Below are 288,358 nucleotides of genomic sequence, written 5' to 3' on the forward strand. Positions count from 1 at the left end.
ATTAATAAAAATTAATGAAACAAAAGTCAGCTTGCCCAGACTTACTTACGGCCTATTTTGGAAGCTGATAACGTCCAACATCTTCGTGATCCCCAGAATAAAAGCAAACGACTCCCAGGTTTGACTAAACTAAAGCATCCAAACGGCCTTAACCAACGCTAGGAAAATACCGTTATCTTATAATTGTGATTACTATTATTTCACTAAATGATGGTTATTTTTATTTGTTGTTGATTGCAATTTTTGCGAGGGCGGTACGTGGTCCCCATATTAATATCAATATACGTTATAATAAATCGCGCGCAACACGAAGATAATTTTAAATAGCATAAATTGGCTTAAAAATAATATTATTTATGTTGATTTACGAAACAAATTTTGAGCCTACTTCAAGCCTTCAAAACTCCGGACATTTAGGCATGCAGGCATTCCTCCCGGACGCAGTATTTTTTATGAATGCATTTCTTACTCGAACACATTCCGTGAATTGGGAAAATTGTCAGTGTACCAGCGATAAGATACGATGGGAATACACAGCAGAATAATTATTATTATTATTATTATCAATTCAAGGCCTTACAGTGACGCTTATAGCCTTTTTTAGGCCTTGTGCATCACGACATGGATATTGTACAGTTCATTGTCATTGTCTTTTTTGTATCTTTCAGTATTGTTGACATTTGCATCGTTCTCCAAGCGCTTCGCAATCGTTCACTTTCATTTCACCCTCCCATTCATCCAACTTAGTGTCTCGGATGCCAACTTTTTGCAGCGTGGCTTACTGTGTTTCTGGGCTTTTTCAACACATTGTTTGTAAAGCGGGGTCAGCGGTGAGAAGCACAGATAAACCTCCAACAGAATAATTAGAGACATTACAAGAAACCGAATGAGACAGCGACCGCACTTTACTATACCACTCCACTCTCAAATCAGAGGTTGTGGGTTTGATTGGCGCTGACTGGCTCACAAGACCCCAGCCGCTGGTGAGAGAACCAGTCCGGGTCTCAAGCCAATGGAAATGGATTGGTTTTTCGCAGAAAATGTGTCCACCTATAACTTTGTGTGGAAAGCTGGGTATTTTATCGACGCCACAATCGCTAGAAGCCCCCTCTCTCTCTCTCACTCTCTCTCTTTTTCTCTCTTATTCATTCATGCAAGAATGTTGTGCTTATCGGATCAAACGAGGTTACTGATTTTTCGTAGATAAATTTCGGGGCTGATGTATTCACGAAATATCAACATTTAATTTTCATAAAAGTTGAGTTAAAGCCCGGAATTTTCGTCGAGCTTCGCGCACAGTGGATATGGAGTGAACAGTATGCTTTCACAAAAGTATCAATGAATATAATTTAAGTAGCGGGTTGCATGGTTCCGTTCACACCGCATTTGAAACTGATGTTTGGCAATCTAGCATTTACTTATCATATCGTAATCTAGCAGTCCTAGACGTGTCCTAATCTGGAAAAGTGAACTCTGACCTTTTTCTAGCTTTAGACCTGTTTTAACATAAAACCTTTGAAACTTTTCTGGACTAAAGACATGAAATACATTTACCGCTTTTAGAAGTAGTATATATAATTCTCTTTCAATTCCTAGCATCATACTTAGAGTTTTAATAAGTTTCACTTTTGGCTGGAGAGCATATACATGTTGAAGTATAGAAGAACTTACGAAATAAAGCCACACAATATGGCATTTTTACGATCCATCATATTTTTTATCAACGTTTACTAATTGTGTAAAGTGTCTATAAAGTATCCTATACAACTTCTCCGTATTGCTCTCCGACTAAACTATACGGGCCTTATAATATGGGGGACGGCGCCATACCATGATATTTTCTAAAACGGGCTGTTAGAGTAAACAGATAATTAGTATATCGCCTTTACATATCAATCCTAGCATTTTCATCCCATGATGTGGACGAATGCGTATGATGTCGAAAATTGGATACCTGCTGGTATGCTTAAATATGAATCAAGCTCTGCACCTTTCGCATAGCTCAACTTTGCAGGTTTTGACAATCCATGCGAACGAATTACAATCGTTTTCACAACTACTTACTTACTTGAGTAGATTTAAAGTCAGTCAATTCTACTTCTACTTCAAGTGGTTTTAGGTTGCTCTTCTCGTACCTGAGTATATTTTTTTCGTCGCTACTTCTACTTCTACTTGATTAGCTTTCTTGACTACTTTGACCATACCTCTGGATTACCACGATAATAATCGTATTATCGACGTTAAATGTATTACTATAATCCGAAGTCGATGGATAAAATCAGAAAACTTAGCAGTGCAAAGGCCATATATGCTATTTCATCTCATTTATCATTTCCGATTAAATAAATTCACGTTTTCTTCGTTTTGCCGCATCTGCAAACTTTTCGAGCGCAGAATTGCACGATCTCTACCGCAGTAATGATACTCATCCCAAGCCACAATCCCAACTGGCCACCTGAATTCAAAGTCAATATATCATTGCGATAGGCCTGATAGGCCAATAATCATACCAGGGATATCTAGATATCCCTGATTCATACATGCAGAAGAGGTGTCTCAATCCCAATCGTTTGGTACGATTTATCACGCACTAATACAAGTTAGTCTGGGTTTTTCGTCATAATAGTCTCTTCGGAGACTTGGAACACAGAATTTCCAGAAATATCACTAATACCGGTATAAAATGGGACACTCTTTCATTACGGAAGCTGGATTTGATATCATGTTTACTCACCTATATCACTGAGCAAAGACGATTCGTCGATTTTTTTCGACTGCGTTAGCTTACTATAACTCATCGCTTTGAAATATAAATCGAATTCCACAACGTTTTGAGACGCTTCAGTTTCTGGAATCTCCCAAATTTTCTAGAAGTATATATTCAAAGTTGATGTATACCTACATGGTTACACCGTACTTTATTTGGAGTTTTGCTATACTTACGGCTAACGCACCAGTTGTTGGCGGGTTGGGAAACGTCGCGTACGAGATTGTACTATGGAAGTCGGAGTGGGAGCATGGAACTGTGCAATTGCATATATCGGCAGAGTGCTAAATCAGAAATGGCCAGCTAAATAAACTGTTATATACCAGAACATTTGTGTAATAGAAATATATCTGCAAGTTTTGAACTTTAACTAGTGAATATTCATCGCAAACAACTGGTATTAAGGAATTTATATTGTATAGCTATCTAATTGCAATGCAAAATAATAAAAAAGAAACGATTAGATAGCTCCACCACAATGGGAATTACAGCGATGCTTCCAAGAGCAAAGCTGTTGTTGACATCTCTACATTAATTCATCAACTGTGCAACATACACAATTCATGCCCTAGGCCAGTGGTTCTCAACCTTTTTGGCTTCGCGGACCCCTTTTGACCGTCACGGACCCTCGCGGACCCCCTCAAGTTTTAGTTCAATTTTAGCCCTATTATGGTGTAACCTTAATTTGTCTGGTGCAAATATTATCTGTAGGCTTGTGATAAACAACAAAATAGTGATTTTTCTTGAAGATAACATCATACTATTTCTGTAGAAATTGGTGGAATTTTATTATTTTAAAGCTAATTTTTCTGCTGTACTTCTTGAAGTACGTGGTCGTGTCTTGAAAATCCGCGTATTCGTTTTGATATAAACGAGGAGTGCCGAAAACCATTTCCGTAAAGATAGATGGAGGCTAATGCAATATTTACGTATAACGCTTCCGACGATACTTTTGGTGTGATCGCAACATTTATGGCACCAAAATGAAGAAACAAATATTTTATGAACATATGACGTCCCGCATCCAGTGCAGGGACGGGCAACATACGGACCGCGGGCCGGATTCGGCCCGCGACGGCATTTTGATCGGCCCGCAGAGAGTTTCTACAGTCGAAGTGAAATCCTAATCTAAAAGTATAGACAAATTTTATGCTCCAGAGAATGGATCCAAGTTTTCCAACCAGAGACTGTCATGAAACGACTTGTTCTGTTCGGGTTAAATATATATTTATGAGCAAACAGTTTCGACCATGAACAATTGAACATTAACAAGAAGAGGCTGCGTACCAAGAAAACTAGGGATATGAATTTCAGAGTTGGGGCGTAATGCTTTGATAGCAACGCAACACTCCTTGTTCATCAAAAAATCAGCCTTGTCGATAGGGCATCCGCAATAAGAATGCTTCAAATGTGATAGCCGAGCTTTAAGAGCAGGTATATCATTGTCCGATTTATGACGAGTGTCAGCCGAGAATATTCGGGTTCATTTCAATATGAATATGCTATTCCATTTTATATCAAAGTTCTGTACCTCCAAGAAGCTTTTCCCTGCATTGGAACAAATTATGGAAATACTTCGGATTTTTTTTAATTTCAAACGACTGCTCACTAACTTGATGAGACTGACAACTTCAAATCGAGAAGGTTTCGTAGACATTACGAAGTCACCCTGATTGACGTTACTATCTCCGTATTTTTTTTTTCCACAAACCTCAACAAAACGTCTCTAAAGAGCAATATGTTTGTATCAGCAGGTTATTCGAAAATTGGCAATGAAAATGAGTTTCCACACTACCATCGTCCATGTCAGACGATTATTATTATGATATGAGTCACGGGGTTTTAGCAGTTGAGGTGCGAAACTCCCTCAAGCTTTCTCAAATGAAAAAATACAATAAAAATTTGGTTATCAACCATTTTAAAAATTTAGAGGTCTCGCGGACCCCCTGAAATTGCTTCGCGGACCCCCGGTTGAGAACCGCTGCCTTAGGCCCCAGTGTTGGGATGACTCGAGTCATGACTTGACTCGAGTCACCTTTTTCGTTTGACTTGACTTGACTCGAGTCACTTTGCTAAAGTGACTTGACTTGACTCGGCGTATCAGAAATGTGGATTGACTCGTGACTCGGAGCAAAATTCACGAGTCAATTTCAAGTCATAATATTTTCGGTGTCGATGAAAATCAATGAATCTAGCATATGTTCGCGAAACGCTGGTGTAACCCGCGAGAGCGACCAATCATTCAATTATGGTGCGTTTTACTGAGCCGTCATTGTTTACTCACAAATAAATTGACCACAAACGAAGTGTTCGAAGCTTACAGCGTTGTCGTAAACAAGTAATTTAATAGCAAAATGTCTATTTCTATTCTCTGTTCTTACCTTAACCAAACATCTTGTTTTATTGAAAATGAATTGGAAGATAGTTTATATACTCCTCACCCATTGGCGCCGACTCGAATTGTATCATATCAGTATGTATAAATTGGTAATGTATTGCATCTTATCAATTCGTCTCTCTATTCTCTATTCTCTATTTTGGCTGGTAACTATAAACTGAGGCTATGCAATTACTTACGTAGTTAAATAGTTCTACGTATATGTAAGCGATACAGCACCTTCTTGCGTGTATATTTATATTCGTTCATCGGATCAGAAATAATGACCACTTAATCTGTATTTCAGACAGCTAGCAAAATGCAATGACGTAATCATGCCTCATAATTCTAATAGGCAACTTGACTTGAATTGTGACTTGACTCGTGACTTGACTTGACTTGACTCGACTTGACTCGAGTCACCTTCAAAAATCGAGTGACTTGACTTGACTCGAGTCACCTTTGGAAATCGATTGACGTGACTTGACTCGAGTCAAAATGTGCAATGACTCGAAATGACTCGTGACTCGAAGGTAGTGACTTGATCCCAACACTGCTAGGCCTATCCGCACGTCATTTTGCCAAAATATAATGGGATACATTTGGGAAGGCTTGTTACAATGTGAGGGGAAAACAATGACTGTTCATAAGCAAGGTACTTTTGTATTACTTTTCCGGTGACTATACCTTTGACCCGCTCCAGCCGAAAATATTAGGGTTTATTTCAATATGAATGTGCTATTCAAAGATATTATAAAGAAACTTACATTTACAGGTCTGTCATGTTTGGTGTGGATTCACCCACAACCTACCCCATCTCCTCACATTAAAATAAGGAATAAACTTATACTTTTAATCGTCCAATACCACAAAACACATACTCAGTATATCATATTGTTAAATATAAGTAATTGCCTCACAGTTCGCTGCACATGAATTAGGTATTCATAAGCGCAGTCTTGCATTTCCGACATAGTACATTGTCGGCCATATTCCTCCGCCCAGTATTGCGTGAAAATGTAACATCCGCAACGGTCAATCACAGCATTGGTGTAGCATTCTGGAAATGAATGCATTTTCAATGTATAATGTACAATGTGTGATGTGTGAACCATTTCGTATATATTGAAATATGTTGAAAATACGCAGACCTTGGAGGCAATTGTTCAATGTGTAAACGGGAAAGAACTTTAAGTTTTCGTTGGATGGGTCACATATTCCCCACGGCTTGTACATCAAATTGAAGTCCTGACGGGTTACTTCGATAGACGCTTTTCTTCCGACTGGTATGGACATGCCCAAGCTTCCTACATCGGGTGTTTCGCCACGCTGATGGACCTGATAAAATGTGCTGCCTTGTCTTATCATTGTGATATCCGTCTGACAAGCCTTTGGGAAGCATTTTGCGACGCTCCATTAAATCTCATTCAGATGCGAATTTATATACCCACAATTAGCGAGGATGCCAATATATACAATCACAATAATGTAATAAGTGGATGCTGTCACTTAACAGCGGATGATATGATAAACTCACGCAAGATGTAATAATAATGTTGACTACATCTTTTCACCGGCTTTAATCAAACAGAATAGCTGTAGTTTGAAGCATGCTATACAAATTTGTTCGTAATAGAAGTATATCCGTAAAATATTCATGCCTGTATTCTCAATCCCGCATCCCGTAAACCAAAAACGGGCTCCTCCGTTATGCCGTCTAGCTGCACATTCAAGGTCACAGAAAGACCGTTTCCCGCTCCGGGTATGTTCTGAATTTTACTGACGTTATCAGCGTTGAAGGTATGACAGACGCCCATCCACGACAGGACTTCAGAAAAATCTTCGGATGAGCAATCCTCGTATTTGAACCTGCAAGTATGAATCTTGTTGATGCGGTCTGGTTGTACAAAGGAGTCGTTTCTGAATACGATTCTCGACAATATATTTAAAAAGTACTACTATTGCAACGTTCCTATTTAATTGAAGCAGAGTGTAGGTCTGTACGTGTAATAATAAATGTGTTGCTAGCTGGTTCTAATTGAGAATGCTATCATCATATGTTTACAGCGATTGCCGTAGTTTGAAACTTATTGTTAGATCGAGATTCATGCCCAGATCAGTCATCCACGAATAGCTAGGGATATTTTACACGGACTATAGGCCGAATTGTCTCTTTCTGAGAAGAGGTGGTACGCAGCTAAAGGAAATTCTGTCAGTATAAAATTAAATATTATATTCAAATTGAAATCAAACCGAGTGCCAAAATATTAACCCGTGTGTCAACCAAAAATATTCGGGTTGATTTTATAGGGATATATTATTCAGATATTGAAGCTCTCTAACCCCAGCAATCTCTTTAAATTTATCAGGCAATACCAACAAAGGATGTGAAACACTGCCTTACTATGATTGCAGCTTGACATAATAATTGTTAAATATTTTATTTCACGAGATTGATTTGATATACTCGATATGGTTTGATATTTCTTCGGGTTCAATGGTTTGATATACTTCCTACGGTTCAATGTCTGTAATCAGAAGGGCGATATTTTTGACATTGAAAAAAAAGTCAAAATTTTGTCAAAATTGTAGCGTTAGGTCGAAAAATTGTTTACAAGGTCAAAATTGTTTGCAACCTGCAGTTCGTTTGTATCGTAGATGATTGTACTGTCGGTGAACTTATAATTTGGAATCTTGTAGGCATTCCGTTGTAGATGGCCCATTGTCTGCTCATCGTGAATCATAAACAGTCAAATGAAACAAATATAGGTCTACATGGTGTTATGCTCCACATTTTTCGTCAATTCTTGGCCCGAGAATGCAGGAAAGCATCTTTCGTTGCACTACAACAAATTTTAATTATTTCCACCATAATGCGTGATGTAACTACTGGAATTCTTCATAGGTGCGGATTTCGTTAAAATAAAGTTTTTTTCATGTGAAAATCTGTCCGTTTTTAAGAAACAAAGTTTTTTCAGGCCAAAGTACTTCGTAAAGACATACAGTTCCAACCAGAATAGAAGATAACTAGTAAAATTATAACAATATGTGCTAAAACGCCTATAATTTACATACATGAGGGCAAAGTTTGCTAAAATTAAGTTTTATAACGTAATGAAATGTCAAAATTTTATTTTTTAGTCAAAATCTTCTTCTGGGGGTAAAATATCGCTCTACTAATAAGTAAAATGTCGTAACCGCTCCCCAGAACCGGTCGCGGAAATGATAAGCACGAAACTTTTTGCAATAGATAATAATTGAGTGGTATAATCATATAGAAATGAAACCCGAATATTTTCGGCTGACACTCGAACATTTTATATTAACAATCGTGACGTCATATTTTGTGATAGGATTGTTGATATACAATGTTCTTTCCAATTCTCTACTAGTTCCTGACGAATACCCCTGACGAGTGTCAGCCGAAAATATTCGGGTTTCATTTCAATATGAATATACTATTCAATTGTATACTGAAGTTCTGTACCTCCAGAAGAAGCTCTTCAAATAGATGATAATAAAAATAATGAGAAATGACATGCATGCTTACACGCAACGTGGCATCACTTTTCCGGTGAGGTAAAATCCGTGCTTCCTCAGCAATCTTCTGATATTCAATTCACTGTCCAGTAGATCGGCCACCTCACTCAAATTAGGTCTGTGATTTCTGATTCCGTTTCTCCCCACGTTTGTCGGAGTTATGAGCTGATTGAACACGTGAATCGCGTCGATCAATGGCGATGCTTGCGATTCCATATAAAATCTTAAAACAGGAAAAAGTCGATTGGATATGAAGCTACATCAAGTGTTTATATTAAAGTATCTATTCGAGTTTTTTTTCTGGTGCATTAAGGAAGAAGAAAGCGTGATGGTTTGCATTCATGATACAGTGGGTAAGGCTGAGCAAAATCGAGTACCTATTGCATTTCACTTTGTGACAATGCTGTGGTTTGATTATGACGTCACAGACATGTCATTTCACTCATGTGCGTAGCTTTGTACGACTTGTTTCGTATACTGCGATACGCCCAATCGAGGTTTACAGCCTTCCGCAGTAGATATCATTATCGAAACTAAAATTGCGATTAAGACATTAACTCTTAATGGCAAAGGTACTCGAATAACTCATATTTTACTATAGTCGTCTCGAAGCATTAGAATTGATACTCTATTCAGATTCGAGTAGGCCTACTCAAATTATTGTGTCCAGCCCTAACAGATGCATCCACGTTAGCCAACCATTGAAACATGCGTTGCTCGCAAATTTCATTTGATACTTTACAAGATTGCAACTAGTATGTGCGCCGTGCGGTTAGACATAGGAATTACCTATTGAATGTGCATATCGTTACTGCTGGAAATGGCATCTCTACCACAAACTCCTGAATTATTGATGTATTCGTTTCGTAATCAAAGTACGCGACAATGCGATCAACGACTTGATATGTCAACATGGCACCCATACCTGAAAGGAAAATACCTTGCAACCGTGCGCTAAAACAGTCTGCGCCAATAGCCTGCCTGTTTCGATTCCTAATCACAGGCGCGTATAGCAATACATAAGCATATTCTAACCCAGAGGTCTCAAACACGCGGCCCACGAGAACATTCTGTGCGGCCCGCGATGGCATTAGGGAATTTCAAGTATTCGGACATTAGATTCAAGTGCCATATATCTTTTTTAGATTTAAGAAATTAAAGTTCACTATAAAACTACTACAAAACCTTAAATCTCCACAGACTTCACTATCACATCACATTTAAAAGCTACCAGGCGGACGAAGATCAGGTCACATTTCTGGTTCATGATGATAAAACACGACCCGTTGATGATTCGTGCCTGAAAATTTTGATTTGGTTAGGTGGGACTTTTCGTAAAATTACTCGATTACGAATTGACTGAGTGAATAAATAAAAATGACCCTAGTTGAGTCGGGTCAAACGTTAAAATCAGAGAAGGGCTTGTGCCCCGGAACGGTGAATTGGTGTTCGTACAGGCGCAACAATCTATGAAACGGTCATAGGGAATAGCAATATATCGAAAGGTCGTAGCTTGCGCTGCGTAGGATATATATCTATCTAATCAGATCAGTATGGCAACAACTGGCATTCTGTGACCCCCGCGACGTGGTTATACATCCTGGGTGTTGTTTGTTCTCTTTATCCATGTTATTATCGGTGGCGAGTAAGGTAGTGGTACCCTACACAGCTGTAACACCAATGGATTGGCGATTGGATATTTCTACTCCAGTGATCCTTAACCAGAGTTCCGCAGACCCCTTCGAGATACGAAACACCACATCAGAGGGTACGAGATGTATTGTTGAATAAGTCCTCTATGCCGTGGAATATTTTCTTGGCTAATTTATTGATCTGGAAAGTATTTTTCGCGCTATGCGTGATTTTATAAGAATGGGCTTTCTGATTTAAATATAGGTACCATCAGAAATTATGTTGAAAACGGACAGAGATGTGAGAAATCTTCTTGAAAGGACAATGGGTACGATCGCTAAAAAGGTTAGGAAGCAATGCTATTACCATGGTGCAATAATGATTATATTTAGGTTGTTATTGATAAGTTCCAATAATATTCGAAGGTATATCTGACGCTGATTAAATTTGACTTTGGCAGTGACAGTAACAATAGCCTACTTATCACGACTATATCAAAAAAACGGAATAGGCTCCGCTGCTCAAATGCTCTGACATCAGGCCAATCTTCAGTAAATTTTAAAATATTCTACATAAAATTGTGACACGTCAAAGGTCCACTAGCTGCAATATTATAACCCGACAGCTTTTACGATGTCATGATGCGTCCTCCCGTATGATGTCTATATTAGCCTACTCATTTTTTAAATTATGCACGACACAAAAACAATTTTATTCAAATATTTCAAAATGTGATTTTTCCGTGCCAGCGTGAACAGTTCAATAGTAAATTACATTTCATGATGTTTGTGGAATGCCTGCCTGCAAGGTCCCGTCAAATAAGGCCTACTTGTAAATTATACGCCCGCAGCGTCATCAAGACTATAAGAAATGGGCACGGGAACACATTTGAGTTTGAGGCCTCTGTTCTAACCAACTAAAAGAATGATCCAGAAGGCTTTGATCGGTTTTGACTTGCTGTTGTAGTAAAACGAAACCCCGTGCATTGTAGTTGTTGAAGCAAAGTTTTCCAATGGATCTTCATGCTTGCCATCTCTGGCCATATCGATTTCCGCAACATTCTTCTTGGAGATATTGGAACGCATGTTCGGCGATCCTAACTCTGTCTCATAGTTGGATTGAAATGGTTTGCCTGACATACTATCCATCAACTGATAATCATCCAGATCTGTCGTTCTTTCTCTATGATCGTTCGAATCGGGATATACTTTCCCACTATAAACGGGCAGCATGAATGCGATCTCGTACTACTCGCCTACACTGAGTCCACATATATAGGTAAACCATTTATATCTATTCAAGTTAGCTGACCCAGAGAAAACTTGGTAGCTGTTTTTCGGAATCTCTTTGAACGGGTGATCTATTTTACCTCATAAAATCGAGAGAAAGCAAAGCTCTCTCACTAGTGCAGACTTCGCAGAGAATAGAGGCGGGCACATAATCTTGCTTCACCGAAAATAACCAAGTTATACCCTTACTAAACATATCGAATATCCTGATATATATCTATCAACTTACAGCACCTAACAAGCTAATCGGACTATGCTGGTCCGAATTTCGGGAGAGTTGATGGCAACGACATACTTGTACTTGACTGCACGCTCTGGATGAAATAGTATATCACCTCGGTGTAATTGCCATTAATCTGTATGGTGACACTGACAAACCTTTAGTGACGATGAGCCAGGTAGCTGGGAACTTTCTAATTCTAATAATCCAGTACATTACCTGATCGAATGTGGGCTGTAGCTCCTTTACCAGCCAGAAACAAGCAAATTAGTTTGACTTGACTGCATACGCCTATTTCACAGGCATAGAAGATGTGTCAGTCATGTGAAGTCGAAACCGGCTCGGGCTAGCATTATTACTGGCTATTATATGTTCCCCGACGTTATTGTGACAACTAATTATTACAGATTAAGGTGGTATTAATACTAGGCTTACCATATTTTGGAAATCTAAAAAGAGGACACTTTTTCAGAAATTTGAGACTTGCAAAACCGGAGAGGAATTCTCAAAATTCGGTGAAATTTTTCCCACTTTGTGATCGGTTGACTAAAAAAAAAAGGTCAACTTTCCCGCTCAGAGCCCAAAATACCGTTTCTTCCTCCACATTACCGGGTGGTTGACACTGAAAAAAAAGGTCATCTTTTCGCTCAGAGCTCAAAATACCGTTTGAGCGTCACTGCTGTGCTAAATTACGGCATATCCCTCGTATTTTGCTCTAAATATGACCTCAATTTTCAAAAAAGAGGACAAAATCTCAAAAAAGAGGACAAAAGGGCGTCCTCCAAGGACACTTTCAAAAAAGTCAAAAAAGAGGACAAATCCTCTCAAAAGAGGACGTATGGTAACCCTAATTAATACGAGCATGATCATTGCATATGACAATAACAATGAGACTATATCTATCGCGAACGGCGAACTCCGTATCTATCGCCAACCAAACCAGCCAGAGACGCTTATTTCTCTTTCTAATTAACGAAGCCCGCGGGAATATCATTCAATACATTTTATTGAGCAAAATGAAATGAAATCAGTTATCCCGGTACGTTAAAGCAAATATCAAGCATATATTACGTTAACCGAAGCAACTTTGAAAAACTGTGGAAATACATGTCCAATTTTCCATGCACTGTGCAATATACACGTCTGCATCATTTTTCGACTCTTTTTCTCCGACATTGCGACAACTTTCTTGCACAAAATTGTATCACCTCCACCACAGTAATGACGCTCATACCGAGCCACAATCCCAGCTGCCCGCCTACATTATGCAAAGAAAAAAACTTTCATCATATTATCTTGGGATGTAATAGATACTACTACTACCATATGTATGTTTTTGACGCCTATATACAAGTTCTAGTTAGCGTCGAAGCATGATTTACTGGACACGTACAACGCACCGAGCTCATGAAACGTCATGAATGACTTGAGTTCGAATTCTGGTGCATGTCATTTGAATCATTTTTGTTTTGTTATTTCCGATCGGTTCCAATCTATATTTCTTTCGTCAAACAATAATAACTATATTGAAATATTCGTTGGTGCAATTCAAATCCATATGCCCGTTTCTTGTACCATTCATTTTAACATTCACAGTTGAAATAGCGTTGAAATATTGATATATGCTGAGAGTGGATGAAACGCAACTTCCAGTCAGAATTTTCCGTCGGAAAGCGCCCGGCCGCACGTCACTAATGGAAATAAGCGGCTCGGCCATATCAGTTGAATTCCCCTGTTTTCTGTACAATAAAATTCCGAAAACTTCATGTTGCGTAGCCGAGCAAAGCATGAGCACATACCGATTACAGCCTATGAGCATTAATAAGTGCTTACGGTTTCCATGGTCGGCAGATGCGATTGATGGCTGGACATAATGGTAAGATCAAATATTTTAAAGTAATACAACTGCCCTTCTGTTTGCGAGGGTAAATTGGGACTATTTCGTTCTATTCTTTTTGTTATCTGACAAAGATGAAAGGCAATGACTTTTATTCTGGCGCCTGCAGATAGTCTTCAACGGTGACCAGGTCTTTATCCGGCAATTTATGACGTAACACTCACTGGGTATGGAAGTCTTGCTAAAGCGGTTTATTATGTGTCGCCTTATGTATAAATGCACACATTATTTGTTTTGAATAAATAATTAATAAGGTAATATCAACCGCGATGTACACTAAAGTAACCATCGGATCTAATTGAGTCATATGTGTAAGGATCAGAGGTCGACCGATATTGATTTTTGCCGGCCGATACCGATACCAATTATCGACACACTAACAAGGCCGATACCGATATCATAGGCCGATATTAATACGGAAGGAGCAGAGAACCATTTCGCCAAAAAATATTAGGCAAGGTTTCACTTGAACATGCCACGGAAAGCTGAACAACTGATCAGAAAACTGAAATTGAAAAAAAGTACTTCCTAATTGTGCACGTTCATTGAAATTTGGGATAACCCAAAAAGCAAAACGTGATACAGCATTGCAGATCAGTCCAGTAGAGGTAATACAGGAAACATAGTTTCTCTGCATGATCACACAGTGCAACTCGTCCTACAAGGGTAAATATATCACGTATCGCCCTCTGTGTCGTCGATTTCTTGAATTTCCAATATTTTAGAATTTTTTTTAGATGCAAAATAGCAGCCGCGATATCGGCCTTCACAAATTTAGATTATGAGCTGGCGCTATAAATGTATTGCGACGTAACAAATGACGATTTCCAAAACTTTTTGTCTCTAATCGTATTCATGCATTTCCCATTTACTCAACCGTGTATAGTCGCCATGAATATATCTTGGCATCAAGAAAGCGATATAAATGCAATGGTGAATAATCATGTTGACTATTCCATATGATCATTATCGATTGTTATTGCTTCATTTTGCTGTAGTCGTATTCGTAATCGCCTATATACATTAGGGATGTTCAAAAATGACTTTTTGTTTTCAAATTGTACTGGCTACTTGATAAAATTGTTAGGTTAGGGAATTAAAGGCTGCATACCAAATTTGGTTCAAATTCCAATTTACGGTGGCTAATTCTCGAACTGGCCACCGTAAATACTATTTTATTCAAATCAAAAATTTTCTATTGCAATAACTCCGCTTCCACCGTTTGGAATTGAGCCAAATTTGCTGAGCATCGTTTCTATAGGCAACCTAACAATTTCCAAGGGTGAGCATAAAATTTTGTATTTATTTATTTTTATTTTTATGTATAATAAATAAAAAACTTTCTTCTCTTGTAACAATGCGGCTGCTGGTTGGAATTGAAACAAATTTGGTGTGAAACCTGTAATTAGGTAACGTAACCATTTTATCAAGTCGCCAATACAATTTGAAAACAAAATTCATTTTTGAACGCCCCTAATATGCATTAACGCAGCTCGCAGCATGCCTGGCCAGTGGTCGGTATGCACTCAGCCAGCCTGAACCTAGTTGGTCAGTTATACAGTGACAGTATACGATTTTGAGTATCCATAAATAGTTTGACCAAAGACTTATATAAGTGTTTTTAACTATCAAAATCATATTATAAAGTGCCCGAAACACAGAAAACGCTTTCCCACCTATGTCACTGATCAAACTGGAGCCATCAATTTTCTTCGATTGCGTATACTTAGTGTAGCTCATTCTTGGGAAGTAGACGTCGAAAGCAATGTAGTTCTGCGAAGACTCTTCCGACGACAAGTTGTATGCCACCTATTAAATTGTCAGGAGGGCATGCTCAAAAGAATGCGATTGGGAAGACACACCTTTATTAAGTATTCTATGCACACATTGCACAGGTCGCACATCACTAGAGCCGATAGGTCATCACATCATTGAAAGCGATACACCTTGTATGTTGCATATTTCTAAAGACAACGCAGAGAGTCTAATATTAAGGTGTTTTCAATAGAAATACATCTCCGATTGAGATCGAGAAGAAATATAATATTACGTGTTCAATAATTGACGTCAACGGTTCGTCTAATGAATCTCACAATCTTGCATCATGTGCTGGTGAGTATAATGAGATTGATCCCGCATTCAAACAAAATATGTTCGACAATTTCATGTAACATATAACAACAGAGCTTCGCGTCCACTGTGCAGTGAAAATCCATAATTTTAGTAAGCGTGTACAATAAATTTTCCAAATGGCCAACTCGACATATACTATTAGGGCAAGCCTGGAAACAAATATCCTGAATTCGCATCACACCTGTAGATATTTCATGGTGGACGGGTTCGGATATGCAGAGTACGACACTGATGTGTGAAACTCTGCGAATTTGCATGGTACCGGGCATCGGCAAATAAGAGATGAATGCTAAATGTAATAAATTGAATATGTCATGTAAGCATATGTATAGAATAGAACAATATTTATATAATGCTGACAGTCAAAGTATAGCCGTAGACTATATATGTAGAACTTATTTACTTGATTATAAAATACTTTTCGTATACAAACTTTTCGCAATATCAGAGATACAAAGTACGGGTTAGCACAATACTGCATTTCGTGCAGGGTGCATTCGCGGCTGAATCCGGCCGCCCATGGCTGTGTGAACAGATAACAGCCACAGCGCTTGATGATGGCGTCAGTGTAACACTCTGAAAAATGACAATTACAGACACGATGTCGGATTCTATATCTGCTGTGGAAATCAGTGGTTCTTAACATTTTCGATCTTGCGGCACCCTTGGAAAGCGAAAGTTAGTTCGCCGTACGCATACAATTCCGAGTATACCATCAGTGTAAGATTTGGGAAGTTCGTGACTTCATGACTAATGACATGTCATTAACTTACGTCAATTCTGATGGTTGCCGAGGTACGAATACCGTGGCTTTCTATCAACTTTAATTTGAGACTACATCATGTTAAGAGCGCTGTGACCGTCTACTTTTTGTCTCATGTCGACAGCAATCCTTATTGCTTTACCTCATTTTCTCGAGGCACCGCTGATCAGTCTAATCGGCAACTCCAAGGTGACGCGACACTCCGGTGGAGTACGAACGAGTTAAATAGTCAGTAGTACACGAGAAAAATTATTCTTATTGATTCGCGAACCTTGTGCGCAATTGTACAGGGTGTAGTTTGAGAAGTACTTGAGTTTTTCTCGGGAAGGTTCACACTGACCCCATGGCTTATGCATTATGTGAAAATCGCTACGGCGCACTTCGATAGAGGCTTTCCTTCCAACAGGAATGGATATTCCGAAGCTGTTAACATCAGGAGCTTCTCCTCTATCGTGAATCTGAATATTTCGATTAATTGATTACATAAGTCGAGGTTACATTTATATAGAGTACAGTGAAGTCGAGGATCAAGAAATTCCTGGGCGCGTCATGCTTTCGCCTGGTTCAACTCCCCTGAACTCTTAGTCCATAGTCAAGAAGGCCGACTAAAGGCTGCTCCGTAAAGTTTTGCAACGGTGAGTATATTAACACACTCAGTCCGTTTCCCGAACCAGGTACATCCTGGTGAATTTCCGTAATAAATGTGTGGCACAGCCCCATGAAGGACATAGACTTTGAAAAATCATCTGCGGTACAGCGTTTGTAGTTGAACCTGGTGACAAAACGAAAAAGATCCATAACCACATTGATATGGTTGGGTCGTAGATTCTAAACGTGCTACGAATAGAGTTTCGACGAGATGGATCAAAAGACTGTGAAAGTGCTGTAGAGGGTGTACCGGTGTAGCAAGTGATTCCGCCGAGGACTGGACACGAAATTAAGCGCCCTCTACTTCATTTATACAAAGCAAAGTACCACAGGCCCTGACTGCGAGTGCATTTATAAAAATTGGTATCCAAAAATCGTAGCGATTTTATGAGCGATTAGATTTTCTAAAAGTGACAATATATATCAGCCCTATTTCAGATGTTTAATTTATACCAAGGATCCGCATTGAATCGCGATATATGCTAATTTATCTCATAGTTATACAAGACCGATCAATCCGATCTTAAACCAAGCATGTGTAGCCTAAACTGATCCGGATTCGTAAATAGCCCACGTTACCCACTGGAACATACCAAGTTACTCTTATTTTGGAGATGACAACCAGGGATGGCGTGAACGTGAGGTTCACGTTCGCGTTCTTTGTGTGAACCTCTGAAATTTAGAGGTTCACGTTCGCGTTCTGTGTGTGAACCTCAGAAATTTAGAGGTTCACGTTCACAAACGAAGCTTGGTAGGTTCTGCACTGTGAACCTTTTTCATGTGTTACAATTTTTCGCGTCATTATAACATATACTTGGTTTAAATTCTTTGCATATCAACTTCGGAGCACTATATGCAAGGTGCTGGCAGTATAAAAATAATCAACAATAAACGAGGATGCACCTTGACAATCTCAAAATTTTTACTTGCTTTGTTACACAGGTTTGCTTGAAATATTCAACTTTCCGTTTGTGAATATTTAGTGACTCTCTGCTGTGAGCTTGACCCGCAATCACACAACATCAGGAACGAAATACACTACATCCTATACATGTAGGTAGTCAGCGAATGATGCTTTTTCAACCAATCATTAAAATTGATATATATTCTAAAATATTCAACAGGCGTACGGGATCCATCTTAATTTGATCACAATATTGTATCACAAAAACCAAATATGTACGATTGGGGTGTTGGTAACGGGCAATAACGGTAGCAAGTATATAGAAACACGTTTTACACTCTCCTCGATATCAATGTAGTAATAGTCAGACGCCTAATACATTGTCCGGTCTGGCCTCGACCGTTAAGGCGTGAGCTTATATTTCTTTGCAAGTCCTCGTCGAAATTGTTGGCAGAGCGACAGACGATATTGATTTTATGGGATTATTATACCATTTGATTGCTTCAGTTGATACATTTGGTGACGTTTAATAAGTCAGCCTGTACTGAAAGCTCAACATCGTGGCATAATGTGGCCTGAGTCGTCGCTATAGGTATCGTTTACTCAATGTACTGTACATTAATACATCATTTCACTGAAATATAGGGTTGGAATTAGTAAAATGATGTCACATGACGTCACAAGGTTCACGTTCGCGTTCACACAGAACCTTTCAAAAAGATTCGTGTTCACACAAACCTGAACCTTTCAGGGGTTCGCGCAATCCCTAATGACAACCACTGTTATTCAACAACTCACCAACACTTACGCGCAGAAAGCCAAATGTTTTTTGAGGTCAAATCCTCGAGTCTGTAGCAGCCGTGTCATGTGCAATTCGGGATCCAAAACAGTCACAGACGACACGTTCAGGGTTATGTTATTTAGCACGTTATGTATGATCATTTTCGGAGATATAAGCTGGTTAATGACGTATGTCGCATTAAGGACATCGGGATCTTTGGTATCCATGTAAATTCTGAATACAGTCACAAAATGTGTCGTTAACCAGTTCGTCGCGTACGGTAGCCCACTGCGTCACCTGTTGAAACTGCATACGGTCACAGCAGGAAACGACATAGGTGTTTGGTAATCCTGAAATATCTCTGTTGTTGTATCGTGTTGCAAATAAGCACCGACTCGGGCAGCAATGTGATAGGTCAAAGCAACAATCATTCCTGTGAATGATCAAGACGTTAGTCAGTCAATGTATAGTCACTATATATCAGCAAGGATACACAACAGGTTATCGACTATATACCTGAACAGCCACCGAAATATCTCACTAGCTGCAATGATGTACGTGGTACATGCACATTGCACAGCGAGTAATATATTTATGGAAGCGGTTAACAAGACCCTATGAACTACATCTATCTGCATTATACTTCTCCGCCCTTGAAAACGAATAATACTCCACTTAGGTATCGAAGCTCTCAAGATTACCGGACCACAATCTGAAATATCGACCTTGCCTACTGACACACGCAGCATTCATTTTTGTCGCTTCCTTTCATGTTATCCTTTATTAAATCCAGTGTTCATGTCCCATATTTACATGCTGAAGGCCAAGGTGAGTATCTGATCAAAAGACTACTCCAAGTCAATTCGGCACCCCTATTTTTCATTATATCGTAATCTTCCGGTATATTGATTTGACATATACATTTTAATAAAATGATGAGGAAGAGGCGATTATGATAATGATGGTGAACTTGGATGATTCGCAATTTCTTTATGTCGGACTCATAACTGTTGAGTGTACAACTGTACAAGTGTACATGGAGAAACGTACCAATTATAAGACAAATCCAGAACCATCTCGAGTTGGTAGATCGACTTTTGTGACAATTCAGCACACCATGCATTGTTGTTGAATTCGCGAATTCGTCTACAACTGCGTCAAATTCATTTTCCGTTTCTCCTTCGCTGCTGCAACGTTCTTTCGTTAGCTCGAAAGTCATCTTGTAGGCTACTGTCACCTGCTACGTTTTGAATGCAATATTTGAAACCCTCCCATTTTTGTACGAGTTATTATCTTTTGTTCGTGACCAAATTTGATTGAGGAGATTTTGAAGATTACGTGTTGACCGCATAGTGCATTTCCTTGCCCTCCGCAGCTGGATGCCAGGACTATCGACGAAATTCCAAACACCATGATCAGTCATACTTGGTGACAAATTACTTGATTATCTGATTCTTCTGTGGTACACAATATGGATGGAATCGATCGAATAAGACAATAGATTGGCTCGTGATAATCTTGACTAATGATATGGTATAGAAATTCCATTTTATGGATTGGAAAATCAATTTCGATTTAATCTGGAATCAAAAAGCAGCCAACGAAATATTTTTCACATCGGCAGCTTACTTAATCTAGAAGCCATTATTTTTCACTGTTAAATATATTGTCAGACGACCACGATCCCTCTCCAAAGCACACGAACCGTTTGTATATCGCCATAATGCCACTATATAAGTTCTACTTGTTGGCCAAACAGAGTTTTACGGTTGTGTGAATTTCGATACTTTGCTAATGCCCTTGTCTGCATGGTTTTGCGCGGAATATGGTAACGTGTTTGTTTTTAATGGGGGCATGAAAAAATTTGAAACCATTTATCATCTCCAAGTTAACTATAACAAAGGAAATAAATTAAAATTTAATGAAATACTCTGAGTAGAGCAATAGGTCTCTTCTCGGACTTGAGTTTGCCTTGTTCCTTCCACCATCACACCAGAAATTAATACATTGTCACAGCAAAAAAATAAGCTCAAACATCACATCAACTGTATATGTAATAACTAAGTAATGTATTATCATGTTTATTGAATGTACATTAGGGCTGTTCAAAAATAACTTTTTTTTTCGGATTCCAGCCATTCACTGATTAAATTGTCAGGTTACCCTAAAAAACGCTGCACACCCAATTTGGTTCGATTCTAACAAGTATAGGACTCTGCAGATCCAATTAAAAATTTTAATTTATTATGGAAAATTTAAAAAAAAAATTTCCAAATTTTTCTGCCAACCCCATGAAATTGTTGAGCTGTCTTCAAAGACGTTGCAAAACAAATTTGAGTCAATTCCGACCAGTAGAAGCGGAGTTATGTGAGTTTTTCGTTGATAAATCGCGGATTATCCACCAATCAAGGATAATCCGAAAAATTTCAACGAAAAACTCCAATTACTCCGCTTCTACTGGTCGGAATTGACTCAAATTTGTTTTGCAACGTCTATGAAGACAGCTCAACAATTTCATGGGGTTGGCAGAAAAATTTGGAAATTTTTTTTTTTAATTTTCCATAATAAATTAAAAATTTTAATTGGGTCTGCGGAGGCCTTTACTGGTTGGAATCGAGTGAAATTTGGTGAGCAAGGTTTTCTACTGCAACCTGACGATTTAAGAGGTGACCGGCTTGAATCGGGAAAAAAAGTTATTTTTGAAAAGCCCTAATGTACATTGGACGTAAAATGCAGTGTTGGGATGACTCGAGTCATGACTTGACTCGAGTCAACTTTTTAGCATGACTTGACTTGACTTGACTCGAGTAACTTTGGAAAAATGACTTGACTTGACTTGACTTGACTCGGAGCTTCAAAAATGTGCATTGACTCGTGACTCGGAGTAAAATTCACGAGTCAATTTCAAGTCATCAAGTAAACGCTGTCGAATAAATCACCGTACCTTGTGTATGTTCAGTATTGTTTGAGATACGCCAGTGTCACTTGTGAGAGCAGCCAGTCATTCACTGATTCTCGTTACACTGATCCTCCATTGTTACATCACAAATAAATTGACCGCAAACTAAATGATCACAGCTTATACGTTGTCGAAGTAGTAGTAGTAGAAGATTAATCTAAATAGCAATGTATCTCTGTTTGTTAGACGACTCAATGCTTACGTTGCGCAGTGCTCACATTTACCAACCCTCCTGTATGATTTAAAGGGAACTATTATAGTTTATGCGTTTATATTCTCAAGGATATGTAGACGGGTAGTGTAGGGCCAGGCTATTGTACCTTATCAATTTGTTTCAACTTCTCGAAGCTTCGCATTAGGTTCTATATTTTGGCTGATGATAACTGACTGTATCATGTTGCTCTACAGTTACTCCCGTACTTTATTAGCAGTTCTACGTGTGCGTGAGGTATACAAGGTCTTTTTGCATGTATATTTAACTAGATATTCGTTATTTCAATCAAGATGAATGATCAATTAATCTGTCTTTCACACAGCTAGCAAAATGTATTGACTTTGAATCATCACTTGTCCTTCAAAAATTCAATTTGACTTGAATTGTGACTTGACTCGTGACTTGACTTGACTTGACTCGACTTGACTCGAGTCACCTCCTAAAAACGAGTGACTTGACTGACTCGAGTCACATTTGAAAATCGATTGACTTGACTTGACTCGAGTCAAGCTCTGCAATGACTCGAGATGACTCGTGACTCGAAAGTAGTAACTTGATCTCAACACTGGTAAAATGCAAGATTTTTATAAAGGAAAGCTGTCTGGACCGAAAAGGTGTCCATAGTTTATTTGCCTCTCTCGTGGATTGGCACAGTTTGTAACAAGTCTGAAAAACAAATTAAGTCCTCTGTGAGTCATTGTTTGTCACAGCAAGCCCCGTGTCATATAATCATATTAACTTATACGATATCTTTACTACCCGCAACGCTAAATGATGTGCTACCTACGATGATTAGAGTAACATATTTATTGTGTGTAGTAATTATATCATTTTTGTTCATTCCAACTACAGATCACTGTATAAATCAGTTTTTCAATTGAAATAATGTTTCTTACTTTTTCAAAACGGCTTAAAGATTGTGTATTTGCATTGACTTTTCAAAAAGAGTCTCCGTGTAAAAAAGGTTGAGAATCCCTGTACTATAAATAGATAAAAGACAGAATATCAAACAACAGTGGCGTCCGCTTAATCCGCCCGCTGCCTAATTGTACAACAGCATCTTTAAATTATACTGTAAGCTGATGGTGCTGGGCTCTGCGAACAGCGGGTCCATAGTTTAAACATTGGCTGCTGTGTCAAGTAAATACATTTTATTCAACTTTTTTCATTTACTGTACGCATTTCTACATAACTCCACAGTGTACGATTCTCTAGCCACTTTGCGCTTGCGGTTCTGTTATACAGTCTGTTACATCCGTATCTAGAATCTACTAGCGCGCTTTTGATACTGATTATATGCCGTAACAATCTTGAATCAAGAATTTTTATTCATTATTCAACGCCCATATTCATTATTCATTCGTTGCATGACATGACAGATCAGCTCTGAATTTGACGGCGAACGTCAGCAACATTACACAGATAATAATCCATAACTGTGTGTATATATTTGATAACTGACAACGAACAAAGTTGGGACATTGAATTAACCGCTGACACTGTTCCTTCTTGTCTCTCTACGCCTTTTCCGTCCACACTCCGTCAATTTTCGAGCACAGAAACGTATCAATTCTACAGCTGTGATGGCGCTCATGCCGAGCCATAGTCCGAGCTGTCCGCCTGCAACATAGTTGAAAGGAAGTGGAAATTGTCACATGATGACTGAGAATATAGTTTTGCGATTACGATTATAGGCAAACTTCACATAAGACATAAGACCCTACGTGCGTGTTGCATAGCTTACTTCCTTAGAGGATGATCGCCATATGTTCACTTGTAGTCTACTGGATATTTCGCCAACTAGCCCATAGAAGAATGATGGATTCAGTACATTTTTCCACGGGTGCAGCCAAAGTAAAACGAACGATGGAGATTTTGATAAAACGTCAAATTCCTAACAATTTTAGCCACTCTCGTAAATCTGCCCCAGTAAATCGTTATATTCCACATTTACTTGGAGTAGTCAGGATCAGAATAGGGATTTCCGTCTATTATCTAAAATCGAGTGCAGCAGTTATTAACATTAAATGTCAATTGGAACTTGAAGGGTCCGTTCACCTCTTCAACATCCATATAACAGCTGCACCAATAAATTATGCGTTGGTAATTCACAGCAGTATAAAGCTTGTGTATTGTGTACGCATCATGCACTGGTTCGCTTTGATTGGTTCACATTTAAGAAACGGTAGTTTGACAAAGCGATCGCTCCTAACGTGGTGCTTTACCTATGTCACTGATTAAACTTGACTCATCAATTTTCTTCGATTCCTTATATTTCGTGTAGCTCATGGTTTTGAAGTATACATTGAAACGCATGAAGTTTTCGATTGACTCTCTCTCGCTGTAGTTATATCGTTCCTGTGTGAATAAATTGAATCACAGATTACACTGTGTTATTCTACACATATTTTTCCACCATCACCGCACTATAAAGAATTGTTACGATATAAGCTACTGAAACGCAGCACCCCGAAAGAAATAACCAGGGTTGCAAAGAATCGCAATTTACCGTTGACTCGACCTGTCTCGACTAGTTGTATTCAAAATGGAAAATGAATCGACTCGACTTGAGAACTTTGTGCATTGACTAGACTTGTACTCAGGATTAAAGACATTATATATGACTTGATTCAGGACTGATACTTGACAAATAGGCCAAGAAACTGAATAACCACATTTAGGGCGCAGATAATAAAGTTGGATTAGCAATAAAGTTGATTATCGCGTTCATCAGGATTTATCAACCCAGGATTAAGGAGACCGGTCCATCGCAGCGCATAAAGTTGTTGTTAATCTCATGATTTAACAAACCGGAGAAAAATTATAGATAACTAGTTAAAGTTATCTATAAGAGCTGCGTACACTGCGTACCATTCCTACGCTCAAATATTCCCGATAACGACCGTGCCGATTGTCTCCAGGTATTACCTTCACTAAACAATCAACGAATTATGTACCCGCCATTGCAGATCGATATCAATATTCTATAATCCGTTTCTTTGCTGTACCGTACGAATTGGACACGACTTTCATTTCGCAATGATGATAATTCGACCTATCACAGTGGCAGTATCGCTGTCAGCAGGCTGCTGTTTCATTCAACTAATTGATAAATGATGCCTCTAACGCGTTTTCGTATTATGACGCAACAGATAACGTCACTTGATTGAAAACTCGGGACACCTCGACTCAGCCTCGACTAACCATCGCGCGTAACCTTTTCCAACTATATGCGTCGCGATTAGTAGTATTTAATCACACGATTACCATTCTTCCGGATCAGCAGACTTTATTATCTCCGCCCTGAGAGTAAGACAATACAGTAAAAATATTAATCCGAGGCCTTCGATACAGGGTTGTAATGACTCGAGTCATGACTCGACTCGAGTCCGACTCGAGTCACGATTATCTGATGACTCGACTTGACTCGAGTCATTTTTTCAAAATACGGAAATGACTCGACTCGACTTGTACTCGAGTCATTGCCCATGGCTCGATCCAAGTCATTGACTCGAGAGACAGACGGCCAAGACCGACATTTCATTGTAATTCCGAAGCCAACACACTATTGGGATTTCGTCTGTGGGTACTGGTACTTGAATATGCGACCAGAAACTGCTAAAAGTGAGGAAAATTGGTATATTATAAACGTGAAACATTCGATATCACCAAACAGAGTTATAAAAAGTGGGTGTACCAATACTTTAACTGGCGACTGAGCAGTCTATACAGTGACTTGGACTCGGACTCGAGTCATAATTCCATGACTCGGACTCGACCCTCTGCTCGCTGACTTGGACTCGGACTTGACTCGGTGGTGAATTAAAATGACTCGACTTGACTCGAGTCAAAACTATAAAAGTGAGATTGACTTGTGACTCGGAGCCTTGTGACTTGGTTACAACCCTGCTTCGATATCACCCAAGTGTTTTCAAAAAAGTGAGACGAACGCGACTCGATAATGTACACCACGACTCGGTCTCGAATCCCAACAATATGACTAGGACCCGACCCTTTGCTCCCTGCCTTGGACTCGGACTAGTCTCGGTGGTGGGTAGCAAATGACTCGACTTGACTTGAGTCAAAACTATAAAAGTGCGATTGACTTGTGACTTGGACCTTGTTACAACCATCAAAATTACCGCTGTCAGTTCCTGTGAAAAATTCATTGTCTGTTATAAATCGACGTAGCGAAACGATTTCACTATAATTTAGATTCCCTCCAAACATTTCGATATTTACTCCTCTGGTGATTGACGAATACATACAACATATACACCTTGACGTAATCAGCGGTCGGTGGGCTTGGAAAACCAGCATACGACAGTGATGTCTTGTATTGGGTGTGTTTGCACGGTACAGAACATCCACAAGTCCTAGCAGACGACTAGAAAATAAAATAAAAAATATATTATCTTCGCCTTCCTCTCCCTTGCATAGTGTGACACGGAGGTGGTCAAAGTAGTCAAGAAAGCTACTCAAGTAGAAGTCGAATTAGCGACTAAAATCTACTAAAGTACGAGTAGAAGTGGTCCTTTTAAAAGCATCCTAAAGCTAATTCAATTAGAAGTAGCTACGCTAAAATCGACTCAAGTAAGTATGTATAGTTGTGAAAAGCAGTAGATACGCTCGCATGGGCTGTCAAAAGTAGGAAACTGAACGCATCGGGCCATATTGACTGTGGTGAAACGTGTCATATTGGCGACAATACGGTAGAAAGGAAACCGTTATACCTCAATGATACTGAATATAACTTTTGCGGAAACATAATACATCTTTTGCATTCTCTACGAGTTGCCGACGATTACCCCTGACGCGTGTCAGCCGAAAATATTCGGCTTCATTTCAATGTGAATATATACCATTCAATTGTATATTGAAGTTCTGTAGCTCCAACAATCTCTTGAAAGTGTACTTTTCACTCAATCTCTCTCTCTCTCTCTCTCTCTCTCTCTCTCTCTCTCTCATTGGAAGAATAGTAGAAGTATTTCGTTGCTGACCACCTCTGTGTGACAACATCGTAATGAGACATTTGCGATCAATGGATCTTCAACACCCCCAGCGATATTCTATAATTTTTATCATCCTGCCTACTGTGGCATTGAATGGCAGTCCTAAAAATCACCGGCGACCTCCTGCATTTTACCGTTAGCAGTTGCACACATTGTGTTGTCTTACTTCACTTACCGCCCTTTGTATTCTAATATAGAACTCTCCAGCACAATCCTGAGTCTCTTCAAGGGTGCACTCGCGACCAGACCCCGCGGCCCATTGTTGTGAGTATAGGTAACAGCCGCAATGCTGAAGTATAGCATCTGTATAACACTCTGCACAAGTGAATTTCGTGAGGTAACGAGGATGAAATATTGCTAATATATTTGGTATACCATGAAAGCAATTGCGCAGAGTGTAGTGCTCGAAGTATTTCAACTTTTCTCGTGTCAGGTCACAACGTCCCCACGGCCGCTCCATCAGTTCGCAATCCATGCGATCCAGCTCGATCGATGCCTTCATACCGGCTGGAATGGATATACCGAAGTCTTCAACATCTGGCGTGTCCCCGCGTTCGTGGACCTAAATTACATGGTCATGTTTGTGACGTATTGTGAAAGATAGAAGTGATGACCCGGGTAACATCTTTCTAGAGCAGAGGTTTCCGGTCTTCCACAATGGGGGTTCCGCGAGTCAATCTGAGGGGCTTCCTGGATGCAAATACCCACGCACATATCTTGCATATGATTTGGGCTGGTACGACCGTCTTGACCATGACAGATTGGTGGAGAATATAGTTCCCATTTTGGCCCAAACAGTAGTCGAATTGTAATTGTTGGGGTCTCGTGCAGTGCCGCATATGCAGGGGAGGTTTGGGTCGAAATCTAAACCTCGTCCTTTTAAAATGCCAATTATATGTCCAATACGTGTGGCGTAAGCTCATCTGTAATATCACGCTGCTACATTTCGACCGAAAAATATAGACGATGATCTTTTTTCAAGGTGACGCCTCGCATTTCGGAATCCTTGCAGAAGTCTGATTTGCAATAAATATTCATCATGTTTTTGTTTTGTGTGGTAATGTTTATGGTAATGTAATGTAATGGTGAACTGAGTCGGAGTCGAAGTCGGTACGTTTAAAGACCCAGGAGTCGGAGTCGGTAGTTTAGAGACTCACACTGTAAAAAATAAAGGTGGGCTAAAATGGAGGTGGAAACCACAATTACCACTTTCATGAGAGGTGGGTACATGCCATACACCTCTGAAGAAGGTATAATACCATAATCCCTTTCTTTACGAAAGGTGGGTACATGCCATACACCACCGAAGAAGGTATATTATTCTTCCCACTTCCAACAATACATCTTCCACCTGCCTAAACCCTCCTATAGAATGAAGTACTAGCTTTTGTTGCCTCCTCACACCCAAACTCCATGGAGCTGTAACGGCGGACGCTCAAATTTATAAGCCGTGGAATGCATATTTTCAGTTTTCACCTTCTTATTAAAATCGTTTTCAATACCAAGCTATTATTGTTGTTGTGACAGTATATATCTTCATCATCATTTGTTTATTAGCAATGAGCTATGAATTCAGTACACCACAAAAATGAGATACAATGAAAAGACAGCCGTATAAAGTTTATTCCAAAGTTCTGATATTGTTATGCAGGGTATCGACATAATATTATACTAAATTATGCAACGCATCAGTTATTTGCGCGGCGATTCCGCGAAGTCAGCTGAGTTTCCACGGGAACCACATTCTCAAGGGAAACCCCGTTCAACCATCGAGTTTCATAAACACCGATGAGCTTATGGTTCGACTTACATCTTACTATCCTATTCAGTCAATTTCTAGTCTGTACTCGATAATGATAAATATAATATTTATTTGGTGTACTAATTAGTAAGTCGAACACAAAAAGCGAAGATATTACTATCTCTATGCTGAGTGATCAGCCATGTCGGTTACGCTTTAATTAATCAGCGGTCTAACCTCGAAGCAGACAGATCGAAGAGACCGCGTCGGCGGCGCATGTCTTCTCTTGTAGTTCATTGTGAAGCTAATTCTTATGAGTTGTGCCTATTCTTACTACACATGCAATAGTTATACGTTTTTTAATATGAACCGTTTCTTCCTGTTAAGGAATGCGGTATGAATGCATTCTGTTCTCGCTAGCATATACCCGTATATATAGTTGCTCAACTGTTCATGTCGTTGTCGGCTGTCTGACGACCGGCCGCCATATTGGAGAATGGACATTACATTACGCCACGTGCAGAAATGGAAGGTGAGACGATAATGGACTAATAAATGGATTTTGCATGCTTCAAACTTGCCTTTTCAAACTTACATGCCTAAGTCAGAGTCAGCTTCAAATGCTCAGTTCAGTTGAATTAATTGTTTGAAAATTTTAGAAGTACCGGTAACTGCAATTTATGGTCATTTTCTAATATGAAACCATGCTATATGGTATATCCAGTAGGGAATTGGTGTATACGCAGCACACTTAGGCGACTGACTGGCTGACTATGACTAGTAGCTGGGGCTGGGCCCAATGATTCGAGTAATCGAACCTGAATAGAGGATTAATTCTTATGATTCGAGTCGAGTAGGAAAATACAATATTTTCAATTTATACCCGAAAATTATAGTTTTGATACTTATTTTCACAGTTGAAGACTTGAAATCTTGATTGGCGTTATCGTAGCCTACGAAACCAATAGTACAAAAGCTACCAAGGTTACTGGACGTAGCATATTTCCAAAATCATGATCACCCGACAGCATTTTCACCAAGTGGAATGAAATCGGTGAAGTCGAAAAATACCAAAGCATCTTTCATGTGATGGATAAAAGGCATTAAATTCTTGGTGGTGGCATAAACGGTACATATTTCAACTTTGACATCTAACATTCTGTTATGACGTCATAATAAGTGATACTTGATTACTTAACTCGACTCGAAGCATATTACGTGATTCAGAATTGAATCACTCTGGTACTCGATTTTGCCCAGCCCAACTAAGCATGAAAAGTTCGACTGGCTCACAAAAGCAAAGTAAATCCTATAAATTCAAATCAGCTTATTTTTGCTGCTTCACCTGTTGAAAAAATGATTGAGGTTCGGTTTCACAAATTTAATCTCCCAATGAAATTTTTATTCTGTCTCACTGCATATTCCAAATTTCGGCTGCTTTGCAGAAAACTGTTTCGTCTTCTGTCCCTGAAGACGAGATGAGCAAGATTTCCCATCAACGCGGAATTGGTTGAAAATAGGATTGATAGGATGAAGCGCAGAAGCTGACATCGATGTCCCGAAGACAAAATGATGGATTGTGATTGGTATGTTTTTCACTTTCTGCTATTATATCTATTACCTGTGTTGTAATAAAGCTGTTGATTTTGACATAAGCAGTGATCTCTTCAAATAGTGGTATTGAGTATCTAAATTCCGCCTATTAATTGCCTCTCGTGATATAGGCCTATAGAGCGTTCTTCAATCATGTTGCAATTGCACGGCATCAATTTTCGCACTGTTTTTGATCTATACTAATACGTCATTACGAAGCGACACGTTGACGCACTCCACTTTGTTGTCTTGTAATGAGTTAATGTTGACCTGTATGTATTCAGTGATCAACTTGGACTTATAATATATTTTGTTTTACAGCATCTCAATATCTAGACCGGATTGTTTCCATACCTACAATTTTTCATAAAGGATATGGCAACTTCTTCCAGGTTGAACAGGTACGGATTTTTATCAAAAACATAAGTACCTGTTTGCTTGAAATTTGGGATGGGAAAAACTATTCCACTACTGCCACAAAATCGAGCTTCAACTGTGGTTGAGTGGTGGAGATTCGGAGACGATTTGAATACTGAAAATTACGTTTTATAATATCAATTATTGAATTATAGTATCAATACATTTCTCTCAATGTGGTGTATGAGTATTGAACCTTTTTTAGTGAGGTGCAAACCTAAAACCGGTGTTTACAAGCCCATGCTCCCTTTTTCAGCTCGGTCGCATAACCCGCAGTTCTAACTCTGAGTCCGTGAAGCACATCTTTATGGTGTTTGCAGAGCTCTAAATTTTTAACCTGAATGATAATATAATTTGTGATTTTCTGAGCTTGAGTAAAGCATCACTTCGGATATTTCTAGGTTAGTACAGTGTAGAAGTAGTAATTTCAAATCCATGTCAAAGCTACTTCAAGTGGAAGTAGGAAATGAAGGTCTGCAAAGTACTCGAGTAGTTTGAAAAAGTAAATATCAGCAGTTATCCGAGGTTGCTACTTCAAACTCGCCAAGATGTACCAAACTTGCGAAAATGGACTATTGACACGAGGTGGATGGCGGTTGCACTATTATTGAGCATGACTCGGACTAAAACTTGAGGGTGTCTGCACGGATGCCTTGATGGTTAAAAAAGGGGTCCGCGCCGACAAACAAAATTGACAGCCACTCTACTGAAGGTTACCGTTCACATTAGCTGATGACTCAAAATGGTCATCACTCCCACCTGGCCAAGTCCGCATATGCATTGGCCTATTTGCTATTTGATATCATATGTTGACTGAAAATACGATCCGCAGTGCCCTGCTGCCGGTATATTTCATAAGCTGATTACTGAAAGAACATCAATGTGTATGTTGTGTGTGTGTGTAGGGTATGTTTGACCTGATGTTTCTATCACATAATAATACATTTCTTTGAGACACCCACATCCGCGTGTCCTACAATTTACTTCGGTACAATGAAGAAAGAGTGGACCGTCTGGTTTGATGTTGAAATGGTGAAGAATATCGAGAGGCATTTGCAGTGATGCTAGAAATTCATTGGATCTTCGAAATGCAGTTTCTGACTGTCATTTCAGTTTTTCTGGCTCGTTTGCCAGGTGTAAAAGACATCAGTACTGCAGCTTATGCCAAACTGGATCACATTCGTGACTAATTTGCAAATAAAGTCATTGGAATGAAGGTGATTTAGTGCTTAAAGTGTGGTATATGCTGTACCTCGAGGATATCCGGGTAGGATGAAGTGGAATCCGGATAGGGCAAGGTGGAAAGTCGCCCACCTCATCATGAGGTGGGAAAATAACCACCATAGGTGAAATAAGGTGGATAATCTCCCTCCTCTTTTGAAGGTTTTTTTGGAACACCTTAAAAGGTGGGCCCAGTTTTTAGAGTGCAGGAGTCGAAGTCGGTATATTGAAAATGTGTGGAGCCGGAGTCGGTGGTAAAATTTACCGACTTCACACCCATGGTTATCCCTAACCTGAATCTGAACTCACGCTTAGAGCTAAAGCGGAAAGAATGTATGTATTCATAACTTAAGGTGGTAATCGAAAACTGAACAACATTTCCTTATTTGTGTGTTTAAAACTGCAACCATTTTTAGCTAATCATCTTTATCTACCGAAATTTTTTACAGTATGTGTATATATTCAGTCGATAGCTTAGTTTAATTCATATCGTGGCATACATCCGCAGATATAGTACTGTTTCCGCGTACCACCTTTAGGGTGTTATTACACACTCTCTTCGCTAGAGGTGTATCCGAATCGTAACTTGTTCGCTACCTGTATCCTCATTCCGTAATCAAGGATCCCATGTATTGGCTCCTCCGTGAATTGATTCGTATGCGCGAATATTGTCACTGACAAGCCATTTCCAGACCCGGCGATGTCTTGGGTCAAAGCTTCATCCCCGATGTTGAACGTGTGGCATAATCCAAGGCGAGATAAAACCGGCGTGAAGTCTGCGCCAGTGCAGTGCCTTCCATTGAAGCTGCCAAAAGTCAAGAGGTGAGATACCCGGGTTTGAGCTGGAGCCACGTTTTACGAATGACTTGGCGCCACTCAATCACCAACAAAAGTGATCCTTTCAGGGTCATTCCGACGAAGTTTGATTGCAAATTGCTTATAAAGTCTGAAAAGTCTCAAATATTATCTCTCCTATATAACAATATAGCAACATCGTTTACATTGAATTATACTACCACACCACTACTGAATGCCACGTGAACAGATTTATTGAAAGCATATGCGTAATATACACCCGCGCTCAAAGGACTCAAATGTAAAATATTTTATGAGTTGAAATTGACTCGAAAACGAAAAATTTCAGGTGCTTTGAAATTACACAAGTCACGTTGAAAACCTGGATTACATCTTGACTCGAAATTGTTTTTGAAATGACATGGCTTGACTATAGATTCAAACACCCAACTCGAGGTTAGTAAGTGCAATCACAAGATAACCTCAATTTGACTGTAGGGAATCACACTGTCAGGGGCAGTTGTTTACAAGGTTCGAGTCAATCATTTATCTCAATTGAAAATCGATGATATGGTTCAGAAGTGACATGTAGCCTACTACGCCGTCACGGAATCTAAGCGATATACGACCTTCTGGCATGAAGCCACAGCACCTGCAGATTTGCTATAAACCGATGCCTTGAAGTTCAAGACCATAACATGCGTCGCGGACAACTTTTTAAATATCGTAGAGGCCGCGTGAATTCAATATCGAGATAAAATAGGCCATACAGTTTAGCAACCATATTTTAAAACTTTACGTCAATACAGCGCTGTGCTCTCTAACATGGGCGACGAGGATAGTTATTACAAAATAAATAATATTTTACTAAAATACAAATACAACAACAAAATATCTTGATCATCGCTGTCATTCAATTTTAAACTATGTGCTGCGCACGATACTCAACAACACTTTTCAGCGACCAAAGAATCGATATTGTGGTTAGCTAGACACGTTATTTTCAGGAAAACGACCTCCTCGTAAATCCTGATCCTGTGGGAAAGCCCCAAGTCGTTTACGAAGTGTCTCGGTCAGGGGTGGCCAACCTTTCTGCCATTCACGGCCGCATTTCGAATACTCATGTAGCCTACCGTCGCATTCCAGGACATATAGTCGTAATGAACTAACTGGACGCCATATACCATGTAAAGTGTATATGTACATTTCTAGTGAACTCCGGAAATATTTATCTACCCTATAGGCTTACTATACGCACCGAAATCGCGTCATGTTATTGGAAAAATTTTCTGATTCACCAATAAATTTCGTCATTAATAGCCTATTCGTAGCATTACAAATTACAATAAAAAATTTATCCTTTCTCAGCCCATGTGATCAGATTCACCGGTAAAGTTGATGAAGGGGGCGTTTTCGAAAATTTAGGGCAAGTAATAAATGATGATGTATCTTCGGGTGGGTCAATTTTATTAGTCACTTTGTTGCATGCTGTTATTTATTGATCTCTCATCAGGATTGTAGGTAAAGGGATGAGCACACGATTCCGAGTTAGTTTCTATATCATTTTGTATATTATCGCATCGTTTTCCTCTGCTCTTTGCATCGGTACTGTGGGGCTCTGATTGAAAAGGGCGCTATAACATATTAAAATCGGAAAATGAAGTCCTATTGAAACCCGCGCAGCGGGAAAAAAAATTCAAGGTTAGTTAGATTCTCTCAAGAAATCAGAAGTCAATTCGTAAATTCAAATTGTATGTCGACGGCCGCCAACACATACTAATTGTATACAATAATATATATATATTGAAGTTATGTACCTCCAAGAAGCTCTTCTAATTGAATTACGTGTCCATGGTCGCACGAATTGCCTTTTACGGCCGCAAGTTGGCCGCCCCTGGTCTCGGTCTTGGCAGTGTCTGGGCCATTGCACGCTAAGGCAATATGCCCAATTGCCCATTCATATCCTCTAATTCTTCCTCTATGGAATGCAATTACCATCGCCGAAGCCGTATCAGCTCGTGAGGAATAATGATGTTGAGCACATCAGAATAGCTCGTTTTGAACAACAACAATATTTTGAAACTGAAATACACATCAGCATTTCAAAATGCTTTACTATTAAGCGTTCTCCCGAAATCTCAAATCGGGTCGCGGGCTGTAAAATATGACCTCGCGAGACGCGTGTTGGTGACCCATAGCTTAGAACTTATGTTCAGAAAGATGGTGATATTGAAAACATCGTAACTCACCTGCAATAAGGCATGGAATATTGATCGATCCTGAATCCCCGCGTCGTTAGCAATCGTGTCGTATTCGCATCTGGATCTAAGAGAGTGACTTTGGTGACGTTGAGCGTAATGTTCTGGTGTAAATTTTGCGCGATCGTCGCTGGTGATATCAGTTGATTAAAAGTATGTATCGACTCCAGGACTTGCGGATCATCAGTGTAACTGTAAATTCTGAAGCAAGTTCAGAAGAGTTATCGCCGTGACGGTAGTATAATTAAAAATCACCGACTCCCATTACCTGTTAAAACTGCACATTGTCACGGCAGGAAACGGCATCGACATTTCGTATTCCTCAGTTATGGATGTGACGGTGTCTCTGAGAAGATATTCCCCTACCCGCGCTCCGACGTGATATACCAATACGAACGCCATCCCTGCATATGAGAGAGCAATCATATATCAGAAACATATCATGTGACTCCGGTGCTGCCAGGGTTACGGCATGTTGAATTCGGCACTTGGTTAATCAGGCATTAGAAATGTGTAACTATCATTATAATGAAAGTACTGCATCAATATTATATTCAGCAATTAGAAGATCAACCTTTCACTGACTATGAGAGGTATTTGGTGACATAGGCTACGGTACTTGGTAATTCGGCATGTTGACTTTGGCAATTTGTATACATTTATTGAATAATTGAATAATTAATATATTCGGGTTAGATTAGTATTTAGGTTATGGTTGGTTCAAGCATTGGGGTTGGTATTTGGTAGGGTTGCCATACGTCCAGAATTTCCCGGACCTGTCCGGAATTTCACTGTTCAAACTAGCGTCCGGGAGGAATTTCTAAAATATGGCAAATGTCCGGAATTTTGAAGACTTGACGTATAGGCTCATAGTTTTTTTGTAAATCAGCATAACAACAATATTTTCTGGGAATGTTTATGCTGATGCATGATATTTTTCTTCGAGCTGCGCGCGATTTACTATCACATTTATTGATTTTAATATGGAGACTACCATCCCTCGCAAAACTGCAATAGGATATAAATAAAAACAACCTTCGCCTTTACTGGAGCAAGCCTTATTGTAATCGCAATTATATAGGAGAACGGTACATTCCTAGAGATCGTTAAGGCCGTTTAAATGCTTTATTCAAAGATAGTGGTTGCAAACGGGGGGGGGGGGGTCGTTTGCCTTTATTCTGGGGTTTGCGAATATGTTGAACGTAATCAGCTTCCAAAATAGCCCGTGAGTAAGTCCGGGCAAAGGTACTGACTTCTTTTAGTAACCATAAAAGGTTAGAAACCACAAGACGTGGGGTGTTTATAAAGCTCCGTGGGGCACACCGGCATAAGACTGATAAACAGTCTTATCGGTAGGACATGAGCATGACTTAACGATGTGCAATTACGCTCCCAGTATTTTCGAACTCATCATCGTCCACCAACTCTACCGCTAACTCTGATCAAGTGGGCGGAGAGTGGTATCTATAGTAATATATGGAGCATCCAATATTATTGACAGAATTCTTTCAAATAATTTAACGACCAGATGTATATAGACACCAGATTCATATAGAAAGCAACCCCCCCCCCCCCCCCCCCAGAAGTTGCATCGATCACCCTATAGTGTGGACTCAAAATCATTGTTTATTTGGGAGGGAAGTGGGCTGAAAACGTGTTCTTTCGGTCCCGGTTACACGACACACAACCACATACTCCTGAACCGGATCGTGACCACCTCTGGTCGATGAGCAAAGCTTTGCTATTATGACGTCATAACTCATTTTGAAATCCACTAGTGGGCGCTAAAGAGTGGCCGGAATTTTGGTTGCAGAAATATGGTATTTGGGCTGGGACCGTAGCCAGAGGGAGGCAAAGTGCACTCTTGTCGTCAAACGGTTTTATATGTCCCGTACCAACCCGTACTGCATTGCTGGAATAAATGCACCAGACGGTTTATCATTTTGCTTGCATACGGTATGGTTTGTTTATGTTGATATTAGGAAGCTATGATCACACGCAAATCATGCGTATCGTCCGTACCAGTAAAAACAGTTATTGTCACACTTACACATTTCATCACAGGTAATTCTACTATACTTTGTGGCGATTTGCTATACAGGGTTGTGATATGTTTTGTTAGGTAATATAGAGTAGGCCACGACTTCCCAACCTTCTTGTCTCTGCGGACCCACCCACGAGTGAAGACGATCCTATCAAAGCACTCATTTGAACCTGCATTCAAAATGAAATAGTTTCATCTGGAACGAATTTACGAGGCGATCGCTAGATCAAGGAGAACCCTCGGCTTGTTTTATGAAAAGCAATGAGAAGGCTCAATGGTGGATTACTTTACTAGTAGATTGAAGCAATACATTCCACTTCGCACTCGATTAGATAGGTTTATCACAATTTTAAAGATGCAGCATGAGAACAGATGGAGCGAAATATTTTACGTCGCCTTGAGTTTTAACTTGTGCCCACAAACAACTACTGCGAGCCTCAATTCGGAATACAGGCATTAACCGCACAGTTGTGAATATTCCTGCCCAAAATTCCCTGCATTAACCAGATTGACGAAAAACACTTATGCCACAAACCGATTAGGAGAAAAATCCACAACCATTTTGTCGTCCGTGATTTGCTACTGTAGCAAAATATCACCCCGTGCATTGTTGTCGATGTCGCAAACTCTTCCGTTGCATCAGGCTCATTTTCGCCATCGAAATCTGCATTTTCATCGGAGTCAGATGGCCGTTGCTGCGACTGATCTTTCACGTTGGAATAAAAATCACATTCCAATTTGGTTTCTGGTTCCTTCATGTTCTCACACACCATTGTCACCCTTTGTTATAGTCATTACAATTAATATTAATTGATATCAACTGTGTGGCGCAGCGACATATGTCAACATCTCAGTGTTCAATCTGTTCATTTACCCTATCGATAATAATTTCTAGACTGCTGACCAAGTATATATTCATGGATATGAAGATAGTATGCTATAATCTAGCAACTCTGCAACTGCAGGCGGCTGAAAGCTATACGCTTCGTTCTTTCCATGTCAATGCTAGCAAAGTATGAAATATACAATACATGTATAGTTGCCAGTGTTGGGATCGAGTCACTACCTTCGAGTCACGAGTCATTTCGAGTCATTGCACATTTTGACTCGAGTGAAGTCAAGTCAATCGATTTTCGAAGGTGACTCGAGTCAAGTCAAGTCACTCGAATTTTGGAGGTGACTCGAGTCAAGTCGAGTCAAGTCAAGTCAAGTCACGAGTCAAGTCACAATTAAAGTCAAGTTGCCTTTTGGAAGTATGAGGCATGCTTACGTCATTGCATTTTGCTAGCTGTCTGAAATACAGAGTGAGTGGTTATTGATTCTGGACCTATGAACGAATATAGAGTTAAATATAAACGCAAGAAGGCGCTTTATTACTCACATATACGTAGAAATGCATAACTACGTAGGTATAATTGCATAGCCTCTGATTATAGTTACCAGCCAATATAGAGAAACGAGTTGATAAGATGCAATACATTACCCATTTACAAATTAATATGATACAATTCCAGCCTGCGCCGATGGTTGAGGGCTGTATAAATTATATTTGAATTCAATTTCAATAAAACAGGAGGCTTGGTTAAGTTACGATAACAGAGAACAGAAATATACATTTTGCGATTAAATTACTTTACTATACTAGTTTACGACAACGTAAGCTGTAAGCTTCGATCATTTCGTTTGCGATCAATTTATTTGTGAGGGAACAATAGAGGCTCAGTAAAACGCACGATCATTGAATGATTGGTCGCTCTCATGGGTTACACCATCATTTCGCGTACAATCCGAACATATGCAAGATACAATGATTATTATCAACATAGATTGCTTGATGACTCGAAATTGACTCGTAAATTTTGCTCCGAGTCACGAGTCAATCCACATTTGTGATACGCCGAGTCAAGTCAAGTCAAGTCATTTTAGCAAAGTGACTCGAGTCAAGTCAAGTCATACGAAAAAGGTGACTCGAGTCTGACTCGAGTCAAGTCATGATTCGAGTCATCCCAACACTGATAGTTGCTATACAGATACACATATATGCCTGCATAAACTCATTTCTACGGCCTGTCTAATATCCATTTGTCAAGATTTAGAAAAGGTTGAACTGTGGGACTGTTGGAATGAGGTACCGACGACCATTAATCATATCACAATCGTATGCCTATAGTACGAAAGTCTCTGAGGAAACAAATTTCAACAAAGAACATGTAACTACTACTGACCAATTCGGATATGGTAAATCAAAATTAGGCCGCAATGGAATGATCCAGGATGGAGGAGGCCACGAGAGCATTCCCCTGGTTTACGCCGGTTTACCATTGATGATTACAATGATTGAGTGCAACTTAACTAAACAGAATTGGCCCATAGAAATGCGGCGATTATCGTTCGGTAGCTCGAAGCTCAATCTCGTCAGACCATGATACGTTCTCTATCGGAGCAACATATATCAAATGAGTATTCATTTCGGTGTTATTTAGCAAAATTGTATTTTATTTACACTGTATGTGATAGAAAAGGACGATAATATACATTGGCATATATGAGGTCGATAGAACTTGTCAATGCGGTACAGATCGTCGAAATGCAGCTGCAGATTATGATCTCTATGCGTATGGCTATGGTCTAGTTATATTGCGAATTGAACTCCAAGGATTTACGGATCACACGAAAATCGCGAATTTATTTGCGATCGCAAAATTGATGGGGTACCTGAGCCTTGATCAAATAAGCGACCGTACTCGATTTGTCACAACGACTTCAATTTTACATGGTCTAAAAAGGATACGCGCAAATTGCCATCATTTCAGAGATAATCAAAACCCCAAGAATCCGACAGCCTGACACCATCTGTCACCGTCGGCAGGGTCAATGTTGTAAGAGGTTCTGAACAGCGCAAGTCAAGCGGTAATTGATTGCAATCAGTGATTAAAAGCGAAATGATTTGAAGCACTGACTTAATCGCTAATAACTACAAATCTGTCGAGAAAATGTCATGCACTCATTAGATATCTAATTACCCACAAGTCCCGTATTGAACAGCAAATGAAAGCACAGGGTCTTTGATCGCGTAGTTGATTTTATTAGCGCACCGCAAGTTTGCAGTCTGCTCTATGAACCTATCGTGTGAATTACCGATCATCGCTGCATCGAAGATAGAATACTTATCGGCGCTAATGCCCGACAAAACAAAAGAATTACCGTAATCCAAGTTAGTGCTTGTAAGTTAAAGGCGATTAGCGCGAGAGGGAGAGCGAAATGGTCGTGATCCTGCTAATTGCAGGAGTTGCCTTTGCGCCAACTGGATCGACCATCACAAACTCTGCAAATGAGAAAGACAGTTGTTGCGTAACAGGGGATGAGATACGAAATGATTGTGACTCGTTCACGGCGAAGTTCAATACAGCCCGGATTACGAATAGCGACAGTTGTTCCTCGGAAATTTTCGAATTCCCTTCTTACCTTCTCACTTGCGGAGGGGAGAGTGAATTGATTCAGGACAGCATCGATCGGCTAATCTTCGATAATATTCCGCTGCTCAAGGATAGCGACAGCCCTTCTAAATGCTCGACAGATACAGTACAGAGGCGCCAGCTAGACGAATTTCTCGGTTCCTCAGACTCCACAGATAATAGTCGGGAACAGGATACGCGTCGTTCTGTCGAATACGGCGAATACGTGACTACAGCTCACATCTCACAAGAGGGCGTGGTTGATCAGAGGGTGATCTCGCATTCACTTTCTCGTGATTGGAAACCTAATCATCCAAAGGTGGACGTTCACATTTGCAGGGAAGGAGACTCACCGTTATGTCGAGAAAATGTATGTAAGCTAGCTTGCTATGCCTTCTCTGTCTTACTCTTTGCATGCCTACAAATGCTGCGTCAAACGACCGCAATTTGCTACACTATGGGTTTTACTGGAAATTGATTGGATTCCTGGATGTGTGACGATATGGATAATTTTACAGCAACTCATGGTGGATTATACTGCGCCGTATTTGTCACAAAATCTGGCACGGCGGTCGACATATTGCAATCCGAGACCAAGTTTTACAAACGGCAATTGGGGCGGGAGGATTCCAAATCCAATGAGCAAGGTAACTTTTTCGAATTTTTGTTCCGAATCTGAGTATGGATGATATTGAGCGTATTTATGTCGGGTCAATGTAAATGCATGTAAATGCCAACTATGGAATCCATTGTATTGTCATTTGCCCGCTCGTATCCGACCGAGTGTAGCTACCTGACCCGGAAAAGCATTGGTCAGTTGAAAATAGTATGTTTAATTTGCTCTTCAGATGTGTGTCACAAAAGCATGGCCTCAATAATAAAACGTATTGTCAAGCCATTCGTAATTATGCCCCTTCAAAGTAGACGACCTCGCATGACGGTTGGTGCTTAGCGAGGTCTGCCGCAATGTTACAGTGGCTTTTAGCATGCATGTTTAAAGGCTTGCGTCTAAATACTGGACAGTGTGATTCAGCAGTGCGATGTACCGCCTACTTAGTGTTCTGTGCGATTGTTTGCAGGCAGATTAAATGGATCTGCGGTCCAATAGTTTTATTTATATCCCCTCGCTTTGAATTAGTAATCCCTGCACGCAGGAATTTCGCCTGATTGCCGTTGAGGAGCAGATTTGCTTGGTAGGTTACACTAATAAGCAGATGGCTGTGTTGGTGAAGTCAAAAGTACATCGGTACGTGTGATCAGATCCTCGTAAAATCAAAACATATACTTCTAATAGCTGTTTTATTCGTGAATCGTTACATAACAAGGTAACCACGCCATATAACCTTGTAACTTATCTGCGTCTGCAGATTGCAAGATTTTAGTTATGCCGCGGTATGATTTCGGGGCTTTGTATTATGGTTGGTTATTATTTCTTTGTATGTTGCATCAATAAGAATATGAAATAATCTTTTATACGCGCTAATATCAATCAAAGTGCTGACTTCTGACGAAGAACATGATGTGATCGATTCGCTTCTCAGATAGAGCTCTGTAAAGAAACGGTAGTAATTTGTATTTTGTCAAGAGTCGTAGCGCATTAACGACATATCTTCATTCTTCACTTTTGAAAACTTTATCTGGGTCCAGACATTTGTGGCTACCGAACTTGCCTCCATCTCGCAACAATTTCAAGTCTCGTGTGGGCAGTACATAAGCCTTTAGCCCCACATGACCACAAAACACCGACTCGCGACTGAGTGATATTCAAACCAGTTGGCATTACACTACCGACTGTAAAGTGAAAAGAGTGTGTAGGCAGTGCATGGTTCTCAAACTTCTTTAGACACGCTCCCCTTAATGATGGTGAAAATTTTCGCTCGGACCCGCTGATCGCCATATCAAAAAAAAAACAGTAAAAAGAACAACGAAAATGTTTGCAATCCCAACACATAGTTTGGTAGTATTTAAGTTTATGACTGTCGAGATATCTGTCAAATATGAGATTAGGACCATACACAGAGCAATAATTATCAGCTGGAGGTAAATCGGGCGGAGGTGGAAAAAATTTTTAGATGAATAATTTGGCCAGAATAATCATGTGCAATGGCAGCAGGTGGCATAAATACATATTTTAGCGATTTTGGTGCCTAATGACTTTATTTCCTGACTTGGACTTTGCTCAAGCGCAGGGCCGGCCAACCCGTGGCCCGCGAGAAGGGTTTGAGTGGCCCGCGAGGTAATTTCCGAAATTTCTATTATCATCAAAAATGGATTGCACAGATTTTGAGCTTGCATGGCCAACCAAAAATTTGATTAGTCTGGCCGCAATACTTGAGATGTGATAACTAAAATATCAGTTCCAACGCATTGACAGATCCATCAGCCATTCACATATTGGTATATCTTCGTACACTACAATAGAGCAGAATAATTTGCGATAGATCTATCAAAGGTAAAAATTTTCTACAAGCTTAGCGCAATATGTTGTCACTCGATTTCTTGTTTTTAATATTGTTGCCCATTTGCGAAAATGGAAGAACACCTAATGTATCAGATTGAGTCAACTATATTCGCGATTACGAGACAAAGTGTCGTTCAACATATGCGACCTTGCGTTTGCGCTCGCAGTAAGACCGTCGACCATGAAACCTAGGCACGAAATGATTGACGTATGTTGGTCACAGCTTTCGATATCGATATGTCCATACGCCGAATAGCCCAGTCGTCGCAAACTTAGCCCAGCGATATACAGCAGGCCCGCAATATAGTCAAGTGACAATAATATTGACCTATGAACTTGAAAAATTTTTCGCGCTTCGCGCGGATAGTGGCCCGCGCAAGAGTTCGCCAATCGAATGTGGCCCTTCGGCCGAAAAGGTTGGCCAGCCCTGCTCAAGCGTATCTGATCATAAGCTAAATCATAAACCAATCCGGATCCAAGCCACTTCGATTTGAATTCTAATTTCTAAGATTCGATAAAGGGTATGTGACAAATGACATATGGCATGACCTTATAAGGAAATATTTGTTTTCTCCATAATGCTGTGTCTTACTACACGGTCTGTACAAATGCTTGACAGACAGACCATGAGAGCATCATCTGACACCTAAACGCATTCACCATATTACTCTTAATTCTGAGACATATTATGATCGGTGCGTGGTCCGGTATCAGTCACAATCTAGCATCGTTGTATGGTATGGTATGATACGATGTAACTATGGCATTTAAAGTTGTAGTATAATTCGGATTACACCCGTTGTTTCAACTTGGAAGTTTCAGCACATATTAAACTCATTCCAAGTTCAAAAAGCCACACATCAGTTTCTTTTACGCCCCCAAGGGGGCGCGCCCCCTAGTTTGAGAACCACTGATGTAGTGCATTCATGTCCAAAAGGTGGTACACGAAGACAGAACCGACCTCAGAATTCATAAACCTCGTTCTCGTGGTGTCGATCGAATATTTCACCTAGCTCGTTAGCGACTGAAACGCATTCCCTTCTTTGCGTGTTTTAATTTCATTATTGCGCGCTTTGAGCAATCGTAATTAACAATCTGCGTTTTTTTCTCTGTATGTATTCAATCGCTGGCTTAGTGCCTTTGGTTACTTTACGAAAGACACGGTTCTGAATGATTCATGCTGTGTAGCATTGTTAAAAATCCTATGCGCCTACGTTCCGCTGGACTCCATTTGTGCCTGTTTTTTTATTGTCAACTATTATTTAGTTTAAATATTGTGTTTGATTTATAACACGGTATAATTGTGAGGTAAGTTCTATTTTCGTGTAGCGCCCTTTGCAGTGTTTTGTCTTCCTTTTTCAAGAAATCGAAAATGGCCTCCTTTTTGGCAATTCGTCCTCCTTTATAGCTTTGGAAGTCGGGCGATTGTACACTGTACAGTGTACAGTAGGGGTATTCAAAAATGACTTTTTTTCTCAAATCGTACTGGCTACTTGATGAAATGGGATTATGAATAAAATAGTATTTACGGTGACCAATTCTTCTTTTATTCAAATCCAGGTTTTTCGACGGCAATAACTCCGCTTCCACTGGTTGGAATTGAACCAAATTTGGTGAACAGCGTTTCTATAGACATCCTAACACTTCCATGGGATGAAGAGAAAATATTTCAAATGTTTTGTTATTTATTTTTATCTAATAAATAGAAACTTTCTTCTCCTGTAGCAATGCGGCTGCTGGTTTGAATTGAACCAAAATTGGTGTGTAGGCTTGAATTAGGTAACCTAACAATTTCATCAAGTAGCCAGTACGATTTGAGAAAAAAAGTCATTTTTGAAGACCCCCACTGTACAGGGACAGCTGAAAGACGCCATAAATGACGCGGAACTGGATTTCGACGGCAGTGACGGCAACGTTGACTAAAAAAAGGTCAAACCCAACCGATTCTACGATAGAGCGAGCGTTTCGGGAGTCGAGTCGGAAAAATGACATTTTTTCAGTAAAAACAATACTTTTCGTAAAAATTCTCAAATTATCCGATTTCTCGTCCGCTATTATATCTTTTGTGGCTTCTAAAAAGTGTCGTCTTTTTCATCTCTCAAAATATGGTAACACTACCTTTTGGTTCTGAACATCATTTTGTTATTTTTGTGTACCGTGTATGGTCACGTCGGTTACGCGGACTCATCTTCCCTCTGGGCAGAGTACTCCGAACCTCGAAAACCAAGCCGTCTTCTGTCGAAACCTTTTCAACTTCCCTCAAGATCCGTCGCCCGCGGTGTGTGGCAAGAGGAAATCAACAGAACGTTGTCAAGCAGGGTCGATGAAGAAGAAAAAAGTTCCAGACAAGAAGTAGGAATTGAGCATCGGCGGGTGATGGCAAGAAATACATGTTTCGCGAAATATCTAGGTATCACCGACACGCCAAGCCTCCGTACTCCTACGTCGGCTTGATCGCCCTAGCGATTCAAAGCTCGCCTACTAAGATGTTAAAGCTGTCGGACATCCTCAACAAGATTAGCACCATGTTTCCGTTTTTTAAGGTATTCTAGCATTTTGTTTGCGGTCCAATACAGTCAACACTTATTTTACTAATTCTTGTTGAAGGGGGAATATCAAGGTTGGAGGGACTCTGTGCGCCATAACCTCTCACAGAACGCGTGTTTTACAAAGGTGAGCTCTATGGTTGCAAGCTGCACTACGAAAAACGATTGGATTACATTAATGGGCTCTGCGATATGGCTGAGCGCCGCAATTACGAAATATGTAACTCGCGAAATGCTTTTTCACATTTGACGTCAATAATAGATAGCGTACAATGTTCTTGTAGCCTTCCTGCTTTCAAGCGTATGCAAGAACATTCCCAGTGCTTTGGGCGTTACATTCGCGGCGTTTCGACTAAACTGGTGGTACGATTGTTGATATGTTCTTTTCAATTCTCTACCAGTTCCTGACGATTACCCCAGAAGTATTCGCGTCTCTCTCAGTGTGAAAATATTATTCAATTGAATAAACTAAGCATACCTGTTTAAGGTATTGCCAGACCCCGCACGACCGCATTCCAAAGGCAATTTCTGGTCCGTCGACATCTCTAAAATACCTCCCGATAAACTGAAAAGACAGAATACAGCAGTGTCGAGGAACGTGGCCCCTGGCTTCACTTATGCGAGGTAACTTGTGTAGTATATTGTATAGTTCTCATCATTGACCGGTAGTGCTGAGATTAACGCCCGCCTTTTTTTGCCAGGGACTTGAATGAGATCTTCGATCTCGAAACCGGGCAGTTACGGATATTTTCGCATCCTCGGAACGACACAGCTGATGCTTCACCTGATATGGGAGTTCTTGACGAGGCTCATCAATACCTTGCGCGGCAAAACTGTCAGTACAGCGCGTCGTCTCTGCCATCCGGCAGTCAAGCGCTGACTCCAGGCAGTGTCTCTCTACCAGAAGGTGGGATTGGTACACATTATACTATGCGAGTCCTGTGGATTTCACTATTTAGTAGGGATGGTGTGAACCTCTGAAAGGTTCAGGTTCGTGTGAACGTGAACCTTTTTGAAACGTTCTGTGTGAACACGAACGTGAACCTCATGACGTCACGTGACGTCATGTTGTTAATTTAAACCCCATATTTCAATTGGGTGATTGCCTATATTAATCTACTGTACACGATACCGAGCGACGACTCGGGGCCACATAATAGCTCGGTACTTAAGTACATATTAACGTTTGAAATGTCGCCAAATGTATCAACTGGGGCAATCAAATGATATATTATTCCAATAAAATCAGTATCTTGCGTCGCTTTGCCAACAATTGCGACCTGATCGGACAATGTAATCGGCGTCTGAGTATTGCCACATGCATATTGAGCAGAGTGTAAAATGGGTTTCTATACTTGCTACCGATTAACAAGTTATACAGCAGTATAGCCAACACCCCAGTCGCACGAATTTGGTTTTTATGATACAGTATACATATGTAGTCGAGATTGACCCCGAACGCCTGCTAGATTTTTACATCAGAAGACGATATCAATCTCATTTATTGGTTGGATAAGGATCATTTGCAGACAAAATACAGAGAATTTCGCTCTTGATGCCATGTGATTGCGGGTCAAGCTCACAGCACAGAGACACTAAATATGCACAAACGGAAGGCTGGATATTTCGGGCAAACTTTTGTAACAATACAAGTAAATTTTTGAGATTGCCAGGGGCATGCTCGTTTAGTGTTGTGCTGCCAGCCCCATGCATATAGTGGCCCGCAGTTGAAAGTCAATAAATTTGAACCAAAGATGTTATAATGAAGTGAAAATTGCAATATATGAAAAAGGTTCACAGTGCAGAACCTACCAAGGTTCTGTTGTGAACGCGAACCTCAAATTTTCCGAGGTTCACACACAGAACACGAACGTGAACCTCACGTTCACACCATCCCTACTATTTAGTACAGAGGTCTCAAACACGCGGCCCGCCAGAGCATTTTGTGCGGCCCGCGACGACATTTTAGATTTTTAATACTTTGAAAATATTTTAGTGTCACATATCTTTTCAGGTTATAAAGTCAAAATCCCCTCTTAAATTGCCCCGAAAGTCTGAAACTATTCATCAAACTTCACCATCACATCAATTGCAACTGCTACCATGCAGTGGAAGATTCACTATTTCGCCACATTTCCAATTCATGATGACAAAAGCTGACCCTTAGACGATTCCTTAGACTGAAATTTGTGAGTTGGACTTGGACGCGATGTTTCTTAGAATTACTCAGACTCGGGCTAACTCGATGGCAAAATGAAAATGACTCGAGTGGACTGGGAGTGACTCGGAATGCCGTGAATTTGTTAGAATCATGGACGCAACAAACTAATCGCGTATCCGGGGAATAGTAATAGAGCAGAAGGTCGCAGCTTGGTATTTCACTAACTAAGCAAGTAGTTATGACAACTATTGGCAATCTGTCAGTTACATCTTCGGTCGCTAAACCAGGTTATTAGGGCCACTTACAGGTACCGAGTACCGTTGTGGTACGCTCCAACGATGTAACAACAATGGGCCGTTCGGCGTTCCGACATTTCAATCACTAGGACACATTCATTAATATATTTATATTATATTTATATTTGTTTCTGCTCCTATATTTGAAGATATTTGGCCATGAGATTAATAGCCTACTTAAGCTGATTGGAATTACAATGGTCAACCTAAAAATGTTTTGATATCAGATCAGTCTCTATTATCAATCTGTTAAATTCAAAATATTCATAGTAGCTGCAAAATTATCACCCGATAGCTTTTATGATGGGATCATACATTTGTCCGCCCATATGGTGTCTATATGTTATAATTAATATATATCAAGTACAACAACAATTCTATTCAAATAGTTATAAATGTGATGATTCTTTTCTTGCCAGGGCTAAATTTATAGCAGAGGAAATCACATTTTGACGATGTATGTTTACTGATAGTCTGCTGGATCGGCTCACTTTCAATAGGACAATTCATTCCCGCCAAATAAGGCATACTTGGAAAGACATAGACCACCCCTATAAATGCTGCGGCCCGCGGCGGCGTCAAAACTGGAAAACTGGCCCGCGAGCACATTTGAGTTTGAGACCTCTGATTTAGTATATTATACGATTATCATAGGTATACTCGTTAAGTTATTCATGATGGGAATCAATAGTTTCGCCGAAACGTTTCGGCATGTCTATTATCGGAGACTATATTATCTGGTTCGAGCCCGACTGTAATATGGTGAATTGTCGAGTTTGGGTACCATACCGACGGTTTTAGACCCAATATACGCGACCTCATTCCACCCTACTTCACTGAGCTTTCATTATGTTACTCTGGCCATCAAACCCGACTCTCTTCGGTGTCCAGGGGAGGTGTATTCATTGACAAAAGAGATTTTATTCAACATAGAACTGAAATATACGGATCCGGTATTGAAGCGTCAAGATTCCAGATTCAATTACCGCCTGAGTATGCCTGTGGACAACTTTTTGCTATTGCAGTCGTAATATAGCTTAGTTGCATCGGCCGAGGATGTCCTGACCACGCTCACGGTTGTTGTGTTAGTTTTGAATTTTGATGGTGTTCCGTCATCACGTCATGTCATTTTATGACATGGAATCAACACCAGGCCAATATTCTTTTATGATCTTGAACTGCCGACTTTGATGAACTGCCCAATTTTGTTCTAGACTTTTGTGTAAAAGAAGGCGATTTGGAGCCTGGATAACCCTCCACCATTAGAGCTGACCTCGGTCGGAGTCGACCCCGCGACCCATTGGTGTTGCAGTCCATGGTAGTACTAGCCACCAGATAGGCTACGTTCCAAATCTGCAATAGGTTAAGTTTGAGCGCGACCTGGGTCGACACCAGAATTCCTACCAATGTGTTGCGGTTTTTGGCAGGCTCCTCCTCGGATGTGGCCAAAGTATCTATCGATGGCACTCCAGAATTACAAGTAACATCGTAGATTTCTACTCGAGTAGAAGTAGCGATTCTCGAGTAAGTAGAAAGTGAGTCGCCTCGACGAAGTTTTGCGTACAAAACTGAAATCTGTCAAGTAAAAGTAGGAGTAGTCTAAAGTTTACGCGGCGTCTTTCAAAAGCTCGGAAAAATAGTGGGCCGTGCTAAAATTAAGCAGTTCTGTGATCACGAAAATGAATACAAGAGTGGTGTATGTAGCTGAAACACTATACAACAACCTGATATCTACGTCCGCCATAATGACTGAAATTCATGTAGGCTACCTCATCATGGTGGCCTGAATTGATGGTCCTCCTCCGTGCTGTTGTTGAAATACCGGCACTGCCGAGTTGTATTATTCAATAACTCTATTATCACGACACATTGTAGAAACCTGCGCGTCGTGTGGTAACGACGGCTGCTACGGATGTAATCGCGGACGCATCACTTCAAGGGCCTCATCGGTACCGCAAGATGTCGCCATCACGCAATATCGCATCTCGGACCGATCGCGTACGCCAGCCGACGATCTTCACGACTGCGAATTGTAAGTCCGCTTTTCTAAACTTTGAAGCAGAGGTTCTCAACTTCACATGTAAAACGGGTCAACATATACTCAGAACATTATTACCATATGTTTGCACCATTTGGTTCATCAGTCTTAACAGACTTGTAAAAACTAGGCTGCTGGATTTTCAAAATACGCAACTAGAAGTAGAACAAACGCGCAACTAGCTAGATTCAATTCCTAACCAACTCGTTATTTTTTATTCTATCGGAATCAGATCGGTATTCCTCATGAACATCAGTACAATACGTGGTTTCGACCCCCAAACTAGCTACACCACTGCTGGTAGTGTGATGACTCTGAGCTAGCAATGGCCGCAAGAACATCACACAATAGAACATCAGTATCACGATTCGCGCGGTATACCGACGATATCTGTTTTCTAGTTGTTAGCAGCTAATATTTTAAATGCAGTTAACAGGGCGCCGACTAATTATAGATGGGTAGTTTGTACAATTCCTAGTCATCTAATGATGGCTACGTGACTTTCCAACTGTTTAACGCGATACATCCTTATCGCAGGGTACAACGATCGGTGGAATACGGTTTTCATGGCAACCGAACGAATGCCGACACCGCCGATCTCGAAACAAGGCGTTATTCCACCGAAAGTCCAGTGCCGACAGACAGCTCGACAGACATTGACAGTAAAATCTCTCCAGACAACTGCAAGGCGAGTCCGAATCACTCGTCTCGCCGTAAATGCGGCAAAGCCACCCGGCAAAGAAGAGTAGACCACGCCTACCGCCGGGACCGAAGAATCGCGGGTATCGACGGAGACGAGGCGCCGTGCTCGTGCGCGGGTAGCGACAGCAGCCGCTTGTCCCAGACATCCTCGAATTCGACAGACAGAGCACGCCACTCTGGCGTATCAGGATCAGAGCTATTGTCGAACCAAAGAGCGAACACTCTAAATCGTGTCGTGGACGATGAAGTTAACTTAAAGGAAGTACTCCACTACGGTGGATGTAAGTCAACCTCGGACCCAACCCGCCGTCGGTCGAAATCGAACTCGAATTCCCCGTCTCCGATTTCCGTTTCTCCTCTGCCCGCTTCCTATTCGGAAGCGGACTCGGCTCCACCGAACCAATGCCCGTTCGAGACGACCCGAACTCGCGACAAAACGCTCGATTCGAATCGAGACTCGACCCACAATAACACGAACTCGTTCGAACCAGTCGGACCGCCGAATATCACTCTCCCGGTCTCGAGACTATCAGGAAGCTGCGACAGTCGTTCCGCGTCGAGCGCTCGCCATCCGAATCGAACCGAATTTACGAGTTCGACTCCCGTGAGCGGAGTTACGAAACTTGCCTTCCCGGATCAGTTCGAGTTTATAAAAGAACAGGCGTCGATACTTAGTGGTCACCGGCCCGGTGTGACTTTAAATAATAACTACCAACACGCGACACGTTGCGAACACGCGTCGAATCTACGCATCGCGATTAACGGGATAAATTGTTACAATAACGCAAGGGCACTGACGTCAGAAATTCCGCCTTCGCTATACCGTCCTCGACATTATTGGGATAGCGAAATCGCGTTGCGTTCCGGTAACGTACTCCCCGCCCACTATCAATTTAATTTGCCCTACCCGGCCAATGCCCAAACGCGTTTTTACCACCCTAACCACAATATTTCGCCTGAATTTCGGCCCACGCGCGACCGCATGTTACCGTACGGTCACGCGCTCACGCAGCGAAGTCCACGTCCCTTCAATTACTACTCATCCGCACCATATGCACATCCGCACATGCACAGAGCGAACACGTACGGCACGTCCGTTCCGTCCGACTTGGACGCGCGCGATTTTGACGGCTAACGTGACAATAGCCGGTTATAATAGGCGCTGTAATTGAGATATGGTATCTCATGCTACCTCGCGCGTCTAACGCGGCCGCTGGATTTTTGTAAATACCTGCGGTTCGCTGTGATCACACAAATATTTTTGCACTGTTAGCACTGACCCTTAATCAACCGTTATTTCCTTCTTTGCGATGCGTACTTGAGCAGTACTTGAGGAAAAGCACCTCGGAAGCTAGTTTCGACACCGCACTTGTTATGCAGTGATACTTTTCTCGATATCGCGGTTTCGATGCTACGCCAGGATACGCTACTATTGAATATTATCGGGTTATTTTGTGTATAGTTTATGGAAAATTCACACGCATCCGCGTTTTGCCGCCGTCCGCACATTTCCCGGGCGTGTTTGTGTTCGCTAGCGATGATTGTTTCGGTTTGGCACTTTATCGCTAAACTGTCGTCAGGCGCCGGTGACTTTTCTCGCAGCTGCGGGTTTTGTTTGTTTCTGTTCGTATTTTGTTTTGATAATATTTTCCTAAAATATCTCCTGCGTTCGAAAAGTGTTAGTGTTGATAATCTGAAAACGGATGATGATCAGAATTCAGGGTGTGTTAGCGAACGAGGATTGGATGCAGGTGTTGTGACGTTTCGCATTTGCAGTGGCCGTGTCAAAACTACAAATTTCTGGCCAGTTCTGCGATTTGCAGTCTTTTGATGTGGTGATTCGCGGTGTATTGATGTGGCAAGGGTAAGGGCCGCCACTGTGTGTATGCATGCAAGGCAGTTCAGCACCCATGCTATACGCGTTCACAAAGGTTGGTAGAGCAGCGGCTACAGATGATATTATGCCGGAACAGCATCGGCAGGCCGTGTTATTTTTGGCATTTCAGGAGCCAGATGCCAAAAATAAAAATTTGAAAATGCCAAAAATAAGCAATTTTTGGCATATGCCAAAAATAACACGGTCTGCCAAATAGTGTATTTCGTTCATGGTGTTGTGTTAACAGGACCGCGTTACAAGCGAGAAGACCGTTTGTGAAAGGCAGGTTTCTTAATCGGGGTCCAGCCCACCCATTAGGGGTGAAAGCATGGTGTCCTAAATGGTGTGGGCACAGCGTGATTGAACGGCTGACTGCATTTGGTTTACGTCATACTTTCCATTTATCCAAAGGCAATTTTACGACCATTTTTGACCGCCTTGTCGAGCGCTAAATTTGATAAAACGGGTATCAATGAGAAGCTGCCGCAGTACCGATTATTAAAATATAAATTATATTCTGCTCATGGAGCTGGAACCCCCAAAATCAACCACGATTTTTGCATTGTGATCGAGTTGAACATTGTGACGCAACAAACTGTCTGGCTATTTCTGAGCTGCATAGTCTAGTTTTGCCAGACAGTCTTGTTGCGTCAATGTTCTTAAACAAGCTAACATTCCCAGGACTCTTCAATGCGAGTTGGTAATATTAAAGCCACCTGAAGTGACAAAAGTCCTCCGAAAATATATCGGTAGACTGAAGGAGAAATGATAGTCGGGCTACTAAATAGAATGTGTTGAGAGACAACACAGGAAACTCCTGGAAAAGGATCGGGAAGAAAATTATTTCAGCGATGAGATCGATGGCACTGGCGAAGTGATCTCTTTTCATGATGCATGGAAGACGGTTCGGCCCTCCAAAGATTTTGAAGCTCGGAAAACTTTTTGTGGATGACTGGCAACATTCTATCCCTCAACGGCTACTGTTGAAGCCGATATTTCCCAGATTCGCTTGGCGAGAAATGAATTTAGGAGAAACTTAGCTGGCCTGAGTTTGGAAGCACTGTTACAGTGCAAACGATTTAAGTCTATTCAACAGCTGTAACAATCAGCTGTTGAGCGTGTTTGTTAGGCTTTTTTTTGCTTATTGGCATCGATTCCGATGGATACTGCACATTTTGTGGTTTCGTTTGATATTATTATCCTATGAAATCGTTAGGTTTTTTCTTCTTCTTATTGTTTGTTGGCACTGATTATACGTGGATGCTGCACATTTTGTGGTGTCTTTTGACAAACTAGCCCAAATAAAGCGTTTTCGTGACTTATTCGAGGCTGAAACCATCTATTTAGAGGACGATGTCAAAACTGCCAAAAATAAAAATCGAAAAATGCCAAAAATAAGTTATTTTTGGCAGTTTTGGCATATGCCAAAAATAACACGGCCTGAGCATCGCTCACTGGTTGCTAATTCCGGGCTCCACCCATAGCACTGCGCTAGCAACACTGTATCGCAAATGAAATTTCACTATGGGACAGCTCTTGTCCTTCGAGATGTTTTCATCACTCTGAGAGCAACTTCAGGTATGGGCGGATCTGCTCTGTCGACTTACCTATACGCCATTGGACGATATTGCTTATTACGGATCGCAAAACAATAGATCTTCAGCAGCGACAGTAATTTCACAGTAGATCAATTTATTCATTTCTGCAGTGTCGTAACAACCACGCCTGTCCCGCTAACTTACGTGATCGGTAGGGCGATTTTTTTTTTGACTTGTCAAAATATGTCAAAATTTTCTCAACATTGTAGCGTTGGCTCAAAAAATTGTCTACAGAGTCAAAATTTTTTTGCAACGTGCATTTCGTTTCATTGTAAATGTTTGCACTGTCGGAGAACTTACGATTTGGCATTTTACAGCTTGACTTTACTGCTTACAGCTTCACTCATTGTGAATCGTAAACGGTCAAACGAAACAAATAGGTTGACATGGTGTTATGCTCAACGTACCACAATATCCTAACTGAAGCAAGACTGCGTAGGCATTGGTTCTGATATCAAGAAGTGCATTATGAAAAATTGTGATTTAGACCAGTGGTTCTCAACCGCCGGTCCGCGGACCGGTGCCGGTCCGCGACGACATTCCTGCCGGTCCGCCAGGTATATTATAATTTTATTCTTTAATTTCAAGATGCAATGTTGAACGCTGGTCCATTGATAAAATATATAAAACATCAAATTTTAAACTCATTCATAACTTCGTGAGGTAACATTAGGGCTGGAAACATGTTCGATTTGACTTAAAGTTCAAGACGTTTTATTTGACGACATGCGAGCGACAAATACAGAACAGATACGAGCTCACTCATCGCTAAACAGCGCAGTTTGATCATTGGTTTTCGATTCATTCATTTTGTGCAGGAACGTAACTGGGGGATCGCAAACCGCTTAATTAGAGAGGGGCCAAGCTTGAAAAGGACCCAAAATTATTTCGCCAATGAACATAAATCAGCGTATTTATTTGAAACTTTTTCCAGCATTTTTCAATTTCTTTTCGCGCTTTGCACGAATTAGTGTGCCTAAATGTCTTGCTTAATAGACGACCTGATTTATAGGCATTTCGGCGTCAGCCATTACCGCGTCACGACGCACCAACACATAATGAGGTTTAGGTTAACATGGGACTCCTAAAGGTGGACCAAAAATTCGGCCGCGAAAAACCGCTTCGGTTGTGAATGATCGAAAATTTTAGCCATTGGCGCGATCAGTTACGTAAACTCTCTGCTTACGCTGAGTAGAATACATGTGATCACAAGTACAGGTGAAATATCCACCCAACTGTAGGGTCTGGGGGCGAATCCCCCGGAAGTTTGGCTTATCGCCCTGTAGGGGTCCCAAGACCAACGTTTTTGGGGGTGGGCTGAAGAAGTGCTTTTCGGCCCGGATTTGTGGATGGCCGGTATAGCTGCTGTAATGTGTTTTCTTGCGGCACGCATTGTATTCGTAGTTGGCAGAGTAGCCTTGGTCTGGTGGCAGTGGGTATGAGCAAGGTAGCACGACAAGATGCTTGGTTCGACTCCGATACGCTTCTTCTCTCGATATTATCAAAGAGAAGAATATTATTGGAGTTGGCGTGGTCGCTTAATCCAACGGCCTTCGGCGCGAAAGACTGTAAACGAATCTCGGCGGTAGCACGTTTATCTTGCAAGGCAATTTTACCTCGACTCGGAAGACTCACTACCATAAAATCACATGGATGCCATCGTGAATATAATTAACTACGATCAAAACCCTCTAAATGTCACTCTATAGCACCGTATAATTGCAAAAAAACGGTTGCATTCTTTACATTTTGGCCTCATTTTGAAAGTTCACCGGTCCGCCAGACATTTTTTAAAATTTTACCGGTCCGCGAGGCGAAAAAGGTTGAGAACCATCGATTTAGACAACATTATCAGAATGAAGCAACACGGTGTGCCACCAGCAGCGTGTACACAACTTCAGTGTTGCCGTGCCAGCCAACAACTGCTGCTGTAGGACGATCTTTCTCCATTCTTGGCAAGCTACTTAGTAATGAAAGACAATTTCTACCAGAGAATGTAGGAAAGTATCTTTCGTCGTAATACAACAAATTTTAGTTATGTCTACCATAATGGGTGATGTAACTACTGGAATTCTTCATAGGTCCAGATTTCGTTAAAATAAAGTTTTTTCATTTAAAATTTGTCAGTTTTCAAGTCGAGAGTTTTTTCGGACCAAATTACTTACAAAGGTCAGACAATTCCAACCAAAAATGAAGATAAGTAGTACAATTATAACATTATGTGCAATTTTTTTGATTTTTTAGGTCAAAATCTGCCGTTTTTAGGTCAAAAAAATCGCCCTAGTGATTAGCATTATGATAGGGCAAAATAGAGTACCTGAATGATTCGATTCTGAATCGTATCGCTGGTTAAGTGGTTCTGATGTCGCGACGATATGAACGATGCGTAGAAAGCTCAAATATGTATCTTTTCTGCGACCAAAAGGAACCTAATACCAGTTCCATACCACATTATTATTTGTTATTTTTCGACCTTTTTATCTATTTTATTGCACTTTGTGACAATGTTGTCATTGCTGTGGGTTGATCGCGGCCTCACAGATATGTCTTTGCCACAAATGTGTGCAGCTTTGTCCTGCATCAGGGGCAGGTTACCTCTACGGTCGGCGGGCCGGATTACAGAATCGATACAGTAATCACGTATTTATCCACCTATACAAGGAATAAATCGTATTTAATGTAAACTTTAAGTTTAAAGCATAGAGACAAAAACAGCATTTAATGAGCTACTGACCTAATGTACTTCAATAGCCGTTGAAGTCAAACAGACATCTGTGGTGGATCAACGTTGTCAACAAGTTCTTTGAACTCTGGCTACATGTCGGACGTAGGAACCACCCTGACCAAAGAATGCACGGGGACATCAGTAATATTGGAACGCAGCCTTGTCTTGTTAATGTTCATTGTTCATGTTGGTCGAAAATGTTAGCTCGCAAATGTATGTAGACCCGAACAGAACAAGTATTTTCAAGAGCATCTTTCTCAGGTTGGCAAACCTAGATTCATTCTCTGACGCATAAAATCATTAGAAATAATGCCTAGTCCTGCTCATGAAATTACGGGTGCCCATTATTTCATAAGAACAGCGGCTTGAACCGAGATTTCTCCGGCAAAAGATATATTCTTCCTATCACTACTTCGAAGTCAAGTTTCTCAAATACGAGCGACAGACCCAACACTAAAAAGCGCGCACTCTATACTGATGATCAGACACCGTCTGGCATATTAAGTTTACGGTTATTTGTCTCTTTGAGTCACTGAAGTGAAGTAGCATGTAGCAAGTCGCAATATCAATTCTTCCGACATGAGCAATCCTTGACCAAATGAAAAGAGTAAAGCTGTTACTCAGAAAAGCGGCCACCACCGTGCCAGTACCCATTCAATTCTGCGAATACCAGAAAGAATCTACGAGTGCCGGCGAAAATTGTAAATACGGTACGTATTCGGCTCACTTTGTTTTCGCCGACTAATACCCGTTCAACGAGTATGAATATATTGTCATACAGTCCTTATTTATACTATACATGTTCTTATTTCGGAGGGTGATGTCTTCAGAAATGTATTGTCTTTATTGTCTGTCATATTTTCCAAAAATAGCCTGCATAACTTTCATCATTCCACTCCGATGCTATTTTTGTGGTCAATCTGTAATATTGCAACTCAACTTTGACATGATGTCATAGCACAGCATTTGATGCCACTCTCATCCAGAAATTATACCAACCCAGCGTACACGAATACCTCCACAAATGAAACTACATTGATGTTAGGCTAGACAACTAAATGATTTATAGTTTAACACACCACACACAGGCTTACAACATACGGCTCGCATGCGGGATGACTGAATCTGTGAACCTCACAATGGAGTTTTGACGTCATACCGCTGTGGGTTTCCCCCAGTCATCGTGCCAATCAAATGACATATATTACTCATCAATATCAGGCTGAGAAGTTGCCCGACCCTGGATTAACACAATTTAGGGATTATTACAAAGCTAAATCGACAAAAAATAATAAATTTTGAAAGGATTTTCGTGTGAATCATTTCAAGTAATTTAACTGCATCAAAATCAGGGGGAAGGGAGAGTGCCTCGTGCACTGCAATGTTACATTAACTTAGAAGCCATCTAGGTGAGGGAATCTAGACTATACTTACAGTCAAATTAGTATCCAAAACCACTAAAAATGCGTCTGATAATGATTATGAAAATTTAGGTTTTCAGCCGTCCTTGTTTTTGGAGGTGTGTCGATGGCAACCTCGAGTATAGGTTTCTCTATTCTCTCGGGATTCGCCGTTTCCATGCACCTCAGACTCCTGTGATTTAAAGTTCAAGGCTTAAGTATCGTAGGCCACGTTCGATCGTATTACAATATCATAGAAAAATCGAAATCCTACACTGTAGCAGTAAAGATTTATTGAGTTGAATTTACACGCGTATGGTGAAACACGGCCCGAATTGGCGTATATAAACACTTGGTGCGGGAGTAAGGTTTACAGATTTGATGCGGTCTGACGTCTTGTAGCAGCGAGAGAATCGCAAGGCTTGTTCGATGTTCATTTTTAAGTCGCATGTATCGGCGCGATGAGGATTGTATAAATATATCATGGTCTGCCAATACGTGTCTTACCGCTCCATTCAGAAGAAAGGCAAGCGTCACTGTGTAAATTCACGGCGTGAGAACGCGTATTTTGCCGTTACGGAAGCCTACGTTCCCCGTAACGCAAAGCAAAAGATCCGAAACGCGTTCCGTAGGTATGTTGTTGCGTTGCGAGTCGAGAAATTACAGGTGTGCGACACGGCATCACCGACATGCTAAGTGCAAGTAGATCGTGCGAGGAAGCGCGCGGGTCACCGAGAGGTCTTGATGGGGCCAGAGCAGTCTCGAGATGCGGTTACGATTGCGAGCTTGGCAACGTTAATTGTCCCTCAAGCGAATAAGTCGTTCAAGATCAGTTTGACGCATGTTTCGCGTCTCGGCCTATTTAGACAACCTTGCGAACAGGTGTAAATGTTTTCGAAGGGTGGAAATGAACTTTGCCTATTGTAGCGCATTTTCGGTGCCCGTCATTGCTTCTAGACACTTGATTCTCAACAGACCGTTGACGATTTCAACGACGGACGTCAAAATACCCCGGTTTCTCTTACGATAAACTGTAAACGTGAGACGAATCTCAAGAGAATATTTTAATGTCCTCCAAAATTGAAGAGGATGGATTTATAATTCGATAATCCGATCATGTTCTCTGCGCAAGTGCCCGGAGCAAAGAGTCAAGTGTGAATTCTCGAGGGTATCTTGGTTATGTAAGAGATTTTGGGTGAAATGAGGAATATGAATTTAACTGAGCAATAATATTTGGGAAATTGTGACATTGCATACGGCTCTGAAATTGGCAGACGCGTGCTATTTTTGCTTAGTGAAAGTATCGTGTGTGAATATTTACGGTAAAAGCGCGTCAGCACACGTTGAACCGCGGCGAGAAACCGAACCGTGTATTCGTCGACAATCCGGCGAATGCAGTCAGTTTGTCCTCAAACTTGATCGAAGTGTTTCGTATCAGTTACAGGTGTTGATGCCAACAGGCACGCTACTCGTGTAGTGTGAATTTCAAGTACACAGCGTTTTGAAAAGGGCGGTTTTCCATCAAACAAAGACGCGCTGCTGCGCTGGTGTCATTTGCCGCACTGGAATCCTAGGATTGTTAATCGTCTTTTGCACGACACATTATATCCTTGATTTGAGGTAATTAAAACGGTGCGAGTTACATAAAAACCAGTGAATGCACTACTCGGATGCAGACGAAACTGGGATGGAAAGGGGCGCCAGTACCGTGGAAACAAGGCGCATGCTGACATCGAAATTCTGGCGACGTATAGTCCTTTATTCAGAGATTGTATAGGCGAGAATCCTACTCCGTCGCCAATTAGCTAGTAAAGCAAGTGAGTTTGAGAAATTCGCGCTAGATTGTATGATGATAAGGACCTTTAACGGTTTACTGTTTTGAAATTTTGAATCACTGCACTTCAATGCTGGAGAAATATATTTTAGAAGGCGAAGCGTATATATATAATGTGGTGTATCGTTGCATCATTCTGGTTACATAGGACTATCGAATTCGTGCAATAGACGTGATAAAAATACGACATCCAGAAAACATTCTATAGCAGCTGGAAGATTTGTACGAATGTCGGGAATAATTATCTAATCCTATTAATGCGCTGACCCTTCAACCAAGGTTTTAACAGAGTTTATCGATTGATTCGAAATCAGACACTATATTCACGCTTTTGCTCCGTTTCGGCACCAATTTCATTATGAATGTTATTTTCCCACGTTCGGCAGAGGCAAGCGTGTTTGCCGTGTCCAGGTGTGGGGAGATTCAGTGACAAAAATTTTTGACGCGCATTGAATATAAGTTTGCAAGGCGAGGAAGCAACATACAACTTTGATGCGCCGAACGGCCGGTAAATATTTTAAAACATTCGAAGGAATTTCAAACGTTCCACCATTTCTTCCTAGAAAATGGCTCGTACCTAAGCACGTGCCTAAACTTGGACTATAAAATGAGCAATGGGCATACGGTGAAATTCGAAATTTGTAAAAATGGCACGGTGTAAAATAGTTCCGAAGTGCGCAGCGGGTGCGAATGAAATCGGTTTACGCGGGTCGTTGCATATTTAAAGACCGAGTAATTGCGGTTATATTTGTGGTTTGTCACGTATCACGTAATTTTATATCTAGAGTAAAATATATCATAAGCAAGCGACAGCGTCCACAATCACAGCAGGACTGAGTCTAGTATGTTCACTAGTTATTTGGTTGTGTTTTACAATTGAGATGCCGGGCTATTGTCACTATATTGTTACATATGTGTTTGTGTGATTTTCACATTCATGTATATACCATGGTGTGGATATTCGTATCGAGCAGACAAGTCTGTCATGCACATGCCGTGGACTATTCAGTATTCAGTTTCCTGCTACATATATCCATCTATGAATCCTCTATGCTTTAGCCTATCTTAATCTGGAGTACAATTGTAGAGACATTTGTAGTTCTCAGATTTAGCTTGGTCAAGAGTCTAGTAGCAGAGTAATAATATATTCGAAGCTGAATCGCGAAAATTTGCAAGTATCTGGGATATATCTATATGAATATCAACTAAAACATACATAAATACGTGAATTGCAAATTACCGGCGACACAACATTTACTTTTCACATGTCCTGCAATTCATTATGAAACCGTGAAATGAAATATCTTGTAGTAAAACTGAAATAGTTTAGAGTCGTATTTCAATCAGCTAATCCGTTCCGCTTTTTGTTTATCTTGCGATATCTCAGACAGCATATTGATATAGTGATACAAATGTACAACTGAGAAAACCATACTTTTGACACGCAAGCGCTCTCGACGGCCTGGTAAATGAAGATTTACAAGCAAACACCAATTTATGTTCTGCTAGCGAGTTTCGTATGGAGTTGGAGCTCATTACTCGTCAGTGCTACATGGTGGTGAGTGAATAGTTTATAATTAAGGAGTTGATATCAAAAGTATATTGGGATTTTCACCTGTTGCTCTTGCGAGAAACAAGCAAAAAATAAACAATTGATTTTGCGTCAATGATAACAGGTAATTCGTAGATACCCATTCCCACACTATATGACAGTGCATCACTGCATCATGGTGGCATATAGACTGTAATCACAATATCATTCAATGCAGTACCATGATGGGCCTGTATCCATTACAATTATATATTCCTTTGGATTTATAACAATGCTTTTTTAATACTTTTGGTTTTCCAAAAGTGATGATGTCGGTTTTGCATGCGATTTGTAATTTTTCTGTTAAATGTCCGATGTTCAAGTGCATGATGGTGGAAATAAGGGAAAACGATACGCTTTAAGTACATGTATTCAATGTATAATGCTTCAACAATAATTAGATATATCATATGTGGCTAATTTCATTGATCAAGCATTGCGCAAATCTCATTGAAATAAGTTGTCATGTCCCTATATCTCAGTTACATGCATCGTTTCGCTGCCGGGAGTGTCAAAACTACGGCCCGCAAGCCGAGATATTTTTTCCGTAAATATAAATAAAATGGCTCGCGAACTATGCTAGACACTAAAGTTTCGACACAAGTTGATTCTTAATAAGTCAAAAGGTGGTTCTACGCTAAACTAAATGATGTAAATGCAGATCTTCCTCAAAATCACCAGAAATTAGTACTAAATTATATTGATACTTTTTGACACTGCATTTATCGTATAAATATATTTTCTACCATATGGATTCGAGTGTTAATACGTCTGTTTTCATTATTACCTAACGAAAACACCAAATTGACACTTATACCAAGTTAAAATGCATTGCAATACAAAATGCTATCCTCTCGCGGCCTTGACCCTTCTACTAACACCCTAACGCATAATACAACGAAGAGTCAAATGAAGCTTTTGTGGTATCTTCGTCGAAAATCTCTCGACGGCATGGATGGAAATTTTCCATTCCATATCATATGTTATGCCCTGGCTATACCATACATATGTTATAGTAGTAATTACCTATGCAAGTGCGCATTGAGGATATTATTTAATTGAACGATTGATAGATAATGACGCATGGTGGTTTGGAGTATTTTTTCGGAGGGCATTCTTGGGAAAGTCCCAAATTACCGTGACAATGTATCGCCCGAAGAAAATACTCCATGTTGAAAATATATGTCATGAAATACTCTATATGTGAAATAATATTGGGCCCCCTTCACGTTTGCCCGATTAGGGGGTTTGGAGCGCGGCCACTGTCTGCCGTCAACCTACTGATTATTGATGCCGTTTAATTACGCGTCATCATTTATGTAAATAGCGAAATTTAGCACTCCGTGGTAAACTCAATTTAATAGACTCATTAAGCAATTTTACAACTGTCGCTTGCACCAATTGAGAATCTCAAAGCACCTATATTCTGTCCTTGATCGAATGCTGACGATATAATATAGTAAAACACTAAATTCCGGTGTCAAGAATGCTGTACATTCTATCTACCTATTTTGATAGTAATGCTTAAGTGATATTATTACTAGGATTAGTGAAGATATACTGAAAATAATACCTTAAAACGACATATTCTCCAAAACCACAAGTGATTTTGTATTCGTCGCCCGACAAGGACACAATACGATGAACGCGTCGCTCCAGGTGTCAGTTGACATAAACATGATAAATTTGATATCAGCAACGTGTGGTCGCAAGTCGTACCAGCATCGATCAAATATTACTGAGCAATTTTTGCTCAACGAAGCGAAAAATATGGGTCTTGGGATATCACGGACGCCAAATTGGCTCATTCCGCAGTGTGTTCTGGAAACGCAGTCACAATGACGTGACGTGAATGTATCAAAATGTAGTCTTTCCGAACGCTTTACGGAAATTCTTCCTCCATTAGTCCAATTTGACGGATTTCGCTGGTTCATGGCGCTTAAAATATCCCCGCCTATGATTGTGGATATGTTTACCTTCCACACCAATTACATAGATAATAGATACCTCAGACGGTGTGTAGCCTGCCGAGGGGTGAATCTCATACGAAAGGTAATTTTTCATAGTAAATTATTCCCGAGCAGTCTCATTAACAGATTAAATATGAGAGGTGAAAAGTTACCTGTTCGACACCAGATGTTCACACGGACTATAGCCGCACCCCGTTTTGCAAGATCACCTTAAATCCTATGTGACGCGTTTTCAGTCATTTTTTCATTATTTGCGGACGCCCCACAATACGTGATTTATAAACGTTTCAACTGATGAATCGGGTGTATCCTCACTTTCCCTAATGACGCACTGGATCGCACAGGAGCATGTACAAATGTCAAAAAGACAACTTTGTGTCAGACAGCGTATGTCGTCGTATGTGGCATAGTATATATATGTTAACACTAACCGATAGACGATCGTGACAAGAGCTTTTCTCAATGCCATAAAAAGATATAATGCCGGTCCCTTTTTAGAAAGCGTGACCTAGGATACATTGACACTACAGTAACACGACGAGATCATTCATTCAGCATTGTTACGCACGTTTGCAAAGTACACCGTATACGTTGTTAACGTTTTACGGCGTTATGAAGCCACGACAAAACCATCATAAAAATCGCCGATTATCACTGACTGCCACTATATATATAAATATGAATGTAACCTGTCACAGTGTCACATCATGCACGATAAATGAACTGTGCATTGCAGTTATCATACCACTGCCGTAAAGGGTTATAGCAACTCGGAACCAAAATATGTCGCAAGTTGGTAGCTATTGGCAATGCGTTTTATTTTATGTTTTCAGTGGGTTTATGTGTTTGCAAATAAATATAATTTAATGGAATCCAACGACTTTACGAGCTTTGACTTTAACTTATATATTGTCAAATATTACGTCACAATTCAATTACAGACGAACGTTTGCCTACTCATGGGGTTAATTTAGATCGCATAAGTCGCAGACATGCGTCGTAATCAGCATCATATACACCATAAATCGATATACGGCATGGATTCTGAATAGGTACGAATTGATATCCGTTTTATATGTTTATATATTGTCTGTGATTTGCGACATTCCCGCATCGGATACTCGAAACCGCAACTCGACATATTTTCTGCGGTTCAATTGCAGGGGTCAACTATATGCCTACAAAGTTTTTATATAACCTGAAAGCATCTTTTAAAGCTACGTGTCATTAACAACGGCATCATGAATCACGGCTATGCTTTGATATGGTGCATGTGTGAAGATTACAGATATAATCATTATGAATCATTCATACAGTATTCTATATGGACTTGCTGTAAGACAATAACTCTGAGCAGGAATATAAAAATCTTACATGTGTTGTCATGTACATCCCGTTTTATTCATAATAAGGACAACCACCTTAGTTCGGTGGTTACATCACGATGTGCTGGTTTTCAATTTGGGAGTTGTACTCCCTGGCTGACCGAAGGAACGATGGACACTGTACAGTTATATATCCCTCAAATTTATGTGTTTTAGTTTTAGCACATGCTGTATTATGGTGGGCTTGCGAATAATCCAGTTCGACATAAACTAACTCAATTTACTAAGACGCATGGGCAATTAGGTAATTCACAACTGGAGTCAGATGACTCTTATTTCCGCCTATCTGCTTTGAGTAAGCCTCCCTGACGCGTAGAGTTGTAATTCTTCGCAATAAGCAAATAAAAGAGGGATTTCTTCAGGTTCATAATCACTACGAAAATCCCGAGGGCCCAGCTTCAAAGACTATGAATGGAAAGTTATGATGGGAAATGCGACATTTCATCTTGCTCTGTCTTACCGTAAAACATATATGGGCTGCGGACGCGGTGACGCACTTTACAAATGAACGATGCCGTCCCGGGCATATTACACTGAAAAGTCATCCGCGCAGTATAAGGTTACGACTTCTTCCGCAGATATTTTTTGGCTCATTTCGTTCCTAAATGATCGCATTCTTTGTGAGACGATTTCGTTGGTCGGTAAAGGATTAATATTTGGTTTCCCTGGCGTTAAAACAGGGAATCACTGCGTTTCGTATTTGCGCTGCTGTAAATTATCGAAATGTTTTGTATGGTGTCCCGTCTTGTGAAATCTCAATAGAAAACAGAACCCGTGTTGAAATAAAAGGTCGTCTGCGTCTTACAGATCGTAAATCTCAGTTCATCCAAGTAAGTGAATACATCAGATCGCACGGAATCGTGAATTAATATTCAATACTGGAAATAAATCTAAAGGCGCAATTAATCTTCCCAACCATAGGAAATGACATGTGACGACATTGTGCATCAAACGTTCACCGAGAAACAGGAAGTCTCAAGTCATATGTTGTTGGCAGAACTGTAATAAAACGTTTAATGACGATTTTGATTTCACGTACTGGCCACAGAAGCTTATCCGATTACAATTGATAAAAATAACTCTCTCTCTCTCTCTCTCTCGCTCTCTCTCTGATGTTTCAGATTGCATAATGCATATTCAATGTGTCAGCATCTCAGTATCTGCTACTTTCAGTTTCACAACACACGGCGAAATGACCGTTTTAATTACCACTCACCAACATCTCAATAATTATTACATTACAGGCTACTCAACGTTCCTCCACACGATCCTACGGAGCATACGACCAGCACAAAGGGGACAAAACTCTACTGCAACTCACTGCGTTTCCTTTCGCAAAGGCAACGAGAACTGTGCATACAACACCCCGATATAATGAGAAAAATTAGCGAAGGGGTGCATTTAGGCGTACGGGAATGTGGATATCAATTCCGCAACAGCAGATGGAACTGTACAATGTACCCGGGACGACCAAAGCAACACGCATTTGAACCGGTAATGCGAAATAGTAAGTATATGGACCCTCAATCAATGTGGGATGAGGTGTCATACTATATATAAGTTGAGCAACTGGGCATATATGGGCACAAACCAGCATTTAATCAAGTATTATAGCACAAAATAACATCAATTACGAATATCGCTTTAACAAAACTTTAGGATTTAGGAATGAAATTCGCGTATGTGGCGTTTGGGAACTCAGTCATCAATCATTACTACGGCCACTCTCATATGGCATGTTAGCGTAGGAAATAGGTGAAATTAATAGGAAACGTATCAATGATCAAAACATTAGGGGGCGAATCACACTGACAATTTCTGCGAAATACGTTTCGTTACAAATACCGGAATTACAAAATCAACAATGTGTCGGCGGAATTCCATTAAATTGCCATGAAAATGGCTTTGTGTTTGGTTACAAAATTTGTCATGAAAACGATCAGGTTGCGGAGCGGCATCGCGTCGTTCGGCATGCCTCAGACGGAATGCGGACAAAATTTTATCCTGGCGATAATGATCGAACGGTTAACAGTAAATATTGATTGCAATTGAAGGTGTTGATGTGGTCTTTGTGAATGCGAATGCCGTGTCTTTGAAGTAACTCACTTCTTTATTCGCCGACAGTCAAGTTCGTTTACTAGCTAACACTCAAAGGTCACAAATACGAAATTTGTATTTCCGAAATTCGCGTGGTTTGAAAGATAGAGAAGTAACGGTGCAGCATGCCACTGCGTAAACCAATGCTGCACGTCCATGAATCTTTCATACGCTATCGTAAACTGGCGATGCACAATGACTTATGAAACGGCCTGCTACATATATATGTACTTGATGGTACATTAGTACACAGATAATTTAAAGTGACAATATATAAACATGAAAACTATATGAATTACTACATTGTGAATATAGCCAGGTGAATGTTCGCAATTTCATCAAAGTTAAAGTAACAGAATCATACAAAAGTATACTAACATAGTTCTCTGAAACAATAAATCTCAATAACCCCGTATCATTTCATCCATTGTACGGCCATGTTTGCTTGATACAGCGATGATCGCGCGTTCGCTAGCCAACTGATGGTAAGATCATAATTATCTCTGCATGAGAGGAAAGGTTTTGATTAGATTCCTAAACGCCGAGTTCAATGTTGACAGATGGGATTGATTACAAACGCAAACAGCGTCACCAACTTCACATGTACGATGCTCATTTAATCTTGACCTTGACAGAAAATGATAGTCGGATGTTTACGCAAGGCCGCAATAGTTAAACATCCGCTCTGCCAGGGTATCGAGATTACCTTTACCCGTAGCGTCTAATGATTTTTAGGGAATTCGCGGTTCGCTGAAATCTCGATGAAGCGACTTAGTTTAAGGGATACTCATTATGTCCCGAGAAAGATCTTTATTCAGCTGACGGAAAAAGGGCTTTCGACACCGTGCGGTCAAGTATCATGGTAAAATCCGACGCTTGGCTGCAAATCTTGACGATTCCCAAGCTCTCGGTACACGTGCTTACTGGAACGACACATAGATTTTCGCTTGTTGCATTGACCCGTCCCTAACCGGTTGAAGAGTATAGGAATCTCGTGTCGTGCCATTTACCGATCCGCTAGTAGTAATCTTAGACAGAAGAGAGAACGATCAAACGAAATTTAACGGAGCTCAAAACGACAAAAACTCGTAGATTATAACTCAATACTATGTATTCAAATAGTAGCAAGGATTTCATTGTGTTGCTCCAAGTAGAAATTGGCGGTTTTGACTTCTCAGTCGTCGATAATGCCGTTTAACTTTTCAAATTTCGTATATAGGCGCGGGAATGTGTGCCGTATATAGTACACGGTGTTCATCGCTTATTTGGGTCCGGCGTGAAAGCAATTTTCAAGATCTAAGTTTGTTCTGCAATCGAATCACAGCGCGATTGACAAACATGGAGGGGTGAATGGGAACGTCAGACATCTGGAATTTATCAATGCGGCCCGTTTGATGTATATTCTGCGGTGCGACACCGAAATCTGTTTAATGTTGAATGTAAGCTTGACCAACCCACTTAAATTTTGCTAACAATAGCTGGCCGATTAAACGATCTCATATCCTATTCTTATCCGTAGTATTTGCGTCAAGGCGTAAACTTGGCAGCTTCCACTATGCTGATCGAACGCGACTGCTAACGGGTGTTGGAAAATAAACTGAACGTATAATACCTACAAAGTCGCGATTGTAACATATTTATTACATCATGCACCATGAGTAACGCTTATAAATAGACAATAGGGATTCACCTGGTAAGAGCAGATTGCTAGTTATCGTAGTTTCGATGTTGTCTTATGCTGTAGAATCATAGACACCGTATATTCTCTCAGGATACTAGGTTCCACCTCTACCTTCCAAGATATATTAACTTAACTTCGATGTCATGTTACGTTTTGGCATAAGCATTTCCACAAAAGCACTACCACAGTTATATCCCCCATACATTGATTGAAGATATCAAATTTTACTATATGTTACATTACAGCACGTGGATTTTGTACCCCCAGCGGAAATTTTTACTCTTTTTACGATTCAGCGTGTGCTGACTTGGCGACTGGCATACCTAAAGTGTATGAGCGCGTCCCTCCCATGGAAGTGTCATGGTCATTATTTTTCGCAGAGGGCAAAGAAAGAGCCTATATCAACGCTATATTATCTGCGGCTGTTTCATTCACTGTCACGGAAGCATGTTCACGCGGCGAGTTGAAACTGGACTGCGGGTGCGCCCGAATGAAACGGAATTATGATCACGAAGCTCGAAGAGTGAGTACGGCGTTGTGAAGTTCGTGTTCGTGAAGAGGTGCTAAATCATGCCCCGCGTCGATTCGGGTCCGGAAGATATACATTATGCATTCCTTCAATTCTTTTCCTGTTCAGCCAAGAGCCCGTGACAGGCCAGAACTATGACATAGGGTTGTAATCAAGTCACAAGATCCTGAGTCACAAGTCAATTATATACTTTTATAGTTTTGACTCTCGAGACAATTCGAGTCATTTTCAATTCACCACCGCGTCAAATTCGAGTCCAAGTCAGGATTCAAGTTCGAGTCCGAGTCACAGTCTTGACACTCAAGTCCTATTCCAAGTCATTATGTTCACTGTTCCAGTCCTGTTCAGCTCACTTTTTACAACTCACTTTACACAGTTTCTGCCCCTATTTTACAAATACCAGTACTGATAGACGTGGTAACTTACTCTTCTTCGAAGTTGCAATGAAATGCCCGTCTTGGCCGACCGAGATCGAGTCACGCGTAATGACTCGAGTACAAGTCAAGTCGAGTTAATACACAAATTGCCTCAACTCAAGTCTGGAGTAGAGTCATTTTTCATATATGAGGAAATGTCCCGAGTCAGGTCGTGTCAGACTCGGATCTAGCCATGAGTCGAGTCATTGCACATTTGCTATGGCAAGCATCGGTTACCTTATGGCAGGGCTGCCCAACCTTTTCAGCCAAAGGGCCACATTCAATCGACGAAATATTTCGTGGGCCACAAGCCGCGCGAAGCGCGAAAATTTTGTCGAAGTTCATAGCTGAATAATATTGTCACTTGACTATATTGCGGGTCTGCAGTATATCGCTGGGCTCAGTTTGCCAGCACTGGACTATTCAGCGCCTGGACATATCAATTTCGAAAGCTTCGACCAACATGCGTCAATCGTTTTGTGCCTCGGTTTCATAGTCGACGGTCTTTCTGCGAACGCAAACGCTAGGTCGCATATGTTGAACGACACTGTCTCGTAATCGAGAATATAGTTTGACTCAATCTGATACATTAGGTATTCTTTCATTTTCACAAAGGGGTAACAATATTAGAAGCAAGAAATCGAGTGACAACATGTTGCGCGAAGCGTGTAGCAAATATTTACTTTTGATAAATTTATCGCAAATTATTCTGCTTTATTGTAGTGTACGAAGATCTACCGAAGTGTGACTGGCTCATGGAAATGCCAATGCGTCGTAACTGATATTTTAGTCATAAGATCTCAAGTGTTGCTTCCAGACTAATCAAATTTTTGGTTGGCCTTGCAAGTTCACAATCTGTGCAATTCATTTTTTATAACATTACGAATTTCGGAAATTACCTCGCGGGCCACTCAAAACCTTCTCGCGGGCCACATGTGGCCCGCGGGCCACGGGTTGGCCGGCCCTGCCTTATGGATACCACTAAACCAGAATAAGACCCAGCTTTAGCGGGAGCGAACCAATTTCTGCAATTTCTATCGGCAAAGCATTTTTGGATTAAGGGTGCGTTACGTTGTTTCAGACATGTGAAAATTCATTCTCTTCGCTGAGACGCTGATATTTCCAGAAATAAAAATAGTTTAGCAACAAGGAATATGGCTGCATTCGATATTCAGCGAATCTGCTGTTAACTATTCATTCTTACCCCGACCGAAGAACGGAAGTCCCTCGGCGTTATTCATTTGACCTTATTTTAACTGCGTAGTTTCATCACAAGTCGAACCCTAATAGGATTTGAGGTATTACTCCCTTTGGCGCATGAAACCTCCGCCGAAATTTCCCACGATCCGAATTCTACCCCTTAGTGCACGGGTAAAGGATGAGTAGCTGCAACATTTCTGCGGTTTGCGATCATTCGCGGCGCATCAAAATATATTTTCGGCAAGTCCTGGTAGCACAGGTGCGAATGAACGGGCGCGTGTCTCGCAACACTTGAATCGAAATTTGTTTCACGAGCATTACTGTGTTGAATATCCGCATCGGATCTTCGGCAGAGCACTCAATTTGAAATTTGAAGTTATGTCGTGGTTATCCGTCGATTTCAAATATTTGTCTCACCCTCATAACAGGATTACATTTCAGAAAGGTTTCGCTCAAGCAGTGATAATCGTGCAAATTCCTTTGTTCCGAAGTAAATTTCTTGGGAATTTCGTCAAGCAAAGTTAAGTCAAACGATTTAGGGAAAGATCGCGGCTCTCACTAGAATCCACATTTTCCATTTTGCGTCTGGAAACGCGCTCCGGTCGCGTATAAAGCGACATACTGTGCAATTCGTGCAGAGTTATAATATTATGGTCCTGGTCCCTGGGTGCGGGGTACGCTTTTGTCAAGAAATAAATTTGGCTCTTTTCTACTTAAGACTTGAGGCTATTATATTATTGTGAAGCAACACACAAAACTATAATTAATATGGTAGACTAGGGTTGTTCCCAAAATCATTAGCATGAACCGACACTAAACGCAGTTGTTTTACAGAGATCATTTGAATGGGGAGGCTGCTCCGATGACGTGACTTTCGGCGATGGCATATCCAGAGATTTTTTCGAGGAAAATATTCGCAACTCCCGAAAGGGATTGGAAGTATTGGATTTACATAATAAAGCTGCAGGACGCAGGGTAAGTCATTTCGACAATCAATAATGAATGTTACAAGCAGAAAGACGGACATAGTACTCTAAATATGGTATATGGCAGTGGTTCTCAACCTTTTTGGCTTCGCGGACCACTTTTTGGCCCTCACGGACCCTCGCGGACCCCCTAAAATTTTAGTTCAAATTTAGCTCAATTGTGGTGCAACCGTCATCTGTCTTGTGCAAATATGAACTGTAGGCTTGTGATAAACAGCAATAAAATGAATTTTATTGAATATAACATCATACTATTTACGTAGAAATTGGGTAGACTCTTATCATTTTAAGCTAATTTTGCAGCTTTATTTCTTAAATACGTGATTGTGTCTTGAAAATCCGCGTCTTCGATTTAATATGAATGAGTGCCGACAATCCATTCCCCCAAAGATAGATGGAGGCTAATCTAATATTAATGCGTAACGCTTCTGACGATACGTTTGGTGTGGTCGCAACATTTATGGCACCAAAATAAAGAAACATCTTTTTAATAAACATGTCACGTCTAGCCTAGCCATTTTTATCTAGCATCTCATCTTGAAGATGTTCTGGAATAGCGGTTAGGTATATTACAGGATAAAATGTATTTCGTGGCTAGGTTCCAATCCCTTCATTGGGACAAATTAGGGAAATACATCAGGAACTTTCATTTCAGACGACTGTACAGTGTACACTAATTTGATGAGACTTCAAATCGAAAAGGTTTCGCAAACATTACGACGACACCCTGATTGACCTTACTATCTCCTTACTTTTATTTTTTTCACAAACCCCAACATAACGTCTCTAAACAGCAATATTGTTGTAAAAGAGGGTTATTGGCAATTTGGCAATTAACATGAATTTGCACAGTAGGATACTTCATGTCGGACGATTATTCTGATGACGTGAGGCATGACGTTTTAGCAGTTGTGGAGCGAAACTGCCTCATGCGTCCCTAACTTAGAAAAAATACAAATTAGGTTATCAATCACTTAACTAGTTTAGAGGTCTCGCGGACCCCCTGAAATTGCTTCGCGGACCCCCGGTTGAGAACCATTGGTATATGGTCTCAAACTGCAGTTGGTACCGTGAAAAATATTGGCAGCACCTATTTTCCACATAAAACCACCGTATTCGAGCTGTAAACAAATGATTTTCATAAGTGGCCCTATTGCATTTCAGCAATCTCGGTGGTATTAGGCTACGTGTCATCGCTTCTTAACACTTTACGAACTGTTCATGAAAATATGACTGTGTAATTCGTCTTCTTGAAATCAAAGTAGCTTATGTCTATTTTCCACATTTTGACGAAATTAACTTTGTATAATGTTTTCATATTCTTTCGGTGAAATCTTGGTTATGATTTACTTTCAGACAATGTGATAAACATAAACATGACCAAGATATGGCCGAAAAAATGAAAATTTTACAAAAATCTAATTTTCTATAAATTTGAAAAATGGACATAAGCTACATTGATTCTACTCCGATGAATTACTACAGCGACATGTTTCGGAGTGACGCCGATTTCAAATTAATAATAGTCTGCGCTCGAGATTACGGGACCAAGATTTGTCATTGATTTCGCTTACCAACACACACCATTTCATTTTCATCGCTTGTCCATTTTATCATATTTTCTGTTACTTTTGAGTCAATGGCCATGGCCATGGCTTGTGTCTGATCGAAAGACCTCTGCAAGTCATCACGACCACTTCCTATCTCTTTATTTTATCGTAATTTTATGGTGTTTTGAACTGATGAAATTATTAGTAAACTAAACTGAAATGAACTGAAGCGAACGCTTCCTTATCGCTGCGTTGTTACTGATTCGACTGATATATGACGTTTCTAATAAATTAAGATTCCCACGCGCTTTCACTTCCATTTTCCTCGGCGGCATCCTCAAAATCGTGCGCGTTCGATCAAAACTGAGATTAGGCTTATTTTAGTCGGGCGTTTATGGTATTTTACACCGGTATGACAACAAAATCCGTCGGCGCTGATCGCGTGAACAATTGCCAAGAAAGAATATCGCGAAACGTATTGACATTTTTAGCATTTCGTCCCTACAAAACGTCATGAGTCAAACATAAATCGACTCACACGACAGCGAAGACGGGTTCATGTCACTTTTAATTCCGAAAGTAAATTATGACTGGGAAATTTCTCGCGAGGTGGCATAATACCCAAAATAAGATCCAGCAGCGCAGTCACCATTAGTACGTCTTACTTCATCTTTGATATGACGTCTCATCTCTCGCTTGGGCGTTGACTGGAAAATTGTTTCCAAAGTACAAAGCTACCGATCATTACTGAGTACGCTCGATCCCGGTTTCTCGCGTCGATGAAACAGTGAGAATAGCTCTATCGCGATTTTTAATCCCAATTATACGGTTACGTCACGCTGATATTGATTTATATTCGCTGCGTAGGCGGGAAACTAACGCATCCACAAATCCACAATGTCGATTCGCTTTCATGTCTAATTTGGGTTGCTTTTGGTTTTAGGAGATCGTTCGGAATACCGTAACAGCTTGTCGCTGCCACGGAATAACTGGCTCGTGTCAGCAAAACGTCTGCTGGCGGGCGAAGCCGCGAATACGCAACGTCAGCACTGAACTGTTCCAGCGGTTCAACTCAGCGCTCAAGGTGCGTGTGCGAAAGTCACGCGTGCAGCCGGTCAAGTCGAGACGATCTCTCGAACTGAGCGACTTGATCTATCTGAGAAATTCTCCAAAGTTTTGTAAAGCAAATTTATCGAGAGGCTCCTACGGAACGGCCGGGCGCCGGTGTAACGGCACTACCACCGGGCCTGGTAGTTGCAGCTATATGTGCTGTAACCGCGGATACAACACGGTGGAAGAAACGAAGGAGTCTAGTTGCAACTGCAAGTTCGAGTGGTGCTGCAACGTCAACTGCGATACGTGCCGTGAAATGCAAGTGGAAAACTACTGCAAGTGATGACGGTAGAGCACAGTGAATGACGTCAATGCAAAGATACGTATACTCGGTCGGGAGGCCGGAGATGGGGCGCATTGCGCGTCACGCCAAGCGTGAAGCCTGGAATATGCGAAGTCCCGCCGTTGGGCACGACAATCTTGCGAAGAACTCTATCTACAGAATCGATTCACCAGCATGCCTTTTCTATTCGCCAATATCCTTCAAATCAGTATACATGCAACAGTATTTGTTATCATATTTATTATAGCCTTTCAATTGACATTGGAGGCTACCGTTTTCTTCCGTTTTTCAACTTCTTCAAATTATTATTTGATTTTAATAAATCCAAAGATTCCGCGAAATTGCTAGTTTTACTCGGAATGTGTGAGGTAGAATATGAATATAGGTGATGTTGCTGTTTATTAAAGAAAAATTAGGTGCTTATCACCTGCTGTTCTTTTGCACCACGGCCAAAGATTGCTTACAAAGAATTGCATCGATTACTCCAAAACTCCATTATTGACCCTGATGCATATCTTTGTACGCAATGAGTATTGGTGTAATCGCACTTGCATTTCGCAAAACTGCAGTGCAGGGTTGAAACCAAGTCACAAGGCTCCGAGTCACAAGTCAATCTCACTTTTTATAGTTTTGACTCGTGTCGATTCGATTTGAGTCTTTTTCAGTTCACCATCGATCCAAGTCCGCGAGCGGAGGGTCGAGTCCGAGTCATGGTATATTACGACTCGTGTCCGAGTCCAAGTAATTGCGTTCACTGCTCACTTTCCAGTTAAAGTCTTGTTTAATCCACTTTTCAAAACTGTTTGGCGATATCGAACTGTTCGCATTTATAATATACAGATTTTTCTCAATTTTACAAGTTTCTGGTCTCATTTTAAAGTGCCGCTACAGATAGATGAAATACCAAGGATGGGGTTACTTTACTATTCTTCGAAGTTACAATGAAATGTCGGTCTTGGCCGCCGGAGTCTCGAGCCATATAACTTGTTCCGCGTCATTACACAGATTGACTCAAGTCGAGTCACTTCCATATTTTGAGATTCGATTCATCAGAAAATCACGACACATGTCGGACTCTAGTCGAGTCAAGACTCAAGTCATTACAACCCTTCCCTTGGGGTATACGAAGCACGAAAGTTGGGGGTACGAGATGCAGTTGGAAATTATACGCTACTTAATGACCTACATTGTTGTGCAAATCAACATAAAAGTAGAATATTATTGGCATGATTTCTTCAACTCAAAAATCTTCTTCGCGATTCGCGAGATTTGCATTCAAGAGAATTGTTGCTGTCAGTTTGGGTATGCCATACCCCCGAAAAAATAAATATGGCTAATAATAAAACGAAAACAAAAGTCATAGAAATGAGTCTAGCCTTTTCGCAATTGTGAGAGAATAGTGGCTTAAGGACATTCGGATGCTTTAGCGCAGTGGTGTAAGACCTGTTGGTGCGGGATTATCACGCTGTCGCATTTCGGCGCTGGCCGTAACTTCCGCCCTAGAACATGCCAATACCTATGACGTTTCGGTGCACCTGCGGCCAAGTAAACTGCATTGCCACAGATATCGGCGGCGATAAACATTTGGACCATAAGAACACAGGACGTTTGCGAAACCTTCGATATCAATATGTAAACTGTACAGTCGATGAAATGTCTCCCGTCCCTCAAAGCCACAGAAGTTATGTCGAAAACCCTAAGGTGAGCCACATCGGCGTTGGGGGGAGGCGGCTTGACGTGCTGTTTCGATATTGGACAGACCATACGAGAAACATTTCATTTCTGCTCAATGGGTACGAGCGTTCTATGGAACCGACCACGACCGGTCTTATAGCGGCAACTAACTGATGTTGTGGCAGGATAATATACCACTTTGCTACTCATCACATGTGTTGACGGCTGCGATTAAATATGGATTGCGTTCGTATCAAAGATTCACTTTGTTTTAAAGATGTAATGAATTAATCACTTCCGTAGTTGAACGGATCCACATTTACGTCACGCAGACGCAGACAGATGCTCGCGATCCATTCGATTTCACGCAACCATTTCATCTCACGCATCTGTCAACCGCAATTGGATTAGTGCGGGAAAGTGCACATTGACACCACCTACCGGTGTACATTTCAAGATACGTCCTTCGATCGAATTATAGTAGCATATTATTGATCAAGGTACGCATCCTACGGCAGGGTTGTCAGAAAAAATAATAGGTCATATAAACACAGTATACTATCACTGCCTAAGGCAATTAGATGGTTCTTTCATAAATCGCATCAACGGTTGAACCAATATTAGTTGGTTGAAGGAGTTGGAGTCGTTGGTTATGTCACCATCGTGTAGAGCAGTGGTTCTCAACCGCCGGTCCGCGACGACATTCCTGCCGGTCCGCCGAGTATATTACAATTTTATATCTTAAATTCAAGATGCAATGTAAAAGGCTTGTTCATTGATAAAATAAATGAAACATCAAATTTTAAACTAATTCAGTACTTCGCGAGGTAACATTAGGGCTGGAAACATGTTCGATTTGACTTATAGTTCAAGACGTGTCATTTGACGACATGCGATCGACGTAAGTACAGAACAGGTACGAGCTGACTCATCGCTAAACAGCGCAGTTTGCGCGATCATTCGTCATCGATTCATTCATTTTGTGTCGGACCGTAGCCGGGGCACCCAAAACCGCTCAATAAGAGAGGGGCTGAGCTTGAAAAGAGCCCGGAATTATTTTGCAAATGAACATCAGGGTTGTAACTGTAACCAAGTCACAACGTTCCAAGTCGCAAGTCAATCTCACTTTTATAGTCGAGTCATTTTCAATTCACCACCGAGTCAAGTCCGAGTCCAAGTCACTGAGTAGACTGTCGAGCCCGAGTCATAGTGTTTTGACTCGAGTCCTAGTCCAAGTCATTGTGTGGACTGTTCAGTTTCGAGTTAATGTCATGTTAAACCCAATTTTCACAACTCTACTCTGTGATATTGAATGTTTCTCATTCATAATATCCTAATTTTCCTAACTTTCAACAGTTTCTGGTATCATTCTCAAGTACCGGTACTGATAGATGAAATAATATCAGTGTGATAACTTTACTATTCTTAGAAATTACAATGAAATGCCTGTCTTGGTAGACCCAGTCTCGAGTCATATTACTTGGTCCGAGTGATGCGCAATGACTCGAGTCGATTCGAGTCATTTTTCATTTAAAAAATGACTCAAGTCATCCCAACTCTGATGAACATAAATCATAGCGTATTTCTTCGAAACTTTTTCCAACGTTCTTCAATTTCTTTTCGCGCTTTGCACGATTTAGTGTCACTAAATGTCTTGCTTATTAGGTTCCTTTATCCGAGAAATACGCATGATTTATAGAAATAGGCATTTGGGCGTCGGCCATTACCGCGTCATGACGTACCAACACATAATGATGAAGATTAGGCTAACATGGGACTACGAAAGGCGTGCCAAAAATTCGGCAGCGAGAAAACCGATTGAGTCATGAATTATGGAAAATTTTTACTATTGGCGCGATTAAGCTACTCAAACTCTTTGCATGCACTGAGTACAATGAATGTGCTCACAAGTAAAGGTGAAGACATAAGCCCAACGGTAGGGTCTGGGGGCGAAGCCCCAGAAGTTTGGCTTATCGCCATATGGAGCCCAAGTCCAACGCTTTTGGGGCTGGGCTGACGAAGTGCTTTTTCGGCAGGTATGACTTGTATAGTTGCTGTAAGGTGTTTTATTGCGTCACGCATTGCATTCGTAGTTGCCAGAGTAGACTATGCGTCCGGTGACAGATGGGCAAGGAGCAAAGCAGCACAACAAGGTGCTTGGCTCAACTCCGAAACGCGTCTTGTCTCGATATTCTCAAAGCGAAGACTATATTCGAGTTGGGCGACCCGGGTTCGATTTCCGCAATTGGATTATTCTGAGCTCCTCGTCCCCAGAGTCGTTGTTCTTACGCCGACAAAGAAAAAGGCACAGAAAAGAAAAGTCCCACCAACGAAAGAAAAAAGACTATAGCAAAAAGAACCGTCGAAGAAAGAATAAAACCGAAGAAGACTGTGATACCGGGCACTATATGGCGAGGTGGGTGCCACTTCAAGAGACTCCAACTGATTGTGGTCGTTCGGCATCCCTCTATCTGTTCATTACATCGCATTGCGTCTTTTGTATATCGCATTTTACATTATGTGTGTGTGTTGGGCAGATGAAAATATGATCTGTCCATTGATTGATTGATTGTTTGATCTGGCACTAAACCGAGGTGGATGTAATATCGAGAGTCCGCACCTGATCATTTCAACCTCCTATCTTTTCATTGCATCGTATTATGTCTTGTGTGTCGCAGTGTACATTGTATGTGTCTTGAGTGGATCAAAACATAAAAGCCTACTAATACGAGACGTTTTTAATTACTTATTATTATTAATATTAATATGGTTAAAAGTTGTAGTGGCGCTTATCTCCCTTAAGGGTCTGGTGCACCACGGTCTGAAGTTACCTACTGGTATAAGTACCCTTGCAATGTATTTCAACCTCGTCTATATACGAATCAAATCTTAAAGGATTCTACGACATGATAGCACGAATTCAGCCACAGGGGTTAATAGCTCGGGCTGGACTAATAGGTTATAAGTCGTGAATGGGATGTCATGATTACGGCATGACTCAATGAGAAAGGACCGTTGAAAATCGTATCTTGCACAATTCAGTAGAAAATGGTCGACAGTTTCAGTGATATTACAATGGAGACATAGCGGAGTATCTGAACAATGTGAACATCCTATTTTGAACGAATGGGCGTTAAGCCTACAATGGCCGGAGCGCAGACGGAACATGATCACCTCAAATTGCCACAGAGGAATACCGGGCACTATATGGCGAGGTGGGTGCCACTTCAAGAGACTCCAACTGATTGTGGTCGTTCGGCATCCCTCTATCTGTTCATTACATCGCATTGCGTCTTTTGTATATCGCATTTTACATTATGTGTGTGTCTTGGGCAGATGAAAATATGATCTGTCCCATTGATTGATTGATTGTTTGATCTGGCACTAAACCGAGGTGGATGTAATATCGAGAGTCCGCACCTGATCATTTCAACCTCCTATCTTTTCATTACATCGTATTATGTCTTGTGTGTCGCAGTGTACATTGTATGTGTCTTGAGTGGATCAAAACATAAAAGCCTACGAATACGATTGAATCAACGAGACGTTTTTAATTACAATTTCCATATTCTCCACAATAACCCTCCTCACGGGTACATCAATTAGGCTTAGCACATGACCGAAGGTTACTGGGAAGATAGACATTTTAAAAAATATTTTGACCTTTCATTATATACATTACCTTACAACAGGGGTCACCAACACGCGGCCCGCAAAGTCATATTTTGCGGCCCGCGACCTGATTTGAAATTTAGGAAGAACGCTCAGTAAAGCATTTTGAAATGCTGAAATTTATTTTAGTATAGACATATTGTTGTTGTTGTTGTTCAAAGTGAAAGCTATTCTCCTGTACCCAATGTCACTCTTCCTCACTAGCTGTTACGGCTTCGGCGATTGTAATATCATTCCACAGAGGAATAATTTGATGATATGAATGGGCATATTGCCTTGACTTGCAATGGCCCACCACTGCCCAGACCGGGACGCTTAGAAAACGACGTCGGGCTCCCCAAAAGACCAAGCTTTACGGGGAGATAGTTTTCCAGCAAGTACAGTGTCTAGCTAACCACAATATCGATTCTTTAGTCCAGCGGTGGCGAGTCTGCAGCAGTAGAACAAAAATGATGCGGCCGTCGACACTTATTTTGAATAGGATGTGTTGGCGGCCGTCAATAAGCAAATTGAATTTACGAATTGACTCCCTAATTATTATGAGGCTTGCATTATTCTTGAAATTTTCTTCGCTGTACGCACGGTTCAGCGCGAGTTGATTTTCGATATTTATATAGTAGTGTCCTTTGTAATCTGATCCCCACAGTACAGATGTGAACTGCAGAGGAAAATTATGCGCTCGATAAATAAATACCATTTTGTAATCGTGTTCTCCTAACCACGAAGAAAATTTGTTTCTGGTAGGCCTATGTTTGGGCGAATCCAATATCTTCCCACTATACTGAAAATGCTGAGATGTCGAGAAATAACAACATGCAACAAAAGGGACTAATAACAATTTGCCCACCCAAAGATGCAGCACAGCATTGATAACTTCCCTAAATTTTCGTGGATACCCCCTGCATCAACTCTACCGATGAATTTGATCACATGGACTGAGAAACGATAAATATTTCATGGTAATGTGTGGAAATTTACTAATATTAATGACAAAATTCACTCGAGAAAATGAAAAAATTTTCGCGCCTTGCGCGACTGGAATACGAATCCATGTGCTTATTCCTTACATGACTAATCACGATTTGTCCGTTGCCCATATTAGCGTTGTACTGGCGTAGAGTTATCAAGACATGGCTGTTAAACAACGTTGCCTATTTTAATCTCGATATATAAGTCATGCGGCCCGCGGCCTCGACGAATTTTAAAAAAGTGGCCCGCGTCCCGTTTTGAGTTGGTGACCCCTGCCTTACAACGTAGGGTTGCCATATTTTGAGATCCGGGTTTTAGGACACGCAATATTTTATTAGAACTACTGTTTTGCTGCCGAAGAAAAAGGGTCATTTTTCCAACTCGACTCCTGCAAGACCTGCTCTAACGTAATTTAGGTTGTGGTTTACCATTATTTCACTCATCCTTGCCGTTACTGCCGTCGAAATCAAGATTTCGCGACATTTATCGCGCTATTAATTTTGCCTACACAAGGGTACAATCACCTGGCTGTCAATGCTATGAAGGAGGACGAATTGTAAAAAAATGACGACATGTGTGCATCATCGGAGGACATTCTCGATTTCTTGAAAAAGGACGACAAATCCTTTAAAAGGAGGAAGTATGGTAGGTAACCCTATTACTACGACGTCAAGTGTATATTACTGCAAAATTCGCAGAAGTGCATTTGCAAAATTCTGCCGTGTACCGTGCCTGTAGGGTAGGCCAAGGTGAAATCTCGTGAATCACCAAGGTTGTTTTGGCTCCTTTCTTCAAATGATATTAAGGATAATACAAATTATGATGAAACGTGCACTGTGCAGTGTTCTGTGCATCTAATCACCATGTCAATTTACGATTCGTCTCATTTACATTCCAACTAATCGCCAGGTGGTACTGGAGATTCTTCACAGTTGGTATTCTTTGCTATCGATTATGGTCTCGTTGGGGCACATGACATATTCTCGACAACAATTAATAAATGATTGTATATACATTGCACATTTGCACAATAGTGTAAGCCCAAGCCCGCCATAATATTTTATCGCGTCATCGACGGTTCATACCATATGCAAGAGATTTACATCTTATCTTCTGAACTGGTAAGAGGAAAATATACTAATGAATGACTTATTGCGTTGTATTTTAGATGTTTCTAACAGCGTACCTTGTCAGTCAGAACTCGGCGTGTTCATCATTTACTCCGCATTTCATGCCCGGAATCTGTCTGAATACGGCACAATCTTCAATGCATCGGGTACAATAGGATATACAACCGATCGCGATCATATGTAATAGTGAACACGATTATTCACAATTGTCTTTACGTGTAGTGTCCAAGGTTTGGGCAGGTCGGTTGAACAAGATAAGGCTATTCAGTACGTGACACCAGCAATACGGAATGTTCCTTGACATGGAAATTATAAAATACGAGCGTTAACAATGCAATCAATATCTCCTCGTATGAGTTACTATTTAGCATCAGTCAACAATGGTTACTCCCGGAATGTAAACGTTACCACCGCGATCGGCAATGGATTTGCTATTGTTAGACGCTGATTCCGATTTTTCGGCGCTATTTGATCACTTTATTACATTGACATCGCGAAAAAATATCAGATTTATTACTCTCTGTTTAATTACCGTAATCCTAGAGAAAGTCACTAGGTCTCGATCTTCTGTGGTAGTCTATAGCTCAGTGTATCCAACGGGTTTGTGAGGAGAATATGACATAGATATTTCAATTCATTGAATCATGCCGCACACTTTGTTCCATATCTGGTTACTGGACGACGGTGTGATATGTACAACGCCGCACATAAAGACAATAACGGTCAGTCCCTAATTGCATTTTTAATTTGATAAGGCTATTGATTGTCCGCTGGACTGCTCAACCAACAGGCTTCAGATCAGTGGTTCCCAAACTTTGGTACACAAGACTCTATGCTATGGTGCGCGAGTAGCTTCAGTGAATTATGCAAGTTAATAAACCAAGATTTGTATTTCGATTGTCGAAGTTTCATATCTTAATATCATTCCCCTATTGGAAGCTAGGCGCCACCAGTTGCTATAAGACTCCTCCAGTGACATGGCTAAGATGTTACAGCTTTCTCCTAGGGGCATTTCTGAATGTGCTGAGCATCTGCTATCCCATACTGGCATACTTCTCCATCGAGCCCAACATTGCCGTCGTCACGCACCGCAATCCGATCATCACTGACATCGGTGTTTTATCGGAACACGAATATAGAGAAAGCTGGAAAGGTGGCATTTTACGGTTTCCGAGTTTCAAACCCCAGTTTTAGTCCGATAAGACGTATGTGGTACGTAAACGATGTACAAAAAATTAAAACGGTACGAGAGTATAAAATGTTTGCGAATCACTGCTCTGTAGGTCATGGATAGTAATATATTCCTCTGCAGGGGATTTGGAGAGAACGAAATTGATATGGCAATTGGCAAACACTGTACACAGTGTACTGTACACTGAGTATAGAGTTCCCAACAATGCATTTTTCACTGATCGAATAGCCAGTCTTGGAGCGCACAATCGGCGTCCAAATTCCTTGACCGAACAGGTGATTTTCAAAGAGGGATCCATTACTATCAACTTAGCGCCTGCTAAACTGAGAAACAGCTTTGTATAAGAATGTGAGTTGCTGCTCCATTACGATTTATAAATAAAGCAAATCTTTCCAATATAAGCATTGGCGGCGTCGGCGAAAATGGGTCACTGAGTAAATATGCATTTACACAGGAGTCATCAGCTTGCGGCCCGTATATGTAAGCGTCAAATTCGTTTTGCACGGCCCGAGAGACCGGTATCACGTTATATCAAAAACGTGTATCTATCAACGTCTGAGTTCAACTTCAATTTTCAATCCTATACCGAAATCACGTTTAGCAATTTACCACTTGAGCGTCCAGAAACACATCACGTAAAATTCCTTGCTGCATAAGGTTTCCGCACAATATTATTGACGTAATATCACCGATGATCATCGGGGGGGTGACGAGCATCAATCTTCATTCGTTATCGTAGATTCGTAGCTATTGCTGAGTAACAATGATTCATTATGATATAGGTCGTCGTGGCTTTCCAAATCTGCTTTCCGCTCACTTTTTGACACCGGTCGAAGGAAACAGGAACTGACGGCTATTTAGCATAACCACTAAACAATCTCAGTGGATCAAGTCAAGCCTCGGTTTTCATCTTCATAAAATGCTCGCGCTCACCACTCAATGTTGTTAATAGAATACTCTTAACTGTCTCTTCTCGGTCACTATGTTATCACAGCCTACGATGGACGAAAGTTGAAAAATGCAAGCGTATGACTTTGCAGTATAGGATTAATGGGTCACGATAGCGCATAATAATAGCGGGCATATAGGTCATTTAGGCAAGCATTAAAATTATTTCACTTTTGGACGTGAATGTTTGTGAACATTGCCTGAACTGTATTTCATGGTTGACGAATAAGAGAATTCTCTCTCTCTCATAGGCCTACAGCAGGAATAGCCCCCCTCCTCCTCCCCCCACGACCGACGACAACCGACAATCTGTTATGTGTGTGATGCTAGACAGTATGTTGAGTTGACAGTATTTCTGCAAAATTACGAAATCGTGTCATTGACACATTTTCCATGGTATGACTTACTCGTATATAATTCGAGAGCTGGTGAGATTTTACAATACATATGCTAATTGTACGAAATACAAGTGGGAAATAGCCACATGCAATGTCATCCTCAAGCTACTACGTGTCAGGTCAATACGTACATCAGTTACCGAACAGTACAGAATATCATGTCAGCGTAAGTGCGTCTCTAACAACTCATCAAGAGCTTGGAGCACACTTATAATCTTACAACGGCCGGTATGTTTGTATTTCTACCGTATAGATATTACACTTTCTAGTGACTATGTGCTTGGTAATAAGCAATCAAATAGCAAGCAGTAGCAGACTCCTTGCATCTATCATAGTGCAATACCCAAGGTTCAGATGTTGACTCTCATTATTTACCTTAACCCCCTGTGCGTTTGCAGGTCATGAGAAAAGCTTTCGATCAATACTTGTTTGACAAATAACGTTTACGTGGTCACGAAACACGGCACGATACCTGAAACATCGAAAACGCTTTACTAATAATTTACATTCGATTGGAGAAAAATAATGTTAAGGTATAGTGAAGAACTTTACTCCAAACCTAACGCGTCTGTGCTGATATATATGTAAACCATTTGCTGATATCGGATAGTACAACGCCATCATCGTGACAACACTGAATGAAACATAATGAATTATGATTTTTTTCAAACGTGTTATATCAGAGAATATTTGCAAGTTCTAGCGTTTATCGTACTTGAGTTTGCCTCGTCGAATGGTCTCGATGGATGAATGGAGCTACCTGCTCGTAGAGAATACCAAATAGAGTTAGAAGTCACAAGTGTACAGAAGACTGATGACGAATGATTACTGTTGCTGAACATACCCAAGTATAGGATTAATGCAGGGTAGCAATACCATCCTATGTGCCTCTGAGAATTTTGAGAGTTTTTGTTATTCCAACCTTACGATGGCGTAATGAGAATCACGTGTTGAATGTACTCGGTCAGCACGGACTGTCTGACGGTAACAGCCCACCACATGAGAACAGACGAGACGGTACACAAAATTTAGTAGAGAGAAAGCCATACTCGTGAAACTTGCTGCAGACTGTTAAACATCATTGCGATTATATATTAACGAATAATGAGGCAGTATACGCCCCATGGCGTTTATATTCAGAGCGCTGCGGATGAGGGTATCATTTGGTCGGCAATAAAATCAGATGAAAATATTGTAAGTGTCCTTCATTTACAGTGTGTCGGTGGTGTAATCTATGTTAAACATATTTGAGGAAAGTCACCAATACAGAAGTTCAACTCCAAAAAGCAACGCTGACACAAGAGCTTTATCAATGGAGCGCACAGCCGAAGGTTCCGCCGGTGAGTAATCGCGCATGTCATCCTGCAAAAAGCAGTCGTCTGAAATATTGCGTATACTCTGTATTAGAATGGTTATTGAAGCATATTCGTTAAAGCTATTAGCAGATGAAGTAATCTCAACGCTGATAAAACTGTTGGTCTGATAAAGTGATGTTGATAGAGTATAATCTGTGTTGACCAAATGCTATAAGCCCATCCGCAATGAAGGCAATGTCTATCCTAAATATTTCCCAGGTTTTGTCGTATTGATTGTAAACATAGAGTCACCGTTTCTACAACTTTTATGAGTCTGCTTACGCGATTTACACTTATGACGTAGAGATATCCGTGACCAGAAAGGGATACCAATCACACTCATATACGGTCGGCTCGTCAAGCTATCAAGCCGCATTTGGATACAAGGCAAAGCGCCACACTGATCATGGATTGCTGCGGTACAACCGCGGGTATGTCTTACTAAATCGAGGGATGACCATCGTTGAGTCGATCATAAATAACGGGAATTTATGAATCAACAGCTTGTATCTCTAATTCTTGGTCAGTGCATTGCATTGTAGATAGGGGTCGCAGATACATTATGTAAAGAAATTCACCGTTGCTTCAATCTAAGGTACTCCAAGGAGGGTACCATACATTCGGTTTCCGCAGCCGAAAATTTCGCCCAACTGCCCGGTATACTGAACAGCCGCACCGATGAGAAGGAAGAGCTTAGTTCACTCAACGATAGGTTTGCAACCTACATCGATAAGGTGAAGAGGCTGGAAGCTCAAAACAAATCTCTAACCACGAAGATCATTGAGGTAAACAAGGGCGAGGGTTCCGTTCTTCAATTGTCTGACTATATTCAGTACGGCACCACGTGGATTCCCATATAGTTCCCAAACTTTATTGTGTTATCCATCGGAACATGATAATATTAATAGAAAGAGTGAGAGGTGCTTATCCCATTCACGGCCTTGTACACTACAGTTCTGGGTTAATTTACAAGATATACAGTATATACGGATTCAAAGTAACGATAAGATCTTTCGATGGTATGAGCCAATCGACTTACTAAAGTAAGGAGCGGATATACAGACACAAAAGCAAACATCGCCATTATGTACCGGTCTGGTCATTCATTATGTTGAGAAGGAAAAGCCAACAGATATTCGTAAGTCATCAAAATTGCCCCAATGAAAGAAATTGCAGATTATGATCAGTCAATGGCGTTAGTCTGCCGGATTATGACGGCCATTCATGGAATATATTGGTTAAGTTAAAATATTAGGAAAGTAAGCTATATAGTATGCTCGCCGATCTGCCATTCTATATTCTCTGAAGGAAGTTTTTATTAATAACATGAACAGAGCTATATTTGACAACTAATATAATTTTTATGGCTCGCGTGGGAAATTCGCAGCGTAAGTAACTTTTCTACGACTCTTGATATACCAATTTCGCAAATGTAATCCACAAATCAACGCTAAATTAAAAACAGCACCATTTATCAACAGCTTGAATCGAGCAGGAGCATGGTAAGTCGCTCTGGTGACATGTACGACGACGAACTTGCAAGGCTCCGTCGCGAAATTGAGAAACTGACGCACGACAGAGCGGCGTGCGAGATCCAGTTGCACAACTGTGTTCAAGATTTGCAGGAATCGGAAAAAAGGTATACGAACATCAGTTTTATCACGCCTTTCCATACCTGCATGTATGCTGGACCCATGGCAGCCTATCATTGTCTATTGTTCCTTACAGAGAACAGCAGGAGGCGAATGCACGGCGTGAAGCAGAGCGCACCATAAAATCTCTGAGGAAGGATGTAGACGACGCCACTCTATCAAGAATGGATTTGGAGAGAAGGGTTGAAACATTGCAGGAGGAGTTGGAGTTGCTTAGGGCAACTTCGAATGAGGTATCCTTTTAAATTATTATTGCTGTATCGGACGGATACCAATACGGACTGATTCGGTGTCACATTATTTCACGGTCAACCGTGTCGCTGTCGACCAACAAGTGTCCTAAATTGAACCATTGTGACCAACTAGGAACGTCTATATATCGTTATACTGCTCTAGTTGGACAGGACAGCCGTAACACAACAACCTTATAATTCTAGATATCACGATGTAATAATTGTCTGAATCGAACTAATGAATTTAGTTAAGAATCTATCCACGCGGCAATCTGCAACAACTCACGAACGATTCTTACAGATATGGATGCTCGTATTCAGACATACTTCATAGCTAAATAAATAATCCGCAGACTTGGTGTTTGCTTTTCTCATGTTTTCAACTGATGTACTAATTAGTTTCGCTCTGTCTTATGTACAGGACATTGAGACTTTGAAATCACATGTAACGGTTACACGCGAAGATGTACTCGATTCTGCTCCCGAGCCGATTTGGGACCTCACCGACTCCCTAAAAGATATCCGCGCGGCGTACGAACAATTGTCTGCGAATAACACAACCGAAATTGAGAAAATCTACAAGAAAAATGTAAGTTGTCCAACAATGAACTACCGCAAAATCGAACGGGTCGTATTCAGATTGCAGATTTGCAAGCACAAGTTAAGAAAGCTAACCAAGCTCTGGCCACGTCCAAAACCGACTCGGTGGAAACGCGCAGACAGTTGCAGTCGCTGACCGCCGACATCGAAGGTCTGCGAAGCACGGTAAAACCTCCTCAGCGACCTCCAACGGCCGCACAATATTACAAGTTTATACCTACTATTGCAGAACGCGTCACTCGAAGCACAAATCTCCGATTTGGAGGGCCGTCTGGAAAAGGAAGGCATGGAAGCGAGAGACAAAATACAGGTGAAACGTTAATTATTTTATAGACGCAATCCATTTGAAAATATACCCGTTTCTGTTTAGGAACTGGAAGAGGAACTGCAAAAGTCACGCGATATGTTGGCTAACCACCTCGCAGATTACAACAGGCTCATGAGCTTGAAACTGTCGCTCGATCTCGAAATCGCCACCTACAGAAAATTGTTGGAGGGCGAAGAGGGAAGGTAAATTAGGACCTCATTACCAATTGTGGAAAAGCCTGATGATGTGACGTGTTTGGAATAATCTTTTTAGAATCAGCAGAAGCGCTAGCAACATGGAAACGAGCAGTGTGACAGTAGAAGGCAAATTTTCGGGTGAGAACAATTTCAAAATGAAGGTACTTGTTTTGAATTGCATCCGCATTGCTGGACAGCGGTTCATCTAAAAGTCTTACGCATTTATCATCGTCTACAGTGCATTACGTTAAAAGCGACGAGCTTGGAGACTGTCAGGGGAAATTGTGTTGTTTTGAATATATTGACATAACGCATCTAAAAGTTTAAGGTCGAATGGTGGTCCTATCCTCGGATTTTAGCTTTGTACAGCAGAATGCTGGTATTATTCACTACTTTGCTGGAAGTATTTTCACACTAGCATGTTGGTGGCTACACTCGCTGGGATACAACGTTGCCTTGCTTCCCGCTGCCTAACATATGAAACTGGGTAGAAACGTTTTTACAGGAAGAGGCCGAACATCCTCCACAGGGAGCGAAAAATACGGAACCACACAATCGTACCTCGAAGATGACGTTATAAATCTCATGATTGACGACAGTGACGTCGATGACCTTGCTCATTGTCACGAGCTGTTAAGTGATGCAGCGGACCACGAGAACTCATGTAGTGAAAACTTCGATGGCTATCATTCTTAGATGAGTGCGCTAGGCACATCGCGAAAGCCTCAGTGACACACACGTTATGGTTTCATTACATTGTCGATCGCAAATAAAACCACGTTTATGTGATTTGGAGTATTACCGCGGGTGGCCTTGCGCAGCTGCGAAGGACAATACAGGAAAATATGAATGATAATACGTTAAGCCGGGGCTTTTACTTTTTAGCACATTCAACTGTCGAGAAACCACAGATCCTGGTGAAGGAGGAAGTCAGGAGGACATCCGTCTCATCATCTTCTTCGTCGTCATCTGACTCAGATTAAAGAATGGACACACGGAAGGGATAGAAGCACATAATTCAGAGATTTCTCCGACTTAGAAATACACGCAGTATATGTAATCAAGCATACCACAGGAGATTCGCTTAGGCGCATGTTGGCAATAAAGATTCTTTTGAAAGTGTCTATGCCCATTGCGTCAAAAGTAAAAATGGGGTAACTTCGTTTTGGTGGTAAGCATCGGTGGTAGCTTCGTGTGAGGAATACACTGTTTATAAGAAGAGAAAAGTATTAACCGATCGGGCTCATGGAATGGATACTACAGAAAGATCATCTGATCGGCCCATTGATAGGCAGTGACTATAGTCAACTGATCTAGCGTGAATCAGCATATCCTCGCTCTATATATCGACGGGGGCAGCCACATATATATAAATATAGACGCGGCGGATGCCTTGGTGCCGACTTTTCGTTCAGACGGTATCGTTTATATAGCGTACACATCACATATGGTAAGTGTTGGGAACAAGTCACTGCCGTTGACTGTTCGAGTGACAAGTCATCTCGAGTCATTGCGTATTTTGACTAAGTAAAGTGACGTCAATCGGATTTTGGGAAGTCACTCGAGTCCAGTCAAGTCGAAATGAGAGCCACCATTCAAATTCATTGCATTTTGCTATCTGTTTGAAACGCAGATTGTGCCGCCATTTATTCTGTATCGAGAAACGAATACGTGCAAAAATACGTTGTATCGCTCACGCGTACAACTGCTGAACTTTGCGTTAACTGTATAGCCTCACTCTGAAGATAGCAGGCAAATAGAAACCGCAAAAAGTCGAAACGAATTGATATGATGCAATACACTCGTTCTCTACGCATCCATGAAAATAAATTTAGCCTGCTCCTATTGCTGACGAGCGATATAAACTATATAAATTCAAAATATACAAGAGAATTGGTTCGGGTGAGCACTGAGTTCGGCGAGCAGTCTGTAGAACAGGCATAGCCTAGATTGCTAAGTACTAGTTTACGACACCGTAATCTGTAAGCTTGGCCACTGAGTTGTGGTCAATTTATTTGTGATGTAACAATCCAGACTCATTCAGTAAAACCAAAACGTACAATCGATAAAATGATTGGTTGCCGGCGCTGACATCGGTCAAACCAGCGTATCGCGAACAATCCGAAGTCCGAACACATACAAGACACAGCGATGTAGTCGACACCGATTACTTGATGACTTAAAATTGCCTCGTTGATTTTGCTCACGTCCTCACGAGTCAATCCACGTTTCTGAAACGTCGATCGAGTGAAGTCAAGTAATTTTTGGAAAGTGACTCAAGTCAAGTCGAGTAATAAGTAAAAGTTGACTCAAGTCATTCTAGCAGTGCATATGGCTACTATTGCGAACCGTGGTATCCTTATCCACAAGAAAACCGTTATATAGTTCTTTAGTAACTGAAATGTCGATATGCATGGTAAGTAGCAGTTAAACGTCCACTATTACCCAAACAGTAAGACAAGCATTTTGAGTACTTGAACGATGGTATTGATGTGACGTTTATTGGTTGTGGTCAATTGATCTCCAAGAGGCGTTTCCCTAGCGCATGACAAGCGGTCCAGTACCATTAAATCAGATTCGGTTCGGTTTATTAGCAATTTTTATCAGTTCAATACACCACAAAATTGCGATACAATGAAAAGATAGGAAGGTGTCGAAACGACTTGGAGTAGTCTTTGAAATCAGATACCCACCTTGGCCGAGGCGATGTAAAAAGGAGGCAGGCACACTGAGTGAAAAGATGGGCAATGGCATGGATGTAGCCTACTGTGTACGTAGGGCATACAGTTGTACACTGAAGGCAAAATCTCAGTTTTTTTTTTCAACTTCGTTTCGTATTGCTGCACTCGGTGATGCCCATTGTCGGTAATATACATTTTTGGTATTGTACATTCTCTGCAACCTCCACTCCAGACCGTGTCTTCTCGGTTGCAGCATTCTCGGTATTGATCAGTTGACCACAGATGTCGAATTCGATTATGAGCAGCACCGTTAGAGCACCACCTAGCGGGTATCACTGATAATAAAATGTTGACGTTAGTTGCTTGTTGTGTCACAATATTTCCATCGAGCAACTTCATCACGAACGATTTATCACCCTCATTTACTTTTGTTTTTGGTACGACTCAAGCTATAATATTATTGGAGGGTAGTTGGTTGCAGAGTCAAGAATGGCGTAACGACGATTGGTTCCTGGACCATAGGAGTATATTGCAACGTATACAAATTTGTGCCATATGTTGACTAATTTTTGTCATAACGTAATACACGTAGTACGTCGTAAACCTACGAACCACATAAAACCGTAAATCAACGTAAAGTATGCAGTATTCTGGGAGAATTTATTCAACTTGACGGTTTTCTTCGCGCTGGAAGTCTCGACTTTAATGTACGTAAGGTAGTAGGAACACGCCAATAAAAATGTTAATTTACAGGTCCGACTTTATGCGCAATAACGGCATATTCTGACTATCGCTTGAGGCCTTTATTGGGATGCTGTAGTTTAAGGGTTTTCAATCTGCTGGTGAATGACTATTAGGTGCCCGCCATTAACGCGCCATGATACACCGAGACGTATAAAGTTTCGACCAGCATGCGTATCAGCGAAGTGCGCTGCCGAAAGATCGGTGGCAAGAACACCTTTGCCGAAAAAGACCGCCGCCTGTTGGCCGAAACCTTCGATTATATATATACTTCTACATGTGCGTTATTCCAATATCTTTTGACTGTAGTGACGATCTTGACCAGGCACGCAACTAAGTAATTAATACCAATAGGCCCGCCCTAAGACATTTAAGTAATAATTACGTTTCCTAAAGTTTCGAAGGCGGCATCAGCACCTCTAAATTAGCTCTACCAGTATATTTGGTCTCGTGGGTTCGGCGATTATCAAAAGTTTATAGCAATATATCCAATTATAATATTATTACGAATAGCAATATCTTATATACGTCACAATATTTCTTGTTCAGTTTATGTCGCAGTCGTTGTAACACAGGGGTCATCAACACGCGGCCCGCGACCTTATTTGAAATTTCGGAAGAACACTTAGTAAACATTTTGAAATGCTTAAATTGATTTCAGTATAAACATATTATTGTTATTGTTCAAAGTAAGCTATTCTCCTGTGCCCAGCATCACTATTCCTCACTATAGCTGATACGGCTTCGGCGACGGTAACATCATTCCATGGACGAATAATTTGCTGAGATGAATGGGCTGGGCACATTGCCTAGGCGTGCAATGGCCCACCACTGCCAAGACCGAGACGATTAGAGAATGACTTCAGGCTCCCCGAAAGACCGAGCCAAGGAGATAGTTTTTCAGCAAGCAACGTGTCTAGCTAACCCCGATATCGATTGTTTAGTAAAGAGGTGGCCAATCTGCGGCAGTTGAAGGAAAATTATGCGGCCGTCGACACTTAATTCGACTAGAATGTGTTGGCGGCCGTCAATATGCAAATTGAATTTACGAATTGGCTCCCTAACTAATGAGGGGTTTGAATTATTCTTGAAAATTTCTTCGCGATACGCGCGGTTCAATGCGACTTGAATTTAATATAGTGTTCTTTGTAATCTGAGCCCCACAACAGATGCGAACAGCAGACTTCCCTAAATTATCGAAGACATCCCTGTATCAACGCTACCGGTGAGTCTGATCACATGGGCTGAGAAAGGATAAATATTTGATAGTAATATGTGAAACTATACCGATATTAACGACGAAATTCACTCATGAATATGAAAAAAATCTCGCGCTTCGCGCTATTAGCACACGAATCCCTGTGGTTATTCATATAACATCACTGCTCACGATTTCCGTGGGTATGGTATACGCCGACATGAGGTAAATAAATTGGTACGGAGTTCACTGGCAATGGGCAATTGGACATGGACAGTGTAACATGGGTATTTGACCTCCAGGTTAGTTCATTACGACTGTATACTGGAATGCGGCCGTAGGCTACCAAAGTAATCGATATACGGCCCTAAATAGCAAAAGGGTTGGTCAGCCGTGCTTTAGTTCAGGGGCGGGAAACTTCTCCAGTCGAAGGGCCGGATGTGGGAAAATGAAGTACTTGGCGGGCGGATTCTTGAATCGATACATTAATCACATATTTATCCACCCATACAAGGAATAAATCGCATTTAATGTACATTTTAAGAGTAACGCATAGAGACCAAACGCAGTAGTCAATGAATTTATTAACGTAATATACTTCAATAGCTGTGGGCGATTAAAGTTGTCAACAAGTTCTTTGAATTGTCGCTGCCTCGTGGACGTACAAACCCTTAGTAAAGAATGCATGTGAACATATGCTACATCGGAACGTCGCTTTGTCTTACATATGTTCATGGTCGAAAAAGGTTTGCTAGCAAATTATTATGTAGGACCGGAAGCTGTCCGCGAGCCGCTCAAAATCCCGTCGTGGGCGGTATATGTTGCCCGCCCCAGCTTTATTTGCTGAAAGGTGTTGTCAGGTATCGTGCGCACCTCATAGTTCAAAATATAATGAAAGTGATTATCATGAGATTTTTTTGTATTTGTATTTCTTCAGTAAAATATTATTACTTTGTGGTAACTGTGCCTGTCGCCCGTCTAGGCTAAACGACTATGAGTACAGCTTATATCTTGATGTTAACTTTTCCAAAAACCATGAATGAATACTTTACTTTTACAAGATGTATGCCATATAAAATTTCGATTTATGATGAAGCTATGTAACAAAATTTTACAATGGAGAAATTCATTAATGAACATTTCACCAGTAATAAAAGATAATAAAGAGGTGCCGAGTAAAATCGAAATTATGCAATTGCTAGTTATGTTTTGGTTGGGATAAGGCCATGAGGTAGGAGTATAGTTACGGTGTTAATATTTCCAGCTAAGAAGAAAAACAAAATATTTTGATGTTTTTTCAAACGTTTGACTTTCTAGTCTCTTTAATCCAGGGGTTCCAAACAAGGAGTCGCGACCCCAATGGCGTCGTTTGCCTATTCTCAGGGGTTACGGAGACGAAAATTAAATACCAATGACAATTACAAGAGTGCTAAATAAGCGTATCCTATCGGCGGCTCATTTCTGAATATTTCAGTTTATTTTTCAAAATAGAAGAAAACACCACCTCCAAGGAATGCTAACCCGGTAAACAAGGCATTAGATCAGTTACCATATTTTTGTAACACAAATTCCGGACGCTCTTTAGCGCCCACTAGCGGATTTCAAAAGTAGGCATGAGCACACGGTCGATCAATATGACGTCACACCAGCAAAGCTTTGTCTATCAACTAGAGGCGGTCACGATCCGGTTCAGGAGTATGTGATTGTGTGTTGCAAGTTGTAACCAGGGCCGAAGCCACATTTTTTCAGCCCCCTCAGCTCCCGCCCAAATAAACATGGGGCCATCGCGGGGAAATCAATGCAACTTCTGGGGGCTTACTACATGCATCTGGTTTCGATATGCATCTCGTCGTTAAATGATTTGAATGAATTATGTCAATAATATTAGTTCTTCTATCTATTACTATATGATTTGATCCTCTCTCAGCCCACATAATCAGAGTTAGCGGTAGAGCTGGTAGAGGATGATGACTTCAAAATTGCAAGGAGCGTAGTTGTACATCGTCAAGTCATGTTCATGCCACACCGATAATATTATTTATCAGCCTAATGCCGGTGCGCACTGCACCACTGAGCTATATGAACACCGCACATCCGGTGGTTTCCAACCTTTTATGGTCGTGACTTCATTTCCAATTTGAAAATGTTCCGTGGCCCGGATCAAAATTTGATAAGCTAATTAATAATTAAAGGTCGGCACATTTTCCCAAACTTACGGCCTATTTTGGAAGCTGATTAAGTTCAACATCTTCGCGAACCCCAGGATAAACGCAAACTACTTCAAGGTTTAGAACCACTATCTTTGAACAAAGCATCCAAACGGCCTAAACCGATTCTACAAATATATCGTTATCTTGTTATTGCGATTACAATTAGACTTCTTTCTGTAAATGAATGTTTTTTATTCATTTTTATCGCAGTTTTTGCGAGGGTGGTATTCTCCATATTAAAAGTCATATATGGGATACAACATCGCGCGCAGCGAGAAGAAAAATCTCATGTATCAAAAATCTGCCCAAAACATAATATTGTTTATGTTGATTTAGGAAAAAATTATTAGCTTACTTCAAAATTCCGGACATTTAGACATATTTTAGAAATTCCTCCCGGACGCAGTTTTAACAGTGAAATTCCGGACATGTGCGGGAAATTCCGGACGTATGGCAACCCTACTGCTATAACTTATGGTTGGTGTCTGGTCATCACTATGAAGTGTCAGGAGCACAATAAAAACCAGCAAAACGGTTATTTTGCCTTCCGGGAGAACTAAAAGTTGCCGGTATTGCTGTGTGTTGGGAGTATGAATCATACACACACGCTCGGCGCGGCCGAATAACTTATAGATCGTTTTCTGTAAGTTTACTAAGCTTCTAACCCGCATGAAGTTGTATTATAGATATTTGAAGTTTATACGGGATACATTTTTAAATTACTGCCACTAATTAGCAATTAACACTTTGACTGCCAACAATCCTAAATATAGGATTTTACTCAATCCCATAAACTGCCAGCGATCCTATATTTAGGATATTTTTGAAATGAGTACAGTAAAGTCCGGAATTGGTTTTATCCCCGGATTACGGCGGTATCCGAGGCTACTGAATAGGCTTGTTGTCATAAACCCCCATTTTCGTTGCCGGGAGTATTTTTTTTAAATCACATTTGCATACAATAGGTCAACCTTTTTTTGGTTTGACCACTAGGTGGCTTTTCATAAAATGAGCAGCAAAAAAATTGAATTATTTTCATAATTCCTTGATGTTGAAAAAAAAATTTTTTTTCATAAGTTGCGCAAGGTTTGCACTTATCAGCACGCCCGATTCCATCCAAATATCCAACTAGTCGAAAATTCATTGTTCGCTGGCGTTTACTGGCAATTTCCATAATAGGCCTTGGCAGCTAAAGTGTTAATTGTTCTAGATCTGGTGATCATCTAGTCGAGTTGAATCATGTCATGTTTTGATATCAGCGCATAGAATATGTTGGTTTTATCGGCATGAGTATGTTGTATCGGTGTTGTTGGTATCAGCTCAGAACTAGGATATCGGCTATAGTAATTAGGGCTGAGCACAATGATTCGAGTCCAGTAGTGCAAGACGATTTTTCAAGTCCTGAAATTATGCGTTCATTGCCAGTAAGAGGTAATTTATCAACGGAAATGGGAAGCCGCGGCGCAGCGTCACGACACCAACGGCAGCGGTTCCCGTCCCGGTTCGGACCAAGTTCTATGTGTAGGAAGTTTATCTGGACTCAGATCATCGCTAACCTCACTGCGATTGTATTGTATGAAAAAGCCCAGAGTGAAGGTGAGCCGAGCCAATAGTGGGCAGCAAAGACTCAAGATACCGATGCACGAAAAACGAGAGTGGCCGATGGCGGGAGAGAGCGAAAACGGAAGTCGTCTGTAATATGACAAAAACACCACAAAAGACACTGTTGTAAATGAAATTACCGTGCTGGGCGCAAATGACCTTACAGGCGATAAGCGCCAATGTTGTGAGCAAAACAATAAACAATATCAACGGAAAGTATAGTTGTGATAGTATTTTCCACTGTGGAAGCCGCGAAACATCGATTAGCGGTATTGCAATTGCGGCATGCGAAACATGTAGCACTGAGCATTTCGCGTTAGGGGAAATGGCATTTCTGCAAAGTTGTGATAAATCCGCGGCATTGTCACATACAACAATAAAGTACGCGGGGCCGAAAAATACCGATGTGGAATTGACGTTATATTCTTTGTGGTCACATAAAAGGATATATTTTTGAACTCCCCACATTTTCTATGCTGCTATGACGTCATAACGAGTAATACTCGAATACTCCAAGTATCGAATGTTAACATGGAATGGCAACGACAGCGAGCGTTCCGTTTCGCTGAGGCCTTATTCAGTCGTATCTTGCGGCAGCGACTGTAGGATTTCTGGCAATCCAAAAGTTATCTTCCAGAGCGCTGAATTTACTGAATCTGGTCTTGATCGAAAACTACTGTCGCACCGACTCCGAAAACGTAAATTAAAATATGATCAGGCACTGAACCACCCAGAATTCACCCTCCAAGTCTGAATTATCGGCAATGTTCGAACAATCGAAGAGCCGCAAAGGGTAATTGTTTTGCGGTCGTCACATTGTTCTGAACAATGCAGATCTTAGATCTTGAGGGTGATATTTCATCTAAGTACGGAGCCTGACCATATTTTCATTTATATTTTCGGAATCAGTGCGACAGTAGCTTTCAATCAAGACCAGATCCAGTAAAGTCTGCGCTCTGGAAGATAACTTTTGGATTGCAAGGAATCCTACAGTCGCTGCCGTATAATAAGTCTGAAAAAAGCCTCAGCGAAGCGGAACGAAGCTGCAAAATCGGTCGTTGCCATTCCATGTTTACATTCGATACTCCAAGCCTAAAACTATATATTACTTACCTCCGCTCTAGATTACTAAAACTCGATTTAGAATCGATTCATTCCGATACTCAATTTTGCGCAGCCATGCTAGTAATAAATGATTACAGTAAAGATCCAGGCGAATGAAATTCACGCCGTAATGAATGGATGCTTCGTTAGAAGCCGACGATTGGGTCGCTGTACTCTGTACGGTACACTGGCCTCACAAAAAGAATGAGATATACCTATCACTATGGGTTGCATTTAAAACAAACGGGGTTTTGAAACACTTTGTTTGAAATATGTTTTTAAACAGTGTTTTGAACAGAGGCCTTTCTAAAAAAAATAAAGTTGTACAATTATGCCATAATTGTGCAAATACTCTCCCAAAAACATGTTTTATGAGCCTACGGACAATTACCAACCGATAGAGTCAGGGTTGCCATACCGTCCTTATTTCTAAGACTTGTCCTTATTTTGAAGGGCCTCGTCTTAGAAAACTCAACTGTCCTTATTTCTATGAAATGTACTCATTTTCGACTTGCGTCCTTATATTGTCTTATTTTCGACCACTACAGAATTTCGATCGTGTTCCTCTGGTATGTTGCATAATATTCTAAAATTATGCTTCTGCGTTGAGATCTTATGATATCATAAATGAAAGGAGCTCTCGTGACGTACAAACCACAAGATTTGTCTTCTTAGTGGTGAGATCGTTAGGGCAGTGAGTGGTAGTGTAGCAGTTTCGTCTGTACCAAGCTAACGCAGCGGACGTCAAGGATAATCCGAGAATTATCAACGAAAAACTCGCATAACTCCGCTTCTACTAGTCTGAATTGACTCAAATTTGTTTTGCATCGTTTTTGAAGACAGCTCAACAACAATTTCATGGGGTTGACAGAAAAATTTGAGAATTTTTATTTTTTTATTTTTAATATTAATTTAAAACTTTCAATTCAAGATTGCACGGCCGTTCCTGGTTGAAATTGAGTCAAATTTGGTGTGCATCGTTTTCTTGGACAACCTGACGATTTAGTCACTAGGCGAGTGATATTTGGAAAATAAATTTTTTTGAACAACCCTACTCGGCATTCCATACTGTCAATCACCAGCCATCATCCTTCACCAACGATTGCACATCGCAATTGTTCGAAGCAATATTCCCCGATTCCAACATCGCAAATAAGTTTTCTTCGGCCAGGACCCAGACTACAAGCATTGTTGCTGGAGTTCTTGATCTATACGCTCAAAAAATGATTTTGTCTGAACTTGGAGTACGACCTTTTTCCATCTTGGTTGACGCCTCTAATCACAACGAGGCGACGAAGATTGGTTTATCACCCAATACAGATGCCCAAGACCAACATTTTCTTTTTGGGTGGGGGGGGGGGCTGACGAAGTGCTGTTTCGGCCCCCAGACCCCCCTCTGGGTATTCACTCTTTATCGCTAATTATTATCTATATTTGGGGGCGTTAGCTGAATCAGTTATTCTCATTTCTCGCCTGCACGCGCGAAGCGCGAGAAATTTATATAATTCATGATTGAATCGGTCAATATGATGGGGATTTCATACATATTGCTATCAATCTTTTATCCTCTCTCTGCTTACGTAATCAGATTTACAGGTAGAGCTGAGTGAGGCGTGTTGGAAAAGGTAGGCCCCTCAATAGTAATTTTACATCTTCGTGCGTATACCCGTTGGCAGGAACGAAACAGCACTTCGTCAGGCCCCTCAAAAAAACTTGGGTCTTGGGTTCCCATAGGCCGCATAGGGTGATAAACCTACACCCAATCACGTTGTTCGCTTTTGCCACGTAATTAGTCGTACTGTTTATTGAGCCAGTGCGAAGCGCAAAAATCTTCAATCATTCAGGATAAAATCGGTCAATAAGATCGGGAATTGCATATATATTGCTATCAATTTTTGTCTTCTCTGCTCACCTAATCAGATTTACCGGTAGAGCACAGTGAGGTGTTATGAAAACTGTAGGGCCCGTTGGTATGACTCAGTAACATGATGTTATTTCGTGACCTCCTGTTGGCTGTATCAAAAAGATAGAAACGCCCAAACGTATAGGCTACTAAACTAAAAGACGCACACGATTTCAAATTGGTATTTCTTCACTGGGATATAATTTTTCCCTGTGGGATGGTAGTTGTTTTGTGAGGCTCAGCTTGCTAAGACAGGAACATTCGGCGCCAGTCATTTAGGCGCCTAATAAACCTATATGTATTTTGTATATATAACGAAGTTTTCGGTCAGCATAAGGGCAGTCCTTTTCGGCCAAGGTTTTCTTGCTGTCGATCGTTCTGACACACTTCTTTCGGTCGCATGTTACATGGCCTAAAACTCTGTAAGTCTTGGTGAATCGTGGCCCGGTAATGACCAACGCCGATATGCCCATTTCTATGTTGGGGGAACAGTACCCCAAAATCAAGAAACTTGGCAACTTGAAATCGCGCCTAGCTTGAAAATATTTTGAAAAAGATGCATACATTTTCAAAAAAAAGTCCATAATTTATGCTAATTCACGATATAATTTTGGGCTCCCTTCGAGCTCCCCCCCCCCAATTAGGGGGTTTGGGGTGCGGCAGTTACGGCCCTGAATGTGACATGCCGCGGCTCGTATAAACACAAAGTATGTACGAAAACGCTTTTTCATGCTAATCTAATTTCTCGACTGTCCTTATTTTTGGGTCCATGTCGATGGCAACCTTGGATATAGTCGAGGTATCAATCACGAATATGACGTCATGACTTGAAAAAAAACATGTCTCACACAAGGCCTTGTTCTAAACGTGTTTGTTTTTAATTCATTTTTGTTTTAAATGCAACCACCTATCACCATTTCATACAAATAAATGGTATGATTAAACTCGTTCAAAAATTAGCATACTTCTGCGAATAAGTTCATTTTGTAGTGTCCCCGTGTATATAGTTATATGTCAATATATCCATCTATATATCGTTATATACTAAATAAATTATTGATTTGATTCACATTTACAATACCAATTCCACGTCCCGTTCACGCCCGCGAGTATCCAAATCGTGATTGGCGGAGGTAAATACGTAATATCGAATCATATTATGGGAATGTTGTGGATATGACATTTGTGGAATGGTGACTTGGGGATGAACAACAAATGTCTGGGTCGATATCAATTTCAGTATAGTGATAGTATTCAATGTTTGTAGTGTTCAAATTCTATTTCTAAATGCCACTTACGCACGATATACATTTACACCAAATCAGTATGACGATTGTTTTATGACCTAAAATGAAAAATTATGACCGAAAAATTGAAAATTGTTACATTACAAACTAATTTTTGACATCATTCTGACCACAAGAAAGTAAATTAGGCATTGTTGCACAAAAATTTTCTGGTTGGAACTATAGGCTATGTCCTTAGCTTGGCAAACATGGAGAAAAAGCGTTCAACAGCAGCAGTTGTTGGCTAGCAGCATTGTTGTCTCAGGTATTCAATGATGCTTTAACTACAATAGTCATGTGGAGGCCTATATTCTTTATTATGATTCCGTTGCCGCTGACCAGCCCACTTCTCGACTTTTAAGACACCGCGCGCTTACGCGGATCAGATGGCGAGGAAAGCCTATAGGTCACTTTCTTCATTCAGGAAGGGATTGTAGAGTATACCTCGGGCGGACTCGAAACCGCACCCTATTGGTGTTGTAGCTGTTGTGTCTGCAGTTTTATGAAATTTTCTCTACTCTTTTTCAATTGCGTCGACGTGGCGTCAACGTATCATTCCTTTTCGATCCCGGGTCATGTAGGCATTCGCGACAACGAAGAAGCGGGCCAATTGACGAAGACTGTCTCCAGCGCCCTGCTGAATTAACCCGACTTGCCGGCGCTCTCCGAACAAGAAGCCATGTCATACGTTGCTCCTACATGAAATTGTGGGATCAAATATCCGAAAACGGATTTCGATATAAATCAGTGGTTCTCAAACTGGGGTCCGCGAGACGATTTTTACGACCGCGAAACACGATCCAAAAATTCAAATGATCCGGAAAAACAAATTTAAAAAAAATTCAGGCAACTTATATTTAAACCAAACTCGATGGTGACCCGACATTATATCGCTGTGTAGAGTATTTTGTTGCAGAATCATTCACAGCAACTACTTCGCGCACTTTATAGAGTCACTGTATGCATGTCTTGATTTTTTGTGCGTATACCCACTCCTGAACGACACATACGCATAATATTACAATAAGTCTACCTGTATTCGAAATGATGAGAACATTGCTTATAGGGCCCTTGACCTTCGGGTCAATCATAGGGTTTTCGGCGCTGATCAGTTCCTCGCCATGACACACCAAGATATGTAAAGATTTGGCCAACACGTGACTTCACGAGAAGAGCGTTGCCACAAAGATCACTGATAAAGCCGTGACCCAAAATTATCATCGCATGTAGGCCAAAACCTTCGATATTGATATATTCAGACACCGAAATAGCCAGCACCGAATAGTCCTAAGCCCCGTGCGGTAAAATGCGCCCCATGTTGAAATGCGAATCGAAAAAGAATTCTACCTTTAGTTGAGTCTGTTTGTTGTTGTTTATGGTATTCATGGTGTTTGTCGACTACAATGGTTATTTACACCAGCCCGGTATTCCTTATTTTCGAATCCGTAACCGCCAACTTTTAGCACGGTCCTAGTCCTATATAGCCTTTTATGAGACATCGCTTACGCGGATAGCATGGCGAGGCGGAGTTGAGTCTGGTAAGTGTACGCGATTCCAATATCTCTCGAGTAGCGACAATCATTACATGAGTTCACGAAAAATAGCATCCTTCAACTAAGTAATTTTCAAATTGATAACATTGATTCCTTAATTCTTTCACTCTCCAAACTTCGCGCTTCACGCGACAAGAAAATAACTGCATACTGATTGATGCTTACTAAGCCGATGGATACAAATTAAGAAGTATTGCTATTGCCGTTTGCTATTTCGACTCGTTCGCGAATCTCATAATACCTTTGTGAATTGGATGTATAAGGGGTATACCCGTATGGATTGACAAAAACAAGCCGTTCTTGATGGACACCGGTTTTATCCATAATGTAATTTTCAAACTTCTCCGTACGAAAGCTCTCAACGACATTCACATTCATTTGATGATGATGGTTAGTTGAAAATAGCTATATAGCAACTGAGTGTCTGATAATATTTTGACATTTACATCTCCGCCTGACAGCTGACCAGATAGATAGATATATTGGAGCGGTAAATGTCACATCGATCATTGTCTGGCATCAGCCCTAATTACATTCGCCGCGACTGTCGAGTGTCACAATATTTATGAGAAATCTACTTTTTTATCATAGAGATTTATTCTGGAATCGTGATCAGGTTGTTTACTGAGTAGCAGATTCCCGTTATGAAAATTGAATCGAACAAAAGGAAACGACGTCATTATCAACAGCGACGTCACAAATGCAATGCTGTCACTGTCACAATCTTCATATTTTATTAAATATTACATATTTCATAACTTTTAGTAGATCCGTTTACATAGACTTTCTTCGCTAATGGGCTTAAGAAGTCGTAAACATTATTTATGACCAGAATAATTTTTGTATGTTGTCAAGTGTCCCTCTTTTATTGGATTGCTTTGTCGGGTTATAGGATGAACCTCAGACGCTGCTCTCCAAGAACAATTTACCCGTGAATACTTTCCGAATTTCTTGGTACTTGGGTAACTGCTTCTGTGTATATTTCAGACAGATTAGGGTTACGATAAAACTTCAAGTCGCCTATTGCCTTCAAGGGGCGACATGCGGTTTGGCCTCAAAATATCCCAATGCGGGAGAATGCAGCTGACTTTCACACATAAAACCAAGCATACACAAAATTGTGTCAGTGAAATTTGCATCGTTGATATAGCAAAACGGTTCAGTTTCACATAAACCAAAGTACAATAAAGATTTGAATATAGACAGGATAGCGTTATCTAAATGTACGTTTACTGGAGTTAGCATCATTTCTAATTATGATATTTTTTATACCACGTGTACATCATATACTATTGGTGTTTCACCTGACGCCCGTATGCCACCTCCAAGGAAATCTGTGCGATCGTCAGCATGCGATTCCACTTTGTTTCAGTTGGTAACCAAGACGTCATACAGAAAAGGAAGCCACAGCCGAAGCTTTGCACTCGTCCGTGCGAAATCCAGTGTTTCATTATAGAAATTAAACATGGAACGGCAACGACTGATTTTGCAGCTTCGTTCCGCTTCGCAGAGGCTGGAGAGGAGAATTGTTTTGCGTAAGCGACTGTCGGATTTCTGGCAATCCAAAAGCTATCTTCCCGAGCGCAGAAATTATTGAAACTGGGCTTGAATGAAAGCTACTGTTGCACCAATTCCGAAAATATAAATTTAAATAATGATCAGGCACTGATCCACCTAGAATCTGTCCTCCGAGTCTGAAATATTGGCATTGTTCAGAACAATCGGGTAACCGCAACACAGTGACCATAACAATGACCCGTTGCTACTCTCCGATTGTTCGAACAATGCCGATATTTCGACTGTGAGGACGGATTCTAGGTGGATCAGTGCCTGATCATTATTTTAATTTATATTTTCGGAATCGGTGCAACAGTGGCTTTCGATCAAGACCATATTCAATAATTTCTGTGCTCGGGAAGATAGCTTTTTTATTGCCAGAAATCCTACAGTCTCTTACGCAAAACCACTCTCCACTCCAGCCTCGGCGAAGCGGAACGAAGCTGCAAAATCGGTCGTTGCCGTTCCATGTTTAATTTCTATAGTTTCATCGAGTCTATAACTAAAATTGCAGCAAACAATACGCGTAAGGATGTGCTTCCTGCGATTGATCAGAGTAACGTAATTTATACCAATATACGTGCCGATGCGACAGTCGGTATGTGGGTCGCACATCTCAACGCTTGCAACAAAGAATTCGTCAACACGTCCCACGTCAAATTAGGAATTCGCAGGGTGATGACACGTCTGCTTCATCATCACGGTCCCTATAGTTACCATGCGTGATTATGACCAAGTAACAGGATGTAATTCTGCCATCGGACAGCACCTATATTAAAACACCCAGAGTGTGCAAAACATTACAGCAATAATCAGTTTTCCATAGTTGCTTGAGGTCGTTCTCTTTTTCATTTAGAGGTCCTTGAATCAACCATTATAAAGCTGCAAAAGCCGATCCTCTGCCGCCAGAATGCCAGAAGGAACATCTCTACACACTGGGAATCTTCCATTAGTGTTGTTTCGTCATTCGGCTGTTTTACAGATGATTTTGTGCGTGCTGTACCGTAACCGTGCGCCGTTCGCGACTATGTGCACTAGTCCTTATTACGTCACAACGACAAAATTCTTTCTATATTTCGAACTTGGTTAACCTCATTTACCGGCGTTCACTGCTGAAGAAAGCCAGTCGAAAAGCTTCCAGTGGAATAAATATGGCAATATGACCGTACTGTTTGCTGCAATATTGAAGTTCTGTACTTCGAAAAGCCTACATAACTAAAATTGTGATTAGATATGTGTCTAGGCACTTATCGCCTTCAGTAGTTTCAACATTACGGCTGAAGCTTGTTTACAATGCTTATCCTGCTTTCGTAGCTTTTTATCAACAGCTCGGTGACAAAATGAAGTCTTTCGGAATACGAAGGTTACATGTTGTCAGAATACAGCATTTTTATTAGAGCAGGTCGGAAATAGTTAGCCTATATCTATATCTATATTTACAATACACGTTTCTTTGTGTGCTCGGAAACGGTGTTCATTCCAGATTTTTCCGAAAACATTTTATTGCGGGACTGTTATTTTACGCTGACACTGCATGGCTTTGAGAAGCTTGGAGTGATTTTAAGAGTTAAATGATAAAATCCTAATCCGCATTATATTTCTGTTAACGTCGTAACAATGGAATCATCAGTCAAATGTCGTGCTCATCATATGTTGCAGGATCAAACACGAACAAAACACAGATGAATGAGAACTTTTGTCAGATGGTTTGCTAGAAACAGGGGTTCCCGACCCTGGAGTCGCTTCCTTATTCTCTGGGGTCGCAGAAACGAAAATTAAATACAAATGACTATTACGAGAATGCCAATTAATCAGGTTTTAGTGTTTTTTAAAATATTAGCTCATAGGCGCTGAACTCAGGTATGCTAGGTATGCCGCGCATACCTAGGAATGTTTTTGGGTATGCGGCATACCCAGAATTCGGTTTGGTCTGTTACTGACTGACTGGTGAATTGATCGATTTAGAAATAAGCGTTTCGTAGTGCTGCTGAACACGTAAGTAAACCGGCAGCAATACGTTCAGGCGCTTAACAAAACTCCGTCCTTCAGTTACAATTCAGTTGTCCGTATTTTATCAGTGTTGCGCGCGGCCACGGCCAATTAGCCGGAAGCGCGTTTCCAATTTGCGAGAATCGTTTGTGCACAATGTAACGCAACGCGATTTCGACGCTGAGATGATTGCGAAATTAGGTCATTGATTACCGCGCGCAATCGTCGCAGGCCTGATTTATCGCGTCTCCGTCAGGTCTAGTTCCGCTGGCTTGATGAATCGCATCTGCAATAGGCCCGGTGCGCACTATACCATCACTGGCCTGCGCACGATAACATCGTTGGCCTACACAATTGCATCTGCGTGGTTCGAAGTATATCATTGCCGGCCTAACTATCGCGTCTCGGGCCTAGCATGCTTTGGCTCCTATCTATCGGTTGTGATTAAAGATTGATATCACGAAACTTACTGACATCGAATGTCCGCAAAAATGTGTGACTTGTGCGTACATGCGTACTTAATTTCCGCTAATACTTAAACATAACCAATAATAACCATCAGAAGATGCGAGTCAAGGCTTGAGTTTTGAGAAAGGTTTGAACCACCTGAAATCGATGCGGATTCCATTATAGAACACACTCCATAACAACTCGGCTATGCGCCAGAATATTTGATCAAACGCGAGTGGTCAGAAGACGCAACGCGAGGCAACAAGACCGAGAACTCGATACTAAAGATGTCAATTTCTATATGCGCGAAATGTTGCGATTGTCATCTCCTGCTGTGAAGGAACATGATATCTTATGCGCCGGCCGGAACTATCGCTTCTTCTGTGATGGTGATGTCAGACTGGCTCAGACATTGAACAATGAACATGGACGGAATTGATTGAAACACATACTGACCGTGAACAGACAGCGGCGTAATTGATTTTGACTAACGCTAATACTAAAACAGAACGATCAGAAAATGTCTTGCAGGCTCTTGATATTGAAACTTCTAACTCCTATGAAATCAAAGTCACTAATGAATAGAGTCCAGAACAGACTTTTTATTTGGGAAAATAAGTCCTGCAACCTTATTAGCCGTCGCCGAAGATGCGTATTCGTTTGTTCTCGAGGCGGAGTGATTGAAATCTCCCGATTGTCGGCGCGTGTGTTGGCGAATATGTTGGAGATTGCGAGCTCGCTAATTGACTACACAGTCGCACGCACGCGTTGGTAATCTTATGGTAGCGTGATGTGTCGAGTACACAAGGATGCTGATCCGATCGATGTATTATCGGCATTGGTGCATGTTCTTAACCATACTAAACTGATGCTACCTTGATAAATTTGAAATGGATTCAATCAATCAGCAAGCGGCCGGCTGGCTACGCGGCCTGCTTAATCATATCGTAATTTTGTCACCATATACAAGTGCCAGGTGATATTGAACGCTTGCGAGTCGGCTAATTTGCCAATTCTGGCGCACTATGACGTCATCCCTTTGTGACGTCATCGATCTCGCATACCTAGGGAAAATTAGAGTTCAGCGCCTATGATTAGCTCATTTTTCAAAACAGAAAATAGCGACATTTGACGAATGCGAGCCCGCTAAACAAGGTATTAGATCAGTCAAAGCGTCACCTACTATAACATAAGAAATAGGTCTGGCCACCACTACGAAGAATTGAAGATGAAAGGGTGGGGTGCATAGAAACAATAGGATGGGAATTTCTCCATCCAAGAAACTACTAAAGTGAGCGGATATTGTCATGTGTTAAAGAGTAGACGCGCACACACGCTCGGTGCGACCGAATAACTTACATCATTATCGGTACTTCGAGTGACGCAGTACTTTCACGTAGCACTACTTGACTTCATCGATTGAATATAGATAGAAATCTTTCCAAAAGACCTATATCCGTTGCTACAGTATATAGTCTTGATAGAGGTTGCATAGTTGATATTACTGCGCGCATAGAGTCGCCATCTTCCCTGTGGGTAGGTTTATGCACAGGTTCTAACCATTCTTAGTAATCAGCACGCCAAATTGAGAGGTGGGTCGCGGAACATCTTCAAAACAGAATTTGGGGTCGCAACCATAAAAAGTTTGGAAGCCCCTGGATTAAGACAATACATCGATAGAGTAATTACTAGGGCGATTTATTTTTACATAAAATTAGGTCAAAATTGTAGCGTTAGGTCAAAAATGTCAAGATTGTTTAAAAAGTCAAAATCTGTTTGCAACCTGCATTTCGTTTGTATCGTAGGTTTTGCACTGTCGGTGAACTTATCGTTTGACATTTACTGCTTGTAGCCTACTTTATAGGCAGGGTTGCCATCGACATGGATCCAAAAATAAGGACAGTCGAAAAATTGGATTAGCATGAAAAAGCGTTTTTGTACATTCTTTGTATTTATACGAGCCGTGACATATCACATTCCATAGTTTTCACCAGAAACAATCTGCTCCAGCGACTCCTTGTTATTAAAAGTGCTTCATGGATCTCACGACAGCTTAGGTCTAGGTTTACCTTTACTCAGGGCCGATACAGCACTTCATCAGCCCCACCCACCCTCAGGGTGATAAGCCAAACTTCTTCACCTCGTTAGAGGCGTAAACCAAGATGGAAAAGGCCGTACACCATGTTTAGAAAAAATCATTTTTGAGCGTATGGAGCAAAAACTCCAGTAACAATGCTTCTAGTCTTGGTCCTGGCCGAAGAAAACTTACTTGCAATGTTGGAATCGGGGAATATTGCTTTGGACAATTGCGATGTGCAATCGTCGGTGGGGAATGATTGCTGGTGCCCCCGGGGGGCGATTTAGATTTTGACGGGGGCGCAAATGCTCACGGGCGATATGGGGGGGGGGCGCTGGGCGGTATGGGGGCACTGAAGAAAATTGGTCTCGCAGTAGATGGTGTAGTAAGGAAATATGATTATACAGTAGAACAATAGTTCCATATATTCCAACCGGTACGAGCGAAGGTATTTGAGTTTTTTATCAATACTTCTGGGATTACTCCCCGTCCAGCAGGCTATTTTTGCATATACACATGTTTCAACTGCAACAACTTCGCTTCTACTGTTTGAAAGCTAGCAGAAATGGTTATGCGTCGTTCTTTTAGGCAACTTAACAATTTCATGGGGTTGACAATAAAATTTGAAATTTATTTTTTATAATTTATTCAAAAATTTAAATAAGCTCTGCGGCCGCTTCTACTTGTTGAAATTGAGCCAAATTTGTTGTGAAGCGTTTTTTAGGCAACCTAGCAATTTAATCAGTGAATCCCTGGAATCCTAAAAAAATTTACATTAAAGATGCTTTGAAGCTTTTTGGCCAAAATCTTTAACAGAATATACTTGAGAGCTACAATATTTGAGAGCTACAAATTTAATCGTTAGAATATTTCTTCATCATATCATAAATGATGATAATGCTTAGTGTTCTGACCAACATTCATGTTCATGTTATGACCTTGGTCCAGTACCAAATTTTAGTGTGGGAAAAGATCTCTACCACATTCTAAGTTGATTTAGTAGTCACACAAAGCAATTAAACAAAACCCAATACAACTAACTTCACCGTATTTCCAATCGCAGAGGTGAATTCGGGATGTGTACATCGAGCTCGAACCAAATAGTGTGAGCCCGTAGGCCTTACCCGATGGTTATTATAACAAGCATGATTTGATCCAGAATATAGCTCATACAATTATTATATCGTTAATTAGTCGAGCGGTCCTCTGGCGCAATTCAAGCGTGAAATATTTATAATATTGAAGTCCTTATCCTAAACCGGACTTCGACCACTTACCCGTTGTTTTTACTACAGTCCTTAAAATAGGGGGGCGCCAGACCCATGCAATTTTTGAAAGGGGGCGCTGGAGGGGAAAAGGTTAAGAACCACTGATTTAAACTAATCAGATTTAGCCTTATTTGTAGCTAAAACTATATGCGTAAGTACAATATAATTTATAGAAAAAACCTGGTACTGCTGTTTACTGCTAAATAACGTCCGCTGCGGTAGCTTGGTACAGACGAAACTGCTATAGCACCACTCACTGCCCTAGCTATCGCACCACTTAGAAGTCAAATCTTGTGGTGTGTACGTCACGAGAGTTCCTTTCATTTATGATGTCGTAAAATCTCGACGAAAAAGCATAATTTTAGAATATTATGCAACACAGATACCAGAGGAAAACGATCGAAGTTCTGTAGCGGTTGAAAATAAGACAAAATAAGGACGCAAATCGAAAATAAGGACATTTCTTAGAAATAAGGACAGTTGAGTTTTCTAAGGCGTGACCCTTCAAAATAAGGACAAATCTTAGAAATAAGGACGGCATGGCAACCCTGTTTATAGGCATACTGTTGTAGACGGCCCATTGTCTGCTCATTGTGTATGATAAACATTCAAATGAAACGAATAGGTTGACAAGGTGTTATGCTCGACGTACCGCAATATCCCAACTGAAGCAAGACTGCGCGGGCATTGCATGGTTCTTATATCAAGACGCGCAATATGAAAAATTGTGATGTAGACACCATTGTTAGAATGAAGCAACAAGGTGTGTCACCAGCAGTGTACCTACACACGCACAAATTCAGTGTTGTCAGCCAACAACTGCTACTGTCGAACATTCTTTCTCCATTCTTGGCAAGCTATACAGACACTTTTAGCCAGACCCGGGCAAAGAGCGGCCCGCGAAGCTATTCCGTGCGGCCCGCGTAATGTTGCTTAGAATTTAAAACATAAAATTTGCTTTTTGAATGACTAAAACCATAGGCCAGTGGTACTCAACCGGGGGTCCTCGAGACCGCGAAATTTTCAAAATGGTGGAAACATTTTTTTTTTATGATTTGGCAAAACACGAGGCAGTTTAACTTTATTACTTTTAAAACTTCGTGACTCACATAACCAGATTGGCCGTCTGAGATCAAATAACATATAGTGCAAACTCAATTTACTTGCCAATAGCCTACTAATACAAACATATTGCTGCTTAGAGATGTTTTGTGGGGGTTTGTGCAAAAAATAGTAAGTTGGAGTAGTAAGGTCCATCAGGGTGACTTTGAAGTATTTGCAACCATGCACATTCTTTTGTGACAGTGGTTCTCAAACTGGGATGAGGTGAAAACATCTGAAGGAGGGCACAAAGCCGCAGTACTTATTGCTCTGTGTATAACTTTTAATTTCATATTTGACAATTCTCTCTTCGACAGCCATAACAGTCCATGCCATCAAATTATCCGCTGGGCTTGTTAGCATTCTGATTGTTTTATCGCAAGCATGAGGTCGATATTTGCACAAGACAGATAACGGTTAGTCAATTCTAATCGAGATAAATTTGATCTGAAACTTGGGGGTCCGCGGAGACAAAAAGGTTAAGAACCACTGCCATAGGCTGTATCAAATGAACAGGAAATTTGTTTATTTTGAAGCCTGTACATGTACATTAATATGCCACGATTACGCAGCCTATGTAGATGTACCTGGCATGCGTAATCCAGATTCAAAATAAAGGCAATGCGGCAAAGTATGAGTAGCAATTGAAGTCACAAGAAATCACTCTTTCCATAGAGTTTAGTTCAAACCTTCCTTGTTGACATTGTCACATTACGCATTATACAGTATGTGTTTCAATTTGTGACGTGATATGTGTCCTAATTCCTAATTCGTAGAACGAGTCAATCAGTGCTCGCGATTACTATATGACTCATCATAGGCTATCTATCACCCATAAGGTATAACGGGCATGCCAAAATAGAAAGCCTAAAACTGAATTTCAAAGAAGGATAAGGTTTAGAATTTAGAGCACTGAATATTCGCATACCGGAGTCAGGGGTAAACCCAGCCTTTGAGTTTTTGCCGACCATGTCGCCGAGATTAAGGATTTTAATTAAAGTCGGTCTTATGGAAAAAGCACGAAACACTAGGTCAAGGGAGGGCGAAGCTCAGAAAAACTGCATGCTTCGCTCAACGTAAAGGCTATTTAACCAGCTCACTGCCCGGGAGGCAGCGACCATGGACATACGCTTTGTACTATTGCATATACATTTCAGTGCAGTGATTCGCGAGCTGGGAGACGTGAAAGCATCGGAAGGGTGGCGCGTGCCGAAGTTTATTGAATTTTTTTCGCGCTATGCACGATATACCCTCACTCCCTCAACTTGTAGTTGTTGCTCCGTGTATTCTCCGACTTTGATATTTCACAATTCTCTGATCAACAGCCATGATCTTGCATGCAATCAAACTATCCGTTGGGATTGCTAGCATTCTGGTTGCACTTTTTAATATTTTGTGATATCATCGGCGCGAAGTTGTTCACCATCATAAAGGGAGGTGTGCTTGGAAAAATTTGAGAACCACTGTTTAGAGTCTTAATGGAAGAATGTGGTTAGGGGTTTAAATTGAGCTAAAATGTATCATGTTTAACATTGTTTCTAATCATGACAGCTAATAGATCATTTTTTTAAATTACCGTCACTTTCTCATTACCTAATATTAAAACATTCACTGAGCAACATTTATTAACAATGTAATTTAGACATAAAATTAAAATACGCTGGAGAATATAGCTAAATTTTTTCACTCGGCCCGCCCACGTATTTATTTTTCTCATTTGGCCCGCGGAGCAAAATAATTGCCCACCCCTGCTTTTAGCAGTACTTGAAAATGCGACCAGAAACTGTAAAAATTGAGGGAAGTTGGTATATTATGAATACGAAGCATTTGATATCAGCAACCTGAGTTGAAAAAATTCAATTTCACAAGACTTCAACTCGAATCTAAACAGTTAACGCAATGACTGAGGGTGGAGCCCAATTTCTCTACTGAGTAGCGATTCTCTACTCAGCAACGATTTCGTAACTCAACTCACGCCAAAAAGGATACTCATACTCAAATGCGTCCAGATCGGCACTCAAATCTAAGTCAGCGCACCACCAGACTTAAGTGTCAATTTTCACGGTCGGGCAGCCAACTGCCGGCAACACCCGCCAAATACCGTAGTACCGGCACTGTCGTATATAGCTGGAATAGGTACACTAGTGAGGTTCTGCTGAGCGAATGAACGCAGTGGCGCTTGGACGGATATTGTGTTTATAATTGTATCTTCTGTACCCTTTCGACTTCTTGTCGTACGGCATCTCGGTATACCGGAACGGTAACTTCTGCAGTCTCAATGCGCTAGCATCCCCCCCCCCCCGCCGTGGCGGTTCTTACGGCGACAAAAAAGCCCAGAAAAAGACCTGACAAAGAGAAAGCACTCACAAGGAATGGAAATAACTAGAAAGGGACGTGGCTTCAAAAAGATCAACATCGAAAAGAACTGTGACATCGGGCACTCTAGGCCGAGGTGGATGTCAGTAGAAAAAAAGATCGCAACTGCGTGTCGTTCGATATCCTCCCATCTGTTCATTACATCGCATTGTGTCTTATCGCATTTTACATTGTGTGTGACTTGTTCAGATGAATAATATAACTTAACGATACTTATTATTACGCATGCTCTTCCCACAATTAAATGGATGAAACATCTTGAACAGACCCCAGTATGAACCTCAGCAGATAGAGTTCCAGCAGTGGTGGCCTTACGAACGGGGGGACCCTGGGCGAGACTTACCGGGGGGGCTATAAGTATCTAACCGTAACTTCTGGGGGGGGGGGCTCCGCCCACCAGACCCCCCTTTCCCGCGGTAACGTTTGACCAGGTGCTGGATTCGGCTATGTCTATTATTGCATGTGTCTAAGGATAGACTACATCAAGACTAAGTAATTCTACTGCATGCAGAGACGTGATCATCATCGGGATACGGGACTTTTCTAACAAATGCATAGATTTGATGATGATTGACACATCCGCACGGAATCATATTCTTGCTTGGTACACGGATTTCCATGTTTATTCGTTATTATCCTTATAATCTGAATAGGGGGGCCCCTTCGACCAGGGGGGCCCCGGGCGACCGCCCACCTCGCCTACCCCAAAAGCCACCACTGAGTTCCAGGTAATATCAGGGTTAGGATGGAGTCGCTATACCTTCAAGCCAGTTTAGACGATAGCAGCAATATGCTATTGGAAATAAGAAATAGATGCATTATTTGTTATTTCTGGTCTGCACTTACGTGTTCGCATCATGTGAAACTTATCTGTATATATTTCGAATGGGTTTGTAGCGTCTAGCAAATATACTTCTGTGGGGCATAGGAACGTTCCGGGTATCTTCAAGGATTTATATATTCATATTAGATGATCTTTAAAGAGTGTGGATCAGCTGAGGGTATTCATTGCATTTAGATAAATCAGTGAGAACTGCGTCTAGTTTGTAGGCCAGTGACGAAATAATGACGACAGCGTCGTGTTGTCATGACAAAATCGTTCACGCGTGTCCGGTCGAAGGCGAAAAAAATCTGGCAACGCTATCTCGGAAAACGACGTCTGGAAATCGATACTCAACTGAGTAGAGAGAATTGGCGCGCACTCAACGCTGAGTAACGATCGATACTTAGTTGAGTATCGATACGCATTTGAGTAGAACTTGGCTGAGGATAGGAATTGGGCTCCACCCTTAGACTCGGATTCGGCTATAAACTAGGGATGGTGTGAACGTGAGGTTCACGTTCGCGTTCTGTGTGTGAACCTCAGAAATTTATGGGTTCGCGTTCAGAAACAAACCTTGGTAGGATCTGGACTGTGAACCTTTTTCACAGATTACCATTTTTCACGTCATTATAACATCTTTCTTTGAAATTCTTTGCATTTCAACTTCACACCATTCTATGCATGGCGCTGGCAGCATAAAAATAAACATCACCCGCCAATCTCAAATATTTTATTTGCTTTGTTACAAAAGTTTGTTCTAAATATCCAGCTTTCCGTTTGTGAATATTTAGTGACTCTCTGCTATGAGTTTGACATGCAATCACACAACATCAAGAGCGAAATACACTACATGTAGTATGTACATGTAGTTGGCGAATGATGCTTATTCAACCAATCAATGAAATTGATGTTGTTGTCTAATGTAAAAATTTAGCAGTCGTATCGGGTCAATTTTGATTTCAGATGTTTATTGTATCATAAAAAATGCGTGCGATTGGGGTGTTGGCTACTGCTGTATAACTTTTTAATGGGGTAATATTGGTAGCAAGTATAGAAACCCGTCTTACACTCCCCTCAATATCAAGCAATAGCAATACTCAAACGCCGAATACATGGTACGGTCTGGCCTAGACCGTTGAGGCGTATATATTTCCTTGCAAGTCCTCGTCGAAATTGTTGGCAAAGCGACGAAAGATATTGGTTTTATGGGACCAAGATATCATTTGATTGCCCCAGTTGATACATTCGGCATCGTTTAAAACGTCAATATGTACTTCAGCATTGTGGCATTATGCGGCCAACAATATAAGCTATCACTTCACTGAAATGTAGGGCTGGAATCAGCAATATGACATCACGTGACGTCATGAGGTTCACGTTCGCGTTCACACATAACATTTCAAAAAGGTTCGCGTTCACACGAACCTGGACCTTTCAGAGGTTCACACCATTCCGACTATAAACACTATGACTCGGACTCGACTCTCTGCTCGCCGACTCGAACTTGACTCGGTGCGAATTGAAAATGACTCGACCTGATTCGAGTCAAAACTATAAAAGTGAGACTGACTTGCGACATATTTTCACTTTCAACAGATTGTTCTCGAATTCCTGGACACTTTCTACCCGAGAATGAAGGAAAGTATATTTCGTTGTACTCCAACAAATTTCAATTGTTTCTACCATAATACGTGTTGTAACTACTGGAATTCTTCATAGGGCCAGATTTCGTTACAATAAAGTTTTTTTCCCAAACGAATTTGTCAGTTTTTGAGTCAAAAAAGTTTTTTCAGGTCAGACTACTTTGCAAGCAAAGACAGTTCGAATCGGAAATGAAGATTTTTAGGTCAAAATCTTTCTTTTTTAGGTAAAAAAATCGCCCTAGTAATTACTATATTTCATGGTTATACGACGGTATATGGACTGTCGGACGTCTTAGTGCCGACCAATACAATTTATGTTTTGGAATGGCTCTAGACATAGATTAAAGCGACAATTGTAGACAAGGTCGTTGTACATTATTTATTGATGGTTGAAGGGACGATCTAGTAAAATCTAGCTTTCCTAAGAACCCCTCTAAGCGAATGCGTTTGCCGTATCAACAGTGAATATTCCATATCAGCAAATCCTGGTAACGCAGGTTCACTTTGCGGTAGTTGAAAATGATAAGGCAGTCACAGGAGCCGCTGCATCCGAAACCCCTCACGCGAAGAGGTCCACAATTAACCTGAAACTAAAAATATTATGACTTTTTAGTTTTCGTGTCGAACATTAAATGTTTGGGTTTACATAACGGTATATGCGACATCATAATATACAGAGGTATGGTTCAAACTATAGTTTTGCCATCGGTAACTATGGGAGAAGGTCGGGACACTCGGTGTTTGTACCCCTCCCCCAATTTCCAATGAGGAAAAGCACGGGCTTGATGAGTTGATTGCGGAATGATGTTGTTAGTGGTCACCTGACCCGTAATAAAGATGACTGCAGGATAAGAGTTGCTAATGACGAACTGCCCAGCCCAATCCGGCTTGAATGAGCGATATCAGTATTTTAACCCATTTTATAGCCTACACAACATCGGCATTTCTTCGACAGAAGGCTATCACAATCAGATAGGGCTAGTCATCACTTGTTGAAGGACTGCAACATATGTTTAATGAGCAGTTCTCCATCTCGTTGATTTCCACTTTTACATTTTCTTGTGTCTGCGATCACTGATTACGAGAGTAGCATAAAGCAATCAGATCTGCTGGAATTTTCTGCAAATTGGTTCATGCTGTCCGATTTCGGCAATTGCATATTCCAGGAAGCAAATAAAGGATTCTGGATGACCAACCATATATGGCGATTTCCGCTTTATTTTGCTCTTCGTTGTAACGGCTCGCCAATATTAATAGTGACATTGAATATATCTCTATTTATTTAGAAGCAGAACAGAAGGCGGCGAAATGTCGGTGCCGATCTGAAAAGTCTACGTGATGCCAAGTCACGAGGCTTATGACGACTAGGGCTGGGCACAATGATTCGAGTACTCGAATCTGAATCGAGTATTAATTTTAATGATTCGAGTCGAGTAGTAAAAGACAATATTTTCGAGTACTGAAATTATGCGCTCCTCGCCACCGAAAGTTAATTTATCATCGAGAATTATAGTTTCGATACTAATTTTCACTGTTGAAGCCTTGAAACCTTGATTGGCCGTATTGTAGCATACTAAACATATCGTACAAAGATACGAACGTTACTGGAAATAGCACATTTCCGAAGTCATGATCATCCCACAACATTGTCACCAAGTACAATGATATCGGTATGGTTGAAAAAATATCAAAGTATCTTTAATGTGATAGATAACAAGCATTATATCCTTCGCGGTCGCATAAAAGGTACATATTTGAACATTGCCATATTACATTCTGTTATGACGTCATAATGAGTGATACTCGATTACTCGATTCGACTCGAAGCATATTAGGTGATTCAGAATCGAATCACTCAGGTACTCGATTTTGCCCAGCCCTAATGACGACTCAAATATGGCTTGGCATATGAAAAACATCCGGAATTCAACATTCATTCACGGCTTTTTTGTATTTAGTTACCTCACTCTAGCCATGAAGGAGTCGCGTGACAAGTGGCTGGTGAGATATCCAATCCAATCCTAGGTGACGTGAAACATCACAGGTAGAATCAAGTATTTATATTATAGAAGCGTAAAGACCCGACGAAAGAAAGCACTCACAAGCAATGGAAAGAACAAGAAAGGGCCGCGGCTTCACAAAAAAATCAACATCGAAAAGAACCGTTACATCGGGCACTCTAGGCCGAGGTGGAGGTCAGTCGAAAAGGATCGCAACTGCGTGTCGTTCGATATCCTTCTATCTGTTCATTACATCGCATTGCACATTGCGTGTGACTTGTTCAGATGAAAAATATAACCCAGAGATAATTATATTATTATTATATATACTAAATTGCAAATCACTGATGCAACGAAATGACTTAAATTGAAGTCGACGAGTCAATCTCCAATCTCTATGTCTGCTTATACTGCAATGTTTTTCACATGTTACAGCACACCTGTTTAAAAAGTCAAATTTATTTACAAACTTCATTGTCATGGTGGTTATACAGTCAGTTAACTTTTAATTTATATCTTACACCTTGTAGCCTACTTAATACTGTTGTAAATGACCCATTGTCTACTTATTGTGAATCCATCAGCCATTAGGTCAATAAATTAGGTTGATACAAAGTAAGCCTACTGCTCAACACGACTTTCCGACGATCGGGCATGCGATTTATACCTCAAAGCAAGACTAACGTTACCCACAAGATTTGTCCTTAAGCTAATCCTAACTCTTAACTTTAATCGACATGCTCAAGTGTAGACGGCTCATGTACATGTACAAATGTACATGGACCACTCAACACACCATGGGTTGCGGGTTCGAGTCCGACCGAGGTCGACTCCAGAACTCCTGCCTAAGTGTTGGAGGTTTATCTACGCTCCTCCTCGCTAACTCATCCGTTTAAGCGGTGTCTTATAAAAGCCTGGAAGCGGGTTGTGCTACAAGTCGGCAGCTACGGAATCAAAATGAAGAAAATTGGCCAGGTGAAAATGACCATAGCAGTCGACAAAATACCATGAATATCTCAAAACAAACAAACACGTCAAAACGAAGTCCCTAATTCATTTTGCCCCAACTGTAGGTTATGTACACTCCCTACTTCAATCTATCTTTAATTTAGACAAATATATTGAAAAGACTGCGGGGTATTTGCGCGTATATCAACAAGAGTATATAAAAAAAATTGCGAATTTACGAACAACATTTTCAGTATGAAGCAATAGATATTGTCACCAGCAAGATATGCTGATCTTCAGTGCTGCCAGCCTACAGCTGCTGTTGAACGACGTTTCCTCATTTTTTTAAAGCTACTTCGTCAGGACAGAATGTCAGGACAGAATGTCAGAATGTCAGGACAGAAAAAAAGTAGAAAAGTACTTATCGTTGTACTGCAATAAATTTCAACGTTTTGCAACAATGCGTAATTTAATTACCTGAGTACCTTCACATACATCTAATATTGTCAAAATAATACTGGTCTCTCCGATAAACTAACCATGGTTCCAGAACGATAATAAGCAATGCGGGTGCGGAAGACGTTGTTACTTCCGTAATTTAGGCGAAATGATCTCGTTACATTTCGAAACCTTATGCCTACCCGTGACGCTTAATGTGGAATAGAAATGATAAGTTGACAGTCCCGAACAGGCTGTCGAAATAACTAGTGGAAAGGCATGTTTTCGTTGAAATAAATTGTAGGGCAGAAACTGCTTGATTGGTGTTCGATATTGATGTTTTCTAGATGCGATGCATTAGTACTTGATATGTCACTATGGCAGTATACCCATTGGATTTTAGTCAACTCTGCCGCTAGTTTGAAGTTTTACTAAAGTTCCAAGCGTTTTGAGACTGAATGCTTGATTCTTATGAGTTGACGCAAATCACGCGGCTCAAGTTCATGTGGCGCATGATTCGAAGGTGAGAAGGTCCCAAGAAGAAGCCACCGCAAGAGCACGCGCTATAGGAACATGTCCATGCCAATTCTTCCTGGTCGGGTGCGTGATACGTAACTTAAACTGATATGACGTATCTTTCGCAGGTGCATGACTATGCAAAATATCACGTGAATAGTAACCGTACCCCTACATTCTAAGGTACATTCTAGTTTCATTCCAAATTATTCGAACATTATTCCGTCACGCGATGAGGAGATGTGCGTATATGGTCTTTAAGAAGCTGCCGAATCATGTTTGCGAAAAGATATTGTGAAAACAAAGGGAATCGAATTCTTCAGCCGACCACCCACAATAGTATATGGTTAACGGGCGTCGAGTATAGGCCTACCGTAATCGATTTGCTGAAGAGAAACGCAATCTACAATAGCATGTAGGTCAATGACATCGCGGTATACGCAAGAATGACGACAGCGTCCCACCAGTAGCGTGCCATAAAATGTCCTCTAAAAACGGAACGCCCAAGCGTCCTTGGTCACGTATACAGCCGCGCAGCGAACGATCCGAGAGCAATGAATCACTCTACAAACAGTAAAATCTTGCCATAGTTCATCCCGTCATTGATCGGGACTTCGTTGATCGGTGATAACGGCCGTTTGGTAAATGAAATGTAGGAATCTAAACAATAAATAGAATATTGATGTCAAGACGCAACCTCGTATAGCCTTCGTCGATAAATAATGCATATAGAAGTGCACCAACTAAAGTCATAAACTACTATTAGCGTTCAGGAGGAAAGGAGTGATTTATACAAATACGAGGTGACCTGTGGAACTTATACGAAATATAAGACACGATGGTGCTAGCACAATAGTTTGAGTAAAATAAGGAAATGCAATACCGAGAAGGCACAAGTTTCGATTAGGTATTGGTGTCGCATTGACTAGGACACGATATTCAAAAGGTATTTCAAAACATATTTGGATCTTGGTCCTGCGCAAATATATTTTAGTTAGCGCAATGCACATTCAGGACACACAGCAGACGAAGAGGCAAATCACATAGAAATATGACATTTACATTCCGGAATTCGGGTGCATATAGTCGGATTTCGGTACATTTTTTCTTGGCCCTCACGCGTTTCTCCCCTTTGCCGCTAATATAAAAGTGGGCATCAAACGCAGTTGTGCCTCATTTCTCAAGACACAATCGGTACCGCCGGAAAACAGCACTCTTCAAAACATCAAGCATGGCGAAGCTTTCACTTGGATCAACTGTCAACATTGCAACAATAGGAATTCTCGTCTTCTACTTGAGCACAGCAGAATCCAGGATTTTACCGTACCGGTAACGTCCGAGATTCATTCAATTCTGTGCCCAGTGCCTTAACGCTCACGGTTCCATATACAGAAGCATCTCGCGAAACACCGAAGATTCACTTCAAAAATCTTTCGAACCAGCATATAAAAGCGATGAGGCATATCGGAATCGCAACGCAGCAAGAGGGAATCAAAATGGTAGGAATGCATCTTGCCGTTATGTATAAACCGGAAATGCTTTCAAATAACTTGGTTCCTTTGCAGCATTTCTATCAAACACAAATCAGGATCGGCTATATCGATTGAGGAGGTATTCCGAGGGTACCGCAACGAGTCTGGACTCAATCAACAGAGACAGCGTTGCAGCCGATCGTTTAAGACAATCACTTACTGGGTAAGTTTTCGCCAAAGGGAGCATTTTTCAGCTTCTTCCGAATCACCACAGCGAATCAGCTTTCCCCGCAATCATTTGGCAGAAGATGGTCTTCCACACGCAACCCTTCCTATTTACCCGGGCTTGAAACCGGCACTGGTTTTAGTGACCAACGAATGGATTCTTGAGGGAAGGCCATCGGGATGTAAGACCTCTGATTTGCTGAACCACAGATGTAACCATTAAAGGGGTAGGGCACTCTAAAAATGATGTGGTCTCAAATTGAAGAGCAAAACGAAAAAGAATTTGGCCGCAGCCGTTTTCTTCAGAACGCCACCATAATGGAACTGCAATTTATTAAAATTTCCACAGCAACTTCACGCTATAGCAGTCACGCAGAGATCAAACTTTATATATTTGTCAGCCGATGTTATGAAGCAAATATGTCGTACACGCGCTATTTCCCAAAGAAATAGAATGCACTAGGCCCGATTTTGACATAAATCTCCTGACTCAACATCTTCCGTTGAACGCGGTATCTAAACCACCTTGGCGTGTACGACATATTTCCTTCATAACATCGGCTGACAACTATATAAAGTTCGATCTCTGCGTGACTGCTGGAGCGTGAAGTTGCTGTGGAAATTTCAATAAATTCCAGCTCCATTACGGTGGCGTTCTGAAGAAAATGGCTGCATCCAAAAACGAAAATTTCGTTTCGCCCTTCAATTTGAGACCACATCATTTTTAGAGTGCAGTGCCCCTTAGCTTTAGTTTTAGGTAGTATTTAATAAATGACTACTACCTATATCAAAATGTTCAATGCATTCTAAATGGGGTTGGGGTGCTAGGTGATATGTTCGAGGTGTGAAATCCAACTAACATGAGATTTTCCTGAACCGAAACAAATGGCCATGATAAACCTACTATTCTACTCCCGCTAAATGTGATTCAAATGTACCGATGGGCGATGGTATCGCTACTAATACAGCATTTCAAATTGAATTACCTTTTTTACAGACCAGCCACAGGCGGCTTGATCGATAAGCAATGTCTCATGGAATATCTTCCTACAATTGTCTCCGACTACACGTTTAATTATGCAATTTCGATATGTACACTTTGAGTAATCACATTCCCGAATATCAGCATTCATACACTGCCGCCTATATACTGTGTCGTTTATAATTTATTTATCTGCATACTTCAAATATATTTGTCTACGTGATCAACAAGACTGATCAATGTTCAATGCTCATCGTAGATAAGGCCGTTTCCTTCGTGATCAAAATCACGAAATTTTATATCGCGGGCAATCCGGTATACAATGGTTTAGAAATGGGCACACGTATGGTTTGATATAGGCAATCACCAGAAAACGTTCCTATGATATCAGTTTGAGTATCTTGCCACGACGCCAGGCGACAGAGGGCAAAACACGGAATGCGATTAGAAAGTGTCGAAATATAGTGCCCGAGACATCACAAGATATATTGACGTACCTACAAACAAATTCCTCGCTGTTCAATGTCACAACTTTTACCAAAATATAAATACAAGAGAACAGTGAACATGAATACACATGGCACATATGTACGAATGATACATTTGAACCCGTATCCACCATGCAGGATGCAGCACTACTATGGCGCACAAAAGCATCCATGAATTTTACTTTGACTAGAGTCTATTGTTTGAGATTTGTCATCATAATAATACTGATTTGGATGCTATATTTTACCTAATATTTCAATACTGATAATTCTAACTGGCGTATATGTATCGCATATGCTATCATATACATATACATCTCCGAATGAAAGGCATTCTGTTGAGTTCGTGATGGTTCATCCATTCATCAGACGCTCGTTCCGAAAATGGTTAGGGAAAACTCGCAAGACTTGTAACTTAATAGCCCGCGTTTCTCAGCCGACGGGATCAACATGATAAAAAAATAGTCTACCCATTTCATTTCTCGATTTGAAGGAAGTTGTATTGTAATTTGATGTGAGAAGGTTTTTGTCAGTCACAAACTTACGCACAAGAACACAGCATTTTCAAGAAGCTTACCACATTAAAATTTGACTTGGATGAGTAACCTGCGCAAGTTCACAATGGACATACAAACGATGTTTCTTAGTATATATAAGGCTCACAAGCAACGATAAAATATGATGTATGCAGCGATTTCACCAAGATGACGTTGGCTTATTTGTCAGTAAGTGCGAATGTTGCGACATTTCACTCCGAATTCACTTTATACCGCCCGGCCTGGACCATAGGCCTACACTAGAAAAAGTGAAACATTGTCACCATACGTCAGCATCGCACACCACAGAACAAAAAGTTAAAACACGGACACAAAAGGTTGTTAAAATCGCATCGAAATAAAAATGACGGCTGAATTTTGTGAAGTGGCGGGGAAGAGATTTTTCACAGTCATTGTCGTAGTTTTCGCTACGAAACATATGCGATGAATACAACACTTCGTTATTACTTATATACCATGAAGAATTCAAAGGAAATAAAACCCCCATTGATCCTCACTGCCTTTTCGTTGGTAATTAATGTAAAAGCAATATCACGTGACACGTAGCCCCTCATAAAGAGTTGATGATGGAAATATACGTACGCCTATTGGAGGATTAGGAATCGTTCATATCACTGTGATCAATTGTCAATTCGATTACTATGACCGCATGTAGATTTATCAGCAAAGGAGTTTAAAATCAATATACTGAAAATTGAAGCAGATGTTTGCAATTGTCCACAGATTATAAGTATAAATCGTTAATGCAACACAACGATTTACTGTAGCAACCCTGCTCTTTCTGGGTGTAATGTCAAGCTAATTCGATTTGTAAACTACCGGGAGAAATCATGAACCACCAAAACTTTGAACGACGCCAGCATGGCTCCCTGCATGGACGTTGGACAAATATTACGCCATAGTGGCGAAAGGTTATTACACAATTTCGGTAAACACAACCCCGTATGGCAAGCCCCTTGAAGAAAACTGGCGTGTACTCGGCCGGACCTATAGTCGATCCTGTGTTCCTGGCATATGATGCAATCCTAATTTCGAATTACATTGGAAATGATGAGTCTATAGAGTGTCTGTATATTGAAAACAGTTTAACATCGTGTCACATCTTCGTCGGCTTTATCTGCACGTGTTAAAGAGGAGTTGGTTACGCTAATTCGACCCACGCGATGGAAACACCATGAAATTCACGCAAGGTCATTCTAATTATAGTATATGAAATAAAACATTCATTGTAAAATTTACGATCTCCACCAGCACCAGAGCTAGAACAACGGAATTCAGTTAAAAATATTTTCTCGAAGAGAAATATATATACAATTCGTTGCTAACAAATGACAACAAAACGGCTCTAAAAACACGCCCTCTGGAATCAACGCGTGGACGTGTTACTATATAGATTCTCGATGTAAGGTGAAATGGCGTTAAAGAGGCGGTAACATGTATAGATATTATTTGGCAGCAACATGTTGTTACTTGTGCTTTTCCATGTCACTGAAAGGGGCGAAAAGTTTTCAAATATACATATTGCTATGCAATTACGTATTTATTATTTACCGAAGAAATGATATTAGACGTGATTAGAATATTAGAGTATAAACTGTATATTCTTGATCCATTTTATTTATTTGGCATTCAAGCATTGAAGAAATTAGCATCACGTGGTATGTGAATTTGCATGACTTGTAGTATGAATAATGTTTGTTATTTGGATAGCATTTGAAACAAAAATGTCCACATGGCGTGCGAAACAATTCTAAGCGATCCATTCCTTCTAGTAAGCGATATAATTCTATTGCCTCTAGATTATACAGCACAGCTGATAACCGAAGAAAGTAGAACTAATATTTGATTTACGGTATTTTTCATAGAGATCGGTACATGGCTGTTACCTATACCCTTTATTTACGTGAAATTTACGTTGGCTTCATTTATTTGTACCTTCCATTCAAGTATTGCGGAATATGTGCAATCGATCTTGACATCATATGCGGGATCATATCAGGCATATGTTCCGGCCCCGTACACGCTATTGTATCCGGTGCTGAGTAGACGGTAAACGTCAATAAATCAATTATATATTTTTCAAGAAAGACGATTACAGAATAACCAAGTTTACTCGTTGATAGACTGCATTAGATTAATATTTACCGACGGCCACTATTAAAAGTAGTTATTTTCTGGCACGAAACAATAAAATATGTTTTCATATTCACAATGGGATTATTGTCTGTTGTCAGGGGTATACATGTGCAGAGGCCTAACTTTTATCACCATGTATTTAGTGATAAAGACCTTGCAAAGAAAAAAGAAACAAATTGAAAGTTTCAAGGCATGTCGTTGAGTCAATTGCTCACTGAAACCAGAAAGAAATTACAGCCTAGAATCGTAGATCAATCATTACCAGTTATACTAATTTACCAAGTTGACTAAATTGCATAATTGATGTACAGCAATAAAGGTTGAACAGAAAGAACAGGCGGTCTTAAACTGTTTTTTTTTAATATTTTATTTCAATGCCAATAAACTTTTGTCACAATATCGATAACAGCATAATACCACCAAAGGGTGCGTATCCATGGAACCTTATCCAACTCAGGTTGCGCTCGATCGAGTTTGGCTGAGTTCCTGTCCACCCGAATGAATGCTTGTTTTTTATGGGGATTTCAAGCAATTCGCACTCATTACTCAACATGCTTGGCAGTATACAATGACTCGGTGTCTGGTGTTGATTGTCGGCGAGCTTTATTACATTCTGGGGGTTCTCACGATTGCATCAACAGATTTTTTGAAATTCTACAGTTGATGAAATTTACGATAGAACGAAAAAACGACACCATACTATCTTTAATCACTACAGATGCTATCTTTGGCTCGTATATTCATGTGAAATTCACCTCATATTATTCACGTTACGATCGCTTACCAATGACATATATCATACCTGACTCCTCAGTTTAATAACAGATTTTCGGACTATCTGTCATCTGACAAAACAAATATTTTCATATAATCGCACATCTCAGATGATAAGCAACACATTTTTTTCCTAACAAGTAGGCTATACCTCAAGATTTGTCGGATCACTGATGATGGGTACCGGTACTGTAGCTTTAATAATTCCTTCAGATATGCCAGGGGCGGGCAACATAGGACCCGCGGGCCGGATCTGGAGGAATTATCACTGCTACAGTACCGGTACCCATCATCAGGCCGGCCCGAGAAGGGATTTTAAGCGGCCCGCGGAGAGTTTCAGGTCTTACATGATAATGCGGCCCGCGGCCGGAAAAAGGTGGCCATGAAACTATTCGTTTTGTTCGGGGCTACTTACATCTGCGAGCAAGCATTTTCGACAATGAAAATGAACAGGTAGAGCACCCCTAGAGCTGCGTTCAATTCAATTCAATTTATTGCCTAATTTTTTTTATCATTTCATAACACCACAAGACTGCGATGAAATGAAATATAGGAAGTTGTCGAAACGACTTGGAATAGTCTTCGAAATCAGACACCCCACCTGGCCTAGGCGATGTAAAAAAGGAGGCATGCACACTGAATGAAGAGTAAAAGAAGATAATATAAAAGGACAAGTGACAAAAAGGAGGCATGTAACGGAAGGTGAGATCGATATGCCAGGTCGTGGTCCGGTAACCTAGAGGGCTAACTAGTATTTAATATTTATTCAGTAGAAATAGTTTGTATTTCGACTTGAATGTAGACATGCTCGATGACTGTCGGATAGCCGGCGAGATACTGTTCCATAAATCAGGTTCGGAATATTTGATAGAGCGATGATCTTTTTGTCTACCATATGGTATTTGGAAGACGTGGACGCGCGTGTGTCGTAGCCTACTCTTGCACGTTTGATATCGAGGTAAAAGCGTTATTGAAGTTTTCGGGGCAGTGGCCGCAGTGGAACTGATACATATGTTTAGGACATCGAATCAATTGAGCAGTGATTTGTTGGACACACATCCCGGTCCCTTTGGGGCCCTGGCTATGATACAGAGGACCTGATCTTGTAGCTTTTACAGTGGCGTCAGAGCGCTAACACTGGCAGCCCCAATCTAACTGATGATCCCGTGTAGTATTTACTAAGGGTTTATGCGTCCGACATGCAACCAGAGTTCAAAGAACTTGTCGAAACTTTGATCGACCACAGCTATCATTGACTTCAACAGTTATTGAAATATATTACCCTAATCAATTCATTAAATACTGTATTTGGCCTCTATGCTTTCAACTTAAAATTCCCAGTATATATAGGTGGATAAATACACGATTGCTGTATTGATTTAGGAATCCGGCACGCGAAGTACTTCATTTTCCTATATCCAGCCCGCCGACCGGAGAAGTTGCCCGCCCCTGAGATATGCGAACGTATAATTTTATGAACGGCATTACGACTAGAGTCGAACGATTATCTGGCCGATTATTACCAGGCCGACGGTGGAAGAGCAATAGTTCCAAATACAAGGTTCTAGCCAAAGTAAAAAGGAAATAGCCTATCTAACCCGGTCACCCTCATCTGCCCCCGCGTAACGTGTTTTCAGTGAAATTGCTCAGATTCGCACTTTCAGGAGGACAAGTTTAACTGATGAGCATGCAGAGAAACTCTGCTTCCTCGCATTACAATCTACCTATACTGGACTGATCAACAATTTTCTATCTCGCTTTGCTGTTGTGCAGCTGTGCGAAATTCAGCAACAATTCTTTCTTATTTCAGTTTGTTTGTTGGCTTGATTGTTGTTCAGCTTTCAGTGGCATGTACAAGTGCCATCATGCCTAATATATAATATATTTTTGGGAAATGGTTCCCGCCCCCTCCATATTAACATCGGTATCCGCTTGCAAAAATCAATATCGGTCGACCTCTAGTTACGACAGCAACATCTCATACATTCATCAAGCACAAGATGTTAATTTCATACAGGCCTACCGTTAAACGCATTGCATCATGTTGTAAGAACACGCATTTGGTCAAGGGGTCCATATGTATGAACGAGGTTTAGGTTTTTGTCAGAATTGGAAATTACTATATTACTCAAAACAAAAATTTGGATTAGGCGCCCACGGAAATTCATCCCCCCCCCCCTCCCCCCCAAAAAAAGAAAGAGATATAATGATATCTCATCGCAAATATTTTAAAAGAACGAAATGTTGGTATGTACTAGATATTTTGGAATAACCAACTTGGTCAAATGAAGACGGCTTGTATCGTTGAGCGCTATGTAGCCTACAAGAAAATACTACAACCCATCAGTATATTACGAGATTAATAACCGTTACAATAAAAATTGTAGAGCATACCTCCCATAAACGCCAAGTCGCCATGACTGTGAAAAGTGCTTCGATTTTATAGTGCGTTCCGTTAATTAAAATGCAATATCCCTAATGATTTTATAGCAGTCGCTACCTATAAGTTATTGTGTCATCGACGCCTTATTAAACCCGACGCATCGTCATCTCCCCTCTTAAGATCAACAGGTGATAAGCACCTATTAATTTGGTTTAAATATACAACAACTTCAACGGGTTTTTAAGCCCCATACTTAATTTTGCAACACTTTTTGTGGGTAGACTATATATAGTTTATGAAGCGATTTGTATCACTTTTCTGTTTATTTGTGAGTGAATGGATCAGCAGACGGACCTGCGAATCCCATCTCGGCTTCATAATTTAAGGGTATCACACTGAAGAGTGGTACACGTCGCTTTCATACCTTGACCACAGAAAGATGATATGCATGAGACTGCGTACAACAATAACAAAAATCTGATGATGCGAAACAGTATAATTGAATGAAAATTAAATAATATTTATAAGTCAGAATGTAGGATAAAGTTACCAAAATCTTAGCTATGACGCGTGTGTGAGACACCTACTAAGGCTGGAACAAACAAAAGAATTCATGGAGCAATCGTGGCAATAAAACATAATATTACATCGCTTTATTTGCATCCATCGATCGAATATTTAAGTTCGCAAGAAAGTATAGATGTGATATATATAATTATCTGACGGCTTAGCGTTTTTGTTTCCTGTTATTACGGGGCCGAATTCGGTCGGGTTGAAGTTGCTTGGAAGTTATAACATAAAGCCTACTTTTGAATGTTATTGTTGTTGTTGTTGTTTATCACCTGTTAGTCTTTTGCACAACGTCAAAGATTGCGTACAAAGATATGCACCACGATAATAATGACGTAAGAAATGATATTGCAGGAAATAGATCTCGGCAAGATAAGAAAACACAATCAAGGTTCAAAAATCAAAAACGGCGATTACAGGATAACCCGAATTCAATGGTGTATAAGTAAGTATAACTGTATAGAGTGGTATTTTGGTAACTAAGGAGGGTCGTAGGACAACGTCTGAATGTTAATGCGTGGTCTAAAACCATGGGCCGTATAAATTAAACCGGAAACGCGTTTTATAAAATTAACAATAATAATTAATATGGCGTAGAATTAGTTTAAACCAGGGGCTTTTTGCGCAGGGCTGGCCATCGGCCACGACCATCGGTTACGGGCTCGTACCATCAGGTTCGAACCCGATGTGCACATCCCGAATTCACCCCTGCGATTGGCAATACGGGGAAGTTAATTGTATTGGTTTTTGATCTATTGCTTTGTGTGACTAGTGAATCAACTGAGAATGTGGTGGATCTCTTCTCGTTTGAATTTAGAGCTGCACCAATTTATTAACTTTAAAAGGATTGCATTCCATACGAAGCAAGCCATATTTATATAACGTTCATGTGAGGTTTTGGGTCAAAACACAAAAACAGCAGTATCCTGATGATACGATGAAGAAATATTCTGACGATTTAATAGCTCTGCAGTGTCTCTTTCTTCAATGTCGACACGCTGCGCTCTGCAGGATACAATACCTAGTTCGAACCATTTTGTGGAAAACAACCAGAGCTAGCGTGACCAGAGTGTTTTAACGGGAAATTGGCGATCTAGAAGTACGCGCAATTCATTTTACAGGAATTATAATAAAGCCTTGCATTCATGGAAAATTGTTGCACACATCGTTGGTGTATACTTCGCGCGGAGCGTGACGAAATATTTCGAGATCTGGCAGATCTTGTCAAATGTTAATTTGCAATGAGAGCGGAAAGGATATTTAAAACTATTTTGCGGCCCGCAACCTGATTTGAGATTTCGGGAGAACGCTTCATAAAGCATTTTGAAATACTAAAGTTGAATTCAGTTTAAAAGTATTATTTTTGTCGTTCAAAATGGACTATACTCCTGTGCTCAAAGTCACTATTCCTCATTTACTAATACGGCTTCGCGATGGCAATAGCATTCCATGGAGGGATAATTAGCTGATATGACAGGGTATGTTGCCTAGACAACGTAGACTTGCACTGGCCCATACACTGCCAAGACCCAGAAACGACTTGAAGCTTCGACACAAGATCAAGCTTTGCGAGGACATAGTTTTACAGCAAGTACCGTGTCTAGCTAACACCAATATCGATTATTTAGTCGCTGAAAAGCATTGTCAGGTATCGCACGCAGTTCATATAGTTCAAAATAAAATGAAAGTGATGATCATTAATGTTTCTTTTCTGGAAACTATGCCCGTCGCCCATGATGTTGTACGGACGTAATGTTATAAAAAAAACATGGTTGTCAAACTGTGTGGCCTATTTTATCTCAATATTGAATTCATGCGGCCCGCAGCCTCAACGATTTTTGACAAGTGGCCCGCGACCACTGTTTCATCTAAGCTGCACGCTTGCGCGGGCGCGCACTGCTTTTAAAGATGCCGCGTACAGAAAAACATGTGCCACGCACATGAAAGCCGAAGTGATGACCTTTTTTATTCGTTACGCACTGTTGTCGAAGGGGGCGCGCAGTAAGTTGGTGAGTGCGCGCAGACTCGTGAAAAATTAGAGGGAACATTGCCTGCGACCCGTTATGAGTTGGCTACCACAGATTTAATCATATTTCCCTACTACACCATCTACTGCGACGCTAACTTTCCTCATCGCTCCCCATACCGCCCCCTAACTCAACGTCCCTCATATCGTCCACTGACCGTTTCCGTCCCTGGGGCCGCTGGAGCCAAAATCAAGATCCACTGCTTTGAACCTTTGGCTCGGCCCGCCAACGTATTTTATGCATCTCATTTGGCCCGTCGGGTAAAATAATTGGTCACCCTTGTTATAGAGTCTCAGTGGTTCCCAACCGGACGGAATCCACACGTAGAGGAATTGTTGTCCTTTTTAGGGGGGAATCACCTGGAATCACCTAAATTTTAATCCTTTATCACGGAACTGTAATCTATGAAACTAGTTCATTCCAAATGTGTGTTCCTTTCAACTGATTGCTAGAAGAGTGTTTACATGTCCTTTGATATCTTCCCCTTTCGTACAAATTCCCCCTGATTTTTTTTTTAACTGACAGCCTCTCAGTCGAATTGCAGACTGATCGTGGAAAAAATGTCAAGTACATCGATTCGACTCAAAGACATCGCAAGCAAACTTGATAATTTATTTTTAGTCAACAGCTATCCAATTGGGAAAATAACATGCCAAATTTATTGCAATGTAGTCAGAACGGAAAGAGGCCACTGATTTTTTTTAAATATTTATTTACCAGACTAGGCTACATCTAGTGTTAAATAATATTTAACATCGAAGTGGTCAGCGGTACAATACCAAAATATAAATCGGTCCGCATTGGAAATAGTATTGGCATCTCTGTGCTAGAGCTTCAAAGCCGCGGTGATCACCTTATTTTGTAATCAATAGGGGTTTGGGCTGAAATGATAACTATTTATGGTCACCGAGCTCCTTTTTCTTAGGGGGAATTTTGGTTCAAATGTCGGTCGAAGGTGACCACGACACGAAAAAAGTTGGGAGCCACTAGTCTACACGTCGTGTAAGTACATCAAATTGAAAAGTAGTATATTGATATTGCTAGACCGAAAAATCGGATTTCTCGACAGGGCGGCCGAAAACCATGAAATTATTTCCCAACAACTAGAATTTCATTGAGTCACGGATGTGGCTGAATTCCGACGGTGGCTGTCAGCCGGATAACATCAATTCTGATTGGTGTATACACGATAAGAATCAAATGATCGTCAATTTGAAATTGAACGGGACTGGTTCGAGTCACTGGATATTACTTAAAAACTAATAGTGCCATTGCATTTTAAAAACTGAAATACCTATCTTTGCCTTATTTACATTATCAATATAATATTACGCAAACACCTTTACTTATCGTTTTTATTAAACAAACAAATCAAAGACGATCTCCTGCACACAAGATTGAAAACTTATCTTATACGTTACTGAAATAGATCTCTGTAAACGACCCTGATAATGATAACTTACTTACATGATTCATTGATTTGGTGGCATGATATATTGGCGAAAATAGAAGTGATCGGTTTATACTCATTTTCAAAGTTTATTCGATAGTCATGAAATGTAGGCATAATTTGTTTTTGTTGATCACAGTGTGATGAGATAAGAGAATTCCTTCAATAATGTAAGCTTTCGTTGTGAAGCGCTTGGTAATAAATTCAAGTGACAAATGAACCTTCAATCGCCATTCAGCAGAAATCAATTTCAACTCTTCAAAATCATATTATATAGATATTAATAAGAATATTTTTAGAGGGATTGCAGTTTCGGCAAAGCTACATGGTTGACATTCGACCTTTCTCATCATATCTCAAAAAATGAGTATTGTGTGGACGGACCATGCCTCTTATGCCATATAAGGATTGGTAGGATTCAATTATTTTGTCATCTAGTTCTCCCACCAAAGTCATATTTTTCAGCCGGTTCTATGACAAAAAGTCGTATTTTTCGGGGAAAAAACTGTTATTTTTATATATACGGCAGAAATTCGTTTGTCGAAGATAAATAGAAAGCAGCGGAGTAGCAAGATTAACAGTCAGAGCAGTCGTTCTCAAACTTTTTTAAACACGCCACCCTTTATGATAGTAAAAAATTCCGCGCCCCCCCTTATCGTCATGTCACAAAATGCAGCCACAATGCTGGCAATCTCAACGAATAATATGATGGCATGGAAGGTATTGACAGTTGATGAGATAATTCTCAAATTTGAAATTAGGACAATAGACAGAGTAATATGAAATGGAAGTAAATCACGCGGTCCACGAATTTTTTTTCAGTTGGACGCAGTTTGGCACCCCGCTTCGGATGTTCTCATGTCACCCAGTTTGAGAACCACTTAGTAGAGTGACAAACAAACACTGTATGTACATATATGTCAAGACGCAATGGAACTGTCTAAGTTACTTACAATAAACGCATTAGTATATTTGCCGGATTGGCCAATTTTTTTTCGAGCTATAGGTTGTATAATCCTTCAAACCAAGCTGTATAACGACCTATATTGTTGAGATTCGAATAGTTGCAAGAACATGATGAAACCCCAGTTACAACGAATGGTGCGAACCGGCTGCATCCCATCACCGCTAACAGTTACACCAGTGGTTCTTAAATGGTTTCCATGGAACACTAGGGGTTTCCAGAGCCAGTATCAGGAGTTCCCTGGAGATCAAGACACGCATTCAACTCACAATGCGAAATGCGATGATACGTCCGCCTTGACCATCATTGGTTGCAGATAATTAGGCCCGACCAGTAGTCGAATTGTGACTGTTGTGGTGGTACGTCCTCTGCAGTGTGCAGTACGTTTAAGAACCCCTGGTTTAGCCCATATTTCATAATACATATGTGTGCAATAGGGCTCTTCAAAAATGACTTTTTTCCTCAAATCGTACTGGCTACTTTTTAAAATTGTTAGGTTACCTAATTTAAGCCTACACACAAAATTTGGTTCAATTCCAGCCAGTAACCGCTTTGCTACAGGAGAAGAAAGTTTCTATTTATTAGATAAAAATAAATGATGAAAATTTTGAAAATTTTCTGTTCATCCCATGAAAGTGTTAGGCTGTCTATAGAAACGATCCTCACCAAATTTGGTTCAATTCCAACCAGTGGAAGCGGAGTTATTGCCGTTGAAAAATTTGGATTTGAATAAATTAGTATTTACGGTGAGCGCAACTATAATAAATAAACAAAGAATCGGTCACCGTAAATACTACTTTATTCAAATCCAAATTTTTCGACGGCAATAACTCCGCTTCCACTGGTTGGAATTGAACCAAATTTGGTGAGGATCGTTTCTATAGACAGCCTAACACTTTCATGGGATGAACAGAAAATTTTCAAAATTTTCATCATTTATTTTTATCTAATAAATAGAAACTTTCTTCTCCTGTAGCAAAGCGGTTACTGGCTGGAATTGAACCAAATTTTGTGTGTAGGCTTAAATTAGGTAACCTAATAATTTTATCAAGTAGCCAGTACGATTTGAGAAAAACAGTCATTTTTGAAGAGCCCTAGTGTGCAATGTGCATTGCTGTATGTCTTGTTGTTGTTTGTGGGTTTTCGTGGTGCTTTTTGACTACAACGACCAGACGGCGAGGACGAGCCAAGATAAACCTTTAACAATTGAAAAGGAATTCTGCTGTTGACCTCGGTCGGTGGGACTCGAACCCGCAACCAATTTGTGTTGCAGCTGTTGATCAGATACCATACCACTAAACGCCATCTCGCCACTTTGTACGTCTAGTTGCGTATACGTGTAGTCAGATTTTGTCCTCGCATTACCGAGGGAGGAAAATAGACGTTGATATAGGTAGAGCTCATGCTCATGAATGGTTAGAGCCGCTTTGGAAGGCAGTTGGCACCAGTGAGATTTTATAGCAAGCCCCGAGTGGAATAGTGATGATCAATTTTTTTTGGAATTCTGAAAACATACACCCATTTCTACCAATAGTTATGTTATATTATCAACGAAAATTATAGTTTAGACACTTTTTCCCCAACGCGGAAGCCTTGAAAGCTCGATTGGTCGTATCACAACATCCAAAATATGCAGTGCAAGTCTACGCACGTTAGAGGAAATAACTTTTCTGCGAAATTGTTTTCAACCTTAAACAGTGTCAAAAATGCAGTGACGTAGGTATGGTCGAAAAATACCTAGTTATTAGGGATGGTGTGAACCTCTGAAAGGTTCAGGTTCATGTGAACGCGAACCTTTTTGAAAGGTTCTGTGTGACCGCGAACGTGAACCTCATGACGTCATGTGACTTCGCATTGCTAATTCCAACCCTACATTTCAGTGAAGCGATAGCCTGTGTTAATGTACACGATACCTAGCGACGACTTGGGCCACATAAGTCCGCAATGCTGAAGTAAATATTGACGTTTCAAACGTCGCCAAATGTACCAATTGGGGCAATCAAATGATATAATAATCCCATTAAATCAATATCTTCAGTCGCTTTGCCAATAATTTCGACGACGACTTGCTTACGCCTTAATGGTCTAGGCCAGACAGGACAATGTATTCCACGTCTCGAGAATTGCTACGTTGATATTGAGCAGAGTGTAAAACGGGTTTCTACACTGCTACCGATATCACCCCTTTAACATATCATGTAGCACAGGGGTGGGCAAACTACGGCCCGCGGGCCGCATGCGGCCCGCGACACCGTTCTGTGCGGCCCGCGAGAGTCTAAAGAAACTTTTTTCAAATATTGATAAAATGCGTACTAAAAATCGAATTAATGTAGGGACTTGATTGACTTTTTCTGAGTATATTTCACCATGATAATTCTTAGACAGTGGTTCTCAAACTGGTGGGCGCGTCCCCCTTGAGGGCGTGAAAGCATCTGAAAGGGGGTGCGAAGCTGAGCTCGAATGAAAAATTTTTTCGCGCTTTGCGCGATTTACATCCAATTCAAAGTTATTGCTCCGTATTTAGTCTGAATTAAACATTTAAAAATCTCTCATACCCGGTCGTAACCTTCCATGCCATCAAACTACCCGTTAGGTTTGCTAGCATCCTGGTTGCGTTTTGTGATATGACGATAAGGGGGCGCGAAATATTTCACCATCATAGGGGTGGGGGGGGCGTGTCTTAAAAAGTTTGAGAACCACTGATCTAAGGTAAATACTTAATATCACAGCGGGATAGCTGCAACGAGATTGACATAATTTGGATCACGAGTGGGATTTCAGATTGTCCACTTCATTTTTAATTATTTCAGTGTTGTGCTCATAAAAACAATTCGGGCGTGTTTTAGGTAGATTCGTTGTCTGTATGGATAGAATTGGGGTATTTATATTTTTATCTATACATAGTAGAAGCGTGTTTGAAGCTAACATGGTTATTGCTTATGATGCTGTCAGCATTGTGTGTCCTGGAACTGAACCAAAAGTGGAATTAGTAAATCTATGCACAGATCGCTGTCACAGATTTAAATTTCAATCCGGTTCTAAGAATCGGGGAAACCGACTTTCATCTCTATAGTTTTGACAAATTGGTTATTGAGGTCGACCAGCCTATGAAATCTCGCCACTTTATGTTTCTGCCGCGTATACGATATCATCAAAGTAATGTTTGGCTTGTTTTAAATAAGCCCATATCAGCACCGTAACTGCCGCACCCCAAACCCCCCAATTGGGGGGGGGCCCGGGCTCGAAGGGGGCCCAAAATTATTTCGTGAATTAGCATAAAGCATAGAGTATTTTTTGAAAATTTATGCAATTTTATCAATTTTTTTTTCGCGCTTCGCGCGAATTCAAGTAGCCATTTCTCTTTATTATTGGGTATTGGGCCATTACCGCCCCACGACCCACCAAGAAATACAATCAAGTTTTAGGCCATATAACATGCGACTCCAAGAAGTGTGCCAGAACGATCGGCAGCGAGAAAACCTTGGCCGAAAAGGTTCGCACCTCGCGCTGGCTCACAATACAGTACAGATGATTTCGTGACAAACGCGAACAACGTGATGGAGGGGTCGTTTCATCACCCTATGAGAGCCCAAGAGCCACGTTTTGGGGGCCTGACGAGGTGCTGTTTCGTTCCTGCCAACGGGTATACGCCCGAAGATGTTTAATTATTATTGAGTAGTTCTACCTTTTCAAACACACCTCACTCAGCTCTACCGGCAAATCTGATTACGTGAGCAGAGAGAAGATAAAAATTGATAACAATATATCTGCAATTCCCGATCATACTGACCGATTCAGTCATGAGATCTAGAAATTTCCCGCGCCTCGCGCGCTTAGGCGACAAAAGCTGATTCACTATACAAACTCCCAAGGAATAAGATAAATAGCGGTGAACAGGGCATCGCCGGAGGGGGGTCTGGGGGGCGAAGCCCCCCAGAAGTTCGGTCTATAACCCTATGGGGGGCCCAAGACCAAAGTTTTTTGGGGGGGGCTGACGAAGTGCTGTTACGGCCCTGCCCATATATTATCTCCATGGCCTCACTATATAATCAAATATCAATATCGCGTTTTGGTTTATAATCTCAATTTTATATAGTGCGGCCCGCGAATGGATTCAGATGTTGAATGCGGCCCGCGAGCTCAAAAGTTTGCCCACCCCTGATGTAGCAGTAGCCAACACCCCAATCGCACGGATTTGGTTTTTATGATACAATAAACATGAAATCAAGATTGACCCCGTACGCCAGCTACATTGTTTTACATTAGACAACGATATCAATTTCATTGATTGGTTGAATAAGCATCATTCGCTAACTACCTATATTAGGGTTACCATACGTCCTCCTTTTTCAGGTTTTTTGAAAATGTCCTCCGAGGACGCCTAAATATCCTCCGTTATGAGATTTTGTCGTATTTTTTGAGAATTTTTGTTAAATATAACGCAAAATTCGACTGAGATACAGTAAACTAGCACTGAACTAAGGCTCCGGCGGCTATTGCGGGAGCTGAGCCGGAAAGTTGACCCTTTTTTAGTGAACCGCCCACGGAGTGGGGAAAATTAACAATTTTTCAAGCTTTTCTCCGGTATTTCAAGTTTGTGTCCTTCTATCCCGATTCCAAAATATGGTAACCCTACCTATATGTAGTGTACTTCACTCCTGATATTGTGTGATTGCTGGTCAAGCTCACAGCAGAGTCACTAAATATTCACAAACGAAAAGCCGGATATTTCGAGCAAACTTTTGTAACAAAGCCACTAAAATTTTTGAGATTGTCAAGGTGCATGCTCGTTTAGTGTTGATTTTTTTATGCTGCCAGCGCCATGAATAGAGTGGCTCGCAGTTGAAATGAAATAAATTTCAACCAAAGATGTTATAATGAAGCGAAAATTGTAATGTACGAAAAAGGTTCACAGTGCATAACCTACCAAGGTTCGTTTGTGAACGTGAACCTCTAAATTTCCGAGGTTCACACACAGAACGCGAACGTGAACCTCACATTCACACCATCCCTAGAAATTACCAGGGTTGCAAAGAATCGCAATCTACCATTGACTCGACTTGACTCGACTAGACTCGACTGGACTAGACCCTACTAATTATCTTTAGTGTGGTGCAGGATGGCATTATTTTCTTTGTGATCGCATAAAAGGTAGTATTTGAACTTTCCACGTCATCCATACCGTTATGACGTCTATGGGTAGATACGCAACTAGTCGACTCGAACCCGAATGTTCGAATCGGAGTACAATAACTCAATTACTCGATTTTCCTACAGACCCAGAAGTCCAAAACTAATTGGTTTTTACTATGATGTCATACTGCAAACCTCATTTCGACATCATCGTTGACAAAAATAGCAGCAAAGAAGTTCATGTGTATTGTAAATGTTTTTAAAGTTACAACTGCTCTAGTATATGCATGCAACACGGAAGTTATAAACAAATCAAGTATAATTCCCATTACTGAAATTTTCTTTATTTCCCTTAGTCATTGTACGTACACATGGGTTACGAGAAAATTTCATGACAGCTTAAGTAGCACGAGGACGAGCGCTAAAAGTTTAAGAAACGCTGGTCTATTTAATACCTATTAAATCATATAAAATGTGTTTTGGATAGTTTATTTAAATGTGCTTCGACTTTCTCTTCATTCGGTGCAGCCATCGCGCATCACGATGTCTCTGATGTAAAATAAAAGTCAGGCAAACTTTTGGATACCACTCTCTGTGCTAACCAGCTACTGACGAAACATATTTAATAATATTTAATAATAGTAATTACTAATCCTTACTGTCAGCATACGACTTCACTTGTACGTGATCAAAAATAACCCATATATTATAAGCACATGTCATGATCTTGGGCAGAATCAAGGTCAATTATACCTTCCATTACACCATGCCGATTAGAGTACAAGATCCCCTTGAGATCGGAATGTGATATGTTACACCAACAAACATTGATTTATATATATACACAATAGTTCGAAATCGCGATGCAGAATCTACGGTAATAGAGAATGGGATTTCACTTCAGTGATACCATTGCAATAATAAGGGCATGGTGCGTTATGGTTTCTGAAGTGTAAACATAGTAGAATTTATCAAAATATACCGATACCCCTTTTGTCATATCGATATTTAAGTGCCTGCACCAACGCAGCGTTTAAGGTCAGGAGTCAGAGGTCTTGACCTCTACAAATATGAAATTATCGAGAGTCTTCAGACATTTCCCCGAATTCGCGCTCCGGTCACGTAATCTTGGCAATACTATATTATACAACTCATCCAACATTATCATCACGGTATGATAAGTTATGTAATATTATTGGGGGCATCATAGTTGTGATAATAATGATGGATTGAGGTATAATCAAGATATTTCCCTTCGTACGTCATGGCCGCATCTGTCAGATGTGCGATTTTCTATACTGATCAGCAGTAAGATATCTTCGAGAAAACGTTCACCGCAATTCATTGAGAGATAACCAGGTCACATTGAGAGGAAATTCCTAACAATTATTTATCATCTGCTACATCTTACTCCACTAAACTATAGTCTTAATTATTGTAAGGGGTGGTCGGCAACGAACTATTTTAACTTTTTCGAATCACTCGAGTAGGTTTCAGTAGGATTTGATGACTTGCACTAGTACTTAGGCTACTCCAAGCAGACTTGGACAACTAGATAATTCTAGTTATCTAATTTCACTAAATTAGAGCAAAATGCCAGTAATCTAATTCTAATCTAATTTGTGAAATGCTTCCATGCTCTAATTCTAATTCTAATCTAATTTGTGAAATGTTCTTACGCTCTAATTCTAATTCTAATCTAATTTGTGAAATGTCCGTATTTTCTAATTCTAGTTCTAATCTAATTATTGTTTTCCTGAAAATGCCTCTTTGTCCGAGGCATACTGCACTATTGCAGTGAGTTAAAAAGAATATCCCGCTTGCTCAGGGAAATCCAGTGCCAAGCCGCCATCGCCTTACTTATACCGTGCAGTCATAGTAGATATTATGACGAATATAGCCTGCTAGAGTAGCTTGTCTGCGAACAACACTCTAGTTTCTAAAACTTTACGTTAGTACATCGCCATGCTGACTAACATGGGCGATGCCCACGGTTACCATAAAAGAAGTAATATTTTATTAAAGTATAGTAAAAATCGAGCCAAGCTTGGTGTACAGAAGTTAACCATTCTCATGTGTATGGGAATGCACTGTTGTTGATGTTTATTAAACAAAAATATGTGGCGCTTATCACCTCACGGCCTTTTGCACCACGCACTGTGATTTGATGTGAACTGCATTTTGCTGTATTCATTTACCATATACAATTTCATTCAATTTCCAAGTTTTTGCGAACCAAGTATAGCTCTAATTCTAATTCTAATCTAATCTGGAAAAAACTTAGTAGTTCGAATTCTAATTCTAATCTAATTTGAAAAAAGCTGTGTAGCTCTAATTCTAATCTAATTTGGAAAAACTGTGCAGCTCTAATTCTAATTCTAATCTTGCTTGAAAAAAACTGTGGAGCTCTAATTCTAATTCTAATCTAATTCAGAAAAGCTGAAAATTTTCTAGTTGTCCAAGTCTGACTCCAAGGGCTGTATTTAGACTAATGGTCATTCTCCGTTAGTCGCGAAGACGCATCTTGAAATTTCGTAACAGGAAAAATTATGCGAACCCTTGACCAAATCTACTTTTCAAAAGTACTTACTCGAGTACTTTGCATACCTTTAATTTTCTACTTCCTTTTAAGATAGTTCCGACGTGTCTTGCAAATCGCTACTTCTACATACAATCAGTGCTGTGGAGTCGGAGTCGGTGGAATCGGAGTCGTAGTTTGGCTAATTTTCGCTTTATGGTGTCGGAGTCGGAGTCGTGAAAACTATAGTTGCTGGAGTCGGAGTCGCAGTCGTGGAAAAAATACTGACTGGAGTCGAAGTCGGAGTTTGAGAAAATGACCCTGACTCCGACTTCTTTATTACGAAAATAATTGCTTTCAAAGGTACCTTTAAATTACTAATAATTACTAAAATAGGATTTTATTCAACCCATCAATCACTGTTATTAGTAACGATATAGAATTATAGATAAAATTGGACATTATTTTCATTTACAATTCGGTTGCGTAGAGGAAGAAAATCGCAATATGCATCTTCGCGATGCAGTCACAAAATTTTGGAATTATACCATGATTCTGTGACCGAGTAAATACATCGAGTGGTTTTGTAAAATTGATACAAATATAACCAAACGCTGCTTACTACTAGACAAACTTAAAAATATTTGTAGTGTAGCTTAGCTGCTTGGGTCAAACAAATCATTAAGAAAGACTACTTGTCCTAATCCTTGAATACTTGAGTGAGTGCATGTAGACTATAGACATGTGCCATTTGATAATACTTCCTAAATTTCGTTTCTGATCGAGGTTTATTAGTATAGTGAGTGTGTGTGTACTTGTAATTAGTATAGTTTGTAATGAAAAAATTAGTAAGTTACATCTCTGCATTAGTTGCTGACTCATACACAAGAGTTATACTTCGATTGTTTTATCTACATTTTAATTATACAGGATTGGTTATATGTCATGTTTAAATGATTAATTCATATTAGGATATTAGAAAGTCCATGTTATAAAAACTTTTTAAATATGAACAAATAAAGGATATTTAGAAAGGCATTCTTTCAATTTAATTGCATAGTGAATAATTCGAGCTGTGCCACAACGAAACAATTTTGCATGTCATCTTTAATCATATGTTTGCATAGGTTTAATGGTTATATGATAGTCATCTAAACATCACTGTGGCATATAATTTTCGAAGTAAACTGGAAATAACGTTGGAGTCGAAGTTCTGTTAAGAAAATAGCCGGAGTCGGAGTCGGCACGTTTAAAGACTCAGGAGTCGGAGTCGGAGTTACCCACTCCACAGACCTGCTTACAATCGAAGAGAAATTTACGGTGTTACTACTTGAGTAGTAACGCTGACTACTTTGACCATATTTGATTATTATACTTTGACTATGAGACAAGATCCGCAGTAAATACATGTTGTTTGTAGCCAAAGCCAATGCACGAATTTTTAGTTATGGTATGGAGGAGAATATGAACGCTTCCGCTGTGATATAATGAATTATAATGGGAGAAGATTTGCAATCAAATATGTTAACCGTTATTGCGAATATCCCTGCAAATCTTAAATTATTCAAGGAAAAATGGAAGGCACTTCACTTTCATTTGCACCATCGAAGTGGTGTGACGATGGTGATGCCTAAGAACTATTAGTGTAATCAGTCAGCACCCCCGCTTCCCGCTCCTTCCTATCACGCAGTGCTTAACAGGGATGTCGTAGATACTGTAGTTTTACAGGCAAATCTTTGGTCGGACCAAACTGGGGTTAGAACGCACACGCTCGGCGGTGTCTGTATCAAGCGGTATTAAATGTTGATTTTGTACGTTATTCGTAAATTGGCCTTGGCAAAGTCGCGGGGTTTACATTGGACGGTGCAATTTTTATACAATACTCCATTGAAAACCTTCATGAGGTAGCTGTACGCAAGGTTCTTAATAAATAGCATACGCAATACTAGGGGTCTTCATGATTTTTGACATGGAAGACTCGTGTGTTGAGAGTTGACTCATGCAGCGAGTTACCACTACGTGCACCGCTATAGGTTTCGAATTTGCAGACCAATCAATGCCGCTATGCAGAATATTTGGTGCGTCATGTGAAATTGGAAATTACACGCGAGGGTACCAGAGCCTTGATAACCCCTTAGATATAACTTCAGCAGCGACGCAACAGGTACTATGTAGCCTATGTTGGGGCAACCACCCCACTGCACGGACGTCCACTTATTTACATAGAACTCGCTAACCAATATCCATACTCTACAGCAGAGCTCTCAAACACGCGGCCCGCATGCGGCCCGCCAGAGCATTTCGTGCGGCCCGCGACGACATTTTAGATTTTGAATAATTTGACAATATATAAGTGTTACATATATCGTTTCAGGTTATAAAGTCAAAATTCCCCCTTAAATTGCTCCGAAATCCTGAAACTATTCATCAAACTTCACTATCACATCTATTGCAAACGCTACCATGCAGGGGAAGATTCACTATTTCTCCACATTTCCAATCCATGATGACAAAACCTGACGCTTAGACGATTCGTGACTGAAATTTGTGAGTTGGAATTGGACGCGACCTTTCTCAGAATTACTCGACTCGGGCTAACTCGATGGCAAAATGAAAATGACCCGAGTTGACTCGGAGTGACTCGGAATGCCGTGAATTTGTTAGAACCATGGACGCAACAAACTAATCGCGTATCAGGGGAATAGTAATAGATCAGAAGGTCGGAGCTTGGTATTTCGCTAACTAAGCAAGTAGCTATGGCAACCGTGGGCAATCTGTTAGTTACATATTTGGTCGCAAAACCATGTTATTAAGGTCACTTCAAGGTACCGAGTACCGTAGTGGTACGCTCCAACGACATAAAACACCCCTATAAGTGCTGCGGCCCGCAGCGTCGTCAAAACGGGAAAACTGGCCCGCGAGCACATTTGAGTTTGAGACCTCTGCTCTACAGGCTGAACTCGTCCATAGATTAGATTAGATCCATAGATAGTATTTATTCCATATTGCCATAATTTGTATTCAATTCAACTCGTGAATTGCATGTTGTGTACATTGTACAAAGGTGCCACGAGTCATGTTCCTACATCAAACCGAAGAACCTGCATGTCGATGAAACAACGTTATTTCACGAGTAATATCGAAAGAATATCCGTAGTTAACTGCTATACAAACGTGTATTACAAGGGTTATCCAATCTGCAATGAGGCGTGTGAATAATTGCACCCTACTTGCCGTGCTACAAGTCGGTAGATCAGGAATAACAGGAATACGAATCGCGGTTTCGTTTCAATGATCATGACCATGACAGTCGAAAAACACCACGAATATCGAAACAACAACAACAACAACCCCTGTATGATGATAATTTTACGATTTACTGTGGTACTCCAAATCTATAACGGTCATTTCGTTCTTAGGTCAAAGATAGTCGCTTTTACTAAGTGTTCCAACACGGTACTCTATTATCTTGAACAAAAAAGGCGAAGAATGAGCCTTTCTCCGCCGGACGTGAAAGCAAATTTGGGAGACGAATAGGTTTATAAATATTGGAGATTACCTTGATTACAGCTGAAGTTCTTAGGTATTTAAGATCAGATAAATCATGCATGAAGATGGCAGATGATATGCAATTCTTAACCGATCTGTTCTGTTAAGTATATTCCGATCATTGAATTTCAGCACCGCACCACAACGATTTGAGTGATTTATTGACATACAAAACCTTAACGACAGATGCTGCAAGATCATATCTATAGGTGCAAGGAATTTTCTTCCATGCTGCATTCAACACTTTGTCTCGCGTAATGATGGTCCGATCTAGTTCGTAAGGTAATACAATCATTGTATATTATTTAGCAGCATCGCCGTTAATATATACAATATGCACACGAACATTGAAATATATCGTAGATTTTTCTTATTTCTGACGTATATCTTTGTCTATTAACACTTGACAGGCTGTTCGGGTCCAATTTTGCCGATTGCAGACATGGGGGAGTTACTGAGGACGTCAATGTTATGACGACAACTTTTGTTCTTGCGCCACCATCGGATGCCTCGTCATATATGGAATCGATGATGGATTACTAGTACATCAAAAGTATTTCATATAGGCCGTGATGATACCTGACACTATCGGATATGGGAGTGGTATGACGCCACCTTATAATTACCATAATATTTCGCAATGATACTGGAATGACGTCCTTCAATTCACGCGTAGGATTCACGTCATTGGACGAGACGACTTCGAATGCGTATAGTAAAAAACTGAACCAAATGCATTCAAAAATATATTTAATATAACTGCTCTGTGAAGGACAGTGAAATGAAATCTTGCATATATTATTACACAATAATATGTTATAAAAAGTTATTATCACATCTAATATCGTAGATTCCATGGGCTTGTCGACGAATAGATTTCTGATTCGCTCCATGGAAGGAATCGACTTATATACCGTTTTAACAAGTTGAGCAGGAACCATCATGCATTATCAGATGGTAGGTGAAGTTGTCGGCTTTGTTACTCAAGTAGAAGTATCTCCGTATGTGCATACTTTATTACAAGTAGAAGTGGCGATTTCGAAGACATGCCAAAACTACCTCCAGTGGAAGTGAAAAATCAGGGTCTTAAATGTACTCAAGTACTATCGTCGTGGCGAGATAGCGCAGTGGTATAATCCGCGGCTGCAACACCAATGGGTGCGGGTTCGAGTCCGACCGAGGTCGACTTCCGAATTCCGATACCTAAGTGTTGGACGTTTACCTAGGCTCCTCCTCGCCACATCATCCGCGTCAGCGGTGTCTTACAAAAGCCTAGAGGTGGGCCGTGCTATAAGTCGGCAGTTGCGGAAAATAAAAAGAATATCGGCCTGGTGTAAATGACCATAGTAGTCGACAAACACCATGAATACCACAAACCAACCAACCAACTCAAGTACTATCAAAAAGTAGATTTTGTAGCGGGATAGCATACTTTTACTAGTTAATCTGATATGTGCCTATACTTTCGAGCTTGCAGGGTGCATCTTCGCGACTAATGGAATATGACTAATTTAATGACACTACAAATAGGAGCAATTTTCGAAATGTACAGTCGGCTACCATTATGCCAGAACAATTTCGATCAGTTATTAGGACAACTTCAGTCCTAAGAATGACGAAATATTTTCCCGAACTACAGAAAAAATCCAAACCGCAAAAAGTAAGTAGTTTTTCCGAAAAAAATGGCGGAATGAGTGCAAAAAGACACCCGGGTAATGAAAGTCGGCAAAACCTATAGTACTTTGGATAAATAGAAGTATTTCGTTACTGACCACCTGTGACTAAGTGTTCGAGACAATATGTTACTCTAAAAAATATGTATATTGTATAAACATAACGTCGCGAAGAAATACTCACATATGCGTAACGTAATACAGCACATCGGTCGCACACTATGATTGGCTGGCATCTAACAACGGGGACAATTAGATAAATACAACAGAAAAAAGGTGTGTCGTCTTTATCACGGATATCTAGATATCCCTGGTCCTTATAAAATAAGAGTAGTTCAGACTTGCGCTCAAAGATTCATTGTGCGAAGCGCAGACTAAACAACTTGGCAAGCAAACTCCTCAAAGAAGATCCATATCGTCATAAAGTACAAATAATATTTGAGATTCTACAAAGAAAGAAAATGAGAGGTGTTGCGGTGATAGGTCTTTTCGCTCTTGTTGCAGTAATCGTGCTTCAGATCGATGGTTCGCCAATATCAAGGTAAGGTGTCTTTTACATCTTTTGAGTTTGCGTTTGTGATCTGTTAGTACCTATATAGTAATGGCGTATCCTTATTGTAAATTCGCCTCTTACACGATTGCCACTATTAGGGTAATACAGTCATCGTTGTTCCATTCTGAAAATCTGCAGTCAACTAGTGTCACGTCTTGTCGGAACTCATGATATCGGATCAATTGTTATAGACGCGTCGCTGACACGAATCATCACACATCTCACTTCAATTTGAAACAAATATTGTCATTAAACGGGAGAGTGTATTAATGCACTTTATTTTGTTTTGAAAAGATAAGTATATCCGTACTGATGACAAGGTATTAAATAGAATTGATAAAAGACTGATCAAGGTCGGGGCGACGTGTACCTCATTACAGTACGACCCGACATGGCTTGGTATAAATATACTAAACTGGTACACAACGCCAATAGCATCATCTGTTATAAGGGCGTGAATGTTTACAAGCGGGCGTTCTTTGAATATAATAAAAGGGCTTGAGGGGTTAGAATCGAAACGGGCCGTAGTAAAGTACCGATGACCTGAAATCGAGAATAGAGCCATTGTAACAAGACCTCCTAGGTCGCGGTTGTCGTCTCTGAATGTAAACGTGTGTGGTGTTTTATTACAGAGGGCGTGGTAATGCGACAAGCAACCACCGACGTGTCAGTTACAGAAGGGCGAGGGCCAACCTTGTTCGGCTGCTGGAATTAAAACGGAAACCACACGTCACGAGGAATTTGCGCAGGGGTGCTCTGGAGAGAAGCAGACGCACTTCCACTCCCGGTATTATGAGTCATTTAGTGGGGGAAGTGAGAGGTCGGAAAGCTGCGAAACAGACATTAGCGAGGTGAGGATACAAGAATAAGCTGGGGATGGGATGGCGCGAACCTGAAAGGTTCTGGTTCGCTTAAACACGAACTGTGCGAAGTGTGACCTATGAAAAAGAGGTTAATTCTAATCAAATCTACATACAATTGCTATATGTTTGATTATTTAGCTTGACACAGATCTTAAATTTCTGCCCCCTTAATTTAGAACTCTCTTTAAAGTTTGGTGCGATATTAGTACCAGGAAAGCATTTATTTCCAATCCCCTGTCCGTATCAAATACTGTCGAATTAGTAGTCATTAATAAGACATCAGTGTATACTAGTTGCAATTCATGAGATGTCAATCATAACGACGTGACTTAAACGTTGGTAAAATTCTTTTGGATCCAAGATCTCTTTACGCCCTTAAGGGACCCACTTTTTCACCCAATATTGTAGGGATGCTCGGGAAATTCTCGGATACCAGGAACAATTTTGCAATACGTACCAAACATACGTTCCTTGTCACATCAGACATAGATAACTCTGTGACCACACGGGAATATAGGCCAATTATATAGCAGCGATGGAAGCGAATAATTTTATTATCAACAACTAAAACAGAGTGATATGTCATTCAAACTCCTCAAAAATCAGTATATTTTATGACATCACAAGGTTCCTCTTAGTTTTCTGTTGAATTTTCTTTCATGCTTCCATTGTGATGCAACCAATGATTAAAGTTGAAATGTAAGGAATCTTGATCACAGATGATAAGATTATTGGGAAAAATTAGTATTTCAGAACAATGCTCACAGTGTAGTTTGTAGTGTAGAACCTACTAAAGCTCAATTGCGAAAGTCTGAATCATCGGGGTTCGCATATCGCACCCTGATGTTGACACTACCGCAGTTATTATCAGTTTTGTCTTGCTTTAACAATAACAATAATGCGATTTGCCGTAGAAAGCCAACGGGTTATATCGCTACATAATCACCTCATAATATCATATGCATCCAAAAACTACAAAGTGTAAGCAATTAGATGTAGCTTTTTATAGATATCATCAAATAAAATCAACCCAAGTTGTCTGACAGTGTGATTGCCCCAATCTAAGTAGAACATCCGTCACATTAGAGGCTCCACTCAACTGATTATAAGATAGCCTACTCTCGTTATATTTCCTTAATCACAATAACATTATATATTTAGACTCCGACAGAGCCGCAAACAAGGGAATTTAGGGTCTCTTGCTGAGCACTGCACCCGAATGACTGACGGAGAAGCAATGATACGATGTTTGACTGAGATGGTGCAGTCGCGGAGTTCGAGCCCATGAAGATCGATTTGTGACGGGAACATAAATTGAGAGGCAAAGAAATAGTCAGAAGCTACAATTCTGGCTCTAAGACAACTCGCGCCGTTGTCTTACATGAGTCAGATACTGCGTATCATAAAAAGACGTTTCCTTTCTCGCGTGATACTGCGCGGTAGCTTGAAGTTTCATAATAATATCTAATTTATTTCATTTTATATTTATTTAATATTTATATTTGTGGCGTATTTCAATGCAATAATAATGTATAATAGTGCTTTACAATGATTGCGACCGAGTCTTTATGCTGCATTGAAGTTACTTTGCTAATAAATGACCGTTCTGATTGATTAAATTCAGATAAGAGCGATACGGAAACTGCTCGATAACGAATAGTTACCAATAGCAATGCTCGAATTGCAGGAGCACCATAATATTACAGATATATTGCAATCAAAGGGAGGACCACATAACGATTGGCACCCAATTTTTACTCTACATCCGCATGTGAAATATAGTATATAAATAGTACGTATGCTATATGCAGTAGCCTATATAAATATATAAAGTAACGAAACCGCCGTGGTTCGTAAGACGGGGTTCCATCATAACATCGTCTGAAAACTGTCCAATAATCATTATTATATGTCTTGATAGCTTCGAGATAATACACCAGTGAAGTCGATGCGACCCGGAAAGTTTGCGAAATGCCAAGAAGAAATGATCGTGAATGAAATGAAAATTCCAATAACACGCAGTAATATCAGATTAAACATTTGCCATCGTACGGCTATTTCTAAGCGATAAATAAATCCAATTTGAGTAGACCTTCGTATGTCTGAAAATACATTGTCGATGTACAGCGTACAGAGATATAAAGATATACCTAGCTGTGATGTTATAATATGAATGTATATGTGGGAATTATTAACAGGAGATTCAGAAGAGATACACATTTTCAGTTCTACAGATAACATCGCTCAAGTGGCATCAAAATACCGGCTTGTATATATTATTTTACATACATCACGACTGTTGATTTCGAAACTAAAGATCACTATTTTCGTATCAACCAGTGATACGTAGGCCTACCCAACTCCATACGGGTTTGTTTATACGAGTCTCCCAATTATACGTTTTCTCGAAGATGAGTTGTATCTCATGGTAAAGTTGTCTTAATACGACAGTTTTATATTGGAGAATGGGAGTGTGATCATTCCATGTGAACAAGCAGTAGGGTTGCCATATGTCCTGCTTTTGGGAATTCGTCCTCCTTCATAGCTTCGACAGCCAGGCTAATGGGCAGGCACAACTAAAAAACAGCATAAATGACCCGAAATCTACAATGCAGAAGTGGGACTGGAAGATGCCCTTTGTTTAGTCAACACCACATCAGTATTATTATAAAGTGTGTGATGCGTGAGTTTAGTCGCAAAATTTTCTTTTTTTATTATATTTATTGTTAGTCAACACATGATTTCCAGTAAAAATTCTAAATTCGGCAGTTTTCTACTCCGGTAATGTAACTTTTGTAATTTGTAAAAGGTGTCCTCTTTTCAGGATCCCAAAATATGGTAACCCTATCAAAAGGGAACAGCTGATGGGATATTTTCTTGGCAGATGCAACCTCTGCTCATACGTTAGCGACTTCTAGCGATCAAGTTGTGATGATGTGTTGATGCTGGTTTGCGTTGCAAAAATGACCGCACGATGGCGGTAATAAGTGACTGCTGAATCATTTCATGTGAACATCCAATGTAACTCCGTAGAGCCCGGAGTCTGTACGTCAGAGATGAGCATGGATTAGGATTAGGTTTTGAAAAAACAGGATTTGTGAAATTTTGTCGGATTTGGATTAGACATTTTTTTCAGAACGGATTAGGATTTGGATTGGATTGAACTATTTTCTGGGAGATTGAAATGTCGTGTGGCGAATGGCGACAAACTTTATTCAGATCAGTTATTAATGTACTTATGGTTACTAAGTTATCTTGAATCAAGTGAATCGTTGGTTGTGAAAGAAAATTTTCGAATCCCTCCATTGCATAATTAAATATTTTTTCTGAATTTCCAGTTGGAATCGGATTAGGATTGGACATGGACTTGAATATGAAAAAGTTATGGATTAGGATTTGGATTTGGAGGTTCGGATTTGGATTGGATTAGGACATAGAAATTTCAAATCCGCTCATCTCTGCTGTACGTACGTGCCAGGACATCATGGGGACTGTACACGATTGAATGTATAACACACATTATGGATGGATATAGTTAAAAGAGTGCGAAAGGGGTTATTAATGGTTTGAAAGTATGTCCTGACTTCTTGCTGTGCAATATGGAGAACGTAACGGGCAATGTTCCCTTCAAGCTGCGCAAATGCGCAGTGCTGCCACGGTCTCTGTGCACAGAAAATATAAGTTGCGCACAGGAAATCCGACGTGCTCACCTTTTTTTTAGTCATTACGCACTGTTTTCCATGGGTCTGCGCAGTGAGTTGGTGAGTGTGCGCAGACTTGGCAAAAATTAGAGGGAACATTGGTAACGGGTAGCCTATAATTCAAACGTAAGTGACGTCTATTGACTGTCATGCTACATGAGAGCTATACAGGCAGTGCCGACGTCACACTTGTGCAGAGGAAAATAATGTTTGAGCGAGTAGAAGTTGTTTACCAAATTCCGTCGATATTCCGGAATAAACGGAATCCGGTAAGAGTAAAGGATTAGTATTGAACAAGAAGTGAAATATTTGACACCTTGAAAATTTTATCTAAGGGTCGCTAGCGCTATTTACATTTTCTGGGTCAAATCAAGAAATTTGAAGGCAGTGACTATAGAGTCGTCTCCCAATACGGAGTCGAACACCATCTTCTCTTGCCCTCTGCAAGCTATGTAGACCAGTGCTTCCCAACCGTGAGGTCGCGAATAAATAACAAATGTTACGGCTTTTTATTCAATTTGCCAAAGATGTCAACCACCTATATCTTCTCACGATCAGACGGGAAACTACCCGTTCACCTCTATATGCAGTTGGATTTGCGCCCATAGATGCCGTAAGTAGGGATAGTGCGAACCTCTAAAAGGTTCAGGTTCGTCTGAACGGTGAACGAGAACGTTTTTGAAAGGCTCTGTGTGAACGCGAACGTGAACCTCATAACGTCACGTGACGCCATATTGCTGATTACAGCCCTACATTTCAGGGAAGTGAAAGCTTATATTATTGACCACATAATGCCACAATGCTGAAGTACATATTGACGTTTTAAACGACGCCAAATGTATCAACTGGGGCAATCATACCATATCATAATCCCATAAAATCAATATCTTTCGTCGCTTTGCCAACAATTTCGACGAGGACTTGCAAGAAAATATACGCCTCAACGGTCTAGGTCAGACCGTACAACGTATTCGGCGTCTGAGTATTGCTATTGCTTGATATTGCTTGATATTGAGCGGAGTGTAAAACGGATTTTGTACTTGTACCGATATTACCTCATTAAAAATTGATGCAGCAGTAGCCAACACCCCAATCGCACGGATTTTTTTAAAGATACTATAAACATATGAAATCAAGATTGACCCGATACGCCTACTAGATTTTTACATTAGACAACGACATCAATTTCATTGATTGGTTGAATAGCATCATTCGCCAACTACCTATACATCCTATTATTATTATTATTAATTGTGAAAATGAGACATTGTGGCGCTTATCACCTTATCGGTCTGGTGCGCCACGGCAAAAAATTTCGTATTACATGTCGCAAATCGTTTACCTAAAAAATATTGCTTAAATCAACACATTGCTGGCCAGGACACCTGTACATCCTACATATAGTGTATTTCGCTCTTGATGTTGTGTGATTGCGGGTCAAACTCATAGCAGAGAGTCACTAAATATTCACAAACGGAAAGCTGGATATTTCGAACAAACTTATGTAACAAAGCAAGTAAAATATTTGACATTGGCGGGTGCATGCCCGCTTGGTGATGTTTAGTTTTATGCTGCCAGCGCCATGCGTAGAATGGTGCGAAGTTGAAATGCAAAGAATTTCAACCAAAGATGTTATAATGACGTGAAAAATGGTAATATATGAAAAAGTTTCACAGTGCAGAACCTACTTAGGTTCGTTCGTGAACGTGAACCTCTAAATTTCTGAGGTTCACACACAGAACGCGAACGTTAACCTCACGTTCACACCATCCCTAGCCGTAAGCCACGATTCCGCGCTCACAATATTTCGTGAGCTGGATTTTTGTGACAGTCATTCTAATCGGAGCTCGAAATTGGACACAGCGTTTTGTGTATTCCTTAAAATTGGAAATCATTCATTCGTTCCTCCAAAGGATTTGCGAACGTTGATTGTAAAATGCAATCCAGCCTAGTTATTGTCAGCAAAAATTTGCGGCGATGAAGCTATACTGTGTTCGACGTAAAAGACTAATTACTGCTTGAAAACGTGCCTTCTCGTTTGTAATCATCTTATTACTAGGGCGATTTTTTTTACCTAAAAAACGGAAGATTTTGACCTAAAAAATCAGATTTTGCAATTTTTTTACTTTAAAAATTAAAACTTTGACCAAATTTCACCTAGCATATGCAAATTATGTGTATCCCACATAATGTTAGAATTGTACTACTTATCTTCATCTCTGGTTGGAACTGTCTGTCCTTGCGAAGTAGTTTGGCCTGAAAAAAACGTTTGTGCCTCAAAAACTGACAAATTGTTACATGAAAATACTTCATTTTAACAGAATCTGACCCTTATGAAGATTTCCAGTAGTTACATAACGCATTATGGTAGAAATAATTAAAAATTTTAGTAGTACAACAAAAGATGCTTTCCAACTATCTCGGGTAGAAAGTGTCTGTCCTTACTAAGTAGCTTGCCAAGAATGGAGAAAGAACGTTGAACAGCAACAGTTGTTGGCTGACAACACTGAAGTTGTGTGTACACTGCTAGTGACAAACCGTGTTGCTTCATTCTGTCAACGGTTTCTACATCACAATTTTTCATCATGCGCTTCTTGATTAAGAACCATACAATGCCCACGCAGTCTTGCTTCAGTTGGGCTATTGCGGTACGCTGAGCATAACACAATGTCAACCTATTTGTTTCATTTGAATGTTTATGATTCAGTATGAGCGGACAATGGGCCGTCTACGACGGTATACGCTTATTAAGTAGGCTACAAGCTGTAAAATGTCAAATGATAAGTTCACCGACAGTGCAAAATCTACGATACAAACGAAATGCAGGTTGCAAAAAAGTTTTAACTTTGTTAAAAATTTCGACATTTTTTGACGTAACGGTACAATTTTGACTTAATTTTGACTTTTTATGACATGTTAAAAAAATATCGCCGTGCTTATTACGTCCTACTTACACTTGTGGGCGTGTAATTTAACTTGTTAGTCATACGACACATTATAAGTCAAATCATATTCTCATTCGTTAGGTCATATCTCATGGTGGGTCGCACAATGAAACATTGCATCAATAGTGGGTCACGAACTGAAAAGGTTGGGAAGCACTGATGTAGACTGTAGCACCTTCAAGAATCCGTATACAGAGGCATCGAGCCGTATGGCGTAATGCAGAGATGACAAACATACTAACGAGTGGTTCAATGGTCGCAACAGCTCGTCCGTCCACTTCTACCAGGGGTGGGCAACCTGCGGCCGTAGAAGGAAATTTGTGCGGCCGTGACACGTAATTTAATTAGTATGTGTTGGCGGCCGTCAACGGGCAAATTGAAATTTTGATTAATTGAATTTTAAATAATCTTGAAATTTTCTTCGCGCTGCGCGCGATTTAATGCTATGCTTCATAGTAGTGCCCTTTGCAATCTGAGCCCCACAGTACAGACGCGAGCAGCAGATAAAAATGATGCACCCCATATAGAAATACCAACTTGGTATAGTGTGCTTCTCACGAAAGAAATTTGTTTCTGATACGTTTAGGCCAGTGATTCCCAACCGTCGCTCTCAGAGTCGCATGCGGCTCCAAGAAAGCCTTTCTTGCTGCTCTGATTGACCTCTATAGGCTACGCCACAAAAATATAATAGAGGACGGTTGTTGTTTGTTTCTATGCATAGCTATACGCAATTTCTATATATTAATGCTAAAATGGGGGACATTAGTTATGTCTAAAGCCGTCCAAGGCCGCTTCTGAAAATTGGGAAAGAGAATTCTTGCAGACTGGCGTCAAACGCATGGATGAATATCCGTCAGACAACGATGTATCTTGAGTTCTGCTGGTCATAGACCTTTTCATAACGTCTTTGTGAGGAGTAAATTTCGACACAATTTCACTAACATCAAAGTAAAGTCTCATAGACAAGTATAAATTGCAATAAATCCAACATTGCTCAGCGTATAATTCCCCGCAAACTTGTGCATATAGTGCAGGAATGTATGAAAGCTATCACATCACGACATTATAGTACTCGCCAATTTGCTTGTATCAATGCTATAATAACCGATAGAAGTCCATGTGCAATATGTGCATGCTTTTGAATTAGCTGGATGGTGAGAGCAGAGGTATAGGCTAGCTACCTTTAAATTTTCGTTATAAGTAGCTTATACTTGAGTGTTTTCATGTGGCTCCATTCGTACTCTGAAGTTTGAAATGTGGTCCCGACACCCAAAAAGTTTAAGAACCACTGATTCAGGCGATTCCAATATATTTCCGCTAAGCCTACCGACAATACTGATGGAAGGACAGGAAATAAAGGCATGCAACAAAGTGACCAATAACAACTGCCCGAAATTTCGGAAGACACTATACCTCTATCAACTCCACCATAGTGGATTTGATCACATGGGCTGATGCAGGATAAATATTTGATTGCAATATGTGAGTATACTAATAATGATGACGAAATTTAATTGTGAATCTGAAAACATTTTCGCGCTTCGCGCGACCATCATTTTCACGGTGATTGTTCAAAACATGGCCACTCGCGATTTCGGTATGTATAGTAAGCCAATATGAGAAATTAGATAAGTCTGGAGTTCAACTGAAATCGATATGGACGGAATAACATGGGTATTTGACGCCCAGTTAGTTGATTACGGCTTAATCACAGGAATGCGGCCGTGGGCTACATAAGTAATCGAAATGCGGCCGTGAATAGCAAAAAGGTTGCCCACCCCTGACTTCTACAGAGACAAATACCCAACACGGTGAAACTTATAAATGTGTTCGCAGCAACAACCAACTAACGGAGACCAGGCGGAGCATGGAGAGGAGGTCGCGTATTGCTGAGCGTCGGCGCCATCCAAGCAGACGACCCGGGTTCGATTCCCGCCGTCGGAGGTTATTCTGGGTTTCCCGCCCCCAGTGTCGTTGTTCTTACGACGACAATAAAGCCCTAGAAAAAGATCCGATAAAGAAAGAGAAAGAGCAAGAAAGAGCTTTTAAAAAGGACCGACAAAGAAAGAATATCATCGTAGAAGATTGCGACATCGGGCACTAGGTCGAAGTGGATGCCAGTTCAAGAGACCATAACTGTTTGGTCGTTCGGTATCCCCCTATCTGTTCATTACATCGCATTGTGTGTCTTATATATCGCATTGTACATTGTGTGTGTCATGGGCAGATGAGAATATAATCTAACGATTGATACATTGATATACTTTGAGATCATTCATGATGAAAATATATTCTTGAAATTCGGCTTCATTGATGAAGAATCTAGATTTCCTTCGACCCCTACCTCATTCCGGTGTGCCATTATGATCCTGGTTCTGAAAAGGACCAGCGTGAAGTCGTAGATTCGCATTCACATGGAATATTTATGTCAAGTTCGCGCTCTAACGAAGCCCAACAGTTCAGAGGTTCGCACCAGCCCATGAATATAATGTTTTTAATTTCATGCAGCGGGAATGACAAATACTTACATTAGTATTATCGCCGAATGGTTTCGACCTCGGCACTTCGATGACCTGATGATTTGGTGCCGCACCCGCTAACACTGTATAGATCGAGCTACAGATCACAGGTTTGGCAGCACATGCCCAACAAACACTCCGGTTTCCTTATGATCAGTTTTAGTATAAGATAGGAAACGTTTGACATTTAGGCATAAAGTTGAAATTCGCGGGCAGTGCAGAATTAAACTACTGCGTTCCATACCCATATTTTGGATTCGTTCTTAATGCCAAAGTGGTAGCTGAGTTTTCCTCGGGCCCATTTGGTTTCAAGTAAAGATACTATACGTTGTTGCGAAACGCTCCATTCAGAATTACATATTGCGACTGTGAAATTTTCACGTGTCGTAGCGCGTATCTTGAAGAAAATATGATTTCATTAAAATATGAAAGACACTCCCAGCTGTGACAAATCGAACAAACATGAAACAAATCCCAAGTCGTCAGTTAACCGGAGATACGTTTCATTGCACCCTTCTAAGTCGAATCATGGAAACTATTTTTGGAAACTGTGAGAAAATCACTAAATGCAATTGTCTTCGAAATTTTTCTTTGGGTGACTTGGTAACAATAGCGGATACCTCGGCCGGTAACATTTTCTATTAGGGTATGCGCGAGGCCATATAAGTATATCTCAACTCACTTGGCATACTTAACATCTCACAGTCGATGCGTTAAGCCAGACGCCAGTACTTCCGAAATCAATTGCACATGATTTACACCGACGAGAGCTGGGGGATGATTGCGCAAATATGCCATGTCCTCCGGAAATAGTTATCCCACACCCGGCAAAGGATTTTAAAGCATGCTGATACAAATATCCTACTGCCACATCCTACGACTTACTTTAGGTCACGGTAGCAGGGTCGTTTCATCCTGAACGATTTCCGTTTTCGTACGGTACATCACATGCAAGGCGCTGTGAGCATTTCAATTATAAAGAAGATGAAGCCGACAGATATTGAGTGTATGTGGAGCTCAACCGGCTTGAATAAAGGAGAAATAGCGCTGTGCCATGTGGATGCTATTCTTCATCCCGATAAGCACTCATATTTGCAGCAAGCGACTTGCGCATGGCAGTCTGCATGAGTAACTCACACAATCTTAGCACCAATGTCTTTACGTTAATTCTTATCGAGATTCCCGTAAGAACACAAGCTCTGCGATAGTGGGGCAGAGAAGCATTTTAAGGCGATAGCGAAGGATATCCGATGATAAATTACTCAGAGACAGCACAAAAAGAAACACCCAGCGACAAAATATGTATGTACATTGTACAATTACACCGGTTTAAAATATATCATTCTAAGCCGCAACCTGATTGCGCAATAGTGATTAGTCGCTGAATGATACTAAATGACAATCCCATCGGAATCCGAGTAGGTAAGACAAATGTGTTCATAACAGGCACTCTTGATGGCATGACAGGTGTCTGTATACTAATTGAGACGATCTATTGAACATTGTTAGTGACGTCATCCAGTCCTCAAGCACAAATAAAAATATCCTAATTGCTTTCAATTGGTCTCTTCAGTTTATGATAATTTTCCAACTGATCAATAATATAGCTACTCATCTGTTAGAAGTACAAACATCTAACGAACAATCGGAAGTGTACATTTCGTACTGAAATCCACGTCACGAGATCGAATTGAAAATTGCCAAATCGGTAAAAACGATGAGACAAATAGATATAACGGTATATTAACAAATCGAACGTCTACACGACCTATATAGTGTGACCTATAGTATAACTATAGAGGATGTAGGTAGTATGTAGTACATCCTCTATAGCAGGGGTTCTCAACTTCCCTTGTGTAACGGGCCGCATTTTAACAGCAAAAGACGCTGCGGGCCGCAGAACAATATATTGCCATGTATTTGTGGGCTACAATTTAATTTAGGCTACTGTAACCTATTTACCACTTGCATACGGGCATTTAGTACACTTTTATGTATTAGAAAGCATCAATGGACAACGTCCGTAAGTTTGCAGCTGCTGCTTATTGTGAGAATGTATCTTCTGGCGGCGAAAGTAAATCCCTTCATGGAGCGTGCAAATGCATTCATTGCCAAGTCGGTATATGCAACTTAAAACCCTTCCACCAGAGAACCGAACTCGCTGTTTCAATGCTGGAGCGAGCAATTATAAAATTACGGTAACTTTTGCGTTACAGAGGCCATTATCACACTGAGCTCCGAGTGATATGAGAGGAAGTCTGGCGTTCGGGGCCATTTTTGAGAAAACCAATCAACCAATCTCCTTTCCTTCGATGCCTGGGGCCCTGCATCCACAGTTACAGAAGTTAGCTTTGTCAAATTGATATTTTTCGCTGGCCCCACGTTTTCCCAGCCAGCATTTCCTCTGCATATATGCCCGCTCTGATAAAATTCAACCAGATAATTAGTTATGCAATGTTGGTGGATTTGTCCGAGGTTGGGTTAAAGCAGTCTCCGCGGCAACGTGTTTCAGAACATGCGACCGACTGACATTGATGTTAATCCTCATGACACGATTGAATCAGACGACTGTATCTTCGAAATTTGTCAGATGATAGTGTCCTTGCTGCTACGTTCCGAAAACAGCAAATATTTGCACAGTATGTTAAGGTCTTATTGAAATTGCACCTTCTGCAGCAGATTTCTTGGATTTAGCGATATTCCAAGTAATTTTGAACGATGTGCCTGTAACGTCGTCGGCAATCTAAACAACCGTTCGCAGTGAGTCAAACACTCTTAAAAAGTGCAGGCCTACTATACGTAACGGGATTGTCTTGAACCAGAGTCCTGTAGAAAACCGATTCAAAACAATAATAATCTGAAGTCGAGCATATATCAAGAAACGGGAGCACATTAAAGCAGTGTTGTTGTTGCTGTGTTATTCATGGTGTTTGTCGACTACTATGGTCATTTACACCAGGCCGATATTCTTCATACTTATTCCGTAACAGCCGACTTTTAGCACAGCCCACTTCTAGGCTTCTTGTAAGACACCGTTTGCGCGGATTAGGTGGCGAGGAGGAGCCTAGATAAACCCCCAACGCTTAGGTGTTGGAGCACTGGTTCTCAAACTTTTTCAGACACACCTCCTTTTTTGATAGAGAATAATTTCGTGCCGCCTTATCGTCATATAACAAAATGCAACCAGAATGCTACAAACGGCTAGTTTGCTGGCATGGAAGGTTATGACTGTTGATGAGAGAATGCTCAAATATGAAATTCGGACTATATACACAAAGAAACAACTATGAATTTACGATATATTGCGCGCAGTGCAATTTTTTTTTTCAGTTGACCGCAGCGTTGCGCCCCCTTCAGATGCTTTCACGCTCCCAAGGGGCGCGCCCCCCAGTTTGAGAACCACTGCATTCATGAATGAGTAATCAAACGAAACAGAGACGGTACGATAAAAGAGCTAAGTATCTAAACTACTTTGTTACAATACCGTGTCAGCAATAATTGCGTTTATAGTGAAAGATGTCGCGGGCCGCAAAATAAGCGTCTTCGGGCCGCATGCGACCCGCGGGTTGAGAACCCCTGCTCTATAGTATAACTGATCGAGGAAAAATCGTACAAGTGAAATTGCAATGTAAAAAATCTGGTAGATTAACTTGGAAATCTCTGTAAATTTTACAACGAATTACCAGTCGCAGCCAATAACTGTGCGTGGCTTGTAATTATACATTTTGATATGTAGTATTACCTTAGTTTAGCTGTGAAGTCAAGTTACCAGAATTTCGTCGCAAAATTACTGACAGTTACTCGTAACTGCAGTTTACCAGGCCATTGAAAAGATTGATTAGCTTAATAATCGCTGCAGCCAATATATACGTGGAACTGAATGTTACTGAGATATCATTCTTGTGGTGATTTGACCTGATTCAACCTCGTTCGTGAAGCTGGGGTGTGTCGCACGGAAATTGTTGGCCCTAATAGTACCAATTCCAGTATAGTACATAGTAGGGTTCAAGAAACAACTGACAATCGTAGCAAATGTGGTTACACCATAGCAATTATATTATATTATAAAGCTATATGGCTATACGGCCGTTCTCGCTGGTTACATTCGTTGTTACGGATAGGGCTGATAAGTTAGGAAATCAGTTTAGGTTGTTAATTATTGTTCGGGGAAATATAGACATGGCGGACAAGGCGACCTGTAACACCCGTTAGTCCGTTACTGGTTTTCTGAGATTCGTAGTAAACAACCAACGCGCAACTGTGACATCACAAGCATCGTCTCGTTAAGTAAGTACAGTAAGTAGTGAACAACACTTGGGATAAATATCAATTTATACGAAATTAGATGGAAAAGAAAGGGACTATATGTAATGGTGAATGTTTCGGTATGAAAAAGAAATGACCTAAGTCAAACATTATAACGTGGTCAGTAAATATTATTTGTGGCATGTCAGCGGATGAATACCACTACTTTCGAAATCGTTCGAGTGTCGTATCGTGATCGTCGTCTGGCCATTATTGAGTTGAGAAAGGGTGGAGCGAAGTTTGTTGTGCTTGAAGAAAGTGGACACGATCGTGGAAGATTCCTAGGAACGCTAAATGGGATACGCATCGTACAAGATACAGTAGGCTACTGCATAGTATTTGTTACCGTGAATATCTGCGACTGTGCAGTGTGCACACCACTTTGATTTCATGACTGAAATATTTCATTCGCCGCATTCTCTGTTCTATTTTGGGATATTAGTCGACTTATATAGTGACCTGTGACACCACATACTCCGCCGCGGAGGAGTTGAAACTGTTGGCTTGATTATGTCATTTTAGGGCCATAGCATAGAGATGTTTTCATCCACTGCTGGATTTGTTTGGCACACATGCCGCCTCAATGAGGAACCTTTTGCTTCAGTACATTAGATAAAGTTAGTACCTAATGAATCTCTGCTATATCATGTACAAGGCGGAGCCTTCATCACACAACGTACCAGTACCGGTACTTCAAAACATGTTGTATTTTTGTTAGCCCATTTGTCTCAAGTCTTTATAATGTCATGGCTAGGTTAGGAACTTTGCTTTATATAGCGACTTACTCATGAATTCTTTTTAGTGGAACTGCAAGATACTAGTTACACAAGGAATGAGGACGAAAAAAAGAAACAATTGGAAGTTTGGCCGGTGGTGGAATTAATTCACCTTTTCGTGAGACCACTCGTGTTACTGCATGTCTCATAAAGAAGAATTAGACCTCCAGTAGCAATACTTTCCCATCGATAACCACTTCATCGTGATATCATGAATGAATATACAGTTTGTTCCAATGTCGTTTTGGGAATGTGAAGAAATTTTTTTGATATTTTAGCATCGGGTTGCTTTGCGATAGGTATGGATGTACGTGAATTTACAAGCTGGTATGTAATCCTGATTTACAGGGACAGCATGTAGGTAGGTAGGCGGTAAAATGACAGTATCGGTCGCAAATGTACAGGAGAATATGTAGATTGGATATACCGGAGGTAACTGTAACATTACAATCTGGCGTGTAAAGTGAGATTACTGGACGAGTGTAAGTTAAATTTACATCGACTAACGGTAATGTCACATTACCACGAAATGTCTGGCACTGGCTACCGTGCTTCCAAACATTTCGCGGTAAATCGAGGTTTTTATTTTTTACAGTGATGGGGGAGAATTCAGACTCACACTTATCACTTCTCATGGCGGCAAGAAAACCATGTTCTATTGTTCATCGAGTAGTTCAGAGGTCGGCACCCTTTCGAATGCCGCGTGCCAAATATTAGAAAACACGAACAACTCCCGTATCGAAGATTTACTTATGTATTTCGAATTTATTCACATCTAAAACCATATCATGTAGCATATATATTCTCGAGAGGGTCTTGAATAATTTACGGCTATACCTACGATAGTCTTCAGTTATATATCTAAAGTGTTTATTGTCATTGTTTGCATCGCAGTCTCTTTTACCCCCCACACCCACACACACCCTACATCCGGTAAGTGGCTCACTTACACAGTTCGGAACCTAGTGTACAGGTCATGTGAAATTTGATGGAGGATGGTGGAGGAGTGGAGACTGAAAAATATCGAGTGTAACTTCGGCAATTTCCACAGAAATTTTAGGGTGTTGACCACACGTTTATATTTTGTCATGTTTATTGTTGTTGGGGTATGACAAAATGTCCGTTTTCTTCCTTACACGGCACTTTGGTAGGGAGAAAATCACGGCCACGAGAGAAGATATAAGAGGTTCGGCACTATATATAATGCTCCAAATTATTCGTCGGTCAATTAGATATACTTTGCCAACTAGTGTAAGCAACGGCCAGAAATCGAACTCCGATTTCTTGTAGTAACATAATCACAAAAGCAAAACATTAAAAGAGTTTCATCAGGAAACCAAGAAGAAAAGTTTACGAAAGGTATGACAGAAAAGTTTTACTTGTAATTAATATCTGGCATTTTGGGATGACTCAAGAATTTTTTCTTCTTTCAACAACTCTCTAGTCTAGTGTATATAAGGAGTAACTATTGTATCATAAATGCAGTTCGGGAATCGCAGTGCCTGTTTCCAACAGCACTAAAATGTATGGATTTCGTATTTACCGAATGACCCCAGTCACACTATAGTTGTAGCGGTACATGCTTTAGTACATTTATGCAATTATCGATAGCAAGTGCTCATTTTTTTACCAGATACATAAGAAATCATATTAAAAAGAATGAAAACCTACATCACACTAATCGCAACCATTATTCTTGTCTGCGCATTGGACTCGTGTCTATCGAATCCATCCAGAAGGTAAGTGAACCATCGAGTGATTTTATAAAAGTGCATATCAAATATTTTTATATTTTTTGAGCAGAATAGAAAGGAATGAAAATCGCATTCCAGCTGGTGCTGACTCGGAACGGGATCCAAGTCTCCGACGATCGCGCCGTCACGCAGATGGAATGTTCAGCCACGTTCGCGGGAACGCGCAAGAGACCAAATCAGTACATAGATTCCATCAAGTTATGAGCCCAAGGTATAGAATCATCGAATATATTCTTCTCCCTTCTGGGAGCAGATTTAAATTGGTACATGCTATCCTAATCTGCAACCGCTATTTTCTATATACAGGAAGCGAAAAAGCATTGCTACGTACCCGCCAGTTTTACGAGACTGTATTGCGAAGAAATGCAAAAAGAGCAAGAGACACATAACGAACCGCAAAATAAAATTGTGGGCGTCCAAATGTCTCAAATACCTTATCCGCCATTCATGATGGCATCTTGGGAACGAAGTTACGTATCTACACTGAGATCAAAGCAATACGACGTCTCTACTGTGAAATTCAACCTACATAATATGCAAACGAAGATATCACTACAGCGTGCATATTTGACAATGACACTAACAGCAGGAATCGGACAGAAATGTCCGTAAATCCGTCAATTCTCTGCATTGCCGCCCGTCAGCGAGGATGTATAATATGAAATGCACCGTCGAAGTGCCGCAGGCTGAAATCGTTCAGATTACGAATATCAAAGATCAGTTCGGAAATCATTCAAATACGAGAATACCCATCGAGTTCGGAACCTCGTCAGAAGAACAGAAGACATCATGGAAGTTTAGAATATCCATCGGAATGATAATTTCTCGGACACAAAATGAGATCCATGCATATTATTGATCAGTGGAAAATTATCATACTATAACTAACTTGTGGTATGGGTATTTCGCCTTTCAATGCGTGTAACATTGTTGCACAAGATATTTAAACTAACATACTTTTGACCGCGAACACTACGTAAAACGCCGCACATTTGCTGTCCTTTTTTATAAATAAAAATATTATTACATTATTCATGGATTACATCATCCGCGAGTTGAAAGCTCAGTATGTTGCAATTGGCTACAGAGGGCCACGTTCGGGAAAACGACTCACTTGTTCGGTATTCACAACAATAATAACGTTACACTCCACTATCAAGTACCCTAGGCAGTTCTATTCTTTTCCTATTACTCTCATAAATTCCTTTCCTTAAATAGTAACATATCCACTCGTAATAATTCCAGTTTGGGAATCGCATTTACTGATAAGCGACCACAACACGATGTGGGAAAGTGTCGCCCACAAACTATTCAAGTTCAAATACTAGCAGATAGCCTACGTGACCTTATTGATCGAAAATTGCCGATGAGATGGCCTAGGAACGCGATAAGGCGAAAGAGGTTAACGAATTTCAGCCTCAAATCAATCGCGTCGTCGGGGTCATTTCAAATATAAATATTTCACCGCAATATGAGCAATTGAGCATGTTTATAATAAAATGAGAGAAATCCCGGGATTCCCCATAGATCAGTATAATTCGAATGCCATCGGTTTATTTATCGCTATTGTTGCAAAATATCAACAGCATAAAGTATCTTCAGAACTTATAAATATATAAATTAGTGTCCACTGAGTCCTATTGACGAATTATGTCGCGTATGAAACTCGTCTCGGTATCTATAAGTTCGATTTGATGAGTAGATCATAATAGTGTCCTGCAAAGTCAAGCTGTGCTGTCAGTACGATCTGCCGACCAAGTTATTGGTGCAGATGATGACACAGACTGATGGAAATTGCCACGTTACGAAATTAAAACAATGATATAGTTGGGTTTATTGAGAAATAATTTAAAACAAATAAATTGCATCTAGATGCCAGGCATTAGAATGTGAACGCATCAAAAGAATGCGGAAACTATTTCATCGCAGCAGACAAAACTTTCATTTCAGTGTGGTTGTCACAGTGACCGTATTCATTTACCGGTACTCATTAATCAGCTCTCTTCATCATCATTTCGTCATTTCATTCAAATCTTTACGAAATCAATAAACCACACGATTGCGATATAATGAAAAGATAGGAGGGTGCCGAAATGACTTGGAGTAGATTTTTAATCAGATATCCACCTTGGCCTACAGCCTGTAAATAAGAGCACACTGGACTGCACACTGGACTTGGAAACGCCCGCTAGACACTATATTGCACGCTGGCCATCAGAAAAGTATCATGTCAACAAGTTCCATTCCACATGACAATAAAATTAGCTATACACAGATGAGGTAATTTTTTTAAATTTTATTATTCTCTTGAGCTCAGCTGAGCTGGTACGTCGAATCCGGCGTTTTCCAAAAGCACAGCGAGAGCTCAAAACGCGCGCCGTGACGAATAATGCGACTTAATACCATTTAAATACCAGTTGAGTCAAGTATTTGCTAACGCTTTGCAGCGCGGTGATAAGCGTAATCAGTACCGAATTTCGCAATTCTCGATTATTCACGTCGCCGGCATTGCGAAATACCCGGTAAAACATGTCACGTGAAACCACCAACGTGTTTATAGTACCACGAGCTCGTTAATCGCCCAATGTCACATCAAGTACCGGCACAAACACGCTATTCAAGCGGACAGAATTCGCGATACCGTCATTTGAAGTTTTTCAATCCTGGCGTATGTTCCCGACTCCCCGTGTTAGGTGATGTGTACTTTGTAAATTCCAAGTACAATTCGCCGAAAATGATAATTTTACAAATAAATAAATGAGGTAGGCCTACCATATATTCCTCTCCCTAAAGAAGCAACCTCACTTATGAATAACATATCAACATATCGCAATTACTAGAATCTGCAACTATAAATCCCGATCGGCGCTAGAATTTAGCTGATGACTATGAACCAAATTGAATGCTCTCTTATCCCCAATAGCAGCACATGTTGATTCGAATTTGACTCATAACCACACTACTAACGATGCCCCAAAACATATTGTGTATATGAATGATTCATAGAAATAATCTATGATAATCGCATGGCACTACTTTTGGGAAACAAGATGACCTAATGTAGCGATTGCAGCAAACGATGCAAGGACAAGTGGCAAACATACCTGAGTTCGCGTACCCTTGTATGACCTTCTATTGCAAAGGCAGCACCTGCTGAATGCTGCAGCATAAGGTATAGCCATATGTATGAAACTACTCTCTTATATGAACCATTCCCTACCTCGACAACGCGACATAGCACTCGAGGTTAGCTTAAATTCGAAAAAGTCATGATACACTTCCTATGTGCCGTGACGTCATATAACACTCGTCCTGTCATTTTACGGACACTGTTGCCTTAATGAAGGAGGAAGGTGGGGCACATAATAGCAAAACTGAAACTCATCTGATTATATATATTATATTTATAATAATATTTCAACAGTCCTGGTTGTTTGGCACAAACTCATCTTCTCACGTACACGATATACGATAATAATTGGTCATACATCAAACTCGGTGCCGGTCAAAAGTGTTTTCTTTCGAAAATGAATGCGCGACAGATGCTTATCTCAGTAAGCGGATCATCATCGACTAAAATGATTAATTTGGCTGATATACTAGAACTAGGCGAATTTGGAATAATTGGTCATCGTGTATAACAGTTTCGTTTAGCGCGCATTTGCAAAGCTGGTATATTAAAGAGGTGCGGAAAATATACCCTGTCATCGAGAAAAACGTAAGAAAGAGGAAAGGTCGCTATACTATACGTCAATCCGTGATAGCGACAATTCACACCTTAAACTTCAAAAATAGTTGGTGCGTATCCTCACGTACATTTAATCTGCAAAAGCGATCTGTTAATCCCATTGACGATATAATCCACGCATACAACGTCGGGTTGCTCGCGCAGGAAACAATTCGCAACACTATTGCACTTCAAAACCAGCCAAGGATTGAGAAACTATACATTGACATTAATTTCGCAATGACCCAATACCAGGGTGTACTAAGCCTGACATAAAAGTAACTATAGCGTACACTGGGACTATATGTTGATAATTAGCAGGGTGCAGTCTACAACGGAAGCTAGAAACAGTTTTCAAAACGTAAAAAATAACGATATGAAAAATATATATCGAAAATTATATTTATAAATAGCATTTTCAAATGATCTGTTGTTCGATTTACATAAAACTTTACAGTAAACATGATAGAAGAAAATCTGTAAGAAATGCTGGAACATATTCGTGATGTTAGCTGAGCCGTTACAATATGGGCTAGTACTTAAAGGTTCGCGTTCGCAAAAGATCCTTCGTTGATTCTACACTGTCAAAGGTTTCGTTATCAACGTTTCTTCTATTTCAACATACTGTCGCGGTGTAAACATGAAAGGTAATTAAACAAAAAACTAAGATAAACCTCGTGTCGCCAGATATTATACCGATTCTTGAGAATTTTATTTGACACATCATCCTTTTCCGGTTGTAAATAGTAAATTGAATCGCTTACGTAGTTATTACGTGCTTGACCAGAAAACTGACTGGAGCGAGACCACGAACATTTATCTTCCCACACATAGTAACATGCTCGAAGGAACCAAAAAATTATAAAATTTTAGTGGTGCAAAATCGTTAAAGTGCTCCGAAGATACCTCAAGCAGGTCCACAATACTAGATGCAAATTGGTGTCAGGCAGTACTGCAGGCAGTAAAATAACCCAGGTTCGATTGCAATTTTACCAAGAGTCATAGAAGATAATGATATGAAATTTCGCTGTTGCCACTAATCGGATTTTGCCCATTACTCCGTAATCCGTATCTTAGGTGTAGAGTAGACAGAAAGCAAAAAATGATTTGGTTTTGTTTCAGCATTGTGACATCACATCATGTCAAATATTCGTGTTTGTATGAACTCAAGCCTTTTAGGGGTTCGCACCTTTCCTATCCCGTGTTAGGTACCTTTCTCCAATTTACTAGTAAATTCAATACCTGCACCTCACTCATAAGTAGGGCGATTTTTTTGACCTAAAAAACTGAAGATGTTGACCTAAAAAATCAAAATTTTGACATTTTTTGACCTTAAAAAACTTAATTTTAACCACATTTTGACCTAACGTATGCAAATTAGGTGTTTTGCCACATAATGTTAGAATTGTACTACTTTTCTTCATTTCTGGTTGGTCTTGGTACGTTGAGCATCACACCATGTCAACCTATTTGTTTCATTTTAATGTTTATGCTTCACAATGAGCAGACGATGGGCCGTCTACAACGGTAGGGCTAAAATGTAGACTGCAAGCTGTAAACTGTCAAATGATAAGTTAAGCGACGGTGCAAAATCTACGATACAAACGAAATGCAGGTTGCAAAAAAAATTTTGACTTTATAAAAAATTTTGACATTTTTTGACCTAACGCTATAATTTTGACAAAATTTTGACTTTTTTGACATCTCAAAAAAAATCGCTCTAATCATAAGCAAAGATAGGAACACCATTATTTTGCACATCATTGTGACAAGTGCCAACGTGTTATTGCGGGCGGAAAATTATCGCCACGAGGCGGTTGAAGTACCTATGATCCAGGAGGAACACACGACAAGGATAACACCTTTGAACAGGCTCGTGAATGTCATATGGCGAAACAGGTTAACAACGAGATGAAAGTCAATCAAAATATATCTGGAAACCAACACAATTCTTAACGACGCAATTCCAGGGCCATAAAGAGGTACCGGTATTCAGTATACTCGGACGATGTCAAATAGGGACGAAGCCAGCTGAGGCGGAAGTATGTTTGATACAATTATTTTTCGGGCCATGTTTATACAATAAAACAAGCCATAATTGCACGGATTAATCACCTAAATCGATCGTATCCAGGGAATATGGTATAGCTGGATTGAACTTTCTGGGATTGCAACGCTCAGAATTCACGAAATGAAGTCAGTTACAACAAGCATTCACCAATAAACATTCCCTTGGCACATCTCAAACAGCCGGTTTACAGAAATAACATCAGAAATTGTTTGTAGCTGACTGTGACCTAATATCGTTTCGCTATCACAGTTCTGTTTAACCCCATCATGGCTCCGCAGGGACGTAGTCGGATTGGTCGCATTATCTTCAATTTCGAGAATACATCCTCACGAATTCTCCGATGCTCTCAAATCTCCTTTCAATACGCTTATGTGACGGTCTGCACCGGACGCTGCAATCTTGCGTCCGGCTCCACTTTGTGAACGCTGCTGTGTATCCCAAACTGCCCATCATTTTATTACTGTCTGCCCAGAATACCAATTCCGCAGCACAGTTCTGCGTGGCGATTGTACTAGGCAGAGCTTTGATATGAACTTGTGTGATATCTAATTAGGTCCTGTCGCCCACTGTAGATGAATTTGTTATTTGTAGTAGCCTAGTAGGTCCATTTGAATGCCATTTTTCTGAATTTCTTGGCGTGGCGTAAAAAAAACATTAACAGGTGATAAGTGCTATTTTAAACTCTTTAAAATAAATATTAGTTATAACCGAATCATGGTGAACCCATAAACTCGAGAACCAGTTGTGTCGAAATGACAACCTAACGTTCCAACGTTATCCTCATCCCACTTTACTCTCAATCTTCAAAGTGGCCTATATCACAAACGCACAATTCCTTCTAGAGTTCGAGCTGGACTACGAGGTGCACCATGGAACAATTTTAAAACAGAAGGAGGGTCACGATCATAAAAAGGCCGAGATCCACTGTGACGGACCGGTGAGGATACGGTGGTTTACGCCTATACCGCCATCTAACGGTTAATCACTTTTCTAGTACAAATTCTCAGTCGTAGGTTCATGACTGTCAAATGGACCAAGCGACATTATTGATGTTTTCACCAATGACAACACTCTTCGTGAGTTCTCCATATGAATGAGCTTCAAATCAGCCTATAATAAGGTGATCATGCGCACTCACGAAATGAAATCAATGAGGGGGCGAGTTGGCGCAGTGGGTTGAGATACCGCAAGTACAATATATAGGGCAGTGGTTCTTAACCATGTCGCCAGCGCAACCTGGGGACGATTTGGATTTTAAAGGGGCGGAAACACTCTGGGGCGATATGGGAGCGCTTGGACATTATGGGGCACCGAAGAAAAATGGCGTAACAGTACCAGATGGTGTAGTAGTTGTCATAGGGATACGAAGTTTTATAGTTCTATATATCCTTATGAGATCTCGTTGCAAAATTCGCTCATTCCGAAAAAAATTAATCAATTATAGAAAATTTTCGTCGCACTTGCGCGAAACATACCTGCGATGCATTTGGTGTTTTCACAAATGCAGTGGACTATATTTCATCTAAAATGTGTTTTTACGCTTCATCCTCGTACTTTTGGATAGCAAAATCTCCCTATTAAGACGGACTAGATGGGACTTTTCCAACAAAATGTTTTGAACAAGGTATTATATATTTATTGCAGCACATTGCGTCTCGAAATCGGGAAGCGTGGTTCTATACCAGTTTTGAGAGTGAGAGCCATTTGGACAGCAGACATGATTTGAAGTTTTCTGACCAGAATGATTAACTAAATATCCTTGTTTCCAAGAGCCACAAAATACAATGTCACCAAATCGGGTGTGTACATTGGGCTCAGCAAACCCGATCGGTATGGTTCCGTATACCCAACAGTTATTATAGGAACCTTGATTTGGTCCCGAAAATAGCACTTACAGTCGTTAAATTAGTCAAGTGGTCATCGGGCGCGATTCAAGCGCGAGATACTTCCAATAGCCAAATCTAAACCCGAAAAAATCGACCGGATTGGGACCTCTACAGCTACACCCATTAAAATATGGGGGCGGCAAACCATGAAAATTTCCGAAAGGGGGAGCTGGTAGAAAAAAGGTTAAGAACCACTGATATAGGGGTTCGATTTGAGACTGTTGCTTGTACACTAGTTGGTTAACTGCATCTAAATGAGCGCCGAATAATCAAGATCGAACGCTGTTGCGTCGGGCACACGTACTATCAGTAGGCCTAATTGGGTGTTAGATTGATGGGCCGTAATAACATGTTTCATCCTCCTCCCATATAGGTTCAATATGCCGCGTCGCTTTGAAGTGTATTTCTTGGGCGGATGCAAATAATATAGCGCACTTGAGTGATAGTAGTCCCGCAACCGCTGATGTAGCAATATTGGGAATAATATTGGCAATTAGGTATCCGTTCGACGATCCACTTGTCCGTGCGTTCAGTTCAGTTCAGTTTCATAATAATTTTCGTCATTTCAAGACACCACAAGACTGCGATACAATGAAAAAATCAGGAAGGTGTCGAAACGACTTGGAGTATACTATAGTCTTGGAAATCAGACACCCACCACCCAGTGAAAAGATGTTTACATTTGACACTTAGACTATACCATATTATGGGCTGACTTCAAAAAATACTAAATACCCATTCACGAAGAAAATTGGACTTCATCAAGTGACTCGGTACATAGGAATATTTTGAAATTGGAGAAAATGCGAGCAATCGTGGTTCAAGAGAGCCTGAATAGAATGGAAGTCGGCCTACCTGCCCACACCCACAATCCCACATGTCCCATCGCCATGATATCGGCCAGTGGAACACAGGGGTTCCGTAAGCCAGTCCCAGCGGTTCCGCCTGAGGTCAAGACACACGCTCAACTCACACATATGCGATGTGACGATACACCCATCTGGCCACCATAGGTTGCAAGTAATTAAAGGCCAGATGAGTAGTCGATGTAGTATGCATTTGCTCGCATGGTTCTTTCCAGTGGCTCAATCTAATGAATTGGACTTTGGACTGTTTTCGTGTGGCTCTCAGTGAACTTAGTAGTCTCAGAAAAGCTAGTTGTTCGTGCAAACTGTTTCAATCCTTTGCCATCTCACTACCACCGTACAATCGCAACTGTTTTCCAGTGTGATAGCCAAAATAAATCCCATGTATACCGTTTATCGGGGTCACTATCGAACACAAGTCTGTGGGACAGAAGATTTAGATTTATGCCAGGCAGTCGCTCCCTTCGCCCAGAAGTGTAACCTACACTGTAAAAAATCTGGTAGATTTACTGGGAAATCTCTGTAAATTTTACCACGAATTACCGGTCGCAGCCAATTACTGTGCGGAGCTTGTCATTTTACATTTTGATATGTAATATTACCTTAATATAGCTGTAAAGTAAGTTACCAGAATTTCTTCGCAAAATTACTGACAGTTACTCGTTACTGCAGTTTACCGAGCTATTGGCAAAATTGATTAGCCTCAAAATCGCTGCAGCCAATGTATACGTAGAACTGAATGTTACTGATATATCATTCTAGAGGTGATTTGACCTGATTGAACCTCGTTTGCGAGACTGGGGTCTGTCATACCGAAATTGTTGGCCCTAGTATCAATTTAAGCTTAGTATGGTACAAGAAATAACTGACAATCGTAGCTAATGTGGTACACCGTAGCCAGATTATATTATAAGGCAATGGCTGTACGGCCAGTCTCGCTGGTTACATTCGTTGTCACGGATAAGGCTGATAAGTTAGAAAATTAGTTCAGGATGTATAATATTGCTCGGGGAAACTAGAAATATCAGCACCGCATGCTCAGCTGACCATTTGTTAATGGCGGACAAGGCGACCTAGGTTACATTAGGTGACTGCTTTTTCTGAGATTCGTAGTAAACAACCAACGCACAACTGTGACATCACAAGTAGCGTCTAGTTAGGTAAGTACAGTAAGTAGTGAACAACACATGGAATATATATCAATTTATACGAAATTAGATGAAAAAAGGGACTATATGCAATGATAAATGTTTCTGTATGGAAAAAACGACCCAGATCAAACATTATAACGTGGCCAGTAAATATTATTGGTGTCATGTGTCAGCGGATGAATACCATTTATTTCGAAATCGTTCGAGTGTCGTCTGGCCAGTGGCCATTAGTGAGATTTGAGCAAAGGGTGGAGCGAAGCTTGTTGTGCTTGAAGAAAGTGGACACGATCGTTGAAAATTCCTAGGAATGCTGAATGGAATACGCATCTTAAAAGGTAATAGAGTACTACATAGTATTTGTTACCGTGAATATCTGACTCTGCACACCAGCCCTCGATGACTTAGATTTCATGATTGATATATTTCATTCGCCGCATTCTCTGTTCTATTTTGGGATATTTGTCGACTTATATAGTGACCACATACTCCGCTGCGGAGGAGTTGAAACTGTTGGCTTGGTAATGTCATTTTCGGGCCATAGCATAGATATGTTTTCATCCACTGCTGGATTTGTTTGCCACACATGCCACCTTAAATTAGGAACCTTTTGCTTCAATACAGAGATAAAGTCATGAATCTCTGCTATGTCATGTAAAAGGCGGAGCCGTTATCACACAATGTGCCAGTACCGGTACTTCAAAACATGTTATATTTTTGTTAGCCTATTTGTCTTAGTCTTTATAATGTCATGTCCACTGTCCAGGTTAGGAACTTTGCTTTATATAGACTTACGCATGAATTCTTTTTAGTGGAACTGCAAGATACTACTTATACAGAAGGAATGAGAACGAGAAAAAGAAACAATTGGAAGTTTGGCCGGTGGTGGAAATAATTCACGTTTTCTTGAGACCACTCGTGTTACTGCATGTCTCCTAAAGAAGAATTAGACCTCCAGCAGGAATATTTTTCCATCGATAACCACTTCATCGTGATATCATGAATGAATATACAGTTTGTTCCAATGTCGTTTTGGAGATGCGAAGAAAATGTTGCGATATTTTTGCATCGGGTTGCTTTGCGATAGGTATGGATGTACGTGAATTTACAAGCTAGTATGTAATCCTGATTTACAGGGACAGCATGTAGGTAGGTAGGCGGTAAAATGACAGTCTCGCTCGCAAATGTACAGGAGAACATGTAGATTAGGTATACCGGAGGTGACTGTAACATTACAGTCTGGCGTGTAAAGTGAGATTACCGGACGAGTGTAAGTTAAATTTACATTGACTAACGGTAATGTTAGATTACCACGAAATGTCTGGCTACCGTGCTTCCAAACATTTCGCGGTAAATCGAGGTTTTTATTTTTTACAGTGTACATATCGCGTATATCAAGGGTTCTTAAACGGGGGTCCGTGGACAGTGGACACCTTGTGGTACGAGGAACCAAATCACTAGATGCATCGTTGAATTATAGACGCAAAAGCCCACAAAAAGTGGAATATTTTCCAGCCAGACGCATTCAGCTCGTAACTTTTATTCGCGCTAGGCGCGATTTCATATCAATGGTCTTTTTGATTTTAATATAGGTACCGTCACACGCTGTGTTAAAAACGACCAAGGGTACGAGAAATGTTTTTGAAAGTTGAGCGCGAAAAAAGGCTACGAAGCACTGGCGTATACGTCGAGCGCGCTTAGCAATCTCGCAACGATTCCTAGCAACAATTGCGGAGCCATTCGTGTTTATCGCAGTTTATCGTGTTCATTGGATAGCGAGCTACTAACAGCGTGCTGTTTTGTCATCCTTGTCTACCATACCAGAGCAACATTACAGATAAAGCAGTCGTAGCGACTAGATGTCGTAAACTACAGGGAATGTCGAAAATGGTAGGTGATTTCCCATTCAGTTTAGGATCAAGTAATCTACCGCTGCACAGTACGCATCATACAAAGGACGTAGAGAAAACAAATCGCGGTTCCTCATCCCACGAATAATCGAGTCCAACGAGCCGCAACATAAAATGTCTCCTAAATTAACCATCATATTTCATCACTATGATTGAGATTCTACTCAGTACTTTAGAAATACACATGTGAAAGGAAGAGAACATTATTTGTCGATAAAGTAGTAATGAGTATTGGCAATGAGGATGGCAACTGGCGTCAACGAAGTAACACTCAATGTGATGTCATAGAAGTAGTAACGGCGAAAACCAAGTAGTCCGTCATCGTACGTAGAGTGTGTCGATGAATTTCGAGCAAAAAGGAAGCGAGGAAAAATACAGAACGATTTGCAAGGCTGCGCGGTGCCCACTCCTAATCGCAGAGAGCGATGACGACCATCACACAGACAGCAGTATCAAAAAGGCAATAAAGTATAAAAACATACACTAAAAGTAGCACCAGTTTTAGAAAGCCAACACGGCGCTTCCAGACATATGAAGTATCAAGGCATAAAACAGTAGCTAATAGCAATTGCGTGAAAAGTCAACATAACAGATAGAAAAGTAATGTACAAAAAGGCAAATGGTGTATGGCATATAAGACATACGGACCGCAAGAAGTAACACTCTCAAGAGTCCGCACTTGCTAGTAGACATCTCGATTTTGACGACTGGTCGTCCGATTCCTTATCAGACTTGACAATATACCCAGCCGTTTCTCTGGGAGCGTAGTATGGAAGCTCTTCCGGAGGAGCTATCTGTAAGTCCAGGAATAATGTTGCATTTACTATCATGAGAGTACGGTTATATGTGAACGACCATGGCTTAGTAAGAGTAGCGTCAAAAATGAAAACCCAGGACAACGCCTAACGCCGCACTAAGAATAAGGGCCTGCCCGTAATATTTTACGACTGATCATGATCATTCGCGATAGATGGGAATAAATGACAATGTCCCCACGAAACTGGACATTTCAAACTTTTCGGTGCCACCTTTCCCGCACTGAATACGAGACAAAATCGCTTCAGCACGATGGTGCTACAGATGCATCGCGACGAAACGAAAAGAATGATTTCACAATCACCAGATCGATAATTCGAGGGGCTAGAGCACATTTCGTGTGCACTAGCTTGTGGTTTTGGCGGCAGGCAATCAGGCATAATGTAACAGGGTTATGTCATAAAAACTTATCGTACTTTGATTCCTCAATGTATCGCCGAGGTTGTATTGCTGATTCCATGAACATGAGATTCTGATAACATAATAATTATCCAGGTCTTTATACAATAACTGGTACACAGCGCCTAGTGTGGTGTTTTTACATCTAGTAGTACCGTATTGGTATATACTGGTAACTCATTCCAGAGAAATTCATCAATTCACGCTGTACTTCACGGTTTCTGGTTACCAAATGGTGATTCACAGAAAATCAAGTCTGGGGACTCGAAAACGCCAGACGCCACAATCCCAGCCTAAAACCGGTTGGTACTTGGTAGTATATTCTAGGGGAATACTAATGGCCAGGCTCACAAAACGACGTAGCCACAAATTTGAAGTGTTCAATTGCCTTCCAGGATAAAGGGTAGGTAGAATTTCTACACAGAACAGAAATCCGACAAGATTGAAGCGGGTAGAAAAGCCAGCTCACATGACTTCGCGCTTTGTTAAGAGTCTTTTTAACTCTCAGCATGGTAAGCCTCGCAGAAGCCCTTTGACACCACATTTCCCTCATCAATTTAACCAGTGTAATCATCGCCTGTTAAAACAAATCGATTTCTAATTTAGGAAATTGATTGATTGCGTCCATAAAGTGATATAGATCAGTGGTTCTCAACCGCCAGGTATATTACAATTTCATACCTTTATTTCAAGATGCAATGTTGAAGGCAACAAGTACAGAACAGATAAGAGCTGGCTCATCGCTAAACAGCGCAGTTTGCGCGATAAATCGATTTCGATTCTTTCATTTTGTGCAGGACCGTAACTGGGGCACCCCAAACCGCCCAATTCGAGAGGGGGCGAGCTTGAAAAGGTCCAAAAATTATTTTGCAAATGAACATAACTCAGAGCGATTTTTTTTTGAAACTTTTCCCAACATGTTTCAATTTCTTATTGCGCGATTTAGTGTCACCAAATGCCTTATTGCTTGTAGGTGCCCTTCTCCGAGAGAGGCATGTCGGCGTCAGTCATTAACGCGCCACGACGTACCATCACATAATAAAGTTTAGGCTAACATGGGACTCCGAAAGTTGTGCCAAAAATTCGGAAGCGAGAAAACTGATTCAGTCATGAATGATCGAAAATTTTCGCCATTGGCGCGATTAAGCTACATAAACTCTGTGCTTACACTGAGTGGAAGGAATATGCTCACAAGTAGAGGTGGAAACAACCACCCGACCGGAGGGTCTGGGGGCGAAGCCCCCGGAAGTTTGGCTTATCGCCCTGTAGGGCCAAATACCAACGTTTTTGGGTTTGGGCCGACGAAGAAATTCTTCAGCTCGGATTTGCGCATGGCCGGTATAGCTGCTGTAAGGTGTTTTTCTTGCGGCAAGCATTGTTTTCGTAGTTGCCAGAGTAGCCTGCGTCTGGTGACGGTGGGCAATGAGCAAGGTAGCACGACAAGGGTCTTGGTTCTACTCCGAAACGGCCTTCGGCGCGAAAGACTGTACACGACTCTCGACCGTAGCACGTTTATCTAGACAAGGAAATTTTACCTCTACTCAGCAGACTCACTAGACACTAGGTACCATAAAATTACATGGATGCCACCATGAAGATAATTAATTACGATCAAAACCCTCTAAATGTCACTTTCTAGCACCATATAATTGCAATTTGGCATCATTTCAATTTTGAAAGTTCACCGGTCCACCTGACATTTTTTGAAATTTTACCGGTCCGCGAGGTGAAAAAGGTTGAGAACCACTGATATAGATCATAAGATTGTTCCAAACAAATTTTCAAGTTGATAAGTATTGCCCGGTAAGTTACCTGCCACTGCCTGCATTTCACATTTTCCTTCATCGATATTGTACTATAAACTGTGCTGCCGATAAATTCATCAACACTCGCTTGATGACACACACACTTGCAAGCTCAATTACAAAGCAGATTGCCTTTATCCGCACCAACCTAGGTCATTGATCCGGATAGACACAATAAAAGCTAGATAACCATGCTGACGACGTGGTGTAAATGTGATCATTTGGAATTGTGGAAAATACAGCAGTAGACATTTCAATTGGTTGTTACATAAAAGTGGACTGGCAATAACAACACATATTCTTATTTGACCGCAACACCTGTCATCTAAAAGTACTCCCACATTCTAGGAAACCAACATTTTCAACAGCTGCAGAGAACAGATAGCAACAGGCACATGTCTATTCAAAATACCATCGCATTTCATCGTGAACATCATGGATTTCTGACCTGCTTGATATAAGAGTAAATGAGCGGCTGGACTCTCTGAACATCTATTATTATAACAGGTGAAGTCCGGCCTGACAGAAAACTGCCTTGAATTAAATTTGATTCAGTCTGCACTTCAGAAAACCACATTTCCAATTCTCCTCAATTTTCCTATCCAGAGAAATAAAATAAGTGAACTGTGCACAAAAACAACTTACACATAGACACAACCTTTCCTGAATTCGCTATCGTGAATAAGTGCTGCAAAACCGACTAAATCTACATCATACTGCGACTCAATCTATATCTACTATGTACTCACAAATAGAAACTCTTCCTGATCCCATATCACTAATTCCATATTGAAGAACAGGTCAAAACCATACCTCATCATATCGCCAACTGACCGGGATGACAGGCCGATATTCATCATCACACACTATTTTTCGCATTTCTTCGAAACTTGGATCATGCCCAACAACGTCAAAGTAGGGAGGTTGGTATTCTTCTGTGATACCTAAACAGGGTGTGGTCTGTTTAGTATTAATCACGGAGCACACTAGATTGAATAATTCCACCATTAACAATGCGTCTATCGAAAGTGATATGACAGCCATATGATCATCTTCTGTATTTTCGATAAATGAAAACATTTAGATCACTTTTATGTAGCAGAATATAATAAAACAGCAGGACACTAATGGTATGATTGTCAACAGGGAATGAAGAAATTCCATATAGGCTACCAAGTGGTATATTATGAAGATAACTATGTGGAGACATTGAGGGGAGAAGTCTGCTTCTAGCTAAGTGTTTCACAAATCTCATGATACTACTGAAAACACAACATTTTTACAAAGATTGAATAGTATATTCATATTGAAATAAACCCAAATATTTTCGGCTGACACTCGTCAGGGCTAATCGTCAGCAACTAGTAGAGAATTGCTGGCTACTAGTTGCTGACGATTACCCCTGACGAGTGTCAGCCGAAAAGATTTGGGTTTATTTCAATATGAATATACTATTCAATTGTATATTGAAGTTCTGTACCTCCAAGAAGCTTTTACAAAGATGAAACATGATTATGGTACTGAAAAGTGGTAGCTTGTAAACTGCAATTTAGCAGTAAAGCATGGTATAGGCAGAACAGTTAATAAAAATACATATGTAAGTTTTGAGCAAATCCTTGCTAACCTTCAATGGAGCATCTTCGCGCTGCCTCCCAAATCACCAATCCAAATGCGTAGACATCCGCTTGCATGAAGCAGTCGAAACTGAGTGGATTTATGGTTTCATCAAGAACCTAAATTGACAAATTATAAGATCGTAGACATTGGTTCCATATTACATTGTGATATACCTCAGGTGCCATATACCGCTTCGTTCCCACTCTGTTATTATTTCTCCAAATATCCACAGAGTCTCCATTCTGAAGCACGGCCAAACCTGAAGAATTTAATAGCAGATCAACCTAAGAAATGCAATCCACCATCACCAAATACCCACCAAGATCTGCAATGCAGCAAGTCAAGTCGTTTTTCACCAATATATTTTTGGACTTTACATCGCGATGCGCTATAGCAGGTTTACCCTTGAATAAATAAGGAGAATTTATGGGTTTGACATTCTTGTGTCACAACACAGCGCAATGAGCACACCAACCTTGACCCCGTCTATCCGGGTATGCAAGTGAGACAGGCCATTGCTAGCAGTCTGGCAAAGTCGTAAGAGTAACTGCTTATCCAACGTATTTCTTTGCAGGAAATCGTACATAGAGCCCAGTGGATGGTAATAGCTGATCAACCAAAGCTAGAAACGTGAAAAATGTAAGTCTGGTTAGTGCAATCACTAGTCGCATAATTCACTTTATGACAACTGCTGATTTAATGACCAGTACGTCTTTCCAAAACAGCACAACTATGAAAGTATAAAACCCTAAATAATAAAAACAAGAGTTGAGTAGCAAAAAGCCTAACTACCAGCAGCCGTCGATATTTCTTATTCAGATTGGCAGAAACAAAAAGGTATGGATAGGAAGAAATTTATTGTTGCAATTGAGCTAATCTTATTGTTCCCATCAATATGTAGGCTACAGACCTAAATGGGATTCACGAGAATTTACAAAACTGTACCACAAAGACTAAAACGCGCGTCGGCCAGACTAGAATATACGTGACTGCCATAGTAGGAACACACTTATTGAAGAAACCTATTTTTTTTTTGTAAATACGATTCATTAACCATATTAATTTTGGTTTTGAGAAACAGCACTGCGGTAAGAAAGCTGAAATTCAACCAACCTGCGTACACGAATTTCTCGACGTCACATCAGAAGCCATATAGGCAAGTATATTTTGGTGTCGCAACATCGCGGTATTGTAGATATCAGTTTCGCGTTTGAACGATTGCTCTTCACGAGAAGAAAAAATCTTGACCGCGACAATTTCTTGTTGATATTGACCAGTCCATACTTCTCCATATCTGCCCTTTCCTTTACCGAAAGTGGCTGAGTGCCATTACTTGTGAGGAGCACCAATTAAGAAAAGGATCTGACCTATGCATTCAATCAAGTTGATGCTCTTCGCTATTGTGGCTGGTGTGAGGAGAGGGTAGCCAGAGCCACTGCCTGATGAGCAAGCGGAGTCCATTTGCGTCCAGCTCTGTCGAGGCAATGACTACCATATGTTAATAGATAAAACACTATCATGCGACACATCATGTAATACTGGGACTGCGATACTGCCTATTGCCATCCTAAATTGAAATCAAGTCTGGTGTTGCAGTCTTTATTGAAATTCCTTAAACTCGCTATTGCAGTACAGGCCTGCCATCCATAGCCATTAGTATATAGAGATCTTAACATTGACAACATGAACCAGTCTCGTTACAATTTTTATTTAGTAATGCATATAAACCATGAAAATTTCAAATGCTGTTTCAAAATATCACATTTTGCTTCGGGATAGAACTTGCTCCATTGGTAGAATTCCATACCGATTTATGACCTACATCTTTAGACGAGTATATTGTACTGTTTCAATGTATTTCATATCAATTTTGTCAGAATCCAACTCACACAAAGTACTTAGAGGCTGACCTGCGACTATATTTCAATTGAAAGACTTGGAACATAGAGTAGCTTACATTACATTAAAAAATAGTTTCCAAGAACAGATAACTATAACTCACGAACAGCCTTTTCTTGTCATCGGCAGTGCCATGCAACCCACAGGGACATGCATCTGCTTTTTTCATACAGCGTCTCTGTAATTAATTTCGTTATAACTAAAGACGTAAAGAGTATCGAGATGCAGTGAAAAACTCTGGTTCAGAATAGCAGCGAAACAGAGAGTGCAACAGCGACGCAATGAAAATAGCCTGTATCAAAACCGTGAGTGTTATACCAAGTCATTCATAATAACCAGATAACCCCAGCCTTAAACCTATCCTAGGCATAAGCTAAGCTGACCTAACTCGATATTGATGTTTGCATTAATATTATGACACTCTCTATTTTGAGATAGAAGGATAATTGATTTCCCCTTACGTGTTGCTTTTGCTTTTTCCAGATTCTATACACTACTACCAATATCAGCATGAAGCACAGGACACTACAAGCCACTGCTACAATTACTTTTGTATTGTCAGATGATTGACCTCCTCCTGTAAAATAAAAACATTCAGTCCCCAAGGTCAATATGAGTTGGCAATTGGATAACATCGGCCGATCGGTGTGCAAGATTGCAAAGCAGATCAGTGTGAAGGGCCAACAACATCAAGTTATGATCACATGGGCTTGTGAAACTTGTAGAATATGTCATGTAGGCGTAAATGTTTGTCTCCAAGCCGAATCGTATTTTTCATATGTTGAAGCAATGTCAAATTAAGTCTGACTCAGGGCAAGTCATGAGTCAAGTCAACCTAACGCTGCAACATATCATGACAATTATTTATAGGATTTCTTCAGTTCTTTCCATTGGATTGAGAGACTCAATAATCAGGATCTGATGAGTTAGAATCAGAAGAATTAGAACAACAGCATTGAAGATATATTCAAACATATGTATCCATACGCATTCTTATTACAATAGTAAGCCTTTATATATTCCAACCAAGTTCTAATGTCCCGCCACCATTGGCAAAATACCTTACCTTTTGGAAGTGTATCCACGTTCAAATTGCACATATCACTTTGACAGCAGTCAATAGAAATCATTGTGTCTGAGTTGATTTTACACATAATAGCAGCATTGCTAGTTGCATCAAAACAACCCTTTCCAAAGGTTATACTGTCAATTCAAAAAAAGTCGTTGAAATAATCATATCTCTGAAGCAATTGAACTATCAATAGCCTACCTTCCGTCTGGATTCTTATGACCAGAAGAATAGCAGGATTGCCGAGCAATGCAAACATCTACATTTGAACCACAATCTGTGCATGCACACCGAATTTTGATATCCACAGGAACATGCGTCTCATTAACCAACTGAAATTGAAATAACATGACAAACATAGTTAGTAAATATCGATTTAAACAGTACTGGAATGACGAATTTCCGACAATCAAAAATTGTAAATACCTTGAAATGGGAAGTATTTTTGTTTTGAGCAAGAGAAATAAGTTGCTCTGTCACTGAAAAAAAAAACATTTCAAATATTTCAGAAACAATGAGACCAGTCTTTCCCAAAGTGGGCATCAGCGGCCCCCTGGGTGCTTAAAGAAGGGGGCGCTGAGAGTAAACGTGGACGTTATGGACTGCGTAGCCGCCGCAAAAGTATCTCTCTTTCTGAACCGAAGTCAGATTTATGAATATGTATGTGATCACGCCGTTTGCAGTCATTCCAGGTGCATTCAACCGAAAATCGTAGTGACCGTGCAATGAGCCAAAAAACTTTTTTTCGGGAGGAGGAAGTTAAGGGGGCGCTCAAACCTCGTTCGCTGCCCAGTGGGGCGTTTGGGAAACACTGAATTAGCCTAAACAGATGGCTAAAATATAAAATATAATTATGGAATCGCATCTTCATTGTTGAAGCAGCTCAACGTTGCAGACAGAAAAAGAAAAAGTTGCCTTCCTCCATCCTCACATGAAGTATGACTGGCCATAAAAGCAAACGATAGCACATTTTAGCGCTGCTCTACGCTTTCTCATAACAATGCCAATTTTTTACTATGAAGGCCATTTTTGTGGGGGTTCTAAAGTGTCCTAATCATCATCATCATTAGTTTATTAGCAATTTTTATCAGTTCAATACACATTACACAACAAAATGCAATACAATGAAAAGATAGGAAGGTGTCGAAGCGACTTGAAGTAGTCTATGGAATCAAACACCCACCTTGGCCTATGCCAGAGGTCTCAATCACGCGGCCCGCGAGACCATTTTGTGCGGCCCGCTACAGTATTTTGGATTTCGAAATATTCGACAATATTTAACTGCCAAATATATTTTTTTATATTTGAAAACTGGAAAGTCGCCCCAAAACGATTCCAGAAGCCTGAAACTACCAATCAAACTTCACTAATATATCACTTTCAAAAGTTACCACGAAGTGGGCGATCAATGAATACTTCTGCGATTGGACATATCTAGTGCTACGGCACAGTCATATTCAAGTTGTTACTGATCTGTTCCAATATTCGAAGGTAAATCTAACGCTGATTTAATTTGACTTAGGTAATGACATGATCAATAGCCTTGTTATCAGGAGTATACCCGAAACCCGGATTAGGCTGAACTGCTACAATGCGCTGATATCAGATCAATCTTTGTAAAATTCTAAAATATTCTACCTATAATTGTGACACGTCAAATGTCCGTTGGCCGCAAAATTTTAACGCAACAGCTTTTATTACGTCCTGATGCATTTGTACTTTCGCATGGTGTCTACGACTACTTATACAGCAACTATGCCAAGTACATCAACAATTTTATTCAAATGTTTTAAAATGTGATTTTTTTGTGCCAGGCGTGAATTCACAATAGTAAATCACATTTTCAAGATGCGTGTGGGCTGTCAGTCTGCAAGGCCCTGTCATCAAATAAGGCCTACTCAGAAATACATTGGATACCCCTATTATTGGTGCTGTGGCCCATGTGGGCAATTGGCCCGCAAGCACATTTAGGTTTGAGACCTCTGGCCTAGGCGATGTAAAGAGGAGGCATGCACACCAGACTTGGACAACTAGATAATTCTAGTTGTCTAATTTCACTGAATTAGAGCAAAATGACAGTAATCTATTCTAATCGAATTTGTGAAATGTTTCTATGCTCTAATTCTAATCTAATTTTTGAAACGTTTCTACACTATAATTTTAGTTCTAATCCAATTCATTTCTGAAAATGCGTCTTTGTCCGCGGCATTTTGCAGCGAGTTAACAAGAATATCCATCTCGCGCAAGAAAATCCAGTGCATCGCTGACATCGCATTATTTACACTATACAGTGTACAAGTACAATCATAGTAGTTATAAGTGTGACGAATAATGGCCATGCTGGCATAGTAGCTTGTAGCCTGCAAACAAAATTTTAGTTTCGATCACAAACAGCACAGCAGTGAAGAAAGGGAGATAGTTAACATAGGGTTGTTCACTTCCATGCCCTCAACTACATCAAGAAAAAAGATGAATGCTTCAGATTCAATTAAAATCATACAAGAGGTTTGGTTAAGCGTTTAAGTTGAGCACCGAGCACCACTGACTATAGTCTTTAGAACAGAGATGGATACTTTGCTATTATATTGCTTTCTTACTTTAACGAAAATGTACGCTGTAAGCTTTAATCACTTTGTTTGCGGTCGATTTATTTGTGATGAGATAATGGAGGTTCAGTAAAACAGGAAATCATGGAATGAATGAAATTGGTCGCTCTCACAGGTCACACCAGCGTATCGAGAACAATCCGAACATATGAAAGATACAGCAATTGTTATCGACACAAATTACTTGATGACTTCAAATTGAGTCGTAAACTTTGCTCCGAGTCACTAGTCAAAATGCATTTTTGAAACGCCGAGTGACGTGAAGTCTGTTTTTCAGACTCGAGTCAATTCAAGTCATACGAGAAAGGTGACTCGAGTCGAGTCATGACTCGGGTCATCCCAACGTTAACTATTCTCACACGTATGGAAATCCACTGTAATTTGATGTGACCTGAAGTCCTGAACTTGATTTTTGCTGTATTCATTTCTCATTCACAATCCCATTTAATTTCCAAGTTTTTGTGAATTCAGTAGTTTTAATTCTAATTTTAATCTAATTTGGAAAAATCTGTGGAACTCTAGTTCTAATTCTAATCTAATTTGGAAAATTTGTGTAGCTCTAATTTTGATTCTAATCTAATTTGGAAAAGCTGGAAATTTACTAGTTGACCAAGTCAGATGCACACTGAATGAAAAGTGAAGGCAGATAGTATAGAAAAAAGCAAACGACAAAAAATGGTGTGGCATGTCATGGAAGGCGAGATCGATAGGTAAGGTCGTGATCAGGTAATCTTGAGGATGGACTAGTATTTAGTTAGTAGTAATTGCTTGTATTTCGACTTGAATGTGGACATGCTCGTCCTGACCGACCCGATAATTTATATTTCCGAATCCTCCTTTTAGCCAGACTGTAATCACTGGTTGTTTTCAGCAATAAGTTGCGCGTGACAGAAAGGTTTCTTCCATAGAATAATTAAGGAATTAAATGGAAAGTTCCGCGTGACATTTGCCACCAATTCCACTCTGGACTTTTAGGGCTACCCCGACGGCCCGACCCGATAGTATCTTTTGACCAAGAATGGCTTCATAAAGCTGCACTACAGTATTAGGCTGATACAACAATATACTATTAGCAGTGCTGCTAATGGGCTACAACAACTTTAGCTACAGGATTTCCATAAAATTGTTCGAAATACAAATACAGGCTTTTACCTCTTGATGAATTCAAATCAGGATACCCGATTTCATTAAGCACTTCCGTTTCATTCCCTGCAACAAAATACATGTTTTAAAACAAAGTTCTGTTGGAGAAATCAACCTATATATGTTTATATACCATATACGACTGCGATGAGTACTCCAAGTACAGTCCACAGAACCGCGCGTGTTTTCATATTTCTGCGCTACCGCACGGAAAAACTCGGACGACAATATCCAGGGGCGTTGCGTATAACTATAAATTAAATAACTACGTAGTGCAACAATCTACAATATACGCATTGGGCATTGGATAAAGTTAGTTACGCTTGCTGACAGACTACAGACGACACGACACACTCGATGAGCAAGGTTCTTTCAAAATGACGACGGCACCAATAGTATCACGTCTCAGAACTCAACTCGAAGCGACCACCACTGGACGGAGATTACGGAACGACAAAAATGATTATTTCGAGACTGATTTTGGGGGATTCCAGGATTAGCAAAATAAGATTTATACTTTCATAATCAATACAGTGGCAGCTTGCGATTTATTACCGTCATATTGAATTCAGCGCTCGGCAAGCCGATAAAAAATTACCGTTGGCTAAATGGAAAGTTTGTCTATAGAAATGAAACATGGAACGGCAACGACCGATTTTGCAGCTTCGTTCCGCTTCGCTGAGGCTGGAGTGGAGAATTGTTTTGGGTGAGCGACTGTAGGATTTCTGATAATCCAAAAGCTATCTTCCCGAGCGCAGAAATTATTGAATCCGGTCTTGATCGAACGCTACTGTTGCACCGATTCCGAAAATATAAATTAAAATAATGATCAGGTACTGATCCACCTAGAATCTGTCCTCCAAGTCTGAAATATCGGCATCGTTCAGAACAAACGGGTAGCCGCAACACAATGGCCATAACAATGACCCGTTGCGACTCCCCCCAATTGCTTGTATTTCAACTTGAATGAGGACATGCTCGTCGACTGTCGGATGGCCGGTGGGATCTTGTGGTGTTTTGATTTGATAAAATTTCAATAAACGATGATTATTAGGATTGAGGAAGCATGGACAGATTGGCAACAGCAATAATAGGGTTATCTGCAACTGCAATAATATAGTCGGGTGCATTCGAGCCATTTATTACATTAGGGTAACTAGTTGTTGAATGGCCAATTCGCTGCAGGTGCATAGCATAGATTGCTCCTTCAAGGTTAAGATAACAATCAATGTAAAGTATCGATATTTTCAACTTCGAAGTATAGGGCTGTAGCTCGTGTCGGTTCATTGCAATAGCGTAAATATTCGGCCTCACTTTTGTTTGGTATCCTACAGGTACGCCTATTATGATTAGATGACAGATCCCAATCCATTGGGAATGCAAGATTTTTTGATTGAAGGATCGATTTGAGTGATATAATGAGGGGAGTGCCTGCTGTTTGGGAGAAAGACTTATACAAGTTTAAGTTTTCATTTTATAGCAATCTTGTACCGGATTTCAAAGGATGAACTGAACATGACTGAACTGGCACTGAACTTGACTGGTATAGTCTGAGAATAAATGAAATCTTCATCCACTTCTTTCAAACCTTTGTTTTTCTGCTGACAGAAATATTCAAATAGTGGGATCATGCTACCTAACGAACCTGACATGAGTCAGGACTTTGTGTTAGTAAATGGTCATGCCAGCATGATGCTATCATCCATGAACGAATTGCGATCAACAAAAACCTTGTGCGATGTAATTATCAAATGCGAAGGGGTAGAGCATCCGGCACATCGTGTGGTTCTAGCCGCATCTTCTGCGTATTTTACAGCAATGTTCACTTCGGAAATGAAGGAGAAGCAGCAAACGGTCATAGAGATTAAAGAGATCATGTCGTCAACAATTGCCACCTTGCTAGATTTTATTTACACTGAATCGGTGTTGGTAGGCACTACAAATGTGCAAGACCTTCTTCCAGCAGCTTGTTTACTTCAACTAAAGGGAGTGGAAGATGCCTGTTGCGAGTTCTTAAGCGGGCAGCTAGATCCCATCAACTGTCTGAGTATTAAGCAGTTTGCCAATACTCATCTGTGTATGGAGTTAGCTGCGAAAGCAGAAGAATTCACTTTGAGACATTTCAATGCGATAGTTGCACATGAAGAATTTTTAGATCTCGAAGAAAAAGATGTTATAGACCTTATAAAATCATCAGAAATCGAGGTGACATCAGAGGAGGATGTATACAATGCCTTGATGAGTTGGATTATGCGCAGCAAAGAGGATAGAAGCCCGAAGCTTCCACGATTATTGGAGTATGTAAGGCTTCCACTATTATCTGCTCAATTTATTACAGACGTTGTAGATGAACAGATTTTGATCAAGTCAAGCTTGAGATGCCGTGATCTCCTGGATGAGGCCAAAAAATTTCATTTACGTCCCGAGCTGCGTGCAGATATGCAGAAAGACAGAAACCAACCGCGATTTGGGTCATCGGAGATTCTAGTTGTGTTGGGTGGGTTTGGTGTTGAGCAAACTCCCATCTCCAGTGTTGAGACGTATGATCCAAAAACTGGTAATTGGGGAGAAATGGTACCCTTCACCAAAAGGAGAAGATACATATCAGCTGTAGCCGTTGATAATCGAATATACGTCATTGGTGGCTACGATACACACACCAGATTGAACACTGTTGAGTGTTTGGATTTTTCACTGAACAATGATGGCATATGGTATTCAGTGTCTCCAATGCATATGAAAAGGGGTTTGGCCGGCGCTACAGTTCTTGGAAAAATGATATATGTGGCTGGTGGTTTTGATGGCACCTCGAGGCATTGCTGTGCCGAAAGGTATGATCCTCGGATAGATGAATGGACTTTATTGCCAGACATGGTCAGTGGCAGAGAAGGTGCGGGAGTGGTGTCAGCGATCGATTGCATATATTGTATAGGAGGGTACGATGGCATGAACATACTCAACTCAGTTGAAAAGTTTAATCCCAAACTTGCTGCTTGGACCACAGTCGCACAGATGTCTACTAGACGCTCTGGGGCTGGGGCTGCATTTTTAAATCACGTTGTCTATGTTATCGGAGGCTTTGATGGAAATTCACACTTGGACACTACCGAGTCTTACAATGTGTACACGGATTCGTGGACTGTGATGCGTAACATGACTGTGCCACGCTGTTATGTGAACGCGTGTATACTGAGAGGCAAGTTGCACGCAGTAGCTGGATATGATGGGGAATCCTTGCTAAATTCTGTGGAACAATATGATCCAGCATCAGATACATGGAAACAAATATCTCAGATGTACGCAAACAGATGTGATGCAGGTGTCGCAATAGTAAAGAGGGAGGGATGGGTATAATAACCGCGGTGTCTTGGTTCAATAGTAATGGTCTTTACGTCACCGCATTTTTCAATATTTTTGTGCGCCTTTAATTTCCCATTTGTTCGCGTCCTTGTGCCAGTGTTGGGATCAAGTCACTGCCTTCGAGTCATTTCAAGTGATTGCACATTTTGACTCGAGTCAAGTCAATCGGTTTTCGAAGGTGACTCGAGTCAAGTCACTCGATTTTTAGAGGTGACTCGAGTCAAGTCACAATTCAAGTCAAGTTGCCTTTTCGAGGTATGAAGCTTGATTATGTTATTGCATTTTTCTAGCAGTCTGTAGTACAGATTTAGTGGTCATTGATTCTGAACCGATGAATGAATATAGAGTTGAATATACATGCAAAAAGACGCTGTATTGCTCACGTATACGCAGAACTGCCAGCCAAAATAGAAAATAAAGAAACAAATTGATAGGATGCAATACATTATCCATTTATACATATTGATATGATACAATTCGGGTCTGCCCCAATCGTTGAGGAGCATATAAACTATATTCAATTTCAATAAAGCAAGAAGTTTGGTTAAGGTAAGAACTGAAAGCAGAAATATATATTTTGCTATTAAATTACTTTACTACTAGTTTACGACAACGTAAGCTGTAAGCTTCGATCACTTCGTTTGTGGTCAATTTATTCGTGAGATAACAATGGAGGCCCATTAAAACGCACGAACATTGAATGATTGGTCGCTCTCATGGGTTGCACCAGCGCTTCGCGAACAATGCAAGATACAGTGGTTTTAATCGACACCGATTACTTGATGACTCTAAATTGACTCGTGAATTTTGCTCCGAGTCACGAGTCAATCCACTTTTTGGATATGCCAAGTCAAGTCATTTTAGCAAAGTGACTCATACAAAAAAGGTGACTCGAGTCATCCCAACACCGCCTTGTGCCTTCCAGATCTATAACTATACAAGTCGTACCTCACGCATGCACAACACAATTATGTTGATATTCAATCAACAGAGAATGCTTGTTTGAATGGGTCTCATTAATTTCCGATCCTAGGTAAAAAGTGATTTTCATCTGTAGCCAATATCCTGATTCATTTCTTGTGTACTCTTGCACTTCACCTGGATTATCAAAATAGATGTGTCACCCTTTTACTGTGCCGGACAGTCTCTTAGGCTAAATCAAATCGGAAAGAATTGAGTCACCAGTGAATGGTTTTATTGAAATAATAAAGCAAAATAGCTACAAGAGAAATATGGCAAAGCAACACGTGGCAGTTGCATTGTTGGACATCCAGTATAAAATAGTAATAACTTATGTTCATAGGAAGATTTTTACAACTATATTGTATGCATCGTCATGTATACTGTCGGGCTGGGTTAGCATGGAGCCGAATGAATTGCGTGCACTGGCACCGCAGACACGTAACTTATATCAGAGTTGTCTGAACGAATTGAATTTTCTTTGGTTCATGCAAGAACACACGGGTCAATTGTCAAATTTGCATCAGGGAAAGGGATCATCTGTAGTCATATCTGCCGCACCTTTGTCAAAAACTCATCAATATGCCTGTGGATATGTTTGGCCTATCTGCACACTTTCACCACCAGAGGCAAACACAGAAGAATATTTGAATGCGCATGCACAAATTAAAAACCATCACAATAGTAAAACACAATGACTTCGGGCCGCCTGACACAGTGATCACATTACCGAATTCGCATCTGTGAGGGGCGAGGTTTCAGACCAAGACCGAATCCATTCAATGGTACGCAAGGTCAGACAGACGACTTTTACTGCGACCATCTCAATTTTACTGTTATGTTAGTAAGATCTTCGTCGATTTTTCACTAATAATAACATTGCAATTTTCTGTTATGTTCAAATCCAAGTGATTATAACAAACTAACAATAGTCAGGCAGGTTCAAACAACATATTGGTGTGCACACTGCACATACTACATACAGTACACACTCTTGCATCATCTACATTGTCACATGCATCAACTGAAGAACATCTATTCCGTGTAAATGCAGCGTCTGCTTCAGATGAAGTGATAAAAGGTATGACTGCAGGGCTGGGGAGTCATGAATTCCATTTCAATTTTCTCACATAAATTTTATAACACGTTTTGGAGTCGAGTTTGGAAAACGCATACTGGTGGCAAAGTGAACCGACTCCACAGCCCTGATATACTGTTACTGCTACCAACATAAACTGTTAACATGGTGCATCATGTGAGGTGTGAAGAATCTTTGAATTTAGTATCATCCGATCAGATACAATCTTGTTGAATCAGGGATCAAAGCTGCCCAGTGCCCACCAGTTCTAATTGCTTTCAACATGAAAGTAAAAGCTGTTCGTCCTCGTAACTGCATTCTCGAATGCTTCAAAATCAACAGAATGGTCTCCTACTCCCATACACATTCATAGTAACATCAAGTCACATATAGACGGACACCACGTCGATCATATTAATGCAGCGTACAGCTTGGTCAAGATGGAACAAATACGGGTCACAAGAAAAGAAATGCTGGGTCTCGCACTACATCAATGCATTACACATGCCTGTATCCAACAGAGCTAATAATTTTCAGTATAGTGTTTTAAACGAAACATGGGCCCAACGACCTTGCGATGCTTTCTATAATGTCGCACAAGCCTCCCTCGTTTCAAATAACAGTGGGCAAACTCAACGGGACTATACACATCGTTCAGAATTTGGCAGTATTGTCTGTCAACCATCCGCATGACTTGCCTTTGAACGGCCATTCTGTCAACGTGATCATACCACGAGCTTGATGTTCTGTTAGCTCCTCCGCATCGACATAATCCGGCCCGAGACTTCGGCAGGCAACACTTCAAACCGAACGGATCAATATCATCCCCAAATAGCAGTGGTTTGCATCCTCATGAAAACGGAATTGTTGTCGACATTTTCTCCAGATCCTTCACTTGTTGTCGAAGATACAAAATTCTGCGAAAGAATCAAGTCAGAAATTCTGTAGGCTTTCCACTCAATACTTTCAAGAGTTGTACCTCTGTTCCTGAATTGTGGAATGAATCTCCGCTGATCTCACTCTGGAACGTGACATTTTCATTGAAGTACTGAGCTGAGAGGTGTGGTTCACTACAAACAGGTGATTCTCGTCGCACAGTCTCACGGACTAAAACAAAGAGCATGCATTAGTGTTTGAGTTAAACAACCAGAAAATTCTCAGCTGTTCTGAATTCGATTAGAATTATAGCCAGTGTTGGGATCAAGTCACTACCTTCGAGTCACGAGTCATTTCGAGTCATTGCACATTTTGACTTGAGTCAAGTCACAATTCAAGTCAAATTGAAAAATTGAATTTTTAAAGTATGAGTGATGATTCAAAGTCATTACATTTTGCTAGATGTGTGAAAGACAGATGTATTGATCATATATCTTGAATCTAACAACAAGTATAAAGTCAAATATACATGCAAAAAGACGTATCGTATCGCGAATAAAATACACGAGCCAAAATAGACGATCATATATGAAGCGTCGGGAAGTTGAAACAAATTGATATGGTATAATACACTACACATCCGTGAGAATATAAACGCATAAAGTATATTCATTTGATTCAAATCATACATTGTTAAGGAGGGCACTGCGTGATGTAAGCACTGAGCCGTCTATGAAACATGGATACGTTGCTATTAGATTATTATTGTACTGCTAGTACATAAACGTAAGCTGTCATCATTTCGTTTTCGGTCAATTTATTTGTGGTGCAGCAAGGGGGCATCCATGAAAGGTACAATCGGTGAATGACTGGTTGCTCTCACAAGTCACACCGGCGTATCGCAAATACAATAATCCGAACATTAACAAGATACAGAGATTTCCGCTTACTCGATGACTTGAAGTTGACTCGTAAATTTTGCTCCGAGTCATGAATCAATTCATATTTCCAAAGAGCCGAGTCAAGTCATTTTGCAAAGCGACTCAAGTCAAGTCGTACGAAAAAGTTGACTCGAGTCATCACTGATTATAGCTACACAATTTTTTTCTAAATCAGATTAGAATTACTAAATTTTCAACTTGAAAATTGAATTATTTTCAAAATTAGAAAAAACATAACTTCACCATTTCCGCAAAAATAAAGAAATTAGATGAAAATTAGAGCTTAGAACAGGGCTGGCCAACCCTTTCAGCCAAAGGGCCACATTCGATTGACGAACTGATGTGCGGGCCACTAGCCGCGCCAAGCGCGAAAATTTTTTGAAGTTCACAGGTCAATAATATTGTCGCCTGACTATATTGCGGGCCTGCTGTATATCGCTGGGCTCAGTTTGCAAGGACTGGGCAATCGGCGTCTGGACATATCGATATCGAAAGTTTCGACCAACGTCAATCATTTTATGCCTAGGTTTCATAGTCGACGGTCTTTCTGCGAGTGCAAACGCAAAGTCGCATATGTTGAACGACACTCTGTCTCGTAATCGCGAATATAGTTAGATTCAATCTGATACATTAGGCGTTCTTTCATTTTCACAAGAGGGCAACGATATTAAAAGCAAAATAATCGAGTGACAACATTTTGCTAGAAGCGTGTAGAAATTTTTTACTTTTGATAAATCTATTGCAAATCATTCTGCTTTATTGTAGTGTACGAAGATCTATCAATATCTGCCAATGCGTCGGAACTGATATTTTAATCATCACATCTCAAGTGTTGCGACCAGACTAATCAAATTTTTGGTTGGCCTCACAAGTTGACAATCTGTGCAATCCATTTTTGATAACATTAGAAATTTCGGAAATTACCTCGCGGGCCACTCAAAACCTTCTCACGGGCCACGGGTTGGTCGGCCCTGGCTTAGAAACATTTCACTTGAATTAGAGTAATACGACAACTAGATGTCCAAGACTGATGAAGACTGCTCCAAGACCAAATCACCTGTCGTTCCATCTGCTCGGCGGGCCACCCCTGCACATGACCGATATACTTTTCGTCGTAAAACCCGCGAAGAGTCTCCAAAACTCTCTCGGCGACCTTGCACGTTTCCACAGACCGACTGTTGGATGCAGGAAACTGAATTTGACAGAGCAATCGGCTGGAATCAAAAAGAGTCGCAAACCTTGTAAGTTCGTCCGTTACTTCAGCAAGCCGGGGTTTCTTAAAATGTGTAGGCTCCATCTTCTCTTTCTCGTCCGATTCCGTGGTACCTGTCACGCAGGATGGCTCACTTAATTGATCGGTCTACAGCGAGTTCATCCATTACATAGTAAAAGGTTGATATCTTCACGTTAACGAAATGATTAAGCATAATGTTGAACATTTCATTGCAAGCACAGAACATGTCAGTTTTCCCAAGGTTTTTACCACTTCTGTTGTATTCGACTTGGAAGAGTAGCAAAGGTAGCATCAATATAGGGTTAACATATATCCACTTTTTCAATAAATTGAAAGTGTGCTCGGGATGACGCCTAAATGACTTTTTTTTGGGAATGTGTCCTTTTTTTTTCAAGTACCATTAATTATTAAAATGCGATCAAAAACTCTACTCCGACGCAGCAATTGGCAAGACAATGAACGAAAAATATGACCCGACGGGTATTTTGGGAGTAGAGAGGGGGAAAGATCACCTTTTTTTAGTCAAACCGGTACTATTGGTCGAAATTTTTTTCAATTTTCCGGCACTAGAGCTTTTAGAATTTTTACAAAGTGTCCTCTATTTCGCATCTCAAAAATATGGTAACCCCGATCAATAAACATCCTCTCAAATCATTTCTGAATATACTACGAACCTAGGTCTAATTAGTCCAATTATTGCGACAGCAAAAATTGGAGGTACAAGACCAACAAACCTGTGAGTTGCTGGCTTTGAGCTGCAGCATTGAGTAGCATCTGGAGAGCTGCAAGACAAGGAATCAATCAAGACTAAATTCCACAACTAACGAACTGTGCACAAATAGTTTAAATATAGCAAAGAATACAGGATAATAAGTGAGGTTAAGTTGCCCTAGTCCTGTTTTTTTCTCGCATTACGACAACCCTGGCTATGCAGTATTTCGACCTTCTACACAAGCATTGCGCGCACCCTTTCGAATTAGCTACATATATGGGATGCCCCTTACAATGTTGCATGAAGTGTACTCAATTGAAAGACAACACAGTATGTACACCTTCATACATCATTTCACTGCTGTGGATGAGCATAACGCTAGTACTGGTACTACACAAGTAAATCACTTCTTGGAAATGTTTTTGAAGGAACACCAGCAAATGCTTGCTATGACTTTACCATACTAGACCAGCCCCATAAACCATAGCAGGCTCTCATTGTACGTATATATGCAAACACTGAACACTGCATAGCGCTAATCAAGTAGCCGTCATAATAAGCAGATGACACTGGTTCTGGTTGAACTAATCCAATATCTACAGGGGCTTATATCCTTAGAAACTCTCAACAACGCAGCTGCAGAGAAACAGAAATTCACTACAGTTAATGTAATGTCACCCAGAAATGTACAAGCATTGTGGTTAAAGCCATAATAAATACTGCATTTGGTAAGCTCTAAACTTTTTGTCACTTGTCACAGAGTCAGAAAAATGGAGTTGCTCGCGTACGCCGTAAAATTCTCTAGGTTTATAAAACCCCTGTTGAGGAAGATGTAAATTATGATGGAACAGCAACAGCTTCAAGATGTTCTTTATAAAGGATTTCCTGTGGTAAAGGCTCCCTTTTCTGTAACACCATTTCTTCATAATCCTTTCCTCAAATCTTTCTGACTTCCATCCCACTCCGGTGTCGGTAACGATTAAAAGATTTTTTACCAGTCTTCAAGTTGCCTTCGATTGATGTCGACTCCGCCTTTTCTTCCACCGAAGCTTTGTTGGCTTGATTCAAGACGGAAGACAACGTCTCGACCAGTGCAGAGGAACCGTCTCCGTTCAGCGTCCTTGCATTTGCGGAACCGTTCAGTCCCGCATTTGAGGAAGCTTCCAACACAGCATGAGTAGTTACAGATTAATACACGATCAATAACATGGCAACATAGCGAAACAATATCAAGAAGCTTACCTGCCTTGGGAACATCCTGTGAAGATAACGGTGTGCTCGAGCTGCTCTTTGAGCGTTCTTCCCGACCGGTACCGTCGTCTCTGACATCAGCACCTTCACAGCGAGAGTTACTCTCCGAAATTTTGTCTCCGTACGTTCTTGCTTTTGCGTGTGATGCAGCAGATTCGCTATTCTGCCTACCGATGCCATGTCTCGTTTCGTGGGCGGAATTTGTGGATCTATAGTCTCGGTCTTGTGACTTCCCCGGATCGACATGGTTTCCACCATGACGGGATTCCGGCATTCTCTTGTCCCTATAATCGAGATCACGATAATCGCGATCTTTAACATTCGAAGTCCGGTAGTCTCGGTCTTTGTATTCCTTATTACTGTGTACATCGTGGCCAGACCTTTGCCGGGCCAGCGCCTTTTTCCCGTCACTACTGTGAGAATGTGCGGTTTTCTGCAATTTTGCGGCAGACAAGTGACCACCACTAGACGTATCTCCCGAGTGCTTCACAGAGGCTGCAATAAAAATTGTGTCAGACTCTATCAATGAAGATATTTCTCAACCCATTCACGCTACATACCTCGATTGTGTTGCAACTTTGATTTCTCCTTCTTTACGTCAATGGCCCGACTATAGAAAGAACGTTTTTTCTGTCAGAGAAGAAAAATGACACCTAAAAATCTGCTCACTAACCTGTTACTCCAGTCTTTGGGCCTCTCCCATTGTGATGATTTTGTTTTGATATTGAAAAAGTACAGTTTTCCGTTGGAACTCAATTGCTCCGACCAGTCACCGCAAACTCGTATCGCACCTGGTATCTGTATGAACTACAGTTCGGAAAATGTGCTTCCATCACAGAAACAAAATACAATATTACCTGAGCAATGATATTCGCTTTCAAGGTTCGACCATCATTCTTGCCACTAGAACTTCCTGAAACAATAATTCAGTAAGAGCGACGCCTTATTGAAATTTGAAAATAAAGATGTTGCACCATTGCTGCAAACATGAACCAGAATTTATGATCATTATTGCTTTAGGCTCCTTTATAAAGAATAATTGAAGTAAATATCGATAATTGACACGTTCAGTCAATTCCAGCCTGGGATACAGACTTGTGATTGTACTATTTTCATAGCAACAACTAAGTGAATTAATGCCTAATTAAGTTATTATCATTGTGTACTTGGTTACTTTGCAGGCTCATGTTTTATGTATTCGTATGGACCTATTACTTCAATGAGCAGTGATTACCATGTCATTTTGGCACTCTTGTGTCTTTTCCTACAGCTCTACAGCACGATATTTTGATATGAACAAATGAAATTGCAGTACTTATCACTAAGTCGCATTATCAATACTATAAAATATCAAATCGTTAACCATAACATGATCATTGGAAATGATTGAAAAACATATTGTTACATAAATCACAATATATTGCAAAAAACTAACCTTTATGCGTCATTTTATCATTTTGTTTTTGAGTATAGTAATCCTTTCTGCCATCTCCGACTCGGTGTTGGTGCTGACCCATGTCAGGTTTACCCATCATCATACGATCTCTGAAAGTTGATGTATTATAAATATCAAGAAATACCCCTGTGAATATCACAAGCTCACCAAATTCAATGCAGTAACGATGGTTTGCAGATTGGTAACATCTTCTTCGTTTGGCAATCAGGATTCTTGATTTACCATGTTACCAAAGCTGCAATACTGCGCCAAGTGGCAACAAGGACACGTGTCTAAAGTTGTGGGATAATTTCTTATTGTATCGACTATTCGCAAACATAATGAAACATTACCGATTTTTAACAAGTTGGTAAATGATGGCAATATCACCCAGTCTCATTCAAAATTTGGTAAAAGCAAGAAAGGTTTTGTTGTTGCCTCAATATATAAGTGACTTGCTATCGGTGGCCTACATATCAATGACATACAGTGGTACTGTTTCATACTGCAACTAGTATGAATACAGGTAAAAAGAATACCGAGTCTATACATTTCTGGCTTAGGCATAATTGTTTATCTGAAGCAATACTGCATTATCAACTGCGCAGGCTGCATACTAGTTGTGGCCTTTTTAGAGATCAATGACATACAGTATAATACTGTTTTATAGTGAAATCAGATTAGAGAAATAACTAAGAATTACCAAGCCTACATTACTGGTAGCATTTGACTATTCAAAGCAATACTGCATTATCGAAAGCGCACACCGTTTACCAAGGCATCTAAACCAGGCGCGATAAAAATAACTGCTTCGAAGTTTTAAATGTTATGATCAAAGCACTTCCTGGACATATATAGATCTTACTGAAAAATTCAATACAATTACACGTATAGATTCTATGCATTATTAGATAGGATGCATACATTGACCTGGTAAGTTTTACTGTTATTCGTGACCTAGACAAAACGCTTTCGCGATCCACTAAAAGCAGTTGCAGAGCATTATCCAAGAGATGCCGCCAACCAACGGCACATGATAATGAAGTATCATGCAAAATTTATACATTGATGTTGCGAGGCCGTTTATAATCATTCAAGAAGCACTGCTCAATCAGACCAAATTATACACAAAAAAATAGTTATTACTTCCAATGCTTTCTGCTGTTCACCAGGACGGAGGAAGGCGAACTTTTAAAAATGCTAAAACCATGGCAGGTCTCAGAAAGAACTTTTCCAACCGCAGAAACATAGTGAATCTTATGATTATAAAAACCAATGTGCAGAAAGATCGAAATAGTCAATTTCTGCACGAAACATGCAATATAAATCTGAAAAATGGCAGACCTATAGATCTCACCCCAGACTGGAAACGATGATTGTTTTTGCCATTAAGTTGTGCGTGACAGAAAGGGTTCTTGCAAATAATAATTAAGGAAGTACCCGAAAATTGTGCATGACGTTACAACCAATTCCAATCTGGCTCACATCTCCGAAACTAACCAAACCCCAAAATGGATTACCAGCCTCGGAAATTCGGTCGTGAAAACCGCCGAAGCCAGACATGCTTCGATATCGCAGTGGGGGAATCTATACGCAATGAAGGTATAGTTGACTATGTATATTGTCCACAAATCGTACAATACCCACCAAAAGTCAGTAAGTTGCGGAAGACGAAATCTTTCATCAGACGAAGCACGGAAACAGGCGGCTGGCAGATACACCAACTCCGGGACCGACAAGATCGCTGGAGCGAATTTGCCAATCACAAATATACGGGATGATGAGCCATCGCCCATCGGTCATCGGTCTAGGGCTCTAGGCCAGTGCTCTTCAACCCTTTTCGTCGTGGTACGCCCTTTTAACGTTTACCCGAAACTCGTACACCCCTGACCATATAACACACTGATTCGATATAGTAAGCCGAATCCAGGGCTGTTCAACCTTCCTGCTATTAAAGGTCAACTGCATCTAAAAAATGACTTCGTCTTATTTCGTACGTTATGTGGTTAGGAATATGAATATAATAATAAAAATTCAAATTACATGATAGTTTTCAAGTAATTTAAATTATAAATCGAAAAGCTGAAAAACGGATATGAAATCATTCAGCTATGAAATGACGTCATGTGAGTGACACGACAAAAGTCCTGGTATAGCTCAGTGTGGTAAACAGATAGTTATTCGTGTTGGGATTGATTTTGATACTGGATTTGATTGTGAATATGGAAGGTATGAAGAAGATGAGGCACGGAGGTACATCTTGTGTCGCGTATGGTCGCTCGAATACGCGATATTCGGTTCCCAAAGTGTCTTTTCATCGCTGTCCAAACCCTATTGCTGGAGAGGATTATGAAGACTGTGAAAGTGATATCCAATCCCTGTCAAGCTAGCTTCCACCCAACAGAGTTAGATGGCGAGTCAGAGTGAGTACTTGAACAGTGTAATCATATTTGTACCCAGTCTTCACCAAGATATTGATTTGCAGGCATTCAGATTCAGAGGAATGTCTGGAGAATAGCAAGATCCAGTTTGTGATTGTGGACAGAAATAAAGCTGGTGAGCATTTTTCAACATTGTCCAATGCGTCAATCAGAGTCGGACGTGCAAGAGTCTGGTTTAGGCAGCACATTGAGAATCAATCAAGACTGCAAAAACTGCTCATACTCCAGATTTTGATTTACGGGTATAGATGCCGTTACATCCTTTGAAGATGAAATAGCCTACTTCACTGTATCAAAAAGAAACAAACTGCTCCATTCAGCATATATACATGATACATATAGGCCTAAATTTAAGTTACAATGAATAGCATCTTTGATTCTGTTGTTTACCATTATGATAATCCATTTTCAGATTCATTGGCATATGACAGGATTTGCGATGTTCTCTACTCAACGCGAATGAAAAATGACATACGCCATCTATCGCTGAATGGAAACACTGCTGGAAGTGAATCATTCAATGCCCTCCTCAATCATTTCTGCCCAAAGTTATATCACTACAACCATATTTCAGTCAAAAAAAAGCCAGGTAGGTACCTTGCAGTTTCTCGCCTATTCAAAACAACCTATATAAGATTTTGGCATAATTACTATGCATTTTTTGTAGGATGCAGTTGGCAATCCTTCATTTCAATGAAAATTGCTCGAAAACTCAGAAAATGTCGAAAGAAGGAGCACCGCGGTCAAATACCCGAAACGTACAAAAATGGGGAATGTTCGGTCCACAAGATACTTGACACAAGATACTTGAAAATTCAACATTTGGTAACTGCCGTTGATCTGACTGCATCATAAGATTTCGTCATATTGTTATGCATGTTCTAGATTACTGCAATGAGCTTGTCGAAGAAGTTCAAGCACTCATCAGAACTGGACCAGAAACTGTTGAGTTGAGCGACTGTGCTGAGACCGTTTCACCTCCTCTTGACTAGCAGCATAATCAAAATTAGAGAGGAAGCGAAGCTATTGCCCGACATAAAACCCGATATGCTTTTCTGCCTGACACAGTAGCTATTTTGGTCGATTAGTTGTATGCGTTTATTATTTGGAATACAACTGTACAGTGTACATTCACAATGTGGCGTTACTGAACTGGAATCCTTTGTAAGAATTTGATGTAAATTTTGTTCGGACAGCAGATACAACGCATGCAGGCAGGATTTTCCGCTGGTTTTTGCCACAGAATCTCCATACCCAGCGAACACAATTTCTGTAGGCAGTATGTTTCAGCTTCCTGAAAAGTGAAAACAGGTGTATTAGTGCGAGAAAAGTATTTGGCAACCGAATCAGAGACTCATCCCATATTCATGCATCGAACTCGATGTTATTATTCTGCGGCCATATTCCTGTCGATATCCATAGTAGGACATCTCCAATACGTCAACGTCCAGACACACTGAATTGAATCCTGGCAATTCTGTGATACACTTTAATTCTGTCAGTAACTCTCGGAACCTCCTTACAGCACAAACTTATCAAGATGTCAGATATCAAGATACATGACTGAAACGAGCTATTACACTACAGACTATATATACAACTGTATTTCATGTAGTCTCGACGAACGGCTTGCGCTGAGCAAGCTATAGGCTGATCATGACCCATCATCATGAAGCTGCAAGGGGTTCCACTGACGTGGGATCGAGCGCATCAACACCTGAACCAATCCGACATTTAAACGGTAATTTTGTAAGTATGTGAAAAAATGATACTTACATTCGACATCCGAGTACTCGGACTCAGTCTCAATATCACTTGGCAAATCCGTTACAATGGAAACCTCGGCCATAACTGACTAGAATAAAAACTGCGAGAACACAAACAGCCGCTGTGACCGGTGTTGATAATATGTGTCACTCACTTGACGTCACAATGCACATTCTGCTTTTTCTGTAAACATGCCAATATTGGAACTTTCAGTCAAAATTACGGCAATTTCCGATTGAGTTGAAACACGGAAAGTCGGTAATTTCGTTATGAAAAAAAATTCTGAACATGATTCCGCAAAGTTGTTATGAAGATCGTATTTCGATTACAGCGTACGGCCACATCCAGGTGGAGAGACGTCATGGCCCATCTGGACGTCTACATTCATACTGGAACTACTGGGAACTTGGCACATCGGAAAGCCCTTGTGGTGTTCTGTGCCATCACTGATTTCTTGAGATATACCTTGCGCATAAAAATTTTAAACTTTCGCGGCAGAACACCCCCCGCACGCTTGCTACTTATGCACCAAAATAGCGAGTATAAATGCCGGTAAATGTTATGTAATCTCCTTCTATAGTCGCGTAGGGCGCGAAAAAATTTTCCTCCTCAAGAATAAATTTCGTCGATAATATTGATTGCTTGATATAAACATTTGTGCTTTCTTAGCCCACTGGTAGAGCTTATGGAGGGGGTCTTCGAAAATTTCGGGCACAAAATCATTGATGATGCATCTTCCGGTATTTATTTATCACTTTGTGGCATGTTGTTGTATTTGACCTCCCATCGGGATTGTAGACATAGTCGAAATATATATATATTGGAATCGCCCAGATGTAACAGAAACCTTCATTCGTGAGACGTACACGATTCGGACGTTGGTATTTCTTTAGGGAATTGATCATTTTCCTATGCGATTCGCATTTGTACGGCGGGGTTCAGATTATACACTATTATAAATAAAAACGAAAAACGGCGACACACGCTAATTTGTTTATGTGTAGAGGGCCGCATAATTATATTGTTTAACGGCTGCATATGCGACCGTACGTCTGCAGGTTGGCCATGACCAATGATCATCTCTGGCGCTATTGAAATAAGGTTGAGGCTGCAACGTATTGGAAATGGTGCTACTATAATCAGGGTTCGGGGTTACCGGACCACCATGTAATGCCGTGGTTCTTAAACTCGACTCCCGCAACCCGCTGGCTACGCCCAGTGCAATTATGTACATTTAGCCTATTTAAAAGCATCTCTCGGGAAGTACCAATTCAAAATGTTTGAGCTCAACCAATAAGTCTATTACCAACGTTTAAATAATGAGGAGAAGCATTTGCATGAGACATGTGACATCACAAAAGGAATGTAGGCCTAATCTACATAAGCTGCTTGCTGTTAATATGAGCATTGTTCGATATCGCACAGCCGATCAACATGTTTTGATTGAAAATTTTGATTTGAATAAAAGAGTATTTACGGTGAGCACAACGATAATAAATAATTAAGGAATCGGTCAACGTAAATACTATTTTATTCAAATCAAAAAATTTTCGACGGCAATAACTCCGCTTCCACTGGTTGGAATTGAACCAAATTTGGTGAACATCGTTCCTATAGACAACGTAACACTTTGATGGGATGAACAGAACATTTTTAATTCTTTTATTATGTATTTTTACATATTAAATCGAAACTTTCTTCTCCTGTAGCAATGCGGCTACTGGCTGGAATTGAACCAAATTTGGTGTTTAGGCTTAAATTAGGTAACCTAACAATTGTATCAAGAAGCCATGCAGTATGATTTGAGAAAAAAGCCATTTTTGAATACCCCTAATGTACATAGGCTTATGACATTCAACTAAGCCAACTGTTATCTAAGTTTAGCGTATTTGATAACTTGACCCGTCTAAACCAAACCAATTAAACGCACTGCGACACCAGAGCAGGGGTTCTCACCCTTGCGGATCGGTATAACATCAAGATAAATGCTGCTTACCGGTGAGCCTACACTACAGTACAGGGCTGTGGAGTCGGTAAATTTTACCACCGACTCCGGCTCCGACTCCGACTCCACACATTTTCAATATACCGACTCCGACTCCGACTCCGACTCCTGAGTCTTCGAACGTACCGACTCCGACTCCGACTCCGACTCCTGGGTCTTTAAACGTACCGACTCCGACTCCCGACTCCGACTCCGACTCCAGTAATATTACCAATTTACTTCGAAAATTATATGCCACATTGTCGGTTGAATGACTATCCTACAACCATTAAACATATTCAAACATATTCAAACATATGAATAACGGTGGCATGCTAAATCGTTCCATTGTGGAACAGCTCGAATTATCCACTATGCAATTAACATGAAAGAAAGATTTGCTAAATATCCTTCCTTTTTCAAGTTTTTATAACGTGGACTCTCTAATATCCTGAAATGTATGAATCATTCAAATATGGCAGATATCCAATAATGTATGATAAAATGTAGATAAAAATCCAAGTGTAGCTCTTGTGTATGAGGTAGCAACTGATAAAAGAGATTGAACTTACTAATTTTGTCATTGCCCACTATCCTGATTACAAGCACACACACTCTAACTACTAATATACATTGGTCATAAACGGAATTTAGTTAAGTAGTCAAAGACCATAGCCTATGTCTAGTCTACATGTACTTAATCAAGTATTCAAGGATTGGGACTTGCAGTCTTTCTTAATCATTTGTTCGACCCAAACAGCTAAGCTACACTACAAATATTTTTCATTTCGTCAAGCGGGAAGCATCGTTTGGTCATATTTACATCATTTTTACAATTTTACAAAACCAGCCGATGCATTTGCTCTGTCACAGTATCATAGTATAATTCCAAGAATTGCATCAATTTCGACTGCATCGCGAAAACGCATTTTGCGATTTTCTTCCCCTGTGCAACTGAGTTGTAATGTAGTAAGTAATGTCTAATTTTATCCATATAAGGGGTGGGCAACTTTGTCGGCCAAAGGGACACATGAGATTTACGAACCATTGCGCGGGCAACTGGAATGTTGATAACCTTGTCCTAGTCGTCCGATAGGAGCAAACCGAATTAGGTAACATTGCAAACAATACTTACGCTCTAAAATTGATAATATGTCATGCAACTGTGCGGTGCGCAATCAGGCCCTTGTCGCGCGAAGCGCGAAATTTTTTTGCAATATGTCTGAATTATATCAATAAATATGTTGCTAACATACATTGTGGGTCGCATTTGTATACCACTGGGCTCATTTGGCAAGGACAGGATTATTCGATGTTTAGACATAGCAAAATCGACGGTATCAGTGAACATGCCTCTATCATTTTGTGCAAATGTTTTGTCGACGATCTCGATGCGAGTGCACAAGCGAAGCCGTATCTCCTTATTGCGAATATAGTTAGACTCAATTCTGTGAAAAATATGTATTTATAATTTTCAGAAGAGGGCTCAAATAGGCCTACTGAATGCAAGAAATCTAGTGACAATGAATCACGCGAAGTACCGAGAAAAATTTCAAGTCAAATAAATCTGCTATGAAACAATCTACTTTATGGTCATATACGAAGATCTGGGATAAATGTGGCTGGCCCCTTGATACGTCAATGCGTCAGAACTGTTGTTTTAGTCATCATCAAATTTCGCGGTCATGCTAATCAAATTTTGGTTGGCCTTGCAATTGTACCTGATGTCATAAATAATTTCGAGAATTACCTCACAGGCCACACCTAACCTTCTCGTGTGCCAAATTTGGCCTGCGTGCCATAGGCTTGCCGCACGTGATCTGTATGGTTATTAATAACATTGATTGGTGGTACATGAAAATTATAAGGAAAATTCTTTGAAAGCAAATGTTTTCATGATAGAGAAGTTGGAGTCGGAGTCGAAGTCAGGGTCATTCTCACAAACTCCGACTCCGACTCCAGTCAGTATTTTCCTACCGACTCCGACTCCGACTCCGACTCCAGCTATATTATAGTTTTCACGACTCCGACTCCGACTCCGACTCCATCAAGCGAAAATTACCCAGACTCCGACTCCGACTCCACCGACTCCGACTCCGACTCCACAGCCCTGCTACAGTATGCAATAACAACAAATGTATGCAACTGAAAAGAAGATATTTGAAACTTCATTTAATGCTGTATTTTGAAATCAGACATGTTATACGTGACTCTATTAAAGTTGCTGCAGGGTGAAGTGCCAAGTTTCATTGTGTGGTTTCTTTTGAAATATGAAAAATGCAAGTTTGCTGTTTGTTAGCCTCTATTCGACTGATAAATTTCGCTAACTTATACTGTCGAAATTTAACGAACTTTGTTCAAGCGTTTCCTGATATATTTCACATAAAGCTGTTACTAAGATAGTTTTAGGCTACTTTAACAGTTTCGTACAACACTTTCAGCAATTTGACATACACTAAGTACAAAGTAGACCACACAAACTGAACTCTATAATACGACACCGTGTAGAAAATATACATTTCCAATTTTGAAATCACTTTGATGTTTCATTTCTCTAATTAATATGGATAAGCGTCCAATTTCTTGCATTTTGCGTTTGAAATATATCATTTATTTTGCGGACCGGCAGGAAACTTGCTGCGGACCGGTAGTTGAGAGCTACTACACTAGAGTACGGAATTAACCTCTGAATATAGGCTATATTCTCATATAGCCTACAGATTTTGGGTTATTTCGAAATGAAGTCGAGTTTTGTTGCTTTATGATTGAATGAATTGCCCGCCGGAAAAACACGACATTCATTTGTTATTAAGATACAATAGCGTTATGTGCAACACCCCAAGTGGTATTGTGTACGAACACTTCAAAACTCGCAACCTACCACGGTGTGTTCATTGGCTTATACCAAGATTTTCTGCTCCAAGGAAGGAAAATAAATATAATGAACTCGGCTTAGGCAGCATGATATTCAAGTTTGGTACACGACACACGAGAATGCTTAAAAATGAATTCGGTCATTGCTATTATTGACCCATCACCAGTATCCTAACAATCACGTTTTGTTATCGTCGCCCTTCAAAGTACCGCGAAGAACGTCCACAAGTTTTGCCTGTCCGCATCATATCTCATACATAAGTCCGCGTATTCCGAAATAACACACGAACTCGGCCAGTCGCATTATTGGTACATACTATAAGTAAAATGGTTCGTGTCTAAACATTGATAAGCTTTCGGAAAACAAATATTAATTTCAGTTGAAATAAGCGTTAAGAAATCACTGCTGTTTCATGTACGTCTTGTTTACAAGGACGGCAAGCATATGTATCCTCCGGTAGTAGACTTACATTTATTGGTGTCACTTTGGGTAATCACAAAGCAGGCGTCAAGAGCGGATAAAGTAGGCTAATGACATTTGGTTCAAATCAACAATTCTGTGTCGTTTTTTCGTGGTGGGTAAATTCGCAAATATTTGGCACTTACCGTAGCAGTTGCACAGCGCTTCCTGACATGATTCACGGGCCGGAACTCGTGTAGTTTTCGCTAGTTCAGTGTTGAACATTCCGCAGAGTAAGGAGCCAGTGTTTATTCCAATCGAATATAAATCAGCCAAGCTCTAATAATTTTTAGACGCCATACAGGTATTAGTGAGATTGGCTTGGCGGTCAGATTGCTATACTGTCGCGTCGTTCAACGCGGTGGCTGCCTGCCGATCAAGAATATTTTATCGAGGTAAACACTGTAAAGCAATCGCCTTGTAATTTATGACCGCGTGTCACATATATTTGTGTTTTTTTATTTCTCAAATTAATTAGTCAGCAAACACGATAATTTTATGCTTCGTTAGGGATTATGAACACATTACGCGTACGTATCATACAAGTAGGAGTCTGTGCATTGTAAGAAACGAGGAGCAAACGCCCAATAAACTTCAGGATATATGCGGTTGAAGGTTGAATATGTTCAGCTCGAGAAAGCCATTGTTGAGATATAAGATTAGACATAATTATTTTCAGTTTTCTTAACACTCGTGAGAATTATAATTACAGATTCATAAAACCCCGATATGGTACGTTTTGCATTGTTATTCATCGGAACTTTGTTCCGATATTGCTGTTGCACTATGCCCGCAGATGACCTGTCAATAAACGATCGCATAAATTCTCTAATCGAGGGAGACGACGATATGATGAAAGACCTTTCAGACCAAATGCAACCTGCGTTTTCATCGGGCGAAGATTTCACAAACGATACCTCTTCGGAGGATGTGGTCGGCATGATGGTGAAATATGACGACAGAGAGCCTATCCACACTGCGCCAATTCATACAGGCGACACTCATTTGCGGAAGAAATACCCGCAGGATTACTACGATCGATTGACTCAAAAACTGATGATGAGCTTAGACAAAGTGTTGCATGTGTATAATGCTAGCATTGTAAAGACGAATACGTCTCTATATGTAACAAAAACGTCCATTTTGGGAGAGAATGTAATTGTATTACGGATAGGGGGTGACATTGCAATCCATGTGGATGATATAGAGACTGCGTTTCCAGCCCTGACGAATTCTGACCTCTCTAAAATTGACGGTTTAATCAAAGAATACAACAGAAGTTCCGCTCATTTTAACCTTACGAGCGACATGACAATCTGCGAAATCGAGGAAGTCGGGTCCGTACTAGCAGACGATGTTCGTCGATATGCGGCCAAAGGCATGGTTTCAGAATTCGAGGAAGGAAATCTGGGCGAGGATGAACTCCTATCCTTGCTACTAAAAAATAAAGATTACGTTCTGTCACAGTTCCCGAAAAAACTCAGTGAGATGCTGCAAGACCAACGATTACCTCCCCACATTAACGACGTTCTATTCTCCGGTGCTTATCCTCTTCGGGAATTAAAGCAAATGGTGTATCTAGACGACGTAATCGCGAAGGCCTTTCTACCGGATCGCATACGTCAGCTTTTGGAGGACAGAAATCCTCCTGCGAGACTGAAAGAGTTACAGTACTGCGGTCATAATCACTCCACCCTGATTAAACTGACATTATCGAATGAAACATTGGTGGAGAGCATGATGTCGGAAAGCATGTATTACTTCTACAACCTGTTCAGAATACCGCGGAATGTCATGCTGAATATGGCAATGAGTGCGACGACCATAGTAGCGTTGACTTGCGTCATGACTTCATTAGGTAAGTGACTCTGAACCTGAACATTAGACTCTGATATTTTAGATAACTAACACGGATAGATGCGCTTCACGTGATTCACGGTCGAGTGATGCTACAGTCGCAGATTTGTTGTCACTTCATAGCATGAAATGGCAACGTAATTGCTAATCCTCTCGATGACGACCCGAGCGCTTAAATTTATTACCGTTGATAATATTTGAAAGCTACAGTCGCGCTGATTATCAGAATCAGCGCGACTGTAGCTTTCAAATAAGATCAATTTTAGTAAATTTGAGCGCTCGGGTCGTCATCTATGGGATTAGCAAGTTCGTTGCCGTTTCATGCTATTAAGCGACAGCTATTCTGCGAATGTGGCATCACTCGACCGTGAATCACGTGATGCGCATCTATCCGTAGGTAAGTTATCTATAGATAATTAGATATACCATAGCAATTTTCAGCGTAGCTGGCATGGAGAGTTCCATCTGAATACAATCGATGTTGTGGTTTACAGCGACACCTATCTCTAGCGTATTACTTTTTCGTCGTCATCCAGAACAGAGATGTAAATAGTAGCCAGTAAAGCAATCTTACGATACTTGTGGAGATCATTCCCAAATTTGCTAAATTAAGATATATAAAAGCAACGTTTTCTTCTATAGGACGACTGCATCTATTTTGCTGAAGCAGATTCCCGGTTTAAATCATTCCAACGAGTGAAACCTGCCTGATTTTTTCACATTCTGTGTAGGCCTACTTATTTCCAGTTAGGCAATTGCTACGCTGTAAATTGCTATGGATATACGACATAATTTTCGGTTCGTAGATTCGCTATAGCGAAAATATGAAACCTAGTATACCACCATGCGACAGTGAATATGAGAATGCTAAATAACTGAGATGTAGTTTGAAATTCAACGACACAGACAAAACTTACAGCAGTTAATTAGTTATAGAACTTTAAATGATTTTCATCTAATGTATGTATTATGTGGCTCTTGTTTGTTTTGAATTATCTTTTTGTATAGTGTCTGTGGTAGACACCAATAGGGCGAAGATAATGAAAAGATCTTAATTGATACTGGAACTTCATATAATAGACCTACATTTCATTCGATTTTTCATAAATCCTGCATACCAATGTATTTGATTATGTATAGGTTGCACTATGACAGTTCAAGAAATCATGGTGCACGTGAGACGACCGAAAGGAGTCCTCATCGCACTGTTCTCCCAATACGGAGTCATGCCGGTATCTGCTTTTGCCTTGACACAAGCGTTCGATCTGGGAGTATATCCCGCGATCGCGGTGCTGATATGCGGCTGCTGCCCAGGAGGAAATCTGTCCAACATATTAGCATTTGCAATCAACGGAGATATGAATTTAAGGTATGGATGGATAGATGGGCAGGCAGTTAATTGCTTCCTTCTATGCGTTAGTTCATTAAGTGAAATTGTGTATCCAAAACCGTTCACACCCATTCCCGACTTTTTTTCAAGGGGGCATACCACTTCTTGAATAAGAGCCGTGAAAATTCTCTATATGCGTATGTGGCAGTTTATATGTACATCGGCACCCAAAGAACTACTTCACAGATATCTTGATTACTCCAAAATTCCAATTAGAATGACGGAGAAAGCGTAGGAGACATGCTGGACATAATGAAAGTAAAACGGATTCACTACCGACACCATGAACAACATTTTCGAAAACATTCACATTAACTTTTCACCATAACAAGTTGATTTTCAGTAGCAACTACGTAGTGCGTATACGCAGGGCCGTAACAGCACTTCGTCAGCCCCCAAAACTTTGGTCTTGGGCCCCCATAGGGTTATAGGCCGAACTTATGGGGGGCTCCGCCCCCCAGAACCCCTCTGGCGATACACTGTTTACACTTTACAGCTATCTATCATATTCGTTGGGAGTTTGTTTGTTGAATCCGCTTATGTGGCCTAAGCGCGCGAAGCGCGGAAAATTTCTGGAATTCATGATTGAATCGGTCAGTATGATCGGGAATTGCATATATATCGTTATCAATTTTTATCTTCTCTCTGCCCACGTAATCAGATTTGCCGATAGAGCTGAGTGAGGGGTGTTTGAAAAGGTAGGACCACTCAATAATAATTAAACATCTTCGGGCGTATACCCGTTGGCAGGAACGAAACAGCACCTCGTCAGGCCCCCAAAAACGTGGGTCTTGGTCTCCCATAGGGTGATAAAACGACCCCCCAACACGTTTTTTGCGTGAATTTTCGATAATTTATGATAAAATCGGTCAATCAGATCGGCGATTGCATATATATTATGCTATCAATTTATTGTCCTCTCTACTCACATAATTAGATTTACTGGTAGAGCTGAGTGAAGTGTCTTGAAAACGGGAGGGCCTGTAAATAATAATTAAACATATTCGGGTGGGCGGACCCGTTGATATGACTTCGTTACATGATGTTATTTCGTGACTTCCAGTCTGCTATATCAAAAAATATATAGAATCGCCCAAACGTAGCCTTCTAAACTGAGAGACGCACACGATTTCAAATTGGTATTTCTTCACTGGCATAAAAATTTTTCCAGCGGGATGGTATTTGTCTTGCGATGTTCAGATTGCAAAGACATGAACATTCGGCGCCAGTCATTTAGGCGCCTATGGACAATTAAACCTATATGTATTTTGTATATATAACGAAGTCTTCGGTCAGCATAAGGGCATAGACCTTTTCGACCAAGGTTTTCTCGCTGTCGATCGTTCTGGCACACTTCTTCGAGTCGCATGTTATATGGCCTAAAACTTGATTGTATTTCTTGGTGGGTCGTGGCGCGGTAATGCCCCAATACCCAACAATAAAGATAAACGGCTGCTTGAAATTTTGAAAAAATTGCATAAATTTTCAAAAAATACTCTACGATTTATGCTAATTCACGAAATAATTTTGGGCCCCCTTCGAGCTCGGGCCCCTCCCAATTGGGGGGTTTGGGGTGCGGCAGTTACGTGCTGCGTATACTCTCGTTAGAACATAGGCTACGTGACTCGACTTCAAATTCCTACTGATCTCGTGGTTTGACATTTTACCATGTACAAATTTGCGTCTATGGCTGAGGATTTATATGTACTGAGTCGGTGTGACGTTTCTCAAGTCAGTTATATACATATTATGGTTTCAAATTCGAAATGACCAAGAACTCTTAGAGAAATCACGTGTTCGTGATCATTGGGGTTTCGATTCTCCCTCTATTTGGAAAACCTGTTTTTTTATCGGCCTTCAAGTTTTAGATGAGCTTTTAGGTACATAGATTACGACTTCAAGTGCATTTATATAGGGAGAGGCCACCCAGATGTAGGTCTACATTTAATAATCGAGTTCAAAAGCTGTATGCACAATTGCACATAATCATACATTATTACGTACGGCTTCACTCATCGTATATGGTATATCAAAATGCCGCAGCAATAGGCTATCGGAAGACCAACAGTTGTAATTCGCTATGCATTTACGGCTCCAACGCTAGTTCCGTTGGAATCAAACATCATATTATTAATGCCTCTAAAATTTACGTTTCAGCATTCTTATGACGACATGCTCATCCGTACTCGGGCTCGCAATGATGCCTCTTCTTCTGTTTTGCTACTCTCGATTCATCATCCCAATCGACGGAGCGGAAATCGTGCCGTTTGATAAGATTGTATTGAACATAGCCTTGACAATTTTTCCAGTGAGTATTGGCATCGCGATAAAAAGATACCGACCAAGCTGGACTACAAAAGTGATGCGGGTAAGTGGAACGGACACAATACTTTTTCTGCAGCGTAATAAACCTTTTGAGAATCATTTGAAATTATTCGACATCGATGTATCGTTCAGTATCAATGTTCCATCGGTTCAAAACACCACAGGCCTTATATAATTTTGACGGTCAGTAAAGTTAGATATTTCAACTTTTTTTGCAGTTCGGAGGGATAATGCTGCTATTGTGTAGCATTACATTTAGCGTGATTGCCGGATTCTTGCTGGGCGACAGGTTTTTCTCGTTTTTCCCGAAGTCGGTGGTATACTGCGCAGCTATTTTACCGGTCACGGGGTACGTTTTGGGATTTCTGCTGGCCAGATTGGTTCGGGAAAATCAAAAATGCAGGTAAAGCTAATTAGTAGTTTCAGAAGTATGCGTTACAGTCATCCCGCTGTCTATATGGTTTGTCAGTGTACTACGACACGGTCTCGAATCCCCTTCCCTGTGAACTCTGGATTCGTGTTGTTATTATGATATGAAGAGATTCACACGGATATTTAGACGTCTCTGCGATTGGAAAGCTCAAATTTAAAATTTTCCTTTAACCGAGCGTACATATTTTTCAGTCGGACAATATCCGTGGAAACAGGATGCCAAAATGTACAATTATGCGGAACAGTATTGAAGCTAGCATTCGATCCCGTACTAATCGGCGCAATGATGCTTCTTCCAATAATCTACATGCTCTTTCAGGTGATTGTGTTTGTTTTCATTACAGACGCTTCAATGAATCGACCTGGGCCCACAGTCCAGTATCCGTTGTGAGTCATACATTTGATTTTACCGCAAGGACCAGAGTCAATATTAATCAAGCAAATATTATCACCGATGCATCACCACTCTGGTACAGAAGATGTTCAGAGTGTGTGCAGATCATCGTTTGTAATCTGCCCTGTAGTAGGCTACATCCACCGGGCTTATATAACATCTTAACTTTAATACCGCAACAGGGCTTCCTTCCCATTACATGTCTACAATCTGTTATCAATCTCCTATATCACTACGGACGACAAATGACTAAAATGCTATTCTCCTCATTGCTACTACATATCATAGCCTTATGCGCTCTGTTAGTTATAACCACCTGACCAGAAGCATATTCTGAGTCATAGTTTATCACAATCAGCTAATATAATTCAAAGTGAGTCGTATTTTCATGACAGGCAACTCTCCATACAACCCTAAACCTAATTTGTTTTTAATTATTCTAGTGTCATCGTCACAATGCCACAAAGAACGCGGTAGGGGAGATGTGGTACCGATGGATCAAAAATTGCATAATGATCTCTGGCCCGTAAATCTTCAGCCGAGAATAGCAGATCTTTTGCTTTCTCGGCACTTCGATACAAGCTCTACCTATCGCAGACATTTACATGAATATCCGCCTTTTCAAAAAATATTTATAAACGTTCAAAATTTGTTGCTCGAACGTGTCATCGGTCCACACCCGGTGGGTCCAAAGGCACACGACCATGGGACCTATGAGACATACGCTCATAAACTCAAATTTGTTAACTTGTTTTGTTGTGTACTATAAGATAAACTACAGCAAGCCAATGAAGACTGTTTCATCGCGACCTTCAAGAAAAAAAAAAGATTATATCAACTCAAATTTTGGCATAAAATCATGTTTTGATTTATGCTTAAACTTACAAAATTAATGCCACACACATGTTACCCGCAAATCGACATTTTGACTTTCAAATACCTAGTAATGGCGATAAAACACCGCAGGTAACTATGATTTACAGCCTATATATATGTAGGCGAGTTCCTGTTGTTAAGTGATTAGTTGGTCCATCCATCCATTTTGCTTGATTTGGCTATGGTACCATAGGTCCCCCACCCCATAAATACTGTAATTGACTTGAAAATAGTCCGGCACTCGAGGATGGTATTGATTCAAAAAATATATGCCATTATATACCGTGACACAAGCCCTATATTTCACATCAAAAATAATGGCGGGTTTGTTAGTCTGAAAGGTGATATGGTAAAATGCAAATGTCGATCCAAATTTACTTTACACCCCCTAAAACGTAAATCATTCGTCACCGACCCCATAACTCACGCAGGTCGAATTTTTTTGCATGTGAGGAAAGATTCTGTCAGCATGTAATTGTAGACAAATTCACGGAGTGTAATCATGGAATTATCATGGAGAATTTTTCAAGTATTTTCGGTCCCAGTGATCCATCGGTACCACATCTCCCCTACTATGCGATTTAAACTATAACGAATTCACAGGGGGTTATCCAATATATCAATTGTCCTTAATGCCGGCATCACCCATATGCGGATGAGATTAAATAAGCATGCATGTGGATCGCACTCAATTAGTGCCCCATACAGTATATTTTACATGAAGTACAACTGATCAAGGCTAATGTAGTGTACTCCAGTACTTGTGATATTTGAGAAGTATCATTTTCATTCCGAGGAGTTACAAAGCTACATTGGTGTTACGAGTAGAAGAGTCACAGTAACGAAGGGATACCTTATATTCGGAAAATATGTTTTGAAATCACTCTCTGTGTTACACTATATTGATTACCGCATGACTATACAGATGATCACGTGCGACTAATTTTATCATCACTGTGAATGCCAGAAATATGAGTTATTTATTGTTGTTTTCAGGCAGGGGAGGCGTTAATCCTGATCTCACTGTACCGATTGTATGAACGTATATTTGGAAAGAAAAAAGCATCAGACCAGGACGATGAAATAAAATTTGATGACGAAGATAGAAGTACGTTCTGCTGATATCCAGTATTTTTTAATTGCTGCTATTGTAAAGGAGTCGATCGAGTACGATATCTTATAAATCAATGCGATGTGTCAAACCGACTAGAATATATGTCTATTGTCCAACCGTCTGAAATGGTAATTGCTCTTCTGATGAATTAGCCGAATAGCATTTCCGCGAATTGGGATCCGATTCGCCTGAAACATAAATCTAATAGATATTTGATAAAAATTGGGATTTGAATCAAAATGTTCTTGTTCGGAGAATTGGAGTTCATGTTCAGTGCAGACTTGGACAACTAGAAAAAATTCTTAGACTAATGTGACCGAAATGCTCGTAATCTAATTCTAGTCTATGTTGTGAAGTGCTTTTTTCTCTAATTCAAATTCCAATCCAATTAGTGAAATGTTTCTGGTTTTACTGAAAATGATACTGGAGAACTGTTTAGGGCGAAACGAGCCAACCTTGCTGCACAGATATTTACCATTCTCGTGCTTTCGAGAATGAACTCTGATTTGTTACGAACTGCGAACTCGATTCAATTTCCAAGTTTTTGCGAATTCAGTAATTCTAATTCCAATCTAATTTGGTAAAACGGTGTAGCTCTAATTCTAATTCTATTCTAATTTGAAAAACAAATGTGTAGCTGAAAATATAATTTCAGTCTGATTTGAAAAAGCTGAAGATTTTCTAACTGGCCAACTCTGTTTCGGTGCGTCGCGAAATAGCGATTGCACCAAAGCGTATCAACACATCAGGCCAACTCGCACAGTATTATATCACACATGCTGTTTGCAGAGTTGCAACGTTCGGACTCGGACGTCAAAAAGCTGGATGACGACAGCATGTCATCAGATGATACAAATGGAGGGGACATCAACAAAAATGGCATAAGCACAAAAAAGCAAGAGGGTGAAAACTGGCCGCTGATGCCGCCCGAATTCCAGGAAGTCTTCGATAACTCCAAGGAGAACTACGTCTAGAGATAATACACATTTGAATTTATTTTTACGTACCACGCCATCAATAACGGTTCACATGAAGGGGCATTGGCGCTCTGAACTTGTTGTAATCCGTTGATCTGCACCTCTGACATGAATAGATACATACCTATTACGAACTTTTGAAAAATTATATTGACCTTCTTTGTGACACTCCTCATTTTGCTTCTGCCGCACCGAGCTTACAAGACGAATTGACTTATGCAGTGTAATAGGTGATGGTATGTTTATTTGGTCCCTAACCCTAAAATGATTGGAAATCCTCAAAAACTACTAAATATTGGCGAAATTGATCATCACTTTATTCAAATCGATCTTCATGTGCTGGAAGACAGTGGTTCTAACCTTCGGGTGACCTGGGCGCAACAATTCGAATAGGTCTACTCAATCAAGTATCAATTATAATGAGTGGAGCAGAAACAGTGTCTTTCGAATACCGAATTTGCATGCTCTTGTGGAGCCTACAAATGCTTAGCGATCGTAGGTCCCGGCTTTTTTGCCAATGAGAAATCTAGTTTGGATACGTTCTCGCCACCGTGCGAGCCTAGAAGCCTCCATCCGTCGTGTTACATCACAGATGATCTCGAAGAGCAATGAAATGATCATGATCAGGGAGCACAAGACTAGTTTTGATTACCGGGATTATTTTCCTTGTTGCCTCAATAGGTTCAGGGTTCATACCACAACTTTTGCAGTCATTCGCACTGATAAAACGTCATAAGAGGTATAGTCGAATGCTCGACCAAACGCCAATAATACTCGCCTCAGAAACGAATCAAGTACTAGGATTTACCCAGGTAATAGGTCACTAGATAATTCATCTAGGCTAGACTAGGCGTTTACGAGCCGTAGCTTGCCACGTCTGGCGTAGATGCCGCCGGTGACTTGATTACACGCGTTTTCGGATTTTGCGAGGCAGCATGTTCCATATTCGGGATGTTAAATGTTCAACCCGTTCAAAACTGTAAACCGGTACGATTGGGTATTGTGTATTCGTATGCCTACTCCACTTGTGGATAGTCAGCATTGAATAGGTAATCAGCAACAGATATCGTATTGGAGGTCCACTAAGAAACTCACAACACCGCTGACACGTGTTCTGAGCATGACTCTGAGACTGACCGCAGAGAGTACAAACACCAAAGTCAACACCGCAAGCGGGATAAGATTCTTAACATACCGGATATCCAACACTTGACTGCGGACTGTCTTAATATGTCTACCGAAGCGAAATTTTGCAAATGAGAAAAATTTATTCCGCTACCTTATATGGAATCTAACATTTAGGTACATTCGTATAATTAACGAAAGCGCCTAGGCGCCATAAATTCTACATATCGTAACACATTGATCATTAAGCCGTGATTGCACTGTTCCCGGTCTTCGACGAGATACAATTCAAGGATCGATACCTTACACGAAAAGAGAAAGAAATTAGTCGTTACTTTGTACAAACGATGTGCAAATGAATAATATACGAAAGGAACTTGTGTGTACGGAGTACCTGTATAAGATATGGCGCTTAACCGTCACGATGCTACTGGGTTCGACAGGATTCAACGAGTAAGGATACGCGAGCGAGCAAAACTGGACGAAGAAACGAAACGTCACATCAATCCACGACCTACTGATTTTCTTTTAAATACAAAGCACTTGGAAATTGCCTACGCGCTATTGATTAAGTCTATAATTTCCCGTGGCAGCTCCTCTTCAAAGTCACGTTTGGACTTGGGCGACTTCTCTGATTTAGGCGACTTTTTTGACTTGGGCGATTTTTTTGATTTGGGTGACTTCTCTGATTTAGGCGTCTTTTTTGACTTGGACGATTTTTTTGATTTGGGCGACTTTTTAGATTTGGGAGATTTCACAGACGTGGAGGTTTTGGCGGACAGGCGTTTTTCCAACTCCTCCTCGAGCTCGTGTTCGATTTCAGACTGAAACGCAATATTCTGGTTACGGGAATACGTACGAAATAAGAACTTAAAAAATACTGACCTCGCCGACCTGCTGCATTGCCTGTTGTATCTGTTCTTGATGCTGTCCGTGAAAGTCTGTGTTTCCCTTCGACAGAGAATTTAGAAGGTTTTCGATTTCACTGTTTCCCCACGAATTCATGCTGTTCTGAATGGCAGATTCGAACTGGCCCTGTGCTTGAATTTGACCCTGCTGCTGATGCTGCGAGTGCTGGGTGTTGCTTTGATGTTGAATTTGGACTTGATGCTGTTGCTGGCTTTGTCCACCGGATTGCTGGCCTTGGTGTTGGGTTTGGATTTGGCCTTGCGATTGACCCTGTTGTTGACCTTGCCCTTGCGATCCCTGGCTTTGATGCTGGATTTGGATCTGTCCTTGCGATTGACCCTGTTGTTGCTGGTTTTGCTGCTGGATTTGGATCTGGCCTTGCGTTTGACCCTGTTGTTGGCCTTGCCCCTGGGATCCCTGGCTTTGGTGTTGGATTTGGATCTGATGCTGGCCTTGCCCGGAATCGGGAAACGATGCAGAGCCGCCGTTCTCTTCAATACCGCCAATGATCGACTGTACGTGCGAGGTAATGTCATCAACTTCTTGCCCCTGGCTCTGACCTTGTTGCTGGCTCTGTCCGCCATCACTACCGCCTTGAGATTGGTGCTGGTGCTGCCACTGCCACTGGCCTTGTCCTCCTTCACCGCCCTCGCTCGTTGGAGGGATAGTGACTATAGCATCGTCGCAACAATACACTCGGATTTCATAATCGCTGCATACCGGGTGGTAAGGTTGTTGGTGTCCGTAGCACTCCAAGCCGACTGCTTTGTCACACGTTACTTTCTGCCATTGCTGGGCTTCTTCGAAAGTTTCTGTATCGCCCGCCGGTCTGCATTGGATATCTTCCGGTTTTTCGCAGAATTCGTAATCGTGCGATTTCAGCCTGTCGAAGGTCTCCACGTCGTCCATAATGGGAAGTTTGGGAGTACCGGAGTTCATCCAGTCGGTCCAGTAGCACGTTGGCTCTTGTTTCGGGGGTGTCGTGGGCGGAGCGGTGATCTCTTTTTCTGTCGTTGTCTTCAGAGCCTCCGTCGTGGTCGTTGATTTCGGCGTGGTCGACTTCGGTGTGGTAGTCGTTGGCGTGGTCGTCGTGGCCGGTGTCGATTTTTGCGTTGTTTTCGCGGTAGTGGTAGTTGCTTTCGTGGTTGTAGTGGCCTCTGTTTCTTCAACAGTGGTTGTGGTAGGCTCAGGGGTCGTGGTTGTAGTTGTTGTAGTAGTGGTGGTTGTTGTTGTCGGCTCGGGTGTGGTAGGCTCTGGGGTTGTTGTAGTAGTGGTGGTAGCAGTTGTGGGTTCTGGAGTAGTGGTAGTTGTCGTTGGTACGGCAGTGGTTGTAGTTGGCTCGGGTGTCGTTGTGGTGGTGGTGGTGGTGGTAGTAGTAGTTGGTTCTGGTGTGGTTGTGGTCGTAGTTGGTTCAGGTGTGGTGGTGGTCGTAGTTGGCTCAGGTGTCGTTGTTGTGGTGGTCGTGGTAGTAGTAGTTGGTTCTGGTGTGGTTGTGGTCGTAGTTGGCTCGGGTGTAGTTGTTGTTGTAGTAGTGGTGGTTAGCTCCCGAGTGGTGGTTAGCTCCTGAGTGGTGGTAGTTGTCGGTTCGGGAGTAGTTGTCGTTGTAGTAGTAGTGGTGGTTGGTTCTGGAGTGGTAGTGGTTGTAGTCGGTTCGGGTGTAGTTGTCGTAGTAGTGGTGGTGGTTGGTTCAGGGGTGGTGGTAGTTGGTTCCGGTGTGGTGGTGGTAGTTGTTGTGGTTGGCTCCGGGGTTGTGGTCGTAGTGGTGGTTGTCGTCGGTTCTGGGGTTGTCGCTGGGGTAGTTGTAAGCTCAGGCGTTGTCGTCGTAGTGGTGGTGGTAGGTTCCAGAGTCGTGGTGGTGGTGGTGGTCGTGGTAGTAGTAGCCGAAGTTGTCTTCGCAAGAGTTGTTGTAGTTGTTGTGGCTTCTTCCTGTGGCTCATCTCCAGACGGTTCACCGGATCCGGATTCTTCTCCGGATCCAGAAGGTTCACCAGATCCCGATTCTTCCCCAGACCCGGAAGGTTCACCGGATCCAGATTCTTCTCCAGACCCTGACGGTTCGCCAGACCCGGAATCTTCAGGTTCTTCAGTGGTAGTCGTTGGCGCCGTAGTAGCCGGCGGTAACGTAGACTCGGGAGTGGTTTCACATTCACAGGACGCGCTGCAGGAGCAGCTATCCACGTACGAATATTCGTATTCGATCGTGGATCCATCCTCGCATACCATGTCAATCATAGCCGTCGAGTGCGTCGCTGGTTTGCAGCAAGAGCACGAGTCCTTGAATCCAACCGCTGACCACAGAGATCCGCTTCTGCAAAATCCGTCACAGTACGAGATCGGTTGCTTTTCAACCGAGACGCATCCCTCCACCTTGACGGACTGCATGTGCGACGAAATATGTCGGGAGCACTCGAAGCACGAGTCGATCTGGCATTTACTGCAGCAACCGTCTTCCGTCGCGGTCAAATATCCGCCTTTAGACTTACATGCGGACTCGTCCACAGGCGGACAAGGCCTCCTAGTGCATTTGAGAACGTGAAATCCGGTCTCTTCGCTGACTTGCTGTCCGCAGACGCAACTGGTACATTGGTCCGGGTGAGATATCGCTCCGGGGTGCATCGGAAGCCCAGCTTCACAGCACACGTCCAAGGCGACGCAGCGGTATTTTTCACAGCAATCTTCGGTGTAAGACTCGAGTTTGTAACACGACGGGCATTTCGGGATATCTTCGCGAGGACACTTGTAGTCCATTGTGTCAATTGTCACGCCGTCCAAGTTAACCACGCAGGCGTAGGCGGAACACGTATCAACGTCTTGCCACGAGCTGCCGATCTAAAAGAGGAATAAGAAATCAGTAAACGCATTCAATTGATTCCATAGTGAGACGGTCATACCTCTTCGCAGCCGTCGTCTACCGCACATCCCACCGGTATACATCCACCGCAGCACTGTCCCTTCGGCACAACGTATTCGTGGCACGGCGGGCATGTCGTGTCGCACTGTTGAGTTGTGCATGAGTATCCAAAGCACTGGCTGACGTCGTCTCTGCTTTGGTCGTGGCATTGGCATTCGGTGCAGACATCGGTACGCCATGATTCTCCGACCTGCGCAAATCGTAAATGAATTGGACCAATCCCGATAACTTTTGCAATATACGGAAGTAATCGTGATCGGATTCCTAACGAGAGCACACGCAAAAAAAAACATATAACTGATACGCTTCACCGTATATTCTATGCATAATAAAATGGGGTGTCGTCAGCTATACGATATGTATGACTTCACATGTAAATTAGTCTTCGCCTAGTTGGAAGAACTTCATTGTTACATGACATCTCCTTACTCCATGATAAAACTGAAAACACCAGCAACTTTTCCAAATTTCCATTTAATTTGTAGTATTATCTGCTACGATGACATAGACATGACGTCTGACCAAGACCCCGTAACGTTTGTACCGTCGAAACCTTTTAGATAATACGAACTATTCGTGGGAAAATTTACTTGGTGGGTTACAAGAAGAATTGAATACAGGTCTGGCATTATACTGATAGCTACTACAAAAATTGGATTGCGGATTTCACTCATTATCATTGCATTTTGTCACCACGTCTGATATCATTCATAAAATCGAATTTCTGATGTGTCATAAAATCAGAACATCATAAAAGTACAAGGGTTTGAACTAAGATATACTCACGGGGAAGACAGTGCCGTTGTAATGGCAAACGTCCATCGGTATGCAAGTGACATGCCTGCAGTCGCACGCGTCGAATTTGATGTCCATCTTCTCACACGGCGAGCACGAAACGACAGTCTCATCGCATTTGTTACATTCTAAACATCGCAACATGTTCGCAACGGTGCTGCACGATATAATATATTTAAAATTGGTTCTTACCGCATCTGTGGCTGGGGCAGCATCCCGAATGGTCAGTCACGAGATGGTGGATATCGTCACATACCGGTGCGTCGTCGCAAGGATTTTTGTCAGGGAGACATTCGCAATGGTAACTCGGCACGCATTCGTGCGGGTTGGTCAAAACCGGGGCGTGACCTTTGCCGCAAGACGGTATCGGTACGACCGGACAGCTGTCGCTACCCTTTCCGAGCTCGTAATCACAAACTGTAAAAGGTCAAATTTCAAGTTTTCCAGAGCACTAAGAATCGCGTTTTATTTTTATAGATAACTAAACCTCCGATATATACGAAACAAATGACCGCACGGATGGTTAATCACAGACGGCTAGCAATTTCTCGTAACTACGTAGATTCCGACCCGAACGTAAATTTATTTAAAATGGTCCTGAACGAAAGCATTAATTCCGAAAATGCACACTATAAACTTGGTCAGGGCGCTGCAACTACCCAAAGATTGTCCTTAAAAGGCGAAAATCGGTATTATTCCGAACGACCAGAGTGCTGAAATAATGCAGATTACTAACTCTATCTGATGGTCACCTAACAGGCATATACAAACTATATTTTAAGTAAGCTAACAGATATTGGAGATATAATCGGCATTTAAAAGCAACGTGGCTTCGAGTTTGAAAGGGGAAGAGTTTCGACCCAAAAACCCATCGCTGGCTACACTGCTGTTAATGGTGCTGACTCTGAGATAGCAATGGCTACACTGGTATCACGATTCACGTTAAACGACTACACGCGTTTTCTAGCTGTTCGGGAAGTAATTTTCTTTAAATGTGAAAGTAACAACTGACGTTTAAATCCGCAACTTGAGGTAGCACCTAGAGTTGACCGTCAACCAACCAGCTTGGTACTAGTTTGTACAAGTTTGTTGCCCGTGCAGTCATAAGTGCGCATCAATCCTTAGGTTAGTAATCTAAAGTCTATTCAACATACCGCATTCATACTCCGGACAGCACGGGTCTGACTTCGGGTCTCTGGTAACCACGTGACACGGCCCGCATGAAGGCACCACGCCGGAACCGGAACAGGTCTTCGGATTGCATTTGATCTCCAGCGACGCGGTACACGAGCAAACCTCACAGTCAGACATCCAAAATTCTCCGACCTGTCACCAAGTCGTAAAATAAAACCACTGGTTTAGTTTATGTCCGGATCCGGATAGGACAGCTCAGTCTTTGTTTGCGTTATATACAGAGAGGGTCGGTAACGAAACACTTCTACTTTTTCGGTGTACTCAAGTACGTTCTGCCTACTAGCACTATACTTACTTAATGGAGTGTGTTTGTAGTTTACTTTCGCTTCATACTTACCTAGTAATTGCTTTTTAGCTTTTGTAAAATAGAAAATAGTTTCGGGGTACATCTGTAACACTTTTACGAACGAAACTATCATGCCAACTGGGACAAAAGATTTCCAGTACCCCGATAACTGAATTTATTCTCGAAAATAGCGCCTATTTGTCTTCATTCGTTCATTTTCTACTTCTATTTGAAATAGCTTTAATATGTATCGAAAATAGTTATTTGTACTTAAGTTGGAATTTTCTTCGAGCACCGTTGGTTAAAAATGTGAGCTTTATCTCAACAGCGGTGTCCTAACCGGGAAATCAATAATCATGTATCGGTTATCAGTACACACTAAATTGAAGGCGAGCAGTTAGACACCACATTTCATGTGTTAGCCAATATTATGTGTTAGAATGTACAATGTGGTATCTAACTAAACGTCTAGAAATCATAGTTAAATGACCAATTGTGCATTTTACAACACAATATTGGCGAACAAAGAAAATATGTTGAAATGTGGTGTCCAACTGCACACCTTGAATTTGAAGTGTAGTTTCCAATTCTTCATTTATCTGAAATTCCACTGTTACTGACCTAGTTTTGTAATTGCCATTCCCAATTTATACTGAGGTTTCAGTTAGTTAAAGCCCACAAAACGGCAGTCTCGTCAATACGGAGTACGACAATATGTCGGAGAATTGCTTGGGTGTATATGTACCTGATGCGAAGTGCCGTCTTCCTTGATGCATTGGTCGTCGCATTTGTCGCAGCAGCCGTCTTCGGTTTTCACGATGACTCCGGTGCAGAGGCTGTGGTCGAATTCCGGGCATTTTTTGTGGTGACATTGAACGATGTGGAATCCGGACGTGGCGTTCAGGGCTTCGGTGCAAGAGCAGGTGTTGCAGTTGTCCGGGTACCACTCCTCATTAGGCTGAAGCAGTACGAAGAGACATTATTGTCGAGCATGTGTAGTATAGTTTCAGCCAACCGAAGTTGTGATGCAATGAAATTAATCGGCTGGACCGCTCAGTTTCTGTGGCAACGAAGATATTCAGAAAAGACTGGTAGCTTACTCTAGTAATAGATCCTTTAGTTTTTATATTTTCGACATATCACCTAACGCAGCTTCAACTTTGGTAATTTACTTCACGGATTTGTAAAGCGATTTCAGGATAGTGATAAACTACAGGACCGGGCGAATATCTAAATCATTAGCCTACACGAATCACAATTATTTACACACGAAGAATTTACCTGCTTCACAGTTGTGCCGTCGGGGCTGCAGCAAACGTCGGACTTCACGCATTCGGCCACTTGGCAGCAATCCTTTACCGACATTTTGAGTTCGTAACACGGCCCGCAGGTTGGCGTGATCATCGGTTCGCACGCGATCGGTTTTCCCATCACCACAGGCTCGCCTTCTTTATCAACCATACAAATATACTGCTCGCACGTACCCTGGTCTTCCCATTCGTGTCCGACCTGCGCGCGAAACGTATTCAATTGGATTTGCGAGCACGCATTAAAGGGGCACTGTGCTCTAAATATGATGTGGTCTCTAATTACAGATAAATGTGTTTTTACTCGGAAAGTCACCGTCTTCAAACTCCAGGTAAAATATTTTGACCGTTACTTTCCACTGTAGCTTATCTCTGCGTCTTGGGTTTTTAACCCATGCGTGCAGTAAGCCTACGTACCATGTGGCTCGTAAGACACAGTTCCTTTCTAGTATCGACATGAAACTATCTAAAATTCCCTGCACGTCATTGCGTCATTCATTTTCATCACAAATCGTTTCATGTTATCCTTATTTATTTTCCATGGGTGTATAGTGTAATGTACTTGAACGCCGTACTTTACAGTGTACAAGCCTTTTCTTTATATCCCCTAGGTCCGGGTGCGGATCTGATTTCAAAGACTACTCCAAGTCGTTTCGACACCTTTCTATCTTTTCATTGTATCGCAGTCTTGTAGTGTTTTGAAATGATGAAAATTATGAGAAACTGATACTGATACTGTCCGAAATTTCTCCAAGTGTTAAGAAGCGATGACGCGTGACCTAGGTACCACAGAGATAAACTAAAGTGGAAAGTAACAATCTTAGAAATGTTTACCTATACAGTTTGGATATGGTGACTTTCTGAGATAAATTGTTGCCACTAAAACGTACCACACTTTTATCATTGGTTTGAGACCACATCAGATATAGAACTTCGTGTCCTTTCAAGATATAGGCTACTCACGTCGACGCATTGCTTGTTGGTGTGGACGTCCTCGATCACGCACGCAGTCTGCACGCAAGTGCCGCAACACTGGCCGGGTTCCGTGATGTACGTGTGACAAGGCGGGCAATGCGTGCCGCACGACAAACGGAAGCATTGAGCGCCGAAACATCCGCGCTCGTTTGGCTCTGTCTCACCGCAAGTGCATTCCTGACACGGATCGGGCCAGTATTTATCGCCAGGCTGAAAAACGTTCAAGTTATCGACCGTGCTCAAAACGTGTTGTTGATGTTCTCACGTAGTAATTGGTTCCGTTATAGTGGCAGACGCCTTTCGGCCGGCAGGTACTGTGGTAGCATCCGCACGCGTCGGTGTTGACGATCTTGTCCTCGCACTCGTGACAAAACAAATTGTCATCATGGCAGTGCTTGCAAACTTGAAAACAAAATAGAAAATAAGAATCCGGGTGTAGTGATATAGGAGAGAGGGGTGCGAAGGATGCGGCTGTATCCCCAGATGTTTTGAAATGTTGTCTCGGATTGATTATTTGAGTTTCGTAATAGTTTTAAAATATTGTTTTGCACCTATTCCTCAGTATTTTAAAATTATAACAACAGTTACAAGAAACTACTATACAGTATATATAGGAAGTATAGTACAGGAAACTACTATACAGTCAACAGGAAGTATATATTTACAGTAATCGGTGTGTGCACAGTCAATTTGCGGGAATAGGGTAATTCCATGTCAGACCAACTCGCACGAAAATAGATTTGTGCTCCTTTATGATCGTCGAGTTTTCGCATGGTAAGTAAATTTGATTTGGTCTGTAGCTGACCTCTCTGACCTTAGAATGTTGTTCTTCACAGAAATAAATCATATTATATAGTGAATCAGTTGGTCCCATCTAGGCGAATAGTTGATCAAGTGATAACTCTTGGTTGGGTATAGGCCAGTCAAAGTAGGATGGTCATGATTGGTTGTCATTTTGTCGTCTTTCTTTCACTCAGGTGTCATATTTGTAATCGTAATTTTAGTTTTTATACTTTTTGAGTTCGTACACGTGTATAAAATGCTTCCAAACTGAATACTCACATAGTGAGTCGACACTATTAAGTGTGTTATAATCGCAGCTTCACTTATACCTCATGATCTATTTTTGCATCACCACAAGTTTTCTTCCCGTACACCACAACTAAAGAGTTCAACGAACAGGTCAGCTCCAAGTAATTCAATGCCAGTGCTAATCATTATACGGACATTTGCAGATTCACGGGTAACATATTTCCGAGCTATTACTGCCACTGTTTGCATTCATAAATGCTGAGGTATGTCACAATTTTCCGATCGGAAATCCGAAATCTATTATTTGTCGACATGAAGTAAGGTAGGCTAGCAAATATTTTTACATCGCATATTTCTGATTGCGACAATCGCCCGCTATCACTTTACAAACAAATGGTACATGGCACGAGATGTCAGGGGTGGCCAGGGGGTGTTTCCAGAGGTGGTCAAAGTAGTCGGTGCTCAAGTAGAAGTAGAAGTAACATCGTAAATTTATACTCGAGTGTAGGTAGATGTAGCTATTTCCAAGTAAGTAAAAAAGTAAGTAGTGTAGGCGTAGTTTTGCTGACAACTTCAATATACATCAATGAATGTTGATATACACAGTACTTTTGACATCTTTACTAGTTGCTGACGATTACCCTTGACGATTACTGTTTTTAGTTTATTCTATGCCAAAGCATATCGTATTATGGCTACAAAGCTATTAAAATAAATGCTCTGAAGTTTTTGAAATGTGAGTTAAGCCAAGTGCCATATTTCTGCTTATCGGGTGAATATATGGACGTGAGGGTTCGAGTGATCGCTTTTATGGGAAAAACCCGATACATGTCTGCTTCTACCAGTGTTGGGATCAAGTCACTACCTTCGAATCACGAGTCATCTCGAGTCATTGCACATTTTGACTCGAGTCAAGTCAAGTCACTCGTTTTTTGGAGGTGACTCGAGTCAAGTCAAGTCAAGTCAAGTCGAGTCACGAGTCAAGTCATAATTCAAGTCAAATTGAATTTTCGAAGTATCAGTGACGATTCAAAGTCATTACATTTTGCTAGCTGTGTGAAAGACATAATAATTGACCATTTATCTTGAATCAAATAACTAATATAAAGTTAAATATGCCTGCAAGAAGGCGTTGTATCGCTCACGCGCACTTAGAACTGCAAATACAATACATGAGTTACTGTACAGCCACATGCAACAGTCTGTTATTAGCAGCCAATTGGCTCGAAGCCTCGAGAAGTTTAACAAATTGATACGGTACAATACACTACCCATCTGTGAGAAAATAAACGCACAAACTATATTCGCTCGATTTAAATCATACAAGAGGGTTGGTACAGGCGATCACTGCGGAATGTAAGCACTGGGCCGTCTAAGAAACAGAGATACGTTGTTATGAGGCTAATGCGTTAATCTATTGCTACTCCTCTCCTACTAACAACGTAAGGTGTGATCATTACGTTTGTGGTCAATTTATTTGTGGTGTAACAATAGAGGATCAGTGATACGTACAATCAGCGAATGACTGGTTACTCTCGCAAGTGACATAGCAGGCGTATCGCGCACAATACCAACATTCACAAAATACATTTCATTAATCAATACCGTTTACTTGATGACTCGAAATTGACTCGTAAATTTTGCTTCGAGTCACGAGTCAATTCGCATTTTTGAAGAGCCGAGTCAAGTCAAGTCAAGTCATTTTTGCAAAGTGATTCGAGTCAAGTCAAGTCATACGAAAAAGTTGACTCGAGTCTGACTCGAGTCAAGTCATGACTCGAGTCATCCCAACACTGGCTTCTACTTACCACATTCGTACGAAGGACAGCACCCGTCGTGTTCCGTGTGAAGATATTCGATATCCGAGCAAACCGGGGGCGACGGGCACGGCTTTTGATGCGTGTCGCACACGCAGTCGTATTCTGGCACGCATTGGTCTTCATCCACTCGATCGGCTACTTCTCCGTTTGCCGGACAGGACGGTATTTGCACAGTGTGGCAGTCGCCGCTGCCGTGGCCACTCATGTAGTCGCACACTAAAGTAAATTTACCGAATTAAAAAGCGGTTCGCTATGGGGCACTCAGTATTTATTCTAACTCACCGCACTCGTACACCGGGCAGCACGGGTCGCTTCCGGCAACTTGCTGCAATACCTCACACTGGCCGCAAGTCGGCTTGATTGGCGACCAGTCGCTCGGACAGCTCATTGCGTTGCAGGCGAATTGTTGCCCTTCCATGCAAGTGCATATCGTGCAGCCGTCGCCGGGTGGGATAACGCTTTGTCCGAGCTGTATGAAGATGTAAAATGAAACATAACATATCTTACGATTTTTCGCAATAAAGCAGACTTCGACAATGCTAGTTGTCTGGTATACAATACAAATATATATATTTGCCATTCTCATAATACGAGAATGAACACTGAACAGACTTGATATGATATGAACTCAAAGTGATTTTTCTGCATTTCCTTCCAATTAGGACGCTAACTCAATTTCCGTGTTTTTGCGAATTCAGAAATTCTAATTCGGCTATAGTTTGAAAAAAACTGTGCAGCCATAATTCTACTTATAAAATTTAGAAAAGACGTCAACTTTCTAGTTGTGCAATCCCACAATGAAGCGCACATCTATACCTCTATGACATCTCCGTTTTCGTCCGTGCAGTCCGTGCAAGTTTTAGTAGGCAAGCATTCGCCGTCCACCAAGACGGTGCCGTCAGGGCAAAAGCACCCTTCCACCAATTCGTCCTCTGCGCAAGACGTGCCCGAGTTGAACTCATCGCACGTATCCTCGCAGTTGGGTCGGCAAGCTTGGTAGACGCGGTTGTCCTCGCATGTCATAGCTGTTTATTACAAAGCATGATTGGGTACACTGCGGTTTTTGCTTTGATATAATGCAACTCGCATACGGCATACGTCCGAAGTTCTCCAGTCGATGCAGGCTCCTTCGTGCAGACATATTTGCGCGTAACCGTATACCGCGTCGCAGTAGCTGTAATTTCCGCAGCCCGTGTCGTATTGGCAGATTTTGAAAAATGCTACAGGGTCGACAAGAGCGTGGCAGGCCTGATGATTGAAACGAAAGTTGTTTGTTTATTTTGCGTTGTACCTGGTACGTTCACTTTGCAGTCTATTTTTGGGTTTACAGCAGTTACTTTTTACTTTACTTATATTTAACCAGTACCAATATACCAATGATAACTACTTGACCATCTCTGGGTCTCGGAGTAGCCGAGTCAACGATCGTACCTATTCCTCTAGTAATGTTAAGATCCCGAAAATTGTCGACAAAAATGTCGAATAACTCAACACACCTCGAATACCGGCGAGAGAATAATCTCGCACTCCTTAGATGGCGGGTTGGGGCAAATCGGTGGCGGGTTGAAGCATGACTTGGATCTGTGCCCGACCAACCAGCTTTCGCCGAACTCCTCGATGTCGGTAGTGATCTGTCCGTCTCTCTTTGTCAGCTCATCCGACTGGTCGTTGTTGCAAATGCCTAATCATAAAAGTTAAACTATTAGAGAATTCTTCAAGTGCACCGATAGGGTAGAATTGGATCGTTCGCGTCTATAACATTACGACTGAGTACTCGCAGTAGATTGACTGAAGTATAGAGGATTACGAAATTGATTATGTCACCTATGTTTCTTTACCATCATAACTACTGCACGCGAGTGTATATTTGTGTATATATTAGCCTATAATGTCATGCTTGGTGGCTTGACATGAAGGGTCTTAAGCAAGCCAAACGCTGGGAATGTGCAATAATCTTGAACGTTTTAGTGTGACTAAATGACATCACCATGGTATGTGTAGCAATATGCTGTTTTCGTGGAGGCAAGTTTTAACGAAGACCTACCACTCATTCTACAATGAAGTAGCGATCATCCCCGTCCTATATATAGATTGATCCATGACAGTCATGACAAGTTCATCACAAGTCAATCAGCTCATACGTACCGCACAAACCCTCCGTGTTATCATAAGCGTAACTCCACGGCAGCTCCAACGACCAACTGTAGTCCTTCCCGGTGTACGTGAACACCATATCGATTGCTGGAATAGTCACTTCGAACAGAACAGTGCCTCTCAATTGGATGTATATCCCGTTGATCTCAGCTGGCAGATTGGAAACCGCATCAGCCGGTGGTCCTCCGTTAACAGTGAACTGTTGGGAATGAAGCATTTGAGCGCAAGTGCTAAGGTATCGAGTATGTCGTGTGATATACCGTGTAGTCGTTGATCAGTTGGATTTCGGTGTGGTTGAATTTGATCGTCACCATCCTCGTGCATGTGGTTTCGGGCGCCTCCTCGCATACCACGTTTTGCATAAAGATCTGCGTTACGAAATCAAGACACATGAACATTTCGTTTGCGCACTTTCGATGTGCATTGCATTTCATATAAATTCGAAACGATCCATGCAAGAATGGGAGGTAATTTAAGCAGAGATATGGCTCGTAAGAAATAATAAAGTTAATAACAATTAATTCAAGCGACCCAGATTGCTTGGATTCGCCACCTTATGCGTCGGCAGTAGGTCTACAATTCAAGATCCTACAGCTAATTTATATTATTAGGCTTCCCATAAAGTGCTTGAGACTAAAATTGCCTACAAGTAGCTGACAGAGTGACAGTTACCCCTCGTGAGAGTCAGCCGGAAATTTTAACGTATATTTCAATACCAATATGTTATGCAATCATAAAATCAAGATTTGCACCGAGGAAATAATATATCCTAGTTTTTTTTCTTTCTCTTTGATGACGCATATTCCAATAGCAGCCTTTAAATAACATAGCGAAAATTCTTAGCTCAACATCTAGTAATCAGTAATGCTACCAGGGATATTTAGAACTCATCCCTGGATGTGGATACTACCGAGAAGTGTTATGCATGTGACTGCACAAGCACATGTATTGACGTACCTGGTAGTCATAGTGAGAAAAGTGTTTCGTCTCCGTCATTGAGCTACTCTGGTAGAACGAGCTGCCAGAGTTGCGAGCCAAAACGAAGGTGCAGTCTCCTTGGAACGGGTAGTAAAAACCGTCGAAAGTGAAGAAATGCGGGTCGCCTTGACCGAAGCAAAAGCCTGTAACGAAAGCAAGACGTTTTTCACATTGCCCACAGCAACAGATTCTCATCGAATATACATTTGCATTCCCAGTGGCAGGAGCACCCGTCGTCGACGGCGACAGGTTGGAAGTTGTTCACGCACACAGGCTTAGGCTGCGAATCGCAAGTCTTTTTCTTGTCGACACTGTCAATTATGCATACGTTTTCCGACGTTTCGACGCACGTCATGTCGACGCACAGCGACGGGTCGTCTCTCATTGGCCACGTTTCTCCAGGTAGATGGTCTTCACCCTGTCGGTACGAGAGGCATATGTTAATATTGCGTAAAGCAGGGTGAGCGATACAGGCCTGCCGATTCGTGGTAAAGATAACGTACATTGTACAGTACTCGTACAGTAAATGTTCCCGAACGCCTGCTCGTGCACACTAGGTTATGCGTATTGTATATGAATAGGTTGACACTATATACTCGGAATGAGCTTGAAGATTGACAGTTCAGACTAGGTGGTATAAAGTAAACTCTCTCTTCAAATTTCCGACTTTGACATTACTTGCCTATCCCTGGCTGAATCCCCAAAGAGAAATTAAAGGTAAGTGAATCTCTGCCAACATCGTGCGGCAAGTTAGCAGAGGAACATTTGATAACAGTTAGCGAGTAAGTAGTACGCACCTGGCTATCTGTGCAAACACAAAATTGTGGAGGCGTCGGCGACGGAGTTGTTGGCTCTTCTGTAGTCGTTGATATGGTCGTGGTCGTAGGCTCCGGCGTAGTAGTAGGCGGCGGAATTACAGGGCAGCTGGCTTCAGGAATACAGCTCGAACTGTCATAGTCCCAGACTTCATCTGCAACAACACATCCGAACTATCATCACAAAACAAGACTTCAACAACCACACTGTAACGCACCGTCTTTGCATTCCACGTAGCAGCCTTCCAGTTTCGGCCACGGGCATGATGTGGGATTCGGGTCTTCGCAAGTCGGCGGGCATGGATTGCCGCATGTTTCATATTTCCATTCGCACTCGTAGTCGCCGCTGCCACTGCCGTATCCGGGATCGTAGGCTTCGCACATGACCGGGCAGATGTCGGGCTGACGCCACACCACGCATATATCCTGGGCGGCGCACGCCTAAAAGGGACATACAGTTCGGTGTAGAGAGGAGCAGCACTGGACTGAATTCGTCAAGGAAAATGAGCACAGTATGAAGCAGAATGACTGAATCAATAAAAGCCTGCGTGTTTATCCCAATTGCATATAAACGGAGCAAACATTTCAATTGTACTGCAGCAGGTTCCCAACAAGGCGCCATGAGCCCTTTGCAGGATGACCAATTTTCCATGACCAAGCGTTACAAAATTCGAAATAATTTATCATCTTTATTAGTCTATTCCGTTACAACAAAATAACCGATTTAAAATAAGCTACTAAGCTAAGGTTAGGAGTTTACGTATTTTTGTTACTTTTCGATTTATTAATATTAATATTTAACTGTTATCGTAATAGCTATCCTCTCTACAAGATATCGTGAATGTGGCTATTCAAAAATGTTACTTACGAAGACAAAACAGTGCAGTGTCGTGGATATTCAATACGACGCGAGGCTAGTTTTTTTTCACGTCCAAACCAGCAATTAAAACATTGTTGGAGCGAAAACAAACTCAACCTTCACATGTGTAATAATAATTAATGTAGTATAATATACATCGCGTGTTGCATTTATATCGCTTTATCATTCTAACGAACGTTTACTGTGTATACCCGTTAATAGCATTTCTTAATTTTTTCAGAAGGTCAAAAAATTCGGGAATCGTTGATTTGTCAAAATTTTCAAATGGGGTCGAGGTGTAAAAAGGTTGGCAGTCCCTGCGATATAGTATCAGAGTTGGATTTGTTTCTATAACGCTATACTAAGTCGCAAGTTGGATTTTACCTGAGAGTACGCAGCGACAGCCGAGCAGAAGCATTCGCAGTCGCCTCCAAAGTCGCATCCGCAAGTATCGTACAGGCAGTTATCATAAAACGGTTGCGGGTCAACGGTGCCGTGGCAGTCAGCGAACACGTCGCTCAAAATAATACCGCACTTCTTCTTCGACCAGGGCAGTCTCTGGGAATGCTCTTCGCACGGGTGGGGCTTCTGCTGCATGTTCGGGCAGGTTTCGATGAGCTAAAATGCAACGATATGGTGTGACGTAGCGCCGCACATGTAATGTTGAATATTTGTACCTTCCAGTCGTTTCCAAACACGTTCGGGTCCGCGACGATGTCACCATCGCTGGTTTGCATGTCGTTGCTTTCGTCGTAGTCGAAGTTACCGCACAGACCGCACACCTGAAAGTTGGAAGTTAACGGGGAATGATTGTCCTCTGTATAGTACTTCTATATTTGCTGCTTAGTTATAAAATGTCTTGAAAATTGCTGCTTCTATATATAATTGAGTAACAATTTACGACAATACTACTACAGTCTAGTCTACTTGCATAGCCACGCCTAATACATTGACCGCCTCTGCTTACATGGTAGCCTACTCATACCATATAAATAAACCGTTTGCATAACCGCTTCATAAATAATCACCTTTCCGGAATGCCTAGAATCCAGTTGCACTTTGATTCCATTGTCGCCATTCCACAACACCGAAACGCCAATGTTTGTTTCCAAGATATAGTAAATGCTGCCTTTCCTTACGGTGTACTGCACTGGGACTTGAAGAGCCGCGTTAGTCACGTTTCCGTAACTGACAACCTACAACCGCAAAGATTCTATACTTTCCGAGCCGTTGAAAAATTGATATCTCGCCACTTACCGCGTCTCCGTCTCCTTTGATGAAGTGGATGGAATGCTGGTGAAGGTACACGGTTACAGATTTAGTACACGTGACATCCGTATTTCCGCATGGAATATTTTCAACCACGACACGAAACGATCCGCCCTTCTGCCCGTTGCAGACGTCTTGAACTAATGTATAAGAGCAGGCGCCCTGAATCCAATGAATGTTACAATTACTTGACTCAGACATTTTCCTATTAGCTTATATATGAACCTGGAAGTCGTAAGTGAGACCGTCGAAGGTTGTGTAGTGCGGGTCTCCGATAGCTGAGCATTCGGCAGAGCACGCGTCCTGTGAGCACGACCAACGCCCGTTTGAGCATTCGCAAGTATTGCATTTTTCCTTTCTGGTCTCGCCCGGCATGAAAGTCTTGCCATTGAAAGCGCAAGTGCACCTATCCAACGTGACGCAGGTGTGTGTGTGTTCATCTGCGACAGAAGCGCTGGTGTGATTTTCAGATTTCGTCAGTAGTTAGCGATGACGTATGGGCTACTTCTAGTTATTCGCAGTACTCAAGTAGGTCTTGCAAACTCCCACTACTCACTCAAGTCGTTATGTATTTGTACGTTGTACTTCGAGTTGTAGCCTACTTAAGAAACTACTTACTTTATATAATTTGGATTTCGTAAAGTATAAAGTAGTTTGAAATAACCTCTGTATCGCGGAACGTTATTTCTGCATGAGTACCCATATGCTGACTATTTGAAAACTTACGGTGAATTTACATAACATTTACCGAGTTACTTCTGGCTCCACATGAGCTACATCGCTGACTATTTGTACTCCTGTAACGATCTTACAAAGGATACAATACCGAGACGCTAGATCTTACCAAGGACGAATCCAGCAGGACAGGAGCATCCGGAAATGCACTGCGCGACCTGAGCCTCGCAGAGCGCGTTGGTGGGATGGGCGCAAGTGTATTTGCACGCGAGTCCTTTCGATGAGGACGAGGCGGCCGTTCGGCAGTCGAAGTATTCAAAGTTGGATTCGCAAGAGAAGTGCGAGTGCGTGTTGTTGACGCAGTGCATTTTGCCTTTCTCGCAAGTGCTGTTAAGCATAAACATGTCACTTATCGTATAGCTAGAAAGGTATTCTGTGGCATTTCCACGGAGCATTCCCGTTTCGAGTGAGCTTATACGGACACGGGTCGGCGCGATAAATATGGGTGTAACCAAACTATCTCATCCGTGCGTGGACTCTGTCGGCAAATATCGTATTATCCGAATTGATAATAGCGAGACAATAGCGTTTGGGGAACCATTGAGAATTGAACTAGACTTTGTTAGATGACGCTTATGTACAATAGCATATTTCCTTACCAAGAGACTCCTTCCAAGTCCAATTTTTGCCCAGCCTCGTACACTCTACCGTGGTATGTGCACTCGCACTTTGCGATCTCAACGCATTTTCCGTCTTCGGCCAGGTAAGTGCCCTCCGGACAGAAGCATCCGGGGCTGCACGTGCCGCAAGTCATAGAAGCGTCGCCTAGGGCTTGGCAGGTTGAATCGCAGAGCGACCCGCATTCGCGGTATTCTTGCCCGCCGCTGCACGACACGGCTGAAATTTCAAAGTCATATACTCAGTCTCTAACACAGTACTTCTCGACTGGGGTGCCGTTTGGCCTGATCAAGGATGCCGTGAGATAATGGGGTGATGAGGGTTGTCGTCGACATATAACAAAAAAATAAGGACAATCAAATTCTGAGTGCTCAGCATTTGGGAAGCTTATGACTAAAAAGGCCACCAATAAGTACCCGCCATCTGGAAATGAGACCGAGATTAGGGCTATAGTAAAGAACGTAGAAGAGGACGCTTGTATTTCAATCCTTGATATTTTTGCTGCATACATACCGAATCATGTGCCTAGCAGCGCATGTTTGATATACATATACTATACACACCATCACATCAACCATGCGTGCATGATGTGCAAGTGCATATGCTGCAGACAAGGAAGTTTCAGTAATGGTCTTATAACGCTTTCCAAGTCCTGCACCATGGGCCAAAGCCAATAGTGACGACCTTATTTTGTCGGCAAGATCAGCATATGTTCACGAACACTGAACAGTGGTATTCATGACCATTCTTAGTCACCAGCTTCCCAAATCACACATTTCAAGATACTCAATATGCTAGAGTGTAACGAACTATTTATCCCTTTCAGAGGGTGCCGCGAGCTCAAGGACAGAAACCATTGGTCAAATCCAATGATTTTTAAACTGTGTGCTGCCACAGATCCTCCGGTGTGCCAGGAATATTTTTGGCAGAACCGGCGTTTAAACGCTATTTCTAAAAAAAATGGATAACTGCAGGCTGATGTAGGTTCTATGTGTACAAGTAATAAAATATTTTTGAAGTAGCTTTTTCTCTCTAAGTGTGTCGAGAGAGTTCTATAATTTGTCGAGCTCGCAACAAATTGAAAAGGCTCAGGAACCAGTGGTCTAATGAGATCAATACGTCTGCTGGTAATTATTTGAGAGAAACACTCACGGCAATAAGACGCGTTCCTCCATTGTACCACTACGCCGTTTTTGGAGCATTCCCTCGCGTAATCGGCAACGGCATCGCATGCGCAGCCATCGGTGACACCGTAGCATCGACAAGCGTCATTTCTACAACGAAAAGCACGGGTTTACCGTTACCATGATCGCGTAATCTTCAGTCGCTGGATAACTATACCTGCAGTTGTGATAGTACAAATTCCAATCGACAACGGCGTGACATGCGCTGAATCCGGCTCCCTTGATCGCAGAGCACATGAGTTCGGAGTAGGCGTCTTGCTCCTGGCTCAGTTGGCACGAGTCGGGCAGGATAGGTTGTGCGTCGCCGCATTCAGAGTTGATCTAAGACGATAGGGTTGTTGACTATCTTATTGTCGTAAGGTGTATGTGCTATACAATAATTGGCTGATTCGTTTCACAATTTTTATATAGTAGACTGACTGAAATTCTTGAAAATGATAGACCAGTCTACGATGCAAATGTGTATAGATATGGAGACAATTCAACTGCCCTTACATCCAATGAATGAAGCGTAAAATTAAGGATTTATTAGTTACATGTGAACTAGACTACGCATATTGCGCCTTCAGCTACTCGGGCAATATGTTTCCAAGGCGTTACCAGCGGTGTATTGTTGACAAGCATCGGTCGTCCATAATACTGCGTTGGTGAAATCTTTGCGCGAATGTTTGCGAACTGGGCAGTTCCGCCGGAATGATTAAGTTCATGGAAATTGTTAGGGGATAGAGGTATTGCTAAAGTTAGCACTATCTCATCATAAATCATGTGTAGCCATCGTGCGTGCACGTTGACTATATGTGGATAACATTACCATCGGAAAATATCTGATTCTCCCAGAAATGCCGGCGATCCCTATCGCCTATTTTCGTCTAAGAGGGAGGGAACACTGTCACCGCTCAACAAGGCCAAATATTTAATCCACAGGTATGAATCCAAAATAGTTGTAGGTATGGATGATGGAAATGCGATATTTATCAGTCGCCAATCTCCGTGACTGCGTCTAATTTCCTCATATCAAGATATATCAGGATACGGCCGTTTATACCTTCCACGAATTTCCAAAAGCGGTCGATCCTACGACCACAACGCCTTGCGGCGTCAGGAAATCATCGGTGGACCTGGCGTTGAAGTTTCCGCACATTCCGCACAATTTATTCTTCCATGTCGGATCAGCCTGAATGAATATGCCAATCGCATGTAATCCATTAATTTTATCTTGTAAATTTATATACTTACCCTGACGTATACTCTCATTTTCCCGTCCCATTCGACTTCAATTCCGTTCGCACTTCTGAGGCGTATCACGAGGTTGGAAAGCCTTTCGATGGAGATGTCACCTGCAATGAATCGTAGTCAGCAATTGGAGTGAGATCGTTGAGATCTACATACTAAGTAAGTTTCATTATTCCAAGCGGTATTACCAGACAAACAGTAAATATATGCTCAGGTTTTATTTAAACTGTCGAGTCGTATCTCCATAATAAATACTGAAGTATTGGTACCTTATGCCACAGTGCGATTTCTCTTAAAATGTCTTATACATAAGGGCGCTTTGAATGTACTCGTGACAGATTTTGTTAGAGTAAAATCGGATTTGGTACGACGTGATAACACCGATATCTAGGACTGAATAACGATATGCGCTATGTTATGTACTTAAATTGCAAATGCAATTTTACCGTGACTGTATGGTAACGACACGCTGACTTCGTCAACAGAGACGGATTCTCCTTCTCCCAATTGGTACTTATGACGTCCTAGCGGACCGTCGGTGACCAGCACGACGGCTTTGGTGCAATATCCACCGACTCCGCAAGCCACATTTTGAGCAGTAGCCTGAATAAACGAACGAGTGATATATTTGGGACAACTCGGAAGATTCTCAAATCATCTCCATACCGCGAACGTGAAGTTATTTTCGCCGCATCCGTCGGTGGCGAGCACGTACTGGCATTTTCCGTCGAAGTTGTATTTCTTGCCGTCGAAAGTACGGAAATGCGGGTCCCCGGTAATAGCGCACTCGCCAACGCAAGGCAAGTTGTCGCAGTTCCACGCGCCGTCGACGCACGTACTGTTCGAAACATATAGCCTCTTACTTGAACTATACTTACCCAAGTCGTTATGTTATGTTTTTAGAGTATACTTCCATTTCCAACAATTTATAGGGAGAACTTTTTCTACTTAGTAATTTACAATTAAATAGTATATTCATATTGAAATGAACCCGAATATTTTCGGCTGACACTCAGTAATTTGTAAACTATAAAGTAGTTTCGGGATATGTGTGCATAAATTATGAGTGGAATTGTAATGGAAACTTGGGGAAATAATCTCGGTAGCACGGCAAATGAATAGAATTTCGACAATTGTACATATTTATAGTATACCTACTTATTGCGTTATTGCGTTAGTTACGAAGGGCCACCTCGCGATTTCGAAAGTACCCACCTCCGCTTAACTGCTAAAAGTATGCGAGCCATCGACCAAATCTACTTTTTAAAAATACTTCGTTATGTACCTTTCAGATCATCATTTTCTATTACTAATTAAAGTGCTTCTTGAAGGTACAAAACTTCAATATACACGATTGAATATGAATCCGAATGTTTTCGGCTGACAGTCGTCAGGGGTAATCGTCAGCAACTAGTAAAGAAGTGGAAAGAACATGTGAATAAGCTCAATGTACTATTTTAGATGGTACACGAAGTCCCTGTAAAGCACGGACATGATTTGGGTATTTTGATAGAAGTCAACTTCAAGCCACCCACATGAACGGGTGAACGGCCTATTTTAAGTAGTTTTGACATGTTTTCGAAAGCGCTACTTCTACTTGCAATTGAGTAGAAATTTACAGCGTTACTTCTACTTCTCCACGTGCAACACGAGAAACTTATAACTTGCACATGATTACTGCTGCATTACCATTCTTCGCATTCAGTCGATCGGAGTTCTCCGTTCTTGTAGGACACGCCGTTGTGAACGCAAGAGCATTGGTTTTCCGGCACGCACTCCGCGCCATCCAGCACCGTGCCTTCCGGACAGAAGCAGCCGTCTACGCATCTGACTTCGCACGACATCTGCTGCAAGCGATTTCGGCAGGTTCGCGGGCATGGCGATCCGCACTCTTTGTATATTCTTCCACCGCTGCACTGCTTTCCTGTGGGGTAACATATTCGATGAGAGACGAGGTATACGAGCACCACTCGATTCTACACTGGACCTATATAGCCACTCAGCAATAACTCAAGTTGAGTAGGTTGAAAGTTACAATTATGGTGACGTAATTGTAACTGATATTAATCTTGTCCCTTCTCTAATGGGAATTGAGTTGTTAACTGTATGGCGGCTGCTATTCACTGAGTTTGTATTCACTGGTCAGTAACCTTTACGGAATACCGAAGTAGGTTTTGCTTGATTACTTGTGTACTTGTATACTTGTTCAAGTGGTTATGTTTTAGGCCCCTCCCACTACTACTCAAACAGTTCTTTAGGCAAAACTCTTTTCAATATGCATTTTGAAAAGTGAAAAGTAGTCTAAACTTTACCTAACTAAAGTTCACGTGACTTCACGAGTGAAGTTGTCATAAAAACCTTGCGAAATAGCCTTTGTATCACTGTCACTATAAATATGCGTATATTTGAAGTATTATCTTATTACTATTGTCATTATTATCGCTTTGCGTAAGTCACGAATTCGAATATACATATTGCAATATCGAATCAGCCAACTCGGATTACCGACAAAAAGCATGCGACCCCTTGACGAAATCTACTTCTTCGAAGTACTTACTCGAGAAATGTCTGTTACCAGTATATAATTAGAAATTTATGGCATCAGTTCTACTTCTACTTGAGTAGCAACGATGAATACCTTTATTACCTCTGGCTTATTTATCCATCACCTCCTTTGTGTTATAAGTTAACCGGTTACATATTTATATTTCGTGCCATATAGGAGTAATATAGGCGGGTTGTGGTCTACTACAGAGGTATACTACAGAACTGCTTACAAATTCCGTAAAGAATACCTAGATTCTACTCACCGCAATATTCTTCCGTTCTCCAGTTGTCGACCTTGGCTCCCCTGGCGACGCACAGTCTGCTGAACTGCGTCAAAGCGGAGCAAATGCAGCTAGTGTAGTCGCTTTGGCATTGGCACACCGACATGAGGCAAAGCTCGTTAAAAGTCGCGTCGGAAACGTATCCGGAACACGAGCTGAAGGCGTCTTCTTCTTTCAGTTGCATGCAGATGGAGGCTGCGTCCTAAGAGAGATGGTTCCTTGTGAATTATGCCTTTTGATGGCTGAAGGTGACACTGGGGCACTCAAAAATGAGCCTTGTCACGGTTGTCCTTCCATAATGTGGTAACAAGCTGCGATGTGATCGATTTTGTTCTCAATCGTATTAGTGACCTATATATTATATGTATTGTACAGCCGGTGCGACAATATGAGTTTCGTTTGTCATCACTACGACCACTGAAACTTCAGTTGCATTTGTTGGAATACGCCACATGAACCTTGGCGACCACTGTAAATGCCAGGCCTTAGTTGAAGAAACATGGCAAACGATATTTACTTCCAGTTCTTTAGCAGATAAAGCTGAACAGTAGTGAGTCACATCAGGCGTGGAGCAGGTATTGGATTGCTCTCTGATCTGCCAACTGTCCATCACATCTGCAACGTCTTCAGTAGGCGTGTCTGTAGGACATACAACACGGGCCGTTACTCACGGGCTTTCATAAAATCATCTATCATAACCTACCTAATCCGTTCGGTACCATATCATCCAACATGTCGCCGTTGAAGTTACCGCAGAGACCGCAAAGGCTTCCTTGCCATTTCTCGGCGTTGGACACGTGGATATAAAAAGAAGACTCTCCGTCCCAAGTGATGTCAAGGCCGAACAACTGCCCGTATAAGACAATGTAGTCGGTGTATGGGATCGTCTCAATATGCACGCCGTTATAGAAACTTGGGATATTGATTCTTAAAGTGAAATTCGCGAGATAACACGGCTTCGACTGCTTGAGGTGAAAACGCAATATTTACTCTTCCTGGTTGAATGTCGCTTTTCCTTGACTGAGTTCGATCATCATGTCTATGTTCGATATTCTCAAAGTGGCCTTCCCTTCCTCATTGTAGATGAGGCTTATGGAAAACGAGTCTGACTTGCAGTCTCGCACCACGTAGTAATGACAACGTCCGGTCGATGAGTAAAACACGCCATCGAAGGTGTGGTAATGTTCCCCTTTCCAGATAGCGCAAGTGCTGCCTTTGAGTGGCTCGTATCCAATAACTAAAACAAAATACAGCGTGACGGGAAGGTGCCTAACGGTTGGTGTGATTAGTGGACGCGGGTGCATCCAACTGCCATTTATAGCAAGCCCTCCTGCAAGACGTGTACACTGTACAGGTCAGTTCTAAAGTTAATTTTATAGAATGACGTTTTTATTTACTAGAGAGAACTTCCCATCTCTTCAGGATCAGACGCAATGAACGCAATACATGAATACCACAAGAATGAAATGCGTCTCCAGACGCAAGTAGTTAAGGTATTTTATGGTGTACGTTGCGCGACTTCGCGTCATCCGACGCACACTAGAACTATAGTTACACAATAATAGGCAAACAGCGCTGGCACTAAAGGTATGATGGATTGCATTGGGCGGAAAAGTTATATTACTTAATTCAATAGATTATTGGCTTATACGTCGCCGCCCAGAATGCCAACAAATCACTTTTTACTGCCGCAGAAAACCAGGTCCGGATGTGGCGCAAGGTCCTTAATAGTTATGATGTTACGGTGAAAACTTTTATGTTTTGTGATGACCATTGAATCAGGTGTTGTTATGTCTGTTCATTGTATGATTACAAGTCAGATCTTTCAACAGTTTTGAAAATACATCTTCGGTGGGCGTCTGGGCAGTATAATTTGTGACCCGATTCGTATTTTATGAGGTTTATGGAGACTGATATTTTTCACCCGCTTCTCCCCACCCATTATGTATATATTCGTCGGTCATAGAGTTCATTCATATTTCGTGTGTTTGTTATTCGACTAGTTTTCGCACTATTTACTATTTATTCCATTCTGCAATGATTAAGTAACTTACCTTCCGATTCGCCATCTCCTTCGCCCGTCGTTGGTACTTCTAAAATATAAATTTTAGAAATGATGAGGTTGCCAAGTTTAAGCTACTGGTATAACTGCAGATACCAAGTCTAGAATATTATCGTCATCTTCCATCACACCCGCAATAATATAAACCGGGATTCGAACGATACTATATTATTATATCTTACTACTCGCTGCCGTCATAGTAAACTGAATGCCTTTTTATAGAAATGATCGTCGAGGCTTGCCTTCCGCTCAAATCATTACTGTATACAACTGTACGTTCAAGTGTACATGCACGGTTAGCATAATATTGATGATAAATTAGAACATTACCTGCACCGCTCGATTCACCTATACATGAAAAAATTAGGAACACAAATTAGACACGCGATAGGAAAGTATTGCAGCGATAAACTGCACCTTCATCGCCTTTGACGATCTGATCTTCTGCAATTTCGATCGCGCATGAAATGGAAAAACGCACCAATTACAGATGATCGCATGTGATAAAATTGGATAGCAAATCACAGCACACGAAAACGCAATTCGGGCGCACGCGGACGAAGAAAATGTTTCGAAACAACCAAGATCAAGTCAGATTATAATTATAGATCAAATCGATACAGCATACAAATGTATCAGGTTATCTAATATATTTCAATAATACAACTTGTCCTTTTCAAGGTAATAATATTTCGGTGTCACCCCATTTCAACGCGAAAGTCATATTACCTTGACCACTACCTTCGCTTCCGAACTGGCCTAAAATGGGAATATTGGATGATTTGATGAATGCATAATTATTAACAGTGCATGCTCATGAAATAATTACCTGCGGCGCTACCTTCAATGCCAGGTAACAGCGCATCTGAATCCGACAAATAGATTAGAACACGGAATAAATAGGCAGGCAATGAAAATTATATTTGCACAATCAATGAACGCATAGAAATGAACCAGCGTAAAACAATCAAGTGATTGTAATTGTGGGTCCCGTGAAAGCGAGTTGAATTGAATAATGTCCCGTAACAAAATAATGACATGACCTGACCACTCAGATTTATTTGATTATAGTCATCGAGTTATTACTCAAGCCATGGCCTACTTAGTAGGCCATGCTCAAGCATACATAAAATGCTTTAGAACTTATGCGACCATCTCGATGAACTGTAGCTTTGGGATTCAAGTCAATGATCCGTGTCGCAGCGTAATATTATGGGTTTGATGTCGCTCGATTACATTACATTGCACAATGCACACGAGCAAGAGCATAACACGGTATATTTTAAGTGAGACTTCCCAAGTTCAACCGAGATATTATAGCTAGGAATTTGCGATTACGCAGAGTTTGTATCGATTCGAAAACGCGAAGATACTGTTTGCATAGATCGAACACGGGAGAAACACTGTACAATTGAAAAATACGATTAATCAAGAATTAAAGAGATTACCCTGTGCACTGCCTTCCACTTCGATTTGTGGCAGGCCTGTAAATTAATAAATATGATATGATTCTGAACACCAGGCCTCAAAATGGACAAATGTATGTACCCTGCGCTGCACTGCCTTCCAATACAATATCTGGCAAGCCTGGAAATGTTCAATTAGTAACACGAGAAATCGTGATAAGAATGAATGAGAAATTGCAATGAATACCGTGCGCAGCGCTGCCTTCTATCAGGGATGCGTCTGCGATGAAAATTGATAAAATTCATGCATCAATAAATACAGAGTCTGTTAACGAGATTATTTTACCCTGTGCGCTGCCTTCCACTTCGATTTGTGGCAGGCCTGTAAATTAATAAACATGATATGATTTAGAACACCAGGTCTCAAAGTGGACAAATATATGTATGTACCCTGCGCTGCACTGCCTTCCATTTCAATATCTGGCAAGCCTGGAAATGTTCAATTAGTAACACATAAAATTGTGATAAGAATGAATGAGAAATTGCAATGAATACCGTGCACAGCGCTGCCTTCTATCAGGGATACGTCTGTGATTGAAATTGATAAATTCATGCATCAATATATGCCGACTTAGTTAAGGAGATTGTTTTACCCTGAGCACTGCCCTCCAATTCTATTTCCGGCAAGCCTGTAATTGATAGTCTGGTCAGAATGTACGTCGTAAGACGTAGATAGATGATTTGACAAACTACTCGATACTACTGTAGGCCCTACTCATAAGGATTAAGTGTGAATGTGGACTGTAGATTTGCATCTGAATCAATGAGTAAGCCGGCGACTGTGCATAATCTAAGTTTCGTAATGGGCAAGGATCAATTCATATGGGATTCGGATTCAAAGCTTTCGGATTTGGATCTCAGAAGACTTGAACTGAGAGAAGGATGATATCGACTGTTTTTCGCTACTGTTCTCTCCACGTTAATAACACGATATTTACTGCATTGTTGCGTAACAATTGAGAAAATCGTCGTTCCCTTTACAGAGAGGAATTTGAATTGAGTGACCTAAGTGTGTATTCAGCACTATATACGCGCACCGATATGTATACTTTGAGATACGAAAATCAAATAAACAATAGTTCTGACTTTCAGTAGATGTACAAATCAACCTCATAGCTTATATCAATTGAAGGAATTGATTATGATCATGAATATTCATGAATTACACAATGTCATGTTTGGCATGCAAAAGGTTAACAGACGTAATACTGTACAGTGTACAAATACCGTACCGTGGGCGCTTCCTTCGAAAACTGGCAATCCTGGATGAATGAAAAATTACAAAAACTTATTGCAGTGATATGGCACGAGCATGCGCAACAGAAGATGTATCGGTAAACAAGTCCATGTTACGGTAAATGTTATTTTACTATTTAAGAGATTCTATAACAGATATACTAAGAAAGTATGTAACCATCTTTGTAGTTGATCGAACAAAATTGATTATGAGAATCGGCAAGGATTTTAGATGTATTTTGGAGCATATCAGCGTTTAATTCTCGTCGCTTAGATTCTGAAGTTTTGAATCGAAGAGTGCGAAAACGAAGTTTAATATTGTCGATCATTAATAAATATGCATATATATCGAAAATACATTATATCCAAATTAGAGCAAGCCAGAATATTTTTTCGATCGCAAAAAGCCAACTCACAGACTACCCGTATAAATATTTAAATTATTCACCTTGGGAGCCGATTCCAGCTTCCACGTGGCCTGGAATATTACATAGATGACTAATTAGCAAAGTGGATTACTAAATCCGGAAAGAAAGCGTGTAAAATTAGGAATTGGCAATCAAATCGATGACAAAAACAGATGTTGAACACGAATTTTAAGAATTACAAATCGCATGCAGGACATATAGGAAAACGCGCACTGATTTTCATGAAACTTAGTGACAAACTGGCTTATCACGATTCAAAAATGTACGAGTACACTCAGTGAACTGTTACTTCCACCTGCTCCGCGAACATTAAACCGTATCGTATGTCACTACAAGACGTCTAAAATAACTATAGTATTCACCAGTGGAACTGCCCTCAATATCGGCGAACTCAGCTCCACCGCTACCATCCAAACGCGATAAACCTACAATTTTGAGGCGATATTGTGTGTTTCCTACCATATCAAGGTCTATTTACACTGATGAGGAATCAAAACGCACGGGCGAATCACCATTAATAATACAGAATATAATACAACAATTTAGTGTGAGGTATGAAGCTGTAATGTGGTGCATATCAATAGGTAATCTCGATCCACACGCACGTTTGATACAATATCAATGTAAACACTCCCTTGTGGAAAGATTGATATTTACCAGTCCCGCTACCCTCTGAAATCGCTGCCTCTGCGCTTCCCTCTACAGCCAAAACTCCTATTTGTACAATTAAACACTAACATCAAATTCATAATCTTCAACCTAGAATTCACAATATTATTACCAGCACCGCTGCTTTCTAGTACAATCCCTGAAAATTAATGTGATAGATTGAATGAGGAGCTCGTGGTCGAATTTAAAACGATGAAATTACCTTCGCCGAGGCCCTCTTTTGTATGGCCTGACTTATGAACTGAAAGAAAGCCAACGTGAAATATTACGAAAATCATGCAAAATGTGATGAAAAATTATACCTGCAACAATCATGCCAGGCAACGGATACGCTGAAAGCAACCAGGATGACGAATTAATAACGCGAAGCAGTGAAATCGGGACAATGGCAAGCACGATAGGTCTATAAATCTTGATGATAGGAAAATATATCTTGGTAAAAACCCGCATGTTTGTCCGTGTAAGCTAAACTTTGCAGACCTTGACTGATCTTATTACAGTAATCTATAGTTGCGCAAAATATACCTACTCAACCTAACTTAACACACTCCACGGCTGCCGCGGAGCCAATCAAGATCAACGCGATCCTGTCGGGGTATAGTCAAGAGCCATGCAATCACTCACCGGTACAGGTTTTCCTAACTCCTTGGTAAATGGTCGTGGTGGAACACCAATACTCCCCATCGATAGATCCATCTTTGGTGCAGTCTTCGTACATTTTCCCGTTGAATTCGAACGGGAAAACGCATTCTTCAGGCAAAGCTGAACACCGCCGTAAATCTTAGCAATCATTGATTCCTACATGCCTACTACAAAGTCTCACGTATTTCGCACAATTCCCCCCTGTATCCGTCAGGGCAGGAGCATACGTCCGGAGCGGTGCAAGTGCCGTTGTGTTGACATCCATCGCCGCAAGTAGCTTCATATATGACAGGCATCGTTAAGTAAGATTGTGACAGGCTAATTAGCGATCATTCACTTACGAGTTTCGCAAATTTCTCCGCCGTATCCAGCAGGACACTTGCATTTGTTCGGACTGGCGCAAGTACCGCCGTTGAGACATGGCTTGCGGCAAACAGCTGTAAATAGCGATAGCTACCATTACATCTATCTTTGAGGAATGAATTTTACTTTGCTTGTTACGGACTTTACGCGGAATCACTACCTATCATATAGAGTTAACAGCTTATAGCTCTCAGGGAATGATGAGAACATGCAATAATGCACAAGTCATGACACGTTCTATTGACATACGTCCATAAAATTATCCGGTATCGTCCTGTGTAGAATTGTCCAGCTTGGAAAGGTAGCTGCTATTTGAATTCACCGACACCACCGATGAATGGCGTCAGTTTTCACGGCTTAACTTTCTATTCTGAATATTTTGTTGCCATGCTGAAATAGTTTCGTATGCATATCTTGTCATCAAATCTTTGTTTTACCTTTAAACTTCGAATCGAGGACGTTTGTATTATAATATAGAATACATAGCTAGTTCTACATCACAACATTGATAATTTCGTATTTTTCACCGTGCCCACTGCCCAGTTTAGTGCTCGCGGTTTCAAGAATTACACATTGTTAAATAGAGTCGAAATTATAATTCTTGTTGATAAATGGACGTTTAAAAACGGCAATGAGCGTATAATCTCATTACTCGACTAGACTCATAATAATTAATACTCCATTCAGATTCGAGTACACGAATCGTTGTGCTCAGCCCTAGTTACGACACAGGAGTAGGTTGGTTGAAATCAAATTTGTGCCTTATGCACCTGACACGCCAGTATTTGACAATGTACCTTACTCAACACCTAGACCACAGTTTCGACATACCTTCTTCGCACGCATCACCTTTCCAGCCTTCAGAACAACTGCAGGTGTCGGGACCCGTGCATACGCCGTTCACGCACTCGTTGGTACAATGAACTAAGCAAAATATTTCATATCAAATAATGATTGGTATTATCTACATTAGGTATCTCACATGCATCGCAGGCAGCACCAGTCCATCCTTCTTCGCAGTTGCACTTGTTCACGTCGACACACACGCCGTGCTCGGAACAGGCCGGGTTGCACGTTATCGTCTGGGTTTGCGTCTGACTTTGCGTCTGGTGCTGGACTTGATCAGGGACATGCTGCATAGAGTCTGGTAGATCCGGGATTTTTCTGAAATAATGAGAGGCGACTTAGTGGATTTCATCTTGTGGGCAGAGAACATATCGCTTACATTACGTTCCGCTTCGTTCTTTTCGTCTTTTTTAAAGCAGCTTTACACGAAAAGGAATATATAGGTTATAGTCAAGCGTGTCTGTATATCATTAGTCGGATCGGATCTCAGGATACTTACAAGTGGAATGGAGTATGGAGATTGCCAAAATGGCAGTAAAAATTAAAGAAAACTTCATCACGTTCCTAACGCCCTCTTTGCTTTCCGAGTACTTGTTGGTGAACCATACACAGAAAAACAATATATGGAGCGACTATCCAGCTGCTCATGAAAATATGAAGATGTTGATAATCCACAATGAAAAGTAATACGAACGCGCCGTGATGTGGGTCACTACATAAAAGAATACCAAATGCCTTTCGTGGTCGTTAGTTTCACGAGTATATACCTTCCAGAATAATATTACGTTAATCTAAATTCGTACATGTATCTCCTCGTTACGATTTAATTTTAAAATTAGCCAATAAAAGGAGCAATCCCCGATATCCTGTTGGGAAACCTACTCAACGAATTTGAACACAGCCACCAACCAAACGATTCCGACCCAGCCAACGAGCGGATTTTGGCGTTTGTGACAGTCACTAGTAAAGTAATACGCTATTATTCTCATCGCAAGACATTATATATTTACTTATAAAGCAAAACTTCGCTACGGAATTTACAGAGCATCTTGTTCAAGCACAATGCCTATATTTGTTTTTCACCGGGAAGCCGGGATACGCCTAGGTAACGCAAGTTGTATTAATTCGCATAACCTTTCGAGGTCCCAGACTCTTGAAGCATGGCAAGAGTCAATATTGGCTCAATGTGGCCAACAGAAAAATTGAGAATGATAAAATTCGTCGATTGCTATATCATAAAGCCGACGAGTCAAACTTGGTTGACGCCTTTGTACAACATAATCTCATATTGCCGGCGATTTCTTTCAAATACATTTTCCTAAAGAAGTAAAACTACGCAAGGGTGTCTCTACGCAAACATGATAATCAACGAACTCACATCTTGACGCTGTCAGTCCGCATATTTCTTTGCGTCACAAAAATTTGAGAAAGGAGTAGTAGCTTACCTTGATCAAAGAGTATAGACGAATGTTTCCAAACATCGGTGCGATTTTTTCAGGAAATTACTGGCACAATGAGTGTGTGGCTGACGACAGGTGAACACATTATTGACCAACCATGTACGTACACTAACATCAGTACCTACAAAACGACGCAATTGTAGTTTACGAAATGAAAACGATTATTGACAATAAGAATAAGTCTTATCGTAACCTTACAAGACAACAACTCAATAAATGGATTGTTTATCCGGAATTGTTCATTGGGCATATGGGTACACTCTATGCGTAATACAAATAGTGTTATCGTATGATAGTCGGAAGCCAAGCAACACGAATAGTGCAACTTGCTCGACTTCGTATTTATTTGTAAGCTTTCCTCGGGAAAAGTGACACCGCACAATACCCACTCCGCAGATCGGAATTGCTCTGTAATGTGCACGCATTATCATCAAGTTTCGTAAAACAATTTCTACCTATACTAGGATCAACCTATGTCGCAATTTTTCAAAGTAATGAACCAGATTCTGCATGTGAAGAATTTTGTTCTTTTCTGCTATCCGCATACTCCTCCAATAACTAAAGTATGTTTTGCTTGATTCGCCGATGTCCAAGACTGCTAAGAGGAGGTGATTACTGAACAGTGACGAAGCAACTCTACTTCCATTCCAGTCAATTTATTGCTAACAATTTCATACACCACAAGACCGCGATACAAGGATAGATAGGAAGGTGTCGAAACGACTTGGAGTAGTCTTCGAAATCATTCACTCACCTGGCCTAGGCGATGTAAAAAAAAGAGGCATCCAGACTGAATGAAAAGTAAAGAAGATAGTATAAAAGGACAGATCGAATTTCTTGTGTAAGATTTTCCTACTCGCACAACTTACTCAAGCAGTTGAGTTTTTGATTACTGTCAGTTTTATGAGAGAAATTGTCATGGAAACCACAGGAAATAGATTTTTACGCCGCTACCAATTAGGGTTGCATTTAAAACAAACGGTGTTTTAAAACACTTTGTTTGAAGCATGTTTTATACGGTGTTTTGAACAAATGCGTTTTAAAAAAAAACTGTTTTTTTTTTCTTCAAAGCTTGTCTAATTATGTGGGGTGGCTGTAAGCCTCAAAATCGTCGTCGGTTCAACAGATTTTGCACGTAGATATTATGTCATTGGTACGAAATGGGTGTTCTGATGATGATCACCGCCTACCGTAAAAGTGCTGTATAACGATCTAGTCCTGCGGTTACAGATATTTTTGGTCAGTTTACGACAGTGATCGGAAGCCCTTTTCGTCGAAGGAGCCATATTTACCCAACATTTTTAATTGTCAATGCCAATCCACTTTGACGTCACGACTAAATATTCGTGACGTCATGGCTAAAAATAAAAACATGTTTTAAACAAGGGCCTTTGTTTTAAACATGTTTGTTTTAAATTGATTTTTGTTTTAAATGCAAGCCTACTCTCAATCAACGTTGGTTCGTCAGAAGTTATATGACTGGCTGAAACACAGTTATATGACTGACTAAATCCTGCAGTTGCATTATTGGATAGCATCTTCACATACCCGTGTCGATTAATATGACGACATAATCGTCCAATATATTTTTCACGCGACTTTACCAGGATAAAACAAGGAGACGCGATATACAAGAAGTACTCAAAAAACGGGTCTAATTTGTCTCTTTTCGAACTGACACGCTTGAACGCATCGATTAGTTTATCTCAAGAAGATTGACACCAATTAAGCACACCGTAATGTTTGAGGTCGAAATAGGGACAATGCCCCAATAAAAATGAACAAAAGTAATTCCTCAGGCCGGTGACATATAGTTACTTTGATGACACAAGAACGTCTCCACTCGTAAGGCTATAGTCGTGACGGCGATTCTTACAAGTCTTTGTGTTACGTTCGAGAATCGTCGGTTACACCAATAGCAACTTACGCAGAACGTAAGGGTCAACTGTTCAAAAGTTTGTGAACTCGCTTTGACACACACTTTTCAAGATCAATCTACCTCGCAAATTTATGAAGCATCAATCTTCCCCTAAACGCCCTGATATATTTGACCCACGCCAACAGCAAACATATACCTTCTCACGTAAATTCCAATGAGAGCGTCGCAATACAACATTTGAAGGAAAATAACATATTGTGTAGCTATTAGACTACAGGTGGTTGAGCTGGCTAGCTCCATTTCATCACAACCAGCGAGGCAAATCCATCTGCAAGTGCTATATGTAACTGTCAAAAATATCGAATGTCACCTAAACAGGGGTTTATGTGAAACATAGCCAACCGGAAGACTTATTTTATCGGTGTGTAGTGAAATGGTGGAAAATAATTATATTATCAGTTTGATTATTTCATTTCAACAATGGTTCTTACCATAGAAAACTTGTTCAATGTTCATACACATATATCCTCGTCAAGTATTTCCACTCAATTGCACCCTTTTAAGTATATATCACTATCGAATTTCAGTGCCTTCGTGAATGACATCGATTTATGTACCAACGGAGCGTAACAAGCGTATCACGTTATTGCGACATTTACTGTAGACCGTAAAACGATCTTCTGAAATACCCCATCCATATCCACCTTGCATAATTGGTATTATTTTACTGTACCCACACTATTTTGGTGCTTATCGTCTAGTTGGATAATTTGTGCCACGAAAACGATCGCACAGTAATGTTCGTAGGACTCTTGCTTTGAGTAAGCTCTTCGGAGGACTTCCATCCACGCCATCTTTCAGCGCCGTTTTCTCTCGCTTCATGCATTCTTCTCTGTGTCGTTTTGCTGCCGACGTCGTGGCGCGCCATACTTTGGATTCCTCTTGTTGCGTCGTTCTTGAATGCATTGGTTTTTATCGTTTTTCTGGCACCTGGTGTACCGAAAACTACCCTGAAATCTTATCACCAATCACATTTACCTTAATATTTCTATAACTGCATTCTACTTGAATAGACAAAAAAAATTCAACAATTTTACTGGCAATAGTTGGCGAAACTACATACCTTAAATTTGTTGATGTTTTTCATTCAGATTATATAATGTGTGGCAATGACGAGATGAAGATATGTGCAGAGGTGGTCAAAGTAGTCAAGAAAGCTACTTACGTAGAAGTAGAAGTAGCGACGACAAAATCTACTAAATTACAAGTACTTCTTCCACAACCAACCTAAAACTACTTAAAGTAGAAGTAGAATTGACTGACTTTAAATCTACTCAAGTAAGTAAGTAGTTTTGAAAATAGTCTTAATATTCGTTCGGATGGACTGTCAAAAGCTGCAAATTGAGCTATGCTGAAGGTACAGAGAGCTTGATTCGTATTGACGCATCCGAGAAGGTATCAATTTTCGACAGAATAAGCCTTGTTTCGCATCATGGGATGCAAATTATGGCATTGATAAGAAAATGCGATACTAACCCTTTGTTTACTAGAAGACCAAGTTTTAGAGAATATCATGGCATGGCGCCCTACCCCATATTATAAGGCCACAAGTTTAGGCAAAGAGCAATACGGAGAAGCTGTATCGGATACGGTTTCAACACTTAACGCGATTAGTATACGTTAATAACAAATATTGTGTATCGTAAAATTCATATTTAGTGTAGCTTTATTTTCGGAAGATAGGGGCATTACCACACTTGCTTTTATGTTTCAACATGTGTAGGCCTATGTTCTGCAGACAAAAGAACTGAAAGGAAGTAATACTTAAAGTATGATACTCGGAATTAAAAGTGAAATACAAATACCACCTCTAAAAAGCGGAAAATATAGTTCATATCTTTTGTCCATAAAGCTTCAAAGGTGATCTGCTAAATCCGGTGTAACGTTAAAAAATCACATTTTCCAGATTAGCAGGACACGTCATGGGCTGCTAGATTACGATATGATAGTTAACTGCTAGATTGCGAAACGGTAGTTTCAGACGTTATGGTGGGCCATATATACTGCGATGAAATATTTGATATGGGCGACTATGCGGTGTGAGCGGAACCAAGCAATCAGGTACCTAAATTATATTCACTGATACTTTCGTGAAAACATATTTGTCATTCCATAACTACTGTGCGCGAAGCACAACAAAATGTCTGGGCTTTACTCGACTTTCATAAATATTGAATGTTGGTACTGCGTGAAAACAGCCCCGACATTCCTCAGGCTATCTTTCGTATTGGGAGATTAAACTACTTCTACTTGACAAACTGAAAATAGCGAAAAGTAAGTAAGCAGATCACAAAATATTACCAAGTAGAAGTAAAAGTAGAGAAAAACAGGTCTACTTGAGTAAGTACCAGATGTAGAGGAAAAGTACTTGAGTACTTCCAAAAAGTAGAAGTACTTCGTTACTGACCACCGCTGCCATATGTGATATGTGTCGTTGTTCTTACGGCGACAGAAAAGCCCCCCCCCAAAAAAAAAACAATAAAGAAAGAAAAAAAGCAAGAAATAGCTTCTAAAAAGGACCGACGAAGAAAGAATAACATCGAGGAAGACATCGGGAATTAGGTCGAGGTATATGCCAATTCAAGAGACTCCAACTGGTTGGTCGTTGGGCGCCCCCTTATCTGTTAATTACATCTCATTGTGTGTCTTTGTGTCTTGTTTATCGCATTGTACATTGTGTGTATGTCTTTGTCAGATTATAGAATGTAAACATTTACATTCTATAGTCAGATGATAATATAATCTGACGATTGATTGATGTAAACAGGAAATTTAAGGACGACCACCTCGTATCACAAAAGCGCAGCTATCTAGCGCTGACGTGCTGCCTAGATCGACGGGAGCTCACGACTCATTGTGTTTGTATTGCACCTTCGGAACACTAAATAGAATAGTGGAAGTCGAAATCCGTGAAGCACCTCGCTTCCAAATGAGAACATCGCTATGAATTCGTATTTGGCAAGCAGGCTTATACTGCGGACTCGTGTCAAACTCTTTCCTTGATAATTTGAAGTGCACCACATCATCACCGATTCTTTGACGACTCGTATCGTATCAACGTGTCCTTGTCAAATTGAGGACAATCGACGTTTCGCGTTCGTCATGTATATCAGAGACTCTGCCTCCAATTACCGAAGAAAGAAGAAATATTCTATCCCGCCAGTAGGCCACACGAGTAGCGTCACGCGGTAATGTAATCAGGCTGTATCATCACATGCGATTAACATTGGAATCCTGATGACAACTCGTGACCGAGCGTTTGCTGATATTAAATCTCCTATGAAGTCATACACAGTATTCGATTGCGATGCTGGATAGATTAAAATAAACGGCCGATTCCCGTGGGATTGTGAACATACCACAGCGTTCCCATATAAAGTAATGGTCGCGTCTCCCGTCTTCTGGATGCGAGGAGATCACATTTACTGACGTTAACTATGATAGAAATTTAGGAATTTCCGGAGCTATAATCTGCTATTATCGTGATATTATGAAAAAGTTTTCATCGCTAAACTTTAGATATAGGCCTACTCCACTGTAGCAGGTGAATAACGAGTGCTGGGATTGAGCTGTGCCAGCCATGTCGGATATCACTGTGTCAAAAGGTGGTAAAGCTACGTTTTCGTGTGAGCTTCCTGATTCGTCCTATACCGGCAGTTGGAATCAAGTATGTAGTGTGTTTGCCAGTGATAAGTGCTTATAAATGTATGGAATGTGCATGCATAATATCTTTATATACATCGGTCTAGAACAGTGGCTCTCAACCATAGGGGTCCGCGAAACCTCCAAATTTGCAAAATGGTTGATACATGTTTTTTTCAATTAGAGAAATCACGAGACAGTTTCGTTAAAACTTCATAACTCACATAAACAGAATGGCAGTCTGAGATGAAATATTCTACTGTGCAAAGTCATTTTAATTGACAAATTGCCGATAGCCTATTGCTGTTATGAGATGTTTCAGTGGGGTTAGTGAAAAGATTGTTTGCATAAATCCATTTTCTCCTGTGATGTGCATAACCGCTACTTCAGAATAACTTCAACATGAGCTGCTACATAGAAATGACTATGCGGGACGGTATATGTTCAATAAAAATCGGTTTCTCAATTTTGGTGTCACTTATGTTGCGATCATATTCAAGTCAAAGGTGTCGTTAGAAGCGATGCGCGTTAAAATTGCATTCGCCACCCCCTATCGTTGCGGAAACGGATTTAGTTACAGAATTCAATTTGAAATAATAGAAATCTTCCCAGTTTCTACATAAATAGTAGGCTATTATGTTATTTTCAATAATGGTCAATTTGTTCCTGTTTATCACTAGTCTACGGTTGATATTTGCACACGGCAGATGACGGCTGCACGATAATAGAACTACATTTAAACTAAAACTTTGGGGGTTCGCGCGGGTCCGCGGAGACAAAAGGTTAAGAACCACTGGTAGAGAAGATAACTAGATGGCTTCAAGGTCAAGAAAACAGATAAAACCGACATGGACAATTAGACAGTTACATTCGTACGAAATTGTGACTGTAAAAATAACAATATCTTTGCATCCGTCAAGAATAGCTTTTATATAGCTAATCGAAACCATGCGTTTTTGCTGAAGAAACACGCGAATAAACCAGCGTGAAAGTTTGACTGATCAATGAAACCACTTATTTCATCTAAAATAATGAAAATTCAGATTTTGACCGACTAATGACTTTCAATCAGCCAATTTTATTTCTAGTTTATATTATTTATAGTTGAGTGCTACAGTATTGGTGCTCCTCACTTCGGGCATGAAATTTTCCTAGTAATAATTCACCCATCAATAAACCCACTACTTCTTTTTGCCCGTCATCATATTTTTATTATTGGTTCAATCATCGTAGTCATTGTTTTATTGAGCGCGGCCCAGGCTCATGTACTAGGCTGGTCATTTCATCATATCGGCCATGTCTCAATGAACGGTTTTAACATGATAACGGTAGCGAAATGCGTTATAATCACTCACTAGAATTTTCAGAAAAAGAGGTGTGTGTGTAATTGTGTAATGTGTATTGTGCATGCGCAGTGCATAAAGGGTAACCCGACAGCAATAATGACACCCATTTCTCTCTCACGCAGACAAAGCATGCACACATGCGCAAACGTTAAATATGTGACATGCGTGACATCGTAATTAGGGATAAAAGTTCACTTGTATTCGTCGAATTGCCAAATTTTCGACTTGGTCATTGCTAGATAATTTTTAGTCCCAATGTCACAACTCACCACAACCGAGACGTAACGTCAAGTCCTCATCCCAATCGACTCTTCTACCTATAAAGGTATATTCAGGGGTTCTTAAACTTTTTTGATCGCGGACCCATCATCATCATTTATTAATTTTTTATCAAATCAATACACCACACCACAAGATTGCGATATAATGAAAAGATAGGAGGGTGCCGAAACGATTTGGAGAAGACCTACTCTTTTAATCGGACACCGATCTTGGCCTATAGCATGTAAATAAGAGGCATGCACACTAGATTTAAGAAACCATAACATAAAAGGAAGCGACAAAATGAATGCTACATGTCTAGGTAGGCGAGGTCGATATGTCAGATTGTGGTCCCGTAATCCTGAGGTCTTCAAGTTTGGTGGGCGGTTGCGCGTATCCCCATAGTTTCAGAAGCCGATGACCAAAATAAATTGACATGAAGCTCGACTGTATTTAGGCTATTACATACCTAAAAAAAGATATTTACTGACTAGACAAGCTAGTCACAGTACCCCTCATGGTGTCATTGGCAAAGGATAATAATCTTTGTAGTTTCTTGATGATGCAGTTCAACATTGCCCTTTCACGGACTCCCTAAAACTAGTTCACAGATCCCTAAGGCGTCCGTAGATCCCAGTTTAAAAAACCCTGTATTTATTATATTGTTGAATGCGTATTCTGCAACAGAATGGAAAACAGCTGGTCGACGATGGATCCAGGATTATAATATCGCACACTGGTTCGAAGCATTCCCTCGTTATCACTAAAACGGAAGTAACGGATGCCGGAGAGATTTCCTTCGTAACGACGAAAGGCGGAGTTAATGTTCCGTTCAAACTCATTGTAACCGGTACGGAAATTGTTGACAATCCGTGGTCTAATCAGACATGCATTGAAACTAGGAGTCTTCTCGGGTTCAGACTCGACTTTGGGAAATCATTCAAACTGCAATAGGTTCTGATACCCACTCGGAAAACATACAATGTAAATTTGCGCTGCATGGTTTAAGGTTTGTTAGGTTCTAGAGGCGCGAAATTGGTCCTCTCATCTCAGTTTAGAGTTTTCGATTCACGTATTGCGATGTACGGATTGAAAGTCGCTTTGCCAGAGGCCTATACATGGAATACGAAAGGCCCTGGCAGAAACGATATTAGAAATAATCAATATATTTCAACAAATAACCATGATTGTGGTGCTTTGATTTTGACCTGGCCTAATCTCAACAAACGGTCGTTTTCCCAAATACGGCGTTTCGTCGGCGACAGTTATTTGGTCATCAATTGCGGCAATCTTGGCGCCGAATAAGTGACGGGCAATTCGCTCGCGGTAAATGGCCGGAAGTTTTCTTGGGTGTTTAATGCCTTCTCCTATCTATATTGTGATGTCTTTTAGAGCCACCAGCGATCGATCCCGTTGAATTCGAGAAATGCGCAAAAGCATTGGGGGAGTTGAAGACCGGCGGTGATTTGGTTCTGAAAGTTCCATTTAACGGGGCGGCACCTATATCAGCGCAATGGAGCTTCAACGGCAATGCAATAAAGTCATCGAGTCGTTGTAAAATTGTAACTACTGCAACCAGCAGCACGCTTTCCATGAGTGGATTTTCCGCAGAAGATTGCGGTACCTACGAGGTAGGTAAAACGCACTGCACTAGCCAAGATCAATTGACTGTGGGGGTATCCATGGTCAGCGTTTTACGGAATATGCAACACGTTGTGGCAATTACGTAATAAGATTTTAGGAACTGATTTGATTCACAGTCAGAAAGCTCTAAAACGGTCTGTCGTGTCCTAGAGCCGATGCGAGAGAGCGATTGGTAGTTTTTAAATGGATGACTTACATGCATCATAAAAATAAACTTAGATGCTCTGCACTATCTTTAAATAGAGGTCGACCGATATTGATTTTTGCAGGCCGATACAGATTATCGACACGCTCACAAGGCCGATAACCGATATCATAGGCTGATATTAATATGGAAGGAGCAGATAACCATTTCGTTAAATATATTATATATTAGGCAAGATGGCACTTGTGCATGCCACAGAAAGCTGAACAACACACGAGAAAACTGAAATTAAAAAGAATTATTGCTAAATTGCGCACATTCATTGAAATTGAATTGAAATTGGAATTTCGCACATGTTTCAATATATAAAAAGTGATATCTTCTTATTGAAGCCAGATTGTTGTGGTGACCCATTTTCGAAGGCTCTAAGACCCAAGATTTGGTCGCGATGCAGGGGTTCAGAGCAACTGGGATATAGAATACAACGCCACAGCCATGTTCGAGTGGCCTATAATATATCGCTGAACTATAGCGCTGACTGAAGGCATATGCAATGCACTATAGAGAAGTCTGGGCTACTGGTGTTGCTCTGCTTTCGGCCTTAGACAGTCAATCATTGGTCAAATCATGATGGCTCTAAAACGTTCTTTTATTCCAGGTAAAGTTGAGTAACAAATTCGGAGAAACCCAAGCACCTATTGAAGTCTCATTGTCTGATGTGTCAGAAGTGAATTTCGAAACAATAGAGGTACCCGGGGAAACAATAAAGAAATCCCAAACTATGACCATCAACGAAGAACAAGGTATGACACCCAATACATAGCTATAGGAACTTGAACCGACTTAAAGTTCTTTCGACGTACATTAATTAAAGTAGCCAAAGGCTTACCACGATTGGTGATTGGTGAACAAATTCCTTGACCCTCCGAATGTAATACACGATGTTAGTTTGGAGTGAATAAGGGAGAAAATCATAAGGAAGTGCTGCCTCCTTGGGGACAGGAATATTCGGGCTCAGGACATCACAAATATCGAAGGTGTCGGTCAGCAGCATGCGGAGTTCGTTTTCGGCCAAATCTTTTGCATGGCCGGTCTGTTATGTCTTTGCACCATTCGCGACTCCTTTTGCGGCGTCTCATGTTGTCCTAAACCTAACAGGTTTTTGTATGGCTTGCCATCAATTAGCTCTGTGCCCCTCTCACATCGTGCAACACCAACACCAGATATAAAGTCCCAGCAAAATGTATTCTTCATTCAGTCGAAATTGTTGAAGCTCCCGCAAAACCAGGCGGAAACATCAAGTTCGATAATATGTCCGCTAACAAATTCACCATTGGCCTAACGGTAGCAGCGCCACCGGGAACAACTCATTACGTCGTCGAAAAATGCGAGTCTGGAAAATCCAATTGGGATGAGGCACGTTTGACCACATTATTTTCACATAAATATTATAAGTGATTAAAGTCTATGTCATCGCAGATAGGACAGTTCGACGCGTCGCTGAAGGCTTTCCAGCTCCCCGAACTACCCGTAGGGAAGAGATGCACCTTCCGCATTCGAGCGGCCAATAAATTCGGACTTAGTGATGCTCTCGAGTCGCGAGCCGTAAGCGTGCAACCGCCATCGAATCCCCCAGAGATTGATGCCGCAATAGTTGAGCAGCTGAAGCAAGAGCAGATTCCAAAAGCTGGGAAGGATTACAAACTGAAAGTAATGGCACATCTGCGAATCGTTGATTACAAAATATTGATTTCAAATTATGCGACAAATTCTAGATCCCGTACGTCGGTCATCCCTTACCACTGGCTAGTTGGACCAAAGACGGGAAGAAGCTCGCAACAAAAGGCAAGGTATCGTCGGAAACTGGAGAGAAAGTGGTGTCCTTCACAGTTGCTGGTGTTGGCGCCGAAGATTCCGGAGAATATGGACTGACACTGAAGAATAAAGCTGGCAGCGCACAATTAAATTTCAAGTTAACAGTGATTGGTTAGTAGCGTATTGGAATGTAAAACAGTTCGTAGTTGGTCATACGGAATATAAAAAATAACGCAAGCAATCATCGCATTACAGACACTGCGCCAATAGCATTGTTCTATTTCATCTGAATTAAACGCGCAAGTGTTCATAACGCGATTGGCCAACGACAAAGCTAGGATAGAAAATTGTTGACCGGGAAGCGCGATACGAGTCCAGACTGTACGAATAGTACACGTACTCTCTACTCTTTCCATCGCTCGCTATGATGCCATAGAAACATATATAGATTACATATACATATACATATATAAACAATGCCGCGTTCTTAAAATTTATCAGCACCAGATGGCCAAACTCATGGTCATCTAAGCACTGGGAGCCCGGTGGTTTGAAAATGAATACGTCAAAGACGTTGTGTGACAGAATGCGTATATATTTCACCAATAGACCAGTCTAGAGGTCGGAAATTCGCAGTGAGAGCGGGTAAATAAATATATATTCATATCGATCAATCGTATTACATTCAAAGAACTGTGTTTCGTACAATTGGTTGTCTGTACCTGTAGCCCATACATGCCCGTAAAAACGTAGCATACCATACAATATTTCGATGCGTGAGGCTTGGGTCGCGGGTTACCAATAAAACTCAGATTTGGGTCGGGGTCTAAAAAGTTTAAGAAGCACGGAGTTATAAACATTAACATTGGTTTTACCATTGCTAGATGTTCCATCTCCCCCGCAAGGACCGGTAGAGTTTGACATTGTTACTGGAAGCGACGCTTCGTTTTCTTGGAAGGCACCGAAGTCTGACGGAGGAAGACCCTTGACCGGTTACGTCATAGAAAAGAAGGATACCAAATCATCCGCTTGGGAAAAGGCATTGCAGGTGAGGAATTGATTGGTTAACAGTAATACTAATTATTGTAAACATCCATAGTATGACGCCCGTAACACAAATCAATGAGATTGAGTCAAAGGAAAACAAATGCTAGACATATGTCACCATGGTATATGCCTTTATATACGAACATTACCCACGTGACGATCATTTTTAAGTCAGTTTCTACAGGTGAAATTACCAGAGATGAGCGGATATTTTTAAATCTAAACCCTGTGCCCGATTTCATGTCCAACTCATCACCAAATAAAAATTATAGATGCATTTCTACTGAAGAAAATCAGTTTTCTTTCGAACGATGAAACCACATGGGTGCGGGAGCTTCGTGGATGCGCAAAATATAAGCTAACCTTTATAAATCCGATACCGAAAACCGGTAGAGATAATGCATTTATATGATAAATTTCTGTTCGCCAGGTTGGTCCAGAAGATACGGCCGCAACTGTTGAAGGTCTAACCACGGGACTTAAGTATACTTTCCGAGTGAAGGCCATAAATCAGGAAGGAGAGAGCAAACCCATTATGTCGGCCCCCGTACTAGCCTCAGGTACGTCGTATATCAATACGTGCTGTTTTGATATTAAAAGTAAAACATATTCGATCCAAAAAAGGACCGCCCGGGCAACCTGGAAAGCTGACTGTAGGAAAGGTAACGGCAAGCACCATTTCTCTAACTTGGGATAAACCAGCAAATGATGGAGGGTGTCCTGTCACATCTCACGTCATGGAGAAGAGGGAAGATGGCAGGAATTGGGAAAGAGTAATATAATTGCAATCATATAAACATAGACTCTGTCTCATAAACCCGCATCGTCTAATTTTTGCATCAGGTTCCCCATAAATCAGTGAGCGACTTGTCTGCGGAGGTAAAGGACCTTAGAGAAGATTCCAGCTACGATTTCCGAGTGGCAGCAGTGAATTCTTCTGGCCAAGGACGTTGGGTCGAAACTGCGAAACCAATAATTGCAATGGATGCCCCAGGTGATTTTCAATTGTTGCCTGAGCTCGTGAGCATCCCATTTCTAATGGTTTGATTTTCATGATTGTAATTATGTTCAGATGCCAGACTGGTTATTATGTGGTGAGCCGGTGTTATATCCACCGTTAACAGCTCACGGATCTTTAGTTTCCCAACGACTGTCCATTTAGTGTTCCTCAAATTCGAATTATGATATTCACATACTCTACACTGGAAATTGATGAACTTCCATTATCCAAAATCAAACTTGATTTCATATGATTTGTCGAAATAACGATTTGGTTTTACGTAGATCGGCTCGTTTTGTCCGTCATTATTGCCGAACTATAGTGAGCGATTGCGGAAACGAGTGGCGTATATGTATGTATGTAGGCCTATATATGTATGTATACGCCCCCAATGTTCCAGAATTTCGCCGTCGCTTATTCAGGCTAGACTTCTTGAGAACGATTTGCTGACAGGATCAATTCACTGTATTAAGAACCTCCGACCATAGAAGATTCACTGAAAGCAACTTTGGCCGAACCCCAGAGTTACAAAGCAGGAGATGACATCACTCTGAAACTGCCGTATTTAGGAAAACCTAAGCCGACAGCCGAATGGGCGGCAAATGGAAAAACTATCGAAATTAATGGTACGTTAACATCAACTCAGTGTTGCAATAGTCAGCTTACATTGATTTCATTTTATATTAGATGACGATTCAAGCAAATCTTCAACTGTGGAACGTGGTTTAGCAACCTTGGTCTTGCGTGGCGTTCAGCGCAGTGACAGTGGCGCCTACGTTGCGAAACTAACCAATAGTGAGGGGGAATGTGAAGCCTCCTTCAACGTTATTGTTAAAGGTATTTTCCTGTCTCTCTCGTTTTGCTCCATTATTCATTTAACCGCCCAGGTGTTAGATAGACAGTATCGCTTGTATTGTGCAGACGCCCCTGGATCTCCAACTAACATCAAAGTCCTGAAAGCATCTTCCAAACAAATAGTTATTGGCTGGAAAGAGCCCGAAGATGACGGCGGTACCAAAATCACGCAGTATCTTGTTGAGAGAAAAGAAGATTCCCCAGATGGTGAATGGATTCGGGTTTGTTATTCTGCTTGTGTTACGGAGTAGATTGGACTAAAATACGTATTGTAAGCGTTGAGGGAATATGAATTACCCAACATGTGATATGAAGAAAGGTGATCTAACTGGGAAACGTATACAGCGGTAATATGCAAATGTGAAACCAAATTTTGACGATTAATGGAATTTGAAGTATAGGCCTATCCTACTGATGTCGAAAATAAACTGATTGTAACGGAAATATTCAAAATATACGGACAAAATACTCCGTGAATTAGCATTAATTAATTTCTTATTCGTGCAGTACAGAATATACGACAAAACTAAACATTATATGTGGATAAAGAAAATAAAAATAATAATGAACTTCATTAACCAGACGAAATAATACTACTTATCATTTTTTTACTTTACTTTATCATTGCAGGCTGGGAAGATATTGCCCGGGGAACAACTGCAGTACGCCACCGACCACGTTGATAAAGGGACGTCGTACGTGTTCCGAATTAGTGCCTTTAATCAACTAGGAACTAGTGCCTACTTGGAGACGGAACCGGTACTAGCAGACGACAAATACAGTATGACGTGTCAATACTCTCACTAGGCGGATATGGTATTTTTACAAAATTTTGTATCAGAACCACCAGGTCAACCCGGCGTGCCAGTGGTTACAGATGTCACTAAAAATTCGTGCGTTCTTAGCTGGTCAACTCCATCTGAAGACGGGGGTAGCATGATCAATGGTAGGTATCGAATGCAGTAATGAAGGCACCGATCTTACAGCATTTCACGATCTTTATTTATATTAGGTTATTTAATCGAAATGAAAAAACAAGGAAGAAGGGCTTGGAATCCTGTGAATGAATACGATTTGACCCTGAAAAACTCAGGATATACCGTGCAGAAACTGCAGGAGGGTTCTGAATACCAATTCCGTGTGCTGGCACACAACGAGGCGGGGAATGGTCCCCCGAGTCAAGCATCCGGTCGGATAACAGTCAAGGATCCCATCCGTAAGTGCTGGCCGCTATATTGTATTGTGTCATTGTTCTGGACTGAAGAATAGTGCGGAATGAAACTAAGTGTTCCAGTTTGATCCAATCTTGGTTACGATTATTATACATCATGGCGCCATAAATTATGTATCGTCATGTAACTTGTCTCATGCGCCCCCAACCAATGTTTGAATTCGTTCGCTAGTGAGAGAGAGAGAGAGAAAGGGGAAGATTTTTTTGTAAACCGATGAGGAAAAAACGTGCACACTTGCGGTAAAATCCGATGCTTGATATGTATTGACTGGTACCGATGATATGATCAAGACGATATTCGTGTTATCCGGAACCAGAATTATTGATTGTCATATACAAGCAATACATATTGAGCGAATATATACGAAAAATGAACAGGGTATAAGCTTTGACCACTAGCTACTTGCTCAACAGAATGCGACATGCTTACATTAGGTCAGTCAGGAGATTATTAGATTAAAATGATAGCTCATCCCTTAAACAAGTGTAGACAGACTAATGCGTAGTCACTAAAGTCAGTCATGCAATGTGAAAGGGTGCTATGTCATCCCCATTTGATTAGAAACATGGGGCGTGATTGAGCTTATTGTGACACCATGCCGTATACGTATGATAAGCATGCATTGTGACTTAAGTGTCTTGGGCTGCATTGCTTGCATCTACAACATAACTAAATCTACGAGTCATTTACGCGTCATTGTATTATGTTCAGCTCTTCCGCCTCCCGTTACTGGAGTAAAAGTTACCGACATGACTGACTCAACAGCATCTCTTGAATGGGACACTCCCCCTGATCTGGACAAATATGCGTTTAACGGTTACGTCGTGGAGAAATGTAGGCAGGGGTCGCCTGATTGGTCAGCATGCAACGATTCCCCAATAAGATCCAGCAAATACAAGGTTTACATAAACAGAGAGATTGATTGTGCTCTTATCAACAAGTTTAACTGTACGCACGATTGTTACATGTAATTACAGATATCTCGTCTTAATGCCGGTGACAAATACAGTTTCCGCGTAAGGACAGTTAACGATGGGGGATTCGGCGATGCAAACGAATTGGAATTTATTGAGGTGAAGCAAATGCAAGGTGAGAATTGATGAATGGTTTGCTACCACCTCGTTGTCAATGTTTTCCTTTAGAAAAGCCTAGAGTACATATCGACAAAAGTTTGCAGCAAACCGGAATTGATCTTCACGCTAACAGCACAGTCCGAATCGTTGCCACCATAACCGTGAGTTGCAAACGTAGGCTACACGATGACATAACGATATGGTTTGACTAAGTTTTATGTGTCACTACTAAGTGAAAAAGTTTGTCAAGCTTTTATAGCTAATTGGTTCAAGATAGTCATCGGTGGGGTTCGTCACAGGGAAGCGTCTTAAAAGTATTACGTAGGCCTACTCGTCGTTTTGCTTCATATTTTAGTATCTTAATTAGCGATTTGTTTAAACTGGGAGTCCTTCATTTCATACCACAAGGAATTTTCAGGTGTTCCAATAAATTGACATTGATTCCGGTTTATTTTAGAAATTGTGACGAATAGTTGACATGATGTTGTTACACATTCATCATGCGTTTAGTTACACGGTATCATGGACCGGTGCGAATTATGTTTTAGGGGTAACTTCGACTTCGCTACTAGGGGGAAAATAACAAACTTGATATCAACTTTAGGGAAAACCAACACCAATTATTAGATGGGTCAAGGATGGCGTGGACCTGGATAGACGATGTACAATAACAACACAAGATGGTGTTTCGCAATTGATCATGCGTAATGTGCGAAAATCCGACTCCGGCACCTACTTCGTGACAGCCATGAATTCTAGCGGTTCGGTTGAAATACCAATCAAACTACAAGTGAGAGGTTAGTTGATGTCCTTTCGGCCATCACTCACGCGCGACAAGTGTACTACAATACTGGTAGGCTACAGCAGTCCACTTTATTATGCATCCTCTCCTATGCAGATACGCCTGATCCTCCAAGCAATATAACCATTGGCGATTTGACCGAAGATGGCACACTAGAGATAAAATGGAAACCTCCGAAGAACGATGGCGGTCATCCCGTGAAGCATTATTGTCTCCAGGTACCATTATCTCTGTGGTCTGTTGGCAACCGATATTTCCGTGTCGTTTCCTATGCTTTATATTGTCATACAAAATATTGAAGTGAGAACGCAACCACTGTATTAGTGATATCATGCCAGCTTTTTTCAAGATGCGAGACGCGTATTCTCGATCGTTTCAAACGGTCCAAGACAAGATCAAGCAAACCTCTTATGTGGTGAAAAATCTCAGGCCTGGACAAACCTATTACTTCAGAGTAATAGCCGAAAACGACCTTGGTCGCGGCGAGGGAGACCAATCAAATCTGGTGACGATTATACAAAAAAGAGGTATTCCGATGGATAACATTTGATCATGAGCCGACATAGATACTTGCGCATGAAAGATACGGTAACTTATTAATCTCGTTTTTAGAGCCGCTGAAAATAGATAAAATGAATTACAAGAAGATGAACATGCAAAAGCCAGCTCAGTTCCAGCTCCCACTCAAACCCATGACAGTTACAGAGCATGGTACGGCAAGATTCACCTGCGCAGTTGGCGGCGTTCCGGAGCCGGAAATAACCTGGTACAAAGGTACGCTTTACCATCCACCACCATAGAAAATGCATGATGCTTGCAGCAAAAAGTGGTTATATGCGACCTGCATGAGAACTTCAAGATGAAATTTTGCGACAGGAGGATTACTTCCAATTGTTGGCATCAAAGCATTTGAAGATTTGTCGTGTTTCTTTTTTTGCACCTCACGTTCTTGAAGTTCGATAATGCCATCCTAGTAGGCTGGGACTGTACGAACAATGTACGATGTACATATCTGCTGCTGCAGTATCATAAGCAAATGGTGGACGTATCCGTGTTGCACATTGCGTTTGTTCATGCAAGGAGTTTTGAGATTAATTTCGCAACTTCTGCAACTGCTCAGTAAATAGGCTACTGACTTGGGCTTCCGTCTGAACTTCTGCAACTTCGCCATTGCTCCAAACAAGTTTCGGCTGGACGGTGCATGGGCATTCCAAATATATACGCTGATGTAGGCCTACTACTATTTAGTAGGCCGTATCTTAATGTTTCAGAGGATGTTCTGCTCATGTTTTGTCGGAACCCAGTTGAGACCCATCGATTCAGTATCACGATGAAAATCAGATTTTCTCTAGGGCCTTTCAGTCCCAGTACCAACTTGCGGCTCACACCCGGTCCGTTTAGCTTTCGGCATCTCGAATAGAAAAATTCCTTTGTCTTTTAAAAATATGATGGATGCTGGGCTGAGGCTACCCCGAATGTGTGTGTGTGTGGGGGGGGTAGGGGGTCAATATATGTCGGTTGCGAAAGTAGTATTCGTAGATACTCTTATCCATACAGCTTATTGTCATTCATAACGGCTGTTATTTTTTCAGATGGATTGAGAATCAAGCCGAATAACAAATACTCCGTGAAAAATAGTTATGGAGTCTGTACACTCATCGTCCACGGCTGTCGGCCGCGGGATGCCGGGATCTACCAGTGTAGCGCGCAAAATCCTACCGGAAAAGCATCTTGCGAAGCGAATCTTTCAGTAAAGAGCGTATAAGCTCAGTGGTGTCGCAGAATAACCAACTATAGTGTATCCACGTATGGAAATAAAGCATTTGCACATGTATATATAATGAATATATACAGAAATATATCTATGAATATTGAATATCAATGGCGCACCATTCAAGAGACATAGCTACCGAAAGATCCTATGAACGCATCAGATTGACATTTTTAACAAAGGCCTATATATTGGTAGAGTGAAATAGAGATCTAGTTTTCCACAAAATACCCACTATACGTATATAGGCTTACATAGGGTACGTTACCATACGTCCTCTTTTAAGAGAACTTGTCCTCTTTTTTGATTATATTGAAAGTGTCTTTGCAGGACGCCGAAATGCCCTGTTTTTAGAGAATTATGGTTAAGATATAGAAAATCAGGGGCCAAGTAACTGTCCGACGGGGTTTTCGGGACTCGAGCCCGAAAAATTACCTTGTCAACCAACGGTAAATTTCATAGAAAGCCGGTAATTCGGGATTTGAGCCGGAAAATGATTCTTTTAGTTAACCGACCACGAAGTCAGGAAAAATTTTCAGGATTTCACTCCAGTATTCTAAGTCCGAAAATTTTTAAGTGTCCTCTTATCAGATTCCCAAAATATGGTAACCTCAGCTTACATGTCTTACGACGCTAGACTGCACCTAATACCTAAATTTCCAGTTGCAATATCACAGACAGACAGACATTTATTGCTTCGCAAAACATAAAAATTCCACTGGAGGTGACGATATGGCCTATAAGATGTCTAATGCCGTCAGTAACTCAAAGAGAACAAATAGCGATCATTATATTTGTAAATTTATTTCACGCCGATGATCGGAATTTATAATAACAAGCTTCAATGTAAGCTCAATCCACTGAAATAGCACCGCGATACCACAATCAGTTGACTAGCATTAGCACTAGGGCTGGGCAAAATCGAGTAGGCCTACATGAGTGATTCGATTCGGAATCACATATTATGCTTCTTGTCGATTAGCACTCATTATGACGTCACAACAAAATATAATGTGTCAAAGTTCAAATATGTACCTTTTGTGGATGTCATTACATTTATGACAATGTTGTGGGAGGTTCATGACTTCGGAAATGTTTTTCCAGCAACGGTCGTAGCATTGTTCTATGTTTCATATGCTGCGATACGGACAATCAAGATTTCAAGGCTTTATCAGTGAAAAATAGTATCGAAACCATATTTCTATTTGATAAAATAACTTTCAGTATCGAGGAGCGTATAATTTCAGTGCTCGAAAAAATCGTATTTTGCTACTCGACTCGAATCATTGTGCCCAGCCCTATTACCACCACGAGTCTTTGCGCACATCGCGCATAATATATTCACTCAGCAATCTCTGTGAGAGCGAATTGAACCCACGGCTAAGGAAAATGATTAGATCCATTATAGCCTACGTAACTGCAATTACCACGCTTCGGTTCCATGTTTTGACTAGACGCGAGGTAGCTCGTCGTTGAGCCTAACGTAACGCTACTGCTTTGGAGCCGAAAATCCAACGTGGAACAGGTGAATAATCACGTCTGGCTGGCGCAAAAACGCGAAGGGATTGTTTCTTAGTCAGAGACGCTATAGAGTATAGACTTACACCGCAGGTTATCGAAATATTCGAACCCATGTCGAACAAGATTAAATGCTTACACATGCCGCCGCCACCTGTATTTCAACAGACAGTGAACCACACTAATTCCTAGATACAATTGGACAGGATAGGATATAAATCGTTACTCATTTCTACTGTTCTGTTTTCATTACGCATACAGGTTACATCGAGAGAAACCGCGACTAAATTGATGGCAGAATTCACGAAATCGCATTCCCATGGCAAAAGCCGTCCACCGCGCCCAGGTTGCGGCAAGAAAATCCACGAGGCATCACAGATTCCGCCGTTACTTCCCTTCAAACCTCACACACCTGGTATTTGACTGACGCCTATACCTATGATGATGACCAACAACACCGTGCAGCATATAATCACGCAGATCTTTTTCTGTAAAGGAGATGGAAAGGTTCTATAACGGTACAATGCGTCAGCACCTGACCAAGTGACCAACCACCAAATGTCCATATCGCAGGCAAACAACAAACACGACGACGCATGCGACAAGGAACTTACGCAACAGAATACAACCGCGTCCTAATTTACACCTTTCTGGGAACATAGGCGTCGTAATCACGTCAACTCTATGAGTGACTAGCGATCGCAAAAGCAGTTCTTGCGAATGCAGCTTGGAAGCCCGGTTGAAATCTAACCTTAACTCGCAGATATAGTTTAGACAGAAAATAGCAGGAAACGGTGTAATCAAAATGATTAGATTTTCACTCTTACGGAATCGAAACGACCGCTTTCGATAGAATAGGAAACATATGATAATGGTGACATCCCTTGAAGAAATATACATACTTGAAACATACACAATACGATTCCAACTACGTACTAAATGAATACAAGCAATATCACCGCGAAACTGGTATTGAAAGAATGAAATTGCACCGCACCGGTCCTACAAAGGAACGTGTAGATAATGGTAAGTCGCATACGGCAAAGAAGATGCAAGCAGTAGAGAAGGCCGGTATTTGCCTAAAAACTTGACGAGCCAAGAACATCATATCACATATAGCCTATCTATATAATAATACTTTTGGCATTGCAAACATAACAACCCGAAGATACCGGAAAACGAATATATAGTATATATAGAACCTCAGTAGATATACATCTCGCGTGTTAGAGCAATATACCTTTGATTAGGACAGTGATTAGTGCCACATCAAACCAGGCCGTCTACAAAATTTCCAGAATCAATAGAGACTGAATTAAGACAGCTTATGTTGAGGGTTGGCCCGAGTCCCGGGGCATTGGATAAGGACAATAAATATACATTAAACACCCGTCCAATCCAACATTTTCGAAAAGGAATGAACAAATAAGGAAAAAAAGGGAATTAATTTCACTATACTGTATTTGTATGGGTAAAAAATTAATGCTTCTTAAAACAAATCAAATGTTATTGAGACAGACAGCAGCAACTCGGCTCCATAACGACCATCGTCATTTTGCAATTGCCACGAATCGTCGCGACGTTCGCATGAAACTTGCTGAAAAAATAAACTCTTACCGTTTAAGCTCTCACACGTGAAATAGATGTGCGACTTACCACTGCCTGATCATGTCAACGTGGTGGCCAAAACAATAACAAGCACAGCAACCAAAATGACAACACACACAATGATAATAATTTGTTTCTGAAAAAGAAAAGATGAAAGTTAGTCGACGAAGTTTACGAACACCCGTAGGCGCATAACATCATTGCACATGACATACAACGGCCACGATTGAAGTGCAATGCAAGAGAAATGGCTTACAAGAGGCAATGTGGTAAAGTGCAGTTGTTGAAATAATCCGGAAAACCAGCTCGAACCAGCATAGTATTGCAAGTACGCAACTGGGAGTAAGTAATCTTCATTCAGATGTTTTCTGTAAGCCAACGGTTTTCAACCTTGGGGCCGGTTTTTTTTTTAGTAATCAGATATCCAAATAGGGCGGAGGTATGGGCGAAGGCTTTTTAGGTAATCAGGTCACCAAATTTAGAGATGGTCTGCGGATACGGAAATTGGGTCGCGACCAAAAAAGATTGGGAACAACTTCTGTACACAATGGCGCTCAAAAAGACAGATGTCATTATAGGCGTGACTTTAACTACACATCAACGAGTTACGACTACCTTCAGATGATTACTAACACATATACCACCCCTACCGCTTGAGATATGGCGATCAAGGAGGTGATACAGACATGGGTGACATCAATTCGTTAGACCATCAGGCCGTGACACTCAAATCTGTTAGTGTGGAGAGGAAAGAAACTAACACTTTTTTAAAAGTGTTTTTCTAGTTTCCAGTGGCTTTTGTTGTGAAGTTCTTGCACTTCCGACATCTACAGTTGAAGAAAACCTGTTTCGGATTTTGTCAAGTAGCATTACTTTATGAGCAAAATCGTAATAAGGATTGACAAATATCACCTATGAATCATGATTCACGATCACATACTATAGCTGGGCCTATTTGGCGATTAGTGCCGTAGGTGCACCATTTAAAATAGAGCAGAGCGGCCTCAATAAGTACCTACACCTTAGCGAGTGCATTTTAAACATTCCAGTCATAGTAATAGATGGCAAGTCTCGCTATGAAACGATTACACGAATGTTCCGTTCAACCAGCATCTACGAACTAACTATTTCCGAACGGACCCGCGATCCAATTAGACTTCGAGAATCGCCATTGCAATTACCATTCACAAACATTGACGGGCTATTATTCACCAGTGCTTGCGATCAGGTCACTAACTTCGAGTCAAGCCAAGTAATTTTGAAACTTTTCTGATCAAGTCAGACAGATTTCGAAAGTGACTCGAGTGCAGTGAAGCCATCTTAAATTGACCTATTTCAAGTCAATTTCAAATGATGGCTCGGGTCATCCTAACAAGATAGACCGATCTAGTGTAACATTCATTTACGCGTCAAAATCAAATGTAGTCAGCGATGGGTGTTAGAGCTTTTCCCGCAATTTCAACAACAACCACATCAAAAGGTCATTACTAATTTCATTATTTGACAAAGACCAAAAATCATACGCAATGAAGAAATTTAATAGCATACACCATGTCAACATTACACTTAGCTAGAAAGAATCAACGGACTGGTCCTGTCGTGTTAGTGTCATATTCCAAATGCAGAAAGGCTCACTCACATGCATTCCAACAAAACATCTCGACGATGATGAAAAATATTTTCATCTTCGCATTGTAAGTACAGCTAAGTAACCCACACAGGATATCTCGGACGGATTCAGCAAACGAGAAATCAAAAAAGACAGAAAGACAGATGACTTTCAGCCATAGGAAAAGATCATGACTTAAGTTTCGTGCAAGATTTGAAATGCACAACGGATGCCTTTGCACTCCATTCAAGCATGTCACTTACCTTTTTTAACATTTCCCCCCTTGGCAACCAACACCGACACCAACGCCGATGGCTATTGCCAAAATTATAATAATAATAACGGCACAGATGATTTGTTTCTGCGGAAAAAACGTTGTGTAAGCACAGATGCCAGATTGCTTCAGCTCACAAAATTCGTAGCTTGCTTGGCAAACGACTCAATACACCGGCAGTACCCTGATTGATTCCGTCAGTTAAACTACGCATACCCTGCAAGAGCATCATAAAAAGTTTTGCACAAACCGATATCACCTTGATCCTTCGCTTTGCTGAACCTACGCAGCTGCGCGTTCCGAACTGACGACAAAATACCTGCGCCAAACCTGACTGAACGACGCTTAAATCCAACACACGCACATCGACTCATGCAGGTCGTGACATTGGGTGCCGCACGCTACCAAATCCTAGACACTTATCGACAGGTAACCGGACCTGACTTTGCACACGAAGACACTCTGGCGTTCACTGTTTACCCCGCTCACAACAACATACTTTACGAACATCTACCGACGTACACATGCACATCACATCGATCATCTCACCCGTCTTGCTCTGCTCTGATACTTGACAGCCTTTTTAGTATCCGAAACAGCCCTCTCTACATAGTCAACTGAATGATCCACATTATACTCGATTCTATCGATCATTTCGCCCTGTTGGGTTCCGAGTCGTTGCCAAGCAAAGGGGTGTAAAATAATTATAAGTGGTACGTGGGTAGCACGTCAAGCGCCCCCCGCATCCACTCTCACCAAAGCACGAACTGGCGCCAAGAAATCGCCAGCCCTTCGATGGGGTTTGCGTAAGGAGCGTAGATTTTGTGTTGACCCAGTCGGAAATGAGCGCTCAAAATTGTTCATTTTTGGGTGTTACATGCCGCGGGCAGTACCTTTCTCGCCTTGCTTTGATATTTGACGGCCTGATTAGTATTTTCTTTAGCGTCTTCGACATAATCTGCAGCAATCGAGACATTATGCTCAATGCGATTGATCATTTCCCCCTGCAAAAGAGAAGGCAAGTTTTACGGACTTGATGTGTGATCGTTCCTGTTACGAACGTGTAAGTGGGATGCACACCAACACAAATTGGACAGCCGTTCATCAGTTCACATAATGATGAATAGTTACCAAAGACGTAAGCCTACTCAAAAATCAAATAGAAAATAATCCAGACCGATGGGTGCATAAAACATGATGTTCTGACTTTGACAAATGTTCAAGCGGATTGAAAGGGAGTAGGTCCGTCAAGTGTGCATGGCATTGCAGGTAAACTTTACAGTAAGGAAGCTGTCTCAGGCCTGAAAAAAATGAGTCTTCGAAACAGTGGGACATGGCAGTGCCATTTTCAAAATTCCGGGATTTCATCAGTCAAAAATTGGTTCATAGGCCTGAAGGGATGCAGTCTTTTGACAATGTGAAATGAATTGGAATCTTTCAAAACCCAGCCTTCACAGAAAAGTATTCTATGCTTCGCTAATTTGAATTTCACAAACAATTTGATTTGATGTTTGCAGGGACTTGGACACGTTTGTCGGGAGGTAGCTGTACTGCAGCGACAAGAGAAAATGTAATTGTGGTGAATTTGATCTAGTGCAGGGATTCTTCAACTTTTTTGCTCCGTGACCCCGTTTTAGAAGTCAAATTTCTACACGACCCCTGCCTACATGCATGTGAATGATAGATTGCCAATTGTCCTATTAATAGGAAACGATTTATAAAATAACAGAGGTCGTCAAACAAGATGGGGGCATTTGATGAATCATTCGATTCAATCAGAAGTCATGGACTTCAGTGACGTAAATATGGCTTGCCCAAAAAATGACACAAACTTAACCCGGCTATCTAATAGGCAAACTGTCATTGCAATGTTGGAAGTAGCTTGCCAGATCTGACACCGACATTTCAATCCTGCCAGTATACTATTCATCCAAGCACTGGATTGGCGACGGATAATGCTTCACAACGAATATTTATTTCATCAGTTCATTCGAGGCCGTGACCCACAGTTTGAGAAGCCCTGATCAAGTGCATGAAGTATGTCAAAATTATATTAGTAGCTTGTTTTTCAATCACATTACAACAGACAACCTGCTTATATTATGGCAGTATTAGTATGTAAATGCGATATTGGTGACACAACAATGAATCTTATATATGCTACTGTATCAATAGAATTACAATGCAAGGATGATCTCGTGAGAATGATGCAGAGTGATTCATTTACACCAACATTTAAACATACCTACACAAGTATAAAACAACAAATGACCGACATGTATGTTGCAACTAAACGTCGTTTCGCCATGCCTTCATTAGTGCACACATTTACTGGAATTCCAATTGCCAGAATGGTTACGAGAAAAATTTCGGATACAAATGTCGTGCGGTTGTCCACTTTTTATGTTTAAGAATGCTACAACAGGAAACAGTGTCTCAATGTGCTGTATTCACAATCACACCGCCTTAGAAAATCCGATTGATTCTACAAACATGCACACTGTGTCGACTAAGGACGACACGTACACTGCACAAGTACATTTATTATTCACCTGGGTCAACATCCGCATTGATAAATAGCAGCAGTCAACTCGAGCAGCGATAATAACAAAATAAAAGACGTAGATAAATTAGAGTTGGACGATTACTGGATTCAAATTTGCCTTTCGAAAGGTTCATCCGATTATAGTCAGGGCAAAATTAGTTATTGATTCGTCATGAAATAACGGTTGTTACGAGTATGCCGCGCTCCCAGTGCAAACAAACGATAGAAATTGATAAGTTTTGACTTCACCCCAATACTGAGCTAGTATACATGTTTCACTCGCGTATTCGAGCAGTGGCTCTCAACCTTTTTACAGATGCTGCCCGAATTTCGAATTCGAAAATGTGCCGTGAATCACTGTTAAACCAAGAAAATCAGCAGGCCTAGATGGGAAGTTGATTACTAGGGCGATTTTTTACCTTAGAAAGAGAAGATTTTGAACTAAAAAATCACCTCGTGTATGTAAATTAGGTGTTTTCCCACATAATGTTAGAATTGTAGGCTACTACTTATCTTCATTTCTGGTTGGAACTGTCTGTCCTTACGAAGTAGTTTGGCTTGAACAAACTTATTTGACTCAAAAACTGACAAATTTTCACATGAAAAAACTTAATTTTAACAAAATCTGGACCTATGAAGCATTCGAGTAGTTACATCAAGCATTATGGTAGAAATAATCAAAATTTGATAGAACAGAGTAGAGAGTGTCTGTCCTTACTAAGTAGCTTGCCAAGAAAGGAGAAAGAACGTTCAACAGCAGCAGTTGTTGGCTGGCAACAATTTTTCATCACGCGCTTCTTGATATAAGAACCAATGCCCACGCAGTCTTGCTTCAGTTAGGATATTGCGGTATGTTCAGCATAACACTATCTCAACCTATTTGTTTCATTTGGCCGTTTATGATTCACAATGAGTCTACAACGGTAGGCCTATAAAGTAGGCTAAAAGCTGTAAGATGTCAAATGATAAGTCCACCAACAGTTCAAACATTTACGATGCGAGCATAATGCAGGTGGCAAAAGAATTTTTACTTTGTGAACAATTTTGACAAAATTTTGACTTATTTTGACTTGTCAAAAAAATCGCCCTATCGGTTACTAAAAAAGGTCAGCGCCTTCGCTACTCCTACAAAAGGCAAATGACCCGCAGGTTGAAACCACTGCATTCAAGTAGCACGTCTAGCGGCATTTAGTCCCCGGGTGAAATACAGAGAGGCATAAGGCAAGGTTACTACTAGGGATGGTGTGAACGTGAGGTTCACGTTCGCGTTCTGTGTGTGAACCTCGGAAATTTAGAGGTTCGCGTTCACAACAGAACCTTGGTAGGTTCTGCACTGTGAACCTTTTTCATATATTACAATTTTCACTTCATTACAACATCGTTGGTTCAAATTCATTGCATTTCAACTGCAGGCCACTCTATGCATGGCGCTATAGGCATAAAAAATCAACACTAAACGAGCATGTACCTTGACAATCTCAAAAGTTTTACTTGCTTTGTTGCAAAAGTTTGCCCGAAATATCCAACTTTCCGTTTGTAAATATTTATGGACTCTCTGAGCTTGACCCACAATCACAAAACATCACGATCGAAACAAGCTACGTCGGCCTAGTCAGCGAATGATGCTTATTCAACTAATCAATCTAGCAGTCGTATGGGGTCAATCTTGACTTCATATGCTTACTGGATCATTAAAACAAAATCGGTGCGATTGAGGTGTTGGCTACTGCTGTATAACTTGTTAATGGGGTAATATCGGTAGCAAGTGACAAAAATTAACTACGTCCCTTCCTTCCGTTATATTCCCTGGTAAGACCTCGTCAAAATTGTTGGCAAAGCGACTGAAGATATTGATTTTATGAGATTATTATATCATTTGATAGCTCCAGTTGATACATTTGGCGACGTTTAAAACGTCAATATGTATTTCAGCATTGTGACGTAATGCTGCCCGAATAGTCGCTAGGTATCGTGTACATTAATATAGGCTATCATTTCATTGAAGGGTAGGTTGGAATTAGCAATATGACGTCCCGTGACGTCATGAGGTTCACGTTCGTGTTCACACAGAACCTTTCAAAAAGGTTCGCGTTCACACGAACCTGAACCTTTTAGAGGTTCACACCATCCCTAGTTACTACCCTGTGAGGAACTTAAAACAGCTTTGGCGAGGATGGCTAGATAATCATTATCCGCAATGGGTCTGAAATCACACACATGGGCTTGCTTAAAATTCGAGATTTAGTTTCGAAACAAATCACATAACAAGACAGCACTGTATTGGGACGACTATGGGTAGCATACTGCGTGATTTGTGAATACAGTCAATACAGATGCAAATATTGCTTATATAAAGGATTAGCCAATAAGACTAAACAATTCAAGATTTATATTTAATATCATCGTGGAACTTTGCCTGGATAAGGCTGGGACAGGATGCATCTGTGTTGGGGAGACATACCTGCGATTTCTATCATATTTTGTAATCTAGATAAATACGTACCTGTTGTTCAACCAACATTGCCATATCCATGAACATGTCGTGGAGCTCTCGAATGCTATTTTCTAATTTGATGATGTCATTATGGCGTGCTTCTATATCGTTTAGTGCTTGTTTCGTTTGCTTAGTGTCCATTATGATCTGATGAAATAAACACAGGGGTATAAAAATTGATGGCCATAAATGCAGCATGTAAAATCAGACAATTGAAGAGGCATATGGCACACATATGCAGAGTACATTTATGGGTATACAACATCCTCTTGAAGACTGCAAAAAACTAGGATACTAATGTAACAGAGCTTATCCGTGAGTCAACACTTTACAGTGATAACGTGCAACAGAACGCAGATCTACTGTAGCCAACACATCTGGTGCCAAGAAAATAAATATGAATTTAATAGCAGTAATAGTATCTAGTATGTATGTGCCTACCTACTATTATGATTTGGGGATTTGTAGTGCTTGCACAAGCACACACACAGCGTAAAATCACTATGAGACCTAAGTGGATATTCCAAAAACAAACCTTGGCAACTGGGAATGTCGTTATTTGTAAGGCTGTGGTAAAATCACTAGGTATGGAAAGTCAAACTAACTGACAGGAACAACAGCATAATTATCATATCGAAATTCACAAATTATTATTATGTAGTGAACGGAACAGAAACATGAGAAGTCGAAAAATCAATTTGTATGCAAGTCATTGCATATGAGTCCTGAAAACGGCTTTATGTGCGCTGTGGTTTCTAGCAACCAACGTAAATCCACAGCAACGTTTAGATATCCGACATTACCATCGGAAGAACATTGACTCAGGGCTTCCATGTCTTATTCACGCCTACTTCCTGATATCTTGATAATAGGCTACACTATCACAATATACCCATATAAGCAGGCCTGATACAATACAGGGTTACATCAAATCCATTTGGCAAGAGGAAAGAAAACAATACAATTTGTTTCATAGAGCTTCATATTCGTAAATTACAGTACCTTGTTCATTCAATGTAAATGGAATGAGGGTAAAATTCTTTGCTTATTACGAAGAAATTAAATTTGACAAGTTATTATCGACAGTTGGTCCATCGAGCCAAATCTGTTCTATCATATAGTAATAGGCCACATGTCCCCACTAAGCAAGTAATCCCTTGGATATCTAGCACAGTGTGATACGATAATGATTCCACGATCATGCTTTACGCATGCCTAGTTAGCGCAATACCTAGTTCAATATATGTGAGTATTCATATAACTGCATACAGTATCTTATTTTCATGTGCCAGTTCACAAGCATACAAGTACACGAGAACCTACCCCTCCAGTGAAAATTCCCGGATTATTGTCTTTATTTGTTTCGAGCATAGTTTCAATTTCATTGTCGGTGACTTGCTTCCCCGTGATCTCCAATTGCCGTTGGATTCTGGACTTGCAACGTTCCCGGTAGTCGTTTTGCGTCGTGTTGTACTCCGTCATTACTTCGATGAACATCCGCGACAATGTCGAGTGCTGCGAAAGACAGTTACAGAGACTCCGGTGAAATCAAACCCTGGATTTCCCACGCAGACACAGTAGACCTCAGAGAACCTCACTATTGAAAGTAGATTATTTTCAGTCTCAGTTCCCGTAATGGAGACTTTAAACCAGGGTCGTAATGACTCCAGTCAGGATTTTTGGTGACTCGACTTGACTCGAGTCATTTTTTTAATTGCGTAAAATGATTCGACTCGACTCAAGTCAATTTGTGTATGGCTCGAACCAAGTCATATGACTCGAGACTATGACGGCCAAGACAAACATTTCATTGTAACTTCGAAGAATAGTAAAGTGACCACGTTACCGGAATTTCGTCTGTCAGTCCTGACACTTGGAAAATAGGGCAAGAAACTGTTAGGACTGAGGAAAATTAAGATATTATGAATGCGAGCCATTCTATATCACTCGAGCAGAGTTGGAAAAAGTGGGTTGAACCAGATTGAACTCAAGACTCAACAGTGGACATAATGACTTGGACTCGGACTCGAGTCACAACACTACGACTCGGACTCGATCCTTTATTCACTGACTTGGACTTGACTCGTTGGCGAATTGAAAATGAATCGATTTGACTCGAGTCAAAACTATAAAAGTGAGATTGACTTGCGACTCGGAACCTTGTGACTTGGTTACAACCCTGCTTTCAACACTATTTTACGTGTAAAACACAGATACCGTGTATATTGATTCAAGCTGCTCAATTCAATTCAATATTCTTTGCAAAAGATTGGACCTATAGGCTACAATGAATTCTGTGCCGCCCTTTTGGGAGAACGAATCACTACCGTACTTTACTGGGTATATGGACTTGGATATTAGAATACCGAATCATTCAGGAATTTGATCAGGAGCTTGAAGGAGCAGCATTATATTTCCAAAACAGGACTTTGAGTACTAGCGAACTGTAAGACGTAGCGTTGATTTAGCTGCTGTAATTAACTGCCAGTGCAGATTGGACACTGGACGGTGATGCGTAGCGATATGAGAATATTGGGTCGATGAAAGTCATACTCAAATCGAAAAGGCAACTGATTGGCATTGTGGAAATTGCTCTTGCCACTTGCGATCGCAATAATAAAATGCATTCATTTGTGATATCTGTGGCATGCAGACATAGCTGAGTACAGCATTTGCATAAAACAATCCGAGTCTGTACATGCAATTTCTAGAATTTTGTGGCATTACCCACAAATGGAAACCCCATAAAACCACAGATTGGGAATAATGTTTGTGTACATAACAACTCTAATGTTGGATACAAGCGTTGAAAAAACTAAAATAATGACAACTCAATATAAAATCATATACCTTCACTCCTCCTTAACCTTGAACGTATTTTCACAACAAACACTATGTTTACGGAAGACGCAAACAAACTAGGCGCTTTATCAGTTTAAGCAGCTTTTCTGTATGGGAATGTATTTTACTACCACAGTAGCAATCAGTTTTCCATAGTTGCTACTGGTCGTTCTATTTTTCATTTGAACATCTTAAAAGTTCTTGAATCTACCATTGTATATTAAATAAAGCTGGAACAGCTGATCATCTGCAGGAACATCTCTACACTCTGGGAGTACTTCGTTAGCGCTGTCAATCGGCTATGCGTTGTTACATGCCGTTGACCAGTCTTGACAACATAACTATTTTCATATCTCGAATTTGCTTAACCACCATTACTGAAGTTTGCTCCTGATTAGAATCAGTCTAAAAGCTTCAGAGTGGAATAAATGTGGCATTACGAACTTGAACATATTGTTTGTTGTGATATTGGAAGTTTTGTACTTAGGCCTGCAGAAGCCTATTTTAATGTATTACTACAATTAAAACATACCTGGGTTCTCTTTATCCGCAAATCTGCGGGTGAGGATGTGGAGTTCTCATCTAACGACGCATCAATATTTTTCAACTTGTTTCGAACTTTATTTGCATTCGTCTTGATCTGTGCCATCAAGTTCTCTAATTCTTCTTTGGTCCCTATGATTGAATTAACAAAGGTTTAAGAAATGTTAAATAAATAGTGTCAAGACGAATACTTCAAATTGCAGCATAGCAACAATTCTCAGATGGAGAATTGCAATCCATGAGAATCGTAGGAAAAGGTAAGAACAGTAGGCTATATTTTAACAATTTTTAATCCATACAATTCCCAATGTATTCGTTTCGAATTTTACAATACAAAGACTAAAAAATAAAATATGTTTTATTCTTGATTGTGTATAGCGTTGAGCACTGAACGCTGACACCCAATCTGAGAAAAAATAGAAATATATATAAACAAATTGTCATATGTTTACACATCAAGATACTTATTGATGTTCGAAAATTTCCTATATGTCACTCAGTCACTGTGAAAGAGAACGCAGCACAGTATTCTCACCGCATGGGAACAGATGGCCTCGGCAATTGCATTGCTGATGACGTTGTGATTGTAATATCTGGTGCCTAAGCAATCAGCCCAGCAAAACGCTGTCACTATAATATGGCCTTAATGAAGTGATATGCTTATGCTTACACAACTGTAACGCAACCAGCACAATATTTATCAAAGCAGCAGAGCCTTGTTCAAATATTTGCTATATGGGTGGGTGGATGGATGGATCACCCAACCACTGAAAGCTTAATGTTACCTAGGATATAATGGAACGAATCATATCACAATACCGTAAAGACGACCATTTTCCCCACTGTTGATGTGCTTGTAATATTGATATTTATGATGAATTTTTATTGGTCAACTATTATGAAATCGAATTACTTTTCATTGGTATATATTATGTTACAATACATTTAATAATGTGCATAGGAGTATACTTTTAATGAACCACCATCAACAAAACCATGCATCTTGTAACTAGTGGCAGTAATACAGAAGAATGTTATTAAAAACTGTGTACACCCCATCAAAAAGCTACACCCACAGGGTCACATCGACAATATTTCATCCATCGATTTAAATCACCTGTTAATTCTGCTGAGACAACAGAACACTAATATACATGTCGGTAGTTAAACTGGACAACATCAATCAAGACACTAGCATTGGCAGACTGACATCAAAGATGAGTAGGTAGATTAGTAAACATTCCCAAGGAATGCTTATTGTTGATGGAGTAAAAACGGACACCGTTACAACGCATTTTGTACGAGAAAACATTAGAAATAGATGATAGTGAATACATTTCCGTGTGTAAATGTGCGAACATGAAATTTTCATTCATGTCAGCTCCAAATATTGACCTGCAGTAACTTGCGAAGCTGCCAAATCAATTGTAACCATCCGCCCAACATCATCAGCAAATTCATCAATTAAAACAATGCATTGATGAGAATGCTGTGATGTCACTTTCACAGAGCGCATAGTGGCTAAATTTAGCTCGATTTATGAATAGAACGGGGTGAAATCGAGTACCGTGCCTGATAGATTCGCTTCCAAGTCGAGTATCATAGTATCATAATATTATAACAGTAAGAATGACTTTAAATTTCATTTATATAGGATCTTGCGGCGTAAGTAAAATAATACCAGTTTCAAAAATTATTTTGTAACTATTGATCACGATTAGGTCATCACTAGGGCGATTTTTTTGACATGTCAAAAAAGTCAAAATTTTGTCAAAATTGTAGCGTTACTGTTTACAAAGTCAAAATCTTATAATTTCGGTGGTATCGTAGACCTCTGTACTGTCGGTGAACTTATCATTTGACATTTTACAGCATGTAGCCTACTTTATAATAGGTCTACCATTGTAGATGGCCCACTGTCTGTTCATTGTGAATCATAAACTGTCAAATGAAACAAATAGGTTGACATGGTGTTTCGTTGAACGTACCGCAATATCCTAACTCAGGGGTTCTCAACCTGGGGGGCGTGAAACATCTGAAGGGGGGCGCGAAGAAGCGGTCACCTGAAAAAATATTTCGCCCTCTGCGCGATTTACCTCCAAGGCACGCATGTTTCTCTCTATATAGACCCAATTTCATATTTTTTATTCTCTCATAAACATTCATAACCTTCCATACCAACAAACAATCTGTTGAGGTTGCTAGCATCCCAGTGGGATTTCGTGATATGACGATAAGGGGGGCACGAAATTTTTCACCATCAAAAAGGGGGGCGTGTCTAAAAAAAAGGTTGAGAACCACTGTCCTAACTGAAACAAGACTGCATGGGCATTGGTTCTTATATAAAGAAGTACATGATGAAAAATTGTGATGTAGACAACATTGTCAGAATGGTGTGTTACCAGCAGTGTACACACAACTTCATTGTCTCCAACAACTGCTGCTGTTGAACGTTCTTTCTCCATTTTTGGCAAGCTACTTAGTAAGGGCAGACACTTTCTACCCGAGAATGTAGGAGAGTATATTTCATTGAACTACAAATAATTTTAATTGTTTCTGCGCGATGTAACTACTGGAATTCTTCATAGGTCCAGATTTCGATAAAATAAAGTTTGTTTCATGTAAATATAGGTCAAATTTTGAGTCAAAAATTTTTTGTCATACCGAACTACTTCGTGAGAACAGACAGTTTAAACCAGAAATGAAGATAAGTAGTACAATTCAAACATAATGTGTTAAAACACCTAATTTACATACATGAGGGCAAAATTTTGTCAAAATCAAGTTTTTAGAAGTCAAAAAATGTCAAAATTCTGATTTATTTTGAGCCTAACCTTATATTTTTTAGGTAAAAAAAATCGCCCTAGTCTTATGGTAAAATGTATTGGATGCCGCGATAAGACGTATTGTGGACAGTGGTTTTATGTAGATGTTGAAGGATATATATATATAGTTAACAAAATGCTTTTAGTGTCGAGAGGGAATAAATTAGTTACTGCAAACAATCAACTCAACTACTCCACTCAATACACGAATCGCCGAGCCCAGCTTTACTAACGAGAATGTGAGGATGTGCGATGGTGTGAGTAATAATGCAACGTTCCGAAAGAACGCGAAGAGGTCACAGTAATGACAGTCGGATGCGCTTAAACTTAATACTTTATTTTATCCTGTGCGCCATATCCCACAAGTAGCTTTCATAGCCGCGCGATGATGAGAGTGATGTGACCGGAATGGGACTTCGTGTTT

The 288,358-nt window shown here is 40.8% G+C and overlaps 17 protein-coding genes and 3 long non-coding RNA genes across 68 annotated transcripts in view; 11 read left to right on the forward strand and 9 right to left on the reverse strand.

Moving 5' to 3' along the window:
- Window positions 1–428: 428 nt before the first annotated feature.
- On the reverse strand, window positions 429–11,636 carry LOC145433201 (bile acid-sensitive ion channel-like). Its single transcript, XM_080310170.1, has 9 exons — window positions 11,230–11,636; window positions 9,474–9,609; window positions 8,695–8,907; window positions 6,806–7,013; window positions 6,296–6,482; window positions 6,065–6,204; window positions 2,944–3,051; window positions 2,735–2,867; window positions 429–2,455 (listed from the first exon to the last, which is right to left on the reverse strand). The coding sequence occupies exons 1-9, from the start codon at window positions 11,546–11,548 to the stop codon at window positions 2,349–2,351; spliced, it is 1,551 nt and encodes a 516-aa protein (XP_080166296.1). The 5' UTR covers window positions 11,549–11,636; the 3' UTR covers window positions 429–2,348.
- Window positions 11,637–12,253: 617 nt separating this feature from the next.
- On the reverse strand, window positions 12,254–20,203 carry LOC145432566 (bile acid-sensitive ion channel-like). Its single transcript, XM_080309483.1, has 9 exons — window positions 20,002–20,203; window positions 19,249–19,384; window positions 18,979–19,185; window positions 17,272–17,390; window positions 16,851–17,096; window positions 16,289–16,431; window positions 16,037–16,144; window positions 15,399–15,531; window positions 12,254–13,083 (listed from the first exon to the last, which is right to left on the reverse strand). Exons 1-9 carry the CDS (start codon window positions 20,168–20,170, stop codon window positions 12,974–12,976), a joined length of 1,371 nt encoding a protein of 456 aa, XP_080165609.1. The 5' UTR covers window positions 20,171–20,203; the 3' UTR covers window positions 12,254–12,973.
- A 3,231-nt stretch (window positions 20,204–23,434) lies between these two features.
- On the reverse strand, window positions 23,435–38,123 carry LOC145433190 (bile acid-sensitive ion channel-like). Of its 2 annotated transcripts, XM_080310157.1 has the most exons (9): window positions 37,741–38,122; window positions 35,430–35,565; window positions 35,153–35,362; window positions 32,706–32,913; window positions 27,512–27,698; window positions 27,312–27,451; window positions 26,404–26,511; window positions 24,350–24,482; window positions 23,435–23,744 (listed from the first exon to the last, which is right to left on the reverse strand). In XM_080310157.1, the coding sequence occupies exons 1-9, from the start codon at window positions 37,976–37,978 to the stop codon at window positions 23,611–23,613; spliced, it is 1,494 nt and encodes a 497-aa protein (XP_080166283.1). In that variant the 5' UTR covers window positions 37,979–38,122; the 3' UTR covers window positions 23,435–23,610. The 2 variants fall into 2 exon arrangements, with proteins under 2 accessions (XP_080166283.1, XP_080166284.1); XM_080310158.1 differs by lacking the exon at window positions 26,404–26,511 and having other exon boundaries at window positions 37,741–38,123.
- Window positions 30,329–31,931, forward strand: LOC145433191 (uncharacterized). The gene is made up of 3 exons (XR_013913063.1): window positions 30,329–30,463; window positions 30,792–30,871; window positions 31,842–31,931. It is a non-coding gene; the product is annotated as an uncharacterized LOC145433191 (long non-coding RNA).
- A 1,782-nt stretch (window positions 38,124–39,905) lies between the features above and the next one.
- On the forward strand, window positions 39,906–52,540 carry LOC145433192 (uncharacterized). Its single transcript, XM_080310159.1, has 9 exons — window positions 39,906–41,030; window positions 41,179–41,307; window positions 45,325–45,473; window positions 45,532–45,664; window positions 45,729–45,794; window positions 46,155–46,291; window positions 46,369–46,574; window positions 50,000–50,156; window positions 50,700–52,540. Exons 1-9 carry the CDS (start codon window positions 40,467–40,469, stop codon window positions 51,997–51,999), a joined length of 2,841 nt encoding a protein of 946 aa, XP_080166285.1. The 5' UTR covers window positions 39,906–40,466; the 3' UTR covers window positions 52,000–52,540.
- Window positions 52,541–58,752: 6,212 nt separating this feature from the next.
- On the forward strand, window positions 58,753–75,439 carry LOC145433193 (protein Wnt-7b-like). Its single transcript, XM_080310160.1, has 5 exons — window positions 58,753–61,855; window positions 66,488–66,750; window positions 69,402–69,544; window positions 72,001–72,141; window positions 74,646–75,439. The coding sequence occupies exons 1-5, from the start codon at window positions 61,767–61,769 to the stop codon at window positions 75,096–75,098; spliced, it is 1,089 nt and encodes a 362-aa protein (XP_080166286.1). The 5' UTR covers window positions 58,753–61,766; the 3' UTR covers window positions 75,099–75,439.
- Window positions 75,440–86,238: 10,799 nt separating this feature from the next.
- Window positions 86,239–90,547, forward strand: LOC145433196 (vimentin-like). Of its 2 annotated transcripts, none has more exons than XM_080310162.1 (11): window positions 86,239–86,421; window positions 86,741–86,867; window positions 87,032–87,221; window positions 87,918–88,075; window positions 88,165–88,321; window positions 88,743–88,910; window positions 88,961–89,086; window positions 89,151–89,231; window positions 89,292–89,431; window positions 89,502–89,563; window positions 89,931–90,214. In XM_080310162.1, exons 1-11 carry the CDS (start codon window positions 86,316–86,318, stop codon window positions 90,119–90,121), a joined length of 1,506 nt encoding a protein of 501 aa, XP_080166288.1. In that variant the 5' UTR covers window positions 86,239–86,315; the 3' UTR covers window positions 90,122–90,214. The 2 variants fall into 2 exon arrangements, with proteins under 2 accessions (XP_080166288.1, XP_080166289.1); XM_080310163.1 differs by lacking the exon at window positions 89,931–90,214 and adding an exon at window positions 90,311–90,547 and having other exon boundaries at window positions 86,241–86,421.
- Window positions 90,548–92,001: 1,454 nt separating this feature from the next.
- Window positions 92,002–128,191, reverse strand: LOC145433197 (uncharacterized). Its single transcript, XR_013913065.1, has 2 exons — window positions 128,125–128,191; window positions 92,002–92,118 (listed from the first exon to the last, which is right to left on the reverse strand). It is a non-coding gene; the product is annotated as an uncharacterized LOC145433197 (long non-coding RNA).
- LOC145433195 (uncharacterized) lies at window positions 121,759–123,798 on the forward strand. Its single transcript, XM_080310161.1, has 4 exons — window positions 121,759–122,218; window positions 122,282–122,388; window positions 122,455–122,584; window positions 123,584–123,798. Exons 1-4 carry the CDS (start codon window positions 122,121–122,123, stop codon window positions 123,687–123,689), a joined length of 441 nt encoding a protein of 146 aa, XP_080166287.1. The 5' UTR covers window positions 121,759–122,120; the 3' UTR covers window positions 123,690–123,798.
- Window positions 128,192–147,986: 19,795 nt separating the features above from the next.
- LOC145433207 (uncharacterized) lies at window positions 147,987–150,840 on the forward strand. The gene is made up of 3 exons (XM_080310181.1): window positions 147,987–148,331; window positions 148,976–149,194; window positions 150,368–150,840. The coding sequence occupies exons 1-3, from the start codon at window positions 148,252–148,254 to the stop codon at window positions 150,492–150,494; spliced, it is 426 nt and encodes a 141-aa protein (XP_080166307.1). The 5' UTR covers window positions 147,987–148,251; the 3' UTR covers window positions 150,495–150,840.
- Window positions 150,841–157,040: 6,200 nt separating this feature from the next.
- LOC145433209 (uncharacterized) lies at window positions 157,041–162,365 on the reverse strand. The gene is made up of 2 exons (XR_013913067.1): window positions 161,446–162,365; window positions 157,041–161,392 (listed from the first exon to the last, which is right to left on the reverse strand). It is a non-coding gene; the product is annotated as an uncharacterized LOC145433209 (long non-coding RNA).
- A 169-nt stretch (window positions 162,366–162,534) lies between these two features.
- On the forward strand, window positions 162,535–166,237 carry LOC145433208 (uncharacterized). 3 transcript variants are annotated; one of them, XM_080310183.1, is made up of 5 exons: window positions 162,535–162,658; window positions 163,479–164,811; window positions 165,086–165,191; window positions 165,253–165,417; window positions 165,513–166,237. In XM_080310183.1, exons 3-5 carry the CDS (start codon window positions 165,112–165,114, stop codon window positions 165,655–165,657), a joined length of 390 nt encoding a protein of 129 aa, XP_080166309.1. In that variant the 5' UTR covers window positions 162,535–162,658; window positions 163,479–164,811; window positions 165,086–165,111; the 3' UTR covers window positions 165,658–166,237. The 3 variants fall into 3 exon arrangements, with proteins under 3 accessions (XP_080166309.1, XP_080166308.1, XP_080166310.1); XM_080310182.1 differs by lacking the exon at window positions 162,535–162,658 and adding an exon at window positions 162,852–162,996; XM_080310184.1 differs by lacking the exon at window positions 162,535–162,658 and adding an exon at window positions 162,860–162,996 and having other exon boundaries at window positions 165,256–165,417.
- A 10,764-nt stretch (window positions 166,238–177,001) lies between these two features.
- On the reverse strand, window positions 177,002–188,628 carry LOC145433200 (activin receptor type-1-like). Of its 2 annotated transcripts, none has more exons than XM_080310169.1 (16): window positions 188,302–188,628; window positions 188,178–188,234; window positions 184,846–184,898; window positions 184,621–184,751; window positions 184,417–184,553; window positions 183,812–183,924; window positions 183,454–183,528; window positions 182,819–182,924; window positions 182,565–182,755; window positions 181,927–182,073; window positions 181,771–181,855; window positions 181,625–181,710; window positions 181,459–181,567; window positions 180,648–180,778; window positions 178,499–178,606; window positions 177,002–177,608 (listed from the first exon to the last, which is right to left on the reverse strand). In XM_080310169.1, exons 1-16 carry the CDS (start codon window positions 188,357–188,359, stop codon window positions 177,480–177,482), a joined length of 1,716 nt encoding a protein of 571 aa, XP_080166295.1. In that variant the 5' UTR covers window positions 188,360–188,628; the 3' UTR covers window positions 177,002–177,479. The 2 variants fall into 2 exon arrangements, with proteins under 2 accessions (XP_080166295.1, XP_080166294.1); XM_080310168.1 differs by having other exon boundaries at window positions 183,812–183,927; window positions 188,302–188,623.
- A 185-nt stretch (window positions 188,629–188,813) lies between these two features.
- LOC145433199 (kelch-like protein 12) lies at window positions 188,814–192,535 on the forward strand. Its single transcript, XM_080310167.1, has one exon. It carries the CDS (start codon window positions 189,798–189,800, stop codon window positions 191,520–191,522), a length of 1,725 nt encoding a protein of 574 aa, XP_080166293.1. The 5' UTR covers window positions 188,814–189,797; the 3' UTR covers window positions 191,523–192,535.
- Window positions 192,536–192,701: 166 nt separating this feature from the next.
- LOC145433202 (uncharacterized) lies at window positions 192,702–201,782 on the reverse strand. 4 transcript variants are annotated; one of them, XM_080310171.1, is made up of 13 exons: window positions 201,663–201,782; window positions 200,184–200,308; window positions 200,016–200,125; window positions 199,438–199,493; window positions 199,254–199,378; window positions 199,141–199,190; window positions 198,572–199,075; window positions 198,325–198,489; window positions 197,352–197,399; window positions 196,622–196,709; window positions 196,441–196,558; window positions 194,546–194,673; window positions 192,702–194,483 (listed from the first exon to the last, which is right to left on the reverse strand). In XM_080310171.1, the coding sequence occupies exons 3-13, from the start codon at window positions 200,116–200,118 to the stop codon at window positions 194,417–194,419; spliced, it is 1,452 nt and encodes a 483-aa protein (XP_080166297.1). In that variant the 5' UTR covers window positions 200,119–200,125; window positions 200,184–200,308; window positions 201,663–201,782; the 3' UTR covers window positions 192,702–194,416. The 4 variants fall into 4 exon arrangements, with proteins under 4 accessions (XP_080166297.1, XP_080166299.1, XP_080166300.1 ...); XM_080310173.1 differs by having other exon boundaries at window positions 200,184–200,279; window positions 201,663–201,771; XM_080310174.1 differs by lacking the exon at window positions 198,325–198,489.
- Window positions 201,783–201,948: 166 nt separating this feature from the next.
- On the forward strand, window positions 201,949–204,524 carry LOC145433206 (uncharacterized). Of its 2 annotated transcripts, none has more exons than XM_080310179.1 (5): window positions 201,949–202,438; window positions 202,501–202,571; window positions 202,869–203,045; window positions 203,124–203,281; window positions 203,342–204,524. In XM_080310179.1, the coding sequence occupies exons 1-5, from the start codon at window positions 202,287–202,289 to the stop codon at window positions 203,408–203,410; spliced, it is 627 nt and encodes a 208-aa protein (XP_080166305.1). In that variant the 5' UTR covers window positions 201,949–202,286; the 3' UTR covers window positions 203,411–204,524. The 2 variants fall into 2 exon arrangements, with proteins under 2 accessions (XP_080166305.1, XP_080166306.1); XM_080310180.1 differs by having other exon boundaries at window positions 202,509–202,571.
- A 5,621-nt stretch (window positions 204,525–210,145) lies between these two features.
- LOC145433214 (uncharacterized) lies at window positions 210,146–219,072 on the forward strand. Its single transcript, XM_080310223.1, has 7 exons — window positions 210,146–211,399; window positions 212,539–212,767; window positions 214,946–215,156; window positions 215,332–215,516; window positions 215,738–215,864; window positions 217,812–217,923; window positions 218,719–219,072. Exons 1-7 carry the CDS (start codon window positions 210,271–210,273, stop codon window positions 218,901–218,903), a joined length of 2,178 nt encoding a protein of 725 aa, XP_080166349.1. The 5' UTR covers window positions 210,146–210,270; the 3' UTR covers window positions 218,904–219,072.
- A 1,082-nt stretch (window positions 219,073–220,154) lies between these two features.
- On the reverse strand, window positions 220,155–252,285 carry LOC145433210 (von Willebrand factor-like). Of its 36 annotated transcripts, XM_080310185.1 has the most exons (65): window positions 252,145–252,285; window positions 252,025–252,064; window positions 251,782–251,963; window positions 251,631–251,723; window positions 250,778–250,873; window positions 250,618–250,713; window positions 250,419–250,556; window positions 250,097–250,126; window positions 249,997–250,035; window positions 249,907–249,933; window positions 249,783–249,839; window positions 249,488–249,550; window positions 249,146–249,175; window positions 248,694–248,723; window positions 248,055–248,090; window positions 247,957–247,989; window positions 247,852–247,890; window positions 247,748–247,783; window positions 247,649–247,681; window positions 247,544–247,582; window positions 247,444–247,479; window positions 246,825–246,860; window positions 246,725–246,754; window positions 246,413–246,439; window positions 246,326–246,343; window positions 245,988–246,026; window positions 244,924–245,170; window positions 244,637–244,860; window positions 244,451–244,572; window positions 243,916–244,135; window positions 242,795–243,029; window positions 241,772–241,943; window positions 241,552–241,708; window positions 241,109–241,209; window positions 240,918–241,046; window positions 240,030–240,193; window positions 239,841–239,962; window positions 238,670–238,907; window positions 238,180–238,397; window positions 237,561–237,775; window positions 237,324–237,497; window positions 237,095–237,262; window positions 236,744–236,848; window positions 236,451–236,684; window positions 235,426–235,648; window positions 235,190–235,362; window positions 234,597–234,810; window positions 234,372–234,535; window positions 233,675–233,782; window positions 233,406–233,613; window positions 232,757–232,941; window positions 232,352–232,508; window positions 232,077–232,285; window positions 231,543–231,729; window positions 231,249–231,476; window positions 228,674–228,810; window positions 228,397–228,618; window positions 227,408–227,635; window positions 226,872–227,084; window positions 225,801–225,972; window positions 224,839–225,063; window positions 224,638–224,774; window positions 223,832–224,041; window positions 220,917–223,769; window positions 220,155–220,855 (listed from the first exon to the last, which is right to left on the reverse strand). In XM_080310185.1, the coding sequence occupies exons 1-65, from the start codon at window positions 252,200–252,202 to the stop codon at window positions 220,586–220,588; spliced, it is 11,349 nt and encodes a 3,782-aa protein (XP_080166311.1). In that variant the 5' UTR covers window positions 252,203–252,285; the 3' UTR covers window positions 220,155–220,585. The 36 variants fall into 36 exon arrangements, with proteins under 36 accessions (XP_080166311.1, XP_080166313.1, XP_080166314.1 ...); XM_080310187.1 differs by lacking the exon at window positions 249,783–249,839; XM_080310188.1 differs by lacking the exon at window positions 249,488–249,550.
- Window positions 252,286–258,391: 6,106 nt separating this feature from the next.
- Window positions 258,392–271,782, forward strand: LOC145433215 (twitchin-like). The gene is made up of 25 exons (XM_080310224.1): window positions 258,392–258,711; window positions 260,981–261,143; window positions 261,686–261,924; window positions 262,741–262,885; window positions 263,341–263,502; window positions 263,566–263,792; window positions 263,858–264,068; window positions 264,782–264,945; window positions 265,375–265,504; window positions 265,569–265,717; window positions 265,788–265,938; window positions 266,418–266,570; window positions 266,632–266,781; window positions 266,866–267,020; window positions 267,430–267,580; window positions 267,641–267,745; window positions 267,812–268,015; window positions 268,743–268,930; window positions 269,009–269,120; window positions 269,174–269,265; window positions 269,709–269,901; window positions 270,003–270,124; window positions 270,256–270,433; window positions 270,519–270,680; window positions 271,499–271,782. The coding sequence occupies exons 1-25, from the start codon at window positions 258,625–258,627 to the stop codon at window positions 271,669–271,671; spliced, it is 3,966 nt and encodes a 1,321-aa protein (XP_080166350.1). The 5' UTR covers window positions 258,392–258,624; the 3' UTR covers window positions 271,672–271,782.
- A 1,555-nt stretch (window positions 271,783–273,337) lies between these two features.
- The window catches only part of LOC145433216 (syntaxin-1A-like), a 22,703-nt gene continuing 7,682 nt past the window's right edge, over window positions 273,338–288,358 (reverse strand). Inside the window, exons 4-10 of one of the 5 annotated variants that reach the window (XR_013913070.1) lie at window positions 285,099–285,241; window positions 283,049–283,240; window positions 281,735–281,872; window positions 277,580–277,690; window positions 276,676–276,773; window positions 274,852–274,939; window positions 273,978–274,792 (exon numbers count right to left, since the gene is read on the reverse strand). Coding sequence is in view for 3 of the 5 variants with exons in the window: in XM_080310225.1 (XP_080166351.1) it covers window positions 276,681–276,773; window positions 277,580–277,690; window positions 281,735–281,872; window positions 283,049–283,240; window positions 285,099–285,241 (677 nt within the window). In the remaining 2 variants the exon portion in view is untranslated. Of the gene's footprint in view, window positions 273,684–273,977; window positions 274,793–274,851; window positions 274,940–275,035; window positions 276,774–277,235; window positions 277,347–277,579; window positions 277,691–281,734; window positions 281,873–283,048; window positions 283,241–285,098; window positions 285,242–288,358 lie in introns of those variants that run through there. The other 4 variants (XR_013913071.1, XM_080310227.1, XM_080310226.1 and 1 more) reach the window with 4 other exon arrangements.

The sequence above is a fragment of the Botryllus schlosseri genome, chromosome 2 (genome assembly GCF_051294905.1).
Source record: "Botryllus schlosseri isolate E-star chromosome 2, Bs_hap1, whole genome shotgun sequence".
NCBI lineage: Eukaryota > Metazoa > Chordata > Ascidiacea > Stolidobranchia > Styelidae > Botryllus > Botryllus schlosseri.

Bases quoted from the DNA above. Each gene is read 5' to 3' on its own strand.
- LOC145433199 (XM_080310167.1), top strand. From the start codon at position 189,798: ATGCTACCTAACGAACCTGACATGAGTCAGGACTTTGTGTTAGTAAAT.
- LOC145433210 (XM_080310185.1), bottom strand. From the start codon at position 252,202: ATGAAGTTTTCTTTAATTTTTACTGCCATTTTGGCAATCTCCATACTC. The intron at 252,065-252,144 runs GTAAGTATCCTG...TTTCGTGTAAAG, and splicing joins CTCCATACTCCATTCCACTT to CTGCTTTAAAAAAGACGAAA. The intron at 249,176-249,487 runs GTGAATACTATA...GTAATATTCCAG, and splicing joins TATTGAGGGCAGTTCCACTG to GCCACGTGGAAGCTGGAATC.
- LOC145433201 (XM_080310170.1), bottom strand. From the start codon at position 11,548: ATGCTGCCCGTTTATAGTGGGAAAGTATATCCCGATTCGAACGATCAT. The intron at 6,483-6,805 runs GCATGAATATTT...ACATTTTATCAG, and splicing joins ATGCGGGATTGAGAATACAG to GTCCATCAGCGTGGCGAAAC. The intron at 2,456-2,734 runs GTGAGTAAACAT...CTTTGAATTCAG, and splicing joins GTCTTTGCTCAGTGATATAG to GTGGCCAGTTGGGATTGTGG.
- LOC145433214 (XM_080310223.1), top strand. From the start codon at position 210,271: ATGGTACGTTTTGCATTGTTATTCATCGGAACTTTGTTCCGATATTGC. The intron at 215,157-215,331 runs GTAAGTGGAACG...CTTTTTTTGCAG, and splicing joins GGACTACAAAAGTGATGCGG to TTCGGAGGGATAATGCTGCT. The intron at 215,517-215,737 runs GTAAAGCTAATT...CATATTTTTCAG, and splicing joins CGGGAAAATCAAAAATGCAG to TCGGACAATATCCGTGGAAA.
- LOC145433193 (XM_080310160.1), top strand. From the start codon at position 61,767: ATGAAGATTTACAAGCAAACACCAATTTATGTTCTGCTAGCGAGTTTC. The intron at 66,751-69,401 runs GTAAGTATATGG...TATTTTTCGCAG, and splicing joins TGAACCGGTAATGCGAAATA to AGGGCAAAGAAAGAGCCTAT. The intron at 72,142-74,645 runs GTAAGTCATTTC...TTTTGGTTTTAG, and splicing joins ATAAAGCTGCAGGACGCAGG to GAGATCGTTCGGAATACCGT.
- LOC145433207 (XM_080310181.1), top strand. From the start codon at position 148,252: ATGAGAGGTGTTGCGGTGATAGGTCTTTTCGCTCTTGTTGCAGTAATC. The intron at 148,332-148,975 runs GTAAGGTGTCTT...GTTTTATTACAG, and splicing joins GATGGTTCGCCAATATCAAG to AGGGCGTGGTAATGCGACAA. The intron at 149,195-150,367 runs GTGAGGATACAA...TTATATATTTAG, and splicing joins GCGAAACAGACATTAGCGAG to ACTCCGACAGAGCCGCAAAC.
- LOC145433208 (XM_080310183.1), top strand. From the start codon at position 165,112: ATGAAAACCTACATCACACTAATCGCAACCATTATTCTTGTCTGCGCA. The intron at 165,192-165,252 runs GTAAGTGAACCA...ATATTTTTTGAG, and splicing joins CTATCGAATCCATCCAGAAG to CAGAATAGAAAGGAATGAAA. The intron at 165,418-165,512 runs GTATAGAATCAT...TTCTATATACAG, and splicing joins CATCAAGTTATGAGCCCAAG to GAAGCGAAAAAGCATTGCTA.
- LOC145433215 (XM_080310224.1), top strand. From the start codon at position 258,625: ATGTCGGATATCACTGTGTCAAAAGGTGGTAAAGCTACGTTTTCGTGT. The intron at 258,712-260,980 runs GTATGTAGTGTG...ATTCTGCAACAG, and splicing joins ATACCGGCAGTTGGAATCAA to AATGGAAAACAGCTGGTCGA. The intron at 263,793-263,857 runs GTAATGGCACAT...GACAAATTCTAG, and splicing joins GGAAGGATTACAAACTGAAA to ATCCCGTACGTCGGTCATCC.
- LOC145433196 (XM_080310162.1), top strand. From the start codon at position 86,316: ATGTTAAACATATTTGAGGAAAGTCACCAATACAGAAGTTCAACTCCA. The intron at 88,076-88,164 runs GTATACGAACAT...TGTTCCTTACAG, and splicing joins TTGCAGGAATCGGAAAAAAG to AGAACAGCAGGAGGCGAATG. The intron at 89,432-89,501 runs GTAAATTAGGAC...TAATCTTTTTAG, and splicing joins TTGGAGGGCGAAGAGGGAAG to AATCAGCAGAAGCGCTAGCA.
- LOC145433200 (XM_080310168.1), bottom strand. From the start codon at position 188,359: ATGAAAACACGCGCGGTTCTGTGGACTGTACTTGGAGTACTCATCGCA. The intron at 182,074-182,564 runs GTTGGTTGAATT...TCACGTTTCTAG, and splicing joins CGAGAAATTCGTGTACGCAG to CTTTGGTTGATCAGCTATTA. The intron at 178,607-180,647 runs GTATGGTTTTGA...TTGTTTTAACAG, and splicing joins TCAGTTGGCGATATGATGAG to GCGATGATTACACTGGTTAA.
- LOC145433192 (XM_080310159.1), top strand. From the start codon at position 40,467: ATGGTCGTGATCCTGCTAATTGCAGGAGTTGCCTTTGCGCCAACTGGA. The intron at 45,474-45,531 runs GTAGGAATTGAG...CGAAATATCTAG, and splicing joins AAAAAAGTTCCAGACAAGAA to GTATCACCGACACGCCAAGC. The intron at 45,665-45,728 runs GTATTCTAGCAT...TTCTTGTTGAAG, and splicing joins CCATGTTTCCGTTTTTTAAG to GGGGAATATCAAGGTTGGAG.
- LOC145433195 (XM_080310161.1), top strand. From the start codon at position 122,121: ATGGCGAAGCTTTCACTTGGATCAACTGTCAACATTGCAACAATAGGA. The intron at 122,219-122,281 runs GTAACGTCCGAG...TTCCATATACAG, and splicing joins TCCAGGATTTTACCGTACCG to AAGCATCTCGCGAAACACCG. The intron at 122,585-123,583 runs GTAAGTTTTCGC...CCTTTTTTACAG, and splicing joins TTAAGACAATCACTTACTGG to ACCAGCCACAGGCGGCTTGA.
- LOC145432566 (XM_080309483.1), bottom strand. From the start codon at position 20,170: ATGACTTTCGAGCTAACGAAAGAACGTTGCAGCAGCGAAGGAGAAACG. The intron at 17,097-17,271 runs GTGTGTTAATAT...GACTTATGTAAT, and splicing joins TGGTTCGGGAAACGGACTGA to CAATTAATCGAAATATTCAG. The intron at 16,145-16,288 runs GTTTGTATACGA...TATTACATTTAG, and splicing joins TATCTCTGATATTGCGAAAA to CATTCATCTCTTATTTGCCG.
- LOC145433206 (XM_080310179.1), top strand. From the start codon at position 202,287: ATGGTCGCTCGAATACGCGATATTCGGTTCCCAAAGTGTCTTTTCATC. The intron at 202,439-202,500 runs GTGAGTACTTGA...ATTGATTTGCAG, and splicing joins GAGTTAGATGGCGAGTCAGA to GCATTCAGATTCAGAGGAAT. The intron at 203,282-203,341 runs GTAACTGCCGTT...TGCATGTTCTAG, and splicing joins ACTTGAAAATTCAACATTTG to ATTACTGCAATGAGCTTGTC.
- LOC145433202 (XM_080310171.1), bottom strand. From the start codon at position 200,118: ATGATGATGGGTAAACCTGACATGGGTCAGCACCAACACCGAGTCGGA. The intron at 199,494-200,015 runs GTTAGTTTTTTG...TTATTGTTTCAG, and splicing joins TGATAAAATGACGCATAAAG to GAAGTTCTAGTGGCAAGAAT. The intron at 194,674-196,440 runs GTGATTTGGTCT...TCTTTGTTTTAG, and splicing joins CCGAGCAGATGGAACGACAG to TCCGTGAGACTGTGCGACGA.
- LOC145433190 (XM_080310157.1), bottom strand. From the start codon at position 37,978: ATGGTGTGTGAGAACATGAAGGAACCAGAAACCAAATTGGAATGTGAT. The intron at 32,914-35,152 runs GTGAGTTACGAT...GACTTTTGGCAG, and splicing joins TATTCCATGCCTTATTGCAG to CTTCAATGGAAGGCACTGCA. The intron at 27,699-32,705 runs GTAGCGAACAAG...CATGTAATTTAG, and splicing joins ATTACGGAATGAGGATACAG to GTCCACGAACGCGGGGACAC.